This window comes from Phaethon aethereus, assembly GCF_964289735.1.
Source record: "Phaethon aethereus genome assembly, chromosome: 5".
NCBI classification, from domain to species: Eukaryota; Metazoa; Chordata; class Aves; order Phaethontiformes; family Phaethontidae; genus Phaethon; species Phaethon aethereus.
In genome coordinates, this window is record NC_138579.1 from 20,746,264 (window position 1) to 21,003,633 (window position 257,370).

Consider the following 257,370-nt stretch of genomic DNA (forward strand, 5'->3'; position numbering starts at 1 on the left):
AAGCCTTACAGAAGTCCAGTTAGACAACATCTGTAGCTCTTCCCTTGTCCACTGATGTGGTCACTCCACTAGGTTGGTCAGGCAGGACTTGCCCTTGGTGAAGCCATGCTGGCTGTCTCGAATCACCTCCCTGTTCTCCAGGTGCCTTAGCGTAGCTTCTAGGGCCTTGATCTTCCCAGGCACAGAGGTGAGGCTGACAGGTCGGTAGTTCCCAGGGTCCTCCTTGCTACCCTTTTTAAAAATGGGTTCCCTTTTTCCAGTGTCCAGGGACTTCACCTGACTGCCAGGACTTTTCAAATGTTATGGAGAGTGGCTTGGCAGCTACATCAGCCAATTCCCTCAGGACTCTGGGATGCATCTCATCGGGTCCCATAGACTTGTGTGTGTTCAGGTTCCTCAGGTGATCACAAACCTGATCTTCTCTTTCAATGGGAGGGACTTTACTCCTCAAGTCCCCACCTTGCAGTCCATCCGCTCAAGAGGTGTGGGAAGGAACACTGCAGTGAAGACTGAGGCAAAGAAGTCATTCCGTACCTCACCTGTCTCCTCATCCGTTGTTGCCAGTTTGCCAGGTTGCCAGTCAAGTGTCAAGTGGCGCATGTATTGCTCTTGGCCATATTGACAATACAGAGAGTGTAGACTAGAAGCTAGAGGAAACTGCTGTTTCTGGGTAACCCTGATGTACTTCTAAAGAGAGTGAGCTTTCTTTGGAGGAGATATTATCACATGCTCATATCATCAGTCTGTCTTTGAAGCCTCAGTGAGCCCTAAGGCTCCTCAACAGGAATGTGGCTGATAATAAAGCACTGGTTTCTAAGGAGATCTCTCTTTCTGTCTTGCTGTCTTAGCTGCACACATTAATTGTCCTGCTGTTACAGGAATAATTCACTTTGTATAATGCAAGTTCAGGTACTGTCTAGATATGGAAGGTGGGTGTATGTAAGGAAATCAAAATGTCTTCTCTGTTCTAAGACAATAGAAAGCAATAAAGAGCCATTATTTGTCTTTTCTGCTAAACAGAAATTAAAGAAACTCTCTGTGCCAAAGAACTTCTGATTTCAGGGGGACACAAAGAGTCAAAAGTCTTAGCTTTTTTTTTCATTTTTTTTAAATTTCTGACTTATTCTTTTTATCTTAGTTGCATGACATCCCCTTCATGCCTCAGGCTCCTTCAGGTCTCTGTAAAACAGCTATAAAAAGATTGCAGTATAACTTTTCTCGTCAACGAAAATCCTCCTCATCAGATAAATTGCTATCTTGAACAATCCTCTGAATGACAGCCAGCAACCTTGGAGCATGGGGAGGGGGTGAGAAAGGTGAGACTGCCAGGACACTTCAAGATAGGGAAGAGTCTTCATACCATCTACCATCCACCCTGCCTTGCTGGCATTGCCCTCTGCATACTGCATACTCCGTACTGCAGGAGCCAGCTCTACTGCAGTTTACATGACATGGGATATGGTATCTTGAGAGCCCCATGTTTTGAGGTCACAGTAAGTGACAGACACAAGCCAAGAGCTTGCGGTATGCCTCTGCTTTGCTCTTTAGGAATGGAAACTTTTGCTGCTAAACTTTTCTGTGATCTACTAATATTTCAACATCCTCAGGACAGTGCAAGGAAAAGTGAAAATGCTTTGTCTATGAACATAACCAAAACCCAGGTCTCAGAGGAATTCTCAAAAATTATACATTTCACTAAATAATATACTTGACTCTAAGAATGCCTTCAAGTAAGGAGATGATCATGTTCCTCTTGCAGCAATCCCCAGTTTGCCAGCCCTCGAGCACAGCGGCTCAGGCCCACACTTCGGCTTGTCAGCCCTCTTCCCTGCTGCTCCATGCCCCAAAACTGGAAAAAGAGCAAAGAGGGCCAATGGGCTCAGCCGCTCTGCTTGTCTGACCGTTTCTGTTTCAGTTTGGGACGTAATAGAAGGGCAGAGGAAGGGGAGCCCTTATAAATGGATTGTCGTTGGCACTGCTTGTGCTGCTGCACAGAGAAGATTCTGCCAGCTCTTGCTGGGCTCTGTACCTCAGCGGTGAAAAAATGTTAGAGGTTGAAATACATCATCGGAAAGCTAAGCTTGCAAGGGCAGAGTTTTAGTTGTGTGGGTGCAAAGTGGTATTTGTCCATCTGTACTTTGAGGGTAGTGTTCTAAATGTCCCTTAATTTTGAAAAGCTATAGGTGTGATTCCTTCTGATGTTGGACACCCCCACCCATATCTAAATAACTTTGGAGAAGTGAAGCAATACCTTGGGACTCATTCTCCAAGTTTAGGGCAATTTGACCCTTCCTAATCATTTGCAGTGTATACTCTGATGCCAATTCAGGTTCACCAGTTGTTTCCCATCCAGTGAACTGTAAGTTTCCTGATGTGGCAACATCTGTACTCTCCTCTAATAGGAATAATCTAATAGGCAAGGCACACTCTTGGGAAAGCACTTGAGAATGGCCATCCTGGCAGTTGCGGGGAGGGGATACTGAGAAAAGTAGTTAAGGCTTATTAGTCTCAAAATCTTCAATGATGAGGAATTTCTATTCCATGCATCCCTCTACAAACCTATCATAAATTAAAAATGAGGATGCAGTGACAGTTATTGACTATTTCAATGCATAAATTTATGTAATTGAAAAAAATGTACTTCAGAAACTTGGAATAATAGAAAATGCATGCCATTTATTAGCTATTCTAATGAATCATCTTGCTATGAGGGTTCTGGAAAGGCATAAAATGTCTTCTGATTTAAATTTAAGTATATTATCATATATGAGGGCTTGTCAGTATCCGTCAGCACAGGATTTGAAATTGTTTTACAAAAAGGAAATATTGAATCCTCATAACAGACCTGCAAGGTAGGATGATATCGTCAGTTACTCTGAAAGGAGGGGAACTGAGGAGCAAAGGGGCCATGCCACTTGCTCATTTGCTAAAGCCTGAAGAGAAAGCCAGCACTTCTGCTTGCCAGTCTTGTGCTTTGACCACGTGCAATTCCAGCAACTTTAAAGAATTACTGTTTGCGATATGCCTCACTAACATTAAAACCTTGACCTGTCTCACAGGTCCAGGAGGTATAAGTCAGGGTATGGAAATTCACCTCTTAGGTTTACTCATGGCTGAAAACTTGTGAAGCAGTTGTGGGTCAGGTCCTAGACCACTTGTGATCCTTGCTTTAGAGCAGGTGAAACCTTCTCTGCCTTGTGCTGAAAATTCAGTCATAGAGTCATAGAATGGTTTGGGTTGGAAGGAACTTTAAAGATTATCTAGTTCCAACCCCCCTGCCATGGGCAGGGACACATTCCACTAGACCAGGTTGCTTGAAGTCCCATGCAACCTGGCCTTGAACACTTCCAGATTCATCCACAAGCTCTCTGGGCAACCTGTTCCAGAGCCTCATCACCATCATAATGAAGAATTTCTTCCTTATATCTAATTTAAATCTACCCTCTTTTAGTTTAAAGCCATTACCCCTTGTCCTGTCACTACAGGCCCTTGTAAAAAGTCCCTCTCCAGCTGTCTTGTAGGCCCCCTTTACAAACTGGAAGGCTGCAATAAGGTCTCCCTGGAGCCTTCTCTTCTCCAGGCTGAACAACCCCAAGTCTTCCAGCTTGTCCTCAGAGGAGAGGTGCTCCACCCCTCTGATCATTTCAGTGGCCCTCTTCTGGACCCTTTCCTACAGGTCCATGTCTTTCCTGTGCTGAGGGCTCCAGAGCTGGATGCAGTACTGCAGGTGGGGTCTCAGCAGAGCTGAGTAGAGGGGCAGAATCACCTCTCTCGACCTGCTGGCCACACTGCTTTGGGTGCGGCCCAGGATACGGTTGCCCCCTTCTGGGCACATTGCCGAGTCACGTTGAGCTTTTCATCCACCTGTACCCCCAAGTCCTTCTCAGCAGGGCTGCTCTCAACCCATTCTTTGCCCAGCCTGTATTTGTACTTGGCATTGTCCTGACCCATGTGCCCTCTGAAGTGGCTTTTCCCCTTGTTGACGGCTAAGGAAGTGAAAGAAAGGAAGAGGCATATAAGTGCATAGCTCTGTATTATCAAAGGATCATCTTTATCCTGACCTGATTTTCTAAGGAATGGTTTTGCAGTAAGATGGAGCCAGGGCAGCAGCCCTATTCAACTGAAGACTCCAGACCAGTATGTATGGGAAGAAGGCAAGCCTGCTAAACAGGTCAGATCACAGGGTCCTATCTGTTACCCAATCTGTAAATCACTAAATGCTCACCAGAAATTTGCTAGAGTAAATAACAACTCAGGATGAAGTGGAAATTCTGCTGCTCTTTCTCAGTTGATGGACTTGTGAGTGTTTCCAAGCCGCCACGTCTGGGTGTGCACCCTGACTGTGTCTTAGCACCATCTCAGGGTGATCTTTCCTGGTTGTCTGCCAGCAGCCTTCCTCAGGATTTCTGGGCAGCATCGGCTGCAATCAAGCCTCACCACCCTGGGCTAGAGGCCAAGCACAGATTCCTCTGATTGCACCTACTGCTTTTTTTAATGCTTTCCTCTTAATTATCCAGATTTCCTACTAAAGTAAGTGGAAGGTGTGAAGGATTAAGCCATCTGCACTTCAGGCCCTAGAGCTGGAGCCTATGTTAAGAATCATGTGCTTGGCATTTGGGTTTCACTCCAAACAAATAAAAACTGCAGCTCAAATTATGCTGATAAGGTCATCACTGTTCCAGAAGGATTCCTGCAGAGATGGCTCCATTGAGGTGTGTTTCTCACCTGTGGAGACTTGATATGACTATACTGTAATTAAGAGGACACCTGCCGATCCAGTGCGTATGAAATATCGAAACCTTCTATGAAAAAATTCAACATTCAGGCAGGCGATTTTCCTACTCACTGTATGCCTGGCAATAGATATGTTGTTGCCGAGTGGTGTTGCACTGCAGAGTATGTCTGGGCCAAGATTTCTTTTTCTACAGATAACTGGAAATTCATGGCAGTTACATTCATAGGATTGAAGATAAAATTACAACTTGAGAATATTTCATTCAAATAGATCCAGATCAAGGGCCAAATTCTCAGCTAATTTATGCAAGGTTAACTTTGAGATTAGTCCTGTCAAAGGCTGTTCATCTGTATTATTACTTAAACCAAATTATATTACGTTATCCTGTTATCAAAAAAATAAAGTAACTTCATTGGATCTATGTATCATTGCTCATCTTTGAGCAGCATCACACCTGAGACAGGCTTGTCTCACACACAGACACACACCATATCCAATTGATGCCACCTTCAGCTTTATTCCATCCTCTCTGATGACTCTCCTGTGTTTAACAAAATATTTTTTCCATTTATTTTTTGTTTGTTTTTAGAAATGAAAAGCCAACTCCCAAAAGAAAACAAAAACACAAAACCCCACCACAAAATCCATCACTTGCATTTACGAAATATCTTGCTTGTTTAAAAACAGTTATAAAGGAAATCTCAGCATTTTATAATGAAGAGTGTTCCTGTGGTGATTTCAGTCTCATTATTCAATTATGTGTCCCTATCATTGCCATAATATGGATATGACATATGCATAAATGGAAATAAATTAGGTAGAACTGTCAGGGCATCCATTTCATCTATGAATTTCTAATCTATTCAAAGACTCTTTCTCATTGGGTTCTTGTATTTTCAAGCTTTAACTGCTGCCAGAGAGATGGTGCAGCTTAACTGTCACGGATAAATAGAGGAAGTTTTACAGCAAATACCTTGTTGGTATCTACATGTCTGTGGGTAGGATTCAGTTCTTTAAGACTGCAATTTCCAATACCATTTTACATTTCCTAGGACATGCTACCTGGCCTCCATTTGGCACTGCAAACAGTGCATGTTTCCCAGGGTCTGTAGGTGTTTAGGCAACTAAATCCAGTGCTTCAGATACGGTACATGATGTTCTACTATTCATGCGAGAGAACATGAGGGATGGGCCCTGATGAAGGTATGGTGAAAAAAAAAAAAAGAAAAGAAGCTTTGTAGGGGCATCTTATGAAATTATTCTGAAATACCAAGGACAAGGAGAGCAGTCCTACTGGAACCACACCTGAAACTGTAGGGGTGAGCCAAATTAAGAAATTAGGAGTGATACAGGTCAGGTAACCCTGGATGAAACTGTTCCAGTTAGCAAAATCATCCTGTGTGCTGTTCCTGCCCCTGATTCTGAAGGACTTACTTTCCTGCCATGTGACTGTCCAGCAACAGCAAGAGTGTTGACTTCTCAGTCAAATAGAACTGATAGCTTTTCCCTCATTTCCTACAGGAAGCACCTTTTTCTAAGGTACCAGGGAGGAGAAAGGAAATTTGATATCACACCATATAATTTTCATTCTTTGAAATTATAGGCAGTAAATAAGGTCTGAATTGACTTAATCCGTGCTCTGGATGTAGCTGTTATTTGATTTAGGATAAATACAAGCTACGATTGTAACAGACTGGCTGGGAAATCCAACCTGCTAATTTTATGTTTCATGAACAGGTATGGGCTCTCTGGTGCTTGGACGAAAGCTTTGTCTCTCAGAAAGTGTTTATTCAGTGCTTGTCATCACAACCAGAACTGCACACCTTGAAAATCATATTTCCTGGTGTGTTTGTCATGCTGAGGGGAAGGGCGCTACGGAACCATGAATAGTTACTGAATGACAGGTTAGGAAATTAATAATAGACATATACATTTTTTCTTTCCTTAAACATGGGACATGCTGAGAATGTCATGCAGGTCCTTGTAAGTGAGGGACACTCAGGCATACTATTTACTACTTATGTCATCTCTGGCTCTTCCCCATACCCAAATGATCCTGCTTGAGCATTACGTTTCAAATGCGTTAGTTCTTGTACTTTACTTACCTGTCTTGAAGCAGTGTCAACTGACGTTATGGGTGAATAATGCAACAAACTTAAAACCATGCCCTCTGGCAAAAAACCCAACTTTACAAGGCAAGTAGGATGAATCATATATAAAAATCTTTAAAATATTTAAAAGTATGCCTGAAACCACCCCTGAATAAGCTTCCTTTAGCAATTCGGAACCTATGGTAGGATTATGAAAGCTAGGCCATGTGTCTAGGTTCTTCACAGTCAGTTATTGCTGCTATTTGAGTAGATGACATCAAAATGACTTGTCAAAAAGGTAAGGAAAGAAACTAGGGAAAAACTGTCATTAACTTAGGTCTTCATGACTACACCCTTGTTCCAGGATAGAGAGCTAAACAGCATGGAAGCTTGGTGGCTAGTGCTTTTTGACAGTATTTTGATGGCCGTGGGCGTTGCCTAAGAATCCTAATGCCCCAGTAAACCTCTATTTCATACGCACATTTCTAAATGTGAGTCCTGGTGGTAAAGGGATGAATTCTGCCAGGTATCAGACTTCACCCTGAAAACTGCAAGCGCTTTTTCTTTGATCTTGTCTTGTCTGCCATCCTTGCAACACTGAATAAGCCGGTATGTTGTGGTTATCTGTGGGAGGAGAAAAAAGAGACTACAAGAGCAGATAGGTCTGTTTGAGCACTCTATTTCTGAAGACCAAGAAGAGCAGCAAGTATCTTCTCTCTGTACTGTGCACACTCCTGCCTTTGGGGAAAGGAAGAAAGAAGAGTCAACACAGCACCCACTTTAATAGCTAAGCTTAATTCACTGTCAAAAATATTAAAGACATGACAATGCTCTACAATCACATTAAGAAAAATATTGTTCCTGTTTCAGTGACTGTCTCATGAGGATCTGCAATTGTAAAATCCTACCTGTGCTGGGTAAATTGTAAAATCCTACCTGTCCCCTGTTACTTAAGGGAAACTATCCCTGAAAGAAGGAAGAAGCAGGGAGTTCGCAGCACTAGTAGCTGGCTGCACTCATCTTTTCAGCCCTGTTGCTCTCTAGGGGGTGGTGCAATTGGCAGTGGGGACGATGGCTTTGTTCTGCTCTGCAGGGACATTGAGCATGATGTGCCAATCCGGAGAAGCTATACCAGCTTGTATGTATACTTCAGAGAGGTCTTCTTTTTCACCAGGAAATTTTGACCAGGTTGCCTGATGTCTAGAAGTCATGGAGAAAATGTCTTGCTCATCCTGGGTATATGAAACATGCACAGTAATATGCATATGTTCTGTGGGTGATACACAAAAGCTTCCTCTTCCCTTTGCAACCTGGATGAAGTATGATGCTATTTAGCATGGGTAAAGAAATCAGAAAATGGTCATCTGAAAATTATTAGTCTCCTCCCTGCAGGTCAATGCTTAGCATGGCTGTACCTGCTTCCACCAGCATGTAGAGCTGTCTACAAAAGTTGATACCAAAAATACACCGAGTAATTGCATTTCTCTTCTGTTGTGTATTACAGACAACTGATGTTGAAAACAGATGTAGTTTGAATGCACTTTACTGGTGGTAAATATGAACTTGGGTATATGCCAGGCAGAAGTTGTATTATTGGAATTTTCTAGACATGATGTGTTTTTTGAGCATCTCAATTTTAAGTCAGTGACTGAAGATGTTGTCAGGTTCCTTAGTGTGGAACCTAAGGCATAGTTGAAAGGAAGTAACAGTATTTATTATTGACTCTGCCACCTAAAAGGTCAAGGTGGCATGTTTTCCACATGTTTTGACAGCCTCTTTGTATCTCTTTGGTGATGATGGAAAAAAGCACTGATGTAGATGGAAGTTCCAGCAATAAATATTGTATGTTCTTTATTCCTGGCCCAGAAGAAAAGGTGAGTTTTAATGTATTTCTTGTAGCATGCGGAAAGCACTTCTGTATATCACCAGTAGCCATCATCATAAAGCTGCAGCTTTAGGCACTACTTTATTCCTAACGATAATAATTCAAAGCTACAAAGAGTTTTTTTAGACTCTCTGAGAAAGTAGCAAAAGCTCAGCAGGAGCAGAAGCTCTAGATGCCCTAGAGCTTTCTTTTGAGCAGGAAATCAAAAAGTGTCATGTTCTGAGCTCTCTGCATTTGGCGATTTCCCTGACCTTGTGACACAGTCCAAGGGAAGAAATATCAGCAGTGTCCATCTGCAAGATAGCATTTAAGGAAATAGCAAGGATAATTTTTTTACCAATGACATATCTGGGATGCAAATTCTTCTGATACTTATCAGTAGTAATCCTGTGTCCCGGTGATTCCACAATCATTCTTCTATAGTAAATAGGCATAATTTCTGGAAGTATCTGCAGACACAGACTGATCTTCAGAATGTGGCATGGGCCTTGTACCTCCTCTGAAAAGATATGCGTTTTGCTTGATTTGATGGAATTTGCATCGGGGTGAGGCACAGTGCTTGTGCTGTTGGGTCAGTACTGAAGCAGCACTGTCCACTTTGATGGCCTCCCACTCTGGCCTCTGGGATTTCAGAACGAATTAATGCATCTAGTCAGCAGGGAGAGATGTTGGACCAGAGTCTTCTGGAAGGATTTCCCCCCAGCTGCTCTGGAGCTAATTTCTTGTGAAATTTGCTGAGTCTCTGAACTGTTTAAAGTGCTAAGAATGTTTTAGCAGTTGAGCCCCCTCTGCCCCCGCTGGAGTTACTGTGCTGGAAGCAATGACTTCATCACTGCAATGGACTTCATCTAAGCAGAAATTGTTCTTTTTCTTGTGTGTGTTTGGGAAGGGGAGCTGCTCAGTTTTTTCTGTCTGTGTTAAAAGTGGGTCAAAGCCAAAAGACTGGGAACTGCACTGCGTGTTGAGCATGTCAGGGTGCATGTGGTTGCATTTAGAACATGACCATATTGCATTTATGCTCTGAATACTCCCCAGTGTGCTCCTCCTTTGGCCTAGAACCAACTAGAAGTAAATTTTTTCCACAGGTATTGGATTTGTTTATGATACTGAAGTTATGTGGATGGTTACTGAAAATGGTTTATTGAATCCCATTGCAGTGGGGCAATTAAGTTGTTCTGTGTCGGTGAGATAATGTGTATACAGTGCAGCTGTGGTTCAGCAGCGGAACAACATCCCCAAAACCTGGAAGCCCAGGTACTCTGTGCTCTCCAGAATCTAACTGTACTCCAGATTACTATACTGAAGAAAGTGTTAGCATACAAGTAGGCGGTAATTCCACATTTTCATAATTTCCCTTTACAAGGATACTACAGGTGCCTGTTCTGCAGTCTACTGGTTCAAAAACATCATGGGACATCCAGCCAGTGAGAGCTTCCATCTCCTGGCTGTGCTGTAGCAGATGGTTCTTTCGGGATTTTCATCCACAAAATGCAATTGAATACACTGGGATTCCTCCCTCATGTCCCTGACAGATCCACAGGCTAGGGATGAGGAAAGAAAAGATCATTATGTGATTGCTCATTGCAGCTCTGACTGCCTTGTGCTTCACTTGTTCATGAGGTCTCTCCTGGTGGCACAGTTCTAATCTAGGGCTTCCAGACGAAACTATAAATACTGGCCTTTGGACAACTGACTCTATGAATGCAGGTGATAATCTCCTGTGTGATGGCAGTAATTGCCAGCTGCTTCTCTTTTTTGGAAAAAAAGCACACTTATAAAAGGCATGAATGCTTTATTTGGCCACAAAAGCATTCAGAAAAATGCCCTACATGACAGCAGTATTCAATGTGTTAAAATAGACTGCATGAAAAAAAGTGTTTTCCTTCTGTTCAGTAAGTTGGTACAGCTCCTATTAGCTACTGCATTAGGTCACCCGGGTGTGTGCTGCATGACATGATGTGACATAGCTTGAGAGCAATGGGCGCAGCACTGCTTCTCGCCACTGCAGAGCGGTACCTTGGATGCTTGGACAGCAGCTGCTGCAGTTATTAAATCCTCTCTGTTATCTGCAGTTAGGCAAGTGACCTAGCACTTGCATTTAATAGCAAATTGTTCTCTTTGTGCCAGCTTGGGGAAGCAGTTTTCTTGCAGGGCACCTCCACTGCCATTGCATTAGAAACTCCTGTTGTGCTGTCTGCTGAGAGCTGACACTCGGCGAGTGTTCAGAGACAGCGCGGCAGTGAGTGTGATCAGCCTGAGCATACTACCGCGTGTGCCAGGCCATTCCCACTGAATTAGGCAGTTGTATTCCTCCACAGGAGTATTTAAACAGCAAGTGTAAAAACAGAAGCCTCATGGCTATCCACGGGTATTGAGAGTTCTGCACAAACTTCTTAAACCATAATGTTGAACCATTGCAGGAAATAAATTTTGTGAAAACTGTGCTAAGAGGGCACCTTTCAAAAATTAAAAGTTTGGGAAACTCTTTAAGATAATGAGATAATAAGATTAACCCAATCACCTTTGAGGTCACCAGCAGTATTACAACCACATTTCCATTGGTTTAGATTATTGTACAGTTTTGTAGTTCAATAAACTTTAGGTTGTACATTTTTGGTTATGTCTTATTCTTGTTCGATGGTGTGTAAGACCTTGCCAGAAATCAAGGGTAAATGTTGTTCAAATAGGTAACAGAGAAGGTTGTACCTGCCCTGATCATTATGAAGCTATTTCCAGACTGTAAAATTTATTATTCTCTAATGACAACGTGCGTGTTGAAGTGGAAAAAATATCAGGGCCTGATCCATGTCCTTTTTGGCTTCGTTGATGTTAGTGGACTACAAGTGAAGATACTAGATTGCAAATGCTACCAATATACTATTTTATTTAAGAACAAAAATGTGCCTTACTTCAGATATTTTATGGATGCCTGTTTTAGGTACAAAGGAAGAAAGTATGTGAGGCGTAACAAATGTCAGGTATTGTTATGAGTGTTAACTGTGGTCAGACTAGTGGCCTCCCCAAACCAGTCTGTTGAATTAAAACCCTTAGTTACTTGGTTCAGACTTTTTTATTCCTTCATTTTTTTCAAAAGCCTTGATGTTGTCATCTCAATTCAAACAGTGTCTGCTCCGTGTAGTTGCCTGACATTTTCAATTACAAATCTTGCTTTGTATGGTTTGAGCTGCTTCAAGTATATTGGAGAGGAGAGTGTATGGCTGCTGCCCACTGGGACCAGCATGGTAACAGGACAGATATTTTATGAGGCCACTTTATGAATGACTGCATCAATAATATTCTGCTATAATGAAGGTTCAGGCAATTAAAGAACAAGAGGAAACATACTGCACATTATAGGAGTCAAACAAAATTCAAGGTGGAATGCACAAACACACACTGGGCCATTGGATTGCCTCTTTCCTCATTGTATTTGACCCTTTGTTAGACCGGTCCATTTCTGTGTCCTAACTTCCACCATATCCCCTGAGAAAGACAAACATCTTGCCAGGTGGGTGCAGTCTAGGGGATGGAGTTGTGGCTTGGGTAAAAATGGGCTAGATGATTGGAAAATATGAAAAAAGTTGTTCTTGCTGTTCTCAGGCCCTGTGCATATGCCTCTCTAGGCAATGTGCATGGCTTGCGGTGCAGCTCCCTGCTGCCAGCCCCGGTTTTGTGCTCTGGGGGTCATGAGAGGATGTTGGTATTTTCCTAATCACGAGCACCAGGTCTGGAGCAGAGTGAGACCAAGCCAGGAAGCTGTTAGAGAGCCAGCGTTAGGCTACTGTCATGGTTATGATGACTATTTTGCATTGAAGGGTGAATTGGAGCATCATAGGTGGAAGCTGGAAGGGAACTGTGGCCAGAGAGAGACAGAAGTGAACTAAGAGGTCTGGCCTGGAGGTTACGGGCTGACAGCTGGGTATGCACGTCCTTCTGTGGGTCACTGATACCCAACTCAACGGGTTTAAAAGCAAGATTAAGGTGAAGCCTCAGGTGCAATATTTCCTCTATTAAATTTGTAAACTGGCCTTTCTTATCTGTGTTGTTTAAGTAACTGAGAGCCCATGCTCTGTACTGGAGTCAGAGGGGATATGTGAGTCCAGACCCCTTTCTTTCTTGCCACGTTTAGAAGCAGCTACAATACGAGCACTTGGGATCAAACTGGTAGTGCCACAGCTAAGTAAGTATCTAGGTCTCTGCTCCCCTGACAGGGGCTTGCAAATATTTGAGCCATCAGACAGACAAGTTGCAACAGGAAGGAAAAAAAACCCAGGATACTGAATTGCTCTGAAAGCCTGGGGAGACCTAGTGACTGAACACGCATGTGAAGCAGGGTAGTGCTGCAGTCGCCATGGCAGCATCTCAAAATTGTACAATAATATTTTGAAATGTAATATAAATTCTAATTTTTCAGTCTTAACCCATCAGATCAGTTTTACTATAAATATCCACACTATCCAGTCTCTGAAAGAACTAAGGCTGACAGTTTTTTTAAGACTGTCCAACCAAAGACCTAAAAATGCAATTTATATTCCCTGCCAAAACACAGTCCTTCAATTAGAAGAACAGAAGGATTTTGATTTTAGGCAGGCAAAAACAAGGATATGTAGAGGTTACGCAGGGGACATGATCTGCACTTTCTCGTATGGCTGGATTGTGGCAGCCTTCATTTGCCCGGCGTCTGAAAACACTAGGGCTTTGTAGCCATGTACACAGGCATGGTTCTTCCCATGACTAGCTACACTGTAGATCAACTACAGCTGTGAAGGAAAGGAAAGAATATATACAATAACCTAGGTTAGAGGGAAGCATTAAATTTCTTTAATAAACTTTCATTCACCTTTTGCAGCCACTGACATATTTAAAGTAGCTTATTTATCAAAACCCATGCATTGTAATGAGCTTGCAGACCCTCCAGGAGTTTCATCCAGTCCTGCTGTCTGACAGATGGAGATGTGCAGATGGACCCCATCTAGCCTCCAAGGTGGTCGACTCTGGCCCCAAAGCTTTGTAGCTGCTTTGTAGCTTGACCTTCTGCCTGAGCTAGGTGTACTCACCCAGGCTGGATTAATCGAATTTCCTCCTCCAGCCAAGTGTCTGGCTCTAGACTTTAGTTTATATACAAGAGGGACAAATTAGCATTTTCTGGTCCTTGCTTTCCTTACCATGTTCTAGGAGCCATTTCTGCATGAGTTTGTGGGAATGGTCTCTGTGGGTGCCCATGCATACGAATGGAGAAACAGTTACCAGAAAACAGGAGGCTGAAAAGAGGCGAGTTCGCACAGAGAAGTAACGTGTGAAAGCCTCCCGAGAGCTGATAAGCACCAGAGACTTGTGGTGCTGTTGAATCCACAAGAACTAATAAACTCAGGACACAAAAAGGCTGCTTGAATCTGTCCGAAGCCCTCAGCATGCACCGGTGTCACCACGGTGTATAACTCGGACCACAACCGAGAAGTCGGTGGCTGCTACCTGCAGACAAAAACTACAGGCTTAAATACACACCTGGTGAAACAAGGGACCCCAAGGGCTCTGCTGAACCCACTGGTGTGTCAGGAGGAGCCCCCATGTCTGAGGAACCAGCTGGGGTCGTCCCCCCAGCTGTTGCTCCAAGCAGATGACTGGGAGCATGTGTGCACACTCAAGGGAGTAATTGAACGTGCTCTGTGGCGGTTGTCTGGTCTCCGTAATAACAGCTGGATTCCATTCAGAATAACAGCCTAACTGAGAAAAGGTGTTCTAATGAATATCAGCTGTGCTCTGTGTCTCCACCTGACTTTATCCTCTGTTGAGGAAGTTCACAATAATCTTACTGGAACTGCTGAAAAGTTCCCGGTGGAAAACATGCCCTTATTCATCAATGTGCAAATGTAACTACTATGCAAAAAGCTGTAGCTCATTTTGAAGTTATTTGCATTTGTGGTGTAACTCTATGTACAGACGCTATTAGGTCTGAAATATTCACTTAATCATTGCAGACCAGATTTTCTAACCCCACTCCCATTTTTGCCCCTGCATGCAGGCTACTTGGATGTCTGAACCCCGGGTTGCTCTTGCAGACTGGACGCTTTGAAGCCCAGATGAGAAAAGTTTTGGGCAGACATGAAGTGGTGTCCCTGATAAACACCAGGAGCCCAGTTTTATGCCTCTGACGGAAAGCAACGGGCTACAATCTGTCAGTCAGGCATGACAGCTCTGACCCATGCTAGAGTTACTAATTAAAAAAAAAATCAGCTACTCGTGCTCTTGGCAAGTTATATATTGCCATCTGTAGTAGCGGATAGGTCACAGACAGCATTTTTTTAGAAAATGAGAGTATTTCATTCTTTCCGATATCCGCAGAAACATTCAGGTGTTGCTAGCAGCTTTGCTGTTAATTACATTTACAACCAAAGCAAAATGAAATAAATACATAGAGCACGAGATAATTACAAGATGCTGAGAATGTCGGATAAGTAAGTGAATAATCAATAAACAAATATTTCTGGGAACTGGAGACTCTGATTATCAAACAGAGACACCAACTCGGTGACTCAGGTGCTGGGGCTGAGCCCTTGGTCTCCCAGAGGAGAGATGGTCTCCCAGAGGAGAGATGATCTCCCAGACCATCTGCTGGCCCTCTGCAAATGTTTCAACTGCCCTGAACACATATGCATAGCCAGCATACAGTGAGAGAAGCTAGATGCCATTTTTTGGTCAAGTATCTTCCCAGCCCTGCTGGTTTGCACGCGGCGTCTCCTTTGGCCTTGCGTGGCGGCCCCAGCTCTCAGGTGCCCACTGCAGGTGTGAGCGGCGGCTGACGTTGCGCCATCTTTACCCCTCGTAGCTCAGAGAGCCCCAGCAGAAGCCTGTGTGCTCCAGCTCCGTTCCAGGGGAAGGGACGGCTCCCCCTCCGCCGGCAGCTGTGCGGGCGGCAGCAGCACACCTCCGCACGCCGGGCTGCCGCTGCCTGCCTTTCGTCCACAGCCACATCACGCACGCTTTGCAGCCGCCACCGTCACCCGTGCGCCTGTGGCTGCTCCCTGAACACCAGGTCCCTTTCCCTTCGAGGCTGGGTTTGTCTCGGGACACCCTCCCCGAGGTTGGGGTTTTCCTCCTGTGTTTCTGGGCCCCTCCTTCAGCTGGAGCGAGCAGCGCTCCCGCCTTTACCCGGTGCCGGTCCCCTCCGTGACGCAGAGCCCCGGGCCCGGCCGTCTCCAGCCCACCGGCAGCACCTCCCCAGGCCCCGGGCGAGGGGCAGGAGGGCTGAACTGCTGGCCCGCGGCGAGAAGTGACGGACAGCCCGATAACCCACGGAGACCGGTGCGCAGCACCAACGATAACCGGCAGCACCGGTTATCCGGTGCTCCCACCTGAGGAAGAGGAGGAAGAAGGCTCATGCTGCTGCATTTGAACGCAAGCCAAAGGCTCGCCCACAGCCGGTTTCAGGCGGAAAATTTAGATGTGGTCTTTGGTCTTTTCTATTTGTATCACAGATGGTGAATACATTACCCAGCTTGTCCCATTTTTTAGCCGTGACTGTGTATGTTTTCTACACGTCCTCCTCCCCTTGCAGAGGCTCCCAGCGCAGGCAGCTTTCTCCCCAAACCTGAGCTGATCGGGAGCTACAGTCACACGCTCAGTGATGGAAAAAGTGAGGCATGTTAGAAAGTGGGAAGGTCACAGTTTCAAAAACAACTCCCTGTCCATCGTGCTTCTTATAAGCCCTCTTTTTTAAATCTTCTTTCTCTCCAGGGGCTGATTCTACCTTGTCGTTTGTAGAGCATCTGGTATTACCACACGCAAGTGTGGAACCCTTGGCATTACCATTGTAGAAACGCTTTTTTAAATGTTTTTGATTTAGGAGAAATGATATTATTTCTCTCTGTTTATATGCTAAGATCCTCTCTCTGACATTCTGGGTAATTAAAATACATATAGCAGAAACAATAATTAGGAAAAAATTACATTTTTATGCATTTCTGTATAAAACGTGAAATACATTTTCTGTATAAAACATGAAAAGATGTGCAAAGAGCAAAGATGTTTCACAGTTCCAGAAATACTTACAATTACGTATTCTTTCTTAATCTTCCAGTCAATCCGGAGCACTAATATGCTTAGTCAGAAAATTCAGTTGATCAAAGCAAACCTTAGCTTCCAGCTTAACATTAAAACCTAAAAAACGGTATGTTGATTTAAAATAAGCAGGCACACCCTAGAGGTAAGTATGAAATGCCACAGTCTTATACAGGACTGAATTTAATGTGATAATGACATGAAATACAACGCAGAAAAGCATTAATAATAAAAAAAATAAAAATCTTATTCTAAAAAGTGCTGCCTGTTCCATGTTTACACATATGTTAGAGAGGGATTTATTGTTCACAAAAGAAAAGCTATGAAAATATATTCAGGCTTTTTAGCTGCTAAAAGCACCATGGAGAATTCAGAGGAGACAAATATGTGCTTTTTTTGTCACCAGGGGAGGGGGCTGTTCTGATGTACGATTTGGGAGCCTCGGAGAACTGTTTATTTTGGGACAAGTCGAGGACCGAATCACGGAGAGTCACTTTTTATTCTGTTTTACTCCACTTCTCTCCGGGCAGGAGCCGCGACCCGCAGGACGCCCGTTTGCTGGCGGGTGCTGCTCACCGCTCGTTGCCCCTCGTTGCACAGCCCGGCCCCGGCCGCGCCACCCGCTGCAGCAGGCAGTGGAGAGCAGCCTGTTTCACCGGACCCCCCAGTAATTCACCGTGCTCGGATGCCGCGGATCCTCGTTTCCAGCTGTTTCAAGTGACCGGTGCTGGCCTGGGGAGGGGTCGCAGCGTCGCACCTGCAGCGCTTTGGGCAGCAGAAGAAATTCCTCTTGCTTCCAGATCCGTACAGGCTTTCCTGGTGAAATCAATCAACGCCCGTTGACCTCAAGTTTCCTACAGACTCAGGGCTTCTGGCTCAGGTGGGCTTTGCGATTTTGGCGTGCATGGTCCCGGACTGGCCTTTGGACGCTGGGAACAGCTTGGAGAGAATTGGCTGTATTTGGGTTTCCATGTCTTTTGTGGAGACGCAGCGTTTAAGTATTAATTTTTTCTGCATGAATTTGCACAGGAGGCAAACACAGAGGTCAGACTCTGCCACGTTGAATCATGAGGGCCTCTTAGTTCTGCCTGCCCGCCTGCTGATCAAGGTTAATAAGAGCTGGCAAGCTCCAGAGGCCCAGTTACACTGATTGCTTTAAAATCTTTCAAAGGCCACATTGGTATCATGAGTAGAATCAACTGTGCTGGTCTCATTGGAGTTACCTTTGCTTGCCCCAACTGTCAGTTCATCTATTAAATAGATGAACCTGCTGCTGAAATAAACCACCTTTCTTAGGTCATTATCGATTTAAGCTGAAACTGCATTGAAATGGGGATTGAAATCATTTGAATAAATGGACAGATAGAATGTCCACTTGTGTTGTAATTTTTATTTTGCACCTTCGACATCTGCAACGCAAAGTTTTAGAATTGAATGAAATCTCCGTCTTCTGTGGCTGACACCAGACACCGCTGTGACACGGGGAATGAAGGGACTCTTCCTTTCACACTAGGGATGTTGCAAAAAAATCGATCATTAAACAGAATTTTTGTTCCACCAAAAAAGTCTATGGAGCACCTTCAGCTTGGCTCAGAGAGGTGACCCCTTGCTTCACACCTGAGCTGAACTTCTCAAGTCTGCATTGCTCAGCTACAGCCCAAGGCCCATATTCTCACAAGAAGGAAGGCAGCATTCAAGTTCAAGAGCACAGCCCCACAACCTCTGCCTATGCCCTACACACTCAAAAGTCACAAGCCCCTGAGCTCTTGCTACTGAAGTTCTTGGTGTTCTGCTGCTGCTCGTGCCTGAAATCACTTCCGTATTGCACGGCCGGGTGTCTCCACGCTCATTTCGCATCTGCACTTTGACTAGAAATCAGAATCTCTTCAGCTTAATCCTGGACGCAGCATGCGAGCATAGTCCGGCGTAGCTAGCACAGATAGCTGCTGTCCTGAGTTCAGGATACAATTTAAATGTGATTTCATTTCAAACCAGTAACAGTGTGGCTGAGGGAAGAATGGGAAGAGACCATCCACTTTTTCTAGAGACTGCAAAGGTGAATGTAGTATTGTCTGTGCTTTAAAAGAGCAACTCTGCTGCCTGTTCTGAAAAAGATGGCTCAGATGTTTAAGTCCAAAGTGGGTACTGAGCTTTGAATACCAGGCTTACACAGGTGCCAGTCTCAGGTTACAGAGAAATGCCTGCATTCAGGGGTGAAAACAGGACTTCTGACACCTCTTCTCAATATTTCTGCCTTAGAGGACTCCCTCCTCAGCCTCCTGTCTGGCAGGAATCCTGTTTGGAGGTGGTTCACAGCCCCAGCGCACCTCAGCAGAGCCCACCTACGTAAAGCCATCCAGGTCCTGCATCCAGAGGATGGGGAAGATGGCAGAAGAAATACCACGTGGGAGTTCCCAACAGAGTGCCTAAGGGCCAGCCACCCTCATCCTGATGCCAAGGCAGGGCAGGAGGATAATCCTCTGCACTACATGAGGCTCCGAGGTGTATTTTCACCTGCTGGGTACCAGCACCAAGTGACTGCAGAGCGGCGATGCTCTGGAGGAGAGGGTTCATGCCACTGGGTTAGCTGCCCAGCGTTAACCTGGTCTCTTAGCCTGGACACTGGGCTGCCTTTTGGCTATCAAATACTGATCTAAAAGAAGACATATGTAACCCAAACTATTTGATGGCCAAGCAGTCGCAGATGCTGCCATCACAGCTAAAGCTTTCTGGCAATGCTATGTTAACGCGAGTCAGTGTGGGAGGGAGCAGAGTACCGCTTTGCCCTCGGTGCTAATACTTTTGGTTAAGCATAATCCAGCTGAAGGTCTTTTCAGTACAGCAGGGTTCAGTGGAGGACTAGCTGAGTGTGCTGGTTCAGAGGGCACTAATGCAATTGTGTGATTAATTTACGTCTGTGCTTCTGTTCGCTTTGAAGGCTGCGCTCGGTGGAGACGGGCAGTGTAGCACGGTCTGTCACTCCTACAGTGCTCCCTGTCCTCTGACAAAGCTGACTGCTGGCCTCCGAGAGCTGTCTCCTTCAGAGCAAGAATGAGTCACTGCCCCTGGGTAAGCACTGAATGCTATGATGACACTCACGATTGAAAGACAGTGAGGTGGGACAAACAAGGTAATTTCTTAATAGATATTTATTTCAAGGAAGCATGTTGGGCTTAATCCTTCTTCCACTGATGTTAATGAAAGTTTTCATTGACAAAAAGCTCTGCAGCATCTGTAATGTATTTTGACATCTGTGGATGAAAGGTTCTAAATAATAGCTGAGGAGTATGTATTCCTCAGTGGAACATGAGCTAGCCCGCTGGATAAATTAATAAACGCATAGTTATGTTAAGTATGGTAAAATGCTTCTGATGCTCCACGCTTAAACTTGACATGTGGACAAACGGAAGCTGAGGAGTTGGTTTATTTTATTTTACTTCATTTAATTTCATTACATTTCATTTCTTTTCATTTTATTAACATTTCATACTGGCAAGGCTTCCTTGAAAAATCTCCAAGTGCTTTCAGTTTTAAGACATTAAATCTCCAAACAGAGACAAGTATTTTAACTGAGTGGTGCAGTGGACACGCCTGAGGGACAGGATGCCATCCAGGGGGACCTGGACAAGCTCAAGGAATGGGCCCGTGTGAACCTCCTGAGGTTGAACAAGGCCAAGTGCAGGGTCCTGCACATGGGTCACGGCAATCCCTGGTATCAGTATAGGCTGGGGGATGAAGGGATTGAGAGCAGCCCTGCTGAGAAGGACTCGGGGGGGACCGGTGGATGAAAAGCTGGACATGAGCCGGCAATGTGCACTCACAGCCCAGAAGCCCAACCATATCCTGGGCTGCACCCAAAGCAGTGTGGCCAGCAGGTTGAGGGAGGTGATTCTGCCCCTCTACTCAGCTCTGGTGAGACCCCACTTGCAGTACTGCCTCCACCTCTGGAGCCCTCAGCACAGGAAAGACATGGACCTGCTGGAGAGGGTCCAGAGGAAGCCACAAAAATGGTCAGAGAGGTGGAACACCTCTCCTGTGAGGACAGGCTGAGAGAGTTGGGGTTGTTCAGCCTGGAGGAGAGAAGGCTCCGGGGAGACCTTATTGCAGCCTTCCAGTACTTAAAGGGGGCTTCTGAGAAAGATGGGGACAGACTTTTTAACAGGGCCTGTTGCAATAGGACAAGGGGTAATAATTTTAAAGTAAAAGAGGGCAGATTTCAACTAGATATAAGGAAGACATTTTTGGCAATGAGGGTTGGGAGACACTGGCACGGGTTGCCCAGAGATGTGGTAGATGCCCCATCCGTGGAAACATTCAAGGTCAGGTTGGATGGGGCTCTGAGCAACCTGCTCTAGTTGAAGATGTCCCTGCCCATTTTGGGGGAGCTGGGCTAGCTGGCCTTTAAAGGTCCCTTCCAACCCATGTTCTATGATTCTAGTGATAAAGTCTTTTTATGTATGCCAATCATAGATAAAACTCAAGAATTTATAACTTCCTCTATACAAAAACAGTTACCTCAGAAAAAAAATCCTTGGGAAATCAGGTCTGCCTAGTCCTGGTGCTCAGGGATCTGCTTGTTCCCTGCCTCTTTGAAATGTTTTATCCACTTAGATGACTCATGGGGACAAGGACTGTCTCTTAATAGATGTCCGTACCTAGCACAGTGAGTACCAGTCTCAGCTGAGTCAAGGGCTCTTCCACGGTGAAGGCAATTATGAACTGATGGAGCCTGCTTGCTATGAAATAATACTCAGATCAATCACTAATCTTCCTTTTCTTCTCTTAGATACAGATAATGGAGATTCTGCCTTCCACTACTTCTCTGGTAATTATTAAGAAGAATTATTTATTACCACAGGAAATGAAAAAGCCAAAGGCAAGACTGAAACTCATTCCAACATAGTGGAGACTTTGATTCTTCTTTAAGTCTCTCATACCAGACACTTAATGCACAAAGAAAGGGTGAAATCAGTGTCATGGGCAGTTCTAGCTTGCACCGCATTTGCTTAGAGATAAGGGAGTACAAAAACCATGGGTGGAAGAAAACTGTGCATTTCCCTTTCTCTCTTTACAGGAGAGGGGCATGCATTCCCAAATACATCTTTTCTTCATCCCACCATCGTGGCCATTCGTGTCAAAAGCTTTTTTTGTTGAGTTTTTATGTGCAGGGCTCCGGCCGCTGGAGCAGCATCGGCAGCCGCCGTCGCAGGCAGCGCAGCTTGGGGTGCCTGCTGGAGGTCACAGCCTCTGGGTGGCTGCAGACAGCCTCGGCCCAGCTGCTGGGGTTTTTTCTTAGCTTTTAACAGATATGCTGTTCAGTGTGGAGTGTTTCTCTCTGGACACGAATACAGCAGAGAGCAGCACTTCCCCCCGCATGGCACAGCAGCTAGCGTGCAGCGTGCTTCCCTGAATCACGCTCTCTTTCTTCCTTTCCAAAATAATCGCACACAGAAAGCAGTTACTTAAGCAATCTTGTCGGTAGGATGATCTCTGTGCTACTGACCTTTCCCCAGTCCTGGGAGACCAAACGGGCCTTTTGTCTCCCGCTCAGCCCTGCCAAATGCAACATCTGCCTGTGCGAGACCAGCCTCCCGTCAAGCAGCCCGTGGTGTCCCTCTGCCTGCATCACCTCCCGCCCCCCGCACCGCCCTCCTCCGTGCCTGCCCCGTCCCACCGGCTCCTTTCCCCAACCAAGCCCCGGGGGGTCTCTCAGCACCCCACGCTCCCACGCTCCCGTCCCGGCGCAGCTCCCACTCAGTCCCTTTTCCGCCGGGACCGGTGCTCAGCCCGCCGCCCGCGGTGACCTCCCAAGCGCGTGTGGTGCCGTGCGTGCCACCAAAGCGAGCTCCCTTCCACCCGTCGGCACAGCCACAGCCTCTCATAAACTTCTGACCCTTGCTTAGCCCTCTGCCAGCCCCCGGCAGACACAATGGCAGGGTTGTGCGCCTGTGTTGAGTTACCAGGGGCTGGATGGAGACTGCCAGGGAACAGAGTGTTGCAGCTCCGATTACGCTTACATGGGAGAAAAATACTCTTAAGGCAGCAGTTGTCATTTTTTTCTTGTTTGCATTTGTTTTCTAGGCTGCTTTTCCTCTTCTTTGATGTGTGGTTTTTTGGTTTTTTTTTATTATTTGTCTTTAGGTTGCTGCTCAGGAGCCATCTGTGAAAGGCTACATCCCTTGTAGGAATACGGTGCAGTGCTCCCTGAGCTGGGTGAGAAGTCCCTGTTATGGGTGCAGGCGAGGAAGAGCACAGGATCAGAGAGGGGTGGCTGCAGTCATTCTCGGACAGTGGGGAGGAGGCAGAAGCAGCAAGTCTATGTGTCTAAACCAGAGACTTAACGAAAGAAATGACATCTCCCCTGATTCCAAGCAGCAGAAGACAAATCCCTCCTCGATGGAAAGCTGCACAGGATACTGTCCATTGTTTTTTTCCTACTAGTAAATAAATAAAAGTGACTTTCCAATGAGCTCCAGTGCAACCCTCAGTGCTCTAATCAGTTCTTTGCTTTTCTTATTTTCAGCATATCATTCTCCCACTGCAGTTGTGCTCTAAACAATTTAAAAACTTCAAAGCCTTGCTTAGAAAACATTTTCAAAAGCATTATGCTTTCACGTAATTTCTTTGTAACACAATAGTTTTCTTTTCAGCTCCTGCCACCTTATCATATCAGCCTCAACTTTTCTTCTCAATTCCAGCCCTTAACTGTATGTTCCACCATTTCTTCCACCCTTTTACAAGGTCCATGTTATTTAAGTGAAAATTAGTTAAGGAATGGATGGTGTGTTCTAAAAGATGTTGCACTGGGCGCAGTCATACTGCGGAAGGGTTGGTTAAATGCCAATAAGGCAATAGCATCATTGTTCCAATGGAAATTAGCTAGTGAAGATATGTCTAGATGCATAAAATAATTGGTAATCTGCAGGACTTCTCTGAGAGCATTCAGAAGCTGGGTTTCACTGGATGGTTCTTTAGAAGAAAATAAATCCCTCAGTCTGAGATGTCCCTTCTGTATAGAAATGTCATGTCTCACATAGAATCATAGAATCGTTAAGGTTGGAAAAGACCTTCAAGATCATCAAGTTCAACCATCAACCAACACCACCATGTGCACTAAACCATGTCCCAAAATCTTTGGCCTGAGCTCTGCTCCTTTGGCCCCAGTCTCTGCACCTCGCACGTGCTGCAGTGAGGTTTCCATCACTGCGCGAGCTCACGTGCCTGATTTGCCTCCTCCCCAGCTGGACCAGCTGTGCCGGTGGGCAACATCTTGGAGTGGGAGACAAGCTGCGGCGCTGCCTGGCAGACAGTCTGGCTTGGAGGGCCCTGGTCTCAGTATGAGCTACTGTTAGGATCCGGAAAAGATGGGAATTCTCTGTCACTGATGGTGTCCAAGTGATTAATCTGAGCGGATGACAGATGAGCATTCAACAAATAAGGGGACAGTCTGCTCTCTAACAGAAAGTATTTTGTTCGTTACTTATACCACGGTGCTCAGTTACATGGTCTCTGTTAACAAGGATCACCCATCCACTGGCCACGTGTCCTAGGAGCCTTGGGAACCTGGGAAGGGCATATGGTCCAGGTGGCATATGTCTGTGTATATGCACATTAGATATGTATGTATAGTATGTGTGTGTATGTGTGTACTTTATATATTCTAGTCACCTATAATAATTTTTTTCAGTTCGTTGAGACTGGTAGCCTGTCCATATTCAGGTGGCTTGTCCTGGTTTCGTCTGGGATAGAGTTAATTTTCTTCCTAGTAGCTGGCACAGTGCTGTGTTTTGGATTTAGGATGAGAATGAAGTTGATAACACACTGATGCTGTAGTTGTTCCTAAGCAGTTGTGGTGCTTATACACAGTCAAGGGCTTTTCAGCTCCCCGTGCTCTGCCAGCGGGGAGGTGCACAAGGAGCTGGGGGTGACACAGCCAGGACAGCTGACCCAGGCTGGCCAAAGGGATGTTCCATACCGTATAACGTCATGCCCAGTATATAAACTGGGGGGAGTTGGCCATAGGCACTGTGGCTCAGGAACTGGCTGGGCATCAGTCAGCAGGTGGTGAGCAATTGTATTGTGTGTCACTTGTTCTGTGTATTCTTTTATCATCGTTATTATAACTATTACTATTGCTATTGCTATTGCTATTGCTATTGCTATTACTATTACCTTCCTTTTCCATCCTATTATATTGTCTTTATCTCAACCGATGAGTTTTACTGTTTTTTTCCCTGATTTCTCTCCCCCATCCCGCTGCAGGAGGAGGAGTGAGCAAGTGGCTGTGCGGTGCTTAGTTGCCGGCTGGGGCTAAACCATGACATGGCTTCTTTACCACCCCTCAACCATTACTTTCCTTATCTACACCTGTCTCATTTAGGAAAGAAAAACTGCACAGCTATTCCTCTAGTTGTTTTATTTTGGTTTGGGTTTAATCGTAAGTCATTTGTTTGAACCACTCCTCACACCATCTTGAGCAAACTCCTGAAGTTCTGCTGTGCCCCTTTATCTTCCTATCCCTCTTCCTTCTCCCTGTTTAACCAGTGCATTCCTGGGGAGTCTGAAGCCCAGAGAAGGTCCCTGATGTAGACCAAACTGATAGTGAGACGGAGCTTGGGGTTTCTTCCTCTTCAACATGTATCCTTCCTGCAAGCATCCGTTTCAATACACGTCTGCCAGTAACAGAAACCTTTTTTAGCTGCTTCTCTCTTGGACTCTGGCACTGCTTTCCTTAAAACCCGTTGCTTCTTAGCGGTTGTAGGTGCTGCCAGGCCAAAGCCACAGGGAGACAAACAGGCCCCTTGCACATCCCTCCTCCCTCGGCCCTCGCCGCCAGCCGGCACCCCGGGGCTGCGCCGGGCCGCGCAGCCGGGGCGAGCTCGCCACCCTCTTCAGGTGCTGCCCAGGGCCGATGCCTCGAAACCCCTTTTCTCCCTCTGTGCCTACAGCGCTGCTGCGGAAGAAGAGCTGCCTCAGCGCTGCGTGGAAGTAGAAGTGAAAACACCCGGCGGCGCTGGAGGGTGTCTGAGTTGCCTCTGCCTGAGCGGCCTGGAAGGAGAAGGGGTAACAGCCACAGGCGTGCTGCCAGGTTCGTGCCGGGAGCGCCCGTAATGAGTGCACCTCCGTGAGGAAAGGCTACGCCCACGGAAGCGCGCATGCGATTCTCCTCGCCCGGGTGTAAAGCCCGGGTGGCCGTCGGCCTCTCCCGTTCCCGTGCCAGGCACCGCAAGCCACAGTGCCCACGAGCCCCACGGTATCTTGGTTTTCCCCGGGGGCTGCCATTTGCCCTCCACGAGAGAACAAGCTCAGATTTCATTTGAAACCAAATCCACAGGATGTTTCTTGCTGTTACAGAAAAGACAGAAAGCTCCAGAATATCTAGAATAACGTAGATCCAGACTGCTTTATATTTATCGTTGCTTGGTTTTGGAGGTGAGGCTGACCCAGGACTTCCCGTGCTTGACTTGGCAAAGTCCACCAGCTTTTAGCAGCCGCGCTGTGCCTCATGCCTCAGCCTCCGAGTATTTGTCTGCTTCCCTCCAGGCGTGTATCCCTGCAATGCAGATTATAGGTACGACACATTGTTACGTGTTTCTTTTCTACTTGGAAAAAATATTTTCCTTTTGTATAGGTCAATGTCATCTAAATAAAGAGTTACTGTCTTTCTGTGTCATTTTGACACACAAGGTGATTCTGCAAACAGCACAGCACACCGCATTCCGTGGTTAAACGGTCTATTTAGCTCCATCCAGACACCATGGCCTTGAAATGCATGTGTTACACGACACCATAAACTCACTGCAGAGAGACAAGACTACTTCTAGTTACTGGATTTAACAGATTATGTTTACAAAGTAGCTGTTTCAGTCCTTTCATGTCTTGTCATATCCTATTCCATTTAAACTTGATATCCTATTTTTTTATCGGAACAGGTGCCACAACCTTAATGACTGAGACACAGTATCTCATTATCCTACAAAAAAACAAAACAAAACAAAACCTCAACAAAAAAAGTTTGCAGCTTATTGTAAACTTTCATGGGAGAACTTGCAGACAGAGCAGGAAAGTGCAGTCAGGTTCAGGAACCTGATGAGGAATACAGAGAGATGTTAAATAAATTATTACTTATGCATTATTAAAAATAACAGTCACACCTCTATAGCTCCTCTCAGACAATGAACTCGAAGGCATTTATAATTAATTTCACAACTCCATGTAGGTGAAGGAACTTGTTTTTATGAGCAAAGAGCTGAGACGTCGAGAAGTGATGTGTTCACGGTCATGTAGAACCCCCTTGAACAGCAGCAGGGAGTTTTTCCCAAAGGGCGCTCCACCAGGAAAGGAAGGTGGGCAGGCATCCTGGCTGGTTTTCCAGGTTTTAAGCTCCTGGAGCTGGGACCGTCTGCCTGTCCTGGATTCGGCTGGAGTCTGGCCCAACAGGGTCTTCAGGTTTGCCCCCTGAGGCGCTGCCCCAGCATCCCTAACTCCATGGGATACAGGCTGTTCAACTCCTCTGGAACACAGAGTTGCCAAGAAGACATCTCATATAGTGCAACGCTGTGACAAGGCGCTGAGGGCTCCTGTCGCTGCCGTTGAAGCCTGAAAAATTGTAATGCTGCACAGAAGAGGCAAAAAAAAGGCCACGATGCACAAATGCTGATTTAACTCACGGATGGGGGAGCTGCAACTGCCGAGACTGGAAGCTGTTGTGCCACGTGCTGTCGGGAGGCAGCGGGGCAGTACTTGTCTGACCGGCTGACGTGCAGCGAGGAAAGCATTCATTTGCTGCTGAACCCAATGAGAAAATTAAAATCCTACCCCAAATGATTTTCTAACATGGTATATGCCCCCCCCCCCCCCCCAAAAAAAGCAATGACTTTTACTGGCATAGGGACAATAACATGAACATTACACATAACACAACTGAGTACTTAAGTCAACTGAGCAGCCCATATTACTTCCACTTTTGTAGACTGCATTGCAGAGAGCACTGTGGGAAGCAGTATTTTGGGAAATTGCATGGTTAGAGAATCTGAGCTCCATGAACCCAGGAGAGCATGACTTGCCCTCCCTTCCCCTGCGCTGCTTGGGTTTGCAAAGGGCAGATGTTTCTTTTTCCCAGCTTTCAGCCTTATTTTATTACTCAATGGCAATTGAGTCAAATTGCACTGTACATGTGGAATCCTATGCCTGTGTTCCTTATCGGGCAATGGCAATCTTTCTGCGAAACAACATATCTAAATATTTCCTTACATTATAACCATTGCCCAGATGAAGATATGTTGCCGTTGGTAACTTCTTTCATCTGCTCACTGCATCACCCAGGGAGCAGCAGCGAGGTCCTGGAGGCAGAAAATGCTTTTTTTGATTCTGTACTTTAAATGTGTCTCTTTTTTCCCTCCTGCTAAAATTGCATTTATTATCTAGTCATGTTTCAAAGAGGCAATGAAATTCTGCATTTAAAACACTTCCCCAGAAAGTGGTGGACTTTCTTGATAAAGAGAGACAGGTAGGAGGAGCTTGTTCCATTTCAAATCTCTGAAAATAAAGATCCTGGCAAATTATCATTTCTTCCTTCTCATTTTGCTTTTATTTAAGCTGTTCCAGAGGCTTATGCCGTATCGGGCAAGAGGTGGGTGGAAGTTGCCTCCAGCGTTGGGCAGTGAAGGGCCCAGGGAGTGTCAGGGAACAGGATGATCATGATGAACGCCGACCTTCTCCTGGGGCCAGCAGGCTTCCTCCAGGAGGTGAGATCCAGGCGGTGAAAACAGGTGATTTACTATTCAGATAGTGGTGGAAAGGCGGTCAGGACTCCAGCTACTGATGGATGAACTCTGGTTTTCACAAGGGTTTGCATATTTTGTGACTGTGAGTTTTAGCTGCACTAAATATAAGGTTTCCTTCCTCAGAGCACCATCCCTTTCACAGGAAGTATTTTGTTAGCTCTTGTCCTTTTACTGACCTTTTACAGCCTTTTACTGACTTAGGGGTTAAGTACGCTGCAAAAACTGCCCACAAAATGGACTATGTGAAGATTTAATGAATATTGTGATATCCTTAATAATCTGGTGAACAGTTGGCTCGTATCTCTGTGTGTATGTGAAAGAGCATGAACAGAGGAAATTTGTGATGAATAATGTCCGTATGAATAATCTATTTGACACAAAACTATTTTGTATCTTGACAAAAATCTTGTATCCCTATGAAGGCAGAAGTTCCTGAGGCAGTGCAGTTTGCCTCTAGGGCAATACACTTTTATCTTCATTTCTCATTTTCTAGCAACAATCTTATTTAGTCTATTTCTCTTATCATTAATAATCACTTGTCAGGAGTTTTTTGACTCTACCAGCAATTATTTTGAGATTCTGCATTACACATTTCCAGACTGAACAATAGACTATATAGTCCATATTTTATAATAAAGATACGGCAGGAAAAGGTTTATGTTTTTGTGAATAAACAGAATGGATGTAAGATCTGAACAACAGAATGATGTATAGGTTTGGGATTTGATTGCATTTTTACCAAGTGAAAAATGACATTAGGATTAGATGGAAATATTTGCTGAAAATAAGAAAAGGTTACCTCAACTTTTTTGTAGTTACAAGATGGTATTCAAAAGAGGTATTTTTATAGCCATCAGGGAGCCATCTCGGGTTTATGCAGATTTGACATTTTCTTCTTTCTTTTCTATTTGTATCTGGAGCCCAGGGTGAACAGCCTCGTTTTTGTTTGCTTTCTCTAAATATCTTTGTCTGGGCAGCTGTTGATTCAGGCCCTGTGAATAAATAAAATGAAGAGGACCTCCTGCATGATTTAAAAAGAAAGGCTATTTTCTGAATCCCGACTTGCCGTTTGCAGTGTTAGCATTCTCTTACTTAGCCAAACAAATGGCCTCTTCTCCCTCCTCACGAACACATCAGCGCTTTGCTTGCAAAAGCTGCAGCCAGTGAACTTTCCTGACACTAATGGGAGGTGACGGCGGGTGCGGGAAGATGCTGGCTCTGCACGAGAGGAGGAGAAGCGCCGTGAGCCCCGTGCGCCCGCAGCGCTCCGGCTTCCCAGCGCTGGTGTGTGTTACTGAGGGAAATCAAAGACAAAATCCTTTAAGAGTCCAGTCCTGTCACCGCCCCGCACACTGCCTTTCATCATCGCTTAAGGAGGACTATTAATTTATAATGATAATAGCAGCAACCCTCCTGTTAGCCTTATTTTACATGTATGGAAATGGAGGCACGGGAAGGCACAATGTGCAGAAGCTGGGAGCACCAGCTGGGGCTGGGACGCAGGTGCTCCCCTTTCCAGGTCTCTCTTCTAACGCCTAGACCAAATTGCATCATCCCAACATGCGATTGTTACCTGATATTCTTTATTAAGCGTGACTATAACTTGTCAGGAGAGCTTCACACAGCTCTTGGAGGCTCAGGTATCCTCACTGGCCCTCAGTCATATTTTGCGCTGCCTCTTGAGGAGCACCAGGCAGTTTGGATGAACATTCTTCAACTGGTAGCTCAGCCACCCAAGCTCATGCAAGGCCTTTTTTACACCCCATTAACTTGTTTGACGGTTGCCATGCTAAGTGAACCCTGTACCTATGTTTTAGCTCCTGTTCCTTTCAAGCAGTCCCAGCCTGGGGGGAGGAAGGGGAAAAGGACAAAATCATAGAGACAATATGCCACCCTGCTGCGCGGTGATAGGAGATGTACTGAAAGATGCTAGTCATCTTAAGGTAAGGTGCTGAGAGCATCAGAAAAAGTGCTGAGCATCTTCAGCATCTGTTGTCCTCAGCGGGAGCAGAGACACTCAGCTCCTCTCAGCTGACACTGAGCATCACCAGGATCACCCTGATAATGAGCGCGGACAAACCCACGCTCCTTGGCTGGCACAACGTAAGGAGACGTGAGAGCTGTCGAGCGGAAAGTGGGACGGACACCATGGCTTCACCACCACAGAAGAAGCCTGGGAAACCCTATGTTCTTATTTAAATCATACATACAAATAAGCTCTGTGAAAAACACTATCCCGTGGCTATAAAAGTTGAACGACGTGCTGAAGCTCCAGTCTCCAGGGCTGGTGCGGGTTGTGGGGGTCCCTGGCCGGGCGGCTGGTCCGTCAGCCCACCCTCTCTGCCCCGCGCCGGGGCACGGCCAGCGCGGGAGCTGCTGCTGACGGGGAAAGGGCTCAGTGCAGCGGCCAGACCGAGCGCGTGCGCGGCGGGAGAGCAAATGGGTGACTCGGGAATCTTCATCATGACAACTGGTTTTTATTAATCTCTTCAAGGCTTCCTATTCCCCTTTGCTTTTTGCCAGCTAAGAGGGATGTGCAGGTGATGGGGAGGAGAGGGTGCTGATTTTTAGGTAGATCTGGAAGGACTCTTGTGTTTACTGTGTCCTCATTAATGTTCTTGAGTGGCACACTTTTGGCAGATCAAAGTACTCAAATAAGCACCACTTCACTGCTATTTGCCACATATTCTTCAATACTCGAAATCAGAAAGAAACTTTCAGGTCCTCTCTCTGATCCAGAAGGTATTTGATGGAGTAGTGTTGTTATCAGCTGACTTCTGTTCAGATCTGCCGCTATTTTACCTTCCTACAACACCGTCCAGGAGTTCAGTCACCACAGTTACTTCTCACTTGCCCTGTGCTGACCCTGTGCTGAGAACGTGGCCCATGTGTAACTGCTCAGTCATGCTGCATCCCTTTCATGCTCCATCCTGTTCCCTCCTGCCAGAGGAGACTCACTGCCACACGGCCTCCAGCGAGTCTCACTGCTCCAGCGGGAGCCCGAAGTGCCTGTCTGTGTGTCTGCATCTTCCCTTGGTCAAATGAATATTTGCTGGAATACGGAAATTACTCGTGGGGATGACACCTAACATGGTTATCACAACACTACCTGTGAAATTGGCAGTGCTATGTCCTGTTTTCAGTACAATCCTTTCCTTCCTTTATTGTCTCAGTCCTTTCTGCTCTGTTTATGATCTTTGTCCCCCAGCACGTCTGCAGCATGGTGCCACATTAAGATCCCTTCTCCCCAGCGTCGCTTCCTCCATGGTTCTTAGCCACTTGCTGGTGTGACACACTCCTTGGCTGCCAGCTGGCTTGTGCTCGACTCTCTGCTGTCACGCAGGGCCACATAAGCAAAGTTCTTGCTACTGGTGCAGACCTTTTGCCTTATCTGTGTCCCTTTATGCCGGGTCCGGCACGGCAGGGCCCACCATGGCGGTGTGAGCTCATGCAATAGGAGCACAGGATACCCTTGGGCAACAGAAGCTCTCCTGTAAGGTACAGGTACACAACCTTGTGCTCGTCCAGGGACCTCCTGTGCCATCTGGCTGATGGGCTGGCCACCAACAGCTCCAGCTTGCTGCTTGTGACCTGTAGGGTCACAAAGGGGAAAGCTATGGCATAGTGCTGTAAATGCACGGCGAACATGCACTGCAGAGGACATGGTGGGTCTGGAAGGTGTCCAAATGGTATGTCTCATGCTTAGCCGGGGTGATTTGATAGGGCTACTGTGAAGATCTCAGGGAATATTATTCCAAGCAATCTCTATTGTCACCATTCATTTTAGAAATTGCAGAGATTTAAAATGTTCTGGAGTTTCTAGTGTGTTAGAGCAGGAGGCAGTGCAGATAGATAGAAGTAAATGCTGCTCATGTCTACTCTTGCGATCTTCTCCTAAACCTCCAGAACATAAGAAAAAGACATCAGAATAAATACAGGTTATCAGCCTGGAAAAGGATGGAATTCCTCTTAGTCAGTACGATCAATTAAATGAAATTTAATTTGCTTTCCCAATGTGTGCACAGGACAAACCCAAAGCATGCAGTTGACAAGCCCAACCAAAATGGACTGTTCTGTGTTTCTCTTCTAGCAAATGGCAAAGCTGAACCTCTTCTGGAGTTATTGGTGGCTGTGTGGCAAAGCTGGCCTGACATGGTGACTGCTCAACCAGATGGAGCTGAAGCCTTCTCCGAGAAATGCATTTCTTTGGGAAAAACCAGGCTTAGGCAACCAGCCGCTGGAGGAGGGAAGGAATGCTTTCCGTGTCATATAGACCAAACTGCCTGGAAATAGAACATGAAGTCACGGAAAGTGCAAGTGCAGTGTGTCAGGATGGACACATCCTGAGAGAAAAGATGAAACTAGGTCATAAAAACTGAGAAAAGAGGAGAAACCACATTTATTACTCATTGGTGATTCCTAGGTTGCTCGGTAGCTCAGATCAAGTGTCTGATCCAGAGATGGATTTTACAGTGACCAGAATGATTCCTGTTTTCAGCTCACTTTTAAGAGAAAATCTTAAATTTTGCAATTCGTATTCCAGAAACTAAAGCTATTTCTTATATCAGCTGTCATGTACCAGTCCGATCCAGCAACACAGTCGGGCTGTGACTCCTAGGAAAGGGTTACAGTCCCCTCTCCTTACCTCACTGGTAGCCATGTGCCCGCCAAGGGATGTGGCAAGCAGCCTCCTGAGCCTTTGGGAGCTATGCAAAGTCCTGGGGCACCCATCTCTTCTCAACAACCTTCTTTTAAAGGTAAGACAAGCCTTAAAACAATGTGCTGGGCTGTTTGTTGAGGTGTTTATCAATCAAGTGTATCTTTAGCTGCTTAAAGCTTAATCAAAACCTAAGTGGAGATGCTGTATTCATACTGAAGCTCATCCATGTAGTTCTGACCGTGGTTGGGAGCACCAAAGAGTGGTTGGTTTCTTCTTGCCCGCTGAGATGTGCTCAGCCTGAGAGTAAGCAGTTTCATCACCTAAGCAGAGATGAAAACATTGGTACAAAACCCTGAAATCAGTATTGATGAAAGAAAGTTGTTCTACTACAGGTATGATCAACTGATGGGAAGCACATCACTGACTACCTGCTGTGGATATGTGTGGGGAAAAAAAGCGCAAAAAGAAGCACTTGTCTCTCTTGTATCTAGCTCCTTTGCTACTGTTGAAAGAAAATTGTTATACGCAGGATGTCTGGTGATATGAACACCTGAAGGGGCAGAAAAATGTTATGACCGTGGCTAGCACTGACTTTCAGACATGCATGGTCACGAAGACAAGGACCGTACTTCTCCCAGGAGTGTGGCAGCATGACGTTCTCCTGTGCCCCGTGGACACCTTGAAGACCAATAGATTTATGGTAAGCCACAAACTATTTGAGGCTTGTTAAACTACCTGCTGTGCTGTTTTAAACCTGAGCTAAAGTGGGACTTCCAGAGGGGGAAGGAGAATTCATTTACAGTATGCACATCTTAGAGTCCCATGTAGCAAGAGCGTTTATTTTTCCTCAGGATGTTTGAATAGACTTGTATGGGTAAAGTTTGTCTGTTTGCATGTGGTTATAAATGTTATTGCACTGCAACAGAACTTAATCTTGGAAAAGTCGGCTATGTTGCTAGGTGAAAATCTCCAAGAGACCCAGAGGTGCCTCTTAGTATAACATGAGAATATTGTTTCCAATCCAAAGAATACTTTGCAGGTTTTCTCTTACACTTCCTTGTTCAAGAGATTTGTGCTTGAATTGCCTTGTTTTCCCAGAAATAACAGGTATTTAGCCATAAAAGAATTTGCTTACATCGTGTCACTGGCTTATGTTGCAGCACAGTTGGGTCCACCAAGGTAACATGATATGAAGTTACAGGTGATGATGTAATACAAGTCATGGGCTACCCCAAGAAACAACTCTCTCTCTCCTTCAAAATCAAATATCTGTCATTACTCAGGCTTTGTTTCAAGGGTTTTTTTAAGTTTTGATCTAACAGGAAAGGCATCTGTTCTGGTGGTGGTGGTGGTTTTTTGTTTTTAAAGGCATTGGAGCATCTGAAGCTTCAGCTGAGTTAGAACCACTTTCCGAGATTGCTGAGTATGTCTAACTTTTTCTTTAAAGATGATGTTGTATTCAGATAGACAGTATGAGACTTGTCACATAATGACAGGGTTTGAAAATTTCTGAGCTTCGCTTGTAATTGCTTAAAAATGAATCTGTTTAATAAATGTATATATCTGCTAATAAAGATAATAAAGATTGTCATAGGTGTGGCTGCAAAGTATAAACAACCTCAGTCATCTATAAGTAGCCACATCATGTTTATTTCCCATGAATTCTCTATATCTTGCAAAAATACATATACCCCTGCAAAATAGGATCTCCCATTCCACCCATCTTTCCAGTGTTTCGTTAGGCTGGGGTCTAAGACACTCTTGGAGAGTTATTTCCGTCACTGTCTACAGCTACTGCCTGATTTGAAGATATAAGCTACTTGTGGATGCCTTGCACAGAGGTAATAATGATATCACTGTATTATGCTGCAGAGATTTTTGGTACATGACCTTGGCATGGCTTGTGGTCCTCTACTTATTAGCCTGCCTTCCCAGGATTTATGCTGAATTTCAAATCTTGCGTTCATCCAAGTTGCTACTACCATAATAAATAAATGCTTGGTAATGACAGAATTTTAAGCCTATGCCTTAGACATTGTAGGACTGCAGGCAGAAGTCAGGAGCTTTTGAAGTTTTTCTACTGGGCCTCCCACATCAGTATCTCTGGAAGAACGAACAATTACATCCTTAAAAGCTAGGACAGATCCATGCATCTGTTTTTGTTCTACCAATTAAAAAAACAGTTGGTGACTATGTGTTTTAGAAGATCATGGCTTTATCTGAACCCTGAACTGCTGGTTTATAGCAATTCACAGGAATAAAAATAGTCTAGGGTTATGGTCCAAAATTAGCTTTTGTGTGGTATTTCATATACAAATAGACCAGAGTCTCTTGATCAAAGGTTTTATGACCTTCGGTTTGCATTATTTAAATTTATTGTATGTAAAGATTAATTAGTTAACGTGTAATAGCTTTAAAGGTGCTTGGCATTATTATAGGATATAGACTTGGCAAAATATGAAGCTGACAGTCGTATAAAATAATACCAAAGCTAAAATGTAAGATCTTGGCAACTACTTGATGGCTATGTAAACTGAATAAGCTGAAAATGAGATGAAATGCTGGGGTGGTCTACTTGCTGGAACCAAGTTTCCTGGCTCTTAATGAGTTTGCCCTTTCCATAGTGCTGAGCAAGGCTTGCATCCTGCTGTTTCTTCTTGCATCTAATTTCTAATGGCTTCAAGACTTGTCTTTGAAGCAATATAACCAGTTTCACTGGCAATACCTGTCAAAAAGCAAACACAAAACGGGGAAAAAACCCACATTTGTACGTGCTGATATATCCACATACACAATTAAACAGGATGCATTATGTTTTGGGGAAGAGAGCTTTTTACTTTAAACTCATTGATTTGATCTCTTTCTTTTTTTTTTTGACATGGTCTATACAGATCTAGTATTTAACTAGGAAGTGTTTGCCAGCTAGACCTTTATGACCCTTTTGTAAACTAAACATAAGAAGGGAGAAGGCTGTGCACTAAGGAATTGCTGTAAGTAACCAACAGAAAGGGGAAGGTAAATATAGCACTCGTAGATCATTCAGTTATTCAGCGTAATTCAAGGTATGTTTACTTGATAGTTTTGCAATAAGATCCGCTTTCTCTGGTGACATATCTCCCAGATTTAACCTGCTTACAGATGCTTCTGAGCATTGCAGCTCCTGAGCACTCCTGAACTCTCAAAATGTGAATAAGGAAATTAGTAACACAACTATCTTACCAGCACAGGAATTCAAATGCTATTGGAGAGAGACTGGAGATAGAAGTCTGTCTATGACTTCAGTATCAGGGTTTCTTGGCTTTTGCTTCATTCATCTTCTAAGGCACAATGAGAAACTTAGTTTTGATTTTAGAGAGAAAGGTGCATCTTGCATTCTACATCTGCCATCTGCTCGCTTGTTCCCAGTGATGGCTGGGGTACCAGAGCATGGCGGTGCAAAATTACAATGTGTGTACACACAGGCATCTGCTGGGAACTGGAAGTTTGCAGCAGCCCTAGACCTTAAATAAATTCCAACAAGAAGAGAAAATTGCGCGAGCTGCCTCTTGTCCTGGCCCTCTGATGAAAGCTCACCCTTTCTTTGAGTCTAATTCCACAGTGGCTTCGTGCCCCACATTTTATATTGCTGTGTGCAACATAAAATATTTCTCATCTGGAAACATGCTGAAATGGCAATTCTGAGACTTCCTCTGGAGTAGGTGAGCAACAGGCTGGGACCTCACACAGCCTTTTACTCAGCTTATTTAGTTTCTTGGTAGGCAGGTGCTTTTCCCCTGCCCTTATCTTGAAGTTATTTTCGACCTGCATTTCAGACTGTTCAGTTCTGTCCTTGCTGAAGGGGCATAGCCGGTATCTGCCAGCAAGTTTTCACAGCAACTGCTTCTTGCTGTTTGGAGTAAAATGGCATGCCTTCGTTTAGCCAAGCGGGTTGGTACAAAGGATTCTTCTCAGCTCTCCATTTCATGCTCTCTATGGTAGGGAAACAGCATATTTGGTCAAAAATAACCATCACACATGCCAGTGACAGCTCTGGAGACAGAGGCAAAGTAGGTGTTGCCTAAAGGAGGCAAAATGGCCATGGTCCTTCTCAGCTGTGGCACATCTTAACGATAGTTCAGCTGCTGGTGCTGGGGTATAACGAGCACCCATCAGTTGCAGGGGCAGGTGAAGGCAGGGGGACATGAATGAGCTTGAAATCATCCATCAGAAAGAAGACAAACATACGGTAGTGAGAGTGGCTAAATACAAAATCTTTCACAGAAGAGGCTATAGCTTATTTGTACCAAAACTTGTTGCTGCTCTGGCAGGTAATCGCTAGTCAAGCACAAACTGCGTTCGTTAAAAGGAGCTCCTGGCCTAAAATGTTTGGCCTATGTCATATCAGAGATCAGACTGAAGGACCCCAAAATATCTCTCTCTAGCCTACAAAGATAGGAAGCAACAATAACAAAATGGGATCATTATCCAAAGTCTTACAGTGACTGAACCGGCACGTAATGGCAAACTGCTGATGGCAAAAGGATGCTTTCTGCAGCCAAAACGATCCACAACCCTTAACTGTGGATTCCAATTAATTTCAGCCACAGTTTTGTGGCTGGTGCTGTGCCGGTAACATTAGCAAAACAATCAAAATCTGTTAATAACCTAATCCTTCATTATCAACTTTTAACCGGGTTCACCCATCAGAAAGACCCCAGCAAGAGGCCTGGTCAAAAGACCGACTGGCATCGGTGCCAACAGCCATAAACTGTACAGACCCTTCCTGCAGGGACACAGACACTTCCAGACCTTCCAGCAATCTGCTTTGAGCTTCCTGCCAGGCAGCATTGCTGTGGACACCACCTCCCCTATAGATTAAAAAATTGTTTGTGTTGTTTTTTCATTGTATTTTATTTTCTAGTTCCAAGGGTCTTTACAAATGCTGGCTGGACATAGCTGGAGCTGTGCTACAGGTTAGAGGAAAAATAATTTCTGTTACAGAATTGCTGCTTGCAATATTAAGGTCACACCGTCCTAACATTAATCTCCTGCAGAGATTAATACAGATTTTGATGCATTGTGTTGTGCTATGTCGTCCTCAATTAACTGAAGGCGGTTTGCCCCAGGGCGTGCCGATTCATCTGTTCGCTGGAGCTCGCGCCGAATTAACACACAACGAAATCGATTCTTCCCCGACAAACAGCCTGCTCATTCATCTGTTGTTTCACTGTGGTGCTGTTCTCATTACCACATTTGACTTAATTTGTACGTCTGCTAGTAGTGAAAAAAATAGTCGTACCCTTGCTTTGGGGTATGAAAGGTCAGCAAAGCAAATAGCTGCCTTTTGGGGCAATCAAAATACTCCGTGTAAGATAGATTTGGAATGGCTTGCAGATGCTGCACATTAGAGCGCTAAAAAGTGTTTGTGGGGTGTTTTTTTTTAATAATGAATTTGCACAAGCATCTTGTGTAAAGGATTCCTTACCATACATGAGCCTTTTCCCTTTCACTCTCCACGCATCCCCCAATAATAAAAGAATAATTATGTCAGATCTGTGTTCTAAGAAGTATTGTTTGCTAAAAAGAAGAGTTATTCAGATGATTAATTTGAGCAGTGATCACAGGAAGCGGGATGTTATAAGCACCTATGAGAAACTACTGAGCTGCCACACTGGATTAAAAACTGAAGTTGTATTACTAGTTTCTGTTCCAGTTCATGTAGAAATAATCTTATTTACTATGCAATTTTAAAAATACTTTGAGTTAATAATATGACATTCAAAAATTAAACTGCTAAGATAAACATTTTGTTTTCTGGTAGCTTCCTAAGTTTAGCACTGTCAGCTGGAAAGACATAAGTACAGTAGATCAAAGGATGGAACTTCCCTATAAATTCTTCCTTTTTAGCAGAAAGTAAAATCTTACTTAGGTAATGAAAATTACCAATAACTAAGGTTCTTCTTAATTAGTTTGTGGTAACTTTCCAACAATATCAAGATCAATGTGGAAAAAATAAAATTTCCATTAAAGATGCTGCATCTATTCAGCCAATAAAGCTTTTGCATTTCACAACACAATGGGGCATCAGTTAATGATAGTGTTTCTCACGGTCACCTACAGACTGCTCTGTGGGGCAGCCTCTGGGTACACTTCTCTAAGCTCCCCAGCATCTGCCTTCACCAGCTACAACAGTCATACAAAGACGAGGGTGGGGAAGTAACAAACAGTAAAAAGGAAGACATAATATTCATGAGCATGTTTAGGGCTGCTCCCTAAGACAAGATAATCACTTAATATATCAGAGAAACATGAAAAGATTTTAAAGGCCTGTTTCAGGATGTGCCATTTGAGAATGCCTTAACATTCCACATTTCTTAAAGGTCTTTTAAAAAGGTCAAGTTGGGAAATCATGCAAATTTATCCCTTTTAGTTAGAACACAAAGATATACAACAGAAAGAAAGTCTGTCTTTGTTGCTATTAGCAGTATCCCCATAGTTAGAATGATCCAAGTATTTATTTAGCAACAGTGCTTATGTGGTAGAACAGGTAACAATGCAATCAATGCCTTGTTCTCAATTATGAGTACGTAACTCTGCAAGCTTCTAAATATCCTCTTCCCTCACTGAGATCAAGACTAAACTCCCTCCTGGGTAGAGAGGAACAATATTTATGCTATGTTGTACCAGTTCGGTGGAGTCTTTCAAAATATGTTAAGATCACTGACTCTAATTTTCATGGCAATAAGGATGTAATTTTAACGCACATAAACAAACCAGACAAACTGGAATTTATTGAATTCATACAATACAACAAGGAATATAAGAACTTCCACTTTACATATGTATTTCAAATTATTTTTTGGTATTTTAATTTTAAAACTTAACATTCCATACGAAAGTATACTATGAAAAGCCAAGTTTGAAGACCAGTTAGGAAGTATTCTTAATCTATGTTGTGACAAACTTGACAGATTGTCACACAGAAATATTAAAAAACACTTTCTTCTGCAGAAAAGACAGAAAAAAATCCTTTAAAATGCTCATTAATATTAAATAGAGACTTACCTGCTTATATACCAGACAACTATTTCAAAGTTGTCATACTGGCAGTATCCTGCCACTCCTGTAACCTCTCATGTATGTAGTTGCAACATATGCTCTAGCTGCATTTTAATAAGTGATATGTTTACAGATGACAAACTAATTACGACTCTTAAACCTTTCTTGCTACTCACACTAACACGGGCTTTTCCACAGGAATGCATTAAGTATAGTTTATCTACTTTGAGCTACTATTTTCAAAAAGATGTACAAAACATTCACTTTGGCTAACTGTTTTTACATAATAGAAATATGCTCATCAGAGCATAGCAAAGTGCTGTTTTAACCGTTTGATGAGCTGTTGTGTATCAACATGGCCTGGAAATGCTTCTTCTGACTTCTGAGCAGCTGTGTAACTCCTCTGAAGATCTCCAACCTGTAAGAAACACACAAATTAATTTTATAAATCCAGGCACTGCAGATTTGCATCGTCTATTCTGTGTAGTACATTTCTGATGTTCACAAATGCTTAAACATAGCTGGTCCTGAGAGTGAACAAATAAAACAGAGTCAGTATGGAGGCTTTTGACCTCAGGGTCATGTCCTACTTACATCAAGGGATGAGAAATGTGATTTTAATGGGAGGGATGCTTCAAGACAGTAACTTTATATCCCATTCCACCTGATTTCTTGAAGAATGGACACCAAGGTACACCAACGCAGTGCTTGAAGTGAGGAGGAATAAAAAATGGAAGATTTGTTTTTAAACTCCAGGCAAAATGCAAACAATCAGGCCTCTGTGAAAGTTGCAACTCCATGTGATTTCCTGCTTCCTCACAGAGAGGCCCAAGAGTGTTGGAGAGCTGATGTTGCTCCTCGGCTGCTTTTAGAAGTATGTTTCCACATTGCTTGCTACTTTTAGAACTTTATTTTTTCCTAAATAGCCATCATTTTTTGGAAGGAGGAAGTGTATGTAAGGAAAGCATCTCAGAAAATGGGTTCAGCAAAAAAGAACAGATGTTTGGGAATACATCTAGTAAAAATGATAGCTCCTGTGTGGAAAGGAAGAAGCTATGGGAAGTGTCAGTATCCTACTGTTTGCCTCTGTTGCCTGTGCGTCAGTCAACACAGAGCTTCAGTGCAGCAAGAATTCTTTGAAGGGGTGGAAACCAGGGTCCTGGCCAGAAAACTTATGTTTTGTAAATCATGGCCTTACACCGAATCTAAGGATTGCATCCCCACGCTGCACCAACAGCTAGCTGACCTGGCCGTCTGTCTTCTCCCGCAGTTCTTTGTGCAAAAGCTACGTTAACAAGACATTTGCAGACTAGGATTTACTCCTTAATCAGTAAGTACGAAATGCAATTATTCAAAACCATCTTATGTTTCACAATGGAGAGGATACGCTTACAAATTAATGGGTTGTTCTCTCCTTGACGCGTGTACTTTAGTATCTGTAGGAGTTGGGCTGCCCACACAACACAGACTCATAACAGAATCTTGAAGGTGTAGGCACAAAGCAAAGGAGCAATTTTTTCTTGTGAAAAATATAAGAACTTGTACAATTTTCTCCTTACAAACAGGAATGTTGGACACACTTAATTCAGTGTCTGAGATACTCTGTGTGAAAGAAATTAATAACACACAAAATTCAAAGGTCGTAAAGCTGAAGAACAGACTTTCCTCTTGAGATCAGTAAGATCATGGGATAAGTGATATTCTTTCTATAATTTCTGATAAATCATATTATACTATTTCACTTCACATTCTGAAAAAGCTAATGACTGTAAAGACTGTAGATGGAATTGTTAACGGATTGTTCATCTTCTGGGCATTTGGAAAATTACAAAGTTAACTTTACAGCTAGTTGGCCTCACTTTTTCTCAAAAGCAAACATTTGAATGACTACTTTTACACACAAAGCTTCTAGGTATTAAAATGCAAACGTAACTTTAGTTTTCCTTGAGTTTATGCACTCTGTATTCTTTTGTCTTACCGATTTGGAATTCTCAGTAATAACAATAAAACCCCAACTGCCCCACCAAGGCTCAGTTTTTAGATTACAAGAATAGAACAGTGCATTACCTTCTCTGAGAGTATTGCAAAATTGAAATGGGGCTCGTACATATGAGGTGCTAAAGATGAAGCAGTCTGCAGCAAACCTCTTGCCTATGTAGAGAATGAAAAAAAAATATAGTGAAATCTGTGAGGGAGAGAGAGTAACAAGAATCTAACGCAATTTTCATCATTCCTAAAAGAAATCATCCTGAGTTTTCTTTACTAGGCCTTTACTAAGTAAGCCATCTTCAACTATGTACGAGTTACAGCAATAGTACATTTAGGCATGGCACAGTTTAATACCATTGAAATGAATAAGACTCTTGGTTGAGTCAGAAAAAACATGTTGGGACTTATTCAATTAAGCAATTCAGTTCTAAACACCAAACAAATAGATTAATTACTTAAAAAATTATTTAAAGTCCCACCCTACTGTATTTATCCGTTGTCTCTGACAGTACTGTCTTAAGCAGCCCTGAAAACCTAAATTTTATCATAAAAATGACAGTTTTCACTCAAAAATTTTAATAAAATTAAATCTTTTTATTCTGACTAGCATAATAGCAGCATTAAAAACTAACGAAAAATTAAGTATCAGAGTGTGCATTTTAATGCTATAAATCCAATACAAACTTAAGGTCAACTTGCGAATGCTTTTACTAAGAAATGGAGAACCTTGGGGGAAAAAACCTGATCTTTTAAAAATAAAAGTATTTTAAAATTGCTTGGGAAGGCAGAGTTAAGAACTTATTAAAACTCCTTAAATCTGACAACCCTAAGTACATGCAACAGTACTTGTGAAAGAACACTGTGAAATAAAATTAAGTCCAAGATAAGCAAAATATCTTCACATTTTTTATTCTTCTGTGCATAATTTTATTGCCATGATGACCCTGATTTTAATTATACATGTGATATAAGAAGGAAATAGAAAATTTTAAGCTAAAAAATAAAATAGACAGGAAACAAGCAATTCTAATGGAAAGCCTGAGCAATGCTAACTATTAGCAATCACAACCTCCATAGCTGGATGTAAGTTCTACCTGGGAATTAAATGACTGTAAATTTACTATTTATGAAACTGAAACCCAAAGTTTATTTGTCAACATCCAGTGCTTGGTTCATTTCAGTGTTTCCATGAATTGCTAGATTATCTGAATAAAGTTAACTTTGAGAATTTGCTCTTAAAAAAGGTATTTACTGTAGCTCTCTGATGTATATATGAATCCATCAAAATAAGCTTGCTCCCATAAGGATTAAAACAAGCCCACAGCAGTTCAAACTGTCCAACAAATGCATATTAATTTTAACTGCATGTGTATAAAAAATGAATGCATTTAATCCACTGTGCATGTCAGTTGTACATCTATGTGCAATACAACTTAGTATACTCACGTTAGGTAAGATGAACCACCAAGCTTACTGATACAAAAGTATTTATCAAGAACCTGCTGCTTTGTGACTGAACTCTAAAGCAATCTACTTGTTGAAAAAAAATGTGATTATATAGTCAAAGTTGTAATTTAAGTGACTACACAATGATGGGTTTTGTTTTGGGTATCAATTTAGAAAAAAGATCTCAAAAGCTGCAAAGCCACTGTAAACCTTGTTTGTCTTTGATGAACCATTTGGATATGCCTAAGAATAGGCAGTTTAATGGGACATGGCATGACAACGTGGAGGTTACACTGAAACATGCATAAAAATTATCCATGTTTTCTGCCTGTAATAGTAAGATAGACGTTCATATGATGCCTCCAAATCAGGGAAATGACACACTTCTTAAGTACAAGAGGGCCACAGGAAGCATTCTGCTTAGGCTGAGATTCAACACCAACCTGTTCAATGTGACCTTTTCGCATTTCCAGCACAGCCAAGTTGTTGTAAGCTTCCGCATAGTTGTTATTGTTGACTAGCGTTAGCCTGAAACACTGGTAAGCCAGATTCAGGTCTCCTATCCCCTAAAAGTAAGATTGTATTTTAATTTGTGAAAAGATTGGAAACAACATGCATCTCTCTTGTTGCCTGGAGTATCTTTTCACCCATATCTACTACCATAGAATATGAATTACAATAAAAACATGCTGATCAGAACCATATGTGCTTTCTTCCCAGACCCTCTCATTTGCTACTTATTCTTCCTCCAGACAGAATCGTTTCTCTCCAGTGCAAACTTCCATGTTCCAAGTGGTATTTTCTTAATCTAATTTAACTTTTAGATGACTAAAGTGTCATCTAAAGACTACACTATCTGCTACCATCTATAGTAGGGAAAGAAAAACAGAGATGTCTTCAGAGGGGAAGTCATCCTGCCTCTCTGTCTCCGTACAGATAAAAAAAAATCACATATAAGCCTAGTTTTTAGAAGATAAAAATTAAGGGAGATAAATTTCTTTGTATGGAGCAGCTGACTACTCTTTAGTGCTCTAGTATTATGACCAACACTGACATAACATCAGGTTAAACATTAAAAGTGAGAAATGATGAAAAATATAGGCACGTCAGTTCAAATTAATGCGTTTCCTCGTTGTAATGCAATCAAGACAAACAGTTGAGTTTCTCTCTGACTTAAGTTAGATAGTAATCAGCATCTGAAGACAACTCGTATTAGAAAGCTGTCAAAAACTTTATTCAGTAACCTTATTCTGGGCATACAATTAAATAGAAATCTAACACAACTTCTGGAAGAACATCTGCAAAAATGGGCAATGAGTGCAAATTAGTATAGAAATTTAACAAATTTTATCACACAGTTACACAATATTTCTATAGCTGCCTATAAGACAGAGGAACATGCCTTCTCAACTATGACATACCTAGCATTTTAATATCTGCTACATGCTGCTGAATATATTTTTATGACAACAGAATTGGTCTAATGCTCCATGTAACACAAGTAACAGCTCAGAGAAAAATACCTTGGATTACATTTTTTTGTCAGATTAGCTTGTATGTGTCCTGGTTTCAGCTGGGTTAGGGTTAATTTTCTTCATAGAAGCTAGGGTGAGACTATGTTTTGAATTTGGGATGAAAAAATGTTGATAACGTGCTGATGTTTTGAGTTGTTGCTAAGTAGTCAAGGACAGTCCAGCTTCTCGTGCTGGCCTGCCAGCAAGAAGGCTGAGGGTGCACGGGGAGCTGGGAGGGGACACAGCCAGGACAGCTGACCCAGGCTGGCCAAAGGGATATTCTATACCATATGACATCATGCCCAGTATATAAAGCTGGGGTGAAGAAGAAGGAGAGGGTGTAGGGACGTTTGGAGTTATGGCATCTGTCTTCCCAAAAAAACATTACGCGTGATGCAGCCCTGCTTCCCTGGAGATGGCTGAACACCTGCCTGCCCATGGGGAGTGGTGAATGGATTCCTTGTTTTGCTTTGCTTGCATGCGTGGCTTTTGCTTTACCTATTAATCTGTCTTTATCTCAGACCATGAGTTTTTTCACTTTTACTCTTCTGATTCTCTCCCCAGTCCCATCATGACGAGTGACTGTGTGGTGCTTAGTTGCCAGCTGGGGTTAAACCACAACAGCAGCCAAGGCCTTTCAAGGGCTGGTAAGTTGCTGTTCCCGCCTCTTTCTCTCTGCTGAAGTGCAAACAAAACTTTAATCTCTACTGTACTTTATCCTGTACATTATCGGGTTTCATATTTCAAAGTATTCTTTTTCCAGTTTTTGTAAAATTACATTTATTCAGAAAGGTTGTTAATATTTTTCATACCACAGCCACATGTCCCAAGTTGTACCACACATCTGCTGTCTCCTCTTCATTTTCAGCCAAAAACAGTGCACGTTCAAATGAAGATAGTGTCATATCATATTGCTGGGCATAGAAGCAACAGAGGCCCAGATTGTTAAAAAGTTGGCAGTTATAAACACCCATCTGCAGGAGCCGTCTAGATTGAAAGAAAATATTTTTTTAGATTAATTTCAAATAAGGATTCTATTCTAATAGAATTCTCTCCTCCTTTATCCCTATACTGAGAGGGTGTAATAAGCAAGTGTTATAGTCTTCCACTTGGTAAAGGTTTCATGAACGGCAGTGCAGGGCACTTTTGATTAGGACAATCAAAGCTGTGCAAAACAGTCTTCCTATAAATTAGGTAACTTCTGTCTTTTTGACTGTGCCGCGTGATCTGACTTTACTGTAAGACAGAGCTGTATGCAGACTTTCTCCATTTCCTCTTTCCAGTCGCTCAGCCTCAATCAAGCTGTAATTTGTTGCAGTTACTTTTTATAACTCTCCAGATGTCAATCTTTTGCTTGATTCCTATCCTTCACTGCTCTCATCAGTACTAGTATATCTAATATGTGAATCTACATTAATCTTACACTTGAAGCATAACTCAGATTTTGATTCAAATTGGTGTTCTTTAACATGTCTTTTAGAATGGAGATATTTTATAAAAATTCTGTTTATTAATAGAGAGATATGCTAAGAGGGCCAGGGAAAAGGAGGGCTGCTGTCTGCAGCATGACTCTAAGTTTCTGAACCTAAAGCATAAAAGAGCTCAGGTCCATCCAAAATTAGATAGTAGTGCTTATATTGATTTAATCTGCTCTTAGACTTAAGAACATGAGTCAAGGTCCTTTGCACTCTGACTGTACTGAAATAAAAAACAAGCAGCACTGTTTAACACTATCTTTTTATTGCTTTCAGTAAAACATGGGGGTACTCCAGCCCACGTTCAAGGAAGGGATTTTATGGTCACAATCACTTGTGACATCAGGTAGAGTTTTTCAAAGACTATTCTTTTTCAAATGGCTAAATAGGAAACCCACGTGCCTTCTGAATGCAATTGAAATTGAGAGTAAGGTCCAATGTTGTCAAGCTGCCTCATGCTGTGGAAGATCATTTCTTGTTTATTAATCAAATAGTAACTGTTTTGATAACCTTTGATGATACTTTTACATAGCCTTCATGTAATGATGACAAGTTTTTAAGAGAGATGTAATTATCATTGGCCGAGAAGATATGTGAGTATGCTGACTTTACGGTGATATTTGTCCAAATTCTCAATCATCCTCCCATGCCAATCTCCTAATGTTCTTTTTTTGCCATCAGCACTACAAAAATCAACCCTTTATATTGCTCTCCCACACGTTCAGTTCCCTCTCCCTCCCCACAGTGTAGATACCTATAAAACCGCAGCGCTATCTCAGGCTGGTCTGAATAAAAATGGTTACTGCCAATGCATGCAATGGCTTCCACATGAGTATTGTCTTGTTTTAAGACATCTTTATAGTACTCTGCAGCCGAGGAGATATTGTTCATTTCCTACACAAGTGGAAAAAAAATCAGATTAATTCTACTTTTTATCACCGATTTTTATCATAAAACTCATTAAAATGTCAATCTACTGAGTGCTTTATCTATGCACTATACAGTACTTAACTGAGATTAATTATATATGCTCTTACAGTTCTCTGATCGTACAATGCAGCATCACCAATTGGCATCTTCACAAGCAACACACATATCCACAAGAAGAATGCATATTAATTTATCAGTGCTAGCTGTACCTGTCATTAACTCTATGCCATAGCTACAAAGAGAGATTTATTTGTTTTTTATTTTTTAGAAAAAGAGATTGGTTTAGCATGTGCAACAGGCATTTGCTACTTTTTGCACAATCCCTTGTGATACACAGTACTGTGCAGTCGGTTTCCGATTACAGTAACATCCAGTAAACTGATTTCCCCAGTCAATGTCTCAATTATTTTCAATGCTTTGTAAGTCAACTCATGAATTGCTCTGAACACAAATGAGAGTATAATTGCATATGAAGAATTATTATGTGCTTTTGAAAACAGGAATCACGGATTTATTACCAAATCTTGTACTAGCTAGGATATGCCAGTTAAGAGAACTACGTTGTATAAAAATACGTGCTTGGATGTATGCTATTTGGAAGATGAATTAGGGTGAACTCATTGCTGTAAGCAACGTCACACTGTTTCTGAGGAGTGCAAGTCACCAGAGGACTCAACCCCGTATCAGAAAAAAATAAATCAAAAGATCAAAACACTCCTGTGTTTAGAGAGGAATAATTTCTACCTGCGTGCTGCATATACACTGTACTCTCAACATGACTAAAGAATAAGCTTTTATTTAACCTCAGCAGTGTATTTAGCTATGAAAAAATGTATTTCCTGTGATTAAAGGAAACAGTATGAAAGCAGTCCCTTTAAAAATCATGTGTTTTTTTTAAACCAGAAAAGGTCTACGACTCGTCCTACTGTCAAAAGGTAGTGACAGAGAAGAAAAGCTCTTATTAAGATGCCTGATACATATATTCCACCTGTGAGTCTATGTAATGAGAACAGCCCTGTGCTGCAGTACAAATCTTTGCTAATGAAGCTATAATCCTGCACTCAGGTGTCAGTGCAAAACTAGATCCTGTCAACTATATGCTGCTCTTTAATAATTCCTTAAAGGGTTATGCAATGTTATGTATGGTTCTGCAAAATAATATCCATATTGAAACTGTTTAACAATTCAGAAAGAAAAGTCTCCAAAAATTATGCAGCTGTTTTCTTCCTTGCTGAAGGACAAAAAGGATTTAATATGAAAATGGATTAACGCTTAGGGCTTAAATGAGAATGATGAGAACAGGAAAGAATGCCAAGTATGAATGTAGACCAAAAAAAAATTAATTACTTTGTTTAAAACATTCATTCTGGAATAGCATCATTATATTGTTTTTCACTGAAAGCTGGTAAAGTCCACTGTTTGACATGAAAATACACCCTTTTAAAATACAAAATACATGGTGACCAAGCTAAAATAAAACTACTTCAAAACTAATCCTACTTAAAATAACATCTACTTCCTAAACTAAAAACATTCACATTCCAACTGTTCTCACTGGCTTAAGAAACTAAGAGTAACACATAGTGCTAATAAAGAGAACATTTATGAGCAGACTATTCTGCTGTTTAATCCTGCTAGCAAGCTGTTGGTGACTTGAACAGTTTTAGTACGATAAAACACATAAGAACTAGACCTAGATACATGGACAACATCTGGACCACTTAATGTGGACTTGCTTCTGTGTGTCAAGGGTAAACAGGATCTCACTAGTGTGACTAACCATTTCAACAAATAAGCCTGCAAGGCTCCCCTAACATTACTTTGGTATCTTTGTGTACTATTACCTGTTTCACATTAGTGATACTGAAAATCAGCGTAGGTAATTTTTGATGACCTTACAGTTATATTCAACTATTGTCTCTTTTTTCTTGCTCAGGCAGCTAGCCTTGGTCAAAATAAGGATTGCATAGTGGGTGCATACCTCGTAGATTCTGGCAATTCCACAAATAAGAGCCACTTCTCCAGGAAATTGATCTAACCCTTGCTTGAAAAGGTTCAAAGCTGTTACGGGCTGATCCAAGCGCAAATAAACCTAAACAAATAAAAAATGTATATACATGTCAAATGTCTGACTTTTACATTTGCACTGCTGTTTAACAAGGGAGATAAATAAAAGGGATGACACCTCCCTTTATGCAGTAAACCATTAGCTGAGATGGTGAGTAATACTGGGAAAATAATGGAGTGAATACTGAATAAATCTCTGTAACAAAGATAAAATGGGCTAACTAAGATAATTAAATTTGCATGCATATCATCTAGACATTATTAATTCATCTGGACATTACAAATAAAGCAAAAGAGTATCTTTTTATTTATTATCATATCAAAATAATATACTTTGACACTGAGGTGAAGGTATCACCTTGAATATTTTCCTGTTTAATGTATTTTAAAAAAAACTTATGTTTAGGCTTGAAAGAACTGGATGGTTGACTGTACTGGAATACCAAAGTATTTTACTTAGTCAAATAAGACTGCACTGCACAGCACAGTGACACCTTCAAATTTCCTTACTGCTCTGCCAACCTCCCCTGTCACAAACAATAAAATCCCATAACATGAAAGAGGGTGGTTTGAGCTCTGTGATTTTGGCTTCTGTGTTGATGATGACAATGTGTCATTTGGATAACATGAGAATTGAATAGTGGGCATCAACGTATCGATAAGAGACCACCTCTGCAGCTGTCTGAGAATACAGCTGTAAAGCCCTCCTCTTGTGGGGTATGGAAAATACAGCTACAGCAAAGGGAAAAACCCCGCACACCTGCTTTGGGAAACTAGATGGCTAGAGTGATTAACTCATCTCCCACTGAGTGGAAAAATGTTTTGAGTGGATAAATATTACATTAAATAGTGCTAACACTTGATATGACTAAAAAAAGGAAAGAATCTGTGACTGGTATCCCAACACAAGCATTTGGTGATGCAATGCAAGAAAAATGTCTATGTTAATGGAACATCTGAGAAACCTCCAAACACATTTTCTGCTTCTGCCCTTGAGCTTCATGGACTTTAGAGTGCCAGCAATCAAAATACTAGTTAAAGTCCTAAGTTCTTTTATTTGCATCCCTATAGATATATTCTACTGCAAAAATTTGCAAAGAATTCTTTCCTACGACCACTGAAGTGACATTCTTCACTGTTAAAGAGCTGTCGACTGTGAGTGTCACCCTAGTAAAGGGACTGTCATTTCAAGTTGATCACTGGCAAAAAGAAAAAAAATACAGGGAATTTTTTCCAGTCATTTTGCTAATGTCACTTGCATTTCCTCTATTAAGCTAGAAAACTAATTCCTTCTTGTGAAAAGCAATAAAAGAACAAGGGGTTTGGGTTTTTGGGGGAGCATGGTACTTGGTAAACTAGGACTGCACTAATGACACCATCAATGAATGTGCTTTAAAACAACAATTTATTCCTAATGCACTCTATCTGGGCATGTTGCTTTATCTAAACCAGACTTCAAGTAATTTGCTATAGTTTTTAATTTATATACCATGCAGCAGTTTCTGATGAATTTTAATGAGCCTGCATTCAATTTTGAACTTTAAGTAATTGTCTCCATTGTGACTGTCATGCTCCTTATTTTCTTCTAGCAACAGTTTTCTACAACTAAATTATTCTGCAAAGAGTTTTAGTGGAAAGTACACAGATGAAAGAGAATACATGATAGCTGGGTATGACTTCTTAATTAAGAAGAACCTTGGCTGGTTGTTTTGCTCCTAAGTATCACCTATGTGAGTGACTTGTACAGTTTACTCTAAATATGTGTAGTAAGCCAGTGCACACTGCCATACCTACAAATACTTTCATATTTTCTTTGTTTGAACTGAGACAAAATTTTAATTAGCTGGTTTTTTGTTTTGTTTGCTTGCTTGCTTTTTGTCTTGATCTAGCTATGAAGCACAGCTATCTTCATATTCTTACGGCAAAAAATGTAGGACAAGAAACTCCACTAGATCTGCTCCTTTTTATTATTTTTATGTTTGTTTACGAAGTATGTTTTCTGAGCATTATGACTCAAGTCTGCTCTATTGCTTCATCTGGAGGTTCACTCCAAAGATGCACTCACTACAGATCCTCTGTGCAAATATTACGCTAGGGCAACACAGCCACAGTACTCTACTACGTAATTCCCATATTGAGTGGCATTTCACTGTCCAACATCTCTGCAGACTGTAGAGCTGCTGTCCAGGTGAGTGGCAAAAGAAATTAAAAGATAGGTAGGACAACTTCCACCTACTCGCAGCTGCTTTGGAGGGACCTGCTCTTTAAGAGTACTACAGATACAGTCATTAAGTTTTAGATGCTAAATGCAAAATGGCTCCATTTTCTTTGTGGTATCTCTTTTAAATCCGGTAAAAATATCCCATTTCCAACTCTTCTGGACCATGAAATACTTTGTAACTTCTCAGCAGCCCTGACTTCTTTAAAGACACTTTATTTTTTTGTTTTCTTTTGGTCTTTCATCTTTTCATAAACTACATTTCAAGGGAGAGTTGGCTTCCAGGAAAACATTAAAAAAAAAGATAGCTTCTGTAATAATGAATATAAACAGAAAACTAATTGGTACTGTAGTATTGGTCTGTTTGCACACAACTTGATGCAATTCTATTATTTTTTTAATGGCTGCTTAACTCCAGTCTTATCTTTTCATTCCTGTCAGATTGAGCTATATCTCAGTGCCCTACTGTATTGCCTGTCCACCCACAGTCACTAAATCATGTTGTGTGATGCTTTATACTTGAGCGAGCTGGTCTATGGAGTGGGAGGTGGAAGTTCAAATGCATCTCCTACTCGACCTAGTAATGATGTGGAAGGATGCATATCTCCCATTACGAATCACTGTTTGTTAATCCAATTACTCTGACAATTTAATCACTCTGTGTAGCTCTTTTGCTTTGCAGAAACTCCTGTAGTGACAGAAATCTAAAATTACTAAGCTCAATTGAGTAAACTAACTCCAACTGCTGTATTGAAGACAAGTATCCAGATAACAACTGATGATCATTTAAATACAAAACATAAATTGCTCAAGAAATGGAAAGGTAAAGCAAATATCATAACATGAATATCTGAATTATTGACTATAGTGATGAGTTTTGGATAGGCCTGTGACAGCTGGCTCAAAGGGAGCTGATAAAGAGCAAATGACTTCATCTCTTTCTAGGACAGGAGGAACTAAAATGCAGTTTTAGTTTCTCACAGGCCACCTTTCCTTGGAAAATGTTTAGAATCTGATGTGTACCCTGGTAAACAAGTAATTCTGAGGCTTAGCTGTGCCACTTGTTCTTTTAAAGCTTTTAATACCTTTATTTTGACAGAACATTCACTGTTTTAAGGTCTCTGATTCCTTCCTTTAAGCTCACTTTGTTTTGATTTTGCTTGTGAAACTAGGATTTTGAGCTTCACTCTTGACTTACTGATTTAATGCATTAGTTTCCTAGGAGACAATATATAGCTACATTACTCTTCATACTGCAACTCAAATAATTCTTTAGCTATATGATCCTCATTGGAGTTTAAAGCAAAGAATACAGTAACATAGGAGGGGTTTTTTTGTTGTTATTGGGGATTTTTTTGTGAAAACTGGAAGTTCCAAAATCTTTTTGTAAATTACAGACTTCAGTTTCAACTCTTAGCATGTATTGCCTCAGGTCTATATGCAAATCACACCCTATAAACCTAATGATGTATCAAGCTCAATACTCAGCTATTCTGGTGTATAGACTTCTCAGGGATAGTCTGGAATTTCACTTCATTCTTAAACAAGCAAACCTATGACTTACTTTTGCCAAATACAAGATTGTATCAACCATGTCTTGTTGCTTGAGAGCTGACTTAAATTGTTTTTCAGCTTCACGATATAATCCTAACCTAAAGAGACAACAGACAGATATAGAAGGCATTTGTTGTTTTTGTTTTTTTTTTAAAAAAAAGCTTATTAAATAATGAAGCAGTGCACACTAAACCAAACATGAACTGCCCAAAAGCATACTTTAAGGTCATGCATTTGTGTTTATGTTAACAAAAAACATGCTGTTAAATATATTAAGGTTACAAAGACAACAATTCAAAACTATGAAAAAGGAAAATTAATGAAATTTGTTCCCCTTTTGTACATGCAGCCTTCTGGTGCTAATAGAATAATGATTTATTAATTTTCATAGGACTCCGTCCTGCTCTTTGTACAGAACGGACAGTAGAAAACGAGCAATTAAAGTCATACCTCAACCTCTACCTACATGGTTTTGGAGCAGAATTTCCTCACTTGTGGCAAAGATCGTGTAGATACTCTCCAGTGTAAAGTTTAGGGAATGCTTAATCATCTATAAAACACTTTCTCCTAGCCTCGTATGGGAAATGGTGAAACTTCTGTTGCCGATATTAAAAACCTTTATTATCAAAAACATGCTGTATTGTAAACGGCACCACAGCTTAAGACAGTCCAAGCAGATCACTTGGGAGGGGGCAGCGTATGGCACATGAACCTCACAGAAGTCTGTTCTGTCTCAAAAACATGTTTTGCAGCATTACTGCAGAATATTTTGCAATAATTTATAAATGCTATATAGACTACAAAATTAAGACAATTGCACCATTTCAACAACAGCAAAAAGGTATATTTTCTCATATGCAAATTGCCTTTTCTTTCCTTCACCAAAGAGCACATACGCTTGGTGAAGAAACACAAAACACAGCCAGAACAAGCCAGCCAAAACAAAGAAACACAGGCAATGGGACATAAGGTAATTCTGGATCCTGGCATTACATGTGCCTGCTTGGATGCTTTAGTCTAAAAATCCTGAAAATGATGAATGACCTCTAAGCTCAAAAAAAAAAAAAAAAAAATCAGTTGAACCTTCTAAAGAATGTCAAATAAAGTTTAAGGATAGTGAAGAATTTCATTAGTTTGGGCATCTAAAGAGAAGCAATAGTTTCAAGCCAAGATAAAAACATGGAATTTTAAAGGGCTAATTGCTTTGTATTATCAGCCTGTTCATACAAGAATTGCTTGTAGAATTGTAAAGCCTGCAGATGATGCTTTTAACAACCAATACAGAATCCATATGTTTTACATTCATGGGACAGACATATTGTAAAGAATGAAAGGGAGAGCTGCCACAGTACTTGTTTGAGTTATGGGAAGCAGGTTTGTATCAGGAGGAGTTTCACCTGATTTGGCACAACTGGCTGTTACAACCATTGCTAAATCCTCAGCAATCACTCTAAACTTCCTGCAACAAGCTCTGCTCCCTGCTGTTGCCACTCTTTCCTCAGAGAGGCATATCGCTGCACAGCGTTGGGGTACTCCTAAGTCATTTGGATCAGATGCTCGGGTAATGGGGTGCCATCCCTGAGGCCCTGGCATCTTTGAAACTGGTACTTCTTGGGCAATACATCTCTGGCAGAAAGTGTCTAATGTGAATATTTCATCTTTTATTATTTCATCAATCTGAAGCCCTCATTGACAGTTAATTTCTCAAGCTAATATTGTAAATTTATGTGGTCTGTTTTAACAACAGTTCTTTGCATTTATTTACTGACTTTTCAAACAATGACTTTGAAACACATTAACAAAGGTGAAGATGCAACTAATTCAGTTACTTAAAGGTACTCAATGTTGATGCCTTTACCTCAAGCAGTTAAACATAATCTCTTTGTATATTAAAGGAGATCTAACTGTAAGTACACGCTCTCCACCTAAATACTTACTGAACTATTTCTCAGCGTTCAGCATTGCGCAACAGACCCAACAGTTCAGGTCCTGCACTCACTCTCATCGATCACAGAAGAAATGAACAACGGCTTACCTATAGTAGCACTTCCCAATCTGGACTTTCCACCACCAGTCCTTGAATTGTGCATGCTCAGTGGCAAGGGCTGCCAAATCTAGAGCCTTCCAAAACAAACGCATCATCTTAACATTAATAACTTCAATGTTTACTCAAGGAAAAAGAACATGAAGTGAACAATGTAAAGATTTTTGTAAAGAGAAAATTTTGAACAAAAAGTCCTGGTAAACTTGAGGTGGAGGCACTGCTTTATGTTTACTATTTTTATAGCTTAGTGCATAAAGTAGCTGAAAGGATAATTTGTCCCTATGAGAACATGTAATCCAAACAGCTTCCAGTAATTCAAAGGGAAAATATAAAATTAATTTGATCGGACTCCTAAAGTGCTGCTACAGAATATATAGAATATTTGTGTAAGCCAAGACACATTGCCCAAGCTTCTCATCCTTGTTCACTAAAAGTTGTTAAACACAAGCAAAAATATACTGATACAAAGAAATCAGTTCAGCCAGTTTGAAATACTGTGCAAATTATTGTCTCATTGATACTATCAAGCTGCCTCCACTTCTGGGAACTCTCTGATGTGTACAGTATGAAATACTTCTTCCTTTTAAAAGTCTATGATGTAAATAATTATTTTATGACAGATAGGCAAAATAGATAAATATTCTAAGAAATAGATACCTACTGAAGAGGGTGGAGGTCTAAAATCTCTTTTATCTTGCATATTGGAAAAGTAGGTATGCTAATCAATGTGCTACCACCAGCCACCACAGACAGAATCTATGGCTTTTCATGTTTTAGCTATAATTGCAACATTTCTGTTAAAACAAATAGATGTGTGTTCTGTACCAAAACCTACCAAAGAAAGAATTGTTAGCGTTGCCTTTTTCAAATGCCATTTTGCCCCAGAACATATCAAAGTCATGCTATGTTTGTTACTTATATTTTAGGGATATCTTCAGAAATAGTCTGAAAAGCTTTACTGCAGTATTTTTATAACAAAGAATTTGCCTTTTTCTTGTTTTCATAAACGTTTTGCAGACCACAGAAATCAGAAACTAGCTATCTATGGGGAAAAAATATGGAAAGTTTCTGTGCACTGGCCACTCAGTAGCAGAGGACCCGATAATTTCCACAAAAAAAAATAATCCAAATACTTGAAATACTAGAAAGAGCCTAATTTAGTGGCATCTAAACCTCTGGGTTTGATTCCTTTCCTTCCTGCTAGCAAAATGAGGTTGGAAGTAATTAATGAGTGTAGATTTGACATAGCACAGCAAAGTCAGTGGAGCTATGACAAGTTAGACAAGTTGCTCTCTTTTGGCTCTGTGAGAAAGAATAATTTGTTTTCTGTAGCAATTCAGGCTACGGAGTTGTATCGATGCTGTCCTCAAAGAGAAAGAGACAGTTGTCGTTCCCTGCCTCTGTGGCAAGAGAGACAAAACTGAGGAAAGCTTACAAGTCTGAAGTCACTGCTTCTTCCAGTTACGTGGAAGACCTCAGATGGCAGGTCTTATTTTGGTTGCCCTTTGTTTCTTAATGGCTTTGCAAATTGCACAACAGAGGTTACTGCTGTAATGGGGAAGCAGCTTGCTTCAAGACAGAAATTAGAGGTTTCCCTTCCAGACAAATTCTTTCTACTAAAGGTATATGAACAATTTTGTTCCAGTACAGGGAAAATTTGGGAAAGTAAAGTAGTTGATGTTACACACTGGTTACTTCTGTTGCATTTACAAATGTATAAACAATGCTTGTGTCTGTCAAATACCACACCTGCTTCTAATACAGCACAAGCAGCCACTGAAAATGAGTTAAGGCTCATACTGCAAATAACATCCTTCAAAGAGCTTTCCTTAGAGTGCTCTGATGACAAGTATTCAAGGAGAAGGACTGAATTTCAAAAAAGGATCCCTTCTGTAGCTAAACATTCAGCTTGCTTTCTGGCACCCCAATTATTTCTGATAACTATTTTACGCAAGGCTAACGATCCTGGCTGCTGTCGGAAAGTGGGAACTAAGACTGCTTCAGGCTTAGCAGACACTAACATCAGCAGCTTATCTGTCGATGCAGATCCTGTACAGGGATCTTACTACTAACATCAAGAAACAAAGTATGACTTCATTTTGAAGTTAGTTTCTGAAATTAAGTCCTGTTTTTATACTTTCCTATTGAGGACGTAGGAAAGGAATAGGAAAATCCTGTTTCTGATACCTTACAAGTGGTCACAAAAACTTTAATCCAAAAATATTACAAATGTTACCAACATTTCTAAAAAGTGTTCACCTGAAAAGGCTTTGTGCATATCAATGTCAGCTTTTTGCATGCTAATAGTTAGACTTTCTGCTGGTATTACAACAAAATATTTTGACATTGTGGCCTTTGCAATGTTAGTAAATTGATTAAAACAGACTTTTAAAAGTCAAAGTCTTCACCTTGCCATGTCAATACCAACTGCTAGCATATTTCAATTTCAGTTTGCTGCAAACTTTTTGTTTTTTAAAGTTTAGGTACAAATCAATGTTTAATCTGCACAGCATGTTAATGTAAAACCAATCTATAACAGCAATATAAGTGTTACGCCTGTCCTGCACTGAATTGTCCATTGTTGAATGTTGGTGCAGTCATATTAATAACTAGAAGGGAAAACCAGCACAGATTGTGGATTGGGAGATACTGGTATGCCTTTTTAAGGATTTTTTGCTTCTAACGTACATGTCGGAAAAAAACCCATACCAATTGTCCCAAAAGTTTTAACAAACTTTAGGATATAACTCATCATCTGGAAATGCTGGTCAGCTGAAACTGTTACTCTGTAGAACACTTAGCCTAGTTACTCATGTATGCAGGAGTCCATTTCAACAACAGTCTTAGCCCTGGGAAGCCTTTCAAAACAAATCTATGTTACTCTCAGTTCTTACATTTGTGCAAATAAAAATCATAAAACCCCCTAATACTTAGTAGGGTTTCTGTTAAAAAAAATCTTAAAGAATGAATCATAGCTGGTTTTAAATGAAAAAGAATGTCAATTCTTTAATTGTAATGTATTTAGCATGATTCTGAGATTCATTTTTTTTACCATTACTTTCCTTAGCTAAACTGCGTTATAACTAAGACTTCCAAATTGTCTACCAGCTGTAACTCAGTATAAAACATCTTGTAAGGGTTGTGGTAATTTACTATTGTATTGCAAAATTAAATTGTTAAATGTGCATTTGTTTGAAACTTAGTAATTTCATACATAGTATTGTATGCACCAAGAAATTAGATAGATGGAAACGATAACAAGTTTCTGCTGATTCTTTTATGTGCTGCTGAATGGCAGTAATTCTCCCAGCAACAGTTACTGACTAAGTCTTACTGTAGACAAATCAGCACAGGATAGTCTAGAAGATAGCTGAGTAAATTACATTAGCCATAGTCAATTTAACACAATTTCTTTTGGTGAGTGTCTTCTGGATTTCTGTAGTTTGTAAACATAATTCCATTACAAAGAGATTTCTATCAGAAAGTATAAACTTCAGAGTATTAGGAAGAACAAAGGAAATATCAGAGGTCATGACTCCTGGCCCCAAGTATATATTGTACACTCATTGTTCTTCCTCAGGACAAAGTGTCTTGTCATCAGTACCCACCTGTGAATAACGGCAGAATACAATGTCACAGTAGTTTACTGCTGAAAAAAGTAGCAGCTGAACTATTTCTGGACAAGTCTTTTAAACTGCCCTGCTCTTACAGCATTTAGCCCATAAAATGGCTTTTAGGAATAGCTCAAGTGGTACAGAAAGTCAGTTATTAAGTATATGTGTTCAAAAGGAAACAAATCAAGAACAATAATGGATAGGGTAATAGTAATTTCTTCAGAGGAGGGTTTCATTTTTCATTAAATAAGATGAAATACTTTTGAATACATTTTCAACTGTTGAAAAAGCTCAGTGCTGTTCTCTTTTTGCATCCCTGTGTTTCTGATAATTGATAGATTACAGATGTATTTACTTTTAATTTGAACCGAGTTCCTAGCATTATTTGTCCAGTTGAATGCACACTGATTAATGATATTCTCAACTGAAATTGCTGAGGCTTTTTTTTTTTTTTTCTTTCTATGTACTGGCTGAATACTAAACAGAAGATAAATAATAAAACTGCCTTTGCTTCTTAAATAATAATGCAGTTGGGAACAGTACAGACTGTTCCAGATCAGCACAGTGATTAAGGAAGGATATTGTCACTACTACTTTTGTGTTTTATTTGCAAAACTGCAGGAACTGATCTTCCAATTGTACCCATGCAGAAAGTCAACAAGTAGAGGCTTTTCAGTCTATACAGTCACAAACTTAAGCCAATTTCCCATGCTCCCAATCCTTCCAAGCTTTCATCACGTGTCATGCAGAAAAGTGTTTTGTGGGTCTTTTTCTGAGTATGTGCAACATCACACACTAGCCAGCAATACAAAGATGCAAGAGATGTACGTGAATGTTCTACTGGGTGATCAAGCAAGATCCAGATCAACTTTTAAACGGGTAACACATGCTGTTTCTCTGTTGAATCCTAAGCGACCAAATTCTTTTCAGGGAGAGGCAAGAAAATAGGTTAGTGAAAAGCCATTGGTAGGAGAGGTGAAGAAGCAGCAATGCAGGCAAGTTTAAGCAGAAGTTAAAGTTTGTTTGTCTGGTTTTTTTTAAGGAAAACCAATGCAGATGAGGTTCAAAAGGAAGAGAGGAAAGTTTGGAGAATAGAATTATATTGAAAATCGTGTAGAAAGCGCAGAAGAGAGGCATGAAAGCAAATGAGAGAAAGCAAACTGAACAGTTTTAAAAAAAAATATCTTCAGAGATACATATTACATTATAATGGCACCTCAAACTGTGAAATGAGACGCTTTTTTCCTACAAGATGCTATCATTAACCAAACATGTTGATCTCCCTCTCATTACACAATAAATAGTGGTGACTAAGCTGACACTTCTTTGCTTATTCATATGGCTAGGGTGCATAAAAAACCATAGGCAAAACTTTTTCCGCAAGACAGTGATTTGGGATTCTCAGCAAGGATTTCAAAATACATGCAGTACAGTGTAAAAACATCTTACAGTTTTTTTCTGGAGTGCTTGGAAAATTCCCTGCATTATATTACATTATCTGTCTAGCCTAGAGATCCTGCATGTCCTTAAAGTGTAGGTCACAGGCACATGTGGGATCTCATCAAGTGACCTTTTCATTCTTAGTGAACTGAGTTCTCAGTAACAAACAACCTAAATTTTAATTATTAGTGGCATAAAACCCAGGCACTTTCTTCATATTCAGTATCAGAATATGTAAACGTTAACTGCTATTTCTCTCTGACATTTCTGACACTTGCACTTACTGTTTCAACCATATCTTGGATTAGTAGTGTATTGCAATTCAATCCTCTTAAAAGAACACTATGCAACAAATTGACAGTGTACAACTATAATCATTTGATACTAGATTAAAAAGCTTCACATAGCAGTACATTTGGAAAAGGTTCTAATCTATGTCAACAACAAATATTTTTTGTGTGTTATTGATTAACTGGAGGGTTTAACTTCAGATCTTAACACACCAGTATTGCAGAAAATTCAGCAACTGTTTAGCCAGCTATGCATTATTGACACAAACAGTTCTTTCAAACAAACTTCAAGGAGAAATTTTGATTCAATTTCAACTGGGTGCATATATCTAACATAATAATGAAATATTTTGACACTTTATCCATTGAATCAATTAATTATTTCCTTGGGTGTACTGCCAAAAAAAGTTCTGCAAGCTTCATGTATTTCTGAAAGTTTAAACAACATGTACCCAAACTTGATCTTACCCATTCAGTGCAGAAACATAAGAACGACCACAGAAGAAAAGTTTTGGATAGGGTAAGAGGGAAATCGTATAATTAGGAAAACTTTTGAAAAAATGTTATAGACAGTCACATTGACAATATAATCTTTCTCTTGAGGCCACAAAACACCTCAGCACTATGGAATTAAATTTCTAGAAAAAGTGTCCGAAGTCTTATTGATACTTTATTTTTCTGCAGTTTCACCAAATATCTTTCCTTCTGCTTCACCCAAATGCATAAACAATCATCTCAGTGGTTTAAAATGTCAAATGATGTTCAATTCAATCACTAAGTATTTGTCAGATATTTGCACCTTCTTCTGTTAATGGACAGTCTTCAGTAACTTACTGCTTACTCACAATAGTCAGGAACTCTGAACTTTCTAGGCAGTTCAGCTACTTGACATGTAGTGTTCAGCTACTGCTCAGGCTCCAGTAAATTCTATTAACATGAAATCATTAGATACAGGGATCTTATCACATTTTTAGACGAGGGACCTAGTTTTAAGCATTAGAATGTTTTGCTTCTCAAAAAAAAGAGCAATCCATATCTCGGTATTTGCAAATTACCACCCCTGATTACCACTCCTGTAAGAAAGGATTTCTCTCTCTTAAACAACTTTTAATGCTCCACTTCTGTATGCAGATGTGATGTACTACCTGGATCCTTAGTTTAGCAGAATACTGACAGAAATAACTGAACGATACTTAATAAAAACTGAAAACAAAACATATTAATTACTCACATTTTTTACGTCATTTTCATGGTGAAAAATATATTCGAACAATGCCTGTCAGGAAGAATATTTAAAACATTGTCATATTTGAAGATAAAAATTGATAATATTATTTTAGAGGAATACAGAATCTTGGTTATGTTAGGCAGAAATGAATTCTTCGTGAAAGCAATCACATTCACACATCACAATTGCTGACATTTAGATTTAATTAAGACTTAAACAGACAAAAACTATAGATGTGCTACATTGTCATTACAGAAAAGCATTTTAGTTCTTAATCTGTTGCAAGAGATTAGTGGAATTGTCTCTTATCTCTGATCCTTAAAGTAAATTAAAAAAGAAAAAAAAGGGCAGCTATAATTTGAAAGTGAGTATAGATTTGAAAACCTGGTACCATTTTAACAACTTTTTAACTGTAAAATGAACAAGTGATCTAATAAAGACTTTTTGCAATGTATAGTTAGATGCTTATATAGTGCAAAATCTACTTAAAATTAAGAATGTAAGCTGAGCAAATTTTGCCTTGAAGAAAAAAAAAAAATTCTAAACCCTACAGAATTTTGGGATCAGTAAAGCAAAAGATTATTTTTTATTTGTAAATTATAAATGCTAACAATATTGTCCTTCTGAAACTCAAACACACCATCATAATACCAAAGCTTAAAGAAGTTACATGCATGAGCTGTGCTGTGGTAACTGCTCATAAGCCCACAGCAATATAACTTGTTGACTCCTGTATAAAGCTAAGCAAGTCATACTACCTTGTAGCTGTTCTGCACTAGAATGTAGGACTGTATATAACAGACAATGGGGGTGGCATTTTAAGTAAATAAAATAATGTTGAAAGACATTAGATAACTAAATGGAGACTGGAAGCCTCTATTCTCAGAAATGTAGTATGCATGCTAACAACACAAGGTTCAACTGAGTTGAACGTTGATCTTTTTCTGCATCCAAATCCCAGGTCTTAATTGCTTCAAAAGAACAGAATGTTTTTCTAAATTCTTATTATTTAGAAGAATTCTTATTATTAGAAGACTTAATAAGTCTTCTAAGGGCTTCCGTGACTCTTCTGCCAGCTTTTCTTAGTCAAAATTCTTAAAAGATTTACCTTAAGGAAACTAGAGAATTACTAATGAATTGTCACATCTGGTGAGGAAAGTAAACTACAACCTACTTTTCATCTACTTTTGGTCAGAAAAGACTCTGAACAGATAATTAAAAGACATTAAAGAATTATAAATAAAGACAAATTTATAGGGAGATTAAAATAGGTGGATAACAAAAGAATAGAAAATATTATTTTCTAAAGTATCAGAACATTGCCTTCTCTAGTTAAGTAACAGGGAAGCATTCAGTAAAAGTGAGTAAATCTAAAGAGATAAAAAAGATGTTTTCTTGCATGGCTGGCACAAGGAATTTACTGCTGTTATCCATAGGCCCTGACCTTCAAAAGGATTTAAATGACTGAACATTCACTTGGATAAAAATATCTAGAGTTATCTTAATAGCTCTATTAAAAATCCACAAGGTAAAAAAGATAAAACTTCCTGTTTCATGCCATAAACCAGCTGCTGAGATTTACCAGAGGCACTCTCTGGCAACAGGTGATACCTCATATGTCTACTGTGGGGTCTCCTGCAATAGTCTTTAACATGACTGACGCTAGTCAGAGAGAAGCCACATTCCTGTATACCTCAAAACATCGGATGACCTAGTCATGCAATGAAAACATAGATAATCTAACTTAGAAAAAGATGCAATGAGTATACTTTGCAAACACATAAGGAAGAAGTATGCAGGAGGAGTATATACCAATATGAATACACAGGATAATTATGTGAATTTAATAGTTGCAAGATTTATCATCTTTTTGCACCTGGGAGAGGTGACAGCTCAGAGTTTTAAAACTATCAATGATTCTTAACACAGAGTGCAGCCTGCAGTCTCACCTCCTGCTTTGGCTTTAGACTTAATGCTGTCTTGTTTAAAAAAAGTTATAAATCCATGTAGCTCCAAATTTAAACTTATGTCTTACATTCTGTGTGAAATGTTAATGCCATAATGTATTAGCTTCATAATACTGACAAGTACACTTGCTGCCTGTGGATGTTTCTATGACTGTCGCTTTCCATTTTTTGGCTTAAGCCTCTTTTCATACGAAACTGAAGGAAGACAGTTGCTAAGAATAAGTATTTCATCTGAAAGCTAACCTACCTGCTTAAATAGTATATAGAGTTACCAATCACAACTAAAAGCTATCTGTCTTCAAGCAGAAGAACTAAGCCTAATTTCTTATGGATGTGTCTTGTGTTTCTTAATCCTTCCTAGGTTTCTTACATTCTCCCTATTTCACAGACTCTGATGGCTTTAGCATAATGTGTGTGCTGGCAAGGACATAACTGGACAAAAGGCCTGCAGCTTTTTCAGAACTGATAAAGAACGGACTCGTAACTGCCCTCAGATGATAGTTTGGAACTCTTCCGTTACTTCGCCAGACTAGAACTTACTATATTTGATATCTATTCTTCTGCTTAGTTTGGTTAAGAGGCTAAGTGACAGAGATGTAAGGAGTGGGTGAAGAACACAGTGCAACCACACAAAATTTATTTCCTTTGAAAACCTCATTGAAAAGCAATGGCCTACATCAGCCTAGATAATGTTTTAAAAAGCAAAGGAATTTGTTAATCATTCATGAAAAATTATTAACTAAAATTTTAGCCTAGAGGAGCTAATTTCCACCAGTAGAATATCAGGTACTGCTAGTCTTCTAACTGTTCACCACTACTATCTTTCTCAAAATAGACTGAATACATATGGGTTCTTTCAACTCTACATTGCTAGCCAAATATAACTCCTGAGAGTGTATCTGATATTCGTTTGATACCTTGTGCAAAATGAGCTGCTGGTCTCGGCCCAACAGTTGTTTTTGTGAACAAAGTATGCACAGAAAACATCTCCATCTACACAACTAACTGGTGGCATCGGGGAAAGATTCAACTGAAAGGCCACAGAGTGATAAATCATTACACAACTTTTAGGTCCCTTCCACTCAGAGCTGAAACCTGTAAGTTGGGCAGATAAACTGGATAAACCTGTTCTATTGGCAGTCTCAGTTTTGATGGCTGTCGATCATAAGATCTTAATTGAAAATGAAGAAGAATTCTGAATAAAAAGACAAAAACTTTTTATATAAGAAGTGTTAACTCATGCCATAAAAGGGGAAAATCCTAACCATTTGAACATTTTTAGGCCAGGATTTCCATCTATTTGTACAAAGAACTGCATTTCAGGACATGAAGGAGGGTTCTGCTGGGTTTTTTCCACCTTGTTTTTTTTTTTTTGTTGCCCTCCATCACTCCTATATGCACAGTTCAAAGTTATTTACCAATGGAATATTTTATTCCATATAAATGTTTTTCCAAGGTTATACTTCCAACATAACATCTTCAGACACGTTGTCCATTTCAAGTCTGGTAACCACGGTCAAAAGATAAGTAACACACTATTTTTCCGAACTTTACATCCACAACACAGTTCATCATTGTTTGTACCCCCAATCCCATGTACAGTTACATTAGAATGATGCCAGAAAATAAGAAAAAGTTATCACAACATTAACCAAAATAGTTACATACCTTTGCCAGTTTGGGCTTTTGAGCATATTTTGCTAAATTCAGTCGAGACAGATTTATGAATGGGCCATCTGGATTTGTTATCATTGAAGCCTGAAGGGGAGAAATAAGTTTTTAAGTGGGAAGTTCCCCTACACTTTTACTGAAAATTTTCAAAATAGTAGAAGTATAGAAAAAGAAACAACAAAGCATCTGTAGATGCATTGCTCTACTGTGCTGTACAGACTCTTCTTACTTGAATTGCATCTTTTCTGAAAGCCAGGAATTTGTCTTACTCCCATACAGTTCCTGAAAGAGGTTGCATGAATTAGCTTCCGGAACTACCTTTTTTTTCCCTCTCTCCACTGTTTCCATAATGTGCCTAAGCATGTAGCTTGGACTAACTGTTAGGTGGACTGAAGGTAGTTGGGATACATAACAAAAAAATCTTCAAGAAAGATTTAGGAAGATCAGTTCATACTTGCAAGAGTGAGAAGATATCACATTTTGCTATTAACATGATGTTAACCTGTATTACGTATTTGTGCCAGTTGCAGTTTATTGATTTTGCCAATAGAACAGGATAAAACCAGTACAGTTTATTTTCCTTATCTTCTGAAGTGACAGACACTGACAGATTAGTAACTGGTTTGTAGTAAATTGAAAAACTTGGAGAAGGTCTCAACATACTTGTGGTGAAATCATGTCATACTCTTTTCATGACCTTCAGTGAATAAAAATGAGTCTTACAGAACTTGTGAATTTGCAATTTATGTGAATTTTTGTGAACTTGTGAATTTATGTACTTTTTTATATAAACAAACTACCAAACTAACAAGAAGTAACAATTTCAAACTCTAGTTTGAAAACAATTTAAAGCAAAAAATTAAAAACACTCACCTTCAAACTTGAGTTTAAACGCAGCTTTTAGGTCAACTACAATGTCACTGTACTAGATATTATGACCAAGAAAGCCATCATTCTGAAAACAAAGTCAAACAACTTACCGTTCCTAGCCTGACATATCCCCCAGAAGCACTAGTAATTGGACGAGCTGTGAGAGCTGTTTGAGGTGTTTTTATAGCCTGTTCCATAGTACTTGGCCGTCCACATTGCGTGCTGGGTCTCACAAATCCTGTAATAGGTCTTCCTGATTGAGTTACTGGCCTGAAGATGTTAAGCATATTATCCTTATGTTGAGTGGTATTTATCGATAGAGAATTTAAACATTTATATCTGAAGCGTTTAATTTTCAGAAGTTAAATTTAGGATTTGCTCATTTGTCACATACCTAACAGCTGGGCTGGGGCCTCCACCTTGGCTAGTTCCAGGGAGTTTCAAAGATGTTCCTGGTCCTATAAAACAGGAGCATTTCTCACTTCACATTGAGATACTACACCTTTGTCCAGGGGACTTCAAAAAATGATTGTGTTTTACAATAAACTGGAAATGTCTTTGTTCAAACTGAGGGGACACAGCACTAGACAAAGAAGACAAAAACCAAGTATTATTACTGACAAATTGCAAGAAACCTGCCACAATGAACATGGTTTTCTCACTTTTGCCCTTCTCATTCTCTTCCCCATCCCACTTGGGGGGAGTGAGTGAGCAGTTCTGTGGGGCTTAACTTGCCTACCAGGGTTAACCCACAACAATTCTCAAGAACACCTTAGGAGCAATAGCTAGCTTTGAAGAAAGAAAAGTTACTGGAACAATGAGATCATGCTAATTTGAAATGGTATATTTTCCAACTGGGACTAAAAGAGCACCCAGACTTGAGTAAGTAAACCAAAACCTTCAGCTACAGGGCAGCTGGAGAATTATATCATTAGACCCATGTGGGACCCCCACCCACAATTTAGGGGCACAGTAAAGTGCTCAAACTCATCCATATCCAAAGGTCATCAATGAAAATACTGAACTGTCTTGAGCCCAGGTGAACAGATGAAGGGTCCCCCTTTTCACATATTTCTGTTTTGACATGGACGTGGATCATTAAGAATTACTAGTTCCTGCATGTAGACTTTCCATCACCTTCACCGACATTTGATTAGTCAGTTTTTCTAACCTCCTAAATGAATGTCTGAGAGGTGGTTTTAAAAACTTGTTTAGAAGTAAGATATGACAGCTATACCTTCTGGTCTTATCACTGCTTGCTACCATGTACAGAAAAAAATTAGATTTAAGTTGATACAGCCAGTTCTTGACAAATCACTGTTACTCATCTACTTACTTTCTAGATACTTACGAACTGCTTTTATTCCACATCTTTCCAAGAACTCAAGTTAAACTGATAGGTACATTATTTCCTTCCTTCTTTTTTTCCCCAAGATAAACTCCAAGTTTGCCCTTTTTCAGTCTTCTCTCTCTCCTGCACTCAAGCTGTAATTACCTCTCTACGAGGTAATTACCAGGCCATTGTTTAAGCAAGTTTAGTACACTTGTCCAAACTGGTAACTTCTAGCTCGATCTGAATAGCTTCTAGCTTTTTTAACCCATGCTGATACAAGCACCTCTGATGCCAATATTATAGTAGTCACCTGGCTACAGCTGTATTTAAAGTTAAATAATACAAAAAAGGTAATAACCATTATCTCTTTGGTAGAACCAAGTAAATACATAAGTGATGTTAAAATAAGGACCAAAACTCAGGATTCTCTCTCTTCTGGCAGGCTGCATTTAGGATCTTGTTTCTTACTTGTTCTTTATAGTGCTGTGAATCTTGAATTTTTTACTCCACAACAGAAAGAGTGGACAGTCCACCCAGTAAGACTTTCTAGTATGATAACTCAGTAAGTTTACAGATGACAGCAAGTTGGGTGGGAGTGTTGATCTGCTGGAGGGCTGGAAGGCTCTGCAGGGGGATCTGGACAGGCTGGATCGATGGGCAGAGGCCAACTGTATGAGGTTTAATAAGGTCAAGCGCTGGGTCCTGCACTTGGGTCACAACAACCCCTTGCAACGCTACAGGCTTGGGGAGGAGTGGCTGGACAGCTACCTGGCAGAAAAGGACCTGGAGGTGCTGGTTGACAGCCAGCTGAATATGAGCCGGCAGTGTGCTCAGGTGGCCAAGAAGGCCAACAGCGTCCTGGCCTGTATCAGAAATAGTGTGGCCAGCAGGAGTAGGGAAGTGATTGTACCCCTGTACTCAGCACTGGTGAGCCTGCACCTCAAATACCGTGTTCAGTTTTGGGCCCCTCACTACAAGAAGGATGTTGAGGTGCTGGAGGGCAATGAAGCTGGTGAAGAGGGGTCTGGAGCACAAGTCTTATGAGGAGCCACTGAGGGAGCTGGGGTTGTTTAGTCTGGAGAAAAGGAGGCTGAGGGGAGACCTCATCGCTCTTTCCAACTACCTGAAGGAGGGTTGTGGTGGGGTGCGTGTCGGTCTCTTCTCCCAAGTAACATGTGATAGAACAAGAGGAAATGGCACCAAGTTATGCCAGGGAAGGTTTAGACTAGATCTCAGGAAAAATTTCTTTAGAGAGTGGTCAAACATTGGAACAGGCTGCCCAGGGAGGTCGTAGAGTCACCAACACTGGAAATATTCAAAAAACGTGTAGAGGTGGTACTCCAGGATATGGTTTAGTGGGCACAGTGGTGTTGGGTTGGTGGTTGGACTTGATGGTCTTAAAGGTCTTTTCCAACCTTAATGATTCTGTGATTCTATGAACTAAGGCACTCTTCTGAGAAATTGAGAAAGTGGCTTTCAGCTTCCCAGGCTAACAGACAATGAACTAGTCTTCCACTTTCTGAGCCTTTCTTAAACTACTGTAATAATATAAAAAAGGTAGGGCATTAAAATCCATTTTCCAGACATGTTTTGTAATAACAATCATTGTTTTGTGCTTTTGGTATACTGGGAGAATGCTTACAGGATTTAGTTCACTTGATCTCACCCCAGGCAACTCAGTCCTTACTTTGAGAATCCCAACTGAACTAGCTATGAATAGGCATCAAGAGGCCATAGCAGTGCATGTGGCCACTAACAGCAATAGAATTTAAGAGCATATTTTCAGCAGTTAGTGATGACTGCAGATGACTCCTTTAACAACCTAGTTAATCAAACAGCTGTGATTATCCATAATGCCAATTAGTATGAGTTTCTGAAAAATATGTTGTCAAGGTAACACTTTTAAACAGGATTACAACCTTAGCCGATAAAAATGATGGTGTTAAGAGTCCTAAGGTAACATACTGGGACTTTTCTGTAAAACAATGCTATAGGACATTTTTATTAATAAACAAGACTGATGGAAAATTAACATAGCAAAATTATAAAAATTTAAAAACTGGTGCAAGACAGATTTTGTAATATATGTGTGAAGAGGAACCACAGAAAAGTAGTGTCTTCCAGTGGACCCTATACAATTTAGTAATTATTTAATAATGCAAGACTGAGAGCAAAATCATTATTAAGGTACTTTAATTTGGAAACTAAGATAAGGACAGATGCAAAATTGAAACGGACATGTAACTGATGAAAAAGGATGTGAACTGCTTAGTAAGCGAAGTACAGACAATACCAGTTATAACATGGGAGGTATGACTACACATTTTTAAGTTTGTAAGCTACAATTATAGTGGTGGATGGCATCCTGGAAGACTTGCCACAGTAGAAGACCCTTAGTCAAGACCAACTATGGCTAACACACTTTAACAGCAAAAGAAAATGCCCATAGTCAGCAAGCACCCATTTTTATTAAATCATGTGTAAAAGTGGAAGTGATCACAGAATCACAGAATCGTTGAGGTTGGAAGGGACCTCAAGGTCATCTGGTCCACCCAGGCTCAAGCAGGGTCACCTAAAGGCAGCTGCCCTGGACTTTGTCTAGATGGTTTCTGCATAACTCTAAGGAGGGAGAGTACATAACCTCCCTGGGCAACCTCTGCCAGTGCTCAGTCACCCTCGCAGTAAAATAAGCGTTTCACGATGTTCAGACAGAGCCTCCTGTGTTTCAGTTTATGCCCACTGCCTCTGGTCCTGTCACTGGGTACCACTGCAAATACTTGCTCCATCTTTGCACCCTCCCTAGTGATATCGGTGCTTACCTTTTATATGAAAATGTAACAGAAAAACAGTTCAGATGTACACAGAAAGGAAAATCAAGCTGTAGAAGAAAAATGTATTTTTTACATGTCAGTGGACTGTTGGCTGGTTTGGCGACCACAACTGAAAAAGCATGCAGATAATTGGAATGGGTTAAGAAGAGAGTTTTAAGACTCAACTCAGAAATTAAAAAATATACCTCAGAATGAGAACATTGTTCAGTTTATCAAAGAAAAGATCACTGTCTGACTTAATGACAGTTTTAACTATTTACTTTGGAAATACACATTTGAAAATAAAGACTTTCCATCAGGCATAAAATGTACACAAAGAAGCAACATCTGGAGCTATAGTTGATAATTGCCACTAAAGATACGGCATACACTGATAAAATCTAGCAAATTTAATAATTTACTGATGACTGCAGGGTGTTCTTTATCTCTGGAAAGATCTTATATTTTCTGAAAAATTATATACTAGCTCAGGCACATGTAGTGGATTTGAAGCACAAATAGCAAAGTCTTATCTCAGTGATTCAGGAGCGCAGGCTACACTATCATAATGATTTTCTTTGGCTTTGAAATCTGTGACACACTATCCAGGAAGTCACCTTTTTTTAGTTTAAATATAGTATGAATGTATTTCTCCAGAAAGACTTATTTCTCAATACTATTAATCAAATTATTTTTCTTGGCAGATGGTCTCTACCATAGGGGGCATAAAAGTCTAAATATTTCCCTAAGTATGTTTGCAGACCAAGTTGGGTGGGAGTGTTGATCTGCTCAAGGGTAGGAAGGCTCTGCAGAGGGATCTGGACAGGCTGGAACGATGGGCCAAGCGCCGGGTCCTGCACTTGGGTCACAACAACCCCATGCAACACTACAGGCTTGGGGAAGAGTGGCTGGACAGCTGCCTGGCAGAAAAGGACCTGGGGGTGCTGGTTGACTGCTGGCTGAAGATGAGCCAGCAGTGTGCCCAGGTGGCCAAGAAGGCCAATAGCATCCTGGCTTGTATCAGAAAAAGTGTGATCAGCAGGAGTAGGGAAGTGATCATGTCCCTGTACTCGGCACTGGTGAGCCTGCACCTCAAATACCGTGTTCAGTTTTGGGCCCCTCACTACAAGAAAGACGTTGAGGTGCTGGAGCGCATCCAAAGAAAGGCAACGAAGCTGGTGAAGACGGGTCTGGAGCACAAGTCTTATGAGGAGCCGCTGAGGGAGCTGGGGTTGTTTAGCCTGGAGAAGAGGAGGCTGAGGGGAGACCCCATTGCTCTCTCCAACTACCTGAAAGAGGGTTGTGGCGGGGTGCGTGTCGGTCTCTTCTCCCAAGTAACATGTGATAGAACAAGAGGAAATGGCCCCAAGTTGTACCAGGGGAGGTTTAGACTGGATATTATGAAAAATTTCTGTACTGAGAGAGTGGTCAAACATTGGAACAGGCTGCCCAGGGAGGTGGTAGAGTCACCATCACTGGATGTATTCAAAAAACATGCAGACGTGGCACTTCAGGACATGGTTTAGTGGGCATAGTGGTGTTCGGTTGATGGTTGGCCTTGATGATTTTAAAGGTTTTTTCCAACCTTAATGATTCTGTGATATTATTATGCTATTTAAGACAGATGCATGTAATTAGATTATTATGTATAAACACAATTTGAGTACTGCTTGACTGTTTATATGTGACCAAGCATGTAATGACAATTTTTAAAAATGTAGTTAGATAGATATGCAATTGCCCACTTCTATCCAGATGAGAAAAGCTTTTAATACTTCAAATATTAGTTCTGGCCTACATCCAGTTCCTCCCTTGAATTCCTTGATATCATAGGTGATTGAGAGCCACATTTAATAAGATGCATAAAAATTCCCATGTGGACTGTACTAAAGAATCAGAGAAAAATAGAAATAATGCCAAAAAGTAGTGGAAGACTACTAATTACTGCCCACTTAGAAGGGAACTGACAAAGCTGAAAAGAGCTGTATACAAAAAAAAAAATGATGGGGTTGATGAACTGCCCTGGGAAGGAAGAGAGGAAAGAGTAGAGAAAAGCAGAGGAGAGAAAATCAGTTCAGAAAATGTTTGCGGGAAATGATACAAAAAGGTGATGCCAGATTTGGCCAGGCTGTTGCCTACAAGTACAGGCATATGGATGAGACTCACAGTACATCAAGGGCATATATTTTTTTCTGGTTTTCCACAGTGCCTAAAAAAGCCAGAAAGGAGTAAAAGAAATCAATGCAGTGATGGAAAAGAGCTAGGGAGTACAGAGCTGTAGAGGAAAAGCTGAGAAAACACTACTTGTCTGAACCCCCGTCTGACAGGCTTAAGCACTACATCAGGATCATGTGGTGTATCTCAACATTGCCATGCGACCACAAAACAATCTAAAACTCTTCCAGTAGCAACAACTAAAAGCCATATCAGGTCACCTCATATGTACTATTTTATGCTGGATGACAATCCTGACCAAAAGAGCTCTTGTTGCTTCAATGTATTTAAGTGAAAGTCATTCTTACGTGCGACTTGAGCAATGGCATTTTCATCTAGCATCATCTCTGCGATTCCTTCTTGATCTATATCGATTTCATCCACGTACACCATTTCTGTCAAAGCTCGTGTTTTCAGGCTCCAGGCAGCCTGAATAAGGATAAAGTAAAAAGTAAAATATCTTCAAAACACCAAGTAAATCATTTAATCAGTAATTTTGCCTTTTTTAAAATTATATTCCCTTCACAGTTTTAATAGGCTTGAATAAGATATTCACTTAAATATCTTTTATTTATAATGCAACTAAGGTGCATAGACCCATCAGTTGCCTGGTAGAGGTAGAAAGGGGACCAAGACTTAGACAACTCTTTTGGAATGGAACAGCTATAGTCACTGAGTTTGGAGGACAGATTTCATGCCTCATGAAAAGTTATGACTAATTTAGGTCACAGGCAACTCTCTGAGATCTTGTGTTTTTGAAGAAATCCCCATTCAAAACCCACTTTTGACAGACACCGTATTTACATTGGGATGGGAGAGGAAGGCAAGTAAACCACTGCAATGCAAAGTAATGCCCTTTCCAGGCATCTGTAAAGAAAGAAGTAAAATCTTTTAACCAGCGGTTAAAGATACAGTACATTACTATCCACAAGTGACAGTTTTTAGAAAGATAATTTGTTGAACTCCGTTGTTCAAAGCATCAGCTGTAAAAAGTGTGTAAATGTATAGATTAAGTACCTCAGATTGTGAGATTATTGGAGTACTTGTTAGTGAACTGAACTGATAAATTACTACATTAAATGTCTTGGAGGATTACATGAGGAGCGTGGAAAGGCAAGCATAATTCTAGCCTATGTGACAAGCTTTGTGTAGACTTTAGAGACACCAAATCAAAGGGGAAAAGAAAAAACAGTGGCAGCCATAAAGAAGTACCAATAAAATAAGTGCAGATCCAACCATTTTGATAACTTAATATGCCTGTAATGTACTCGGAGAGCTGGCATGATAAAGGGAGCCACAAGACCAATCTCTGATCTTCCTTCAGATACTGAACAGATCATCATAAATTTTCCAGAGTAAAAATCACTGCCAAAACAATTAGATTCGTTTCTTTTCTGACACAGGGTACAGCGATCTGGAGGAAAAGCATGTTTAATATTTGCTAAGGAGACATTTCAAAATAGAAACAGACTGATGCTACTGAAGGTCAAACACATGGAAACATTTGTTCTTTATACAAGAGGTAGGAGAAGATCTGGACCTCAGGCTTATTTAATAATTTAAGTAATCATTTAACGGGACACTTCTCATTCATCATTTCTCAGAACATCCCTTCCTCTACACTGTCCTCATATTTTTATGCAACTTTGTAACTGTCTATCAAAAACAAAGTATATCTAAAAATGTTGAAATAGTTAACTCTCTTTTAAAAAGTTCTTTCTTCCAAGGAGAAGCAAAGGAGGGATTTAGCCAGCCAGTTCAACCACGGTTAGAAACCTTTGTTCAAGTATGAAGATAAAGGAAGAGGGCAGGATGATTTGAATCTAGGCCAGACAGACATAATCCAGATCTGCTTTATTATCTTTCAGTTTCTTCTTATGTAGTAGGGTGACAACCTTTAATTAGCATTCAGACTTGCAGTTAGATGTTCAACACCCTTAACCGTTTGTTATTATTCTATAGAAGTACGTACTTTGTTGAATTTTTAACACTTTGATGGTACCCTGCTTTTTTCAAAGACACGTATGTCTCAAGTCAACATAAACATGTCTATATTGGGAATATGCTGAAATTAGAGCTCTCAGTGTAGCCAAACACAGGCTAATTTCCTAGTACAGATAAGAAAAGCTGTCCATAGTAATGATCTTTTCCTGGGAATTGAAAGTAGCAACTTCTCTACACTAATTGCTAAAACTGGGGCCAGTTCTTAAATAGGCATATCATTGTGATTTTTCCAATAACAAACGTTAGGTAATGTGTTTTTAAAAGCAGTATGTCTCTTTGTCATTATTGGACATATCTGTCATAAAAAATAGATTCCTTAGGCTGCTCTTCCAGTCTTAAGCTCCTAGTCTGAGGCTCCACAGCCAACAAAAAATTCAAATATTGTATATTATTCCTTAATTAAACATCACTCTGTAGATTAGAGTATTGCCTGCAGCAATGTTTGTTACAGGACTTCCGATCAAAACAGCAAGAGAGAGAAAAACATCAAATTTGTTACTTAAGCTACAGAAAGATGACTTTTACCTTGGGAGACAAGAAGACAATTCAAAATTCCTAACTAAATTACAAGACCCATATGAAATAAAAGTACCATTTCTATGTGGGCACACAGTTATGCTGAATACCTGAAAAATCAAGACGTGGGAAAAGGAATTAGAAATGTATACTGACACACAAATATAAAGGAAGACATAGGAAAAAGGTTTTTTTTCAAAATAATTATTCATAAAATTATTCATTAAAAGTCACAAAGGACTTTATTAGCATTACGGCACATGGCTATTGTTTTACTTTTTAAAAGAAAACCTGAGAGACGTACATTTTTCTGTTAAAACTGACCCTCCCCAACAAATCTCAAAATTTTCTTTGTTCATAAAGGTGTCTTTTATCACATGAGACAAAAAACTCATGCAAGGTTCAAAGATTTTCTTAACAGCTTAGTAATTTCAACTTTTGCTGATTTTCTGTAAAGAATTTGTACCAGTAGTCCTGGTATTTCCTATAGCTACTCTATCCTTGTATGAAGCTTACTTTCTGTGTTGCAGTTTTTAGTTACCCATAAATATTTTAACAATTTAACATAAGGAAGTACACATTTTTTAGTAATTTACTATAGTATAATGCACAGATTTTTCACTCAGTGAAAACCTGTAAGAGTTTAATCTGAAACTAATGCCAAAGAACTTCAGCTGAAAATCTTCAGTTAAAATGAGTAAGAGTAGCACAAAACCACCACAGTGAGAGGAACGCTCACATATAATCACAAAAAGCCATAAAAATAAATGTACACATTTCTGAGTAACCACATGACAATATTATTTCCACCTCGACTTAGCACAAGTTTTTCCGCTCAAACTATTGCCTCAGATTCCATTTATATTATCTGCTCTCTCTTTGCAGGATCAGTAATTTTGGTTTGTGACAAGCAACATGTTTGGCGTTTACGAAGACGACTTGCATTTTTCTGAAATGGGCACTTAAGCAGTAGGAGTAAGAAAGGGACAGGTCATTTCAGACAAACCACATATTCACAATATAGTAACAGATTTAGCTTGCTTAACTCATAATCACAACAGAACGTTACAATAACTAACAGTAATTAAAGAGGGAAGCAATATCTTAAGTACCGTAAGTACAGAGATATGATATAATATTTCTTAAGAAGTCTAAACTCCAAAAAGAAAAGTGACAAAGCGTTTTTTACTTAGTTCCTGAGAACTGGTTTGTCACTGAATCAAGAATCTTCCTCTTGTTCCTGAAAAGTCCCAAAACCAAATTGAAAAAGAGAAACTTAAAATCTAAATGTATCTCCTGAACCTGGTAATGCGCATTTCTAAGAAGTTTCATTCTCCAATAATCCTTGCCATTATCATAAATTTTATTCCGTACACAATGAAAACCCCAGAACGCAACAACTACCTTGTCAAGCGTAATCTTTAAAGTCAAGAAGATATCTGGCAGCATTTCACTGAAACCATTTTGCATTTAATCTCTTCTGACTGTGGGCTGGAGCCAAAAGATGTCACCATCAAAACATTACGGTTCCTCCCATGGCAGTAATCTATTGCTAATGTGGACAGAGTGAAAACTAATCAATTACCCTGCCTTCTCTCACTTATGCTTATCATACAGCTTCGAGACTACCAGATTCTACACGACGTAGGCAGTGAGAATGAGCTGCAGGAGCAGGAAGGGCATGGGTTACAGTCTGCCATTACACCGCATTGAATGGAACATGAAAGTGAGCCCTAAGAGCATAGGCATTGTTCTGTCTGTGAAATACACGCTGGCTTTTTCCTAATCTCATCAGCAGATGAAGGTCATTCAGTTCAAGATAGATTCCATTTAACTTGTAGAAGGCACTAAGCTACTGAACCGCTGAATAAACCTACAGGAAATAAATGAGGTAAATAAACTTCTGTCAAATATAAAAGCTGCCTATTTAAAATACCCCTTATCAAATGTACTGCCTTGCCAATGACGAAAAACAATTTTATGCCATTAAGGATTTAACAACAAGTACTATTCAGTGTATCAGAAATTCTTCCTAACGACTGTATCAAATAATTGTATTTATTTATATTATGAAGAGACTTATATTATGAAGAGAATTTTACCTGAAACACAGTGTATTCAGAATCAGGCTCCTGAAAAGAAAGAAAATAGAAATTGAGGAATGGAAATTCCAAACAATAAAAAGAACAACACAAAATGGAATTATACGCTGTGACCACCTCATTTTGCACACACATTTTCTCTCTGACGCATATATCCAAATTTCCATTTTATTACATTATCTCAACTTACACACATTATGGAGCTAATTGATGTTTTACACAATGACAGCAGATTTGCAGCAAGTACATTTTTCAGATACCTTTTGCTTTCTTGCTTCTGCTGGATCATGTTGGCCAAATCTTAGCTTAACGTTACAGAATTATTAAACTGAAAAATGGTACATTAAAAAAAAAAAGACAAACTTGAAAGATACAAGTGAATCTCTCAAGTTAACCAGATTATGAAGCCACAGGCTTTAGAATGCCTACATAAAAAAATCCATCTTTGTGCATTTTTTTTAGCTGCTGATGGGGATCACACCAATATCACTGAAGTACATGAAAGAAAATTTCTGCACATACTGATTTTTTTTTATACTTTTATGATGGAAATGATGTATTTATTGTATTCTGTACAGTGGAATAAACATCAAAATAATGGCTTATTGCACCATCCAATAAACAAAAGGAAAACTAACAGATGAAGTTTGCTACAAGTCAAAAAGCAGGAAGTTGCATCTGCTTGAAAACTTTAAGTAAAAGTGAGTAAAGAGTAACAACAGGAAATATAGGTTTATCATAATTTGTTGTGTAATTATTATGTTTATATAATATTTAAACTACCCTTCAGGGCTCTTGCTGCTCAATTCCAGGGACTGGCGGAGGAATTTTTCCTCTCTAGCGTACTACTTAGCTTTAGGGAGAAAGACAATGAAGGTGGGAGATAGATGTTACTTTCTCTAAATCACTATTAGCCTTCTGTAGAGTCACATCATTTCAGCTCCTAGAGGCAGTGGAAAACTTCTTACATATCTGGCCTTGTGTAAATCTATCACAGTTAAGCCAGCTATATTAGACTGAATATAGAACCTTAGAGTAATTCAGACTAGGAAAGGACTTCAGGAGGTCTCTTGTCCAAAGCCCTGCTCAAAGCAAGGTCAGCTACGCTGTCAGTTGAGGTTACTCGGAGCTTCGTCCAGTTGGGTCTTGAAAACTTCCAAGGATGGAGACAGCACAATGCCCCTGTGCAACCAGTCCCACTGCCTGACTGTCCTTATGGAGAAATGTTTTTCCTTGTATCAAGCCAAACCCCCCTTCGTTTCAATTTGTTTGCTGTCTCTCACTCCATGCACCACTATGAGGGGCCTAGCTCCATCTTGTTGATAACCTCCTTGTATGTATTAGAAGGCTGCTACTAGATCCCACCGATGTCTTCTCCAAGCTGAAGCACTGCCCAGCGTGCTGTTAGCTTCCTTTGCAGCCAGGGCACACTGCTGGCTCATGTTTCACCAAGAGAACGGCAAGGTTAAGCTCGCTCTTTTCCTCTGTAGTAAGACACATGATCTGCTGCTTTCAATTTCAGCATTTTTACTCAGTAAATTCCATGACAGCAGGGACCTGGAAGACCACTGATGCTCTCACTTTTTCCTTCTGTACTGCACTGGAATTTCTGTGGCCTTTTAAGGGTCATATTTGGAATCACAAACTTGTTCACTGGTGTTAGAATGCATAACAGCTTATAAATTGAGTATTCTACGGAATGTTAATCGCTGCCTGTGATGTACCTGGGCTTGACTAAGGCACTGAAACTGCCTTTATATTTTAGATGTATGATTATATAAACTCCAAGTTCTTTTAATAAGTTGTTTTATATATAGTATTCATCTTCTAAAAAATAACCTGTTCTAGTTTTCTAAGTAATAAAGAAAAGGACATTGACATATTTCAGCTTGTATTTTATTCACCCCATTGTGTCCGAGTGTTACAGCACATACGGTGTACTGGAAAATGGTTTAAGAGCAGTAGGTGATCTTCCATACCGTATGTGCTACAGTAACTAATGAGGACAAGGTTAGGAATATTACGTCAACATCAACTCAAAAATGCCTTGATGTTACAGATGTGTATCTTTACGCACTGTTCATTAGTTTAAAAAAATAATTTAAAAATAAAACAAATTTGCTTATGTAGGATCATTCATATTACTAAAAAATTCAGAAGTGACATCCCTCGTCACTTTGGAAAAAAGTAGAGTTGACCAATAATACTTGCTAAAAGCACTGCTCTCTCATAATGGTAGGTGATAGTATGCATTGTTTATAGATCCTAATACATTCTTTTGGTTTTTGAAAAGAAGTAACTTAAGATTTTAAATAACCCTCAAGCAGGTGATAGAACCCTCATATTAAACATGTTTGGAACAATAAAAACTAACATTAAAATATGTTATATTTTAACATGGGTGGATACAGCAGTTGCTACTCATGCAAATAATCCACTGGAACTAGATTCCGAATAAAGATTTCTTTGAGAGGATTAACAAGCAGTGTTGCCCTGTAAGCTTGTATCTCAAAACAAAAGGTCAAATTTATTCTTCATTTACACATATAAAGCTCCTTTGAAATTAATAAGATTGTAAAACCAATGAAGGAAGGATTTAACCCAGATCTCTAAATCCACTCAGGGCATTTTAAAATTAAAGATAATGTGTAAAGTCAGGTTTTTTTGAAGACAAAAAATATTTAGAAAAATTAAATCTTCTGATGTTTATAGCCTAGAAGAGGTGATGAAACATGATTGCATACCTTATATTCTAACAAAGCTTCATTATACAATTAATTTTAGGTAAGTATGATTTAATACATGCAGAATTTTAAAATTAGGATATTCTGAAAATGCTTTTCAAATTATTAAGAACAGAAACACAGAAAAAACATTACAGTGAGGTCACTGTTCCTGGGTATGTATCACTAATTTTTATGCATAAACTTAATAACTAGAGTCTCTTGAACCAATAACTGATTTCAGTTGAAAATGCTTTTTCAAATCACATTTCCATGTACATAAACATATCCGTGACAACTTTATTATAACCTTACAAAAACCAGTACGCAAGTAATAATAGCTGAAAGTTCACTGTAGGAGAAGAAAGGACAAATGAACAAAAGCAAATCCTCACAGCAGACCATTAATCAAGTTAAAGGCAGGACATCACTGTATGTCTATTAATTACATTAGGCAATTTTTTTTTTTTTTGTAAACTACAGCAGGCCATATACATCAGTGCTGGTTATTGCCTTGAATCTGACATATGGAACACAAAGAAGAGTAATCAGATTAGGTAACTAATCAGCATGATCAACAGAGACAGCACTGGATTATATTTCCTCTAGGTCATGCCATTACTATAAACATAGAAGACAACGCCTGTTTGCTTACAATAGGAAATAATTAAACTGAACATCAGTGCTTTATGTGTTTGTATGCCCAAATGCTAGTCATAGAAAATATAGCTTTTATCTATCCTGACATAGGACTGTCAGCATAGAAGTAAATACCATCAATAAAATTTATATTCCTATTTCTTAAATGAAGACATGCACAGGACATTTTATAGAAAAAAATGTCAGTCTTCCATAAAATCTAACTCAGTAGCTGCTAATTATTCTTCTATCAAAATGTTCAGCACATTTTATTCATAAGGAACTCTTCAGGAAAGCATAATTGATTTCAAAATGTTTTTATTTCATTGATGTGCTCTTTAAGAATTCAAGTTTATAACGGCATAGCATTTGATACTGCTACATAAGCAAATTCCTGATTCATGCCCAGTTGGCTAAAAGGTCAACACCGTAACTTAAAAACCTAGGGCTTACCTCATCTGCTAACAGAGTTCAAAGAGAGTTCTACACCAATTAAGATAGTTTCTAAATATATGTACATGTAACTATTGATTGGATCATCAGTAAACTTATTCTTGAGACCTTCAAATCATCTTTTACCATATTCTTAAAAGAGAACTTCATCACAAGTATAATGATGATGAAGAAAACATATTCTGAATACTAAGCTATATGCACAGGGAGTGGTAAATTAGATATATCAAGATGTACCGGTCAAGAAAATTTCTTATTACATTTTTAACTGTGACTGACAAAAATTCCTACTTCTAAGGCTATTGCAGAAAGCTGATTTCAGCTGCCCATAGTTTGGTAACAGCGTTGTGGATCCAATGGAGCTGGAGTGGTGCTATCATTCAGCAGACCAGCTGACAGCTGGGGTAAATGGACAGGCTTTCAAACAACCAAGGTCATCTCTTTCAGGCATGAAAACACTCTCAGATTATGCACTGTTAGTCTCTTCCTCTACTTACTTATTCACAGAATCACTAGGTTGGAAAGGACCTTCAAGATCATCAAGTCCAACCATTAATCCAGCGCCACCGTGTCGCCTAAACCATGTCCTGAAGCGCCACATCCACACGTTTTTTGAACACTTCCAGAGATGGCGACTCCGCCACCTCCCTGGGCAGCCTGTTCCAATGCCTGACCACCCTCTCGGTGAAGAAATTTTTCCTAATATCCAATCTAAACCTCCCCTGGCGCAACTTGAGGCCATTTCCTCTTGTCCCATCGCCAGTTACTTGGGAGAAGAGGCCAACACCCTCGTCACCACAACCCCCTTTCAGGTAGTTGTAGAGTGCGATAAGGTCTCCCCTCAACCTCCTCTTCTCCAGACTGAACAACCCCAGTTCCCTCAGCCGCTCCTCACAAGACTTGTGCTCCAGACCCCTCACCAGCTTCGTTGCCCTTCTCTGGACATGCTCCAGCACCTCAACATCCTTCTTGTAGTGAGGGGCCCAAAACTGAACACAGTATTCAAGCTGCAGCCTCACCAGTGCCGAGTACAAGGGCAATTGTTACATTACACATCTTAGAAGGCAGAAGGCTAGTTGCCTGAGCACGAAAAAGTTCTGATCTGTAACAGTCACAGTTTAAGTCAACCATTCCTGAGCATCTCTTTAAGGATACCATCTCCTGTGGTTTGGTTTATATCACATCCTAATGCATACTGCTCAAAGCAGCAAATCCTTGAACAGTGACCAAAGCTACTGTTCCTGTAAGATCCTTCTTTCCCTGGTTGCAGAGGTTGGGAGGCACACACTTAGCAGAATACGGGACAAGACGATGAGAACAGATGGCATGGTGATTACAGCAGTTGAGTATTCCCTTGTGCTGCACAGCAGCTCCCTTAAAACAAACTTTCTGTAAATGTTGTCATTTGTTTGTTTGCTTTCCTGGTGCCCAACATGACATACCTTGGGCGTGATTTGCAGAAATTCTCCCATTCAAGGTTTGACCATTAAATGTTTTAGAAAGCTATGTAGCCATTACATTATATACCATGCAGTACAGTATACTCCACAACCCTTCTGAAGAAACATGCTGAACTGTGACTTTATAAGCACCTCTCCATTTATTTTATTTTTTTAAAAGTCTCTATACTGTTACTCCACTTACATAAAGTACTTATATAGAGTAAAACCCACTTGCTGGTGTCTGCAAGCTTGCAATGTGCTTTATTTGAACATTGCTCTATGAAAACTGTTTTCAGAGAAAGACTGAAACATCATTCCATGCACCTTTAAAATGTTAAAGACGAAGACTGATCTTTTCCAAGCTAAAGTAGATATATTTTTAAATATTTTTAGAAGTCATTAATTCCTGCTTTAAATTATCTCATAATAAGGATTCCTCAAGAAGATTATACGGGGTAAGAGCCAAACTAACCATATTTCAAATTTGCCTCTACAGAAAGCAAAGACATTTCTCTTCCATCTAAACTTTCAGGTAGGTTTGAAAATACACTGCTGCTGAAGAGTATGTTTTCCACATAAAACTGTAAACAGGAATATAGTTCTGAAACGAACGTGCCGAATGAAGTCCAGTCCTTTGCAGGCAACCATGACCTGGAAGTCTCTTCAAAACACTGATGAAACTTGACCTTAAAATTCAGAGAATTCATATAGGACCTCTTCTAAGAGCTTGTGTTTTGATGTAGTATAGACACCATTCATTACCCCATCCTCCACTGTTTCTCAAAGCACTATTACCTTAAATGTTTTCACTCTCTCATTCTTATATAAGATGAATCTTATAGGCTGGTCTGATCATTCCAAAGATTACATTACATGATCAATTGTTTAGCCCAACTTTATATAGTATTTGGAAAAACTCTCATACTGCTGGTATGTATGGTCCTGGTTTTCTAAGGAGCTGTGTAGCTTTATCTACAAAAACAATTTAATATATATGCTTAAATGTTTGCAGCATGTGTGATCAATATTTGGAAGCAAGAAGGAAAACCAAATGGGATCTACATCCTCTCACTGCTGTTTTGTTATTTTTTTCCTAAACATTTTTCCAAGCTTTGTACACCTTCTATTCCTTACCCCACTTCTGCCAGTTGCAGATGTCTACAACAAGCTCCCCAGTGCTACTAGAAACAGCCCAGCAAAGCTTTGGAGTTGACAGGCCTAACAAAACAATTTTACACTTGAGCTTCAGCACACTGTAGAAATGTCGTCTTTATATTTCCATGTTGAGAAGATAGACTGGAAAATGTTTTACTAATTAAAAGAATTATAAATGAATAGCAACAGAAGCATTAAGAACTTTATGACTCTTATTTACTGTTATTATCTGTACTGTCTCAAGAGTTTCTATCAAGAATCAAGTGCTGTACTTCCATATGCAAAGATGACATGTATCAAGGCCCAAGAATGTAAACACACATGAATGATACAGGACTTGCACAGAACTAATACTCAATCCCATTTAGTATTCAGGACCAATTTTCTTGGAATGTCTTTGGCTAAAAATTTTTCTGCTGATGGCTCCTTGTTGGTGCCTTACAGTATGTAACATAAACAAACGCATCTTTGAACTATCTATCCTAAACCAGTTTAAACAATTACTGTACTTTACATTTACACAATTGTGTGACTGTACAGCTTTCTTCAGACTTTTCTTTTGTGATGAAAACAACTGCCTTCAAGATTCTTAAAATATGTAGCTACAGGATGCTTTGAGAGGCTTATGTAAAGCATTTAGGATGAAGTCCATTCAATTACTGCTTTACAAATACAGCAGTAAAATTGTTTAAGTTCGTACAAATATTAATCCAGAAACAATATTCTCAAATCTTTCCTTCTTACAGAGGGGTAAGAAAATATGTAGGTATTGAACAACACACGTCCAACATTTCCAGAGACTTTGCGGGTGGTGAAAGGGCAAAGAGAGCGGAATGGAAACGCCTTCTTGACCATGGTAATGCTGGTACGTAAGCTGCGCTAAAATGGGTGTCTCTTAACCTTATGAGGTTTAGTCCATAGAGCAGCTATGACATCTGAACACCTGTGTAAAATCAACAGTAACATTCTTAAGCAGACCTGGTTTTTAGTCTTGGCTTTTCTTCCTTTAACTCTGCAAAATCTTGAGTGAGTTAAAATCCTTGCTGTGGGGAGCTCTGGGACCCCACAGCCGCCACGGCTTCGCCCCCGGCAGCACAGCGTACCTGCTGCAGCATTCCCCTCTCCTCACTCGGCGGGGCTGGGGCGGGACGGGTACGACCAGGGACCGTCTGAGGAAGAGTCGCCAGCCCCGCACTCACCGCCCCCAGTTTCAGGAGAGACCGAGAGAGCTCAGTGAGCTCCGCCTCGCGGAGCACGGCGCGGCCCGGCCCTTCCCGGCCCGCTAACAGAGGCCCGCATCGGCCCTCTCCGGCGGCAGCAACAGGTAGAGGGGGGGGGTCCTGTGGTGCTCGCCCTCTCGGGCGTCCGGGCCGCTGACGCAGCGGGGACGCAGCTCGCTACCGCCCGACACCACCGCCTCCCGCCCCGGCCAGCCGTGGCCCCCGGCCTGCCGGCTCGTCCCGGCCCCCGCTACCTGCTCGCCGGGCGGCCTTTCCAGCAGCTGCGAGCAGAGATCCGAGCACTGCTGGAACTTCCTCCGCCTGAAGTAGCTCCAGGCCTGGAACAGCGGCTCCAGCTCCAGCTCCAGCCCCATCCCGCCGGCGGAACCGCCGCAGCGGCGGCTCCGGCTGGGCCTCCGGCACCTCCCGGCCCGCTGCCTGCCGAGCGGGGCCCGGGGCGGAGCGCGGGCGAGCGGCTGCCGCGGAAACGGCAGGCCCCGCCTCGGCCTGGCGGGGCCTGCGCGCCGCGCCGGGCGGCCTCCGCGGTGTCCTGCGGCCCTGGCGAGCTACGGCACGCAGAGAGCTGTGGCCCCGCGCTTGGGCCGAACCCACCCTGCAAGAGCCTCTCGTAGGGTGGTGCATCGGTGCCTGAAAGCAGAGTTTGTTCTGTAATATTGAGAACAGCAGATTTCAAGTAACCTCGCTATGTTTAACTGTGTTCTATTATTTGCTGTCCTAAGAGTCATTTCGAATTGGAATGTATGCCAATATATTGGAATATAATGTACGATATTACCCCCTTTTATTTGCAAATTCTTGTAAATGGCAAATCCTTCGGTGTGTGTTTTATGGTCAGGCCTAGCATGATGAGCAGGATGTGCTGTTCAGAAAGATTGTGAATATTGGTCAAAACCTACAGATTTATTAAAAATACTAACTTGACGTTTCTCCACTTTTGTGTATGTTTATGAGGTGATCTGTTTTTAAATGCTTTAAATGCTTGCTGTTACCATGTTAGGTAATTCAGCACACCTGGGCTGCTACTTTATTTTAGAGAATGTAATGTGAATGGCACTTTCAGCTTGTAGAGACACATTTTGAAGTCAGTACATTAGTTGCAAAGTTGTTAGATTAAAATGCCAAACTGGTGATAGTTGCGTTACTGGAGAAGAATAATGCCAGAATGTTTTATCCTTGCTCTTTTTAAAAGGCAGTTTTCTTTTGTGAACAGCCCACCACATCAGTTAAACACACTGTTTATCTGCACAGGAAAACAGAGACCAATAGCTCCTAAATTCTGACCCTACTGTCTTAAAAGCCTCATAATTAAAGTGCTACATATATTTTTTTCTCTGTGAACACCTATTTTAAGCCTTAATACCTTAATGACCACTTCCAGACTACAAAGTAAATTAAATGTCTAAGGTTGCAGAGAAAGTTTTATTGTAACAGTCTTTCTAATGATTTCCTTTTTGAGATAGTGAATCAAAACGAACACAATGAAGCAGCGATTGCAGGCAGACACAACAGATTAAGGTTTCTAAGCACTCTGTCAACCTGGGAGCTGTGCATTCAGGTGAACAAGTAGTGGATTAGTCATAGATATCGACTACTCAGTGCTCTGGCTCAACTGAGGATGTTTGGCTTCACAAGGAAACAGTGTTTTCTGTTTCCTAAAGAGAAGAATGGATGTTCAAGGTGACTTGGCTTCCCAGCAGAAAGCAGCAGAGACCCAGAAAGAGGCATGAAGCTGTATGCTTTATATGGGAGATGAGCCTGGAGTTCCTCTGATGAAAGATGATGACTTTTCAGAAGAACAAAATGAGAAGAGGCTGTGTGACAAGAAACCAAAGGGAATAAATTGTGAGTCATGTGAGCTGCCAGTATTTGGTCCCTGGTCATGGGAGGATGCCCCTGAAAGCAAGAAAAGCAGTAAGCATTTCAAATAGCTCTGTTGGTAGGAGAGGTAGAAAATGAATGCTTCTCATATAAAAGAATTGCTGTGTATTTAATCAATAATACACATATTACTGGATTTCACCCATAGTTTTATAGCACCAAGATTCTACCTATTACAAGAAAGGTCACAGACTTCCAAAGTTAGCCTGTTAGATGCTGCCATATGGCTTCTCAGCAAAAGAAAGGGGAAGATGGTCCTCGAGCAATTTTTATTTGTTACAGTGTTGGGAAAGTTATTCATTGCTCTTAGCAGTCAAGCTGAAGTAATGTTGTCCTATGGTAGCAATTAGATCAAGGTGGATCTTCAGCATTTTTACAATGAGATCTTACAGTGTTGAGAATGACAGGAAAATTCTTTTTCCTTCTTTTCAAGCTGTGATGTGCAAGGGATTTTTGTTCTCTGTTTGGCTGCAGATATGAGAAGGAATTTTTTCAGTTTCTACATGGTGGTATGCATCTAATTCAAATGTATAAAGCCAGATAGAGTTGTCCTCACAAGCCTAATTCATCCATCTATTGCAATGTGAACACTCAGAACTCATAAAGCAAAAAACTACCTTAGATTGAAGTTCAAAGAAAGATGAATCTATATAATAATTTGTCAGCAATACTTACATGAGGAAGAGCCTTTGATTATTTCCTTTATATAGCTCCAAATGTAAAGCAACTATGATTCTGGAAATTTAGCTTTTATCAAACCATTTACTTTCATGGCCTACCTGCCAGCATGTAGAATAGAAACACACTGTCAGTCTCCTCCTGCTTCCAGATCACATTGCAGTTTTGTCTGCGTTCCAGAAGCACTGTGCATTGAACATTTCACTGATAAGTGCTCTAGACAGACAAATTTTTATAAAGGTGGGAAAAAGTGAAGATGGGCAGAGAAAAGTGTGTCCACCCAAATCAGCGGTTATGGTACATGTAAGTCCCTGCTCATGCGTTGCCTCTTAATGTGCACTATTCAGAGGATGAATATAGACCTGAGAATATATATTTGTCCTGCATAAAATCTTAGAAAATGTCAATTCTCTAAACTGTGGCACTGTTTTATTCTCAGAAACAGTTGTCTAAAAAGTATGTCCTGATCCTGGAGAAACATTGAGAAGAAGACTCAATCCAATATTGACAGAATTCTGTATAAGCAGAGCACTTAGACATAAAATTACACATGATTTAACCTGTCCTACCTTTCAAGTAAAGCCAATACCCTGGTGCAGACACTATTTGCATCCCTGGAGTCCAGTCCTACCTCAGTAGCAGGTATAAAAATGCATTCTGTCTGTCACAGCCTGCTGCTGCTGCTAAGTGAGGCCAAATCCCCGAGCGTGCTGCTGGTGTACTTTCTTGGCACGCTTATACCCTGGCTTGTCTCTGGTATTGGCACAGAGATCATCTTTGAAGTCTTTTCCACTGACAATGCTGCCTTTCACTTCCTGCACAGGGGAGTGTTACGAGCTTTTTAATATTGGGACTCTCATTTATCTTGATTACCGAAATCCCCAAATTTGAACCTTTTAACCAGTCTAGTACTTCCTCCTGCTCCTGCCACTGCCTCTGGGCAGTTGCCACTACTGATTCGTGAGAACGTGAAAAAGGTACTTGCTCCTCTCATTTCCCACAAAGACAAAGTACTGTCTTGTGCATAGTGGTGCAGTGTACCACATACATACCCCGTTTTTCTAAAGCCATTCTCTATCTTGGAGGTTGGACTGGGTGAGTCTGAGCCAAAGGTCAGTGGAAATTTGAGTCTGCAAAAGCTTTCTACGTGAAAGCTTTTTGCTCTCAGGGCTTCATATGGTAGCAACTCTGTACACTAATCCTTTGTACATATGCTTTTCCATGCATGAAGTGAGCCACTGGTCACTTGCGAGTTGATGACAGTCATTTAACCTATATATGCTAGATGTAAAAAGAATTCAACCACCTGGGCAGCAAATGAGTGTTCTGTAGCCATGCTAAACAACTGGCCTGTAAATAAAATTACTCTGCCATCGAATTGATTCGACATTAGGCTGACAGAAGCCTGGAGAGCCTGTTTGGCTTCTCAGGAGTTTTCTCACACAGGCTGCAGTGCATGAAATAACTGTCAGTCGCACTCAAACGGGTGACATTTGTTGTTGCTGGGTGTGCACAGTCACAGCTTGGGAGACAGAACACACTGGCCCTCCTCCACAAAAGCGAGAACATGTTATCTTTCAGACACTGGCATTAATATCTGCAAGGTATTAAGGAGTGGTTTTCAGCTCTGGAGCATTTCCTTCGTGATGTCATTTATTCAAATATATACCTGACACCCCATTTGAGAACTGGAAGTGCTATCTATCACGAGATAGCTATTCAGTGGCTTGTGGGAAATTAGTGTTGGTTTCAGCAAAAGCAGTAGTGATTATATCTCCACGTTATACTTCAGGAATTATCACTTCAGGCATACTTGTGTATAGTCTGTGGAAAAAGAATAATTTTGAATGCATGTGGAAACTGCTTAGTTTCTTTCCCACAGCTCAAGGCTAAGACACTGAGTAGTTGCTAGAGCTTTCTGTTCCTTTCACTCGCTCTCTCCCAAAATGATGAAAATTCATTCTGTGGAAAGTTGGACAAAATAAATTTGGGGAATTATACCTCAGATGTACTTGATTTGTAGGAGAAGAACAAATTATAAATTTCCTGTTTAAAACTGATTGAAAAAAATAATAATTTAGGAACAGCGTCATCCTGGGAGAGATTGTCTAGGTAGAAGATGGGTTTCACTGTGTGAAATGTAACAAATAGTGTTTATGTGTGATATTACAAAAGGTGGAAGTAACTTGACTTGAATGCAATATAGGCTTGTCTGCATTATTTTTTGAAAAGTTTTTTAGTCTGGTGCTTAGTCCATTCCATTACTTTAAGTTGAAGTGCTTAATTTGGTCATAATACTCCAATGTCCTCAACTATAATGAGTCCCTCCATTTTCATTGTGTCAATGCTGTCTTGGGACAATGATAGGTATGTAATATAACTATAGAAATCACCAGGGTTTATTATAGGAAAGTCATGTGCTTGTCTTGTATAACTATGCGCATTCATTGTATTAGGAGTGTCCTGACCTTAGCTGGTATTCTGTGGAAGGACAGGAAATTCAGTGGTGCTGCTTTATTTACAGCTGGAGTATTGTGCTGATATCACTGTCTCATGGGTAATTTGAACCTTGCCTTCATTTATTTAAACCAAGAACAGAAAATTCAGGAATCAGAAGTAAGGGACAGTTTAATTCCTCTTCTGTCTAAGGTTTATTCTTCATTTGAAAACTAGATGTCCCTGAGACAGCCTACAATAAGAACTCTTATTACAATTATTTCTAAATTAAAATATCAAGGAGCTCTACTGAATATCAGGAATGCATTATTATTTATCTTTGTTCATAAAACACATGGGTTTGTATAACTGCTTTTTATAAAAGGTAGGTTTTGTTGGCATCTATATCTGTGTACTGGATTTCAGTTGTGTTTCAATTAATTGCTCAATTACTTATCAAGATTAAATGTTGCTTAGAGATTAAAATCTGCTTCGCATTTTTTCTTTTTATTTTAATAGTTTTTTTTTTTTTTCCTGCTGACAAGGGCGCTTTAAACTTATACTGAATACTAGCTCTGACAGGATAGATATATTTAATATTTATCTGCTTTATATAGTCCTCCAGAATAAACTTTTGGTATGCCTAAAATGCTTTGCATTTTCCTAATGTTCTTATGACTCTTCTGCATCAGTCCCTTCATGTTTAAACTATGAGTCTGAGATAGATGAATTAGCTTCTTATAAAGTGCATATGGAAGAAGAGAGTAGGACAGGACCCACTGATATCTGAGACCCCTTTCATTTTAAAAACATAGACGCTATGGGCTGACTTTGCCTTTCTCCGTAAGTCTCCCATGGGGGTCTTCTGTGCACCAGGCAATCATACTTGTTTCTTGAACTAGGAATGCTAATTCTCAGGCCTTATCTCTCATTGTGCACTCACATTCTTATGATAAAACCAGGAACAGAACCTAAAAATAGTTCCCAAAATTATGTTGGTATCTTAATATTTCTTATGCAACTCTGTGGAGAAATGTCCTGTATCACAGAATCACAGAATCACTAGGTTGGAAAGGACCTTTAAGATCATCAAGTCCAACCATTAATCCAGCGCCACCGTGTCGCCTAAACCATGTCCTGAAGTGCCACATCCACACGTTTTTTGAACACTTCCAGAGATGGCGACTCCGCCACCTCCCTGGGCAGCCTGTTCCAATGCCTGACCACCCTCTCGGTGAAGAAATTTTTCCTAATATCCAATCTAAACCTCCCCTGGCGCAACTTGAGGCCATTTCCTCTTGTCCTATCACTAGTTACTTGGGAGAAGAGACCAACACCCTCGTCGCCACAACCCCCTTTCAGGTAGTTGTAGAGAGCGATAAGGTCTCCCCTCAGCCTCCTCTTCTCCAGACTAAACAACCCCAGTTCCCTCAGCCGCTCCTCATAAGACTTGTGCTCCAGACCCCTCACCAGCTTCGTTGCCCTTCTCTGGACACGCTCCAGCACCTCAACATCCTTCTTGTAGTGAGGGGCCCAAAACTGAACACAGTATTCAAGCTGCGACCTCACCAGTGCCGAGTGCAGGGGCATGATCACTTCCCTACTCCTGCTGGCCACACTGTTCCTGATACAGGCCAGGACGCTGTTGGCCTTCTTGGCCACCTGGGCACACTGCCGGCTCATATTCAGCCAGCTGTCAACCAGCACCCCCAGGTTCCTTTCCGCCGGGCTGTTCTCCAGCCACTCCTCCCCAAGCCTGTAGCGCTGCAAGGGGTTGTTGTGGCCAAAGTGCAGGACCCTGCACTTGGCCATATTAAACCTCATACAGTTGGCCTCTGCCCATTGATCCAGCCTGTCCAGATCCCTCTGCAGAGCCTTCCTACCCTCCAGCAGATCAACACTCCCACCCAAATTGCTGTCATCTGCAAACTTACTAAGGGAGCACTTGATTCCCTCATCCAGATCATCTATAAAGATATTGAACAAGACCAGCCCCAGAACCGAGCCCTGGGGAACACCGCTTGTGACCGGCCACCAGCCGGATTTAACATCGTTCACCACAACTCTCTGGGCTTGGCCATCCAGCCAGTTCCTCACCCAGCGAAGAGTAAACCTGTCTAAGCCACGAGCCGCCAGTTTCTCCAGGAGAATGCTGTGGGAGACGCTGTCAAAGGCTTTACTAAAGTCCAGGTAGACAACGTCCACAGTCTTTCCCTCATCCACTAGGCGGGTCACCTGGTCATAGAAGGAGATCAGGTTGGTCAAGCAGGACCTGCCTTTCATGAATCCATGCTGGCTGGGCCTGATCCCTTGGTTGTCCTGCAGGTGCCCTGTGAGCACTCTCAAGACCAACTGCTCCATAATCTTCCCTGTACAGAGGTCAGGCTGACAGGCCTGTAGTTCCCAGTAGCCCTCAGTAGTTAAGTTATTCGGATGCAGGCTACTGCTTCTGTCAGTTATCTCTCTCAAGAAGTAAGAATACAGAAAAAAGATGTAATTTGCCGCTCAATACAATTAACAAGTGCTTGAAAATGAACATGGATGTTACCACACATCTACCTGCAGATTGCCTCAGCTAGAGATGTCTGACTTACCTTTGAACAAGAGTTGGCATCATGAAAGATGATGTGCAAAAAGGGTTCATTCTAACGATTCAGATACATTTGATGTTGGGAGAATTGAGAGCAACAGAGCACAGAGCAAGTTTTGTTTTGTGCGCTTTGAATGAACCCGAACAGGACTGCAGATCAGGCCATGCCAAGTGCCTGCTTTTTGTGAAGGCAGATAGTTGTGGCAGAAGAGCACAAAGAAGTTCTCTCTTTACATGCTATTTACAGCAAGGACCCTGCCATCTGAAGTCGAGTTCACGTAATATTTGCTTGTAGAACCCATTTCTTACTGACATAGAAAATTAGAAGAGGTCATGCAAATGAAATTGCATTAAGACCAGAGTTTTTTGCTGAGGCTTAGATTCAGCATTGGAGAAAGTAATTTGTAGTAACAGCTGCAGGTTTCATTCTGTTACCAGCCAAGACAACAACATGCATCAATAGAACTATTGCTATCGTAAATGAGAATACTAATGCTTCTTGCAGATCATACATGATATCCTAACCATGGTTACCATGGTCTAGCTGAAAAGGGATCATCCAGCAGTTGGTAGCAGAACTTAGGTGGCAATACTGTTCAGGTCCCAAGACATTAACATTCATGTGGCTTTAGGTCTGCCCTGTTCTATCTCTGCATGGGCTGAATACAATCTTTGTGATTGGATCCACACCTCCTTCAGTATACAGGATGAACAGGATGTTTTTCAAGTGAGATAGTTACCTTCCTTTTTATCTTTAGTGTTTCATATGAGGCACTCTTTCTCGTTTGATGCAGATGCTCTGTGTGCTGTGCTGAATATAGATTGATGTTCATCAAACTAGCAGGAATCAATGCAGCTATAATAAAACAGTGGCCTGTGAAAAAGGCTGGTATGTTATTTCCACTTGAAGATAGGATGCAAAAAATTGCGAAGGATCCACTGATGACTGGATGCTCAGCTTAAAAAAAACTGGGCTTGACTCTTTTTCTTTATTTTCAAGTTTAGAGCAGATGATAGACTAGCACCCTTATTTGCAGTGGATCCCAAATATCAAAGTAGGAATCCTGGCAATAATACCAGGTTAACAGTCATATCTGAAAAGCTGGATATAAATGGGTTTGCTCATACACACACACACACACACACACGTGTATATGTATGTGAAAGCGATGGTAAGAGAATACAGATCTCCTGGTACTGTCTACTGTATTAATTACAAATCCATTCCAGCATCATCATTTGTTTTATACCTGTTCCCACAAAAAAGGATGTATGTGCCCTGCAAATCTGCTTTCTTCCTTTTAGGTGTGTTAGTCTGTTTTGTTATTAATTTAGCATTTTTTGGAGTAAAAATGTGGGAAAAATATCTATTTTCCTACTCTGAGGAGTTACACTAAAAAGTTATATCATGTAGCAGTCTCTTGCCCATATTTTCTTTTACAATGGGAATCACTTAAAATGAAGTATTTGCTATCCTTAAAGTAGGCTTTACTTTACTTCAGTCGGTGCAGTATGACTGTAGAGAACCAGCCTACAGAAATGAGTATCTAAATCAGAGGATGATTTAAGTTGGAAGGGATCTTTGGAGGCTGTCTATCAGAACAGGGTTAACTTCAAAGTTCGATGAGGTTGCTCAGGGTCTTGTCCAGCTGAGATTAAAAATCTCTGAGGATGGGGAATCCACAGCCTATTTGGACCACCTATTCCAGTCCTTAACCAATCTGTTCCAGTGCTTAGTCAAATCTGATAGTATGGAGTCATACAATGTAATGAATTAATTCAAAGTTTGCATTCTACTGCTGGATTAATAGTGCTATGCTATTTTTAAAGTTTTTCAGCTTTATGAGAGTTAATACTGTTACTTTTTAAATGTTTAATTATTTTATTTCCTTCAGTTCTCTGAATATTTATATTATCACTGGTAAATGATGTCATGTTTGATAAACCTGCATTATTGTATGTTGATTCTCTGTAGTGACTTAGGGCTAAGCTCTTTCATGATTCCTTTTGACAGCTAAGCTTTTTGCAAAGCTTTTGCAAAGTCAGTACTGTGCATGATATTTTGAAAACCTTGTCAACCACTGTGTAAAAAGATGTCATCTTGACCTGACGATTTTTAGTCTAACAATTAGCATCAGCCAGCTGAAATATTAATTCATCTCCCAAAAAATATTAACAACATGCTTTGGGGCTGATCATCTTACACTATCCTAGTTGTAAAGAAAAAATTGAAAATGGGTAGAAAAATTACCACTGCATGCAAACAAGGTGTTGTTTCACATTGTTTTTGATCATGTCACAAGATGGAGCCAGCGATAGCTTTAATAGCTTACTTTAAATAAGTAGAATTTAAAATAAATTGCATTCTATATTTAGTTTAGTCAACAGTTGAAATCAATCAATTTTGGGAGTTCAGAATCAGATTTTCATCAGTTTATTGATAGAAAATGCATTGGGATTTAATCAGCCTCTCTTTATGCGCCTCATTTAAGCCTGTTTAGGTTATCATATGTTCTATCAAGTGCTGGTGCTTGATACAAGTTCTTCAAATCACCTAGATGAATGACTTCAGTACACATATAATTGTGCATAAAATGCAAACTGAAAAAAGCTGTTTAGATCCATGTGTGTGTGGTGACTAAAGACCCATGTTGTATAAACACAATGTCATTGCTGAAAGAAACTGAGTGCTCCATTGAGTGGCTTCAAAATGCATTCTGGTGTCAGATTGTTGGCAGTTTGAAACAGAGTAGTTTTTTCATTGTTTATAGATTAAAAAGAATTTTTTTAGTGAACTGTTCCCATGTGCTAATTAGGGCCAATTTTTAAAGTTTGTGATAGACATTTTAAGAAAGCATACAAATGTTAGTGCCTAACTTCTGAGACTAATATTAAACATAATTTTACTAGAGCAACTTCAAATCTGGAGCTAAATGTAGAAGTTCTTTTGCATTTATTTGAAAAAAAAAATGTGCTGTGATGGAAATTCTCAAACTGAGGTTTTTGCCATTTAAATCATGGTAGAAACACTTCTCTCAATTTCAAAAGAGAGAGGATTTGAACTTTGGAATACAGGAGAGACCCTAAAACAAGATCTTTTGGTAAAAATGTCATGGCTAAGGAAGCCAGTATATGGTTTTCAGTAATTGTGTTCCCTCTGCAGTTTCAGCTGGTGTTGATGGCCTTGCATCACTTCCCGTCCTAAAAAGATTTATTTCTGCTTTAGAATGTCCAGAAGAAGTTGCTGCTTTCTATACTAATGATAGATGAATTTAATTTCAATAATGTTTGTATCTTGTCCATCTCTTTACCACCCTGTGTTAGGAACCCATTATGTGAGGACATTTCTAAATCAAATTTCTGTGAATAAACATATTGCAGCCCTAGTTGCTGTCTGCATTGTTCATTGTTCATTCTGCATCAATTCAAATTAAACTTTCATTGTCTTTTCAGTAGCGTGCCTATTTCTTCCAGTGCCTAGAATGAATGTTTACCAAATGAATACAATTCTTACGATTATCAGGGTGTAATTTATCTTGCAGAAGCAGGACAAATTAATGTCTGTAATATTTAATTTCATACACATATACTTGTTTTATTTTAATTTCAACCATTGTATCTAGTTTATCAGTCAGTACCAAAAGAAAATGTATGGATTCATAGTTACCAAGTTTACAATAGAACTTGCTTTTAAAATGGTTACAGTACTGAATGATACTTCAACATAGGACATGATTTTAAAGAGCAATTCCATTTTTCTTTTCAGAGCATGTCAGCTACAACATTTTGGAATTGTCAGAATTTTTGGGGGTACCGTATAATGTACTTGTGGCTTGTTGCTCTTTAGTTCATCATTTTCCAGCACCATGTTATAAAGATACCTGCTTCTGTGACCATACCCTGTATGTGCTCCCAGCTTGTATTTCCCAGACTCTTCTGTGTTAAGAAGAGATGTGAAGAAATCACTAACTAATTTTCCGTGTCATTTTCTTAAGGTTAAGTGGTTTCTTTGCTTCTTGATGATGCAGTAGTAGACCTACTGATTGTTTTCAAGGTTTCCTACTTTTAATGTTACTTTAAAAAAAAATATTTCTCTATCGTTAATTTAATAATATCTTAATCCTTTAAAATTTCTTAGTAACTTGCATCTTATGTGTTGGTTGATATGGTATAATATCTCTCATTAAATTTTCCATTTTATGAAGGAGAATGAACTCAAATAGTGTCAGAGTTTGTGATGCTGTCTTTTTTCCTTGACTTCTTATTTTTATCCAGTAGTAAACAGGCCTCTGTGATCCTTAGGGTTTGCCTCAGTGCTATTAAATGATAGCAGGTTATTCTCACTACTTTCTCGCTTAAATAGGTTTCTTAGTTTTGCAAAATATTATTTTCAGACCTTGTGTTCCCATAATAGACCTTTTTATCCCCAAGGATGTTGAAATTAATGATGTCATTGTTGCTTATCTGTTTCATATTTTATAATTACTACTTGAACCAGCTACTCTGTATTACTTAGGATTTAACAGAGAATAATCCCTCATCTTGTGTGCTCTGGAATTAGCTGTTCCAAGAGCATTTGTTTAAGAAATCACTTCTTTAAACCTTGTTCCATTTAGCAGAACATGAGATATATTGTAAATATATTTACAAGATGCTAGGAAGTACGTCTTCTTATAAGTATGTGTTGTGAGACATTAAAATGCCACTTACTTGATTTTATTTAGAGGAGTGATGTACTTGTGTCACCGTATACTAACAAAACATAATTTGCAGTGATGTGTCTGACATCATAGGAAAGATATAAAACCCGTTACAGGCAGCTGAGGCAAAACAGCTAAACACCATGTTTCACTTGTAAAATAGCTTACCGGAAGCAGATAAAGTGTCCTGTTTGGCTAAAAGCAAAGAAATAGTGTCCTGTCCAAAACAGGACACTATTTCCCCCTATAACCACAGGTCTGAGGAAACATACCTCTCCTTCTCCCTGCGAATACCGCCTGGCCGCAGGGGCCCTGCGCCCCGCGATCAGCACCGCGGACAGCGCCCGCCCCGCCAGCACATGCTGCGGCGGGAGGGCTGGGAGGGGGCTGACAGGCTTTGAGGAGGGCTTGGAAAGGACGGGCCACGCTGGGCTGTTCTATCCACCGAGAAAAAGAGTGGAGAGGGACTGGTGCCAGAGCCCTCGTGCAGATGTGCAACGTACACAAGGATATAGCGCTGATAGAGGGACATCATGGGTCCTGGCGGCTGCTGAGGTGACGGCTGCCCGGTACCGGTGATACTGGGCGGAGGCGTCCAGGCTAGCAGAGGCCAAAGGAATTATCAGTGTCGGAGCTGAGTGGGAATGCTAGACAGAGGAAAGGTGGAAGAAGAGGTTGTGATACTGCACTGCTTCCTATTCCTGGCAAAAATAGATGCCGAGCGTGTAAAATTTCACTTGCACCCCTTACGCATAAAGTTAGCAAACTACGACAATGAAGAGTTTTTCTCTTGGAATTTTCTCTTGGGCATTTCCTCATCTTAGAGATGGCAGTCAATTCCGGAACAATCAAAAGGAAACGTTGGCTGTTTGTGTGGTGTTTGACATGCAGCCATTGCCATCTTCCTTGCATTGCATATATGTGTGGGTTCTCTGGTTCATCACAGGAAACGTGATCTGCAACTTCCAGTCAGAGCGAATGTCATTACATATCAAAGTTTCTTCATGATTGCTGTTTTCTCTTTTCAGTTTTAGTAACAGCGGTTTTGGAATGTGTGGCTGAAACCAGCCTATTTGCTTTCACTAACCAAATACTCTCTTGTCCTAATTTCTGAGTTGCGAATAAGACCACAAGATTAAAATTTTAGCTCCATTTAAGTTCAGACCACATATTAGTATTGATCTCAAGAGGTCCAGAATTTCACTTTAATAACCCAACAAAAGTATGTGTCTATAAAGAGTAGAAGAAACTAGAGACACCATCATTATATATTTTTGTACATTTGTGTTAAATATGCAATAAATGTACAGTAAAGAGAAAATTAATGTCTTCTTAATTTATTCCACAAAAATACTCCCACTTTCAAATGAGCTTTTACAACAACAGAAATCAAATATGTATCAAATGCCTATGTCTGCTGGTAATCAATCCAATTAACATTTAAAAGCTTGAAACAAGTTATTTCAGTCATCATGTACGTTCAGTATTTTTCAAACCTACTTTCTCATAAGCTTCAGGTTCTGAAGGGAACAGTCCTGCACTTGTAATCTTATTTTTAGCCTCAATATATTTGTAACTTTATGGAACTGCACAAAATTTTACTAGTAGTTTGATTAAATGTGTATCAATATCCAAAACATTCTGTGGAATTCAAGGAGAAGCAATGCAGAAATGGAAATTTTTTTTTTTTTTCCAAAAGGAAGCCAGTGTCCATTTCTTTTGCATATTACTTCCAGAATGAGGCTAAGCATCATTGCTAGAGACTTTTTCTGTACCCACCTTTCCCATGAAAAGAGCTGGGACAGCAACACAGTAAAGCCATGCAGAGTTAACATCAGACTAGAAAGAATAATACATTTTGTAATTCTAAGACAAGCTAGTTGGGAATTTTCCAGTCTGTTTCCCTGGCTAGTCTTCTGTCATGGGGACTTCTGAGAAACTGCGGCTACCCGAGTTCCAAGGTGCTCTGGCTGCTTAGGAAACAAACAGAAGGGAAAAAGACTGCTTATGATTTTTGTGGAGGTGACACTTGCTTTATCTGTTGGTGAATGTATATGACTTTTTGTCCTAACTAGGGACAAAAGCCCTTTTCTTTCTTTCTTTTAAAAAATGTAAGGTTGTCATGGAGGAGGAAATTTCCTTGGCTATATATTTGAGTCAAGTTTCAGGCTGCATGAATCCCTCTGCAGACTTGTGTTATGTGCCTTGTGTTCTTTTCAATAAACTTGCGGGACTGCAAGCTGCATCTGATCCTGGTGTCATGAAAATCCTTGTTGCCAGAGCTTGAGAGAAATATCTTGGTGTGCTAGACTGTTTAAATATGTTAATATAAAGCTACTTGACTAGAATGCTTAAATGCATGTTTTTACAAAATAATTATTTTTTTAAACAATGAAAGGAATAATATAATACTAAGTTTACTCAAGAAAGATTTAAGAAGAAAAACTCCCACTTACTAACACATAAATAGAGTAGCACAGAAAAATGTGTTCAACATGAAATAACTAGTTAGAAGTAGATGTTTTGTGGAAGAAATGTCAATATAGCTAATGAAATAGTAGAAGAGAAATAGAAGTTAAATAAATGGAGATTTAAAAATAAATCCTGACAAAATACATACACTTGGAAAGCCAAATCTGTGCTGAAAGTAATAGGAAAATGACTAGTTTTCAGTTGTCAAACCAGGCTAGTTATCCAGGAGCTTTTAGAACAAGTATTCAAGATTATAGTGCAAAACTGTTTGCATGATCATGTAATATACATTTATTTAGCCAGCTATGTACTCTATAGTGTGACAAAGCCGGGAAGGTGCATGTTCTCCTGACCAAAATTTTGGACGTGGCAGGGGGTTCCCCTGCACCGCTGCCTCCTGCAGCACAGAGAATTGCCTTCCCCATCTGTGAGATTGGAAAATGGTGCCTTTCCCACGTAAAAGGCTTTTGACGACTAACGATGAAAAGTTGTGTCATAGCGAAATTAAGGCATGGATGGGGACGTGACCTTTGCGTGGTGTATGAGGCAGGCGGTGGGGTTAAATATTCGTCATTAAAAATTACAGTTGACATTTTCTTCTCGGATGCAACGGAGCTGGTGTGCCGCTGGGCCCTCTGTGAGCGCGGGGCTGGGGGGTTTCCACACACGGCTGAGGAGGGATTCATCCAGCGCCAGCGGCTGCCGAGAGCCGGGCGGCAGTGGGTCGATGGAAAGGCAGGGAGCCGCTATATTCCCCGGAGGGGCAATAAAAATATAAAGCTAAATTGGGGAAGGGGGAGAAGACATAGCCTCGCTTAAAAAGAAAGACAAAAAAGCGGGGAGAAGAAAATTGTAAATAACTCCCCCCTGCCCCCCAACCCCACGAAGGCGCGATGGTGAAGCCCCTTATCGCCTGCCCCTCCCCGCGCCGCCATCTCCTCACCGCGGCGCCCCGGCCCGCGCCTCCCGCAGCTCACCAGCGGCCGCCGCGCGCCCTTCCCGCCGCCGGCCGCGCAGGCCCCGCCTCGCCTCCTTGACGGCGCTGCCCTCGGCGCAGGCGCAGGCCGGGGGTTGCGGGGTGGGGGCCGGAGTGGCGCCGTGCCGCGCCCTCGCTCCGCGTCCCGGGCGGTGTCTCAGTGCAGCCATGTCTGGCGGCGCGAGGCGGCGGGGAGGGCTCGGTCGGCGGCGCCCTCTGTGAGGCGGCGGCGGACGAGCGGCGGCGGCGGGCATTCATGTCGGCGGCCAGGGATTAGCGTGGCGGACACCGAGCCGAGCGGACGGGGCTGCCGGCCCGTCGCCCCCTTCCCGCGGGGTCTCCGGCGGGAGAGAGTCGTACCCGGCTGGCGGGGGCGGCGGGACATGGCTGACCGGAGCGCGCCGAGCTGCCACCTGCGGCTGGAGTGGGTCTACGGTTACCGGGGTCATCAGTGCCGCAACAACCTCTACTACACGGCGGCCAAGGAGATCGTCTACTTCGTGGCGGGGGTCGGCGTGGTCTACAGCCCCCGGGAGCACCGGCAGAAATTCTACCTGGGACACCAGGACGACATCATCAGGTACCGCCGCCGCCGCGGGCTGCCGGGCCGCATCCCGCCGCGGGCCCCGGCCCCCTCCGGGCGCTCCCGCCCCCCTGCAGCGGGGCTCGGGTATCCCCCGCCGCCCCCAGCCCCAGGTGCCGTCCCGGGCTGCGCCGGCAATCCGCCTCCCGCGTCCAGTCAGCGCTGTGGGGAGCTGGGGAGCGGACCGAAATACATCAAGGACAGTCAGCGTTTTCTCACCCCCCCCGCCCCCGGGCTTCGCTGTGGGTAGAAACAGCCTGGAAATGGCTTTTGGCTGCCGGGTTTAACGGGCCGTGTCGTGTGGTGTGTCCTCCCCCCGTCACCGGTGCGCGGTGCCGAAACTTGTGCGGGCGCTTGTGCGCCGGGGCGCCCGGCACGGCCCGGCTCGGCGCGGCAGCCTGAGGGTCGCTGCTGGGTCCCCGGCCGCCCCTGAATGAATGTCAGAGGGCTGGCGGGAGAAGGAGTAATCTCGTGTGTGCCCTGAAGTGGTTGGGCCGCGGAGGAGGTTAATCTGCAGCAGGTGAACCTTTGGCTCACGTTTAAAAGGCGACGATTACGTGGGGAATTAGTGGCCTGCCTGTAACTCATGCAACTTTTAGGATGATCTTAAAAGATCAGCCTTTCTTGAAAAATCAAGGCTTTTCCTGTAGCTCAGTAGTTCGCTTGGCAGTGAGTGTTATCAGGTGCTGAAGTTCATTAAAAAAATCGTTACAGCAGAAGAAATGTGCTGGCATTGTTTCTTAAATGTGTTTTCACTCTAAGGATGCTTTTATAAGCCTAGTGGTGCTGTGCGATCAATGAGAGAATTTGAGGAGTATGAAGGGCAGATGCAAGCCTGAGTCATCAATCCTTTGCCTTCCAGTAGGTGTCATTGCGGATGGATTTTAAATTCTGATTTCCTTTGCTCTTCCTGTTGGGGTAAGAGCAATTTTGTAGGTGATTTACAGCACAAAATTTGTTTTTATGATGCTTAGTGCACCAAGGCATACCTTCTGTATGTTTTACTCATACAAGTAACAGGTATTGCCTGCGGAGAGCAGAATAGATCCTATGTCTTTCATTTACTCTTTTAGACATGCTAGAAAACTTGGTCATAATGCATGGTGGCCACTCTTTTTCTGTTTAAATCTTCTTCTTGAAGAAATTTGAATAGTTTTGAAGTCTGGCTGTGAATGTCGCTCAGAAGGGTGTCAAGTTTGTAGTATATTTCTCCTTGGTGCTGAAAATGTGAAGAAAAAAAGTAGTCGGGCAATGTACTGCTATGGACCGTTGTACTAGGGGTGTTGAATCGGAAGTTTGAATCACTCTTGAATCACACTGAATCAAAGCATCGTTTAATGCTTTAACATTCTCCTTTTAATCCAGGAAAAAGTGTTTCTTGAGAACTGCTAGCCGTCTCTGATGTCAGGTGTTGCGAGAAATCCAGATTTGCAAATTTCCCATTGTGCTAAGGCAGCGGTGGCTCATTACCTGTTCTAATCTGAGGTCCAAGGTTGCTGTAGTGTAATACTACACATTTAATAGCATGTATTCATGAGTGCTTCTGAACAACACCACTCATTTCAGGAGGACTTCTTGTACTGTAAGAACTACGTGGTTTGAGCTACAACTGGGGAAGTTGTTTACATTTTCTTGTGGTAACAGGTTTTGCTCACTCTGTCTCAGTTTTGGTACAGTGTGCTACATTTGGCCAAAATGTGACAGAACTTGTTATTCAGAATAGTACTAAAACAAAAAAAAAATCTGTCAAAAGTCATCAAACCAGAGAGAATGAATATAATGACTTTATCTGATTTGTATGGAGATGTACTTTGATTTGTATGGTACCATGAGCTGGCATACTGGAGTTTCTCCTGCTTTGAATTGTACTGATGTTGTGAGAATATAACTGTAAATATGCTAAAGCATTACAGTTTTATGCGGTTAGAATTTTGCATGCTTCTTAAATGCAAAAGGCGTACAGAAATGTTAGTATGCGTAAAGAAGAATGCTTGATTTAAAAGCAGCATGGCTATTTCTAATAAGATTGGACTTGCAGTGATCAGTGTTTCGCTTTCTGCTTTTTCTAAAAGCAACATGGCACCATTTAAATGTCAGCATCCCGTACTTTTCCTGACTAAACTTGGGTACCTAGACATGTTAGTTCTCAATATTTAAAACGGTCATAGTAGGAAGGTCAAGTATTAACAAAACCTGATTTTTAAAATACTAGAAAACAGGTGCAAAAATGGGATTACATAATATAGTAATCAGTGTTACTGAATTTTCTCTCTGAAGGTAGCAAACTCAACTGTTGTATTGCAAACGAATTCATATGTTTTCTGTTTTAATAGGCTCAGCAAGTACTGTCGGAATGCTGAGGCATTTGTGATGTTTTAGCGAAAGAAATGGCAGGATTGAATGTCTTTTTATAAGTATGGGATCTCATTTGTGAAAGCAGGTCTGGTATCTGAAAATCTTACATATTTAAAGAATGAAACTTCCATGAGCACAGTTCCATAGCTACAAAGACTAAGCAGTATATCTCACAAGCTGCATGGTGATATTATTAGTACTCTTCATTACGAGAACTTTTGTATCGTTAGCATTCTTTGGATAACAGTCTAATCTTAAGCATCAGTCAGCAAGAGAAGAATTGCAGTTCTTAAGTCAGAGACCAGTTCTTCAATAACAGAAAATAGTATTAGATTAGTGGACAGCTAGAGGATATTTTCCTTGGGAGAATTTCTTTCTAGCACTAGCAGTTAGTTTGTCTTCTGCTGTGAAGTTTTACTCCTATAAACCTGCTGTAAGATTTTTAATATGATTAGATGTTTTAACATAATTTATTTCCAGTGTAAATGTCTAATCTCAATTTTCATCCCAGTGTCCACACATACCCATGCCCCTCAGCCGCAGTTAACTGTGTACCGGAAATATGAGAACTCTCTTTCAGTGTTTTGCCCCTCAGTTCTATTGAACAGTCTTTTGGAATAGAAGAGGGTAATTAGGATCACTTGGGGCCTCTTTTATTAGTCTGGTTTTTGAACTGAAAAATCTCAGCCATTCAGCTCCAATCTGTCTCTGAAAGGACTTCCCTTGCTTTCTGGTGAGCTTTTGGGTTTTGTCTTTTGTTTTTTATCTTTTCTGAGAATTACTTTGCAGAAATCAGCCCACTGTTCTGGAAGATAGAGAGTGTCATGTTTTCGATCTTATTTATTTCCCATTTCTTTTGCATCTGTTTATTGTTGAGGTCGTGCGTGTGTGCGGACACTTGAGGAACAAGTCACTTAGATGCAGAAGTACTTTGGAAATTTGCATCTTTTGGGAATTTTTATAACTGAGGGGTTTTTTTCTTACATTTTTAGGAGTATATAAGGAGGAAAATCTTGTACATGAAATCTCAGGTGACTTGCTTCTATAGTGATACCCATTGCCAGCAGCGTAACTTGGACGTCTGTTGTGTTTGGAGAAGATAAGATCCCCTATCCAGCCTGGGTTGTGTAATGTAGGAGATACTAATTTTGCATGAACGTGTGAATTATTTCTGCTAAGTTACTGATTTAAACTGTGGGTTCTGTAGGATTTAATAAGTCACCAAACTAGCTTGTGATGTGTTGGTTTGCTTTACAGTAGAGGAGGAAGAAACTATGTCTTGGCGTGTTCAGGTTAGAGCTTTCTGTTGTTCTATCTTTATAATTTTAGTGGTTTAGAGGAGGATGGGTTATTTAATATAGGGTGTCCTTCCCTTGACTGAGAGACCACATGAGGATCATATTTAATGTTGATCTGCATAAAGATTTCAGAAGATGCTCCCTCAGAGTATTAACTTGTCATAGTGGACACTGATGCTCATGTTGAGGCTCCTTACTTGTCTGGGCTAACTAAAGTGTGCTTATGTACTTTACTTTCTGTGATGGAAGGTGAGAAGATTGAAAACCCTGAACTCATCCACCTTTTTAAGTGGATGTCTGCTGGCAAAAGTCTTTCATGTTACCAGGATTGTTCTCTATGCTGACATGCTCCAAGGGGACTTTTTGAATAATTTTTCCTTTTGATACATTTTTTCATTTTTTTCATTTGCCCCCTTTTTTTTTTCTTAATGCTAGCCTTGTGACTGTCATCTTTTATGAGCTTCAGAGTATTGAGATTTTACTGGGAATTAACTTTTCACCTGGCATTGATGATGCTATTGAAAAGCAAAAGCAAAACCTAAGATGAAACCATTGCATCTTTTTGGGATCTTTAGTAGACTTGGCAAAAATACATATTTTGCTTTCTATGACATCTGTTCTTCAGTTCAAACTTTAGCACTCATTTGTAAGTCTGTCCTTGTGCACCATTATCTCTATGCTGATGCAAAGCAACGGCACAACCATGCAGGTTAAAGAAAGAAGAGGAACTACATTTCTCTATCAAAGGGAGACAAATTAGGAAAAGTTGTTATCCCTCTCCTACTTCTCTAATATCAATCATGTGAGTTAGCTGGCCAACAATAATGCTGTTTTATATTCTTCCTAGAACTTTATCACCAGTAAACTGTGACTACTTGATTAAGATGTCTATAAAACATTTAGGTTTTGTTGCTAAAGGTAGTAGCCAGCGCATCTTATGCTAGAAAAAACGCTCAAATTTCTGCTTATAAGGCCATCTCTAGCTCTGCTGTAGAGCAACCATAGGCTGTGTCTGAGTTAGTTTCCCTACTTGTCTAGAAATCTGTGTGTTTTTCTTTGTCTTGGACTAAGATGGAAGAAAGAAATCATGCATCATCTGCCCCAGGACTCATGCAGAGTTCTGTTTTTAGGGCAGGCATAACAAAAAAATATTCAAAAAACCATTTCTCCTCTGCTACAAAGACAGAGGAGAAAGAAATTGGTATGACCTTCTGTTTGGTTAAAAACATCTGGTTCTTTCCCCCTTCTTATTGCCCCTCTGTATCCAAGACTGTAGAGAGGTAAATTGTGTGCTTACAGAAAGCAGTGGTATATGCAAGACAAGTAGAAAGAATGACAAAGCATTTCTCTGTATTCTGACAGAGATAGGGTTTGTCTGTTTTCAGCAAAATAGTTTAGTTGTCTAAATCACAGCTTTTGTTAAGATAATTTTTCTTATTTCTTGCTGTGAACTCTGTAGAAATCATCTTGGACTTTGCTTCCCAAGGAACCAAAAGAAGCAGCCAAAACTCTGGCCATTTTGGGCACTTTATTTAAGACTGTCATATTTTTATATTTCAGAATTTGGCTCAACATACAAGAAATTGTCCTGCCTGCTCCTGTATTCCAAGGCAAAATAAACCATTTCTCTCTAGTGTCAACATTTCTAAGGTTCTAGTGAAAATCAGAATCTCTAAAATCATGTCTGCTCCCTGGTGTTAGTGCTGTCCACCAACTCTGTTTGAGGGACATTTTTCTACCTATTGATGGAGTCTCAATATTAGTTTAACCATCAGCATCTAAGAAATTGTTGGACTCTGTCAGCTGCTTTCTAAGGCTGTTACTAGACAATGCTCTCCAGGAGGCAGCTCCAGACTTCCTCTGTGTGACTGTCAGCTGTGGGTGAAATTCTAGCAATGTGGTGAATAGTCACTCAAACCTAGGATGTGATGAGCCTGGTCTTTTCCTCATCCTCAATTTTTGTTAACTCTGCATTGTTAGGACTTCAGATGACTACCTGTTGGACTTCGTCGGTAAAGATACTGTATATTTCTACCACCTCATTGTATCATTCTGCCTCTCTGTTTCCTTTTCATTAGATCCGTGTCATGAGAAAACCTTCTGAAAGAAGAGGATATCTTTGCTCAGAAAAAGAGCCAAACAGCAGGTTTTATGAGAATGTACAGAGGGAAATTATTTTATTTCCATCTTTTCTATTCCTCTGGTCAACTGACACCCTGTGATCCATTCTAGTTCTCAAAAACCTCAACAAATAATTCAAGTAATTGAAAGTTAGGGTATCTGCTGTTAGGTTCATTATCTTGTTCTTCACTGGAATAAATGGTGTATGTCTCTGATCTAATTCCAGATGACAGTCAACCACAAATGTTAAGCAATAGATATGTACAGCTACAAAATTTTATCAGATGGAAGTCTATCAGTTGGTTTGGCAGCAGATTTATGAATTTTCACCAGGAATTTCACAATTAGTTGTGCATTTCGGATTGCATGGAATGTAATTGAATGAATACCACAGTTGCTACATGAAGAGAAATTTCTTGATTATCCATTACCTGTGCAACCTCTTCTATCTTTTGAATTACTAATGTGATAGAGGAAAAACAAGCTTCAGCATGTTCTGGTGAGGAACTCTTCGTATGCTCTTGAATGCTATTGAATTAAATTTGTTCTTTCTAGAAGAGAACTCTATTTACTTGCAGAAATGTAATCTCCCAAATTATTTCAATAATCATAGCCTTTGAAGAAGGCCAGTCACCCCCCTTTGGATCCTCCAGTAACTTTACTGGAAGAAAAACAGGAGTAAAATCCATCTTGCAGTTATGCCTGAAATGTGAAGTGAGTCATGCATAGAAACACCTCAAAATGTTGCTTTTATAATACTTAGGAGACCTACAAGGTGCATACATTATGGATTGTTAGGGGGGGAAACCTGTCTTTGTCCCAAAGAAAGTTTTTGGTAGGAATCCTTCTCCTCTACTCAGCACTGGTGAGGCCATACCTGGAGTACTGTGTTCAGTTCTGGGTTCCCCAGTACAAGAGAGATACGGTATTACCAGAGACAGTCCAATGAAGGGCCATGAAGTTTATTAAAGAACTGGACCATCTTGCCTCAGGAAAGGCTGAGACAGCTGGTACTGTGTAGCCTAGAGAAGAGAAGGCTCAGAGAGGATCTTACCAATGTATGTAAATACCTGAAGAGAAAGTGTAAAGAAGATGGAGCTAGGCTCTTTTCAGTGGTGCCCAGTGACAGGTCAAGTGACTTTCCAAACAAAAATTGCAACTGGAGCCCCAGGCTGAAGAGTAGAGGCTTCCAGAACTGGAAGTTCTGTTCCAAAGCTTCAGGATTTTGAGTACAAACATCCATTTATGATCTTCTTCCCACATGCAAATTCAAATAAAAAGTTTCATGTAAGTTTATAGTCAAGAAAATTATTTTTGAAATTATTTTTTCTTGAAGAAAATTAGATATTGAGAGTAGATTGAGGGTTTTTGTGATATGCAATGGAACGTTTACTGTGAAACCTAATAGTTTTAATAGTTTGCTTTCTGCAAAGAGCAGGCTTTGGAGTGTGTGCAGGTGCATCCCTGCTCAAACCTGACAACTGGGGTTCATTCTCCATTGTCACAGTTAATGAGGAAACTCTGTTCTTGCTTCAAAGGATCACTGAATCATTTAGGTTAGAAAAGACCCTTAAGATCATTGAGTCCAACCATTAACCTAACACTGCCAAGTCCACCACTAAACAATGTCCCTAAGCACCGCGTCTACATGTCTTTTAAATACCTCCAGGGATGGTGACTTAACCACTTCCCTGGGCAGCCTGTTCAATGCCTGACAACCCTTTTGGTGAAGGAATTTTTCCTAGTATCCAATCAAAACCTCCCCTGGTGCAACTTGAGGCCATTTGCTCTCATCCTATTGCTTGTTACTTGGGAGAAGAGACCAACACCCACCTCACTACAACCTCCTTTCAGGGAGTAGTCGAGAGCAATAAGGTCTCCCTTCAGCCTCCTCTTCTCCAGACTAAACAACCCCAGTTCCCTGATAAGACTTGTGCTGTAGACCCTTCACCAGCTTTGTTGCCCTTCTTTGGACATGCTCCAGCAACTCAATGTCTTTCTTGTAGTGAGGGACCCAAAACTGAGCACAATATTCGAGGTGCAGCCTCACCAGTGCCAAGTACAGGGGCATGATCACTTCCCTAGTCCTGCTGGCCACACTCTTTCTGATGTAAGCCAGGATGCTGTTTGCCGCCTTGGCCACCTGGACATATGCTGGCTCATATTCATCCAGGGGTCAACCAACACCCCTAGGTCCTTTTCTGCTGTACTAGATGACCTTAAAGGTCCTTTACAACACAACTTTCTAGCCACTCTTCCCCAAGCCTGTAGCGTTGCATGGGGTTGTTGTGACCGAAATGCAGGATGCTACACTTGGCCTTGTTGAACCTCACACAACTGGCCTCAGCCCATCAATCCAGCCTGTCCAGATCCCTCTGTAGAACCTTTCTACCCTCAAGCACATTAAGACTCCTGCCCAACTTGGTGTGGTCTGCAAGCTTACTGAAGATGGACTCAATCCTCTTGTCCAGATCATTGATAAATGTATTAAACAGAACTGGCTGAAATACTGAGCCCTGGGGTACACTGCTCATTACTGGCTGCTGACTGGATTTAACTCCATTTACCACAACTCTTTGTGCCTGGCTGGCCAGCTAGTTTTTTACCCAGTGAAGACTGTACCTGTCCAAGCCATGAACAGCCAGTCTCTCCAGGAGAGCACTGTGGGAAATGGTGTCAAAGCCTTTGCTGAAGTCTAGGTAAACAACATCCACAGCCTTTCCCTCATCCACTAAGCAGGTCACCTTGTCATAGAAGGAGATCAGGTTAGTCAAGCAGGACCTGCCTTTCATAAACCCACGCTGACAGGGCCTGATCACCTGCTTGTCCTGTACGTGCCACTTGATGGCACTCAGGATGATCTGCTCCATAACCTTCCCTGGCACCAAGGTCAGACTGATAGGCCTGTAGTTGCCCAGATCTTCCTTCTGGCCGTTCTTGTAGAGGGGCATCACATTGGCAAGCCTTCAGTCATGTGGGACCTCCCCGGTTAGCCAAGACTGCTGAGAAATGATTAAAAGTGCCTCAGTGAGCGCTTCTGCCAGGTCCCTCAGTACCTTTGGGTGGATCCCATCTGGCCCCATAGACTTGTGTGTGTCTAAGTGCTGTAGCAGATCACTAACCATTTCCCCTTGGATTATGTGGGCTTCATTTTGCTTCCCATCCCCATCTTCCAGCTTAGGCGTCTGGGTACCTGGAGAACAACTGGTCTGACTATTAGAGACTGAGGAAATGTGGCATTAAGTACCTCACCCTTTTCTTCACCCTTTGACGCTATGTTTCCCCCTGCATCCACTAAAGGATGGAGATTCTCTTTAGCCCTCCTTTTGTTGCTAATGTGTTTATAGAAACATTTTTTATTGTCTTTTACCGCAGTAGCCAGATTAAGTTCTAGGTGGGCTTTGGCCTTTCTAATTTTTTCCGTGCACAACCATGACATCTTTGTAGTCCTCTGTAGTTGCCTGCACCTTCTTCCAAAGATCATAGACTGTCCTTTTTTTCCTGAGTTCCAGCCAAAGATTTTAAGATTTCCCTATTGAAAAATATGCAGCTTTCCTGGGCTCCTTTGTCCTTCAGGACTGCCTCCCAAGGGAGTCTGTCAACCGGTTTCCTAAACAGGCCAAAGTCTGCCCTCCAGAAGTCCAAGGTAGCAGTTCTGCTAACCCCCCTCCTTACTTCTCCAGGAATGAAAAACTATGTCATTTCATCATTGCTGTGCTCAAGATGGCCTCCAACTGTCACATCACCCACAAGTCTTTCTCTGTTCACAAACAATGGGTCCAGTGGGATGCCTTCCCTAGCTGGCTCACTCACCACCTGTGTCAGGAAGTTATCTTCCACACACTCCAGCAACCTCCTAGACTGTCTCCTCACTGCTGTATTGTACTTCCAGCAAACATCAGCTAAGTTGAAGTCCCCTATGAGAACAAGGGTTAGCGATTATGAGACATCTCCCAGATGCTTATAGAATATTTTATCTGCCTCTTCATTCTGGTTGGGTGGTCTATATACAGACTCCCACCATGATATCTGCCTTGTTGGTCTTCTGTCTGCTTCTTACTCATAAAAACTCAACCCTATTGTCATCATCATTAAGCTCTAGACAACCGAAACACTCCCTAACACACACGGCTACTCCACTGCCTCTCCTTCCTTGCCTATCGCATCTGAAGAGTTTATAGCCATCCATTGCAACACTCCAGTTGTGTGGGTCATCCCACCATGTTTCCATGATGGCAACTATATCATAGTTTTCCTGCTGCACAACGGCTTCAGGTCCTGCTGTTTGTTGCCCATGCTGTGTGCAGTGGGGTAGGTGCACTTCAGTTGGGCTATTGGGATGAAGGCAATGTAATGCTGAAATCATGTAATGTGTAGCATTCCAAGAGATTTATTACAGCAACCCAAGTCACTTGAATAGATTAATTTACCAAGCTAATACACTTCTTTGTGAATAAGGCATTTTCTTTTCCTGAATACAATATTTTGAGGGACTGACTTTTTCCCCAGAAAGTTTAGATTTGCAACTTAAAAATCAGATCTTCTCCTTAGCTTATTCTTAGGTCTATATGGTGCCATGTTTGTTTTATTTATGCTAAAGGCAAATCCATCTATTCTCACTTTGTCATCTCCAGGTGTTCGTTAAAGGCATAATCAGTTTATTTCTGTCCATTAAAGAACTCATGACTTAATGGGACCTAAATTATGTTGTAATTAAACTAATCAGTCCTCCTGTGCGCCTCTAGCTCAAGTATCTTTGGACCGTCTATCAGTCAAAACGACATGTCTTACAGCAGAAGTAATCGCTAGGACAAGGAATGAGACAGTTACTCTGCTGACCGCTTCATTTTATGCCATTGTTCACAAGGACAAGGTACCAGTTAAGCTCCGTCCAGCTTTTCATGTTAAATGATCTCAAACTGTCAAATGTGTAGAAGTCTGGGGGGAAGATTTGTGTTTATATCTTAAACAGATTGGGGGAGAGAGAAGATCAGGCTGGATGGGGCTCTGAGCACCATGATCTAGTTGAAGATGTCCCTGCTCATTGCAGGGGAGTTGAACTAGATGACCTTAAAGGTCCTTTACAACACAAAGATTCTATGATTCTGTGATCTGCTTTTTCCTTGAGGAAAACCTAGTTTTCTGGGTAGTTCTAGAGCTCTTCCAGAACATGTGCTGTACCAGGCTGGAAGATGTTCTTTGAGGGATTTATTGTTGAATCTTCATCATGGTTTCTTTTTTTTTTTTAACGTGAGTGCTTTGTGTGTTGTCTTCTTAAAATATCTTTTGCTTGGATTAATTTGATAAAATGAAAGTATTTTGTGAATACAGAATAAATATTTCGTGGATTCAGTTTTGAAATGGGACTAGAGTGTGTCTGTTGTTTAATATGCCTGCATACCATTGAAAACTTTATTTTTGCTAACTAAAACTACATGAATAGAAATACCAAAAATATCCAACCAGAATGGAACATCTAAAACATACTAGAAGTTGATTAAAGTATATCGACACAGCAAGGAGGTACAGGCTTACGAGCTTGCCTTCATGCATCATGCCTTTTCATAGCCAACAGTCACATCACCTTCTGATCTGGTTCTGTCAGCACTCACAGGCAGGGTCAGGTCAGGTCAGTACTTTCATGAGAAATCTTGGTGCTGTAGAAAATGCTTTTCTTGATTTGGTAGTTGGCTCTTTTTTCAGAACTAATGTGACAACATGAGGCACTAGGACAACGTCAGAGAAGAACGGGAAATATAACCAAAGGCTTAATAATATTTGATCATTAAAAATGTTAAAGGATTTTATGCAGAAATTCTGAGGTCTGCAAAACTCTTTTAACTTTTCTAAATTACAGTCAAACCAGTTATGTTTCTGCTTACTTATGGTTTTGATGTTTTAATTTGTTAGTCATCCTCTTGATACAGATAGGAAAGTAGACTGTGTTCCTGGATGATGTTTTAGCAGCATTGTGAAGTTAACTTATTATTGTGTTTACAATGTTATTATCATAGTGATAAGCAGTAGCTTAGAATGCTTGAATAAAATAATTTTTTTGAAGGGTTTGTCTGAAGTCAAATGTTTGGGTTTTTTTAATGCAAAACTTAAAGTTGCAGTCAAGATGTAAAATAAACTTCAGGTTTAAAAGTTAATTATTTAAGAGTTGATTTCTCCTCCCACCCAAAGTGTTTTAGAGTGAAAAACAATAGTATGCTAGTTCTGTCTGACATACTGAAAAATTAATGTAGATTTTACTGTAATTATTAACAGAAGTGTTGAAGGTATGCATATAATATGCATAATAGAAACCTGCCCCAGGGAGGGGAAAGCCCCCTCCTCGCAAAAGCCCCTTCCTCACTGAGCATGCCTAGAAAAAAGGAAGGACACTGTGACTTTAAGTGGAGTTGAGGCTTGTGAGAACCAGTGGGAACAAGGGTAACGGAGACAACTTTTTAAAAATTCTGGTAACTGTTGCTCAACGTGTATAAATATTTTCTGTGTGTTAACTGAGGCGTGCTAGCTTTGTGGACCTACCACCTAGCACCCAACTCTTCGCAGATTTGGAATAAAAGCAAGTGTTTTGGCTCTGTGTGTTTTTGGGCTCTCTGCACACTGGGTGAAAGAACCCATATTTGGGACGACAGAAGCACTGTAGGGCTTTTTAAACAACATACATTGCTTGAAAAAAAATGTGAAATAATTGTAAAACCTCCCTCAAACAACAAAAATTATAAAAAGTTATTTCTAGTTTTATGTAATCTACAGTTTTGGTCTTTAAAGTTTAAGCTGACATTGACATAAAGCTAAAAAAGCTGGAGAATTTAGTTTTATATTTTATAATATCTCAAGGTTTTTTTGTTTGTTTGTTTGTTTTTTCCTTCAAAATGTAGTTTACCCAGTTTTTCAAAATATTATTATATCCCTTACAGAGCTATGTTTGTGATTTAGGACAGCACTTTTGTTTAGCATCAAGTGTGCTAAACATCCTTGATGCTAAACAAAAGCATCTTTAAAAGAAGAATAGTTTATTACTCATAAAAGTGGCAAAGCTGCCTAATCTAGGTCAGTCATATGCTCAATTTAAAATTTAGATTTCTTAAGATACACTTAGAATTATAATGCTGTTATAGTGTTATCAATTAAATTGGTTCATTCACAATATATTTATTTGACTTGGAATAATCTGTTGCTTTTGGTAGTTTCATATGGTAGACAAAGTTACTGAGCACTTGAAATAACCTGAAAAGAAAAATATAGTTATAATATTCCTTGAACTTACGTGGCAGAGTGTGAAAGTTCCCCTGGCCATCTTAATAATTCAGTTGAATATCTAATCTAGATGCTATTGAATGTTCTCTTCAAAATTCATGTAGTCAGGATTTTCTACACGGTGAGATTCTGGTGTGAGTGCCGTCTGGTGTAGCATGAATTTCCTCCGGTGCATCAGTGAAGCACCTTACGGAGTGTTATAGGTAAGACAACCTAATATTAACTGAGTAAGAATTACTTGCATTAGGGCACAGATTGCTCTGATTACTCCAGTGGCTCCAGAAGACTTTAATTTCTACAAGAAATAACCAATACCATTATTTGTATTGCTGTTGTAGCTATTATGATAGTAAGAGACTTTCAAAATGCAGTGCTTGATCTGCACAAGAAAGGTCAGTCTCAGCTAAGATTGCCTTAACTCTTGGTAGCAAAAGATATGATTGAATTTTTAAGCTGGGCTTTTGATACCTGTCAATTCCATATTTCAAAACATACAAACCACAAAGAATTCCAGTGTGTGCGCCATCTGATAACAAAGCCCTGGAACACCTTTACTTTCATTTCAAGTTACTGTCTCTGTGCTTCAATTTTGGTCATGAAAATGGCAAAAGTGATGTCAGCATTAGTAAGAAAGAGGACAAACTTTGATACTTATTTGTAGCTGATATTTGAGCTGAGTGAAATCGCTCCTGGAGACTTCTTCATCAGCCTGGGAATATGAAGAAAATCTGTCCTTTGAAGGCCCCATTCTGACATACCTATTATTTTGGTGATAGGTGAGATACTCCAGTTCTACACTGCATTTAAAGCAAGATATCTTTGTGTGACCATTTCTGTTAGAAAAGCAGTTTTTTTTGTTATTTTACCTGGCTGCTAGAGGATACTTGTATTATTAAATCTCTAGAGAAATATTAGATTCCTTTGCAGAATAACTTTCCTCGGCCTAGCTGAAAAAGACTTTAACTAGGAATCCTCATTGCTGTTGAGAGGCTTCCTGGTAGACTCCTTTTCTTTTGAATAGGATCTGTAAGATGGTGCCTGATGCTTATCCTTCTATGAGACCTGGGTATTCAGATATTACTTCAGAAGATGCAGTGGACAATCCTTCCAGCTGTGTTTCACAGTTTTCTAGTTTCATGTCACTGCTTGATCTTCCAAGCTTTTTCAGCTTTTTCAGGGTAGTTTTCTTTATGGTGCCTATTGCTTTGGCCTGCAGACAGGATGGATCAAGACTTGTATCTGTATTCCCAGATCAGTCTGATTCTTTTGCTTTAAAAATATGTTACTTTTTCTCATTTTGGGGGGGGGAAATCCCTTAACTCCCATCCTAACATTGATGTCTAGCTTCTTGTTGCTTAAATATTCATGGCATCATTTTTGACAAATATTTTTGTGCGCTCACTTTTTTGGAGGTATCTTGGTGGTGTTTGTCTGTGGATTAGCATTGTTTTGCAACAGAATGATGTTCCTATGCTGAAAAGCAGTGGATTTATACAATGGGAGTAAATAATTCCTCTCAAGCTTAGAACTGAAATGCCTCTTTTTCTGAGCTGAGGTAAGCCAGTTTGTTCACAGGAGTTTTTTATTTTAGACCATCCAAATATAAACAGGATTACTGGGTTTTAGCATAGGTATGTGGAACTAAAAGAATGTTACACATATGCTTTAGATTAGTTCCGAGACATTTCTCTGCATTTCACTCAGCTAACAAGCTGCTAGGATGCATATTTGGTCTCAGAAGCAGGACCCTGTCTTCAGAAAATCCTCACCTACGCATCCTTTTAGAACAACCTGTGCCTGATCAGTGGATAGTGGGTAGGAGTTGTGGCTGGCACAGGAGGACACCCGAGCAGAACCTGGCATTCTGTTCAGATTTGAACTCTTCGTAAGGATTGCTGTGACTTGGAGTGGATGTTTCTTGGGGGTTTGAATTCAAGAGTCACAAGCAATGTGTCCAAAGAGTTAGTGCTGTAACTTTGGAGAGAATAATGTCATTTTGAACAGTGATCACCTTTATAGGTACCACAAGTGGTACCCCCACTGATGGTTTAACCACATTTGTGACAGGGAAGTTTCTCATTTGCCTTTTACATTGTGTTGATTATAGGATGTATTACAATTTAAACTTCGTCTTCATACAAGGTATATTGATTAGATATTTGACATGAAATTATACGTAAATAAAATGCTTGATTCAGGTAAAGAATTCAACTGAACAGAAAAGAAACAAAACTGAGGTAAAGGACCAGACCTAATAATAAAGCAAATGCGTCCAAGCTGAAAATCGTGTTTATAAAGTGCTCATAGTCTAATTATTAGAATCATTGTGTTCTCACCTCTTAACTCGCACTTTTCACTCCTCATTACGTATTGTGGTTTTTTCTTTACCAGAGAATTAAATTTGTAGGTGTGACATCTTTTAGAGCATTGTTATAAAACTACTACATAGAAAAATAAAATTTTTACTTCTTTGCTTCTTTCTATTTATGTGGTACATCTCTTGTGACTAAATCTAGTTCTAATGTTAAAAATCAAAGTAACCCTTCAATTTTCTGAATTATAGGGCAATTTATTTTAAGAATAAAGCTCCTGAAAATGTCAGACTGTGATATAGGTACATGCAAACATTATACATACATACAATTGGGGAAAAAAAACCCAAAACATACTTAGGGTAGAAGTCACTTAAAAACATTTACATATTTTAGTCATTTAAGGTGAGTGATGGTGAGACGTCTCCATTTTATCAAGACAGTATGCACGCAGAATGAGTGGATTAATTCTATGTTTTGGTTAGCTGACAACTGTATAAACCTTCTCCTGACTTTTAGAACTGTGTTAATCCTCATTCCGTGCTTATAATCCCTCTACAAGAGCAAGCAAGGTGAATGATGCTTTATCTTAGATCAAGTCGAGGCATCTGACAGTATCTGGGAATTGCCTGAAGATTTATTGTGGTGAGTGTGACATTTAAGCTAAATAGTCTTCCAGAGTATTTAGAGAAGTAACAGTAAAATTTGAAGAACTGGTAAACGTTTGGTTTGGTGCTTTTTAGATCAAGGTTGCACTTCAGATGATATTCTCATTTTTAGTGACAGGTTCCTCTTTTACTTATTGCTTTACCAATTGCTGTTTCTTCTACCATAGAAATTAATACCATAAACATGAATAGCCTTTGGAACATTATTCGGTAATAAATTAATTTATAAATAATTGTGATTTTACCTTTTGCGAGTTACAGCATATACTTATGATAATGAGTATACATTACATGACCTTATTGAGAATAGTCAGCTGGATCAGTGTTCTTGAGATAAACATGATTTTAGAGCAGAAGAGTTGTATTTTCTTGAAAGTGTTGCTCATGAATGCTTTTTATCCATCTTCTCCTTTTTAGTGGTTTTTAGTAATTAAGTTTGTGAGCCCACATGTGCAACAGCTTTCATTGCCTACCAAATACACATTGACCTTGGATTCCCTTTAGTGTTCTTGCATTTTCCCATGCTTTTTTCCTGTTTTGTTTATGCTTCTGGAACTTGTGGGCGTTTTGTTTGTTTTAGCAGACAGTCTTTCCTGTAAATACTTCTGTTCTGTGGCCTCCATCATGTTCTTATAGATGTTTTTCCAACTTTAAGTGGTGTCCAGTCTCATTTCACCTTTCTGGGCATGAAGTTAGATGCTGGGATGGTAAATTTTAGACAGGTGTTACAGATGTCCTTGGCTTTCCTTTTCTGTAGGAAAACACCTCTGACTAACACCTGCAAGCCTGGTGTTCTAGAGCTCAGGAAGAAATCTAGTGTACTTGCAGTCTCCAGGATTGTCTTAGTGCTCTCTGCTCTAAACCTTCTTTAGTTGGTAATGAAATACAGTCCATTGGAGCACAGAATATTGTGTTGTACCACCTTATTTCACTAGCAGCTTTGCCACTGCCTTCTTCCCACCATTCCTTATTTTAAGCCAACTGCTAATTTTATCAGGGTGACCTTTCTGTATAAAAGAAAAACCTTTCAAAAGTTGTCGCTAATTATTCTGACTCCACTCTTGAATATTCAGATGGTAAGTTCTCACATATTCAGATAAGTTTTTCATAATATATCCCATAGAAGAGAAGACTGAATTGCTGTTTAATCTGCTTGTTCAGAAATACGGAAAAAATTGTATAATCTGTGATTTTTTTTTTTTTTCTGTGTAATACTGTAAGATCTAGTATACGTTTCAAAAGTAATGGAAGGAAGATTAATCTAGTAGTTAAAAACTGTTGTAAATCTCTTATGGAGAAGAAGCAAACAGTAATGACTGGATGAAGGGTTGTTTGAAGGGTTTTACCATGATAGTGAAAGATTTAGAAATAAGAAGATTTTGTACCTCAAGGAAGTTTATTTAGTTAACTTGTGAGGACACAAGCATCCAAAATTATCTTTTTCTGGAAAGAAGTTTTTGAAATTTTCCTGGCTAAAAGATTTGGAGTAAATGTTTCTTTGACTTTAAATAATGTATTCTGTATATTTTTAATTCAGCAAACAGTGCAATGAGTTTTCATGCACTGACAAATCAGAGTGGTTATAACTGTGGTAAGAATTTTTGTCAGTTTGCCTTTGTAGCCTGTATTTCATTGCAAACTTTATTTGAAATTAAATCTGTTCCAATTTTATAGCTATACTTGTCGCAGTGTCCACATAATTAAGTGGCTACAGCATGATAATCTTTACTTAAGATAATTAAGTAGTTTCTCAGCTTGTAAACTGGTTAGAATGGGAAATCACTATTTCCACTTTAATTTTAGGCTGCCTCAGTTTTTTAATCTGTAATCATTGTATAGGTTTGTATATTTTTCACCACTTGTATTCAAGAGTGAAGAACTGGTTTCTAACTTTGTGACTGATAGATCCTAACCAAATCATTTAATAGTGCTTGCTGATACGTTAAGGGATCTCTTTGGGGTCATGGAATGTAGTGAGCCACAGGAACTGAATAGCTGGACTGCCTCCCTCTTAAATTACTGACAGTTGATTGAAGTACCTCTTCGTTCTGCAGATCTTGCTCTTCTGTATTTTTTTTTCCTCCTTTTATCTTTTTGTTGCTAGTACTGGAGGGCTTATGTTTGACAGTTTATACTATAATGGTTTAAAGAATGAGTCTGAAGTCCTTGTGTTGTCTCATGAGGAAAGAGAAAGTTGGATATTTCTTTAGGTGGGATTCTATTCCTTGGTTGCCTTCAGGCTTTAGTATGTCACAGTATTGTGCCACCAGTTACTATAATCAGTATTGTTTCTTTCATATGAATAGCTAGCAAGAGATAATAGGACATTATCTTAGCAAATTTATCTCCAAATCATTTTGGAGTATATGGTATTTCTGACTTTTCTGTGAGAACGGGATTTTTGCTAGGAAAATGCAAGTAAATTTGCTGCCGCTTTTTTCAAGGGGCATGTTAGAAAAGAAACTTTCCTCAGATACTCAAAACCTGGTGATGAAAGTGTCAAGGTCATGTAGAATTGGGAAAAAAACCAGCACCCCCCACCCAGTCAAAACATGAGTTCTTCTGTTGACACTGGCAAAATCTTCCATATTTGAAAAGAAGGGCAATATCTTTATTTTTGATCTCTTTTCTAGAGATGGTGACTCTTTTACTAGAAAGCTTAAGCCAATCCCTTCCTCAGCAGTGGAGGACATGACTATGCAAGGCAAAAATGCACATCTGCATAAAGTGGCATTTAGCTCCCAGAACATTTTTCCTCAGTTTTAGTATTTGATGAGTTGGGAACTTTGCTTCAGTGTTACTGTACTCAGTCTCTAACTCTTCCCTTCTCTTTGAAGTTCAACTGCTTTTTGTTTTTTGGGTTTTTTTCCCTTTCTGCTGAATTTTGGAACATATAAAAGCCCAAAGCAATTTTTTTAGGATTCTCTAGGTTGCTTATAAATGTTTCTTGTTAATCTAAAACCATTCAGATCTGAGTTGAGGGAATGTCGAATGGTAATGAGATAAACTGCGTCTGGGAATAATCAATGTATGGTTTTAGTCCACCTTCCCTGTCTCTGATTCAGACTCATCTACTCCAAAGTTGCATGCTTGTACAATTTAAGGAATCTTCGGAAAACTGTATTTGACATTATTGGTGCTATAACAATAATTGTATGGAAGAGCCAGTAGTCTATGGGAAGTAAGCATGCTCTGACTTGATCTGTTTAAACTTTGATGAGAGATGTTTGCTGATTACAACTCTTTCTGCTTTAACAATTTAAACAGTATGACAGAAATGTTTGTAGTTTGTTCTGTCATTCTTTCTGGGGAAATATGGATGAATGACAGCAAATAAGAAATTATCTACAGCTATATGTAAAATGTCTGTAAACATACAATAATATTTTTCTGCACTTATAGAAACAATTTCATACTTGAAATTAACTCTTAATTAATAGATACCTGAGATGCTGTTATTTTACTGCAGTATTCTTTTGTGCATTTTTACTGGTGCCCTAGTTTTAGGAAGCTCAGGAGTAGTCACATGAATATATTCTTGGATTTTCATCCAATATTGTTGCTACGGAAACATCATCTTTAATACTGTATCCTTGTCTGCAGCTTGTCTGTATTAATCAATGCCTGTTAATGCTCAGCGCAAACCAAGTAAAGAGGGAAAAAATCTTAATTTCTTTTATAATAAAGTAGAATATAGAGAATATTATATAAATTATATAATATTATATAAAGAGCATATAGACTATTCTCCTTCATGATCCTCTGCCATTAGAAACCTCACACAAATTGGAGGGTCACGTCCATGTCTCTGGTCTTATCCCAAACAGACACAGTATGGGCAGATTTTATACTTTTTCATAGGCTGCCATTATTATTAATATCATTAATCTAATATAGGTATTGTACAGTGCATGGATCTGGTCAAAATGATGGGAATGCTTACATGCTGCTCTAAGGGGGAGAAAAAAACCCTTTTCTGTATGAAGTATAAAAGAGGAGCTTGAATGCTTGAGAAGCATACTCCTTTTCAGTATACTGTTAAAATTGTGATACTGTGTTTCAGCCTGCTTTGAATATCTATCTAGGAAAAAGACCTGTCAGTCAGAGGTGTCAGTGGAAATCTCAGTTTTCTACAGGTCCAGCTATTTGGTTTTGTTGCAGTAGCGACAAGCTGATTTTTTGAATTTTCTGCTTCTGAACTCTTCTGAGAAGTAGCAAATTTTATAGCCTATTTCAAAATTAATTTGACTTAGCGGTTTGTTAGCCTAATTCCTGCTTTGTTTCATGGTCACATTTGCCTTTTGGACATTTTCCTTCATATCTGCCTCTTCAGAGACACTACATCAGACCTAACATCTGTTCTTGAAAAGCCTGGGTCAGAAAGGCCAGAGGCAAGCAAAAAGGCCTGAAGAACTTGTCTTGTTAGGAATTTTTGTATCCTTTTTTGGACAAGCAACGATATCTCATTCAACAGCTTAGTCATCCTTCAAGGAAGAGGAAAGAAATCAGGCACAAGTTTACAGTCTAGCTGTGTGGGCTAGATGCAAGCACAGTTTCAGCAGTCTAACCTGGATAGGTCATCCCAGCTTTCATTACCAAGGCAGTAAAAGGAACATGAGTTCTCTTTGAGTGCAGAGCTTCTCATTCCACTAAGCAATCTCTTTCTTCTCCATAGGAGAAAAAATGTAAGAAAATCTGTGTGAGGGGTCAGTGTACTTAAATCCACAGAGCCCACACCAGCATATTGGGAAGCTGTCTTAAGAGCTGAGCCACAGTCATGCTTTTCTGCCTGTCCTCGGGGACTGACTGGATGGATAGTAATCAACTACTTCAAATACCATCCCAATAGTTGTACAGTATTAACACCTCTGTAGAGATGTCTTGGAGTTCTTGCCCTGGATATCGAGAGACAACTTGCACTCATTGTTTGATCCTATTAACTGCATCATGCCCATGAGTCACCTGGATAGCAAACATTTATGGTTATCCATTTCTGGGCACCCATTCTAGTTATATTTTTTTCTTTCTGCCCTAAGAAGCTATTTACAGTGCATTGCTCAGGACTGGTTTAATAATGAAAGTTCCTGAATATGTGAGTTGTATCAATGCTTTTACTCTAGAGTTAGACCAAGAAACTATATTTTTGTATTAATTGCTGTGTGTGTAAGGATTGTGTAATCACTCATAGTGCAATGAAATAACTGAAAAGGCTCTCCAGATTGCTTAAATAGGAGTAAAATCCTTGAGGTTTGATTAGAACTAAAAATTTCAGACCCAGAATTCTGCCTGGTGTCCCATGGGTATAATAATAGCCAAGACCTGAATATTAGGGAAAAGCACCTTCTTATCATTCATGGTTCATAGGAAAATCAGTAAATGAGTGTGGCAGTTCCTTTTCTTAGTGCTGGTAATAGAAATAGCAGTCCCTTGACTCTTCCCGTGCTTCCCTTTTCTATCTGTCCTGATAGCCAGTGAGACAAAAGACTTGCCAGTAGTACTTCAATCTATCCTTCGCTCCTTGATCTGGAAGAAACGGTGAGGGAAGGTGTTTTCAGGTAAGTGTTTCTTCAACTGCTGCCAACAGCTCTGCTGTTTAGTTTTGCTGAAATCCCTGCATATTGTCATTTTTAAGAAAAAGTTTTCTGTTTTAGAACATTTATTGTATATTTATTTTCTTCTACTTTCAATGGCCATCTAGAAAGGTTGTTAGCAATTTACTATAGAGACTGAAGTAATAGGGCAAGGACATCGGTAATTCTACAGTGTTGTTTGTTATGATTAAAATACAGGCATTAGATCTTAATTTCTGCCCCATTATCCCATATGGGGACAGAATTTGACCTCAGTTGTTTAAGCCAGTATTTTATATCATGATATAGGAAGAACTAATATTGTGATATTGCTGTTAGTTAATATTTGCCGTTTCTTAATTAGAGAGAGAGGAAACATTCTTTGTATTCACCTAATACACTTTGAGTGGAATTAGTTGGCACACTTGGACAGTGTTTTCCTGGCCCTTGGTAGTGCCTTTACTGTTGTCCCTTCTGTTTCTGATGCATAGTTAAAAACATGCTAAGCTAATTTTTGGTTGCTGGAAAGTGTTTTGTAAGGTGTGGCATGGGGGTGCTTTTGTCTGTGTGTGTTCAGGGTAATGCCTGAGTGTTTTTCAGAGTTGCAGTTGCGGGGTGGTTTTCACTTGCCTGAAACTGCACTATGCACTAATAGCAGAGCTAAGTATGGGATTGAAGAGTCCGTGAATCAGTCAGTTTGCTGTGTTTTTACTTTTTCTCTTAGTTTCAGTTTCTTCCCCCCCCGCTACTTATTCTTTTCACTTCCTTTCTCTTCTTGAATTTCTTTATTGTCCATGTGGTCTTACCTCTCCTTCTGTGTGGTGTCGTTGTAAAAATTAGATAATTTTGAATGCAGCATTTTCTTCCCCTCCAGATGCTTTTCCTTTTTCCCCATGTACACCATCTGCCTGTGTGTGCTCTGGGAGTTGTGCAGGTGTTGGTTGGGATTAGGTGGCAGAACTGAAGCGAAATCTGTTAAGTTTTGCCTGGCAGCTCCTTCCTGCACTGTTTTTTAATTACGAAGTTGCTCTGTCAAATAGAGAAGGAAGGGAAGAACCAGTGAAATAGCTCTGGAATTGAAGAGAAGCAAAGTGGGGAAATGTTGGTTGCTTCATCCCGGTCCTGAGGATAATGTGGAGTAGCAAAGAAGAGGTATTCCTGTAGAAAAGTTGAAAAATCCAGAGGCTTTTTACCTCTTGTAGAAACTTTGAAGTTGAATGTTCCTCTCAGAGTTGTGCATGTGGAATTTGTCAAGCAATATCAACCAACTCAAATGCCATATTAAAATAGAAAAAATATAAAAGTGTATTGCATAGGGTAGTATGACTTCATGAAATACTAAGCAACCTCTAACATGGTTTCCTCTTGCTCTTTTTGTATATAGAAAACGTATACAACTTTGGAGTTAGATCTTTTTTCCTGGTCATTTCCTGATTAGCTTTATCTTGGCTGTTTCTTCTATATTTGTAGACTCCTCTTGTCTCTGTCCTTTGAACTTCATTTAGCAAAATCTGTTCAGATGTAAGATCTTCTTACTGTTGCAAAGTGCTCAACCTTTCTCCTTTCCAAGTGATGTTGAGATGATTAATACATTTAGTATATGTTGTTAGTGGTTCTGTCCACCAGTCTCTCAAGATCTTTCCTCTATGATTAGTTAGGGGAGGAAATTTTTTAGCCAAATTAAATAGCCAACTTTTGAAATTTTGTCTTCCTGACTCACATATGGTATTTCTTACATGATTTTGGACTGCTGTACCTAGTCTGTGTATAATGTCATCAGGTAGCTTGTTTGGGTTTCTATTAGAATATATTCTTACTTATTTTTTTATTATGAAATATGAATCATCAGACCTCATGTCATCCCTTGCAGCTTGCTTGCATAAACAAAACAAAAACCTATCTTGTTGACTAGCATGGTTTCTAGCTTGGTCCCAGATTTGACAAAACAGTTGTGACAATCCTCTGTGGACTTCGAAATTCTGAAATACGAACTATAAGAAAATTGTCTGCAATGCTAGAACTGTGAAAAGTTAATAATGATTCAAAATCAACTACTCCAAATTGTTCTATATTTAAATTAAGACATTTAAGATAATCTTCATCTCACTTCAGTTTAGTCATCTGAAGTCTAGTCTAAGCTGGTAGTGCTTTGGCTTGCTGTACAATCAGCAGAGAGATAGCTTCAGAAGGCTATTCAATCCTCTCATAAAAAGGATGTCAAATAGAATGTGGAATGAAATACTTCTGGAGATGCATATCTCTGCCCATTTATGATAGATGTGTAGATAGCTAAACAGTGACTTCTGTTGATCATCCTTTGTGTTTTTAAATGTTAAGAAATAGAAGGAAAAGGAAAATGGGTACTTTTTTAGTACAGAAAATATGTCCTAATTTAATAAACTCCGTATTTTGGAACAAAGGATTAATGACTGCTCTGCAGTTCATTTATTGGAGAAGGCTTGAAGGTTCAGATTCAAGAATGGTGGTGGCATGTACTGTACTAAGAGAATTGTACAGCTATTATGGAATCTGTAGTACACAATGACTCGTTAATATCTACTATCAATGGGAAAGTGTTGTAAAATCATATTTACGTGAAAATAGTAATGCAACTGACTAGACAAATGTAAAAGTTTCATGCAAAAATATTTAATATCTTTTTCTTTGGCAGCCTTGCTTTGCATCCTGAACGTGTGTTGGTGGCAACAGGTCAAGTTGGAAAGGAACCATACATCTGCGTGTGGGACTCGTACACTGTGCAAACTGTATCTGTTCTGAAAGATGTTCACACACATGGTATAGCTTGCTTGGCTTTTGATTTAGATGGTCAGGTATGTAATTAATACTCTTTTTTCAAACAAATTGTTTATCTGTCAGAAGTCTTGTTATGTAGCTTTTTCTTTTTTTAAGGAAGTGTATTGACTCAAGTTGAGGAAAAAAAGTTGGCATTAGTAGCAACTGACAAGTACTCACATTTGGCAAGAAAAGTATAACTTCAGAAGAGTTTTGAATGACGATGAGGTGGTGGGGAGTTTCTTGTGTTCTGTGAGCTGTAGTTCAGGGTTACACCATATGGTTGGCGATAGTGGGCCTCCCCTGTGCAGGGGCATGTCTTGTGCACAGAGTGATGGCAATCCCATTGTGTTACTGATCTTGGACTCCAAACGTCTTCAGGCAGTATCCCCTTCTCCTGCCATTTGCACTTGCTGGTGGCTGTCCACATTTTGATTGTTTGTTCAAACTCATGTATCCTGGATCTAAGAGTCAAGAAAAAGATTGTATTGGATTATAGTTTTTTACTTTAAAACATTCTCTGAGTAGTAAATTGTCTCTCAGAGTTGCTGCTTATAAGGGAGATCATTTTTACCAACCACTTGCTCCTATGAGTAAGGAGGCTTTCTTGATTGATGTATTAGGAATGGAAAATGCACGTTAAGTAGCAGCTGAAGAGGTATTAGCCATGCAAGTCCTTTTCGTATTTGTGGTCTCATGGTCTTATGCAGCACTTCCTCCCCTGCCAGTTAGCCTTATGTGATATTCAGTTTTACCTATATTCTCAGTTCCTTTTTCTTTCTAAGAAGGTCAGTATCTGTTACTTACTACTGCTTTTTTAAGTGAGGTGGTATTGTTGCAGAGACCAGTTGCTGTCATTAAGACAATATCAAATGGAGCTCTATTGAACACAAATAGAGAAAAGCCTAGCTGTAGCTGGGAGAGGACTGGAGCACAAGTCTTACGAGGAGCGGCTGAGGGAGCTGGGGTTGTTTAGTCTGGAGAAAAGGAGGCTGAGGGGAGACCTCATCGCTCTCTACAACTACCTGAAAGGGGGTTGTGGCGAGGTGGGTGTTGGTCTCTTCTCCCAAGTAACTAGCGATAGAAAGGGAGGAAATGGCCTCGGGTTGCGCCAGGGAAGGTTTAGATTAGATCTCAGGAAAAATTTCTTTACTGAGAGAGTGGTCAAATATTGGAACAGGCTGCCCAGGGAGGTGGTAGAGTCACCATCACTGGAAGTGTTCAAAACGTGTAGATGTGGCACTTTGGGACATGGTTTAGTGGGCATGGTGGTGTTGGGTTGATGGTTGGACTTGATGATCTTAAAGATCTTTTCCAACCTTAATGATTCTTTGATTCTGTGATTCTGTAGTGTGTTTCTGTTAAAACATGCTGTAATTGTTGTGGGGAGGCTTTGAGTTTGTTGGAATGATCTACAGATTTGATCATTCAGGTTTCTCATTGTTTAGAGAGTAAACTTCTACTAGAACATCAATTCTACTTGACAGCGATATCTTTCCTCTGTGTTGTTCTTGTCTGTGTAAACTCATGTCGCTTACTCACTTGAACAGCCTTAGTAATTTAAGATCAAAATGTATCTAATTAGGATTGAAGTCCCCTAACTCTTTTTTTAGAATACAGTTATGCATCCGCTGTGCGTATTTGAGATCTGAATGTGGATCTGTGATTTTCTGTAGGAGTACCCAGTACTGATTCTTATGTTTAAAGCCATAAATGGTCAGAATTTAGGATGTCCACTTTTCTCAGCATTTCCATATGATCATCTTTTTCCTGGCATTTGTTAAAATTTTGAGGTCTTGGAGGAAAGCTGGATATAGGTTTTTCAAGATCTGTGTCTCCAGAATTGTCTCCATATGGAAATACAGTAAAACACAAATCCAGTTCAGAAAGATCTGCAAAGTATGCTTGTTTACATCTTTCCTATTGTTTTAAAACTAAATTTGTCAGAGTCCCTGACCACGTTCTTTTAGAGGGTTTAATGTTTGATATTAAACATACTTATTTGATATATTTGGCATTATATGGGATCTTGATTTAGTAGAGTGATACAGCAATGTACTGAAATCACAACACAAGCAATTGCAATATACAGATGAATCACAAAAAAACGTGGTTCCTGTTACTGGTCTCTAGAGGATCACTGTTATGATGCTGGGCACCTCCAGTCAATGGGAAGGAATATGTGGATTGAAGTGACGTCAAGGCCATTGCCCTCTTCAAATTTTCTTTTATTAGTTGTTCCGTTTTTACATTTCATGTTGGGCTGTGCCACATACGCACTCTCCTCCCCACCTCCAACCAGTCTGCCTAGCTCAGGAAGACATTATTTATTCTTTATTTATTATCCTTTATTAATTGTCTTGGGGAACCTGATGATTTGCTGGTGCAGCTGCGATATCTAAAACTGTTACCCTCCAGTCTCCCTGGTGTTGAGAAAAGTTCAGCTTGCTTTATGGTACATTCTTCCCCAAGCTTGCTGGGTTTTTTGCTCCCTCTGAGCTCTACTCCACTGTGGGGGTGTGCTGGTTGGTAACAAGATTTTTCAGTTCTTAGGAGAACCAAGAACAAAAACTAATCTCCCTTTTTGAGAAGTCAGGGTTATGTTAGCTTATGTCTGGAAAGGCATCACCCAAAGTTTTTGTGATGGGCATGCAGTAATTGTAAACCTAGTCTGCATTTACATCTCTCATTCTGCAGTAAGACTGGAGTTGAACTGGTTGGAAGTGTAACTGGAATTGAAACTGATGTTCCTTCCAAGAAAGTTTTTGAAGATTGAATAGAGTGGTTGGACGTTGTTGTTTCTGAAAAATTGAAGTTGGCTTTAATAAGTAGGGAGCATTGATGGCAATTGTATTTAACTGGTTTAATTTTCTTCTTATAATCTTGGAGCTTTTCAGGCAGTAAAGAAATGGTGGTATTGAGAATAGTTTTCTGTCTTTGGGAAGAAATTTACTTAAATTTGGGGTTTGCTTTTGCTTTTACAAACTCACTTTGATAATCTACATAGAAATTGAAACTAAATTTGTCATTAATATGTGTAGGTATTAACTGCTGAACAATGAAAAAAACTTTATCCTAAAGATTTGCAAAGCTTTCATTTATCAAAATTATGATGTCACAATTCATGCATAAACTGAACAAAAAGTCTTAATTTTCTGTAAAAACTCAAAATCACTCAGTTTCTTTTTCTGTAGTCTTTCTGTTGAGAATTTCTGTAGGAAAAATAACATTTTGACTGGTTAACAGATATAGTAAAAGTAGACTACTGGCTAGTATGGTCAATGATTTGTGTCAAGAAATCTGTGCAAAATATCTTCACAGTTGAACACAAGACAGGCTGCAGAGTGTAGAAGGATTTCAAACTTTTATTTTTCTGTATTTTCTTGGAACAATCTTTTTGTCCTTCCTGGTTTTACAGTTGAACTGGCTTCAGACTCTTTCTGAATATTAAGGACTTCATGAAATTTGTATGTTTGGGGTCTTGTTGGATTCTGGTTTGAGAAAGGATTCAGAAAGGAATAGTTACTCAAATGTTTTGAAGAAGCAAGCAAAAGACTCTTAAAGCTTTTAACTGTTTTTAATCTTTGTTTGTTTCCAAGAAGATTGAAGAAAATATTTTTCTTTGTATCTTCTGAACTTGTAAAATAAATACTTAAATTCTGCAAGTTATATGTAATTAAAGGTAAATACATGTGGTTTCATTAACTTAAGTGAGATAATTCCGTTTTGCAAATGTCTGCTGACTGCTGCTTGCCATGTGTGCTATATATAATTATATATTAAACATAAATCAGAAATATCTTGTTATCCAAGAAGATCTTATCCATCTTTATGATCATGGTACCGTAACTGAAGAAACGCATCTATGGAAGCTTCGGCATAAGATGTCTCTTTAATTTTTTTCTATATCAAAATGTAGCTATTGCTTCTAACTCAAATATGTTATGAATTTGTTATCATTCAAAATGATGACTATAGCTTTCATTAATATATTGAGTTATTTTTATTTATTTATTTAATTTGGATGTTTTTAGCGATTGGTCTCAGTTGGTTTGGATTCGAAAAACACGGTTTGTGTATGGGACTGGAGAAAAGGAAAATTGTTATCAGTGGCTCCTGGTCATACAGACAGGGTAAGTATAAATAAAGAACTTGAGTGTCAATATAATTTTAGTTTGTTAAATCATGTTTGTGCATACATACTAGAGCTATGTCTGAACAAAAAATAATTAAGATATGTGAAGATATGAACATTTATTTCAAAAACAAAATGCCTAACCATTTATTTGGTATGGTTTGTTGAGACTGTAAGCATGTAGGAGAATTGCAAAATTAATGCACTTCCTAGACCCTAATTCCCATATGGGAAATCAAAATGCAAATAACCTCTTAAATTTCTCTAGTACGTAAATAAACCTTTTATGTTGCTTTACCATGTGTTGTAATTGCTCTAGGAAAAAAACAAACAGAACTAACATGAGCTATACGTTGCAATTTCAGTATTGAATTCAGTATTCAGGGGTTAAAAGAATCATTCCAATAGTTCCATTTAAAGCATTTCAGACTATCTGTTAATTTGCTGCAAGTTTTTTTAATTTTGTTCCTGACATCCTTGTTTTTTTTAATGCAGATATTTGATATTTCTTGGGATTTGTACCAGCCAAATAAGCTTGTCAGCTGTGGCGTAAAACACATCAAGGTAATGAAATGAATGTTAATTCATAAAATATTTAAGCTGCAGTAGTTTATAAAATACATACATAGAATCTAAAAGGAGTATATAATTATAATATGAAAGGTCCTCTGTAAGAATAATATTTATTCCTAGGAACCGCAGTCATGAATCACACCTGACTTACACTAGACATTTGACAATATATATAGTGGAAAAGAGACCACCTTTGCTAAAAAGAGTTCATGCCCTGAGAGAAGGAATGCAGAAGGAATGGAACGGTTGTCAGTAGCATCATATGTAATGATTGTAATATAATTTAAAATTTAGGTTGTCTAAAACATGCTGTTTGAAATCCCAAGTAGCATAAGACAGAGTGCACATGTTTAAGGTGAGTCCAGGTACTCAAGTTTCAGATTCTTGGAACGATTAATGAATTGTTACACTGCAGAGGTGAAATCAGTTGAAAAAACATTTCTTACAGTTTGAGAGAGTATGGGGATACAGTGGAAAGAGAAAGGAAAATCTTTCTTTTAATTCTTTTCCCTGCTGTTATTCCTACCTTTGTCATTTTGAACACTCTGTACCTGTTACAGGATTTATAATTTGGACAGTTCATGTCGCTTTCAAGCAAGTTTCTATGAAACACTCTGCTTTGTTTGATCCATGTACCAACTGTCATGCAGAAACAGCTTCTTTTTCAGGTTTAACTCTGCCAGCAGGATTATCAGTGCTTGACTGCCATCAAATAAGGTTCCTAAAGTCACTGCCTTCTCCCATGCACTGTCTTCTGTGTTACCACGTAACAGCAGTAGATGGCAGCTTGAAAGTTCTGTATTACTCTTATGTGTAGGTTCCTATGGTGGGAAAAATGCATTGCTTTTTATACATTCAACTTTTAGATTAATAGGTATTAATGGTTTACTGGAAAAAGTGTTCAGTGTGTTCGCTAGATTCCATACATCTTTGATGTAGCAGAGTGTTTAGCATGTTGTTCACAGATTTCCTTGAGCTTGATTAATAATGATCTTTTTTTTCTACGTCAAGATCTAAACGGACAGTTATGCCAATAGTGAGCTAATATTTTCCAGCAGTGATTTAGTATATTAAAGGTGGCTTTATGATGTCAAAACATATCTGTTTAGATCAGTAAAAGTTTATCTGAGCAACTTTTAAATCTCTATGAAGCCCTTCTTAAATAACAATAACATTTAAAAATAATTGGTGTTTCCTTTGAGAAAACATTAACTAAAAATCTGAATCCTAGAGATTTATAGGCATTTGGATCAGGCAACCGATTTTTCTTGATGTGTATTTTTCTTAAACCATCCTCTCTTCTTGTTCTTTCAGATACCAATAATTACTTTTATGTTTGTAATTCATATTGTACTTTTTCCTCACATGATATTTAATGCAAATTGTAATACTAATTAATCAAATTATGTAGGTAATTCCAAGTGAACTGATATTGAGGAATTACTTTTCTTAGATACGTTACTTACATCCATATTGGAGTTAGGTGTTTGCTTTATGCAGAGACTGTGCAATTTACTTCTCAAGGAACAACATAATGTATAACCAGTGTACTTCGGTTAAAGAAATACTAGTTAAAACAGGGGATTTGTCTAATCAGTATATGGTTATTTCTTAATTACAGTATTGATGGTACCAAAATCATTCATTGTAACTGCTTACATTATCCTATATTAATTGAAGTCTCTGCTCAGAATTTTGAATAGATTATTGATAACAGAGAGACTTGCTGTGAAATACAGTTTAGTAAACATGTATACAGAAAACATGCTGAGGCAATATATGAGTAACCTGTCAGCAGTGATGAAATGAATGCTTTCACATTTTGCACTGGATTACTCCAGCAGCTCGTTGACTTTCCAGTGCATATTTACGTGTTTGGGCAGGAGGGTTTGAAGGGAATATGCAGGTGCTGCTTGTCTGTAGAGATCTCAGAAACTAGAGTGTAGCTGGAGATTGAGTGGGCAAGTATTGTGCTCTGACAAGAGACTTTGCGTGTATTTAGTTTAGGAGTCATCTGTACATGTTGGGTCACCTAAGAGGAAATTAACTCTCATGTGATTGCTGTAATCACATACTAATGGTTTATTTGAAAGTTCTCAAAAATGTCCACCTTAGATAGCTGCTTTGCATGATCAGTGGTTCTGATGAGAAGTGGTAAGTCTATAATAAAACCAGCTGCTTTCAAACAGAGGAAACGGCAACCTTATCAGACATTTAATTGCTTAGATTGCCTCTTTAAATGCCTAAAGTAACATAAAGTGCAAATGCAACATTTGCAAAGTGGAAGTCTTATGTCAAAGAAATAGCAGATAATTCTATTACAAAACACTTTTCAAAAATGACTGAAGATACAATTGGCTCACAAATTATAATTTGAAAGCATTTCAGTTTGGTTTAGTAATGATACCCTGAAACTCTTTCCCACCTAGTCTGATATGCTGATTTTATGGAAAGATAAAGTTGGTTAACAACATAAAAAGTTGGTAATCAGCTGGAGGACTAAAGCAGGGAAAAGGGTATGAATGATGATGTCTCTTGGAGGTAAGGTACTTCTCTTTCAGATGTACATATTAAATCATAGGATATTAGTGAAATACCCATCTTTCTAAATCGCTTTATGTTGCAGTTCTGGAGTTTGTGTGGCAATTCATTGACACCAAAACGTGGTGTTTTTGGCAAAACTGGTGATCTCCAAACTATATTGTGCCTTGCCTGTGCAAGGGATGAAGTGACATATTCTGGTGCACTGAATGGAGATATATATGTATGGAAAGGAATCAACCTTGTACGGACAATACAGGGAGCACATACTGTAAGTATATCTCTTTAAATTAATATAAAATGTTAAATGGATTTCTGGAGAGCTGGAAAGGGCAGTGCAAGATCACCTGGTCTGTGTTCCTAAACAATTTCAATGATAAAGACTCAGTATGTCCAATTTGCATTTTTTTTTCTTCCTTTCTGTTGCTTAAGATCACTGTTATGGTAGAAAGTGAAAGCTAGATTGAGAAATACATTTGGATATCTATTTATGTACTGTCTCCCGTTACCGTTGATGGGGGATTTAGTAATCAATAGAGCCTGGAATGCATTTAAGTTCACCCTTAAGTAGACATCTATTATTCTGTTCAGTTACCCACATGTGTGTGTATATATAGTGACATTTTGTATACTGGAGTTGTGAGTATAGCTGCCTCCCCCAAAGAATATGTGCAGCAATGTGCGCCGGTGGCCAAGAGGGCCAGTGGTATCCTGGGGTGCATTAAGAAGAGTGTGACCAGCAGGTCGAGAGAGGTTATCCTCCCCCTTTACTCTGCGCTGATGAGGCCTCATGTGGAGTATTGTGTCCAGTTCTGGGCTCCCGAGTTCGAGAGACGGGGAACTTTTGGAGTGAGTCTAACAGAGGGCTACAAGGATGATTGAGGGACTGGAACATCTCTCGTGTGAGGAGAGGCTGAGAGCCCTGGGGCTGTTTAGTCTGGAGAAGAGAAGGCTGAGTGGGGACCTTATCAATGTCTATAAATATCTGAAGGGTGGTTGTCAGGAGGATGGAGCCAGTCTCTTTTCAGTAGTGCCCAGTGATGGGACGAGGGGCAATGGGCATAAACTGCAGCGCAGGAAGTTCCACCTCAACATGAGGAAAGACTTCTTTACTGTGAGGGTGACGGAGCACTGGAACAGGCTGCCCAGAGAGGTTGTGGAGTCTCCTTCTCTGGAGACCTTCAAAACCCGACTGGACATGCTCCTGTGCCCTAGGTGATCCTGCCTTGGCAGGAGGTTTGGACCAGATGATCTTCAGAGGTCCCTTACAACCCCTGCCATTCTGTGATTCTGTAATATGGATTTGCTTTATCTGACTTTCTTTTGTGGATGTGTAATTAGTCCAAAAGCATCTCAGAAGACTTGGACTCTTATATTTAGTCAGTTGGTGTTGAAACAGAGAAACAGGTCTCCAGAGAGGCTGTGGAGTCTCCATCCACATCGCTGTGCATTTGGAGATACTCACAACATGACTGGACACAGCCTTGAGCAACCTGCTGTTATCTGACCCTGCTTTGGGCAGGGGTTTGGACTAGAAGCTCTCCAGAGTTTCCCCTCAACATAAGCTAGTCTGTCATTCTGTGAATTGAGTCCTACTGGCTGGTCATCTGATAGCTCTCTAGAGACATTGATTGTATGAACTGTAATGTAAGCAGAAACACCTAGCTTGTTTGTAGACACATATGTTTAGTCATTTTAGCTCAACTCAATCACTCTTCTTTGTCTTATGTTGCTGCCTTTTACTGTATTCATTCAGCTTTTTAGGACAGTATACAGCTTTGAAAAGTGAAGACATATCAGTGAAAGTTTAATAACATTTTTCAAATTGTTTAATGCAACTATCAAGTGATTATATTTTTGCTACATAAGTTTTCATTGTATTTTCCATATTGTTTCAAAGCATATAGTTTTCTGATTAAAGCAGGCAGCAAAAAAACACTTAGTGGTTTGCAACCTAATTTGTGCATGCCAAACTATGACAGTCCTCATTTTCTTTCATGATAGTAAGTCATATACAGCAATATAATGCAAGATTCAACTTCTAACTTGTCCAAATATCACTTTAAAAACAAAGCCAATCAGTTTCTGGTTGTTTTAACCTACAAGGCTTGAAACTGCTAAGGTAACTTTATGAAGCTATATTATTTACCGGTTTAGGGTTGATTTTTGTTTCAGAAAGCATTGTCCTTTCTAGATAATATTTGAAGTTCACACTATTTTTAATTGTTAATAAGGAAAAATACAAGCATATGTGTTCCTATATTGCAGCTTTGAAAATCTAGGTAGAAATCAGTAACAATTAATTATTCTTATAAAAATAACGTTTGTTTTAACTGGCATTATTGGACTGGATGGGATGATGCATGTAACTGAAATATTAAAATCACTCTTTATGATTTGACCAGGTAGAATGGAGGGGACAAAAAGTGATGAATGAGATATATGTGGGAAAGGTTGCAGTCAGTCTGTAGTAAGGAGACTCTTGGTTTACATGATTTAGAAATGTACATTCAGGACGATTGCAGCTTCTTGAATGAACTAATAATTTAAAAGCGATTGGACTGGTTATTTAGATAGCTGTATAATGACAGTGTATCTGATTATGAACAAAAATAAAGTTATGAAAAACATAAGTGTGGAAAACATGTCATAGAAACTATATTTTACATTTGAGATTTCTTTATATACATATAAGTGTATGTGTATAAAAAAATAAAAAATATATATACACACAACACCACATACCCTCCTGTATGCATCGATAGAAATATTAAATGTATTCAGGAAGGCCCAAATTATAAACCAAGAAGTATGAGGGGATATTTTATCCTTCAAATATTCCCTGACTCTTAATACCTTCAGATCTGGTTATAGTGCTCATGTTATTTTTCAGTAGTGTTCTACTCTATCCTGTATTTTCCTAAGGTGACATGGACATTTACTTTTTGATGTTGAAGTTAGTGAAATGAAGTTTTTGAAATGCTTATATTGCATATGCAGACCTGGATTCCCAGAGGCAAGGGTACACTTTGTCTACTACCCAAAGCTGATCAGGAAAATACCCTCCCATCCTGTTAGGTGCTGTAGAAGACACCTGTCCTGTTCATTTGCATATTTGTTACTTGGAGTATTTAGAATTGTAACAGTTTATTTCTCAGAATAAGGCAGAACTTTTCAGCTGTTTCAGTGTGAAATGACGTAACTGATAAATGTCGAACAATGAGAGCTTGTTGCTACATGACCTTATGTGCTATGTCAGTTCTTTGTTGACCACAAGATCAAATTTGAAGTTCTCTGCTCCTTATCTTTAGTAGTGTCAGTGAATGGAGCTCAGGTGACCTTGGAGTAGGTCTCATCTAGCTTTCTATTTTTGGCTCTGTCCTTTAGGCTCAATGGAATTGTACTTTGCAGTACTGGAAATTAAGTAGGGGCACTAGTCCATGGCTTTGGAATTCATTTTCACAAGAAATTAGAGTCACTACAAATCTCACCAATTTTAGGGCAAAAACGCCCCAACAAAATCTCTTCTGGAAGCTTATTTTCCAACAAAATGAAACCTTGTTTTTCAATAAAATATTACCTTAAAGGATAATATTGTCAGACTATTGTAAGCACAAAATACAGCAGCTTGGAATGATTGTGCCTCTTCAGCCATATTAAACAATTACCATCATATTTTGCAGCTATTTTGTACTTAATTTTATAAATCATGTCCTTCTTGTCCAGTCTTTTAGAAGAAAATGCAAGTGTAAATGATAACATTTGTGATGTGCATGTGTTAAAAGCGCAATGTAGGAAACTGATACAAATTTCCATTCAATGTGCAAGAGTTGGAATTGTCATCCCTGCATGCCTGTTTATCATCCTGCATCATTACTCCTCAACAGGCTGGAATGAAACTGAAAATTTATTCAAGGAAAACATTTTCATTATTTGCATGAAGAACCATGTATTCCTTTCTTGCAGTATAAACAGTAGATACCCCCTAATGTGCTTCCCACGTTAAAGCACATCTAAAGCATGTAGTGATGTGGGGATATAGTCCATCCAGCTGGCAGTGGTCTGCATTAATATAGAAAATGGGTTCTTTTCAAAGTTTGACTATCTTTGTTACAAATACATTAGCTGAAAAGACATTTTTTATTTTAAGAGTAATTCAGTGTGAAAAATAAATCATGCTGTCCCAATATAAGCAACTGAGGAAACGGATAGCAACTTTAACACTAGCAAGAAAAATAAAAATTCACAGCTAAGTCAAATTATCTGTCTTCTGTCGCAGCAATACGAAGAACTGTAGACAGAGGAAAGAAGAGTTTCTGGCAGTTTGAGTAGAAACAAAAAGTTGAAAGCAAATAGGTTGGGATGACTGGAGATTTCACTTAATGTACATGTAGGAATGAAAAGTAGGAAAAGATGGAAACAAGCAGTGGTTAAGAGTGAAGGCACAGAGTTCATGTGGAAGGAACACTGGATGGCAATGGGAAGCTCCAGTTCTAGTTTTGTTGATGTCTCCTAAATAATAATACCAATAATGAAACTTTTAAAAGGGAGAAAGAAAACAGCAACGTGAAAACGTATGTAAGTTCATTGGCACTGGTAGTACTGGAAGTTATTTGTGGGCAGTGCATCTGATTCTGGAAAGTTAATATATACTTGACTGAACTCCCCCCCCCCCCCCCCCCCAACATAAAAATCTTTTGTTAGATATCTTATTTTTGTACCAATGCACAGAACAAACCATAGATTCTTCTATTAATTTTATGATCTTACATGTTCTAAATTCAAGGTAGTCCATGACTATTTTTATATTTTTATACACACACACACAAGATGTTACTTGGGTATTAAAACAAAATAGTATACTTATTTAAAAACACTGTATAAGGTATAAAGATTCTTGTATGCTATGCCTTTGCCTTGCATAGTAGATGTTCATAAGATGCTTTCTCAGTGGCTGAATAATTTATTTTGAGATAGTCTTTCAGAGGTACACATTAAAGTTGTGTGGATTGATGTCAGAAACTGAGGTTAAATAACAGGCTTGAGGTTAAATAACAGGCACTCTGTTAAAACTATTGCACACCTATGTCAGTTGGCTGAACACTAATTAAATATAGATGGAAACAATATAATGAACTTAAATGAATCGTTTTAAGCTGGTATCATGTACCAACTCATTAAGTCATGCAGTATTTTTCTCCTACTGCTTAGATGATTCATGGATTTGAAGGTAACTGTCCACTTATTTCAGCCAACGAGAGGTGTATAGACAGCTAATTTTTTTTAAATACAAAAATGCCCATTTTTTTAACTGTTTTATGGGTGACTTATTAGATAGGAAGATTAAATTTCACGTAGTGGCTCTCCACTGTAAACTTACTGACACCAACCTTAAATGTTTGCAATCCATTTCCTTGCTATGCAGTATATATTAGGAGAGAGAATATCTTAGAATAAATGCCCAACATGTGTTGCTTTACATGTTAGCATCTATGTTCTGAATTGTATCTAGGAGTAAAAAGGAGGCACTGGAATTCTTACCGTACTGGTATAATGTCTCTGTTCTCCATATTGCTCGGTAGTAGTCACTTGCTTCTGAAATTTCCATATGATTTTTCAAGCTTGGTCCTAATTATAGCTAAATGCAGTCATGTGTTTTAGGAATTGTATAGTCAGAGTTAGTGTGGTGGTTTTTATATAAATGACTGCATTTAGGTAAATTAACGTGTGATTTTTGTCCGTTGGAGGCAAGATAGGTCCAGCAGCAATAGGAAACCTGAGACTACCTCACTATTGGAAGCTTCTTGGATACAAGCAGTGGCAAAGTATTCATGCAGTAGAGACCATCTTTGTCAAGTTCTTCTTATACTTCTCCAGCTTTCAACTATCATTTCTGGTAGATCTGGGCATTTATTTCTTTGTTTGCTCTCATTCAACTCTTTTTTTCAAATTTGAGGGAACACAGATGTGATACCAGCTGGTTATATTGGAAAAATAGGAAATACTCTGCTTTCTGAGAAAACTGCTGATCAGTTTGAGATTAAACCGAATTTTCCTGTTCATTGGGAACTGTAATGAAGAATCTGTAACAGAAGAACGCGGTCCGTATGCCAAACTTTTAACTTTTAAGATGGAAGACTTTGATCTACACCTTTTATTTTGATTCAGAAGCACTATCAATCTTTGTTGCTCACATTATTCAATTGGATCAAATGAAGTCAATGCAATTGTTTGCCTGTCATTACTCCTAGAAGGCTATTTACAATCAAGAATCAAATTATGTTAATGAGAATTTAAAGCTGAAGGATTAAGAGAAGCATGAAGACTCCAAAGTTACTTTGCATTTACAATCTTGACAGTTTCTAAAAGGAAAGATTTAGTGGAAGAATTATGACTGACCAAGCTACCAGAGTAAAGAATCTGTCTTTTCCCTGTTAAGTGTGGGCCTAAATTAAATGAAGAGTAGCTAAGCTAAGCTTCTTCCATTAAGTACTGACCATCCCCATTAATAAAGGACCTTTTTTCTAGTTTTCATCTAATTCTTCTATTTCAGTGGTACATAGACTGAAATGAGGATGTCCTATTGCATTTCAAGAGATTGAGCAAGCACAACATCTGCCAAATCTCCTTGACAACCAGTATGTCCTTTTCAAGATAAGAATATTCTGTGAAATGGAAAGCAGATTAATCCTGGATCTACTTGATCTTATCTTCAGAATATTCAGCCAGCTTCCCACATCTCCAAATATCTGGTTCTTTTTTTAATACTGACTGATTAAATCATGGATTTTGGAAGGAGTTAATTAGAGAAGAGAATAATTCTGTTATCAAGGTTGCATTCAAAAAAGAGCTTTAAAAGATTCAAATATGGCAGAACTTGGGCAGAATTCAGTATACAGTACAAAATGAGCCAAAATTCCTCTAGCCTTTTATTTGCTCAATGATGTTAAAAGGTTAATGCAGTAAAACAGTCACACACACAGAGAAACAAATAGAGTTTGGTTTGTATTTTCAGAAATCTGTGGGCTCCTAAAGAAAGAGAAAGAGGATTTTCAGGACGTTAAGAGATAATGGGAGTTAGCCTGCTAATCTGCTTATGACATAAATATTCCACTACATTTCTGTTTAGGCACGTACTACTCCTGAAAATATGGCTTGTCTTAAAAGTCTGTATCCTGATGGACATGACACATCAAAAAATTTGAGTTCTGTCATCCTAGTCTTTCAGTTCTGATTGTCATTTGACATTCTAGTAATAATATGCTTTTTTTTGTGAACGGTGAGAGATTTCTTTTTTCTCAACTTGAAAAATCATATCCTTGTTACCTGATGCTAGGAAAGCACAGTCCATATTTCATTATGATCAGTCCATTATGGTATTTTCTTTAGTTATAGTTTAAGAAGAAAAAACGAGTACTTGGGAGTTCTTACAAGCCACAACACTGGATGCTAATTTGTTCTGTAAGTGTAGAGCTTTATTTTCCCCCAAAAGCCAATCTCTCCATTGCAAATTGCTTTCATTTTTGGGGTTAATGTGCTTCATTACTGTAAAATCCAGGCATCCTCAACCAAAGAAACTGTTGGAACTTTACATTTACTTCTTTACAAAGCTGAAAATTTCAGAACAGTGTTATAGAAGATATATGTCTATTATTAGCTGTTCTACATTCTTTTGGACAGGAGTTACAGAGACAGATTTTCCCTCCCATCTTTTTTAATGCTCTCCCATTTTCTTTTGTCATAGCTGAATATTAAATATCATTAAATATAATTTGCAATAAATATAGAATAGTTTGTTTTAACTTCTCGTAGGCTTATTAGCCAAAATTGCCTTTTCAGTAGCTTTGCTTACTGAAATGTGTGAGCTACTTTTGAAATTAAGACTAGTGAGTTGTGTAGGTACTTTAAAAAAAAACAGTGTGTATGTTACTTAGGTAATATATCATGATTATGTCAAATATAGTGGCTATGTGAATACAGTATATTTATTTCAGTAATAAATACATCATATTTGCCTCTCTGCTATCCTGAAGAAAATATGTATCAAGTGAGTTAAAGAAAATGTGTTAGGTTTTGTTTCATGACGTACACCTTTAAAACAAGAGCTTGTATTATGTCTTTTTAAATGGTGTAAAATGATTACTGTTTTTTTTATATTTTGCTTAAATTTATTTAAATTTTACATCAATTTTCCTCGGCTTAAAATGTAAAAAAATCCCAGATGTTTTTTGCCTGGTTGTATAGAAGCTGAGTAATAGCAACAAAGGCCCTGAACCAAGCCTGACGGAGATGAGTGGGAACCTTCCTAACTGACATTTGTGAGAGTTGGACCATCCCCTAAGGCAAGAGGATATGAAACTAAACTCTGTCTAGGGATGAGAAGCAGCATCACTCCAATCATCTCATCATCATCATCATCATGAAAACAATATTGCAACAATTATCTTACTGTTTGTCACAGAATGTGAATCCTGCTCATTTTGAGTTTGTTTCCATTTCTGACTCTTTCATATTTAAAGCTTGTATTAGTTGTGTATGTTTATGCAATTTTCAGCAACATAACACGTAGGAAGACAGGAAGATAATCAATACCAGCATGGACAAGAATTCCACTTTCCATATTAGTATCTCTAATCCGTGTGTATTGTTAAAAATGACTTTCTTCTCTCTTTAGGCAGGAATTTTCAGCATGAATGCATGCGAAGAGGGGTTTGCCACTGGTGGCAGGGATGGCTGCGTTCGCTTGTGGGACTTAAATTTTAAACCAATTACTGTGGTTGATCTCAGGGAAACAGACCAGGGATATAAAGGTAAAAAGAAGTTTGTCACTCTTGATCTATCAATAAGATAGGAAATTTACCAGTGTTTTGAACAAGAAAAGGCTTTAAAAAACCCAAAAAGTTGTTTCCTGTATGTTACTGTGAACTATTTGCTAGATAAGAAATTTGATCATGCCCACTAGTATGAAGATCATGTATTCCTTCAAAGTTACTGTAAAACATCCTATGAAGTTGTAAGCACAGAGACTCAATTTTTTTTCTTTTAAACCAATAAAATGCACATCTTTTCTATAACACAGTAGTTTTTTAACAAGGAACAGTGATGCTTTAAGAGAACTGAGAAGAGACAGTGAGCTCTACGGTGTAAAACAGCGGAGTACGGTAATTACATTTGCTAGTTATCCAAATTTTTATTAAAGCTATTTGGAAGTAATCTACTGTTTGTAGTGCTTACATATACGTATGACTTCAATAACAGTTTATGTCATGCTAAAATTTTATGTCTAGCAGTCTATGGCATGTTTTGCCAGTCTTCTAGATACTGTTGCTGGAGTGATTTAGGAAAACAATACAAATGTGTACTGAAGCACTAATTTCACTTACAATATTGCTTTTGTTGGCATTTGGTTTTCTTTACCCTTAGTCCCTTTGTTATTTTCTAATATCTTGCCAAGAATTTGATAATGTGGTAGAATGTCTGATGGCAATCAGATATTCAGGTTCAATAAATAATCGATTACAAGTTAAGTCTTTGTATTCTGTAAATGACTTGGCATTCCCACCCAGATTGTGAAATATTGCAACAAGATAGAATACATTCCATTTCAAATGCCCTGGTGTACAGTGACTATTTTGAGACAATTTAAGAGAAATAATTACTTCAGTCTGAAATCAAGTGACAAACGTGTCCATATTTATACTTCTCTTGCTTCATAGCAAGATCAGTTTTTTCTTCTATGCAATACATTTTTAAATCCACTGCTTACCTGACTTTTTTGGATAATGATTTCAGTTTATGTCATGTCTGATAGACTTATTTCAGGTCATTTAAAAATAAGAGTTCTTTATTTCTAAATATAATAATTACTTATTATGATTCTATTTGAAGTCTAATTAATGTTTCACAGTAATGTGTTTATAGTTAGACTTGTCCCTTTGTGTTAGAAAAATTGATCTAGCTTATAGTACATTTAATACCTCAGTACATTTGTCAAGAAAATACATGTTTGCATTGAACCAAAATTTCTGTCTTTCAGTACTTTATTAACCAATTTAATATACTTCAAATCTACTTATCAAGCGGATCTGGAGTGTCTCCTAAGTGAATTTGTACATTATCAAATACATTTTGAAATGACACTTTTCTGCTGTTGTGTCTTCAAAATACTACTAATATCGGTGCATCTCTCATTTCTGCTATCAGTAATTTGTTTTCTTCCTTCAAAACAATCTATTTGTCGGTACCTTCTCTGTCTTTCTTACAATATTTTATTTAACTGTAGCCCCTTTAAGTCTCCAACAAAAGCAGATGTCTTTTCATTTTAGCAACGGGAATAAATACCTAGTGTTGCAGTGACTATTGTTATGAAATTGTGAAACACTTGTTACAATATTTTCAGTTGCCTCATGACTTTTTTTCTTCTGAGCATACAAGTAGCTCAGTAATAATTCTGGTGGTCAACACATGCACCTTCACACTGTTAAAATGTCCTGTAATTCGAAGAATAAAGATACCTGCCAAGGGAATTACTCCATAGTGAAAATGGTGATTTGCCTTTGCTCTAAAAATCAGTCCTGATTTGGGTAAGATATAATTAGGGTGGGTGGAAGAGAAAGGTAGACCTGTTTGCACGTATATTAGAAATTTTGGCTTTTAAATTTCCTCAGCTGCTGTTTCTCAGCTCTGTTGTGTGTAGTTGAAAGCTGTGTTTCATTCCCCATTTCATTCTTTCAAACCTGTTCTCCACTCCAGATTGTCTCCTTTAGTTTTGATAGAATGGACTCTCACCATGAAGTCATTTGGTTTTTCTTGATCAGTTATGTGAACTCCACCCTCATCTTTTTGACTCATCAAATGCCATGACAGATCCAATAGCTTTTAAAAATCCTACCTTTAATAAATTCAGTTTCTTGATTCATTTCCTTTCAGTCTTTTGCATCTGTGATTTTTCTTACTGTATCCTTTTTAGGATTGCCTTTATGACCTGACTTCTACATGTTTTCTTAATTGCATTTTCTGCTGCTCCTATACCTTACCTCTTTGTAATTTTACCCATGAACACAAACCCAAGTTTTGTATCCCTGTGAATGACTCAGAGTAATTAGTTGACTATAGATATGTCTCCAAGTAGTGAAATTGTTTTTCAAAATATCTCCTTGCACCGTGAGAAATTCCAAATTACTAAAACAGATGTCTTAATCATCCATCAAAGATTCTGTCTCTTTCTCTCTTTATTTTTTAATCACTGTAGACAATATAGCCGTATAATGTCTAGATTATAGGGCTGAACGGTAAGGTGGTTATGTTCACCAGTGCAGCACGACAGGAACAAATCTGTAAAGCAAAACAGTTGTGTGGAGGGCTAGCATAGAACAATATATATGCATTTTAATGGGTGTTTGAAGGGTGTTAACTCTAGTCTGGTTCAGTGGACTGAACGTTATATTGCAGTTGGAGTGCACTGAGTGCACTTCGGGAGCACATCTTTCAGTTCTGTTTCATATGGAGTCTTATTTGTGCATTTGAAGGCTATCTTGTAATGCAAAGCATGGTAAGTAGGCATGATCAGAAGCTTTGCTTTGAAAGCTTGCTTTGTCAGAATTAAAACGTCAGTGCAGATGGACCAGACTGGCCTGCTAACCCACCCATTCACTGTTTCTGAGTCTTGGAATCTTTTTCCAATGTTAATTTAACAATGTAAGGCTCTTCTTTTCCCTTTACATAGTTAATTTTCTTTTTTCAGAGGAACATCAACTCATATAATTGCAATATTCCTTTCTCCCATCTGATAGATAAAATTTTGTCTCATATCAATCCAGAGTAGTTTTTCAAAGATCATTCTTGAGCTACTCTCCACAACAGTCAGTGTTTAGGCAAAGTGAATGAAGTTAGGCATTGCTAGCATCTGCTTATATACACCTGAAATTGGCAAAACTGAGTTGCACTATCAGAATAACAATGCAACAAAATACAGCCTGTTTTAAAAGGTGCATATTCCTAGAATTGGACACCTAAGGCTGGGTCCTCAGTGTACAGCTGTCCTAACTTCTATTTTATTATTGCCAACCGTATCTACAAACAAGTGCTGCCTGTGAGTGCTCACCTCCACTGTAAGCCTGGAAACTAATTCAGTTATTAGAAATATGTATTAAATTCTATCATAAACCCTTTTCATCTCTTTATATGTTGTTTCAGTTTGATTTATTTTTATTTTCTATGTAGTCAGAAAAATAATTCCAGATACTATTAAGCTGTTACAAATATTTGCTTTATGGGGAGCATCTCAGAAACAAGCTAGGGAGAATTGGGCTTTCTGCCCAATTGACTGTTTTGCATATAATGTATGTTCCTGCTGCTTCTGTCACTTACGTAATTTAGGTTCATCTAGCTAGTACTAAGGTCCATGGTTTGATCAGAAATAGTAATTTATATTGTCTGCTACCTTTGCTGAAATTTAAAGACATTAAATGTGTAATTTCAGATGCAAATGTCAGTGTTATCTTTCTCTGTCAGAGATTTTGTAATACAAGAATTGGCTACATGTCCCTTATTTAAATTAAGGATCACATTTTATTTTAGAATTTTTGTAGTACTAAGCTTGAAAAGTTAATGTTCCAAGGGCAGTGTGTGTTATATGGAATAGATAAAGGGAGTAAATGAAGGAATAAGAGAAGGTATATGGATACTTCTTGATTTTTTTTTTGCTTTTATGTTTTGTCATGTGTTACATTACCTTTGTTTCACAAATTCTCAGGATGTATCTCTCAGTAACAATCTCTTCTACAGGTCTGTCTGTAAGAAGTGTTTGCTGGAGAGGAGACCATATCCTCGTCGGGACACAAGATAGTGAAATTTTTGAAATAGTGGTGCATGAGCGTAATAAGCCTTTCCTGATAATGCAGGGGCACTGTGAAGGAGAGCTGTGGGCTTTGGCTGTCCATCCTACAAAACCGCTAGCAATGACTGGAAGTGATGACCGATCAGTCAGGTTAAATCTTGTTTGTTTGTTTATTTGTTTAACTGCATATGGCTTTATACAAACAGCCATTTTGTAGATAACCTAATTGAAATGTATATATTTTAAGCGTATTAAATGTGGCATTGAAGTTCTTCTGAACCAGTTAAGTTACGCATGAAATTAAAGCTCTCCAATAATAAAATGCAGTGGAAATGTGTATTTCACAAAAATGAAATATAAATTTGTATTCAAATACAAAATTTGAATAAATTTCATTTAGCCTAACGTTAAGCACTCATACACAAGTATCCCATAAGTGTTTCCTTTTCAAGGGTTATGTTAGGTATTCACAGGTAACAATGAAAAAAATAGTAATACAGTTGTAAATTGTAATAAAAATTACAATTTTTACTCTTACCGTATCTACTTTTCACAGACTGTGAATTAAATTTAAGTTTGGGAGTTTCATTAAACTTAATGCATGCATAGTAAATTGAATCTATATTATGAGAAAACCCTGTAAATTACTCCCTTTTAAAGGTCACCTTTTTTTGTCAAAAATACCTTTTCTCTTTTTTCTTAGAAATTAAATGTATTGGCATTTTTCTTATATATCTCAAGTGTTACATGGTTAAGCAAAACAGTAGTTGAAATATGAATATTGAAATTCTGCTTTAGAATTCCAGATAGGTATTGTAAATGATACATGTTGTAATGTATCTCGTAGTAAAAACTTAGATGTTATAATATTATCCAGTTATATGTAAGGAGTTATGGATAATGACTTGTTAATAGGAGAGGATATGTGTACTGAGCAAAGTCTTTAATTGTTCTTTAATGTTGTTCATAGCTAAAATGATGAACAAAATAGTGGAATTTTCACAGGGTGGCCTAAAAGTATGTATTGTCATATGTTGTCATTCTTTTTATATTCAGAAAGTCAAACAAAATTAATCTGCTGCTGCATTTTCTCATTAGATATTTTATTTTAAATATAAGAATATTCTTTGCTGTTTGCAAAATTCACACTTCTATTTTAAGATTTTCCTTTGCTGAAAATTATTTTAAAATAAAACTGTGTCCAGCGTTCTGCAGAAAATGCAGGCTTCATGCTATCTATGACACAGCTACAAACCACTGCTTACCTTTGTTTGTTACTTTATTTTAGAATCTGGAGTTTAATAGACCATGCTCTCATTGCCCGGTGCAATATGGAGGAACCCATTCGCTGTGCTGCGGTTAGTACTGATGGAATCCATCTTGCTCTTGGAATGAAGGATGGCTCTTTCACTGTGCTTCGAGTCAGGTATGTTACAAAAATTTAAAATAGGTATGTTATTAACTCTTTCAAGCATGTTATCTAATTGCCTTTATAAATTCTAAGTATGTGTATGCAGTGACCATACATGAGGAGAGCACTTACGTTTCTGTTTTAAATTACTGATCTTGAGGGTGCTGAGATTTTTTAAATGTGTGTGCTACGATGGGAAGAGACTTCCCGAAACAACACATTTGAAAAAGTATATTGGTCTATTTGCAAAGAATTGCAGTGTTCTAGAAAGTGTTTTACTTCAGTTTTTAGCTTCATTAATTACTCTTGAATTATTAAGAAATAAATTTTCATTACTTACTAAATTGTTTCCATGTGTTGGAATGCTACTGTCAGCACATCACGCTTATAAAAACAATGCTGCCTTGTTGCTGTGATCCCACAGTTTTAAAGGGCAAATGAGATCTGTGTTTCATGTCAGTGGCGTTTTCTCCCAAGTGAATAAAGATCTGGTAATCTACCTGATTAATTTTTTTTTTGTGGACGCAGCTTGAACAGTTCCCCTTGTTCGCTTTCCCTCAGCCCAGTGCAGGACCTTCTTGTGTTGCTGTGCCCTTCTCTTTTTTTTGGCCATGAACACTAAAAATAGCAGTGTTGTGTTTGCACATGTGATGGTAAAGTTCACTTAATCATTTTACAGTTTTGTCTGTTTTTTAAAACTGGGAACTTGATGATAAGACTTTTCTATACTTATGACATGCTTTCTCTCATACTACAGAGATATGACTGAGGTTGTTCATATCAAAGACAGGAAGGAAGCTATTCATGAACTCAAATATTCACCAGATGGGAACTTCCTAGCTGTTGGTTCCAATGACAGCTCTGTGGATATATATGGTGTGGTTCAGCGATACAAAAAAGTTGGGGAATGTATTGGATCTTTAAGTTTCATCACCCATATGGATTGGTCTTCGGACAGTAAATACTTACAGACCAATGATGGCAATGGGAAGAGACTTTTTTACAGGATGCCAAGTAAGGTTCTGAGTTGCCTTTGTGGTATTTGTGACTTATTACAGAAAGAATATATACTAGTTTTGTCAAAACAGACAAATATAGATCTTGGTTCAAAGCACTGGGTTACAGAGAATTTTGTTTCTAAGTTTATATAAATATTTGCTATATTTGAATAAATACAGCATTTTCTGGCAAAGTTACTTACATATTTTTATCCTTACATGTTTACTCTTCTTTATAATGCATCTTTTCATGGTAGAGATGCTGGCTTGTAATTTATTTTATTTCAAAACTAAAGCTTTGCTCCCACCTTTTTAGAAAAAGAAAGATATTGGATTCAAATTCAATTTTGCAATAGCTTTATAGCTCTGTACTTATTGAGCTTGGATATTAAATGGGTTATTATAAATGGATTATTAAAATATGTGGAAAGAGACGTACATTGCATCTTGGAAGAGGCATCTGATTTTCTAGAACTATGTTTACAGCAGAACTGAGGAATTTAACTTAAAGAGCTTTTACGGTGAGAAATTTCTAATAGAAACAATCAGAATGCAAATTAATTTGGAAGTATAATGGTATTAGGTAACTGTAGAGAAAATCAGAGTACCTGATAAAAGGATGCCAGACTGTTAGGAATTATTCACTAGAAACAAAAGAAATGTTGAAGCTGTGATACATATATGATTCAATCGTGCAACCTTCAGAATGAATAAAAATATTAAAATGAAATTTAGCTGGACAGTATATTGATAATGCAAGTTATCAGTTATAGAAAAGATGGGCCTTTTTTATAGCAGGGGACTATTAAAGAAAATTAGTGTATTGTATAATATTAGAATGTAGTTTCCAGATTAAAAGTTTGTGACAACCTCAGTATTGTAAATATTTTCAAGACAACACTGTCTTGAAAAGTTGACTGAACTGTCACATACCGTTGAGGGATTTTTCAAGACAATTCCCTCTGCCGAGGACATAGTGCATATATCTTAAAGCTGCTTACAATATGTCAAAGACAGTGTTTGTCACAAGGTTTGACTTGTTTCTTCTGTGTGTATAGACTCTTTACGTAATATCATTCTGTATTTTTCAAACTCATCATATTTGTACTAAGTATTTATTATCATCACCACTCTACTATATTGTCCCTTCCTTCATCACACAATATTTACTCTTTGCACTGTACAGTATTCATAGTTCCATGGAGCTTTTTGTGACTTTCTTTGCTGAAGCATTTAATTCATCCTATGCACAAGTTTGATTTTGTACACTGAATGAGACAGGAAATACGTCAGAAAAGATTGTAAGTGAGAATTTAATTAGACTGTACAAATATAGGTAGCTTTCAGCCTGGGGTTTCTCAACATATTAGAATGTGGGATTGTGAAAGCTTGTTTATGAAAAAAGTTTAGCAAAGTCAATGAAGTTAGAGGAATCTCCTAAATATTTTCAGACAATGATCTGAATCACATAACAGTTGAAATTCCACTATAAATGAGTAAGGAACTTACAGTTGCCTAATACAAGATCTGTAGGACTTAGTCATGGATATAATCAGTATTAGTAGTCATCATTTACATGGATTAGTGACTGAAAGAGATTAGAAGGTAAACCTTCTCAAAGGGTACAGTTATTTCATTAGAGCTGAAGGATCTTCAAACCAGGCACTTGAGCTCCTTTCCAGTTTTTGGAAGGGTTTATAGTAGTTAAAACTTTTCCTTGAGTGTGGGGTTTTTTTGTGTGTTTTGTTTTTTTTTTTTAAGTGTTCCTTTCCAGTTTATTTTTCATTTTGCTTTATCTTTTCTCTGGCTGTTGTTTTGTTGTTTTCTCTATGGCTCTTCTGTTGCTTCTGCACTCTGTTTCTGGCCATTCCTGAATACACGGTATTTATTAAATGGGCCATTGGTCTGACTCAGTACTTAAGCTCCTACATGGAACTTTGTGGGATTGGAACAATCTAATTACAGATAGAGCTGATGTGAAATAATGTAATGAGGATCTAAGCATAAAATTGGTATTTTCAGTAATTTACAGTGGTCAGATCTAAATGAATTCTTCAGTTTTTGCTCTAAATCCAGGTTGCTAGAATAGTGCAGCAACAAGATTTTTCCAAACTTTTCTTAGAATGGCTACATGTATTTTTTTGTAAGCATTAATAACAACACAGCCTCAAGCAGATATCAGGAAATAATAAAAACTGTGAAGTACCAAACCCATCATCTTCTGTTAAGTAGTTTTGAGAAGCCTTACTACTGATATTGTTAGTCATAATAGAGAATATTAGATCAGGACAGTTTTAGAATGTCAGTTTTTAATTCTGTGTCACTTAGATTTGATTTCTGGAGAACTTTAAAACATTCTACATTCTTTAAAATTGCATAAGTGAATATTGAAAAATAGCTCTTTATTTTTTTTTTCTTAGGTGGAAAAGAAGTAACAAACAAGGAGGAATTAAAAGTCATTCAGTGGGCATCATGGACCTGTGTTTCTGGCCTTGAAGTTAATGGAATCTGGCCCAAATATTCAGATATAAATGATATTAACTCTGTGGATGCAAATTTTATTGGGCAAGTTATGGTTACAGCTGATGATTATGGAATAGTAAAGCTCTTTCGATACCCATGTCTAAGAAAAGGTAGTACCTTTAAGTTCAATTATAAATGTATATTTTTGAATTTTGGTTATTCAAGAAAAAGGTTTTAGAAAACTGTCTTTTTGAAAATTATATAAATGGCCAATATTTATTCTTAGAAGTTTAGTTTGAACTCAAAGGTAAGAAACAGCAATAGGCTGATGTACTGACTACTGTATTATTAACACTATTTTATTAACGTTTTGAATAGGATAGGCAAAAGTTTTACATATGTTTCATTTTGTAAAATAGTTTGAGGGTTTTTTTCATAGAATTTCATGAAGTGATGCAATATCTAGCCTTTTATGAGAGAGATACATATCTTTAAGTATTTCACCTTGGTCTTCAAGTAGTTTTCTTCCTTCCTCTGGATCCATGATGATTATTGGGGCTAGGAGCTAGAACAAAAGACTTTGCTAAATGAATAGAGTCAATAAGTGAGCAGCACCCTGGTCCTGTAATCAGAGTATGCCACTGTATGTTATTTGAAGTTTAAAAACTTTTCCAACACATTTTTCCTCAAAATTTTGCTAATAATAAGGACAAATCTCATGTGAAATTTTTAAAACTGAAGTCTAAAGCAAGGTATATAATTTTCAAGTTTGCTGTTGAGGACTGAGTGAACAGGGGGGAGGTATCTGTCTTTTTAGATGAGAAAGGCTTCATTTTTTCAGAGCTGTTTGAAGAACTCCATTCTAGACACCAAGTTACAAATTAGCAGTAGCAGAGATCTCTGTCTCATCATCTCTCATGATGATGATCAGAGAAGGCCTGTGAAATGTTACCCAGCTTTTAAGAAGAGTCCACTAAAACTAGAAAGTTTGCCTAGGGACTAGATCATATCTCTTAAGTTTTGAAAGGGAAAGAAAAAGTCATAGAATCATAGAATACCAGGTTGGAAGGGACCTCAAGGATCATCTCATCCAACCTTTCTTGGCAAAAGCACAGTCTAGACGAGGTGGCCCAGCACCCTGTCTAGCCAAATTTTGAAAGTGTCCAATGTTGGGGAATCTACCACTTCCCTGGGGAGATTATTCCAATGGTTGATTGTTCTCATTGTTAAAAATTTTCCTCTTGTGTCCAGTCGGAATCTCCCCAGGGGTAATTTGCACCCATTACCCCTTGTCTTTTCCATGTGACTCCTTGTAAAAAAGGAGTCTCCATCTTGGTTTTAGCCACCCTTTAAATATTGGAACATGGTGATAAAGTCTCCTGTAAGCCTTCTTTTCTCAAGGCTGGACAAACCCAGTTTTCTCAGCCTTCCCTCATATGGAAGGCTTCCCAGTCCTTTGATCATCTTTACGGCCCCTCTCTGGACCCTCTCCAGCATGTCCACATCTTTTTTGTATAGCAGGGACTGAAACTGAACACAGCATTCCAGGTGTGGCCTGACAAGCACTGAGTAGACTGGGGTAATGACGACTTTATATCTGCTGCTGATGCCCTTGTTGATGCAGCCCAGCATCCTGTTGGCTTGCTTTGTGGCAGCGGCACACTGTTCACTCATATTGAGCTTGTTGTTCACCAGGACCTCCAGGTCCCTTTCCACAGAGATGCTCCTCAGGTGGTTACGTCCCAGCCTGTGCTGCTCTCCTGGCTTCTATCTTCCCACATGCAAGACCTTACATTTATCCTTGTTGAACTTGTTAACTCACTCTTCCAGCCTATCCAGGTCTTCCTGCAGCGTGACTCTCCTGAAGTGTCCACTTCCCCACTCAGTTTGATATCACTGGCAATCTTCATCAGGGTACATTTGATCCTGTAATCCAGATCACTTATGAAGTTATCAAACAGCCAAATATCGATCCCTGGGAGACCCTACTTGTGACAGGTTGTCAGTTTGAAAAGGAGCTATTTACCACCACCCTCTGGGTGCAGCCTGGCAGCGCGTCACACCGTTGTATCATTGCAGTTTGTCACATTGCATATTTAACACCAGCTACAACCGCATGACCTTCATGATGGGTCTTAGGATATGTCTTCAGGCAAGATGTGCTTGAAGAAATATTTTTTTTTAAATGACTGTATTCCTCCATAGTTTTCGCAACTCTTTTTGTAAGACTTGATATTAAAAAGCATTTCATTTCATTCTTCCAGTTTGGTTTTTAAACTGATAAGGCTTTTATTGGTACCTGAAGTAATCCAAAAATACGTTCTTGAAAACAGTCTTCTGTCCATTTGAAGGAGACTGAATTTGTTCCTTTTTGTCTCCTATTTTGCACTAGAATTATAAAACCAATAAAAGGCACAAGAATCTGTATAATGGCGTGCTGTTAGGAACTTCTTTTTAGTAACTGATACGATGATTCTGTTGTCATTATGTAGGAGTCAGTGAAAACGTTAACTTGATGTAGTTATACTACTACCACTATTACTACTACTAAAGGTGTGAGAATATGAATTGCTAGAAGTGCTTAGCACTCTGATTGCACAAACAGTGGGAACCAGTGCTATGAGCACACATATGGGGGTGTTTTCACAGATCTAAATATCTGTGTTAAACATCATTTAATATTTAAATAATTGCATCTTCTCAATGTAGAAATAATGATTGTCAAAATCTTCATTTGTAAAAAATAAAATAAAATAAATGCAGTAAAATTTAAAAAAATTTTTCTTTAACATACCTCATGCAGCACTATTGTATGTCTTCTCTCTTTGTGCTTGACTTGTTATAAAATTTGTCTTAAAGACAGATTAAAATTTGTGAATGTTGCAAAAAGTTGCTGGTATTAATTAAAATACCACTAGTAATTAGATTAATTAAACTATTACTTTTTACAGTAGTTCCTTGATATGTTTTCCTAATATATTGTAATATATTGAACATATTTCCACATATTCCACATATATTGAAAGAGGCTTTTGTTCTTGTTCTAGGAGCAAAGTTTAAAAAATATCTTGGTCATTCTGCTCACGTGACAAATGTCAGGTGGTCACACGATCACCAGTGGGTCGTTTCCATTGGGGGAGCTGATCATTCTGTCTTTCAGTGGAGATTTGTCCCTGATAGGAAGTTGAAGGATTCCCTTCATATAGCACCCCAAGGTAAGTAACTTGTTGGAAAATAAAAAAAAAAAGGGGGAGGCTGAAAGAGAAGTCAAATTCTTTGGTGGCAGTATAGAAATAAATATTCAGAATTGTCAGTCTGCATGAAATTGTTGTTTTTTAAACTTTGCAGCTGCCTTAGGTACCTAATAGTGTTGCCTAATGCTTGCCTGTACACTGTATACTCAGTCTAGCAAGACTGAAAAATACTTGCCACTGTGTTCCCTGTGCAAAGAAAAAATTTTAAAATTTGGATCATAGATATGAACTTATGAATTCTATACATATCATCTTTTACTAAATTGACAACAACTGGATGCCCAGAAGTCACTGGAAAAAAAAAAAAAAGGATATACTCATTTGATTAAAATTTTGAAGTATTTAGGTGATAATTTAATTATCGTAACGGATTTTTTTTTTTAAAGTAGACTATAGGTGTTTAGTATTTGGAAAAAAATGTAGATCATGTTTCCACCAGTGACTAATACAGCAATTACTCTTATGACTGAGTTTCCCAAAATCAAACAATTAACTGAGTGACTCACTTGGAAATTCCTAAAGGAATTTAGAGAGTCCTTTGGGAAAATAAGTAGACAGCATTACAATGAAACATGTGGTTTCACCTTTCAATGGCTAAGATCACATGAAGATGTATCAGCGTGGACACAGCTAATAGGTAAATGAATGATGATTCAGTGCTGGCCTTGACAGTGCCAGATGCAGAAAGAAGCAATAGTCCTCTTCATCTCTTTGATGAAGCCTCCAGAAAGCCTTTAACTAGTTTGATCCTTCATGGTATGAATTAATTTTCAACTTATCATTTCCCATGACGCAAATTTCTCATTAGCTACTGCTTTCCAAGATAGAATTTCTATATGTTGTGTAGTTTAGATTCCTTATTGCTGTATATATAACCTTACTTCTGGCTATCTGACAGTATGTGCAACATACATCTTTTTTTTTCACAGAATCGATAATTGTCCTGTTAGTGGCTTTTCTAACTGTGTGATCTGCTACCTTTATTGGTAGTGATATTGTTTTTCTCTAGATCACTGATAAAAATGTTAAAGTGTAGCTCCAAGCATTGCTCTTTATTTCGTATTTCCAGAAACAATTCTGAGTGCTTATTCTGTCTTTGTAACTACATTTTGAGATCTTTTAAAAACCATTTGATTTCCAGACTGATTTTGTGTCTGGCTTCTTATTCAAAAAATGTGCAACATTCAGTCAAAGGTTGCAGAGAGACCCAAATATATTATCATTTATCAGCCAGGACATTCTCTTCAGTTTCTGTTGGAATGAAACTCTGTGCTACAACATTATCTGGCTTTTCCTGCATGTAAATAGAAACATTAAATGACTACTCTTTTTCTCCACAGTCACCGAAAATTTTACCACTTCTTTCCCATATATGATTTTTTTTTTTCATAATGTACCTGAAGAATTGCTACTTATATCAATGGCTCACCTAACCATAAGTTTCTCTTTGGATCCCTTTACTTGTCTTTTTAGTTTTCTGCAAGTCTTAGTTTCTGCTTTATACTCATTAATTCATTCTCTTCTTTCTTCCTTTCCTCCTGACAATGTTGATGAAATTATTTTAATGAATGAAAACTAACTCACTTCCAAAAACAAACAAAAAAAATTACAGAATCATAGAATGGGTTGGGTTGTAAGGGACCTTTAAAGGTCATCTAGTCCAACCACCCTGGAGTGAGCAGGGACATTTTCAATTAGGTAAGGTTGTTCAGAGTCCTGTCCAACCAATCTAGTCTAAATCTACTCTCTTCTAGTTTAAAACCATTAACCCTTGTCCTGTTGCAACAGGCCTTGCTAAAAATACTGTCCCCATCTTTCTTATAAGCCCCCTTTAAGTACTGGCAGGCTGCAATAAGGTCTCTCCGGAGCCTTCTCTTCTCCAGGCTGAACAACCCCAACTCTCAGCCTGTCCGCATAGGAGAGGTGTTCCAGCCCTCTAATCATTTTTGTGGCCTCCTCTGGACCCACTCCAACAGCTGTGCTGAGGGCTCCAGAGCTGGACGCGGTACTCAGGGTGGGGTTTCACCAGAGCAGAGTAGAGGGACAGAATCACCTCCCTTGACCTGCTGGCCACGCTTCTTTGGTTGCAGCCCAGGATACAGCACATTGCCAGCTCACGTCCAGTTTTTCAGCCACCAGCACCCCCAAGTCCTCCTTGGCAGAGCTGCTCTTGATCCCTTCATCCCCCAGCCTGTATTGATACTGGGGTTTGCTGTGACCCAGGTGCAGGACCCTGCACTTGACCTTGTTGAACCTCATGAGGTTCACACGAGCCCATTCCTCAAGCTTGTCCAGGTCCTTCTGGATGGCATCCTGTCCCTCAGGCATGCCAACCACACTACTCAGCTTGGTGTTGTCTGGAAATTTGCTGAGGGTGCTCTTGATCCCGCTGTCTATGTCACTGATGAAGATATTAAAGAGTACTGATCCCAGTATGGACCCCTGAGGGACACCGCTCATCACCAATCTCCATCTGGGCATTGAGCCATTGAGCGCTACCCTCTGGATGTGATGATCCAACCAGTTCCTCATGCACTGAACAGTCCACCCATCAAATCCATCTCTCTCCAATTTAGAGAGAAGGATCTTTTGGGGGACCATGTCAAAGGCCTTACAGAAGTCTAGATAGATGACATCTGTAGCTCTTCACTTGTCCACTGATTATCATACTTAGAAGTTGGCTTATTTCTACTGTATCAGCAGAATTAATCCTGTAGCCTGTCAGTTACTAGCAGTTTATGTTGTAGTTAATATAAATATTGATTATCAAATCAGAAACAGTAAGCAGTTACTTTAAACACTTTCTGGTTTGTAATTGAGATTGCTTCATTTTCTGTTTCTGTTTTCTTGGTGGCAGAGAGTCTGGTTGATTCTAATAGTGATGAATCAGATTCAGATCAGTCTGATGTTCCAGAGCTGGACTCTGAAATTGAACAAGAGACACAGATCACCTATCGTCGACAGGTAAAGATTTTAGTTTTAATGGCAGTTGGAATGCTTCCCACAATTTAAGTTGATCTTTTATGAAGACCTGTTGGAATCTGAAAACTGGGGAGACTGAGACCTGAGCAGGAACTGACCAAAACCTTTAGAATCATTATCATCTGATACATTCAAAATGTTAAGATACAATAGAGAAAAAACATTAGTACATGTATTTCTAGCAAGTTCTATTAGGGTTTTGGTTGTAATTTAAAATGAAGTTACACTATAGAATTACCAGCTACAGTTACTGGAGATTTTTTTCAGTGATATCAATATAACATTTTTGTGGGTGATAACTGTGGCTATGTTCTCAGAAACATGCTTTTCTTATGAATCTCTTAATTTATAAGCGTTCTCTTTCTCAAAGGTTTACAAAGAAGATCTACCTCAACTTAAAGAGCAATGCAAAGAAAAGAGAAAAAGTGCAGCTTCTAAGAGACGAGAGCGAGCTCCAGGGAACAGTATAAGATTACATTTTGTTCATGGGTATGAAAACTAGGATTCTTTAAAATATACAAGCAGGCTGTACTAACTAATTTTGTGGTTTGTAGACTGGTGTTCATAATTTAATAATCTGATGAAAAACATTTAGGTCGGTTGCTTTGTGATTTACTGTTTTTATTTATTTCTGTAAAAAGAAGTTTACACTAAATTAATAGAAAGCTTTTGTGCCAAGCTAGACTAATTCTGAACATGAATTCTGAAGTGAATTTGCACTGAAACTTTAGCTGGTACTTACTCTTTGAATAGGTGACTAAATATAATATTTGGCTATCACCCATATTTTTTAGTATCTGGAGAGTAATTGTTCTCTTTGGTGTATTATTTTGGAAGCTACAACAGAAACTTGGTGTCGTTGAAGATGATTGGGTTTGATACTAAGTAGTGTTTCTATCAGTGTTGTATTAAAAAAAAAAAAGTATAAACTGCTCGTCTGTACCTAATCTGAAACAATTTACACATTCCTCTTAGTTTAGGAATTAAATTTAATTCTTAACAGGTCTTGTAAGTGTGTTTAAAATTCAGTTTCATTCTCTTTTTGGTGCTAATTTGAGTAATAAATTGACTTTCAGGTGCATCCTTGAAATCTTAAGATTTCATCCTTAGGATTGGTAGTCTCCCACAACTCTTCATAAGTGAAGACTTTTTCATCAGGACAAAGATGTGGTGTTTTAAAGCAAACTGGCAGTAGGTGTTACTACATTAGAATAATGATCAGAAATATAAATTCCCTTGATATAAAGCAAAACCAAAGCCTTTATTAAGTTAAGGCATTAGAAATCAGGTAATACTGTGTTTTCCTTCCAAAAGATACCTTTTTGCAGGAATACAGCTTATATTTAGAGATATCTAAATGCACAAGACAAGTTACCGATACTGTCTATCTTTATAATGACACACAAACAGTTTTAGAAGGGCTCCACATGGCATGCTTAATTAATTGGATGAGAAGAGTTAATCTTCAACTCAGCAATTTTGTCTGTAAAAGAGATGGAGTCTGAGAAATAGCTTTGGAAATAATGACAAGCGTGAAGCGTGGTACAGAGTTGTTTTTTTATTTCTCTTTTTGACACTCCAGAATTCTCAGTTGAAGATTTTTATATCTGTGTAGAAAATGCATTAAGGTGTGTAGCTCTATGTAGTCTTTAGAATTTGGTCTAAGAATCAGACCAAATGATCCTGAAGATGATGTAGCACAAGCAAGGGCCCTGGATCTTTGGGATTATTGTTATTTCCTTCACAACAGAAGTGAAGCTTGACCAGAATATCCAGGAATGACCAGAAGTAGCATGTCCAGTTGAGTTCTGTCTGGTTACCCAATGGGCATCAAGGAAACTAATGAAGAATCCATGCTGAACAACAGATTTTTCTCAATGTCCAGGCTGTTAACTTTAAAGTGACCCACATCCAAGTGAGTAATAGGCATATTCTCTGATTCAGGAAGTCTGCTTTGCTTCATCTTTCTTTAGCAGCAATGGAAATGTCTTGGATGTTCCTTGAAAGTGTAAAGAAGTGGTGCTTTTTTGAACTAGGGGAATAGGAAGCTCTTTTTCTTTGTTTTTGAGCACGTTGGTTTTGTGTTTTGAATTTGTCAACTGCTTTGAAAGATGAACTTCTTAAAATCTCTTCATATCCTCTAAGAAATCTTTTAAACCTCTGGTTACTTCCTATTTTGGAAGGGGATGAAATCAATAATGCTAAGTATGTGAGCCAGCCACTGACTAATACAGTTGAGAGGAAGAGACTAATACAAATGATCAGAAACATGTTATTGAAGTGGTGTACTACTTTTGGCATCTTTTTGATTATTCCTGTATTTTCTTTCTGCCATGACTTTGACAGTGGTGTTGGTTCAGAGACACAAAAAGGATACACCTTTACAGATATTCAGAGGAACCCCTTTCTCAGACTCAATGCTTGTAATACTTTCTTTTTGCTGGCAGAGAATAAGGATGCAAATATAATACTTATGTCCTGTATTCTTTCAAAGATACGCTGCTGATCTTACAAGATTTTTATGTTTTTTTTAATATTCAGAGGATGTAAGCAAAATCTAGTTTGAGTTTTGAGATATCCATTGAACTCGCATTACAAGATGAAATTTGGTTATGGTTTCAAGATGACATGAGATTTCTCATGCTCTTAAATGAGTCTTATGACACCTTGCATGGATTCCTACCAAAGGGCTACAAAGAACATCTGAAGGGAGTAAGCTATGAGTGTGTCCTGTTAAGAAAACACTATTGCCATGCAAAAATATTCTTTAAAAAAAATAAATCCCTACCTTTGTGATAAAGACTCTGACCTCAGCCATGTTTATTTTGACATTTCGTTCTTCTGGACATTTTTGGGGGACGGTTGCACTACATTCAGAAATTTCCCATATATACTTCGAAGAGTAATATACAAATTTTGAAACACTTAGAGCATCAGACAAACTACGGACATTGACTTTTTTCGCAGCGAGTTCACTACTTTTGAAGTTGCCCCTTAGTTGGATGTAGATGTGTAACTTGCAACTGTGGGTAGGATACAGCTTCAGCTTAAAGAATTAACAGTTTTGTGCCTAAAAGTAGGTGGCTTTATATGTATATCTAAACTTCCATCAGAGTCAATAGAGATCCAGTTGGTAGTCAGTGGAGCATCAGTGATTTGGCTCAAGTAAAACTGAATGATGTCTGGCTCGTCAGGTGAGTAGCCCTGCAGGTTCCATTGACAACATTGACTAGAACGCTGTTGACTAAAATATACGTGTTAATATATCTAACAGACATGTGAACACCTATGTTTACATGTCTTAATCGCAAACTGGATCCAGTCCCTGCTCTTCATGACCTTGGTAATGGCAAATTTTTTTTCCTATGTAGCACTGAGGGAGCTATCTTCTCTTCTGAAAGTTGTTGTCATATTAACTTGAATCAGTCCTGGATCAATGGTTTGATTAGCTGTTGCTGAAGACCACTTGAAAACATCAGCTACTGCAGAATGCAGTGTTATGTTGATTGTGTCTTGTTATGTATTATCTAGTAGCTATGATGCAGAGCTTGCTTTTGTTAGTTTTTAGTCTCTAGTTGCTAATCAAGATGCCTTTTATATTACCTCTGTGGTTTGTTTTCTGCATGCAAAGAAATTGTTTCTCATTGTGCTTTTTCTGAGATTAGCTAATAAGTGAGTTCTAAATTGCTGTAATAATATGGAGATGTAAGTATTTTGGAACTGTGTAGTATGTTCTCAGGGAATGATATTTTACACTGAAACACACTTCTTTTTCATCTCTGCTTGGACTGTCTAACCCCATCGCTTTATCCTTCTGGTGAGAAGAACCTGTATAGTCAGGGAGTTAGTAAACTGGCATGTGGGAAAGACAAGATGTGTTTAAGTGGGATACAAAATGCCTTTCTTTGCACTGCTTGATATTTTGGCAAAATGTGTTTTATTTTAATTGCAAACAACTGTTTGTAAAACAATTTTTGTTTTATAACTGGAGGAAGTGAACTAAAATCCAAACTTCTGATGATAAAAAGTTATAGATACAAGTAATAAGAACTATTTTTCTGTATCCTAGATACATTTTGGATGTTTTGGGTAGTCCTGTGATATATGGCATTAACATACTCAGTTTCACTATGCTTAACATAGGGTAAATAGGCAATTGTTACAACAAGAGCTGAGAAAATTCTGAATTTCTGGATTGCTTGGTAGAAGTATCTGAGACCCTTTTGCTGTCTCAGTGCTTTTTACTTTTACAGGTGGCTGCTAAGCTTAGAAGGAATTGCTCAATGTCCAGTATTTCTAAAGCATTATTTCTTTCAGCATGAGTATTTTCATAGCTGCTTTTTAAAATATTCTCATTTAGGGTGCATATTCAGCATTTTTTTAATTATTCTGTGCTTGCAAAGGAAATCCAGTATTTTTAACAGAGTACAGTGCAGAGTGAGGCAAAGGAAAATGACATCTGAGCAGCAATAAGTCCGGATATCTTCTTTGGCACTGTGCCTTTTATAATCCCTGCCCCTCGCTGAATGTTGTCATGTCCTTAAACTGTTGATGTTGCATACTGTGATAGGTTATTTTTGTTTCCTTTCTTCATAGTTACTGTAGGTCATTGTATATTATGTTCCTTTAAAAACTAGTGGCTGGACATCAAAGAAGGGTGCAGCCACGCAGGGCAAAGCAGGCTGCACTTTGGGTCAGGCAGAAATTGGCTTCAAAACATTTGAACATGTTCAGACTAACATGTTGTTAGTGAAGGATCTGGGTGGAGGGAGAGCAAAGCATGACTGAAGAGTCTGCACCTGTGTTGTGAGCCTAAAATGTTGGTCACTTTGAGAAGAGCAGGGAGCAGACATACAGCTGAGCCTCAGACCTAATGGAAAGAGATTTTTCTAGAGACCTTGAAGGGACAGTAACTCAGGAGACACTGAAAAGTTGCTGGACTGGGACCAAACCTGAAGTTAAGACCCTGCCTGTGAGTACCAGTCTGAAGAGTGGGTAGGCAGGAGATGTAGATAAAAGCTTTTGTTTCTGTGGTATCACAGTTTTTGCTTGTTTAAGAAGTTCACTTTGCTTGTTTGTGATCTGGTGAGACCCAGCTTAGGACTTCTCGGTATCACAGACAATGCAGAAGTGGGAGGAGTGGCTGGTACAGCAGATGGCTGTGCTGCCATTGAGAGGGACCTGGGCAGGTTGGAGAACTGGGCAGGGAGAAATCTCATGAACTTCAAAAAGGGGAAATGCAGCGTTCTGCGTCTGGGGAGGAATGGACCTGGACCATCTGCTGGTCTGTTTAAAAACTTTGTGAGATTATTTTAGTAATTTTTCTCTAATCTCATATGATCTGACGTAACTACCATTGCATGTAGTGTAGGTGACCCAACAGAAACACAGTGTATTCAAACCTGCTCCAGATATGTGCTGTAGTGTTTTCCAGTAATGCACAGGTCTAGTATTTGTGAACATGGATCAATGGCTGGAGTTTTCAGAATAGCATTCATTAAGCTAAGTTGGTCAACTGCCTTAAATATTCGTTACTTGACCGGTGCATACGTTTGCACCACGTACGCAAGGAAAGCTACACATAATTTTATGACTTTTCTAACTGGACTGCATAATTTCTGTGTCATTTAAACCTTTTAAGTGTCTCATATGCAGTAATTGTCTTAATGCTATCCCATTCATTTTGGGTATGACACTTATTGGTATGTGCACAGATGCGTCTTTGTCTTAGTGATAATTTAAAGACCTGCTGATCATCTTCAAGGCTTTTTTTTCCCCAACTAGAAGTTGGATGTAAAAATACTTATATAGAGCCTTATGATCCCTAAATAAAGATAATTCATGGCCAATGCAAACGCATTCAAGTGTTCCCTTCAATTTAGATTCCCTTCCTGTAAATTTACCTGTATATTTAGAAATGTAACCAGAATTTGCCTGCATCTTTGTAAAATAATTAAAAAGTTGATTTAGTGCAGATCTGTAAGAACAGGAGGAATAGAAAGAAGTTAGCTGGGGAATTAATAGCATAGAAACAGGATGTGTCAGGAACATATGGAGTATTGTTTATATCAGAAGAAAGGAAGGAAGGAATTTAAGTTATACATTTTTAAATATCTCCATTGACTGCCAAGGATAGTGTTATTAAAACCACTCATTTAAAATTTATTTGTTTGTTTAATGTTTTTTAGATTTCTGAGACTTCTTAAATTATTTCTGAAAGTAGGACCCTAGCCTTTTTGAAAATGCCACCTTTGTTTTTTATGGGGTACTGTATCTTCATCACACCTAGGAAGAAATGTGTAGACTGTGACACCGCATACAGACCTCAGTTGGGAATTGGCCTATTCATGCCAGTTGATGTATCAATACAGAAAGGAAACAGGTTTTCCTTCAAAAAAGCAGCTGATCTGGAAGAAAATGTATGCATTTGTTTTCTGTTATCAGGTTTCCAGAAACTTTTGTTTTTATGATATCTGTGTTGTCCACATTGTTGTGGAAACTTTTGTGGCCTGATTTTTGAGCAATAAGAAATAGAAAATGTCCAAAGTATTTGTTTTGGCTATTTCATTTAATTACATGTTGCATGCCTGAATTCTCCATGTGGTCTGGAAAAACTACTAGCTATTACTTCCTCTTCTAAACTAGTTGTGGAGAGTAACTATTAAATAGCATCCACTTTAATGCTAGTAGTACTGATGTCTGAATAGTGAATTAAATTGATAAATTGGTGTTCCTTTGGAAAAATATTTGAATAATCTTGAAACACCAAAACAGTAATTGGTAAGTAATCTGAGTTTTCACATGTGCAAAATGCATCTTGCATAATTTTATCTCAAAGCTACAGTACATACAGTTATGACCTTGATGAACAAACTTTTTTTCTTTAATTAGTTACAGAGGTTACGACTGTCGAAGCAATTTATTTTACACTCAGACGGGTGAAATTGTATACCATGTTGCAGCAGTGGGAGTGGTGTACAATCGACAGCAGAACACACAGCGCTTTTATCTAGGTCATGATGATGACATTCTTTGCCTTGCTATTCATCCCTTAAAAGACTATGTGGCAACAGGCCAGGTAGGATGCGTGCTTATCTGCAATAAGAATCTGAAGTTGTTACTACTGAATTTAGAAAAGCCTATTTTGGAGTAAGGAAGTCCCGTCTACATTTATTCAGGTGAAGGACTGCCTTTCTATTGCAGATGAAATCATGTTAAAAACCTTCAGCATAAGGTTTTTTTCCCAGTTCTTTATATTAATTCTGATAAGAGTATTTAGTCGATAGCTTTTTTGAACCTCTTTTTTATTCAGGAATAGATTTATATTTTTCATTCAGCATTATGTTGATTCTTCATGATTACAAGTGGAGGAAATGTGCAATTAAAATATATTTTTTTAGTATCTTAGTTTTGAAGTTAGCTATCTTAGTACGACATTCATGTATTATTGCATAACATGAAGTTAGCAGTTATTACATTCTGGCATTTCAGTTTCATGCATTACGTTTTTGGTTATCACCTATAACCAAACTATTTACTGTTTGTACATGCAACACAGGTATGGATGTTGCTAAAGTATTTATAACAGCTCATTTTATCTTTCACCAAACAGTAATTTTAGGTCATTTTTTTTTTCACTCATGTTTCCTGACAAACGTCTCTTCCCATAAATGTTTATGCACCAGGGCTTGAAGATTTAATTTGATATTTCAGGAGTTTTTAATTATTATCATTATCGTTCTCGTTGTTACTATTATTATCATCATTATTATGTAAATTGGAGAACATGTAAACTGAAATTTTTAATAGAAATAAACTTTTGCTTATAATGCCCTTAATTTGTGTAAAAATGTTTGAGATTAACATAAATTTGCAGGTCAGTTTGGAGATTAAAGGCTTAAATGTGAGAATTGATTCTCTTTAATTTTGGAGTAGTAAAGACTGTGAATAAAAATGTGCCTGGATTTACTGTGTTTTAAAATACCTTATGCTGTCAACAGAAAGATACACTCCGTTATATACTGTTTTATATATACGCATTATGTACTGTTGTATACTACATTACCTGCAGAAATTAGGTAATGCAGTAATCAAATTCCCCATGCAACACTGGTTCAGATTTTCATGATAGTTTATGTTATGAAAGGCTTTGCAAACATCACATATTAATTTTGTGGCAAAACCAGAAATAGATGCTAGTTTTCTTGAGTCCTACCCCGGTCTTAAACACAGGAGAGTGTTCTTCTGGTTTTGCAGCCCTTTTTTGTGTACTGAGATGCAAAACCTTTGGAATAGCAAATAACCTTGTAAATATTGATTAATAATGCTTGTACACAGTTGAAAAGAATAAGCTATATTCCATTTCTTACCAAGTTCTACTTACCTGCATTAGTGCCATTCTAGTGGAGGTTACTCCACTGCATTAGAATCTGACTTGTAGGCACCTGTAACGATACTGGAAAGCAAGAGAAATCACCTTGATTTCTTAAACATGAAGTAGCTTACATATGAGCAACAAAAATAACCTTTTCTTTTTATACGAGGAATGATTGATAGACGATTGATGGAATAAATATGCCACAGTGCAATCAATGAAGGGCTTTCCCCTCCTACATCCATCCACACAAGAGGACTGTATTGTAAGGCTAGTTAATTGAGATTAATGTGCCTAAATTCTTTGGAGGGAAGAAAAAGTGAGCTGGGGAGTGGTATTTGTGAAGCAGGAGAAGGAATAGTTGCTAGACAGACAGAAGTAATATTAGGAAAATTTTATCACTGTAAATTTTTTCAAATTTTTTTTAAGTTATTTGTCAATATTATACTTTTAAACAACTGTGTGAAGTAACTGAGAAATTTTTAAAATGGTTATAAATATGTATACTTTCAGGTTGGTCGAGATTCCTCAGTACATATTTGGGATACAGAAACAATAAAACCACTCTCGGTATTAAAGGGCTATCACCAGTACGGTGTTTGTGCTGTTGATTTTTCAGGTAATAAGTATTTATTTATATACAGTATTCCTTTTCTGTATGAAAATACAAGCTAATAAGTTCTAATGAGCAATTAGAAATTCCTTTACACTGATGATTTTCTATTAAAAATAATCTCCAGTGATCAATGTGAAATCAGAGAGGCTGTCTTAAAGTGATCATTCATTAAAAAGAGCTCCTGTGGAGTCTTGCACATCAGGAAATGCAAAAACAGGTTCTTTGCTGTTTTAATAGCTGAGTTGATAGCTTTGGAATTTCTTTTGGTTGTATGAGGCAGGTGCACAGATCTTGAGTATTGTGTCTGCATTACAACTGTGTAAGCAAATTTTTGAGCAAATTGCACTTTTTTTTTTTTTTTAATCCTGCAAACCAATTGGGTAGCACACTGATAAATTTAGAAAGTCTCATATGGAGTTACGGGCAGAAACCCAGCCTCTCTCTCCACTTTATACTGACATAAGAGACCATCAGTTAAATCTTTTGAGATTTTTGCACCCCATTGAATCCCTGTACCAGTGTTAATTTTCCTCCTTTTCCACTGACTTCTAATCATTCTTTAATGGTTTGGGTTCTCTAACCTCATAGCGAAGATGCGTGATCACAAAGATGAGTACTTTGGGGTCTTTGATGCTTCTTATCTTTCTTTGGTTCTCCTTTTTCAAGACGTGAAACTAATTTCCTAAATCCTGGCATGGATGCATAGCAATTACAAAGAAGGATACATGTCAGACAGTTGTTGATCACAAGTGAGCACAAATAACTTCTTTTGTGGAGGTCAATGTGGGATATGTGTAAGAGCTTCTCAAAGACTTCACGCTGTTACTGAGTTTAAGGATGTTTCATAAACTTCCTGGTATTGCTTCAGTGCTTTCCTGTTTAGAAATGAACAGGGATTTTCAGAGTGAACAGAACATTCTCACAGTACAACCTGTGATGAAGGTTTTTGTGCAACTGTGTCAGCAACTAGCTGAACAAAGGATTTGATGCAATTTTTAGACAGGGTAAAGTCCTTAAAGTCCTAAACTCCATCTAACTGAGCACTCAAGTTTAAAAGCAAGGAGACAACAGATGTGCCTCTAAGCACACATCATATGATTATTTACCTGTTTGTACATTCTTATAATATCTGTGAAGTTATAACATTCTTTAATATTGTTTCTTATTATTGCAACATAATGTTATCTATCTACTCTCTTAATCATAAACTTATTTTTCTAGCGGATGGGAAACGGTTGGCTTCTGTTGGAATAGATGACAATCACACTGTTGTACTCTGGGATTGGAAGAAAGGAGAAAAGCTTTCAGGAGTAAGGTAGGAATTTAACTTTGTTTTATGATTTGTACCTAGGTTTACTCTCAAATGACAATAAGCAAATTATATTCATTAAAGAATTATTATTCCCTAATAAATAGCAGTTTCTATCACTTAAGTGACACAGGTGATAACATTTAGCACAGCCTTAAAACATTCTTTGGAAGAAAAAAATGAAGCCCTGAGAGTCAACAAGAATTATTACAGTGACAGCTCAACTGGTGAAGAAAGAAGACATACAAGACAAAGCTTGTTTACTATTATTTGATGTGTTCTGAAAGAATTTCTTTAAAACTCACTCCATGCAATTTTGTTGTCCCTTGCAGAGATGGTGATGTATGCTCTGCTTTTCAGGTCTTTTTCATCAGAGGTCATCTATTTCTTGGGATGGTAGTTTGCAGTTGTTTTGCTCAGTTCTCTTTTCTCCAAGGTTCTTTCCTTTTCCTTTCTGAGTCCTGAGCACCCTGATCAAACTTTGAGGGTAGCTCTGCTTTGAACAGGAAGTTGGACTAAATAACCTCCAAAGGTTAAATACTTCGGAAGTTTCTTTGACTCTGCACGTATTATTTCATATATGTTTATTAGAGTTTTAATCTACAAGATAGAATCTTATTTCTAATGTTGAATAATGTTTTTGACTTTGTTGTTTCTAAGGATCTATTGCTTTAAGGAGACCAGTAATGTGAGTGGGTTTTCCCCCACTGTCTGGATTCAGTATGTATACTCTAAATATTTTTCTAGGTAGGTTTGAAAGGGATTTATTATTCTCTGCATATACAATTTAAAAGTGTCAACTTCTTTTTTATCCAGCAAGTTCATTATTGCTCTTCAATGACATTTACTCTAACTTTCTTTTTAAATACGCTGAGTTCCTTATCCAATGAGGAATGAAAATCCTGAATAGATGATGGAAATAAAGAAGAGTACTCCATTCCCAGTACTCCATTATTTGTCAGAAGCCCAGTTAGCTTCGCTTCTCTGTAGGTAGTGGTTTGGGCCATTCATTTATCTGCCTTTCACATGATTTTTTTTCTTTTTTTTTTTTTTTAAATCCCCCTATTTTCTGAATGGACCAATCTCACTTAATTTTTTTTTTAATCAAACTTTAACCAGTTTACACTGGATTTAGTTTCTGGAGTGTTTTTCCTCCTACCTACTCAGAGGAATTGAATACAATTTTTGAGAGTAGCATCTATAGTTTGCAGATTACAGTGGGAGTATGGAAAGAAACTGGCTCATTTAGTGGTCTGAAAATGATAGGCAGTAAAAGATCGTTGCCACTCTTGAACAGGGAGCAAAAATTAGGGATCAGAGGCTTTACTGCATTATAAAGAAAAAAACCTGCTAGTCAGCATTTCCTTCCTTGCATAGATAGCAAACATAGTTGAAAGTGTTTTTTTCAGACTATAGGACTGAAGCAACGCATTGGTTTTAGAGAAGCATAGTAAGAAATCTGAAACGCACGACAGGTTTTAATGTTTATAGAAACAACTGAAATTTCCATTTACAATTAATATAGCAGCATATGTTTTATTCTAACAAGAAAAATCAGTTAAAAGGTAGATGAGAATAGCAGTTTATTTTCAAAATTACAGACTTTTAAATAAGATAGACAACTTTACGCCTTTAAGTTTCATTATGAGTTGTCAGAGGTGGTCTAATTGCCATATACCTAAACTTAATGCAAATACATATTCTTTTGCAAAGAACATGCCACCTAGTAGATTTCTGAAATAACATAATCACTCACCGGCTTTGGAAACTGAAGGGTAATGAAAACACAACAGGGCTCAGTATGTTAGTTCTTTGGCTTTCTTCCTCCTCATAATAAATGACTGTTAATGATTTAGAAGTAAGTGTTAGCAAGATAGAGACGGTATACATCAGGGGAAAACAAAACAAAAAAACCAAAACGTATTTAAAAATATGATACTTATATTTTCATTTAAAATATTTTGCTTTGCATTTCAGGGGAAGCAAAGATAAGATTTTTGTTGTTAAGATTAATCCTTATATGCCTGATAAATTGATTACAGTTGGAATTAAACACATGAAATTCTGGCGTAGAGCAGGTAAGGAAACTTTTCAGAATCACAGTATTTTCTGTTACTTACAGTATAAATATGGCGTCTCTTACAGTACGTTTCATGCATTAAAGCAAATGTTTTCTCTGTATATCTCTCTAACTTAGCTTTGCCCTAGTAGGAATAACGTTAATTGGCATTGTGGCAGTAGTGGGAATTCTATTTAAGATCAATTTACCATGGAGCTAGAGCTACACAAGTAGAAAGGACTCTGGCTTTCCTACTGTTGATTTGTATATCTAATAATAATATAGCACATCTGAAAATGTTACAGAGCTGCTCTAAAATCATAAAACAGTTTTTGGAAGAAGGACCTTCAGAACATGTATGTTATAAAGAGGCACAAGTATAAATAAGATTAAGGTTATAAAAGTCCACGTACAAAAATTCAAAGTACTTGAAGAGGATACATGTGCCAGCTGAGACCTGTTTGTTTAGGTACCTTCGTTGAACTTGACAATTGAAAACCAAGATAAAGCAGCTTGCTTTATCTGCTTGAAAAATTTTTGAAGAGTGAAAAATCCGTTCACTGATATTGATGTGAACTTCATTGTTTCAGACTTCAAAACGTATATAAAGATGTATGTGCTATAGAAGACTAGCTTATCTGCTAAGAATATTCTAATTATTCATGCAGAATTTATGCACATCAACTCAGATAAGTCCTTGATAAAGATGAATTGTGAAGAGAAAAGTCTGTGATGAAAAAAATGACACTAGTTTTCTCAGTTCTGGTTCCAACAGAAATTAATCAAGATTGTCTGAGAGCAAGCTGTTGAAGTCTATATAAATTATTAATTTTAACAATTGTGCTTGCTGTCTATCGGAAGAACAAAGTGTGTCAGAATATTTATTGAATTAATTACTGTAAGTTCTTTAGAAAGAAATCTTAATTATGATAAAAGCCTGGAGGTGATGATTTTGAATAAAGAAATGAAATTGTTTAAAATGCCTTTTTTCTTTCTGGTGTTGCTCAGTCAGCAGGAATCAAATTTCTCTAATGCTACAGCCCATCTGTGCGAAACTGCAATGGAACACTAGCAAGGTAGTCACTGTGAAACACACTTAGCAGTGTTAATGTCAGGAGTAGAGTATCAGTGCACCTTAACAAATGCCAAGTCTCTGAAATCTGTACTAGAGCAGGTGCACTCGATGTGAGAAGTGACACCAAAGTATAAGCTTTGGACTAAACTTTCATCAGTGCCAAGTGATGGCAAATTGGTTCAGAGACCTTCCCTCTGCCTCTGTAAGTACGAGAACAGCATGAAGTATCAGATCTCGAGGGGCTTCTCTGTTGTACCGCATGAAGTTTCCCTGAGGATTGTGAAAAGATGAATCTGACTTTCTAGCCAAAGTTACTATGTGTTATACCTGTCAAATGATTTTAGATGCAGTATTTTAAAGAATTTAAAAATTTATATAGCTGTAATTTCTATTATCCAGAGGTCAATATAGCAAACCTCTAAAAATTAGAAAGCCTGTCACTGAAAACATATCATGAAAAGGATGGGATGTCAAGTGAAACATATTTTTTTTTCTTTCAAATTAGTTTCGTTAGGAATTTCTAGGAACTGTGTGGTAGATGTTAAGTTGTTTTTTTTTTAGGTGTGAATTTACAAATGCACTTTGTTTTATGTCTGTGTGGGTATATGTACATATTCAAATCTGGATTCAAGTATTAAGTGATATTAAGTGATATGGTTTTTTTTCTTGAAAGATGCCAAATAGTACAAAAGTATTATTTTGTGAGAACCCTTCTCAGGCTCAATTTTTTGGGGAGCATGGGTAAACCCAAAGAAAAGGACTTTATGCTCTGGGTAAGGTAGTTTTTGGAAAATAATTCTAAGCAAAAATCTAATAAATTGTTTTTGGTTTGAACCAGGTGGAGGACTTATTGGGAGAAAGGGCTGCATAGGTGCATTGGGAAGAACTGATACAATGATGTGTGCAGTATATGGCTGGACTGAAGAGATGGCATTCTCTGGAACTTCCACGGGGGATGTGTGTATTTGGAGAGATGTGTTTCTCATAAAAACTGTCAAAGCACATGATGGTCCTGTGTTCAGCATGCACGCATTGGAAAAAGTAAATAAACTGCTCATTGTTTTTTGATGTCTGGACAAAAAACTCTATGAAGTAAGGCCTCTCCCAAACTCATGAATCCATGGCTTTATTTCCATTACAGAAAAATCGTATGAGGTCCAGATTCAAAATGGTGTTTTATGCATGTGTCTAATTCTTAGGTGGCATGTGGTTTCTCAAACCCTTGTGTTCCAGTGACATTTATTCAATAATTTTCATGACCTCTTACTAAAGATATAATAGTAACTTATGATAAGTAAAAGTTCTTTTTGATTTAAGCATGCGTAAGTTTAATGGAATATGTGAGCTTGTGAGAGAGGAGGAAGGTCGTACCCTTACTATTTGGTGCTGTAATTACCATGTACTAGTAGAAGCATTCAGACTGTAGATCCCTAAGTACTGTCTCTGGATTCCTAACTTCTTTTGACTGAGGAAAGCCTTTAAGCATGTGTTTAAATGTGAATGGGAATTCCAGTTAGATTACTTGTATGTTTGAAGTTATGTATATGTTTGTGTTTTGGTAGGTTAGACCAAGTTACTCCACCTTCTAATAGTTGAGTTGCAGTATAGTAGCTTTGGACAAAGCACGTTATTCATGTTGCAAGACCTAAGTTCTCCAAAGGAAAGTAGTAATGATTTCAGTATTAAGTATACCTGTTGCTTCATTAAATAGCTGTAAATAATTTTTGAAGACAAATGGCACAAATAGGCATATATTTGAACAATTTAAATACTAACCAAATTCTGTGAGTGGTACTAAGCTTGACTTGCAGTAATGAGGTGAAATGCCAAAGTGCTATTGAGGCTAAATATAAAGAAAAACACATCAGCATGTCAGTTAAATTTATTTTTCTAGTACGGTAGAAACTTATTTGTTAGAACTTTTAAATCCAGCTTGTGTACAGAAACTGTACTGAACTTTGCCTTTTTCAGGAGGAGAATTCAATCGTTTTGTTGCTCCTGATCTCTTAACATCGGTAGTTCTGTGCATTACAGTGTTGAATATAATTAATTTTCAGTACTGGCAGAAATCACTGAAAAAATAAGGAAAGATAATGATTGATTATAACTTGTGATTTCCCACACACACAGGGATTTGTCACTGGAGGAAAGGATGGGGTAGTAGCTCTCTGGGACGATACCTTTGAACGTTGTCTCAAAACCTATGCCATCAAAAGGGCTGCTTTGGCCCCTGGGTCTAAAGGTAACACAGACTTTATCCTTTTTTTAAATCTATTTAAAGTACTTTCTTTAGAAATCTTTTTCTGTGGAATTGCTTTTCCCAATAGGAGAAAATCCACATTTGACATAAAAAATACTAAAAATGTGGGGTTTTTTAAAGCTTTATGGATTCTAAATAAGTCATTTTTCTGTTGGGATGGGAATGGTATGTTGTAGTATCTGTTTGTACATCTGGTGCATGCAGGTCATAATAGTTATGTATTACCTGCCTGAATTAATTGAGTTAACTTTGAATATCTTACCACCCAGGTAACTTTTTTTTTTTTTTTTTTAATGGCAACCAAAAAGCCTATTATATCTCAAATCATGAAGTAACTTGTCTGATCTTTTCTGGTTTGGAGGAGGAATGAAATTCAGAATTGTGTTAGTTTTGTATGTTTTTTTTAATGACTTAATTTTCTTTAAATGTATATGCCTTTTGAAATTATTTAAGAACTTTCCAGTCCTATTATTCCTATTTCTCCCATTTATTCTTGATCTGAGTGCTGATTTACAGTTTTCCCTATCTGACAATCTGGTTAGCCGTTTCTCCCCCCTGCCCCCCCACCCCTTACATTTGCTGTGTTCTAATGTATATGATTTGACTTTCAAAAATCATGAATGGAAACACCCATTAACTAAAACGCTCTACTGCAGAGTATCTCATTCTCATATCTGTTCAATAAAAAGCTAGATTTGAAGGTACCATAAATGCTAGCAATATAGTTGATACTTCACGTGCACATTTTTTCACTAAGATTGCCAGTGAGTCAGTCTGACTGAACTTCAGAGATACTCAACTGAGAAGATTAGTGTCAGCTGGGTAACTGGTAAATACTCCCAAATGAATTCAAAGATACAAGTTCTTCCATGCAGGAATATGTTTTTACTTGTTTACTACAGTGAGAATGTAACATGCATATGTGAGGCATACTTGAGAATCTTCTGTCTTCTAACATTTTAACATTCTAGGTCTCCTCTTAGAAGATAATCCTTCTATACGTGCCATATCTTTAGGGCATGGTCATATTTTAGTGGGCACAAAGAATGGTGAAATATTGGAGGTGGATAAAAGTGGACCAATAACTCTGCTGGTTCAGGTACATGTTAAATATCAGTCAAATACTGCATACCACAAACACTACTTTGTTTTTCAAGTAAAGACTATTGTGAAGTAACAAGCATTTTAATTACTGGTAAAGTTAGCAAGTCACTATAATGTCATAGATACTTTTTTTTAATGCTAGATGAGACCATTATGACTCTTTAATGCGCCAAACAGATCACAGAATTTCATGTACTAATTTTTTCAACAAGTTCATCCTTTCAAAGACACCAAAATAGTATTTCTGTTAAAAAAAAAAAAAGAGAAAAAAGTGTCTGAAACAGTGGATCCTCCACTAAATTCCTTATTAACTTTTTCTGAGTACAAACTACTCCTACTGTTTTTAAAAGTTGTCTCCTTGAGGTTTATTTTTAGATTTTCTTTGTAATTATGTAAAAAGCATTTTGGTGTTCTTTATCATACCAAGCAGACTGCATTTCTTAAGCCTAACTATGAAACAGATTTTTTGCATTGTATCATCGTATGATTTTCTTTCATACTTAAATAAAAATCTGTGGATCTTTAATTCACACTTCTGAGTGGCCAGTGCAATGTGTAAAGAACCAGATTTTTTAAAGAATATATTAGAACCTAATGTAAATTAAAAAATCTAGATGTGTGTGAGGATTATATCTCAGAGAAAAGTTTTCTCTAGTACTAATTACTGCGATTTGCACTTCTACTGTAAGTAGCAGGGTGAGGTTTTTTTCAGGTGTTCCATGTTTCTATTCAACTATTTCTTTATTATCCTCTAAAGATACACATGTTCTCTCTCTGTGTTTTTTTAAGTTCCTTAAATGTATTATTTCATATTTCAGTGTAAAATACAAAGTCATCTAATTCATCGTGTTTTTACAGGGTCACATGGAGGGGGAAGTTTGGGGTCTAGCTACTCATCCTCATTTACCTATTTGTGCCACTGTAAGTGATGACAAAACCTTAAGAATATGGGATTTATCTCCTAGCCATTGTATGTTAGCTGTTCGCAAATTGAAGAAGGGTAAGATGCTTAGTATAAAACAGATTTAACTGAATTCAGTTGACATTTACTAGCATTATGAATCTTTCAAAAGCAAGACTGAATAAATTACTTTATTTGCTCAAATTATTTTATTGATGCTATGCTCACGAGTTATGTAGCCCTTAAGCTAATGAATCTGTACGGAAGATTTCTATGTAATACTAGTCTTAAGATTATTTGCAATTGTAACATATTTAAGTCACTGAATTTACAATAAAATTTGAGCCAGTTACATAAATCTGCTATGTTGCTTATACTATTGCAAGCTTTTTTGAACAGTGGACTCCAATCTAGAAATATTTGGAAGAAATCTTAGAAGTAATGTTGAATTTCTATTCTTTGTGAACATTAGAAGAATCTGGAATGTCAAGGAAAGAGAAGAACAGTCATAAAATTCTTACTCGTTGTATACTATATGGTATATATGCTTTGCTAGACAAACAAATACAATAGGCTTCATATGTTTGGTGTTCAGTGAAGCATTTTGATCCAAACCTTTTAGGAAGCTTAGTTGAAGATTATTTGGATTGATAAAGTAAATGTAAGGAAAGTCATGAGCTGGAATAAGCAAGGATTAAACAAGAAAGTTTCAAGTTGGCAAAGTCTGCTCAAGTCTCAAAGCTGATATTTCTTAATATTTTTAAGAGTAGTTTTGGCAGAAAAACAAGGACTGCAATGACTTAATTTGCTGATGAGACATTTCTTGAGATGCTTTGGTGATCTTAAAAAGCACTTGTGTACTGTACAGAAAGAGCTGGATACTTCTGCAGACTGCAGTAATGGCAATGAGATAATATTTGGTAATTTAAAAAAGACAAGACTCAATGACTGTAAGAAAAATGTCTGTGTAGCTGAGGAGTAACTGAGGAGCAGAAGGCTCAGGATGTTCTAGCTGAACAGAAGATGACAATTATATGTGACAGTGAGGTATTTTTCCCAGGACATATCAAAGTAGTCACATAATTTACAGGATACTAATCAATACTTTTGGTGTACGCTTCTCATCTGTGTTCAGCTGAATGAAATTAATCTGAAGGTTGAGTATCAAGAAAGGAGGTACAGGATAATGAATGAGAAGCTTTGTGGTGGAGTCAGCTAAATGAAAGATTATTGTCTACAAGTTAATCGGAACAAATAGTAGGGAAAAATATTTCTGCTAATGGAAAATTCTGGCATGGAAACAAATCTATATATGATGAGCATAAACAAATTTAGATTGGAAATTAAACTGTTTTTCAAATGAAACTTTATTAAAAGTATTATATGCCATAGTGACCATGATAGCAAATGACTGGATTCTGTGAGTCCGGGTCTTTCCAACTGTGTTCTGCTTACCAGAGCAAATGGTAACAAACAGCTGGCACCAGATACTAAGAAGAAGAGCAAATTAAAGATGTATAGACAATAGTGATTAATCTGTATTATTAATTTACAACAAATGTCAATTAATATGCAAATAAATGTAATCTAAGATTCTGGGATTGTGTACTTGTCAATTTGCTGATAGCTTCTGTGTGCTATCACAGACGTGGATCTTGGAAATGATCTTGTCAGCATCTAAAAAATTTCATTAGACTATATACTATAAGAACAGCTTGCTTTTACTACTGGAAAAATAAATCTAAAAGAGAGTTTGTGCGCTATATATGTACCTGAATTCCATTTCTGTATTTCTTATAGGAGGTAGATGTTGCTGCTTTTCTCCTGATGGAAAAGCTTTAGCTGTTGGTCTTAACGATGGAAGTTTTCTAATAGTTAATGCAGATACCCTGGAGGATCTAGTCTCTTTCCAGCACAGGAAAGATGTTATTTCAGAGATCCGATTTTCTCCTGGTAAGTGATTTAAAATGAAGATTTTCATATCAAGGTTGTTCAAGCAAGCTTTATAACCTTTAAAAGATAAAAGTAGTAGAAGTAGTACTCTTTTACATGTAACTAAGAAGTCAGCACGACTGATACTAACATTTTGAGAAATATTGGATGTGAAGTCTTATGTTGCTCATTTAAGGATGAGATTATTGGAATAGGTTTGCTCATAGTAACCTCCTGAATGCAACAGTCAATCTCAGCAGCCTCCTGAGATCACTAGGATTCCACTTTGAGCTGCATAAATTGGGCTCTTCACTGAGGTTACTGTAAGCTAATGAGAATGCTTGAAACTGATGTGTCATAAAGTTCTGGTGCCTTTTTTCTTCTTTTTCCCCCTACAGTACTTAGCACGCCCAATGAGGCTGTTTTTTGGGGGTTTTGTTTTCAAACAGTGCAGCTCTTATTTAGGATCACAAATGTATGGCCTAAACTAATACTACTTCAGTGAAAATACTCTTCTGTAGGAAAAAATTGATGCAAATTACTGTTGCCAATTCTCGTGCAACATCACTTTCTGGTTACCTAAGCCTTACTACTGTCTGAGTGCAATAAATTTTTAAAATTTCATCAAATAGTTTTTATTGTTTGAAGATGTAATGATGTAATGATTGTGTATTTCATACTGATTTTGATTATGTGATATGAACATTAGTCTGTCAGAGACTATGTATAAATTAGGAAGCTCATTTCAAATGAGCTGCATATAGCTAAATTGCAGAATGTACTTGTAATTAATATACAGAGCACTACAGTTTTTGAAAATGCCTTGTGTTTCTACTGATGCATTTTAGGGGCTGGAAAGTACCTAGCGGTGGCATCCTGTGACAACTTTGTAGATATTTACAATGTAATGAGCAGTAAACGAGTAGGAATCTGCAAGGGAGCCTCCAGCTATATCACACATATGGACTGGGACATAAGAGGTAAGTAGCATTCATTCTGAAACTTTGCTGGCCATTGGCCAGGCAGCGTATGTACTTATCAGTCCCAAGAGCACATGCATACTGCTCAGGCAGTTGCACAAACAAACTCTGAATTAGACCCAGTGCATTTTGTCTACCATCTTACGGGACAACCATAAACAGGACAGAAAAGTGATGCATTATTACACTTTTCAAAGAGAGGAGAAAGGACTGTAAATGTCAGGGCTCAGATGACTGAGATCTTCTGAAGACTATACTTCCAGATCCACTGTTTATGTATGCAACTTTTTGCAGTGGAAACAAATAATTTGTGTAATGCTGCTAGCAACAAAAATTACAAAATAACCTTTTTTGTTGTTGTTATAAAATGGAATCTTCTATTAATGTTAATATACAATGTGGAATATATTTTATAGGAAAGCTCTTGCAAGTCAACACTGGTGCTAAAGAACAGTTGTTTTTTGAAGCTCCTCGTGGGAAAAAACAGACAATTCCTAGTTTGGAGGTGAGGAAATAGACTGCCTTCTTAACTTGTTTGTAAATTAGAGTTATGATACAACTGTCTATATCGCATAAGAGGGAAAACTATAATTTTAACTGGTCTGTTGAGAAAGCTTATGTTTAGGTATTTGCTGTAATTTATCCTTTTTGCAGCCTGTTCAATTAGATTATGTAATCAGAATGATAAAATACATAGGGAATATCACATTTGTCTCTTCTGTTAAGAAATGGACACTTCGCTGATGTACGCACTCATGAAAATTTCACTGGACTTCTGCATGCCTCTTTTGGTACCTAAACACTGTTGAAAACCTATTGCAGATTACCTAGCCCTAACCTTGCTGTTGAAGACCTCATGTCTACCTTTACATAACAATGCAATGTAGTGTACATTATCTATAGGGAAGTATATTATCTTGTCCCTATAACATTGATTTATTTTCTCAGACATAGAACATTGTTATGGGGCAGAGAGTGAAAACAGGTAATTTTAAAATAATATTTTCTATGAGATAGAAAGGCAATGTTGAAAAATGTAATTTATTTTCTTTAGCCTGGAAAGGCAGGTGAAGCCAAAATTTTTTAAATACTTCCAGAGATTTTGGAACTGGAGATTAATAGAGGTAAAATTAAGGGTCTCAAATGAAATCCTGGCTAGTCAGAAAATAAGCGGTTGATATGTTAAAATATTATCTTTTAGATGTGACATATCTTTCACTGAAAGGACTTTTTCTTGAAATCGGATATGGAAGAAAACTGCCTGGGAAGAAGCATGCTCTGTCTCAAACAGGTTGTTTTTGTAGGTAGAAAAGATTGGCTGGGCATCATGGACAAGTGTTTTGGGCTCTTGCTGTGAAGGAATCTGGCCTATAATTGGTGAAGTCACAGATGTAACTGCTTCATGCCTCACTAGTGATAGTAAAGTACTAGCCACAGGAGATGATTTTGGATTTGTGAAACTGTTTCGATACCCTGCTAAAGTAAGTAAATTTCAGCTGTTCATGGAAAAGATTGATTAAAAAACGTGCCTTTTCAAAACCAAAAATTCATCATTCAGAACAAAATAGTGCTTTTATACTTTTGTCCTTATGATCAAAGGCAGCATTCAATATCAAATTGCAATTTGAAATGTGTAAAACTTTCGGTTAGTAAGGATGACCATTCCAGATCAGACTAAAGAGCCATCTCATGTAGTGTCCTATCACTGACAGTGGAAAATGCATAGGAAAAACGGTAAGAATGGGAATGGGACAGGCACTGTCTAATAATATCTCTGGCATTAATATCCTCAGTGTGGTTTTTATCAGTGTCGTTTTTAGCCCCTTAAGCTCTTGTTTTGAAAGACAATTAACATTTCTTCCTCACCTTCATTTCACTCATGATTTTGTAGACATTCATTCTGTCCAATCTCAGTAATTTTTCTCTAAGATGAAGAGCTTTAATATTATTTAATCATGCATTGTGGAAAAGCTATTCCAGAAGCACATACTATTTTTACTGCTCTTCTAGAACCTTTCTAGTTTTCCTGTATACTTCAATTTTAAATATTTTGCGTTGCTAGGGATGGTAACAATGCACAAGTATTGACTCAAAATATTCTACATGCGTTTTATTCTTTATCTGTTAGATTATTTTTTCTCTTTGGAAAAATGATCCGGTATTTATTGCTGGGATCTGTTTATAAACAAATTCTTGCATGCTTGGTATGGAAGTATGGTTAACATTTCATGAAGTTGCTGTAGGAGAGGAACTTGGCAAATCATGTGATACATACAAATTCAAAACAGCTAAAGCATAAACTGTAAAGAAGTTAAGAACATGTTGTGCACTGGCAACTCATTTCAGTTTCGTCTATCAGACTGGTTACATTTCATCTGCCTTTTCTCCTCTTTTCTTAGGGAAAGTTTGGAAAATTTAAGAGGTATGTTGCTCACAGTACCCATGTAACAAATGTCCGTTGGACCTATGATGACAGTCTGTTGGTCACTGTTGGAGGAGCAGACACCTCTTTAATGCTGTGGACTTATGAGATGGAAGGACATCGGGATAGCAGGCAGTGTGACAGTGAAGAGTCTGATCTAGATTCTGAAGAAGATGGAGGTCAGTAGTAATTTATAAAACTAGCTGGATTATGCCATTTCAAGAAGATTTTATTGATGGAAAACTGCTAATTTAGAAATAATCAAGTTTTATATAAGATTGTTTTAATGTTAAATAGTGAAGACACTTCAAAAACGCTAAGTAAAATTTCTTTTGGGGGAAAGGACTGACAAACTGTTTTGAAGAAAATTATAATGAAGTGTTTGACTTACTGTTTTGAGTCAGAGTATATATAAAGACTCTTGACATCTTTTGAACTAAAAAATATTAAGTGCAAATTCGGGTAACTTCGAAAAATCTGTAAAGAAAAATACACTCATCACAGTTTAGATTTGGGCACTAATTCTAATGGAATTATGTTGAAATCCGTATAATGCGAGATCATCATATTGATGTTATAGCATCTATTTCCATAACATGAAAGCATAGTGGACTGAGGTAGACTGATGTTCATGTATTGGAACAATCTATTGCAAGATCATAATATCAATAAAGTGTTAATTACATTTTGTAGAATTAACTTCTACTGATTTTGCTATACTTAATGTTTTACATTTCATGTTACAATTCCAAGGGTTCACAAGCTTCCAAACTTGTTCCCTCTGCTCCCAAGTGCAATTTTTCCTCTTTGACAATGCCTCAGTCTTCAAGCTATCACTGCTACTCTTTAGACAATTCTGTGTAATAAATTAACTTCAGTTTTCACTAAATGACCAAAGAGACACTTTAATATTAGAGGCACATTAAACATTCATTGGAGAAGAAGTTTTATTCAGTGTCTTACTGCTTAAAAATATTGAAAACTACATCTGCAAAGTAATTTAATTGCCTGCAGGACGACTCGGTCAACTTCAGCTTTCTTAATCAAAAATTGCAGTCTTCAGAGCTTTTGTTCAGCTTCTGCTTGTGACCTGTTAGCACATCTTTGCTCAGTAACCTTCTGTAGATTCTGGTGCTTTACACAGAACCCTCTTAAGCTATTCAAAATATACCCTAAAAGTTCAAAAATGCACTAAAAGAAAGAGGTCTGTTAATCTTTACAAGAAAAGACATTGACATCTTTTTCCACAAAAAATTCTCTTCATTAGGTTTCATTAATTTCAATTAGAGTTAGTAACTTCATAAAATTGTTATTAGTAGTCTCAATCTTTGAAAAAAATGGAGGGTAAGTAACAATCCTGTCACTATTTAGCCTTTTTGCCATGTTTACTATAATAAACATCATCTTGATGTGCCTGACTGTCCCTAAGCATTGCGTAGAAACCCTGTTCAGACCTATAGATTCCATCCTAATGGATGGATGGATCCTGAAATAGAGAACAACTTGGCACTAAATCTTCCAGAATTTAACAGCAGGTGTCAGGTAGCAAGGTCCTTTGTTAGTGACCCTGAGTTAAGGCCAACCAAGCAGCAATGGGGTAGCTTTGAATGTCCCTTGGATCTTTGTTAATCATTTTTTCCAAAAAAGATATTTTAGAGAATTTTTTTCTTAGAATGTCTTTTATTAACAATGTTCGTTATTCCCAGCTACCTTCTTTCTGTTGTGTGTTTATGTAACTGAAATAATGGTATAATTTTTCTTGTACTCCAATACATTGTTGAAAGCTGCACAAATTGTGATTTTTTTTTTTTTCTGGTATCTTTATTTTGTTTTGATACTGTTCACTCTGATTTTGTTAGGTTATGACAGTGATGTGACAAGGGAAAATGAAATTAATTACACCATCAAAGCCTTATCAACAAACATTAGACCAATGTTTGGAATTAAGCCTCATCTGCAACAAAAGGAGCCAACCTTAGATGAAAGGTAATAGCTAATTTACAATTCTAGCCATGAAAGCTATCTGAGGAGATGATTAATAGTAAAACATAATTGTATTGGAATATATACACATCTTAAAAGGGTATGTATAAAAAGAGTGGAAATATTTCTTTGGAGAAAAAAAAAAAAACAACAACTGAAGAAAAGATATAGCCTAAGGACTAGGCTGTATCTCTTTTGGAGAGCACAATAGACTACAAATGATGCATGTTTATTATTATATTTGGGGAGTTTCTTGAGATAATTGAGTTATTTGCTGGTCTTTGGTAATATGTTCTTTTCGCAACTTAAATACTGAGTGGTATCTAGTGATGGCATTTTAGGCATGAACCTGTACAATGGTTTTATTGAAAGATAGCTCTCAATCGTTTGTTTTTGCCAACAAACTAATCTGACTAATGCAGGTGTAATTTCTTCTCGCATTGTTTCTGTCTCCAAATAACTTCTACCTGTCTTGGAAAAATTCTTTCCACAGTGGTTCTGCAGTTTCTATTAATGAGTCTTGGAACATGAAGTTGATTGCTTCGCAGTGTTAGTTGTATTGCTTGGTTTGCTACCGTATGCTTTAGAAGAGAAGGGGGTGGGGAGCAGAGTAGAATAAGACCAGTAGGTAAAGTAAATATGAAATAAGAAAAAGAATTTATAAATTATAAGTTATAATTTATAAATTTTGACTAGAACATAATTTGTTGTAGAATCTGCAACTGAGCGCAGTTGGTGTTTGCTGTTAAGCAAAATCGATGTGGACAGTGTATGTGAGGGGAAAGGAAAGAGGGATTCCTAGCACGATACAGTGGCGATTGGTTGAGGAACAGTAGTATTAAAGAGAGGGAAATGAGGAAAACACAACACAGTATAGTTAGGAGTAAGGATACAGAGAAATAGCAGATTGGAAACTTTGTGCAGGAATGTGAGGAGTTCCGTTACGGTGCACGTGTCTTTCTCAGCAGTGAAGCTGACAGATCTGTGATGCCCTTGTTGAGAAATGCAGCCTGACATTTGTAGGAGTTTTGGTGTCGTCTTTTGTTTTCAAGTTGTGATGCTGAAGGAGAGAATAGATGCCTGCACATAAAGCTGTGACTCCCTGTCTTGCATTTAAAATAAAAAATGGTCTTTCTGTTTGTTAATTAGATGTAATTAATTAATTAGATGAATGAATGAATTAATTTGTGGAAATAAAAAATAATGTGCATGAGAAAGCTGTGATTAAAGATTTTATTTTTTAAAATATGAAATTTTAAACCTCTTGTATTTCAACAATTGTTTCTGGAAGCTGAGTCGTGTTTTTCAGTTTCAAATAAAATATTAAAGAAAATTAATTCTGTAGTTAGGTAACTAGGTTCTGATTCAAAATGCATGAAAGTTCATGAAAGGTTTCCATTGCCTGCATTGTTTAAAAGTTTGGGGCCCTGAAACTTCTAAGAAAATATTTCATGAAGAACAAAAATGGAATATGCTTAATGTATGTATTTTAACTTCTGCTCTGCTGAAGTTAATATTATGTAAGATTGGTAAATGTTTTAGTAAATACTTTCATAGTTACTAATTTTTATTTTATTTTTATTTCCCTTTCCTTTTGCTTCCTATGAAGGCAGGGGGTAGTGAGGTAAGTTCATTTACAGAAAGTCGAGGATCAAACGCATTTTAATAATTTAAGCTGCTTGGGACAGTAGTTATACTTTGAACTAGAAGTGAAGGCTTTAACTCTTTAATAGTAAATAGTAGCTTGTTAATTGGTAGAAAAGGGATAAGAGGCAAAGAATAAGCCCAGCTCTCAGTCTGAATAGACATGAGTGGGTGCTAAATAGAGTATTTGGGAGGAAGTGATCAAATCTCACCCTTTTTTCCTCAGTACTTTGGAGTGCCTATAGAACAGCTTGACTTAAGTAGCTATAGTCAGAGAGCTCGCCTAACTGCTTGTGGACTTCTGTAAGGCTATTACAGTGTTGGTGCAGAGGTCCAACATGGAATAAAAAGTGCAGGGCACATGTTGTGGAGATGCCCGAGGTGGCTATATGAGCAGTATCACCACATCTGCACCACTGTGTTGGAGCTAATAAAGCTTCAGGGACAAGAGGAACGTTATTGACTTGGCTGCAGCATTTTACCAATGCACCTATACTACTTAAGGATCTGAGCTGCTAGGTCCACATGGTGTTAGTATGATATGCAGAGTCACTAGCTTAGGTGCCTGTGTTAGGTAATGAGTTTTTGCACATACTCTACTTAGAATATATGCATACTCAAAAACATGCTCTTACATTTGTAGCACAGCAAATCCTTAGGCTCGTAGGCCACCCTTCAGACTTATAGGCAGAGCTGCTAGGCCACTTGGACCTACACTGGTTAAGAAGGGAGAACTCCTCTCATACCTACCTGGATCCTGTTTCTGCAATGAAATCACATCCCTATGGTGACAGATGATAGAATTGTGTTAGTCTTTGTGTGTCCTTGTGCAGACAACTTGACATAATGAAGAAAGCCACTGTCTTAATCTAAATTTTATATCATACCACTAACAACCTCTATCAAATTACTTCTGATTTTAGGCTTTTAAAAAAATGTGTATCTGTAAAGTCAGTATTGCTGTACAAGTTATACAGAGCATGTGTAACTTATACAGACTTTTCTTCGGTGTTTGTTTATTTACAGGGTATGTGGGTGTACTGCTCAGAGTGTGAGTAGTACATCTGTGGCATTCCATGGTATGTGTAGGCTTGTTATATTGACTGCCAAACATTAGAAGAGATACGTTTCTGTAGTAGCACTTTATTGGAATCCATATATTCTCAGGATCACAGGTACATACCAATGTAGAATGTGCTTCTGAGAATGTCTTTCAAGTAATTTTGACTTTGTGTATAAAGGAAACTCCTTAACAGAAGGTATCAACCTCTTTTACTATTGAGTGTAGGAAGAGCTTAATACTCTGTGGCAGAAGATGAAGATAAATACTACCAGATAATTGAACTCTAAGGCTATGTATAAAGACTTTAAAGACCATACCAAAAAAGTAGTTACTACTTACTTAAGATTGTTTTAACAACAATCAGCAACGTGGAATTCATAAACCCTAGCTGAGAAGCGAAGTTCCCTCAATATAGAAGGAATATTTTTAGTATCCAGAGTATTAAATGAGATAAACAATAGGAGGACACTAGAGGAAGAAGCATATCTGAAATCTCATCTGTTTCCTACTTCTGTCTCACAAAAGCACATCTGCGAGGTCAGGATTTGTAGTCCGAGACTGTGGTCTGGATATAGAGTCAGAAATTGCTCAACTGGGTACCAAAAATTAATTCGCTAGAATTATTTTGATTCTAATATTAGAAAGGTTAAGCTGATCTCACCTTTTACATTGTAAGTAGGAGGATGATTTAGGAAATTGGTTTTAGGCCATTTAGTCTATGAAAAATTCAAATACACGTCACCAGGTGGGTCAAAACAGTGTCTCTCCCTTTTTTGCTGAAGCTCTGCAGAAGGGAATAAAAGAATCCCTAGGATCAGAAAAGGAGAATAAGCAAAAGAGGCTGCAAAACATTGCAGTCTTTTGGGTAGGTAACTTCTCTGTGAAGTATGGAACATGGGATTCTGCTTTTGGTGTAGCATAATACTTTTCTTCCAGTGACGCTTAATTGAAAAAGTAAATGCAATTCCCAGAACATGAATCTGAACAAAGGATTATTTTTGCTGTCCAACAGAGATAGTGTCCTGTTTCTCAGTTTCCTGGTTTTCCTCATAAATTACTTTTCCTTCCAATAGCAGAAGGTAAAAAAAAAAATATTTTCCCCTTCACAACAGCACAGTTTTACTAGGAGCGGTGGACATTTCTATGTCTTAATCATTTTTATGGCTGACAAACTAACTTGAGATGTGAGTTGCATCAACTAGTACTTCTAGGCAGCACTGCCTTTAGTTTTTTCATTCAGGACAAACATGACTTTCCGCACTTTTTCTGGGACTTTTTTTTTTTAAAACAATCTTATCTAAAGTATTCAGTATTTGAAAGAATTTTTTTCTTTTTTTGAATTATTTTCTATTTTTAGTTCTATAGTAAATATTTTTTAAGCCTTAAATGTTTAGGTCTATTTTATCTACTGTTTGACACATTTGAAGAAGAAAACAATACATGTTGTAAAGAAAGATTTAGAGATGAATGGAAGAAATATTTTGCTGTACACCAAGCCCCAACTTTCCAGCATAACCATTTGCAGTTTTATTGCATAGTTCCATAATTAAAAAGCAACTGGATTAGTGGGCTCTAGTACTAGAGAGCACGCATGACCAGAAGATGCACGCTATGAAAGAATACAGCTGGCAGTAAGTCATTCTAATATGGCCCACTGATGCTGAGAATGAAGGGAAATGGTAGCATGGCAGTTGGTCGTGTTCGGTCTTTGTTTTGGGACAGTAAAGAAAAATGTAAATGGAAGATGTACAAGACTGCATAAGCTTCAAAGCTATTTCAGCTTGCTTTTGATTGTGTATTTGAAAACAGTTATTTTTATTTGCTCTTATTGTCATACAGGAATTTTCCCTTTATTGGAAGTTTTGAAAGTAAAAAAGATTGCTTTAGAGACTTTCTTTCCAAGTCTTAAATCAGCATTTCTTCATTACGTGGTATAATGATTTGAAAAAAGCAGCAGACAGTTGGCTAGAGTTAGTAAGTCTGAATGTTACTTTTATCTTTCTTTTAGAAGTTAAAGAGACAGTCTTTTTTTGAAAATAAGAGATGCTAGTGCTTAGTGTTGATATGCTGAATAAAAATATGTTGAAGCATTAAAATTCAGGCACATTTTTTGGAAAATTTATGGATGCTAGAACTCAAGATTTCATTTAGATTCAATGGGTTTACAATCTGCTTGCAGTGTAGTTTAAGGCCATCTCTACTAATGATATGCCATCCTCTAGTGGTAAAGTTACCATAATATATAATTGATGTTGTAATGGTTACTTTAACTTCTGTGAAAACACAAAATGGCGTTGGCTGAGAGGCGGCACTTATGTCTATGGTGTGAATTATTTATAATTTCTGAATAATAATATTAAAAGATAATATTTTTATGTGAGAAGATGTCTACTGTGTGTCTAGCGTGGTTGTGTAATAGCTTTATGGATATTCAGTAGCACAAAATAAATTGGAAAACTGTTTCTATCATTTACTAAAAGTTCTTTCCTAGTATGTTTTTGTGCTAGGTAAATTGCTCAGAGGAAAATCCATCATGGATGGATAATTTTGAAAACACTTCTGGCTCAGCTACTCCCTGAACTGCAAACCGCTGGAGGTTGGGAGAAGAATCTGGAGAATATCACTCCATTCTTGCTCTGTTCTTATACTCCTTGAAGTGTTCACTATTTGCCACTGTCAAAGGGAGGATGCTGTGATTAATGTACCTTAGATAGGAATGGCTATACCAAGAGGTCTCAAAACTAAAAAACCAGGAATTCTGGTTTAATTTTTCACCATAAATCTACCATAAACTGAATTAAATAATCATGAAAGAGTAGTATATGTCATCATATATAACCCTACACATGTTGACTACCTGAGATAATTGTATTTTAGTGGGGTTTTTTTTATGAGTGAACTTGAACATCTGTCTTTAATAGTGAGTTGACTGTTCTATCTGTCAGCTCATTTTGGGAAGTTAAACATGCAAAACCTTTCTTTGAGTAACTGAGGTGTTGCGTTTGCCAACTCTTTAAAGACTTGGTATAATTCAGAGGTTTTTGTGTCTGCTTCTGCTTTCTTTCTCTGTTTACAGTAAGAATCATGCCTAAGAATTATATTCTCATGCCAACACATGTTCATAATTCCCATTTTAGTGAATGGGATTTTTCTGTACAAATAATAGATTTACATAACCTATGAGGTTGTGAATAATCCCCTTGTAAAAAGAAGTAAACAAAGCAGAAAGTCAATAATTTTTTCTATGAATAAGTCAGTGACACCTAGCTTTCAGCAAAACTTGTATGAGTAATCCGTTTCTCTTTCCCACCTGCTGCTGAAAAGAGGTTCCAGGTAATACTTTTATTTTGCTATCTAGTCCATATTTTACTATTATCTCCTATTTTCCTTAAAAAGCCATCTGTCATGTTGGGTGCTATACCATGCACCTGTCACTCTTTAGAACATTGCTGTATTATACATTTTAAATTTATATGTATTCATTGTAGTTCTGTTCCATACAATAAGCTAGATTTTTATTGACCAACCAATATAAAATTAACTACCTGGACCATTACACTTGCCTAAGTTTTACAAAGAATATGGAAATGTTCAAAAAATGTGTGGATGTGGCACTTCAGGATATGGTTTAGTGGGCATGGTGGTGTTGGGTTGATGGTTGGACTTGATGATCTTAAAGGTCTTTTCCAACCTTAATGATTCTGTGATTCTGTAATAGGTATTAAAATATAGAGATTAGCACTCTCTCTAGCCCCTAGTGGACAGCTGTCCACCTCAAAGGTGGATTGTTTTACATTTGATGGGCTAGTCTCACCTGAGATGTCAAGGTGTACATGTTGCTAAATTATTTAAGTATTAGATTACCTATATCCACATTAGTGCATACAAAATGGCACTTAACTACTCGTAGGACACAGGAAAATAATTACAACTAATCATTGTCAGGAAGCAGTATCTAAAAACTATGAGCTTCCAGTATCTTCTAATGGAAATCAGACCTCTAAAGTTTCACAAGTGACTTTGGAAATCTTGCCAATGGAATGGGAAGAACTCCTCCTTACTTTTAAAATTAATTCTCTACCTCATGCTTGCCAACACCTTTTGGGAAGGGCAATGAAAGTTGCTTCCTGCTGAAGGCTAGTGCAAAATCACTGCAAAGTTCTCTGCAAGTCTCCCAAAGTACAATGTGCAGCTATGGTGACCCTCACAGGAAGGGACTTTTTCTTTTGTACCAAGAGCTATAATTTGCTTTATGAAATCATGCCCAAAATAACACCTGGATTTTTAAAACAGAAATAAATATTGTAATTGGCATTGTCATAAGTTACCATGGAAATCAAAGAATTGACGTCAGTTTAGATTAACCACACCATCCCTTGTTCTGGTAATAACTTTAGAAACTCAGTATCAATAATAAAAATAGGGAGTGAAATACAACATCATTATACAAGACAACATGGATAGCAGTATCAGTAATATTGACACTGTGTCTAAAAACCGTGAAGAAGGAATTTTTTTGTTTTGTAAACTACTTCAGAGTGCTAGCATTGTTTTTATGGTCTCAACAAGAAATATCAAAATACTGATACATTAAATATTAAAATTACTGATTATATATAAATATTTAAATTACTGATTCTATTTCCATGTTGCAAATAAAGTGCCAATATTAAGGTATTTATTTCCCCTATGATAGATGGCTGGAACTCTGCTCCATGTGTTCAGACTGACCCCATCCATACGTGCATTTACCCCAAAATGTTATTCATGCTCTCCTTCCCATCTTTTGCCCACAGTTTTCGAGCATGCCGCCAGTTATACATGTGGGTATGTGACCACTGTATGTTGTATATACCATTAGTCATTTTCCTGCACATCAAATAGCAAATGAAAAATATCTTCAGCTTTCGCACCTGTAAAAAAAGCACTTGGAAAATGTATTTTGGTGTCTTTCAACATTCCTGCTTTTAAATGCACAAGTTGTCATCTTGATACTTAATTGGGAAAAAAAATACATATGTGCGTGTAATTTGCATTCCAGTTCCACTGCTCTGAATGACTGCAGAGTTAGTCTTTCATAGATGGGTACTTGTATGAATTGTTTAGGTGACCTAGGAGATAATACAGTTGAGTATAGATTGTCAAGTTTTACTGACCAATGTACTTTGGTACTTTGCACTTCGGTGCAATGTACTTTTGGACCAACGCACTTACTTTATTCTTTTGTGTGGTGAGGTACAAATGTAAATAAAAGATGTAATGTAAATAAATGTAATAAAATGTAAATAAATCGAGCACTGGAACAGGCTGCCCAGAGAGCTTGTGGAGTCTCTTTCTCTGGAGACCTTCAAAACCTGACTGGACACGATCCTGTGCAACCTGCCCTAGGTGATCCTTGGCAGGGGGGTTGGACCAGATGATCTTCAGAGGTCCCTTCCAACCCCTACCATTCTGTGATTCTGTAATGGTTGGCTAAGGATGGATATCCACCTGTATTTGTATCTCGTTCTCTTTACAGCCTTTAAGTATAGATGGTCTTTTCAGACGGTTGTATAATGTGAGATTTTTCTACCTCTTCTCCCATTCTATCACAAGGCATTAGCAGACGGTAAATGTTATAAAAATGCCATGTTCTAGATCCAAGCAGCAGAGAAATCTTCAATTCCAGTCAGTTCCGTTCCCGTAACATAAACCTGTGCCAGAACCATGTCCTTTCAGTTTTTACTGCTTTCATGAAACCTCAGATATGGTCTCCTGCTCTATTTAGTTTTTCTGCCTTTTTTTCCCCCCCCTCTAACTCACTTTTTCCTTTCAGGCACAAATATCAAAAGCGGGGGGGGGGCAGGGGGTAGAGATGAAGCTTGAGTGCTCTGTGTCAAATGTGAGGGTGACAAGTGGAAGAAGGGCTCTTTATGCTGTGTTTTATCAATTTCTAGAGCAACAGCAACAACACTGTTGCTGGATTGGCCATAACAAACCAGAAATTTAAAATATAAAATATTTACTGTAAATTTACCTCAGATATTTGATGAAGTTGTCTGATTTTATTCCTGCCCCTGCTCAGCAAATTTTAATTGGACCTGGGCTCTGTTAGTTTCTGTCTATCTCTTCATTTACTTGAATGAATAAGGGCAGGTTTTTATTCTCTGTATCACTGAAGTGCTTTCAGAAAGCCCATTCCCCGTACCAGATCTGTGCGGTTTAATTTTTGTTCATGCATTTCAGTAGTTTTACGTGATCGGATTTGATTCGATTTGAGTAGCCCACAGTGATAAGAAGGCTTCTATGGCAGTGGGAGATACCTGTTACCGCTTGATCAGTGCATTTGTAACTGATATTGCTCATCTACTGTGAAGATGGGGAACAAATATGGTGAAAGATTTTTTCCTCTGCAAAACTTTAGGTGACCTCTCTCCATATATACTTAATACGATAAACATTATGACCTATTGGGAGTGTTTTTTGTTGATAATTTAGAAACTTGTAAATAAAAATGTAGTTTCTTCATTTTTTTCAATTAAAATTGAGAATTTTTATCGTACTTAGCAGTACTTTCATTGTAATATGGCAAGCTAGATGAGAGCATGCTAGGAGTCAGTGGTGATAGGACAGAAGAGAAGAAAGGACCAGGAAGATAGCTGGGGAGGCTAGGAATTGCTCATTAAGTATAAGACCTGGAAAGAGCTGGTTGAGAGACAGTAGTGATTCAAGAGTGGTCATGAAATCAGATGTGTTCCTTGCTTTCTGTACTGGCCAACATGCTTGTGTAGGTAATGAGGGCAGCCTAGACCATGCTTGGTTTGCTTTTCCTCCTCTTTTCTAAAAATTAGGAGAATACTTTTTTCACCTTTACAGACTAAGGGACAGGATGCTATGGCTGTGGGCTAGGTCCAGGCTATAATTGAAAAATAAATTCAAATGCCATCCTTTTCTCTCTGGAGGTGTATGTGAATTCCTTCCAACTGGAGACCTCAGAGAGGGAAGAAAGATCTGTAACTGAGGACCTTTGAGAAGGAAGTCTAGGAGTACATTCCCACCAGACATACTTCAAACAGGACTGAAAGTGTATTTAAACGTTGCTGTCTTTTAATATTTGTCTCTGGGCAAGGACACCTTTAGTGCATGTCCACATTGGTCTCCTTTTCTCACCTGCATTGGTATGTATGGTAGGTGTCCCCAGATTTTGCCTTTATTGCCAGTTTATAAGAAGTCTGTTTTCCAAGAGTAAGAATTTTGGAGTAGCAAAAAACAAGTGTTAGACTACCATTCTTTGTGAAGGTATAAAAGTCTTATCTCCATACTTCAATTAGTGTTCTCTGTTTTAATTTGCACTTATTTATGAATGAATAAGAAACATGAGCCTTAGTTATTTTCCTTCATGCCTTGAATTTTCTTTTTAACTCTAAATGACTATTTCATACTTTGCTCTGATAAGAATTTATTTAACACAGCCCACATTCCCCCCCTGTGAAAAGACTCGTGTTAACTGTCCAATGTAAAGTAGCAATGTTTCTTTTTAGATCTGTATTTTCTACTGTAAAGATTCTACATTTCATAAAATCTAGATTTATGATGCTGAATTAAATGTTTCAAGTACCTCCCTCTGGCCCTAGCTAACATGATAGCCAGTTGTAATAAACTTGATTGTGTTTGGGTGATCCAGGCATCTGACAGACTTCTTTACTAGACAGAAATTTTTCATCATCTGTTTTTCTTTTGTGATTTTTTTTCCATAGCTACTTATCAGGCTTCTAAGTGTAGAAGAAGTAACTGAAGTATCTCAGCACACAGTTTATAGTTGCAGTATAATTTTCATTATAATATGTACAAATCTTTTGATCGGTGATATGACCTCAATCTATAAGTTGTACTAAAATTAGGCAGGGAAAATGAAGGAATAAAGCTCAGAAAATGGTATTTTATTTGAATAACTGAAAAAATACTTTTTGAATGTAGCTTGAAATATAGAATGTAGAAGCAAATCATCATCTATTGTTCTTAGAAAACATAGTGATTATGTTGCATGAAAGTCATCATTCGAGAGCAGAGATGGAATTAAAAGTACTTCATACTAAAAAGGGAACATGAAAGAGAGCTGACCTGTTACTTTGTGTGATACTAGTTTGTCATGTTGCCTACTGGATTAAATCATCTGGATTTCGTTGAATCTATATGTAGTATTTATTTTTTAATTAATTTTTCCTCCGAGGGGTCAAACTTACAGGTTTCTTTTCATGGCCACATGTGCTGTATTTATAGAACCAAGAGCCAATACTGCAAATTACTAGAAATAATTGCATAATTTTGATAAATAAAAATTACCTGTTTGTATGTTTCTTTGTATATGAACAGTTGAACATAATCTGAAAGACAGGTTGCAGATATTTATCAGACAAACCTAGTTGAGATTTCTTAATTAAACCTGGGCTATTCAGAACAGTGGAACATAAGTTATGGCTGATATTACTGCATTTGCATTGATCAATAACTTGTTTCTGTTGAGATAAGACTGAATGGGCAGGTGTACCTGGAGTTCTTTCCAAACTATTACAAAAATAGGAAAAGTTAGGGCCTGCTGGAAGGCATGTGGGAACAAGAATGGTTATCTCAAGTATTTAGATTAATCAGGTAAGCCTTTAAAGCTATCCAATAAAAATTGCTACAGAGAAGATGGAAGTACCTTAAGAATATAGCACGAAAAAGCAAATAATATTTTATCAGTAGTCATTCATTGTAAAACAAGCTTTTGCATTAACCTCGGGAATTGCTGAAGAATTGTTGGAAAACCTAGCATGTTAAACAAAGGTGGTTGTTTTTTTTACCTTTGACAGAGGTATTTATTTTAAAGATGAATACAAATGTCAGTTAAGCAGGATAGGGCTATAAGTTTTCCATATGCAGGTTGGAAGGTACTGTGTTAGTATGGAATGGGTGACGGACAGCCTTCTCTTATTCACAGTTCTTTATTTCAGACCACCAGTTAGTAGGGCATTGCCACAGCCTGAGAAACTTCAAACAAATAATGTTGGGAAAAAAAAGAGACCTATAGAGGTAAGAAAAACACTGATCTCCACTTGCTCTTCCTCTCCTTTTAGGATGTTTTTTTTTTGTTGTTCCCCCCAGAAATTGACACATTTGTGGACACCCTAAATGATTGTTTCATTTTAAATGTATTAAAGATGGAAATATTGAATAGTGAGTAAATAGGCAGCAAAAAAAGTGGGAGAGAATTTTTTTTTTGTAGATCCAAAAAAAGCCTGATATTACATTTTCCTGCAAATGAAATGGAGCACAACTTAATTCTTAGTAACAAAAAAACTTTTAAATGCAGTGTGTAGAAAGCAGTATGTCCTGTTTAGATAATTGGATTGTTAATAGTTGTATGTATCACTAATAAAACTAAGCATATTTTACTGCATTTTTTTTTAAACTTTGTTTAAAATACATAATAGTTAACAGTTTTAAAAATAAAATAATTCTTAAAAATCTATTAATGATGCTAATGAAGCACTTGGTTTTGGTTTTTTCATTACATGGCCAAAGCAAGTAAATATACTCACTTTTGATTAAGCTGAAGTGGAAATTTCATCTAACCTTGAAAAATGTAGTTCTTCATATCAGCTGAAATATTGTCTATGATACGAAACAAAATGGTTGTAGCGTAATAAACAGCCTTTTGCCATCAGTGTGCTAGAAGTTTTAGGCTGTAATTCAGCTTTCTTAATTGCCAGCTGGTATTAAATTGTGTACCAATGTTTGTCATTCTTTGTTTCTTAGTATTTTCTGCATCAAAAGAGCTGTGTTCTTCTTGGCTTACTGTAATTTATTTATTTATATGGATGTGTATGAGTATTCCTTTCTGTGTATATATATGTGCGTGTGTGTATATATATGAATAAATGTTCTGCGGCATCCACCAAACAGAGATGATACAATGACATGACTGCGTACGGCAAGAATGAGCAGCAATGTAAGCTGACAGGGAAGGCAGGATCTCAGTTTCTGTTGGTTTGAGATACCACTAAACTCCTTTTCCTTTACTGCATAAGAACACATTAGAAAAATAAAATGCTGTAAAAGATTGTAAAGTTCATAATTGCTTTAATGTTTTCAGTATCTAATAGATGGAAATATCTTTTTTAGGACCTAATTTTGGAGCTGGTATTTGGGTACCGAGGCAAGGACTGCAGAAACAATGTGCACTATTTGAATGATGGTGCTGATGTAATATATCATACTGCGTCTATTGGGATCTTGTATAATGTGGCAACAGGTAGGAGAAAACCCACTCCTGAGGAAAAAGGTTTCTTCACACACATAGAGTTACAGTTTATGAAGTAACTGGTATGCTTTAAATCTTATAAAAGTGTGTGGGAAAATTATTATTTGTTGCTGAAAATTTGGTCTGTAGGGAAGATTCATAATAGTTGAATAAGAAAACTAAATATATTGAAATGTTTCTGGTGACTGAATTTTCACAGAAATAAATCTTTTATTATTTTGGTATTAGCTTTCTGAAATTTGCTTTTCAAAATGATCACAGAAACTTAGATAGCTGAACAGTGGGGTCATTGTAGTTGTTTAATGTTTTTTTTCTAAGACTAAGGTAGTTATTTTTTTATTTGGTTTAGTTTCAGTCCTCTGTGTCACATACATTAATTCCCAATAACCAATTTAAGTTTAGACAACTTAGACCTTTTAAAGAGTAACCCACTGCCATTTGTTTCTGTGATATTTAAGCAACTTGATGTAAAAAACTTGAGGGAGTAATTTGGAGTTATTTAATGCTGTGTGTTAAAATTGAGATAAAAAATTAGGAGTTACTGTTTTCTGATTTTAATCTCCAAAATGCAACACCAGCATAATGCTGTTTTCTAACAAATATTATAAAATTTTCAAACATTAAACATGTCTATGTGTGTATAAACATTTTAAATAAAGTTGGACTTTTTTTTTAGGCTCTCAGTCTTTTTACCAGGAACACAATGATGATATTTTGTGCCTCACTGTAAATCAGCACCCCAAGTTTACCAACATAGTGGCAACTGGCCAAGTAGGTATGTTTGTATTTTTGTAAAAAGAAATTAAAGTAAAAGCATGCAATTAGGGCCTTGTGAGTTCATGATAAATCACAAAAATAGTTGATTATGCTATCTCCGTTTGTATGAGTGTAACTCAGTTACCTGTCCTCTTTATATGTTTCTTTGGGTATAATGTAATAAAGTTGAACAAAAAACATTGACGCATGAAGGAAGATTAAGCTTATCTTTTGGAGCATTACAAAAAATTTTTTTTTAGAAATCTTAAGCCCCATGAAATTAGTCTGGTTTTATTTAACTATCAGCTTGTGTTAGGCTTTCCAAAGAATCATAGCCCTTCCAAAGAAGCTTAATTGAGCTATGTTTAATTTCTATATGGACTAAACCCAGAATTCTTAAAATAGATGTCACTTTATGTAGGTTTTATCTCATCAGGCAGATTTATAATACCTACTTGGTGTTTTGATAATACATAGTTACAATATTCTAGGCAGAACTAAAACCCTAATGGTGTTTACCTACAGATAAATTTAGATCTAGGGGGAAGATAAATATGTTTCATAGTAACACTAAAATTGATCTATGAACTAACCAGGTTTAAAAAAAAAAGAGAAAAAGAAAAAGAAGCCCTGTGCATCTGCATAGCTGAACTAATAGTGCTGTTTCTAAATTTTGCAGAGTAGTGTAATTTTTGTAGTCCTACAACCCAGCTGCAGTGTTCATACTTTCACTTGTTTCTCAGCAGATTCAAAATCACATTGTTTTCCTTAGTGCATAGAATAAAAAAGCAACCCTTAGTTTATTTTAGCCAGAATACCTGTGGGTTTTTTTCCCCTGTAGGTTTGTTTTAGATGTTTCATCTAACGTGGTCAGTTTGTCAATTTATTACCTGCTTCCCTCCGTCTTACGCATTTTTAGGTGGATGTCTCATTAAAATTGATTCCTTGATAGTAGTAACTGCCTAGCTAAGATAGCTTCATTTCTTGGTGAGTTTCTTGCCTCACATCAATTTTTAAATCATTAATGGAAATTATTTAAATGGAAAAAAATATCAGCAGATTTTTGCATGTGGTTTGATTGCAAAGAACATTTGCAGGAATTACAATTACTGTTATTGTCTTTAGGAATTTGCTTTTTCAGCGTATTTCTTAATCTGGCCCTGTTTGCTTTTCCATGTCATAGAATGTATGGGAAAAATGTAGGCATAATGTGAAAACTTGTTCTTTGCATGGATTTTCTTCAGTGTTCATCTTACCCAAGAAGAAACACAGGACCTTTAATGCTTTTTTATTTTATAATCATTTCTGTATCAACTAGCAGTAGAACAATTTCAACTGTTTTGCAATGTGGATTAAAGTATGCAAATCAGGAGCAGATGACTCTTAAAAATTAAACTATAAACCATACTATTTTTAAGGAGAGAATTAAATCTGAAAAATGAGCTGGAAGCAAAATAAAGAACACTTATTTTTAGATTCTGAACAGATGTTAAGGAGTACATACTCCATAAAGAACGTACTTTGCTGCTACTTTTCCTGCTGATCAGACTGGCGCAAACATAGCTTTACCATCTTGATTTAAGTCTTCAAAAGATTTACAGAAACATTGTTAAATGCATTTTTAAACTGTAATGCTGTTACGTGGAGTCTCGGTAATATTTCCCAGTACCTGAACCTTTATAATCCTGATTTCTTAATGCTCCTATAGAAGAACATTGGGTGTATTTGCCAGTTGTCAAGATCAGACTGAAACATTACTTCTGAGCAGAATAGCATTCAGCATTTTTTTTTTCCACTTAATTTGTTAGGTATCAGTAACATGTAAACTCTGTTTCTTTAGTTTGGCAAAGAGAGACCTAACATAGACCAAAACGAGATTTGTTGTAACTCAAAATGGAAATCAAAATATATTTATTCTATGAATTTTTACTTCTGATGTGACCACCTTTTATCAGTAATTGTTCATCTTTAACACTAAAAGCAGTGTTGGTGCTGCTGCAATGCAAAGAGATGACATCAAGGTGTGTGTTAAGAAATTACACTAAATGTGGCATATATTTCTTTAGCACTTATCATATTTCTGGTCTAATTATTTTTCTGCTGCTTTTCCATTACAGGAGACTCAGCAGATATGTCAGGTAAGGGAAACAAAATTTTAACATCTTCAGGTGTAGTTAGCCTACCTAGTAGCCATCTATAGCTTTATAGAGCAATAAGTGACATGAATTCATTTTTAGTTTATTAAACCCTCTATCAATCATATTACTGTCAGCACTGAATATAAACCAAAACAGCTCAGCAAATTTTAAATATAGAAACAACTAAAATGTTAGAACACTCTTAAAAACTACTTTTGCTGTGACATGTTCCCTTCTTGCCCAGTGATTAGTGAGTTCTAATACATACTGCTACTGTAGCATTCCTATGTATGCTTGCAGGTTTTACAGACATGTTGGGGCTGACAATTAACACTTGTTTTAGGCACTCAATTGAGTATAATTTTAAATATGCATTTCTAAAGTAAATTCCATTGAGGAGGCCTAGGTGACTGAGTGAAAAAACCAATCACCTTTCACATTTATGTATGATTGTCATGCAGTTATTACCACTGATCCAAAATGCTTGTTATGATGTCAGTTTAATTTTTTCTGTATCATTTTGGGTCTTTGACAGTTTGACAGTCTCGACTGAGCTATTTTTTATTAATATGTTGTTTTCTCAACTCTAATCTTAAAAATTCATCACCATCGTGTGTGAGTGAGCTCCTTGTTGAGCAGCCATAATTGTCTTGTGACACATCTTCAGAGATGCATAAATGTGTGTTCATGTGTACCTAGAAAGTATATTAATCTTCATGTGGATTTAAAGCTTGTTCTGTGTATAACAAATGTACAATGGCATTTTTAATGTGTGTTGCCTTCTTTTAAATATGCCAAATTGTGCTTGCTCTAAGGATGGGAGGAAGAATATAGGTACCTTTTCCCACACTTCTAAACTGTATAAAAGCAGCAGTGATGATATGGTTGTTTATATGAAAGAACATCTCTAGTCCTGCATATACTGCCTGGAGACTTTCCCTCTCTCACTTGCCTTCTTCCTACTGCAACTTTAGTTTGAGCTTGTGTATATTACTTAATTCTGTTGTCACCGCCTGAAACCAGCACACTGATTTTTTGTTTTGTTGTGGGACCATTAGTCTGGAATCCAAGCTGCTGACTACCTTCATTAGAAAGTGGCATAGTTTGTTAAATTTATCGATGGCTGTTTGGCACCTTTCTTACCAACAACTTTTGCTTTTCTAGTTCCAATTTTCTGTTGTCTACAGTGATGCAGGAGTTCTTGAAGAAGTAATATTTGTAATAGGCTAGAATGGCAAATTAAGTTTCATAATGACTTGGTATAGATTTGCTTCTTCTTACTGAAGATATTTTTTGTCCTGCCAGCCCATGGTAGCTTTATGTAACTTCTCCCAGAAGGAGATCACACCTTACAAAATATTTCTTGTGAGAGCAGATGTTGAGCCGCTGGAGTGTTCCACAAGCAGGACGCAATGTCAGGACAGAGACTTTCAGAAGAACACCATCAAGTAGGAGGACTCAAGAGTCCATGTTCTCTGTCCTGCAAATCTTGCTCTGAAAGATTTTGTCAGTTCTTATTCATGAAATCTAGCTGAAAGCTTCTGCCTGCCACACAAAAGGAAAATTTTGGTCAAGTTTATAGGGGAGGTGCACAGGTCAAGGACAATACAGAGTTTTACCAAGGGGAGTGCTGAAGAGGAAAGAACAGCTCAGAGCCATAATAAAGCTTTCCCTTCCCTCAACTTTCAATAAGGACACCAAGGAGTTTGCTGAAAATTTTGAGACATGACAGTTGTTGCCACCCCCTGCCCTTTCTGTTTTAATGGCATGTCTATTCCATGCTATGGTACCTCTCAAAAGGTGGTGGTAACAGCATGGTGGTGCCATGAGGGGAAATTCCAGTGGAAAACCAAATAAATTAGGAAGATTGTTCTAAAGACTGTTTTGGAACAGCTGTGGAATTGTGCTCAAAACCTTAGTTTCATGTAGATAAAATTTTACGTAGGTCCCTGTGCCCACTGTTTCCCATCACATGTGTGCCTTTGAGGGACTAAATTTTAGCTGATTAGAAACACAAAGCATGGAGCTGAAATAGAATTTAGTTTATGTAAATCTGGGTCTATGACATTAACCAGTAACCTCCAGACTCTGCAGTCAGATTTACTGGAGATCAATTTGAGAGAGCGTCTCTGGAAACGCCCTAGATGCTATTCAGAGATTGCAAACTATACATGAATTTTAGAATCTTTGGAGAAGGCATTGCATTTGGAAAAAACCCAGCTGTCATCATAATAGAAATAATCACATACATTAGTAGCATGGAAAGACAGTTCTTGCTGCAAAGAGCTTGCAGACTAAACAATGCAAACTAAATTAAATACCCTAGTTCTTCTACATCAGTAAGCAAGCTGATTATTCAGCTGATGTTCTCCTAAGAGAGCATGCATTTCAGACAGATGGCCATTTTGTAGAAAAGGAGGTTTTGGCCTTGCACTGTAAACTAATTTCCCTGTAGCTATCAGTTGTCCAAAAGCCCCATGTAAAAATGACATTCTTGACGATCTCCTCAATATTTAAGAAGGTGTTTGAGTTAGCATGCTGAGCTAAGTTTTACTAGGAGAAAAAAAGTCAGCTTGCTTTCAGAGCTTCTGCTGTGCTTCAGAAGTCCAGTAACAGGATAAGCAAAGTTTTCATCTCCAGTAGTGTGATGAGGCCACCTTCTTCGTCCTACTTAATGAGCCTGTTTGCTGTAAATTGGTTTCCAAAGAGAGGCCAAAATCTCCTTTCTTTTCTTTTTTTTTTTCCTAATTCTGTCTGACCAGAACAATTTTATGTCTTATTAAAAAATATTAACTGCGTCAATAAACAAATCATTGGACATTTTCAAAACATATACTAATTACGTGGTTTTATATTTGTGTAGCTACAGCTCCTTCTATTCACGTGTGGGATGCAATGAACAAGCAGACGCTGTCGGTGCTGCGGTGCTACCATTCAAAGGGCGTTTGCTCAGTCAGTTTCAGTGCCACTGGCAAACTGCTGCTCTCTGTAGGGCTGGATCCTGAACACACCATTACCATTTGGAAGTGGCAGGAAGGTAGGAAAGTGATTGTTTTTGTAGAATGTGTTTATATTGTTAGAGGTATGTTGGCTTCAGTCAAGAGCAATTGTAACATAAATATATCAGCAGATCAAAAATTATTACGATAAATGCTGTGCACTATGCACTGTACAAGAAGAGGTAAAATAACTGTACTTACCCATTCTAGGAGCAGGTAAATATATCTCCTTTGGAACTGTTGTGTAAAGATCAAGATAGTTGATCAAGATAGTTCACTGACTTCCAGTTAGAATAATTAAAGAAAATTGTAGTCTTCATTCTTTTTACTTTTTTTTTTTAATTTCAATCATTTCTTTGCTGCTTGATAAAAACTCTTTGTAAAATGTTTTTTGCTCCCAGAAGAAATTTTCTCTTCTTCTCTGTCCTTATTCTTCTCTAGAGTCTGATTACTGACTAGGTTGTTGTACTCCTAAAATTATCCCCCAAAAATTGCAAATTGAAAAAATGTGATGACAGTATAGCTCCTCTATGAGGCTATATATGGGTGTTTTAAGCTATACTACAGTTTTTCAGACTGGCTTTGATCTGAGTTCAAGATTTAGGCTAAAACGATTTGGTCAGCTCCCTTCCTCATCTCCCTTCCTCATCTCCTTTCTGTCTGGCAAAGCCATGCACAGAATATGAAACTGATTCTTTAGTTTTAGTGGTTTATATCTTATTTATTTCTTATTTTTTATTTATTTAGTGGGTTATTTTATTAATTTTATCTGCTTGAGGGTAGGAAGACTCTGCAGAGAGATCTGGATAGGCTGGATCAATGGGCTGAGGTCAATTGTATGAGGTTTAACAAGGCCAAGCGCCAGGTCCTGCACTTTGGAAACAACAACCCCATGCAACGCTACAGGCTTGGGGAGGAGTGGCTGGAAAAGCCTGGCAGAAAAGGACCTGGGGGTGCTGATTGACAGCTGGCTGAATATGAGCTGGCAGTGTGCCCAGGTGGCCAAGGAGGCCAACAGCGTCCTGGCCAGTGTCAGAAACAGTGTGGCCAGCAGGAGTAGGGAAGTGATAGTGCCCCTGTACTCGGCACTGGTGAGGCCGCACCTTGAATCCTGTGTTCAGTTTTGGGCCCCTCACTACAAGAAGGATGCTGAGGTGCTGGAGTGTGTCCAGAGAAGGGCAATGAAGCTGGTGAGGAGCGGCTGAGGGAGCTGGGGTTGTTCAGTCTGGAGAAGAGGAGGCTGAGGGGAGACCTCATCGCTCTCTACAACTACCTGAAAGGGGGTTGTGGTGAGGTGGGTGTTGGTCTCTTCTCCCAAGTAACTAGTGATAGAACGGGAGGAAATGTCCTCAGGTTGCACCAGGGAAGGTTTAGACTAGATCTCAGGAAAAATTTCTTTACTGAGAGAGTGGTCAAGCATTGCAACAGGATGCCCAGGGAGGTGGTGGAGTCATCAGTACTGGAAGTGTTTAAAAAAACATGTAGACGTGGTGCTTTGGGACATGGTTTAGTGGGCATGGTGGTGTTGGGTTGATGGTTGGACTCGATGATCTTAAAGGTCTTTTCCAACCTTAATGATTCTGTGGTTTCCTCTCCCTTTGAAGATTTCCATTGATCAACATCTCTCAGAATTTTAAATATCAGCTATCAGGTTAATAAAGAGTGATCTTTCACAGCTTGTCTGCTAGATCTTGTGGAGCTGGATGCAGTGTCAAATGTGTATTTATACAATCTTAGGTAGTATGAAGCAAGTGTGTTAAAAGCTCATGCAGCAATTCACTGCCATTTCAGTCAGAATGTGCCTGTGCTCATTCTTAAGAGTTGATACAGATTCAACATGGCAGCTAAGGATCCAGATCGAGGAATCTTCATATGGCTCAAAGTGTCTGACTTTAACACCTCTGAAGAGACTGGAAAAGCATTACTTTTGAATCTAAGACAGTACGTAACAAAGTCAGTTTCTGTGTTTTCTGCAGAAAGAAAGAAAACTTTGGACGAAGTTTGCAGAGAAGTCATACATTAGTCTCTTGTAATTTGCCCAGAGTTTGGGATTTTCAGAGGAGTCCTAGGAATTTAAGAAGAGATGGACATTTACTTGGATCTGAGCTCCTAACCCTTTTATACACCTGAGGAAATTGAAAATTATAAGTAGGTGGCACCTTCATTAGGTGCTACACTTCACTAGGTCTTATTAAATAGGTTTTGGGTGCAGGTGGGATTTTTTTTTTTTTGCATCTTACTTTAGTTTTAAGTTAGGAGCAGTTTGAGCTTTTTTTTACGACCTGTGTGGTTTTGGATAACTCATCATTCTCCATAATTTTTATATTTTTTTTAACTGTAAATGTATATTTTTCTCAGCAAATTCAAAATGTCCATTTTCTTTCTGCCAGGTGCCAAAATTGCCAGCAGAGCTGGTCATAACCAGCGTATATTTGTAGCAGAATTCAGACCAGATTCAGATACCCAGTTTGTTTCTGTGGGAGTAAAACATGTAAGGTTCTGGACACTGGCTGGAAGAGCTCTTCTGAGTAAAAAAGGGCTGCTGAGCTCCATAGAAGATGCCCGAATGCAAACGATGCTATCTGTAGCTTTTGGAGCGGTACGTACCTTAACAAACTATTCTAAAATGTATACAAAGAAAAATTTTTTTTACTCTTCTGCCTTTACTCAGTTCAATGAGACTTTTCTAACTTGCTAATAAATATGTCAGTTGTTTTATTAAACTCTGTTTAGTGTTTCTAATTCTTGCCTGCTAGTTAGAACTAATAGCAGCTTTCCTTAGAACAGAAAATAAAAAAATTCTGGATTTGTATATTTTCAAAAGAAACAAACATAGGTGCTTTGGATTGGTAATATGCTGCTTGGTATTTCATCCAGGTAAAACAAAGCTGACTCTAGATTGCAGAAACCAAACAGTAGAAATGAGGCTAATTTTGTGCCCACCTTGGGGTGATTGTATTGTAGTCCATATGCATTACTACTCATGGGTGATCTGAGAGCAGCATTGTCCTGGGGCATTCGTTAATGTCTTTGACTGTTAGATGACCACAGTAGGATTTTGTTTTGCTGTGGGGTTTTTTGACAAATGCGGGCCTTGTTGCTAAGTTCCACGCGTTTGCCATTTCAGGAGTTGCTCTGCATGAGCAGCACTCATCTCTTCAGCTGGGCAGATAGCCATAGATTCCTTCTGTGAAGTGGTGCTTCTCTTTCATTGTGTGCATTACTGTTCTGCTTGCTGACCTGCCTGTTGTGTCCAGATTGAATTTACACTATCGATTTTGATTTTTGAAACTGTAACTGGCCTGTGGTTTCATTTTTCATGAGACTATCTCTTTTCCAGAGTGGTGTCTCTCAGGTACCTCTGATTTAAGAGAGAGGCCTTCAAAGCAGTAAGATGTCTTCCAAAAGATAACTGTTAAGAGATGCACAGCCCAGGCATTAGTTTGGGGCTTGGAAAACTTCTCTGAACTTTCTTATGGAGGTGCAGGTTCTTAGCATGAAAATCAGGCTGTATGCAGAATGTCCTGGAGTATGGTATGAGGTTGTTTGAGGATGCAAAGCTTGCAGGGGTTTTATAAAAAACTGTGCAAACTGACTAAATCCAAACCTCGTGTGTTCTGCATACTTCCTGTAGGGAGTAGTTCTGGGAGTGCTTTTCTTCCTTGATTTTGTCTCAGAAGGAGCTAGTTTAGGTCCTCCTAAGGTGGGGTTGGAAAAAGCCCAACAGTTATGCTGTGAGGATGATCAGAGGATCTGCTCCCACATTCATTTCCAGTCCTCTTTTATTTACTCATTTATTAGAGCACTCCTCCCCACCACCCCCCCACTGCCCCCTTAAAAAAAGGGTGCAGAACATCAACCAACCTCAGTCAAGGAAAGCATTCTTGCCAAATCTATACATGCCTCCTGGTACTCTTAAAATACTACACATGATACTGAATTTGAGGATTGTTCACGTAAGTTACTAAAACAGTTTTGCTCAATAACCAGTTCCTGTTGGTTTTAAATGTATCCTAATAAATTGACTTTACATTTCAGAGGCCATTAAATTTATTTTTATTGCCTTTCAAAAAGAGGAAGCAGAAGTAAAGAACAGGCAGCTTTTAGTTCTGAGTTGTCAGACTGTTTTCTTCATAAACTAATGGTTACTGTAATCCAGTGAGTACCTTCACCTAACAACAAAAATGAGTGCAAGCATAACGTACATAGCAAGGGGGTGGGAACTGGCTGTTTGTGTGAAATGTCAAAACTGTTCTTCGTTTTCTACTTTTTTTACCACAGTTTGCACACCTGATAGGCTGAAAACACAGATAACCCTATGGCTGAAGCTTAAGTCATTGCATTTCTTCTTGCAGTGCAGCGCTTATTAGCTACAAGAAAGCATGTTTCAGAATTCAAGAAAGAATATAATAGCTCATTGTTTTGTCCCTCCAGGTTTTTATTACCCCTTCCACAATTTGCGCTTCTACAGCAGCAAATAAAAGCAATCTAGCCTAAAAGCAAATGGTGATGATCTTTATTTCTGAATGTTTTTCTTCCTGCCTTACTCGGAAACAGATGATGAGTATATTTTTCCCCTTTTCAGAATAACTTGACATTTACAGGTACTATTAGTGGAGATGTTTGTGTTTGGAAAGATCATGTGTTGATACGAATTGTGGCCAAAGCTCACAATGGACCTGTTTTCACAATGTATACCACATTAAGAGATGGTTTGATCGTTACAGGAGGCAAAGAAAGGCCGTGAGTCGTCTTTTTTTCTTTTTCTGCACAAACATGTATTATTTTGAAATGGTTTGGATTCATCCCATCTAACACTAGGCAACTAAGACATCAAAGCTAGGAGGGTAGTCACTTTTGAATCCCTGAATAGGTGATAGGAAAAAAAGTATCCACCACCTCCAAAGTGGTGGTTAAGCCTACATGAGCTACCTATTTTTTTTCAATTGATTATAAGAGAAAGATTAGAGTGGCAAGGATCCTGACCTGGGTGACTTGCTTAAGTACCTGAAGTCAAGGGGGATGAATCGGAATCCAAATGCTATACAAGTAGTTCTTCATAATTTCAACTTCTAAACAGTCATCTTTCCAAAGCACATGTGCAAGCTTCTTCAGGCATTTTATGATGACTTTACATTATTTTGGTTTAAAATAATAGGCAAGTGTAAAATAAATTATGTGAATGGATTATCAATTATATTGCATTATCAATTATACTGCATTACATCAGTCAGGTAATGCTTCTCCAAGTACAAATATGTGAATTATCAAAGAGATGATACAGTTCTCCCTCCTTAAGCTGAAAAGGGCTGAACTATTATAATCAAAAGTAGCCTTGAAATCACCTTATCATTTTACTAGATGGTTCAATGGTATTTATCACAACAAAACTATTTTTGAGAGAAGGCAAAAACATTGAGTTTGAAATATAGCTTTAAGCATTAAAATGTTAGCTAGTCCTTCATGGGTTACTTCTTTTTCTGAAGTTGAACTGAGGTTGTTAATCCAAGTAATTTGCACAACTGTGATTAAATAAATAATAAATATTATAGCAGCATAATGCACAGCTTCTTTTAAAGGAAGAATCTTTTTAGTTATGATGGCAAAGGCAAACTGTCTTCTCTCAAATCTAAGGTACAGCAAGATCCTTTGTTTCTGGGGTGGTAAGCAAAATATCTCTTCAAGCACTCTGGTATTTTCTAGTGCCTTGCTAATGAAAAAAGAAAAAGAAATGTTTCAGCTCTAATACAGTCCATCTAATGGCATGTGTCCCATTTTGAAGGACACAGGCCACTTACTACCTTTTCCTTAAATAGTCCTTGAGGATCCTGGCTGACATTCAGACACAGCTGAAAACTTATTTATTTCTGTGCTTGAAATACTTTTCTTCTAGTATTTATAAAACATCACCATGATTTTATTTGGAGAATGTTCTACCACTTAGCACCAAAGTCTCTTAATAATTACTATTTGACCTGAAAGAAACAGTAATGAGTAACAGTAAGAAACAATAATTCATCTCCTGTGGGAAAACAGAGTATTGAAAGTATACAAAATGAATTCTACATTTAGGAAAATTGCATGTTTGCTTCTGCCTTGGCATTCTTAATTGCAGTTCATCATCCTCTTTTGATAAAATCTTTTTGCTGAGTATGATGACCAATCATGTGTCAAAACAGTACTATTGGGAAGCAAAGAATATTGCATTCTAAGGACTAGCAATTTATAATTCATTACAGTTCTTTTACTAATAATAGTACAAAAAGAGTAATTGTGATTGAATTTTCTGGAGTTCTTTGCCAGGGTTCATTCAGTAGTCAAAGTTGTAACATTGGCAGCTCAATATTGTGGATCATTATATTTTCTTTTCTGTTGGGGGACATTCTTTTCTTTTTGAAGACAGATAAAACTTATGTCCGAGCTCAACTGGAAATGCCAGATTTATAACTGTTTCATTAAAACTTATCTCCTTTCTAGAAACTTTTCCTATTTTAATGTGTTCTTATGAAAGTTGAGGGGGAAACACTCTAGTGCTTTCATGATTAATACTCATTAGTTGGGTATCTTGTGCAATTAATGTTGTGTGATTTTTCTCCTGTATCTTTGTCATTATTTCACAGCGGTGAAAACAGTGACATTTTCCCAAAAATGAAGATCTTTTGTCATTTCTTTCACAGTAGTAAAATACCAGATCTTTCCTGTTTCGCTGAACTATATTTTGATAATCACTGCCTATCTTAATAATAAAATGGCAGTTTGTTCACACACTTAACTGTTCCTTTGACTAGACAAATTCCCTAAGAGCTACTAATTCAGACGAAGCTTAGCAGTGACCGTCTTTCAACTTGTTCCGTAAAGTAGTACAGCAAGGACTTTGAATTGGTATTCCTTGCTTAGCTAGGAGGCTCAGCATATTAACATCACCTGCTCAGTAAAAACAAATGGAATCTTTAATGATTTAAAACATACTAAAATGCCTCATTCACAATGCGTTACATTAAATAATATAGTTCTTTCATATATTGTCTTTTTTGTGCCAGCCATAATACTCATGGTTGTTCCCGATTTCTTCATAGCTCAAAGGAAGGAGGAGCAGTTAAGCTATGGGATCAAGAGCTGAAACGATGTCGTGCCTTCAGGCTAGAGACAGGACAAATGACGGACTGTGTTCGCTCTGTTTGTAGAGGCAAGGTAAAGAAAGCATCATGTCTTTAAAATAAAGCTTGTAATTTGTGGATTGATCTATAGCATTACATTTATAATAAATTGCTTCCTCCTTCTCTTGTAGTTACTATTTGAAATTAAAGGTTGAGCTACAAGGTGTCTACAACTGATGTTACAGCAGCAAAAAAAACCAGCTTTGGGAGATCTTAGTCTTAGCTAGGATAATATTCTGTACATATTTTTATTAAAGACCAACCAAGGATTTCTCTTCTATTTTCTTTTCACACTTCAAATATCTGACTTACAAACAATAACTCAACTAGCATCATGATTTATATACAGCTTTGTACTGTAATATATCATAGATGAGTTTGAAAAATAAATTATCTGATTATTTGATTACTTGATTTCAACAAGCCTTCTTGACAGACTGTAGCTTTGGATTATATCTTTATCACTGTTCATCTCGAGCAGTTAATGTATTATATCAGAGATAATTCTTTTGCTGTTGTTCAAGGGGAAAATTCTTGTTGGGACAAGAAATGCCGAAATAATCGAAGTTGGAGAGAAGAATGCTGCATGTAACATTCTAATTAATGGTCATATGGATGGACCAATTTGGGGCCTAGCAACACATCCTTCCAGAGATTTTTTCCTTTCTGCTGCAGAAGATGGCACAGTAAGACTCTGGGATATTGCTGAAAAGGTAGGTGTTGGAGAATAGTTGTTGTTTAGGGGGGAAGAAAAAAATCCTAGTCTTGTGGTGGTGTTGAGGACTTGAAACATGTTTTTTTAATGTCTTCTGAGAATAATCCATCTGACAGTGGCAAACTGTTAGCATAAGGTACTTTTGAAATATGAACAAATAGAAACTTTTTCTCTTCTGGGTTTTTATTTCTTCACAGAAGATGCTGAACAAAGTCAGCTTAGGACACGCAGCTCGTACTGTTTGTTACAGCCCAGAAGGTGATATGGTAGCTATTGGCATGAAAAATGGAGAATTTATTATTTTGCTTGTGACCTCTCTAAAAATTTGGGGGAAAAAAAGGGACAGAAGATCAGCAATTCAAGATATCAGGTCAGAAAATATATGCCTTTGTCTATTGTAGCATTCTAAAAATCTGTATTACTTTCATTTTTAAAAATACAATGTTATGTTCTGAGGAGCATTGCAATGATATTTCAGAGAGCTGGAATCAATGAGTGAATTGTGGAGTTCGTGTGATTACTCTGATACCAGGAATAAAAAGGAAGGAGGTGGTACCTGAAGATAAGAAATAGCAATCAGTCAAAAAACAGGCACTACCATAGGAGGAGTGTCAGATGATATTGCCAAGGATTAGTTAAAATGAAGGGTGAATGGGGAACTAAATAGACAATAGGAAGAGACCACCATCCTAATCAGGGGGCAGGTGAAAAGGAGCAGGGTGAGATGGTGTGTAGGAGGTAAAGTGAGATCAGAAGTTTACAGATGAAGACTGGATTGCGAAAGACAATGGAAATGCCTGCCTGCCAGTTTGCTCTTTGTTGTGTTTAGTTAGAAAGGAGTTAGCAGAAGTAAAATTTTTCTTCAGTTTCCTGAGTGGAGGACAAGATTGTTCCTTCCATAAAATAAATTGTTCGTGATCAGCTAAGGGAAGCTTCTGGAGAGCAAAGCGGGATAAGTGGAGAAATCTGAGCAAGCGGGGACCTTGCTGTGCAGGAAGGCAGGAGAGCTGTGCTAGGAATTAGGGGATTGCTGGAATCAGAAAGCTGTCCCAAGCTATGTCTCGGAGAGAATAGAAATAAACTACCCTAGTAACACAAAAGGGGCTTTAAGGAATTTGTTCAACTCTGGAAGATACTGAGTTTCAAGACTAGAAAGGAAAACTGAAGGAAAGAAACCACTGTGTAAAGATACATTGGGTAGATGAAAGGTTTGATTTCACACCTTTCTGTACAATACATTTAATCTAAGAAGGACTGGCTTTTCTTCATTTACAGAATTTCATTTTTTTAATTTGTAGCCTTGTATGTTTAGTGTTAGAGAGTCAAAGTCATAGGGGGCATATCACAAAGTTGGTAGACCATTGCGATGGTAATTAGATCAGATCATGAACAGAATTATTCTGGAGATGTTCCCAGTTCATTTGTATGTGACAGCTGTACCAAAATTATCGCCACCTTCTACTGCATATATGTTCCCTGAAAATTTTGTTTCAAAAGTTATTTTGCATAGCAGACAAAATACTCTGTCTCCCTCTTTAGGTCTGCATAGGAGATACTTGAAATGCAAATTTAACTCGTGCTTATTAGAGTCTGTTCTAAGTGCCAACCTGTGTTCATAAACCCTTTTATCTGTTCAGGTTTAGCCCAGATTCTCGTTACTTAGCAGTTGGTTCCAGTGAGAATGCAGTGGATTTTTATGATCTGACGTTGGGTCCCACGCTAAATCGAGTCAGCTATTGCAAAGATATCCCAAGTTTTGTGATCCAGATGGACTTCTCTGCAGATAGCTCTTATCTCCAGGTATCAGTCATTAATGGTTCAAGATACTGAATGGAAAACATACTCATGACAGATACTCTGCAAGTATTCTCCTTTGACAACTGCTAAATTTTGTAATGAAATGTTGGAGTAGTAGGTTACTGTCACTAACTAGACTGTTACTTTGTTGTAGTGATAACTGGCTGACAAACATAGTTATACTGTGTATTAAATACACAAAATAAGCGTAGAAGGGAGAAGCAAATTTCAAAATCACTGTAATGTGTCTCACTGCCTTTTTACCTCTGTGATGCTGATGGGCTATCTTAAAAGAGGAAGGAGTACAGTCTATCATTCTGTAAGCCCCAGAGACCTGTGAATTCTTCATGTCCCTGACCGGAATGGTAGCATTACACATCATTTCAGTGCTAGCATCTGTGGAGCAGCACCAAAATCATGGTGTTACAGCTCCCAGCCATGGGGCTCAAAGTCATTCTTAAAATCAAAATAAAGTGGGCATACTTTGATTTCTATCTTTTGTTCACATCTGAGGTGAGGAATAAGCTTCTCTCACTCTCAAATCAACATCTACAGGCTGAGCAGAATACCTCTGTGTCAGTTTTAAAGATATGAGTTTATTTTGCCTTATTTATAGATACATATACATACTAACACATGCAATATATAGAGACACTTAATATGTACAGAATGTGAGATGTTTAAATTATTTTTTATTAATTAAACATTTTTAAATTTAAGACTTGTTATGCTTTCTCACTGTTGCTTTATGCTGGTGTAGATTTTTGAGAGTTTTCAACTCACTGAGCAAGTTTTATTAATAGCTAATTAATAAATATTAGCTAATTAATAGCTAAGTTGCTTACAGAGTAAAATATAACTGTCAAGAAAATGCTTTAGAAGTCTCCATCTTTTCAAACAAGTTCATGTATTCTAAATTCTCTGTGGTTATCTCAAAGGTCTCTACTGGGTCTTACAAAAGGCAAGTTTATGAAGTGCCTTCAGGAAAACAGCTTGTGGACCAGGCTGTGATTGACAGAATAACATGGGCTACTTGGACAAGGTAAATGATTCACACATTTACACCTGCTAAAACACTTGTAACTTCAGGAGAAGCACCTACTGTTTAAAAGCATATTTCATCCCTTCATTCAGTCAGATATTTTCTTTAACGCATCCAACAACAGATCAGGTAAGTACAGCACAGAAAAAGACAGTACATAGCAGATTCCCTCAGTAGAACATGAGCTGTTCAACTGGTGAGGACATCCGATAAAAAATGCTCTCTCTAATGTGTGCCTTTCGATTCGCTGTGTGTCTCTAGCTTCCTTTGATACATCTGTAGCAGCCTCAGTAGTTTTTCATTGCACTGTGCAAATTACCTGCAATACTGCACTACTTACTTCAAAATAGAGTACAGGGAAAATCAAAACATATCAAAACATGAAAAGAGTACAAGAGCACATTAAAGTTGTCATATTTCGTTCAAAATAGACTTAGAAATTGCATGAAGAATGATGCCATATTTTATTTTTATTTCACATTTAAATAATTTATTTTATATTCTATGCAAATCTGATTTCCTGTTCCTTATTTCAGGCTCCTTTGCCTGCTTTCAATTATTGACCCCTGATTAGCACCCTCAGACAAAAATTGAGAATAAATACTTGAAAATTTTCCACATACGAATCACTTTAAACAATAATAATCCTGGCTATTTGCTGCCAGACATGACTAAAACTACAAGCTTCTCAGAGGGTTCTGAAAAACTCATTTTGCTAGCTTTCTGTTTTCTGTTTGGGTTATCCATTTTTGTCACCTCTTTGATATGAAAACAAGAAACTTGTGTTTTCTGACCCAATTCAGTATGTCTGAAGTAAGTAATTCCTTTTTGAATGTAGTGTACTGTGCGCTGATCTGGGGGGACAGAATCACAGAAAAATACCCAGGTCATTCCCCTATTAACAAAAGATAAAGCGCTTGTTTCTATGCATTCTTGGAAGGATACATGGATGTTGTAAGCAGAGATGAGCGGAAACCAAATTTCACAAGGCTTTGCAAAGAAAATTTTCTATAAATATCTGTTTTGGAATCTTAAGATAATGATATGTTTTCAGTTTAGGACAATTTCTCTCTCTCTGTCTATGATTATAATGAATCTTCATGGGACTCAAGGAAACTTTTCCTCTAATTGATATGAAAATGTTAAGAGAATCAACAAAACATATGCGTAGTGAGAATATACATATTTTGATTTTCCAAAAGCTGAAGCTTATTCATCTAATGCTTATGCTATGACATTCTACTTTTAATTGTCCTTTCTTTACTCATTTTTTTGGCAAATGCCTCATTGGACAATATTAGTACTATTGATTTCACCTCTGCTTTTTAGTGTTGTCATGGGCCATGTTACTTTGGGAATTATATCACTGAATCGGTTTCAGAAGCAATTATGGAATGATATAAAAATTAATTACAGAGTAAAACTGATACGAGATGTGTATGTGTAAGAATAAAATGTAAAAATTAAATTTTTATGAAGCCAGTTACAATATGAGAACTGCTTACTTTTTCCTTACTCTGTTGTTTTTTTTTTTTACTGTAGTTTTCAAAAGAATCTCTTGCTCTTCTGTTTCAGTGTTCTAGGGGATGAAGTAATTGGAATCTGGTCCAGGCATGCTGAAAAAGCTGATGTAAACTGTGCCTGTGTCTCTCACTCGGGAATCAATCTTGTAACAGGCGATGATTTTGGCATGGTCAAACTGTTTGACTTTCCATGTCCTGAAAAATTTGTAAGAACTTGTTTTTGCATCTTCACAAGAAATACTGTTGATATTATGGTCTCGTATTTTTTCTCTAGAAGATGTATGATGGAGATATTTCCTTCTCTAAATTTGTAGCTTTTTAATGCATCTATGTAACTTTAGCTCTATAATCTCATAAGCATGCTTCACCTCAAAGTTTTCCTACCATTTTGCACAATAGCTCTTGCTCTTGTAGATCGTTATATTGTCTGCCAGTCTGCATTAGCATAGTGCCTTCACACTGAAAATTTCAAAGGTCATAGTTTTATTTATCCACATCTCCAGTCTCCGTTTGGCAGATGAGGAAGACAGCTGGTCATTTTAGTCCCATCTCTGTATTTCCATGGATGAAGAGTTTACAGGTTTTTCGCTAACACTAGCACTGTTAATTTTCAGGATTTGAGACTGCATAGCGTAAACTGCTTACACACCTATAGTGAAAATGATTTTTTCAATATTAAGAATTTTGCACAAAATTCAGAGGTTAATCATGTGACCAGATAGATTTTTTTTTTTTGTGTGTGTGTGTGTGTTAACTTGAGCATTGTTCCAAATTTGCAAGTGCTGTCTCATTTGGTGGCAATTTAATCTGTGTTGCAGCTCACTAGCAGTTCTCCTTCAGGAGATCTTTCACATTTGAAAACCCATATAACATTCTGAGTGATAATAAGTGATGCAATAAAAAGGTAGATAAAAACATGTGCCTTGTTTGATTTGGGAGGACACTGAGTATTTAGACTCTCATTTTATTGGGTTTGTTTGTTTGTTTGTTTTTTCCAGGCAAAACACAAACGGTTTTTAGGTCACTCTGCCCACTTAACTAATATTCGATTTACAAGTGGAGATAGATACGTGGTCAGTGCTGGAGGGGATGACTGCAGGTATGTATCCTTTCCACTGTTGTTAAAAGTACACAGTAGTGTACATGGACAGTTAGTAGACAGTATAAAGCTCAAGTTCAGGTCTTGCTCTTTTTATCTGTGTGCTTGTTTTTCTGTTTGTATATAAAGAAACAGATATTTGTAATAAAATAAATAGCCCAGATGTTAATATGAACAGTTAAGATTTAAGAAATTAAAATATGTTTACATCTGTATTCAGAGCATCATACTTTTACCTGAAATTTTTCTTTTGACTATATTAGCCATTTCTTTTAGCAATATTGTAGTCTTTCATATCTCGTATTTAATATCTTTTTGAAAACACAGCTTGTTTGTTTGGAAATGTGTGCATATGCCTCATTAAGAGAGACATGGAGACTTGCAAAGAGGACACTGCATGAAGTACCAGGCATGAAATACCCAGGATTGCAATGTGACATTCTGCTGTGCCCTGCATGCGTAAGAAATGGTGCTGATCCAAGACACAGAGCAATCTGTCTCTGAAGGACAAGTATCTGGAGTCAGTCGGAAGGATGGACGGTAACAAATATGCTGAGGCCATTAGATTTGTTTCAGTGTCGGATAATCCGGGTTTGTATTTCACTCACTGCCAGATGTTGAAAACGAAATATGTGGGTAAAAGGAAAAAGTAAATTGTTAAATCAATGTACAGTTTCACAGCAAGATCCTGGGGTTTTAATCAAGAAATGCTATTTCTGACCTAGTGCTGTACATTGATGTATTTTCAGCATGAATGTTTCTCCTTTAAGTTTTGGGGTCTGAATATCATCGAAAAAAGAGTATTCCATATTTTATTACTGAAGGAAACCATATATTAACTCTTAAATATATAGTATTTTAATAAATGTTTAATTATTATAATGGAAATGATATTTCTATGACTGGTCAAAAGGAAACATCATCTGGTGAAGCAGAAAATAAGAGAGCTGATTCCTTAGGACTTAAATATTTCTGTATTTAGAGGCCTGGGTCACAGTCATGTCTGGTGAAAGCCTTTGGATATGCATGATCTTCATGGCTAATTTAGTGTTTTTGTTGCACTTAAACATTAAATTAGTTCTGTGAGCAAAAATAGATTTGCTCACTTTGCGAGTGCCTTGCCCACAACCTAAAAGTCTAACTCCAATTTTTGCCTTGTGAATAAAAGTATTCTCAGTGGAAGAGAGATTATTGCTGTGTTACTTGGCTGGGCTGTTAGCCTCTATGCTGGAAATGTGGACTAGAGTGAGGGTTTTATAGTCTTCATAATTGGTAAAGCTTGGGATGTCACCAGTTGCAAAAATAGAATTTCATAGCAATATGAATTGATTTTATTTTCCTAGCATCATAGGGGGAATTCAGAGAGAATATAAACTTTCCAAACATTATATTTTGTACATTTGAACTTTTTAACAGTCAGGACTAGCTGGGAGAGGTCTCTACTCGGATTTCTCTTCCGATTGTAAAAAAAAAAAAATGTCCAATCATATGCTTCTTTAAATGGACCTGCTGTCACCTCTAGCATAAGTGCATTTATTCTATCCTGCAACGTAACTGAGACTCTTAAGTTGAAGAAACATTTCAGTGGTAATGAAAATGTGAACAAACCTGTGTTTGGGGTAGAAGTGAGGAAGATTTCATTAGCTGTTTGTCTAAATCATCTCATAGAGATGCATTACAGACTGAACCTGTTTTTTAATCAGTGCAGTTAATTTTCATGCAACATAGAAGGGAACAAAAGTCACTAATTATCAGCACTACTCTCATAATGACATTCTGCTGTGAACATAAAGCTCCTCTCCTCTGTGTAAGCCAGCATTGCTGTAACAACGGCATTTGTTTAGGTCAGTCAGTAGGCTTTGATACTATATTCAGTAGAAAAGAAATAAATCTCATGTTTTCTTGTGTGCATGGTGGTTATAGAGGGAATGGGAGGGCTTGCATATAGAAGAGAAGGGGGAGAAAAGTCAATGAGCCAGACTGGTGTGCTCCCTAGGTCCAAAAATGCTTGTTACATGCTCTACAAAGCTAGTTACCCAATGGTCTTAGGTAGTATATTTTATATATCAAGCTATAACAAATATTTATTTTAAAGAAGTTGATGAACTAAACAATTACCAGGTTTCTTGGCATAATGGTTCTTATCAAAGTCTTGTCAGTCATGCAGCTGCTATTCTACAAGAGGAAAAACTCTGTGGGTTTGGTCATGAGTGTGATCTTGCCGATAACGTTTGACTTCAGGGGAATTGCATCTGAGAACTGAGAGTAGACCTGACCTGTCTCATAACTTTGTTGCCTGCCTGCCTGTTTTATATGAAAATTAGCATCTAGCATTTAAATCATATCTATGCCAGAGGAATCAGTTGCAGTATGCCATTCTATAGCTGTGATCTACCCCTTAGTAAATGCATCTGTGCAGGACTACTTCTAGGATTTGTCCTGCCTCTATTTTAGAGTTGCCTTTCATGGGTTCAAGTTGGATGGTTGTTAAGAGCTCCCTTGTAGTCTGTCCTACTCAGACTGCCAGATCAAAGTCCAAATTTTTCTGCATCTTTCAGTTTTCCCCTCAAAATCCTAGGCTCAGTGTTTCCCAGCCTCATGATCTTCTGTAGACTTTCACCCAATGAAAGAGGTATGTGGACTATGAAGAGGTTTGTTCCTCAGATTCCCATCACTGGCCCTGTCCACCTCTCCTCCTTCACCCCCTTCATTAATGCTGTGCCTCTCCACTGATAATTTGTCCATTGGTGCTTTTGCCCTGAGGAGTCTCAAATGCCAGGCCAGCAGTGAAGTACCAGGGAGAAGCGGACGGGCGAATTGCAGCAGGGCTGCCCTCGGTGGTGCAAGGCTGGTGGCTGCAGTGCGAAAGGCTGAGCCTCCAGACCTCCCAGCTTCTTCACTCTCTTCCAAACCTCACCGCTACTGTAAAGGGCCGGGATGGGAGCTGGAAGCTGAGAAGCGTTTTAAAAACAGAAGTACCAGCCTTGTTCCTCCTGTTGCAGACAGTGTTGGTAGCTAGTATTTTCTGCCAGGTAAAATGCGGTCTGACAACTGGGAACGGTCATGAACTTTGAGGAGAGGAGTGAGTAGAGCCTCAGTTGAAGCTTTCTTCCTGAGGACAGTATTTTGGACGACAAGCTGCGATTCTCTGCTGAAGAGAGCAGCTGGCTGTAAGCACGGTTAAAGATGGCAGCTCTGTGGTCTTTTTGTCTGTGATGGTGCTTGTTATTGTGCCTCATTTTCTGTTTACATGAAATGCTGCTGTAGTAACTTCTCATTGTTGCCAGCCGTGCTCGAACAAGCACGTGCACAGGGGAAGAGCCTGCCAGCATGGGTAGGCAGTGGGAGCTCGTGACTGGCTGCTCAGCAGAAAAGTCAGAGGATGACGTAAGAAGCTGGAAGGTGGCGGGACTAGTGACAGCCTCTCGTTTGGAAGCACCAAAAACAGAAATGTGGGCAGGAGGGCGCTGTCTGAAGCTGGAGAAAACCTTTTTCTGTGATTATACAGCACCAAGGAAGGGGAGGCAAAAGTTCTTTGTGTAATTTGTTCACTCATAGTGGATGGTTTCATTCTCTAGCTTAGCTGTCTTTCTAACTCTTTTTCTGGCTAGCAGCAAACATACGTTTTTTGGATCTTAAAAGTCAGCAACAAAAGAAATAAACCAGAGAACTGATTCAATAAAAGAAAAGTGACATTTCACTTTAAAAAAAAAAATGTACCCTTGAAAACTGTTTACGTGTGCTTAGAAAATAGAATGAGAGAAGGAAAATCCAGCTCCTGGGAGCAAAGAAAAATTAAAAATAAACAGATTCGGAACTGAAAATTGCCATAGTGCAGGAACTGAGGAACACGGTTGAGATTAGGACAAAGAGAATAAATTAGCCAAATGTACTGAATCATTTAGACTTGAAATCTTAATTTTTTTTTTATTCTTAAGGAGGCAGTCATCGTATATGACTTTCTGATTTTGATAAGGCAAGAGATGGTGTAAAACTAAAGATAAAGAAAGCATTTGAGAACATTAAGGCTGCTTTGTCACTTGTTGCTGGCAGTTGAAGGAAAGCACGCATTCAGAGCAACTTCTGACTTTGCTCAATAGCAGGGTTTCAGTATTACCAAGATTCATTTCAGAATAACTCTGAACTTCATAAAAGTTGGGTTAATGCTGACCTGGAATTGTACCATCAGAAAACAGACACATTGCAGCCAAATTATTTCCCGGATCTGGAAAGTAGATCAAAATTAAGGACTTCAATACCAAGAGCCAGGACTTTGATAGCATTCAGGAGTGGCTTCGTTTAAAACCATCATCCACTTCTCTCAGCTGCTGCCTAAACCCTCCTATTTGACTTGCAAGTTTGCCGAGGCAAACAGTGCCCTTCTTTCAACAAGCCCTGAGCATCTGCCTGCGCAGCAGCTCACCTCTTTCTGGATTGCACCCAGCAGTGCTCAGGTCTCCCCTTGCACATGGATTTCGCTCTAGACCCATGTACTGGAGTCCCTTATGGGACTTGCTGGGCATGGTGTAGTAGTGTGGCAAGTGAACGATCTTGGTTTTAAATACAATTCTTACATCGGCATGGTGATGTGTCTCCCTATTTCATTATCAGCGTCACAGATGTGACAAGCCTTAATCTTTAAAGTTTTATATATTTTTTAATTCTGTTAGCATAAGCTATAGACAAATGTTGTATTGTGAGCATTTCGGACAAAGTGAATAATCCTGTAGATTCTAGAGTGCAAGTCACGAAATAAATTGCCACATCCGTGATTTTAACATCACTAGCTGTATTACATTTGCATACTCTTTTGTTCTCATGGTTTTCTTATGCTTCCTTGCAGTCTGCTCTGTTTTTGTAAAGTTTATAGTGCCGTTTGATTTCTGTTCGTGTGGATAGAGATGTGAGCTTGCCAAAGCCTGCTATGCGTTCTTTGTACCAATCACTGTGGTGTGGTTGGATCAAGCCTGTTTCTTTGATTGTTTCCAGCTTCTGCTCTTCAATTAACTTTAACTTCAGACTTAAACTCTGCATATCTCATTTCAGAAAAAAAATAATAGTTTTAGGTGTATAATATGCATAAAAGCCACAGTAGGTTTCTTTGCCAAAATCATTCATAAGTAACTAAAAATTAGTGGGTGGTTTGGTGGAGGGTGTTCTCTAGTCTACTTGATGCTAGAACAGGTAACCACTCACCATCCCCTTCTCAGTTCACCAACAGCATTCCAGTCAGAGCCTTGACCTAATTTTTTGTTAACTGTTAAATCAGCAATCCAACCAATTCCCTTTTTCTTGGGGGGGGGGGGGGAGAAAAAAAAAAAGGCATGGTACATGGGTTCTCTTCCCCCCGCAGTGCAAAACAAGACAACAACAACAAGTGTAAGGTCTGAGAACGGTGACAAATTTCCACTTCTTTTTGAAATTGTGGAACATAGGATGGAGGAAATGGTAACAGGAAACCAGTAAATATAAACCTGGAAAGAAGGAGAAAGGAAGGAAAACGGAGGAAGGAACACTCATAAACGAGCAAAGGCAGGACCAAAGAACCAACATAGTCATATCACGTTCTGGTGAAAAGCTTGTTTCACAGGGGAAGCGTTCAGTGGCTGGTTGTGGAGTTGAAAGGCTGGAGAGCAGTCAAGTACTTGAGGAAAGGCTGCCGGCGACTTTGTTTGCGCTGGTTTTGGAAGATGCAGCTGCTCCCATTCACTGGTCTTTACACTCCCATACCTACGGGACAGGTATCTAGTGCTGAAGTACAGCAGCTAACACAGATTCACCCCTGTTGCCGTGTACCATGTTGGTAACAAAGAAAATACTATAACTATAAAAACGCTACTTATGCAGCAAAATTCTCTTGTATTGAGAGCTCTGGTGAAAGAGTTTAAGCATGGATGTTAAAATGCCACTCATCTTTCCCACATAAACCAAACATGGACTGTTATAATAGGCGTCTTCTGATTTATCTGTATTTTAGTTTCCTGCGCAACTGGGCTTAAACGCATTCTTTAAACAAAAAGAATTAAACCAAAGAAATACTATACTTCAGAAAACTCTTCACAACCAACCTGTATCAATTACTGCCTCTCTCATTTCTTCCCTGTTGGAACGTTATTCACCAGTTCTGGGCTCTGTTCCCAGGCACGCACAGCATTTAAGATGACAGACATTAAAGCTGCAGCCTGTGTTTGTTCCGTTTAGCTCGAGGTGTGATGGAGACAGGTGCCTGCGGAGGGCAACTCCAGTTGTACAGGAGCTGAATTTTCCTTCGGTGGTTCCTTGCCTTGGGCCTCCAAATAGAAGGAGTCAGGGAAGGTGAATGTAATGTAGACCTGTGAATACATACAAGTAGAACTAAATTAGTAAAGTTCATGATTTTATCCCATAGTAAGCAATTGCAAAATAAGGAAATCATTGACTTAAGGTAAACTTTATGTAAAAAAAAATCCAAACACATTACAGGTGCTGCTTAGACAACTGAACTGGACCTGTAGCAACTCTTGGTAAGAAACATAAAATCTGCACACAAATAGCTGGACTGATGCTTCTCCACCTGCTAGAGGACAGTTGAGTTTGGGACGTGAGAGGCGGCACGTTCCCATCGCTCAATGTGTTTGGATTGCTGTCCCAAAAGCCAAAACATGACTTTCCTGAGTGTCTGTTGCTTGTTGTGGGATAACTTCAAGACCCTACAAAGTGATTGTGCCCTTACTAGTACAGTTTGGGCACAGATGGCATGTGAGAGCTTATTTAAAAAAACAGAAATAACCACAGACCAAAGCCAAATTTTTTTGTTTCATAAAGATATCACCAAAATTTAGTGTCATGTTTGTTCTGGTGATGTAAAGACGTGTCTGATTCACACTGTTCTACATTCTTAAAAGAAAGCTTGTTGTACCCACCTAAAAACAGGTGTTTTAAACTAGAGGTTTAACATCATTCGTGCTGTACCAGTGGAGTATCACTGGGGCTGAGGCAGGAGATGAGTGCTTAAGGAAAAAAATAAAGTAGATTATTGAAAAAAGTCTTGACTTGGTGGGTTTTGAAAAAGGGAGGCAGTGGGGGTATTTTAGTTTCAGTCCTCTGGAGGATTACAATATTTTTTGGGGGGAGGAAAAAAAAAAGTTTTTCATGGGATACCCTCCATTTCATTAGCTTTTGCCATTACTCCTTTTTTTTTTTTTTTTTTTTTTTTCCCCTTCCCACAGGAGCCCTGAACCCACCTCCCCCCCTCCCAACCCCCAAATAAATATTTTTTTCAAATGTGGTGGCTGGGAGGGGCCAATCAGCCTCACCACAGCTTTACTGTTGCTATGGTGGCTCACAGTACAAAGGCAATACAGAGCATTGGAATTTTTGTATTAACTTAGTTGCAAATTCTTGAGACTAGGGGGGGAGAATCTTTCCATGCCCAACAGGTAAAAAATAGGGTATTTTTCCCTAGAAGCAAAGCAGTTAAATACTTTATTTCCAGCACATTCCTTAAAACCTGAAGATGTGATGTTCAGCTGTGGAGCTGTAAATGTCCCATAACTGCACGATTTTTCAAATGCCAGTTGCACCCAGGACATGCTAGATACTGGATTCTTCGGGCATTTAATAAATACACTTTCTAAAGAAACTCCAGGCATGAACACAGGCACAAAACTGCATGAAAAAAGATGTTTTTCTGTACTTCTGTGAAACGTTGGTGCTGTTGGGTAGTACTTTCCACATTTCTGGTCTGTTTTTCCATTACTTGGTACTTACTTATCTCATTGTACTGTGATTTTAGGTGCATAATAGCTCTTTTTATTTTATTTTTTTTCCAGAGCAGTATCTGGTAATGATAAGCTTTATGATTTTTAGTTCAGTTAAGGGTATACAGCATACTATATTAAGTGATGGAAAAGCTGCATTACTAATTTGTGAAGAAAGTTAATGCATTTTTAATGTAAAATTTCACATAAGGATACACTCAAGACCACAGTGATCACTTAAAATAATGTAACAATCTAAGTAAACGCATTAGAACCATTCCCTTGAAAAATACATGCACTTTCAGCTTTGTGGTTCAGTTTATTCACTTTTTTTTTTTTAGCAGAGAAAAATCAGCAGCTTGCCTTATGCTAAATACTGTACGGTAGGTTATAAAACATCACAGCTGTTGAAATTCAGCAATGGAAGTAGCAGTAGTTTGCTGCTGCTTGTACAAATTATTATCTATCATCTCATCTCACACTGAAAAGGAAAATAGCTTCATGGTGGCAGCTATTTCTGAAGGGGGCAGCTAATGAAGGCATTGGGAAATTCTGTAGAAAAGAAGTAATGTAATTTCCATTCTTTCACCTGGAAATCCCTTTCGGCATTGCTCCGTACAACGCAAGAGCCCAGCCTCTCCTCCTCCACTCCCCTGTCTGGTTACCTTAGGAAAATATTTTACTGTAGTTCTTTAAGCTGAAAATCCAGTTGTCTGTTCAGATTTGTTGTGTTTCATTATGGAGTGTGTCAGGTAATCCCTCTTGCTTTAACAAAAAAAGAAAAAAGGAAAAAAAAAAAAGGTATTTTAAACTAGTCCAAAGGTATGGTCATGTATTACTGTAATAAGGATCATGGTTTTAAGTGTACTCTCTTTTGGTTTCTTCCATGAACATCTAATCCCTGTAACAATGTTGTATGTTTATTTAAAGAATATATATATAAAAAAAATTAAATGTCAGATTTTTGCATTAAGATTTTTTAAAAATTTGAATATGAACTTTGAGTACTTCATTTCACAAAAAAAAAATTAAAAAATACTTTCCTGGAGTGTTAAGTTTCAGAATTCAAGACTATATTTGTCAAATTTAAGTTTAAAATATGTAGCTAGCATTGTTTTCTGATTCCAAATGTAAATATTTGTAAAAATAAATTTTGTATATTTTTGTGAAAATGTAGTTCCCCAAAAGAGATGGAAGATTTAATAAAAAAGTGCATTTATGTTACTGCTCAACACTTTTCATCATTATAACATCACTTAAACATTTTTTGTGGTGTAAGTCACAGGAACTTCCTCAAGTGAGATAATTTCAAAGTGTGCCCAGTACTCGGGTGTACTGGAAGAAGAAAGGATGCTTCGGGGGAAGAGCTTCAGCGAGGTACATTCTGTCTTCCTGGTGTAAATGGAGCCATCTGAAACCATCTATTTTTAAGTAAAGGCGTATTTAATTTCGTAGGCTTTTTAAGTGGAGCATACTATCATTAATTGTTCCTCCTTATGAAGCATTTTTTTCCCTTGTCTCTGTTTTTTCCCCATTTGAGAAAGTATCAGGGGTGCGATGACCATTACATGGACAAACCACTCACAAGACAAACCGGTTGCACTCCTTTTCCATGTGAGCAGGTGGAGGGTTCAGGCACTGTTTATTGGGACATCAGTTCAGCTGTCCACATTGTACCAAACATCTGCTGAACAAAAAGTAGTTCTAGTCTGGGCAGGAATAAGCTTTCTAAGACCTTCTGGTACTATACTTACTTTTTGAACACACCTAACTTAAGCAAGAAACATTACCCAGGCAGAACACCAAATGTGCTTTGAAAGTTTTTAATGGAATTTAAAGTAAAACTTTTCTTACACAGACATTTTCTTCTTACAGGATAAAAAAAATGTAAAATTGCTCAAACTTACAAACTTGGAAAATTAGAGACATTTCAAGTATGCAATCAACCTCATTTTAGGAAAACAATGTATATTAAAAGTTCAAAATGCATGAATTTTTCTAACAGCCTGTGCTGTTCAGGTTCATCTTCCTTTCTGCTACTGTCCAAAAGGAGACAAAGTTCAGTCCCAAGTGGCATCATAATCATTCACTAAGGGGAAAGAGAAAAACAGTTCATGTAAGTAACAATGCCCCCAGGCTGTAAAGGTGATTTGAGAACTGATTTGCATCCTACCCCTGTAATGACCACGACCTTTTCAGATGAGATTAGTTGGAGTGAAAGGCTCAGGTGATTTGACTATCTTTAAGACAGGCCAATGGCTGCAGCATTGGGAAGCTGGCTGCTAGTTTATAAAATTGTGGAGAGATGACAGGAAGCAGCTGTTCTGCCAGAAACACTGAACATTTTGTGGAAAAAGACAGCTTGGACACAAGGTAAAAGAACAGTAAAGAAGAACTGATGTTGGAATTTCAGCTTTATTCAAGTAAGGTTCTGTAAACACAACATGTCCCGGTCCGGATGCCAGTGACTCCACCATATCCTAGCTGCAGGGCACTTGCTTTCTAGTGTTGTGTCACATGAGTTAATGATTATACTACTGGGAACAAACAGTAGAGAATTCACTTTGGAAGATGCCTGCAACAGGTACCTTCATGCAATCTTTGTTGTTCATCACACACACGTTACTCCTGTGAGTAAAATCACATTTGTGATGTAAGTCGCAACATACACTCTAAACCTAACCAAGGGAAAAAAACCCCATGTATCTCACCTGGTTTGAGTTCGAGTCCATTTCAAGGCATGGCGTGGGGGTACAGTAACAGTAGGATGGTAAAACGTGCAGTCTGGTCTTGTACACTGGGTATTAAACCTGCAGTGCTAAAAATGAAAGCATTTCAGAAGAGGCTGCTGGGAGTTGGCTGGCTGAACTCCTGGACAAGCTAACCTAGCATGTGTCGCATGCAAACTTGCCTTACCGTATGACATATCTGACAGAGAACTGAATCAACAGCTACATAGATCAGTGCAATCAGTTCAACCCAATGACAGAAGGAAATCCTTTTTCACAAGTATTAACTGGATGCTCCAAAACTGCGACTGCACTAGCAGGTGGAAGTTCCTTTACTTTTAAGGGTTTAGAGAGTTTAGTTTCAATTAATCTGTATGTGCAAGCCAGAAGCATGAGGCAGTGCTACCTGAAAAGCAGAGGAAAAGCCAGAGTATCTGGCTAATCATATCTGGGAAGGGAGTCCTGGGGACCCAGAGCATTTCTGCATTGTCAGGGCTTGAAAAAGCACCACACTTACCAGTGTAAGAATATGCAGCGAGACAATTCTATAGAAGTACCCGAGTTATAAACTCTTGTACTATATAAATTACATTAATGTACTTTAGGGTAACTGGGCAATCTTTAAAGTTCTTGTATATTGCAGCACATCTGAAGGAAGAGCCAAAAGTCTGATACATATTCCTTCTACATAGGCTACGAGATGTCTTCCTCCTCCACCCCCAGCATCCTGGCTGGGCAGATTTTTGACAAGCGCTATGGCTGTCTGCCTGTTTGAAACTCTTCAGAAGCATCTGGTAGAAAGATGATTATTTAAAAATGTAATTTTCTGAATTCTTTAAGTCACTGCTTTTGCATATCCTGTTTCTGAGCTAAAGTTAAAATGTGAAAAGTAAAAGCAAAAAGCGTGAAATGCTAGTGACATTTCCTGACCCAAAGCAACATATTTCAAATATTTTTCTAGAAAGGAAGGGAAGAGGTAGGAGATAATTCTTACTTTTGGGTGGTAAAATGGACATTCCATTTTCTTACAAGCAGGAAAAAACTTGCAGAGTGGACTACTGGAGGATATAGACGGTGTGGGTAGTGGTGCTAATAAGAGAAAAGAACAGGAAGAGAGCCTGGATCAGAATAAAGTGCTTTTTAAATACAGTTCCACACAAACTTAATTATATCGATCCTTCTGCAAGAAATTACCATTTATAATACACCAAAGTTCTGCAAGAAATATGGGAAGTGTATCACAATGCGCTATGTGGATCTCATCCTGGGGTAGAACAAGACTACTGGGTAATCATTAGTCTTGGTTCTTCACCATTTTAGGACAGAAGGTACCACGGTCATGGCAATGCTTCCAACAAATTAAGTAGAGATTCTGTTAGGCAGAGACATTCAAATGTTAAATTTAGACAGCAGCAAGCCTGTTAGAGTTTAAGCTAACCAGACTGAAAAGCGCAGGCAGTGCACTTTCCAGGAATACAGAGGAGCTGCTGGAAATGATACAGGAGACAAGCACATTGCACTCTGCCTTCTGGCAAAGTAACAAAACTGCATCGTACTAGGACTAAGGGCTAAACCTCTTCCAAAAGATCATGCCTTCAGTGGAGTAGAGGCCCTCCACCTTGGCACTGTTCAAAGGCTCAGGAATACCAACCCGTAATCCGAACACAGCTATTGCCTTCCCTGAAAGTCATCTCATCATCATGTAAAGTTAACTCTTACAGTGTCATTACAGAAAAAGAACACTCATACAAATACAGAAACCTCTGTTTTCAATGTGTGTCACAAGCTCCTGGTACAACATGTCTCCAATTTCAGAAACAAATTTGAGTAAAACTGCAATGCCAGCTAATCCCGATGGAGGATGGGACTGCTCGTGCAAGTTGCAACTTTGGCCTTGCACAGATTTTGTATGGACTCTCACATAAGAGCGTTCAGGGACTTTTCTGATAAGAGTTTTTGCAGTAACACTGGATTATTGTTCTCCATCAAGCATTAAGAGTTGAAAGAAAATTAAACCAAATCAAGCATAAAATTATTCTTTAACTGCTGTCAGTTTCTGCTTCCAATATACCATTTTCCTTTCAGCACTTTCATTTAAAGCTCAGAAAAACAAGAGGTGCTCACCTGGTTTAGGAGGTGGATGGGGGGTTCGTCGACTGGCATGAGTGTAAGGACAGTCTGGCTTAGTACACTTTGCATCGTATTTACAGTTTGGATGGATGAACAAGCATTTATCAGCAAATTTGCAGTTAGGAAAAACTCTGAGGGGAAAAAAATTAAGTCATAAGCCCATACCGAGAGCAAAATCCCCACGGAGCTGTTGCACATGAGAGCCAGAGTATCACAGAAAGCCAGAACTACAACAGGGCTCACGCATGTGTGTTAGTTACTTGCGCAGCAGGGCACACGGGTGTAGTGTACTAGCTGTCCATGAACAGGTCTGTATCCACCTTCCCTGTGGAGACTTTACGTGCAGTAAATAACTGGACTACCTCACACCCAGTGGAGTTTGATAGCAAGCTACTTGCTGCAAGCTAAGACGCATTATTCTTAGCGTGCAGTGCAGAGCAGCAAAGGCACTGTGGATTCAGACCTTCGCCCAGAGGGGGGCAGAATTCCCTCAGTAACGTGGTTCATCCACTGAAGGTAAAATGTTATTTTGAATTTAGTTATGTCAGATTTTAAAAGAAAATTCTAATGTCTGAGTAAATTAAGCTACCCAGTCTGGTAACATTTATCTCAAAACAGAAATTGTTTTTCTGGACTGTTGCTGTTTGTGGAAGAGAAGTCAAAGGCACAGTGCACATTCAAGAGTTAGCATTTGCTTTCAAATAAAAAAAAAATTCACTGCATTACTATGTAATGGTACTCTGACAAGTTCAACAAGCATTATGACAGCTAGAAGACTGCCTGTTGTTTTAAGAAGACACCAATTCCCACACCTCTAAGCAACACAAAAACAACAGCTCTGTATGCTAAACTAAGCTTTCTTCTGCATGAGCACCACTGTGACTCTACTTATTAAAAACACTGCTGTATTCTGGCACATGGTAGATGGGAGGAAAACAGAAGAAATTACAATGTGATAATCTAGCTCCGATCCCTACCATAACAGACTTACACTGCCTTGGAATATTTACAAACACAGAGGGGAAATTTGTAGCATTGAAATGAAAATAAAAATAACGTGTCAAGTGGATGAGCTTTGCACTACTCACTTGCAAGGTAGTGTGGGGTGATGGTACACACATTCATCTCCATTCTTACAGGCAGGCCAGTACTTGCAGCGCTCAAGCACCTTCTCCTGTTTGTGCAGCACATTTAACTGTTCCATATCCACTAGGAAGAAAATAAAAAAAATACACACAAGCTGGAGCCTTTATGATTCTATATGCAATTTGGCATACACAACATAGCACAATTGAAATTCATAGTATCTCCTATTCTCGCTCTCCTTTTAACCCAATTCTTGATAAGCCTCTATTAATTAAAAAAGTCATGAAAGTAAAAAATTATGTACAATCATATTAACCAAAGAAAATTTCCAAAACTACTAAGTGAAAGAAATCATAGTATTGGACTGACAACTGCCTTTGGTGATAAAAGATCAAACTTGAACTGTTTACAAGCAAAATAAATTCATTTTCTTCACAAATCCAAAATGAGGTGTGAAAGTCAAAGAGATCAGATCTGGATCAGACACGACAAAGATTCTTCAACTGGACCTTAGTTATGACTGTTCTGCTGAGCCATGTGTTAATAATAGCAATGCTTCCTTTCTCCAAGGTATTTTTAACTTTAGAAAATTATTTCAAGAGATAAAGTAAAAAAACCCAACTTTTACGCTAATCAGATAGTTTATATCTATGATATATTAGTATGGGGGCACACACCACAAAAGAACTGCTTTCATGGAATTTGCTTGGACAGATACCACATTCACTTCAGTTACCTGAACACAGACTCCAATCCAAAAAGTATTTTAAGAAATTCTAAGCTGAAACATTCAATACCTTCTTTCGGGAACCTGGAATTTTGACTTTCTCCTATTTAACTTTACTTCTAAAACCAGATTCTGCAAATTCAAGCAATTAAGCACATACTTCACTGTTGTCTTATTTTCCTAAACCTTTGGCTTTTCAAAGCTTTCTGGGACTGCTAGACTTACCTCTCTGATATTACTAGGGACACGCTTGCTCCAGCTTCATTCCATTCTCAGCCTCATTTATACCTTCTCCTTGCAATGCACCGAAGACAAATAATGCTATCCTGTTGTAAACCCACACTGCTTGTACCAATGACTTCCACTGTGATCCGATTCTGTGTGACCTTCAGTCACACCCGGGCTACATCTGGCTAATGTAGCTAACCAAGTAAGAATCCCTAACAGATGTAACTGTATCAGCAACACTCTCCTGTACCAAATAGCATTAGTCAGGAATATGAAAGAGACTATAAGCACAGATTTGCAAGGGTAGTACTCTAATATCTATTTCATTGTACTAGTTAAAATGTGCCAGTGGATATATAACATTCCCTTCTTTAAGACTGCCTGGTATGTGTAGTACTTCTGCAGCCATTGGGACTGAAAGGACAATGGACTTAAAAGATCTTTTGCTTTCCCCCCATGGTTCTCTCATAATTGCATTACACATTTACAGCTGGATCCATTAAATTTAGTTCTCTGTATAGCATGAAATACTATTCTTTCCTTAATTCAGGAAATTTGAGTGCACTAAAAAAAAAATGAATGCAAGGATGACCTTAAAGCAAGTATCCAGTAGGTCTATGACAAAACAATATCCTTTACATTTTTCATCACCATGTCAGCATTCTAAACAATTCAAACATAGGCTTCAGCAAGCAGTTTCCCATGTTGTTCAAAAGGTATCCTGAATATACAAACCTTCAGGTAAAACCATGCACTATTTAAATTCTACTTTCAGACATTCCAGCAACTTGACTCTACCAATACCTTATACTTAACAGGCTCCTTTTGATAGACAGAAACATCAAGGTTAATACCACCTAATATATTTTTTTAATGTTCAAGGCACAGCAAAACATTCATTGTAAAATCTCCTGTCCATCAATATGGGCACAAATGATAATGGGTCAACCAGAAGTGCAGATTTCTGGCAATGAAGACAAACTACGTTTTCAAAAGAAAAAAAACCCAAATTTTACCAATACTGAGATGCGTGGAGAATTACGTATGTGCCGTATTGCTCAAGTTTATCAAAATAAAGGCTTCTAAAGATATGGCGCCATTGAACTACCACATTTCATTTGCCTAAAGAATGCTCTAATTTGAAGAATAAACACCATCACTTTGAGTTCTTAAGAATGATATATCCAAGAGCTCTATCCACAATCAAACCACCACGTTCATGTTAGATCCTGTTGGTAAGCATAATTACCATCACAGCTCTCTAGCTGCCTGGTTACAATTTGCATCTGCTGTGCTCGAAGGCCTTTTAATCCTTTGCCAGCACACAGATTTTGGGTCACTGGCTTTAATCCTTCACTTATACACATATCTTCCTCCTCTTGATCAGAAAGGTATCCTGGTGGACTGGGCACACCATCCAGTGTCACGATGAACTTGGGACTAGCAGGTTTCTCTGGCTGTGCAAGCTGGTCTCTATCAAACAAAGAAATGTAGTAAAAATAGATTTTCTGACTCTAGAGGTTTGAGTAAAAGTGAGCTGCACTAGTAACTAAAAGTAGTACAAGCTAATCTATGGACAGTCATGCAGTAACAAACCTTCTTTTAATACTACTACTAATATCCTCCAATTAACAGTTTGCCTTCTAGTCTCCCCGAAGCACTAATAAGAAATACAGCTGTCAATGGCATACTGCAGAGAATCTGGCAGGTGTATTTAAGGTTGTTGCATTCTGCTCAACAGATAGATCCAAAAACTCATTTACAAGCAAGTTTAATAAAGGAAAGCGATTAATCTTTTGAAGAATTTACAGTTTTCAGACATAAAAAGTGAGGGTAAATACCACTCTTGGAATCACACACATTTTAACACAAAAAGCAGGTGTCTCCTCAGAAATACTGAACATTAGGAAACAGTGGGTGTAAAAGTTTGTAGGGTGCAGAAGAGAGAACTGAAACACTGACAATAAGAACTTTGATGCTCAGCCTGATCGAAAGATCAGTTTAGCCTAGCATCCTGTATCTGACAGTAGTCAACGTGGATAAAAAAGGGGCTATAAATACAGGGGATGCATACATTTTCTCCACTCTTCCACCAACCCACCCATTTCACCCAAGGGATTTCCTGAATGGCATGTGATTCTAAATATTCGGAAACACACTATGGAGTTCTCATCTTTGACAAACAGTGGTGGTATAAACTTTGCTTCTCTATGAAATCAAGTTTAAAGCAACTACAGTGCATAATACCTTTAAAAAAAAAAAAAGATAAAAATGACACATTAAAGCATCACTAGCCAGAACTTTCAAGTTCAAACAGTCAGAAACTGATCTATTCACATGCAAAAATTTACTGCTCTCCTGTAGCACAGTCACAGTTTTCAACCGTGACATTGCAAGGTTATCCTTTTGGGTTTATTTGTTCATTGCTGGTTTTATTTTTAATTAACACAGGTTGTATGAAGCCACTCATGGAAAGAAACATTAACAGTTTCTCAAACACAGCAGCCCACAGTGATGAAGTACATCACATTGTTCTGAGTGGTTTTTAACTCTAACAAGTGAGATACATAAAACCATTTGGTAGCAGGAACTATCAAGTCCTTTAACACATTAAGAAAATGACTGTGCACCAGCCATTGTTCCTTTGGGGAGATGAAAACACATACACAATACATCATTTGAAGCTCACATGAACTTTAAACTTTTCTTGGCCAAACTCACCAGTAAGGAGCCTTCAATCACTTGTCCCACATGCCACTTAACTCTCTGCTTACGGGTACTGAGCTACCTGCAGCACGCAGAGTGTGCTGTTTTCCCTCCAGCACTGACAGCTCAGGATTCACCATACTCAATGTTGCATTAAAAGACATTTCTTGATAAGAAATGTAATCTCAGGGTCAAACAGGTATATAACTAAAGGCAATTTAAGCAAAATTATTACTTAACTAAGATTTCAGAAATCAGAACAGCTGTGGCAAAAAAAGAGCAGTGCTTTTCAGTTCCTTCTTCTTCTTTCTTGCAAATCAAAGACATGCTCAAGCTGAAGTTGACCCTGGGAATTATTTTCCATTTAGAAGGATTTCTGGGAGTTTTTTGCCCCTGCTTTTTTTCCTCTGCTATTCAATGTCAGTCCATTTTCCATGACTTCACAGATCCTGACTGAACTGACAAAGCACAATTATGACTGAAAGATTCCATCTAAACCACAAACAAGCATTCTGACTAATAACAGTTCTAAAAGAAATAACTTTTTACCTTGTCTGTATTAGACGTCCTGAGAGTACTCGTACTGCCTCTGTGGCTCTCTTTCCCAATTGCTGATTCTGCGGCACTAGTTCCTCAGATAACTTGGGCTTCTTCAGGATAAATGACCTAGTGTCTGTATGGACCATAGATTCTGCATCATAGTATTCTGAATTGGGAGAAAAATTACACAGAAAAGAGAAAAATAAGGTTTTAGTTGTACTCTTAACTTATAGCATATTTTTAATACCAATTTACATGGTCGATAAGCTGATTTTATTTTGGTTTAATTTCTAGTAGCTTCCAGAAAACGTTTTTACTTCCTTGCTAATTCCACAGAAGTGGATCAACAGGAACCATAGGCCATATTAAGCCAGACCGGGAAACTTTGATACTGGAATGGCTGTGCTGAAACAGCCCTGAAGGGAGTCCACATACCCCTAAAATCTCTCAGGCTTTGAACACCTACTGATGTAATGCTTTTATTCTTTAGAGATGTAGAAACCAGCAAATACTATAAAACCGTATAATTAATTGAAAAGGAAGTTATATTTTAACATTCACTGACCAGTAGTGTTCAATTTGAAAACTAGCAATTTTTATTTAAGAATAAAAGAGCACAAGACTTAACCTTGAGTCACTTGCAAGGCATCTTCAATCACAGGATCAATCTGGAGACGAGAAGAGAGCTCCTTTTGTTCAGCTCCTAAAAAAATGGCAATTAAAACCATATTTTACTGCAAATCAAAATGAAACTATAAAGAACCGAAGCATACTCTTCTAATCCCTTTTATAAGAAAAACCCAAGAGCCTCCACCATTCTAACAAAAAAAAGCCATCTTGTTGTTACGAACCCCTTTGTCATTGTTTCAGAAACAGTAACAAGTTTTCTCCAGCCAGATGGCATAGCAAAATCTAAATACTGAAAGACTCTAGTCTTTCTCATGATCATTGCTCAGTATAAACTAGGTCTGTGGGTATGGCAACTTATAAAGGCCAAGTTCTTCCTCCTCCTTTGCAGAGGTGCTGACTATTCAGAGAACACACATAGAGGAAAGCAGATAACTACAAGGGACTACTTTATGGTCTTCTTCGAAGAGGTGACACAAATCAGAGTAGCACTGTTCTACGTTTCACTTACAGTTTGAAAACAATTATTTTGCTTTCTGTAGGTTTCCTAAGGAAGCTGTCATTTCCATTTCAATAGCAAAAGAGCAAAAATATTTAGTATAAATATTTTATGTACATTAATTCAAAGACTGATAAAGCGTCTTCTTACGTACTTTGCAGACAAAATTTCAACTATTTTATGTTGGAAGAAAGATTCTATATAAGAAATATGAGACTGAAAAAAAGATTTTTTTTTTAATACAAATATTTATCATTCCTTAACAATGACCTTGAGCTGATGTAACAAAGATCTTACTCAACCCAAATTTTACTCAACAATCTAAATATCTAGACACTTAGCAAGAGTAAACTAACTTCTTACAGAAGTGTTTTCCCACCGCCTTACTTCTAGGATTCCTTGTAACTAACACAGACACACACATTTCTTTCTTTGTAGCAAAATCATGCTGAAAAGATACTTTGATTGCCTTTAAATGTCATGCCATTTTCCTTCAGGAGTTTCATAACAGAAGTAAAAACAAAGCTTACTGTTCACAAAGTTTTTCTGGATCAGCTATCCTGTAAGAGCAAATACAGTACTCCAACACTTACACAAAAAAATGAAACATTAGAACTACTTGTGTGGTAACAGTATGTTGGAAAGAATCTTTTAATACTTCATATGCTGCAAAATTATTCCAAATGTAGAGTATCTTAACTTTCTCACATAAGCTTGATGACAGAATTACTCCTACAAGACATTAAGGAAAAAAAATCCAAAGGATGGGGAAAAGATAAGTTATCCCAATATGAATGGATACATTTGCTTATCGAATTTACTTATGCAAAACTATACTTTGGTGATATGCCAGAATGCTAATACGACCTTTTGTTCACTGACTAATTTTTCTGAGGGGGAGTGTGGGGTGGGTGCATGTGTAGGGGTGTCGTGTATATATCTCTATCTTACAGCCATGCTTTAGAAAGGGTATTTCCACATGCAACTTTTGATGCCGACTTCAAAAATTAAAAGCATTTGTTTTCTCTGCTCAGCCTGTTGTAAAGACATTCCCTGGTAAAAAAATTTTAAAGAATATTATCAGATGACCTTGAATTCTTTCAACTGTCTGCTCCTTTGGCTCTTCTACTTGAAGCTGAGAACTCAGAGCAGGCAGTCTGTTTTGCACATGGATTACTTCTAACTGAGATTCTTCTGGGCTAATGCGAGTTCTTGGTGCAACTGGAACAGTCTGTTTCTGTGGAACTTTATTTAAAGAAACAATGGTAAATCATTTACATACAACCCAATCACTAAACAATACTATTTTTACATATGGTGCTAAAATAACTTTAAAAAATTCCTACACACATGCAAAAATCATGTTTAGCTACCTGTGATATTCTTAGCGTGAAAGCACATTCACGCATGTGCACAGAGCACTCTGAATGGCACCTCAGAACATCTACTTGTAAGACAAAACAGCATGCGAAGGATTAAAGTGACATCAGCAAAGTATTCACTCATCCATTTCTACACATAATTAATTTGGTACTTTCTTATGGTACGGAAATCACTTTTCATTCCCCCTTTCACATAAACCATCATGGATTATCAGTGTGTACTTCTCGTACAGTGACAACTACTCTATGCTAAGGTGCTTGCAAATAAGAGTATAAAACTTGACAACAGTAGAATGATAGAATAATTTATTCTACCATTGTTTCCAACCTTATTCTAAAGGTTGGAAAAGACCCTTAAGATCATCCAAGTCCAACCATTAACCTAGCATTGCCAAGTCCACCACTACACCATGTCGATAAGTGCCACATCTACAAGTCTTCTAAATCCCTCCAGGAATGGTGACTCAACCACTTCCCTGCGCAGCCTGTTCTGATGCCTGACAATCTTTTTGGTGGAGAAATTTTCCTAATATCCAATCAAAACCTTCCCTGGCACAACTTGAGGCTGTTTCCTCTCGTCCTACACTTGCTATCTGGGAAAAGAGACTGACATCCACCTTGCTACAACCTCCTTTCAGGTAGTTGTACCATGCAATTCGGGGGTAGCTAGATGGCAGGCTGACTTCTTTACTTGGCTTCTGGTAAGACCGTTGGAACTGGCTGTGAAAAGCTAAGCGTATTCTTCCCTTGGCTGAATATCACATCAGCACTCAACTTCTGACACATACAGCTAAAAGGTACCGCTCAGTACTGGATTTATCATTTACGATCTTACCATTTGGTTTTACCTATTTATTTCAAATTAGCTTATTTCCATATTCCATTCAAAATACTTAGGAAAATACATGAAATATTACCTCTGAAGTGGAACAACCTGCACAATACTTCAGATAAAATTCACAAATCACCCCTGTATTAAACCACAAAGTGGCACTTTTTGGTCTCTCCACTGAAATATTCTCATGTGGGTAAGTCAACCTATGAGATCACTATTATTAAAAATCAATAGTTTTAATTAATTTTAGAATTTGCTGGCTATGTTCTATTTCCTGCCACATTGCTTATGTACACAGGAAAGTGCTTACGGCATCACCGCCAGCCAAGTACTGTTCCTTGTGCTCCTGCTTTTTCCACCATAAACACTCCTTGCTGGATAAGTGGCATGAGAACTTAGGAGCATCAGTGCTCCCACCTCTTTTCTAAACAAACTGCTCATTCTGCTTACCGTCTAGGATGAAGACAAGCTCTTAATGCTTGGGAGGCACTTATGTTACTTGCTATAAATGAAGAAGCATAATCTTCTTTTAGAAGTTCATTTACTGTATTAAACGTATTTTGTAGGTAGTCAAGCAATTCAACAGTTTACTAGAACTATTCTTAGTTAATTTTTCTTCAATTCTAGGTTTGGCAATGATCTTATTAGTCATCCATACGATTTATTCTGTTTTAAAACCAGCTCACTCTATATCCTGCTTCTAACACGCAGGGACAGCTCCTCCAATTCAAGAGACTTTAAACAGAGAAAACGCCATACGCATCTCGTGCCTTTAGATCTACTTACCAGCAACTGTGCAACCTTGAAAATACAAGTAATGACAGGTAAACAAGGAAGACGTTCACAATAACCAATTTGTAAATACGCTAATCTAGAAGGAAGATACGTGTTTCTTGCAGTTAGTTTGCGGGTTTTGAGAACAGACCAGGCAAGAGGTTTTTGGGTAGCTTTCAGTCTTGCTCCAGATGGCATAAAAGTCAATGTTTAGGTAGTTTAATGAATGCTCCTTCCCTGGCAATGTGCAATGCTTCCTGCTGACAACACTAGGTTTATTACCACCCAGTGAAATGAAAGCACACAAGACAACAGCTGGATTTGCTTCCTCAGTAGAAGTCTCTCCTAGCTAGGAGAGCTGAACGCCTACACACCATCAACTGCAACTCAGTACATAAAATCACTGAACTAAAATTGCAGCCTCACAGTTTAAAGATAATATACGCTGATATAACAATCAGTTGCTTGTTATTTTGTTCTTCTATTACCTATACCCAGTGCACTTTGATTTTTTGCCATTTGGCTTTTTTCTCCTCCCCTCTCAGAAGGAAGGAGACCACAGAAAATGGAAAAAAGATCAACCAAATAGCTCTAACTACCTGCCTAATTCTGAACAGTTTCCCCTTGGCAGCTATCAATTTCAGAATACTTCTGGCACTTTCCATTTCTATACACTTTAGAGACTTAGGATCTTGCTTAATGTATTATAAATAACTCTTGCATCCTTTGTTTATGCTTTCATAATTCAACACTAGATGATAAATATAATGTTCACAGGATGTGGAAAATCCTTTATGTGTATCACTGACATGAGCTATTTAACATTCTGTTTTATCTCTAAGCGCTATCTTTAGCCTGGATTTCTAAAACAGGGCTTGGAAATATTATAGCTTAGCACAAACAAAAAAAATGCTGATTACCAGTAGAATAATTGGTTGTTTTTGTAACTGACTCCTGTGCTTCAGAGATTGCTTTCAGTATTAAATTCTTATTGGCCTGTTTTGAAGGTGGCAATGAAGGTCTAAGGGAGATAAAAAAACAATTAATTGTACATGAATTGCAACAGCAACTGTATCCACATTAAACACAGGTATTTCAACAGGTTAACACAGTTATGCATAATACTTATCGAAAAAAATCCTTATCTAAAATCAATTCATCTATATTTGTTTTCAGTTTGTTAATCTATTCTCTGAGTAGATGGGGATCCACAAAATGCTCTCAAAAATGGAAGTCCAGAGGCATGATTTCACCTCTCACCTTAAGCTGCTGTAAAACCATGCTGCATCTGAAAGGCACAAACTCTGCTATTCATTTCCACCCCCATGCCTATTGCTATGTTTGTGTTGGCACTAGTAATTATGCAGCTGCCCCAGGGAGTAAGATCCAGCTGAAAACTGACTCTATCAAAAATGTATTAGTTGTAAAAAAAAAAGCTTTCTGTTTATCTTTGAACATCAACAATAAGGAAGTTTAAATCAGATAAATGTGCTGTGGCACTGAAGAGAAATTCAATAAAGTTTATTAGCTTTAATTTAAGGCCTATAAGCTTTAATTAGCTTAAAACAATCTTACACAAGCTAGCACTGTAGATCAGTAGAACCATCTCTTCCATAGTTTGAATGTTGTTCCTCTTATTGCTGAAAATCAGATATAAACCATTGATGTACTTTGACTAACACCTGACATTCAGACAGAATTAGGGAGCAGAAAAAAAGGAAAAGCCTTCCATGTCTTTTGAAAAGTTAAAATCACCTTCAAGAACAAGTGACAATTGGTTTGAAAACTATTCCTGAAATAAAAACAAAGCAATTAAAACTCCTGGACAACTATTTTACCACATTAAACACCTAGTCTGAAACACGGCAAAAGTAACATTTTTTGCCAATAAACTTTTCCAAAATACTGTAAAGTTTCACACTTCATTGCAGCTGTTGCACAATAATAAAAACAGGTCACAAAATCAGAGGAAAAAAGCTGGTATAAACAGACATCTCACCCACAGAGTTGTGAGGTAGTACAAAAAAAAATAAAAATGGTTTACTGAATTTTGTCTGTCAGTCTTCAAAACTGCAAAGAGTTTTCCCCAACTTCCACTTTCAAAGTTGTTGTTCATTAAACTCATTCTGGAAACCACACAGAATCACTGAGATCTTAAGTACCTTCTTTCGGGCTTTGCAGGTACAGACACACTGCTGGAGATACTTCCTGTTCGTAACCCATAGTCTTCCTCCTCCTCCTCCTCTTCCCCATCATTACAGAACTTTTTCACTTTGACTACTGAGCTTACAACAGGCAACCGTCTCTTCCTGGAGCTTTCTTCCTACAACAAACAGATCAGCCAAAACCACTCATTTAGCACAAAACATGTTATTAATAAGCCAGCAAAGAAAACATTGCAATTCTACCTATAGCCAGAAGATGGAGAACTTCCATTCAAGTTGCATGAGTCTAGGACTACTCAACTGCAGAAACAACTGCCTGCAGAAACAAGTGACAGCACTAAATATGAAAATCAGACATATTTATACTGAAACATCTCATTAAGAATGTAACTGTAAGTAACATTTAGAAAAGGAAAAGAAAAACTTTAAAGTATAGACAATTTACCCAACTTCTACAGAAAAAGCAGGGTTTTCCAAAGAAATTCATACTATCCTTCAAGATGCACCTGTTGAAAGTCTGATAGAGAAAAGTGAAATCAGTATGAATGACACTCTCGTCTGTATCAACTCTAATTTCAGATTAGTGTAAGGATTAATTTCTATCGAGCTGACGTATTTCAAAGGATGCTAATAGCTATTCAGAGCCAGGATGGTCCCGTTTAGGCAATGCAAGGCCCCTGTTCTGACGCAGCCACTCACCACCACCACAGTGCATGTGGTAGTGACAAATTTAAACGCTAGGCTGCGTGAAAGCATAGGAGAAAGCACACACTAATAGTTCCTGTAGGAACCATCACTCAGCACTGAGCTACACAGGAGCACGATGAGGCATCTGGATGCCAGGTTTGTACACAGTACCCTTTAAATGATCATATAACCTCCAGGGAGAAAGAAATATCCTAAGGGACAGGTCTGGACTACAAAAGATTCATAAAGTAAAAAAAAAAAATACCTAAAGAAATTACATTTTTAAAGGTAAAACTTCCCAAAGTACAAGAACTTGTCTAACAGAAGGTAGAATACAGCAAAAGTCCACAGTTCTAAGTAACGCTCCTGAAATAACTCTCTTCTGGACTTTATTCATGAAATAGTAATAGAAGAAAACTATCACAAGACCTTTTTCTAACATTTCCAAGGAGAAATGTGACTGTCATTCATCAATGACTTGCGTACAGCCTTAAACAAATCACTCTATGCTCACTATATTCGCATTCTCGCTTCCCCATCTCAAAAAAAAGACATCAGCACATATCTTTGTAAAGCATTCTAGATTACATTCTAGATTTAGATTTATCCTTTATAAAGAACTAAGTAGTAGCAATGACAGAGAACTATATAAGCAGTAAGAAAACACAGATGGACTTGGAATACAAGGCATCTAAAATTCATGCTTCATTACAACATTAGCAGCCATAACAACCTTCATTCGTCTCACAAAGAGCTCTTAACTGATTCATATGTATCATCTTAAAACTATCAGCTAGGACTGTCACCCTGCCCAGCTTAGTCTGGCCTCCAAAATATGTAGGGCAGCAATCACTTAGTTTGTCCTTATAAAACACCCATCCAAAGAGTTCTTAAATGCCATGGTTCTAAATAGTATTATAATAATAATAATAATCCTAATAAGCAACATATCCAGGCTTTGGAGACTGATGTGTCCCTAGCATAGGTATGAATAAACAACATTCCAAAAGTACAGATTTACAGAACTGTGTAAAGGTGTGGATTTACATAGCACTTCCACAAGATCATGCCGTTTCAATGATCTAGATATCAAAATTATTACTTCTGATTCATCACATGCACCACAACAATGTGATAACCCATCAGTCCAACTCAGTATGGCAAGAAGATGTACAAGCTAGTTAACTCTGAGATGCAGCAGCCTGTCAAGTGATGATGTTAAACTATGCAATCTCTTTTTATCAGTGGACCCAAAGAATGAAATCCCAAACCTACTTGTATCAGTGACAGAAGCCCTTAAACTTCTCTGAGGTCAAGATTTTACTGGAAGCGTACATAGCAGTTTAGGTTCCTAGCAAGTGCAAAATATTGCAATAGTTTAGATAGTACTAACCTCACTGCCTACTTTATCAGCACTAAGTTTGGAGGTGGGTCTGTAACTCTCCGCTAAGCTGCCAAAAGCTTCTGGATTGCACAGCTGGCCTGTTTCCAAAGACCTGCAGCTTTGCGTGTCTAACTGCCGGCTCCCCTGTAAGTTGCCCTGTTGTGACAATCTGTGCGCGTGTATATTGCCATCTGCACTCCTGCTAGCTGGTGGTCGGTAGATTTCAGCGGAAGGACGAGAAGAACTGTAAGTTACAGTTACAATAGGTTTCTTCCGTGACAAAGGATTTTCCTGCACGAAGTTTAGGTCTTCATCAATTAGATCATCTGGTTCAGGTTTAATGTCAATTACGGCTTCAGAAGGTGACAATTCCCTCAAAGGCTTGACTGTAGATGTTAAGCGGGATGCAGAACCATCTTCACAAGACTGCCTGAGAAAATAAGAAATCGCCAGCTAATAACTCATCTGCAAATAAAGCTCTGGAAAATGAGAACTGCTTTTTAAACAAAGCCAAGCAGGGAAGAATCATTATGGTATTATTGTTTATACAACTCCAACACACTGATCGCAAGCTCTAGTTTGGTTAATTAATCCAAGCCCATCTATTGCTTAAAGAAAGGGAACTGAATTCCTGATATAACGTTTTTTATGCAACAAACTGTAGCAATGCTACAAAACTCTTCAAAACTACCTTGATCTTTCCAAGTATCTGTGGTCTTCAGAATGACTACTACAGTCACACAACTACTAATGTCTGAATGTGTGTTAGTAAGTAACCAGAAGCTTTACCGTGAAGCGGTGTTCCTTTGCTCTTGTGAGCTAGTTGAAACTCTTGAGTCATTTCTTTCAGTCCGAGTGCTCGAAACTGCAAGAGGTGGCAAGGTATCCTCACACCTCCTCTCATCACTCACACCTGAACTGCTTTTGCTGGAAGGAAGGTTGCTCTCAAAGATAGTAGATTCTGAAGACTTTACACTAGTTGGTTCTGTGGAGACAGGTACCTTTCATTTTTATAGCAAAGCACAGCAACACAGATTTTCCAGTAAACATAGCTAGGAACAAGACATTGCGCAGATCTGAAAACACAACAAGCTGAAAGCTGTTTTAGCTGAAAACATCAACAAGAAACACCCAGAAATAAATTCTGGACTCAGAAATAGATTCTTTATCTCTATATAAAGCAATTTTCTAAAAAGTCAGAACCCAAAAGATGATATAAATTGAAAATGAACAAAACAGCTCTTTTTTGAAACTCATTAGACATGCAACACTACACAGAAAAGATAAACCTACTTTCACTCTAAATTAATTTTCTTACCAGTAGTCACAGATCGCAGTTTATCCAAAACACCATGGAGCCTGAAATATATGAGGGACAGGGAAGGAAGCAAAAGAGAAAAAAGAGGAATAAAAGAAATTTAACTAACATTCAGAATAACAGTGTTTCAGAAACCAACTGCCTTTCCCCCCCTGTAACAAGCATCTCATTTATCTAAGACTTCACTTTCCAACAACTGGCATATGTTTAACCTCAAAAGGGAGGCTTTAAGCATCTTGCTTCCAGTGAGTCTTCATACAAGCAGGTGGGGTATTCATCACACCATCTACTTTTGGCATTTAGTTGGTTTACATAATTAAAGCCAGTACTTTCCGCTGTTTCACTAAAACCAATGGAGCAAGTTAAATGTCTTCAAAAGGAGCGATTCAAAAAAACCTAAGTTAGAAGCCTGAAGTGTAGCTGAAAATTTCACTTTGTATATGAAACTTCAATTGCACAAAGTTAAACATAATTCTAAACAATATACAATTCACAGCACTTAACATACTCAGGATTCTTCCAGCGTGCTTTGTGTATACCTACAATATTCTCTGAGACATGCTGGTGAGCAAAAACATTTCAGTGAAGTAACAAATTTGCCATTTACCTGTGAAAAACACACCAAGCCAAAGCAATACGGAAAAGCAAAAGGCTACAAAATAATGCTGTTTAAAAATAAACACACATTACAGTGAAAAGAAAGAAGGAAAAAAAAAGAAAAAAAACCCAACACTTAAATGCATATCCTACTTGGAATTAAAACCTGATCATGGGCATCTCCATAATTTAGACTATTAGTTGTGTATATACTGACTATTAGGAGGTGAGGAACAAAAACATATTGAAAATTGGGAAAAGTAAGACTGCATCTGAGTATAAAGGAAGGCTTCACAAACCTCCCTGTGAGTTTTCACCAGAACACTCTTAAAAGTTCTATCAACTGAGCTCTGCTAATGCATATCGGTTTTCACACTGACCGCCGGATAACTGTGACCTGACACTTGGTTCAGTGAGAAGTGCTGGCCAACCAGCAGGACTGCCAGGTCTGCCACAGAATTGCTGTGAAACTTTTGCTAGATGAGCCTGAATTACCAGCTACAGAGACAAACCAAGGAAGGCAGTCCTTGTTGAGCATTGTATTTAGCCAGAGACCCAATGCTTAAGAATCTAAACATTCTGGGCTGCCTTTAAAAGAAAGAAAAGCATATAAAACTCGCAAATGCAATGCTATTTAACTTCTTTACATCAGTCCTCTTAAAGTTTATTGCATAGGTTTCATCTTGTCTTCTTTTCCATCATTCTTTCAACAAGTATCTACTTTGTTACCCAATAAAGCACTCTGAAATTGAATTTGTATTTATAAGCAAATGTGAATACTGAATTGAGAATAAAAGACTCATTACACTTGGAGATTAAGCATGTGTCAAAACCAGCAGGAGGTGTAATATATACATATATTTGATATCCAGTTCTAAATATATATATTTTTTAAAAATCTTGATTTCTCTTCCGTGCTGCAATTTGCTTTCTCTACATCTTTATTATTTTTTTCAATAAAGTTTTAGTTTCATTTACAAAGCCATAAAAGTGTTTTCTGCTACATATTAGTGTGTTATTTCTTACTGTATATCAGGATTCAGTCAAAACCCTAGTACTGGAGTTACCCTCATCAACTTATAAACCTCACTAATTTGACTGATTCCCAAAACTACTACGAGAAAGACAACAACAAACCCAAAAATGTTGCCTAGGCAGGCCACAGGAGGGAACAAAGAATATAAATGCCTGTGTACTCTTAAAAAAAGGGGTGCATGCTAATTGCATTCCTTTCTTCTATTTCTGACAAATGTCATGAAAAAATTGAAAAATTTGAAAGCAAACTCAAATTATATCCATACAAGTAACCCTGCCACAGGGAAATCCATCAGTTTAAATATTTAATACAGTGAACTGTAATAGCTGGAACTAATTTTCACTTTTGTCAGTGTTTATGGTTTCGTAACATACCCAACTTCTAAAATGTTTCTCTCTGCTATTTAATAGCATAAAAGCTCCTACTCAAATAAAGAGGAACTTGACTAAGCATGTAGAAGAAATACTGGAGGTGAATGTAACCAGTCAATATGAAAATTTCAAAGGGAGCTAACTGAAAAAGCAGAAAAAATGTAATATTTCTCTAATCTATACAAACCAAAATAACGTTCTTTCGAACTACATTAGGTTAGAGACTCAGAAACAAGATTAACTTGAAAAAATACACAACTCTGAAAGCAAGTAAAAACTCTGGAGTGAAATATCTGTTTTGACACTCTGAAACATGCAGTTAATTAAAGGTTTATTCAGTATTAGAAAATACATGAGAAATATTATAATGGTTGTCATGCAGCATAGCATAAATTAATCCACACTGCCAGGAGTTTAGAAAAGAGTTAATCTGTTGTTAATTAGTCCAGCTCACAATAATTCTGGGGTCCTACTTTTGTTTTGTAGAGTGGGATGGTGGTAATAAACAAACAGACTGAGAGGTGGGAATACCTAAGCATCTGGTGCTAAACCCTGTCAAAGACAGTATACAGAATTAGATCCACTGCTCATCTGTCCTGATATAGTAATTCCCACACACAACAGGAATCTGAAGCACTATTAGCATAAAAGCAAAGAAGTTTGTCTTTGAAGAACTATTTTACATATAACTACAGTGAATAACACTCTCATGCTCACAGTGGGTTTTGCAGAAATCGTTTTTTAAGTCAACATACAGTCCTCGCTTACCTGAGCATCTCACACTTCACTGAAAAATCTGCCTGGATTTATGAGCAAACAAAGAATATAAGCCCTCCGGTCCTTTGCCACTTAATTATCACTGCAGTAGCCTAACTGTTGACAGGCTAAAAATAATTTACTTATTAGAGCTGCAATGTAAAAGTTTTGATTAATGTAAGTTACACAATGGGAAGATAAGTAACTTCTTAACTTCTGAGGTTTCACTTATAGAAAGCAGTCCTGATTACTGGTAAGAAGTGTGACAAGTAGCTTACGAACATACCAGACAGTAAACCTGACAGTATTGTTTCCAAGGAAAAGGGAAAGGTCTTCTGTCATCTGCTCCTGACTCTTCTTATTGGCCACCATAACCATAATATAATCAGGGAGCTCTTCATCTAATAGAAAGAGAAATATATTATGATTTATTATACTTTAAAACAAAAGATATAGCAAACACCCTTAAACATGTCACCGGGTAATTTTTCCCCCCCCCCAGTTTTACTATAAAGACTCTGCAGGCAGAGGATTAGGTAAGCAAATTAACAAGACTTCCATTTCCTCTGAGGTTCAATGCAAGTTTCAGCTTTGAGTGAGGAATAAAAGATCATCAACTTCACAAGAGCATAAGCTGAAGCTAAGATCAAAGTACTTAAAAAGTGAGTAAATAAAAGACAAAAAGGAAAAAAGAAAGCCACTCTGTTAGTGTTCAAGTAAAAGGATGTAGGCAGCAACTATCTACAATCTTCATCACTTCAATATTGACAAATGGAGCACCTTACCCTCATCAAATTTCCTTTAGCTACATTTTTGCTTTAGTTATCCCTTTCAGGTTTGTGCATTAAACAAATCAAAACTGCATTAACTTCCAGATTTTCCATCTACAAAAAATATCAGGCCTTTGAAAGAAACAACAAACCAGCAACCCCAAGAATCTGATTCTCTAGCTCCCTAACATACGCAATTTCATACACGGCAAAAAATCCATTCCCTGCTGCACAGTTCACACAGGGTACACATACTCATCAGAATGGACAGGAAGGTGTTCAGAATCTGAAATTAATACATTAAGGATTTAGGGAGTCTGGTATTTGGTTTTTACTTTGGCTTAGTTCTGATCTACTCTCAAGGCACATTTGTTGCTCAAGAGCATTGCGTATGCTTCCTGAGCACATATTTCAATTTAGTTTAATCAAGCACCTCATGCTCTCCAATACCACTTCATGACATGAATATAACAGTAAGCGAAGATAGCTGGGAAATCCACTTCAAATTGTGGATTTGCAAAAAGGCACTAATATAGCTGTACTCATTTCATTAAGTGTGTACATAACATGAAAAATACCTAAAAAATTAAAAAAGTTAAATAGAAATCAAAATACAAATCAAAGGAATTGCCTGTCTTCTATGTCTCTCTATGTATCCTGTAAATAATTCATCTGTACCCTAGACTACAGAAATAACATGCATACATTGCACCTGCACTCCACTATCGCTACTCAAGTGTTGCACCATAACACATTCCTAGCCTAAACCTAACTTTTTTTTTGTGAGTTTATCTTTAACGTAAACTACGAATTGCACAAGATGGATGGATACCCAGACCAAGGAACTTCGAATGAATTTTATTTTTTGGCCAAGTTACTTTTAAACCTGATCAGTTCCTCAGGTGGTTCAATGCTTGATAAAGTAAAGATGATGATACTTTAAGTATAGATAAGTTAAAACACAAACTTAACTTATAAACATGTTAGCACAATTACCTGTAACAATACGATAGAATGAAGAGAGGAGAGGAGAAGAGAAGGAGAGGAGAGGAGGAGGAGAAGAGGAGGAGCAGGGGAAACAACTGCTTTTCTCAGTGATTGCATTGGCTTATACCAACTTAAATTGTATGCAAAACTACAGCCTTTTGAAAATGTTGATAGTTGATGAATATTTAACTATATATTGCTTCACAGATACGAATTTTTCCTTTGTACGTTCTACACAACAAGTAAGTTTCAATACACCTTGTTGTAGAAGACTTCTCAAAAGAAAAGAACTAGCAGTTACAGAAAGAAACAAAGGCATGGTTCTCACTCACAGAGGCTAGAATGAGGGAGAACCAATTTTTACCAGTTACCTAAAAGAAGAAAAAGAGAGTTTTTGAAAAACGTTACTTGGAAGTTGCCAAAAATACTCTAGTCAAGAAAAGAAACCTGAAAAATGACAGAAATTTAGAAAAAGGGGTTTAAAAACAAAAAAGAGGCCAAGGGAACTCAGACCAATAAAGAATACAAAGCTATTTAAAGCAGTTCAGAAGCTGACTGAGAAGAAGGTGCAGGCATTTTATGATGATCTTGGGAACTTCCTTCTGAATACAGGAAACAGAAAGGAGAAAAAAAAAAAGCAGAAAGAATAATCAGACATAGTTGGAATCAAAGATTACTTGTATTCCACCGGCATCTTGGTATTAGAGATAAGAAAGATTTTTTTTTCAGAAATGCAAGGAAAAGAAGACAAAGAATCAAGGACTAAGAAACTGAAACCTGGAATGATAGTAAAAAAACAAAAAAATGAGTTACTAAGAAAGACAACTTTTGAGATGGTGAAAAAAGATGACCTTACAATAAAAAAAATTCATGGTTCCTTGGCCCCTGCTGAATTCAGAACATCCACTCGTAGGTAACTCCATTCTACGTCAATACATTTTGATTCCATAAATACAATGGCCCCCTTTACACAGGAAACAAGATTAATTAAAGATCAAACTACAAACTTTGAACTTGGTCCTGCAACTCATGGGATCTCTGAACTATGCTCTCAATTCCTTTCCTCCACCTACAATCCAAGTATCACAGACAACAAGAAGTCAGTTGCAGGACTGAGGTATTCTGCTTCCAACAGAACACTGTGTTATCAACTTTTAGTGCTGTAAAAACCAGCTGCTATTAAGTGCAATATCCATTTAATCCTGGATTCAGGGAAAAGAAAAAACCACACACAGACATTCACGCTGTTCATATCACTCTCCTCACAATCCACAAAAAAAATCTCACCCTGCCTCTAAGATTCGGTTACCTATGTTTCATTAACATTAGCTTAATGTAGCTATTAATTTTCCCCTTAACAGTCAAGCTCTTACTTTTTTTTGATTTGTCATGCATAAATATTTCTGACATGGCTTTTCCACCTCCTAAACAGTCTCTCTCTGTCTTACAGTAATATCCTTTCTCCTAGTTCTCAAAAATGTCTCACCCTGAATTCAAAAGGCTGTTGAAAAGATACCTAAGAAAGACTGAGTCCATCTAAGAGTAGTCACAGGTAACTGCTGTTATATCTGCAAGGATCTTGCTTTATATAACATTTCTCCCTGCGCTTCAAAGAAATTGCCTTAAATACTCACAGACACATCGTTTGTTTTTCTTTCAATTCCCTTGCCATGATTGCACCTTGAAAGGGGAGACTTACTTAGCCACCTTAGTTACTTTCTTTTACTTCTTCATACATGATGTCCATATACTGCTTCCTCTTACACTTAAGACTATAGATTGTTTGTGAAGTGTTTTTCTTTCATGCTAGTCAGGTACTTCAAGGTAATTCATCTCATGCTTCTGTATGCAGTAACACAAGTAATAGTAAGCAAATATGCTGTTCCATTAATTAGCTGGCCATTTCCTATCTACTAACAATGAACCTAAAGAAGATTGCTAAACACATGATAAAACTTACCAACATAAGCCCCCAGCTCCTGCAACTTTCCTTTTATAGCACCCTAAAAAACAATGAAATAGCATTTAAGGGATGGAGCAACAATTTTTCTATTTCTAACTGCAAGACAGTGGGAGGCTTAGCAAGGTTTTTCTCATTGTTTGAACATGTTGGTTTAACATGTTACTTTTCCTATTCTCCACTGCTTATGATATAAATGTTGTAACAAAGATGAACTGCCAGGCATCTCATATGCTCTACCATATTCTCTATATACCAATTCCAGGTGCTACCAACCTTCAACTCCCAGCTGTTCTTTTGTAAGGAGAGACCAGCTGGGCTCATAAGGTGCAAACCTGGATGGTTTGATAAAAGGTCACTGCTGGATCAGCAAGAAAAAAAAACCACCACCAACAACAACCACCAACCAAACCTACCATGATTTTCAAACACTGATTGCTGAGAGGGAGCAGCTGGCAAGCCCTGATGGTAAGGGGGGCTCACACTACAACACTCCTCTCCCGGGCAGCGGCCGGTTCCGGGCCTGTGTCCCAGGCGGGCTGCTGCAAGGCGAAAACTCCAGCTCCGGGGGAAGAGATGGCTGCTGCCCTCCGGGGTACGGCAGGACCCCGACTCTGCTTCCCAAAACAACAACTCTCCTGCTCATGCCCCTCCCCGGGATGCTCCGAGGCCGAAGGCCGCACACCGTCGGGAGCTCCTGGTAAACCCAGCCCGGTTGGGGGCTTTCCCCGCCGCTTCCTTCCGCCGGTGGAAGGAGGCTCGGTGGTGCAGCGCCCGCAGCGGCCCAGCCACCCCAGCGTCTGAGGGGAGGCCTGAGGGAGCCCGGCGCCTCGGCCGTCGGCCGAGCCCGCCCCCCACAAGCAGGGTCAGGCCCCTGTCGCGGGTGGAGAGGGAGCGACCCGGCTGCTTCTCTCTCACCCGGATCTTGCGGCTGATCTCGGTGCCGATCTCCATGGTCGCGCCGCCCCGGTGCCTTCCCGTCGCGCCGTGCCCCGTCCCCTCCCACCGCGGGCTCTCAGCTCCGCTCCCGCCACAGGCCGCGCCGGCTCTGGAGCGCCGCGCCGGAGAGTGCGCGGCCTCCGCCTGCGGCGCCCCCTGCTGGGCCGCGGCGGGGCCTCCGCGTCGCCGCCTCGCCCCGCCTGCCCTACGGCTGGGGTCCGGAGCGCGAGGCGGCGTGAGTGGGCCGGGGGTGCGGTGAGCTGCGCCCGGCAGGCGACTGGGGGCGAGCGGAGAGGTGTGGGGTGCCTGCGCTCACGCTGCCGCTCCTCCGCAGGCCCCATCTTCTCCCCGCGCCCCTCCTTGTCCTTCCCCCAGCAGTCGCCCCAGCGCACCACGCTCTGCCTCTTGAACCTAATGTTCCGTATGTCCCGCAACCACTCGGGCTCGCAAGGGCCCGAGAGCGGCCTGGGGAGTCGGTGTGCCCCTGAGGCGATGACCGCGGGGAGAACGGGTAAACGTAGCCCCAGCTCGGCCTCCTTGGGCTGTCTGTCGCCGCACACCACTTCAGCGGCCCGAGCTGCGGCCTGTCTTGCTCTGTGAGCATGGGGCAGCTACGACACGTGGTAGTCTGGCGCTAAAGAAAAACATACCTTCTAGCATATTTCTAAATAGTTGTGTGTCAGAGGGCCTACTGTGAATTGCGCAAGTGTCACATTCAGCTCTTCTTAAGTTGCCTCTTCATTCCTGGTTTTTGCAAAATTGGTTTATAAATGCCACATGGCTTAGGTTAAGTATGAATACCATAATGTTAACTACAAGGTTATTTTACTATTAATGCTCCTTCTTAGAAAGTACAAAAATTGAAAATTTACATATCTTCTTGTTAAAAAACAAATACTTTGTGTATTGCTAGACCATGACATATCAAAGTAACTTTTAATGCCTTACTACAGCTATACTATAAAAGTATTTTAGTATTGAATTTTAGTCTTGTGACCCCATGTTAGACTGGTTAAGAAGCCTGAAAACAACATGCATGTGTTTTTGGTTTGGTTTTTTTTTTTAATAAAGGGGTTGCAGCATCTACTAGTCTTATTGCTACAAGGGATCAGTTGCAGACAAAGAACTATGTGGAGACAACCTTACAGAGCAGATGATAATAAGCAGAAAAGAAGTCATGTTGGAGGCATACTATTTATCTATTGCACCAATGTCCCAGCTTCACTTCAGCTGATTTAGTGAGTAGTAACATTACAGAAAGGGTAAAATAAACTCCAGGCATTGTAGTTAACAGATGTATTAATCTCTTTCTGCATCACTGCTCCTAATATAAACCAAACATCATACAGAGATGGCCTAGACTAATTATTGCTAATGATCTGCGCTGTTTGCCTGACTATGCTTATAATACGCTGGTGTTACAGTGAGATGCAGCTACTAACTGATTAGTTTAATTACAACATTCCATTTTAACCTTCAGGAGACACATTTTGCTCTTTTACGATTTCAAATAAGTTGTATTACTTTATTATTGCAACAAGAAAAATAATTATTGTAGCACAGAAATAGGAATTGAATTTATTTAATAACTAATGAATTTACTTTAGAAAGAAATATTGTGTTTAAAAAAATGTATCCTTTGTGAGTAACAGCAGCTCTTTGCTTCAAGCTGAGCACTGCATTATGTGTAGGAAAACTGCCTGTTTTCTTCTAACAGGAAAACTTTATAACCTTAATTAGTTAGTAGAGTTAGTGGAGCATCATTCAATATTTTACTGTGCCTTATAAGTAAAAGTGAATTTTGCAAATGTGAAATTTCAGGCTTCAAGCACGTACGAGACCTATTGTATGCTCATTTTTCCAGCACCTTCCATTCTCTCCACTACCATCAAGAAATATGTAATGGTGCATGAAGACCCAGACATCTGTTGCTTTTTCACAACTAAGAAATGGCATGATGAAAACACAGGGAGGCTTCGGACACAGATCAAAAACACAGAAGTGATGAATAAAGTGCATTTGTTCAGAGGACAGCTTTGAGTCACATGTAGAATCAGAGGTATTATGACTTTTCAGTTCATGAAGTTGCGATTTTACATGGCTAGTGAGTAAATCAAGATATTTCTCCACATGACTTCTTCATTCTTTCAGCATCCTGGGAATGCCCCTTTAATGAGTAGTTTCTGGATTATCCTGCCTATGTTTTTTATCACAAATTGAAAACTCTCCACTAGGCTGAGTACATACATGCATACCACTTTTCTGCCTGGAGGGTGAGTGATTCTGCTTCCTATTTCGCTCACTTCCAGCCTTCTGTCTTGCCATTAGCCAATGCAAAGACCTGAAGCTGGACAGAGTGCCCAGAATTGGAACAAGGTGAATACTTGCATCAGCCTTCACCCTGCTGGCTGATACACTCAACTGCAATCACGTATTTGGACCATGATGGGGGGGGAAAAAAAAAATCAAAACTGTTCCAGAAGGGAAGATATCAATAAGAAAAAAGTAGGTTTATCCCTGTTCCCATATGGGCAGGCAGTAGTCAACCCAATGGACAGAAACTTTTCTTTGTACTTATAGAACAAGGGCTGCAACACAGAGCTGTAGGGTATTAGTCTTTTCCTCCCATAATCTTCAACAAGGGAGTAAAAAGCACAGCAAAGATGCAGGTGTTTCTACCCATGCATGTCAGGAGTGTTGACCAGGGTTTAATGGGGAGAAGCAGAAGCACCATGTAGTGCCCCGAGGCAATCACTCTATGTCTTACTGATGTCTCTTTATCAGAGTTCATCACATGTTCATGGACACCTTTGTCTCTTCGTCCTTTATATTGGAGTTGATAGTTGGAGCAAAGCAGGTAATGGAGAGCTGATGAGGCAAAAAATGAGATGGTGCAAAATGGAGAAAGTGCAGAAAAATACGAAGTTAGGATACAAACTGGGGCTGTAGAAAGCAGAAAAAAAAAGTTAATTCAGGAATAAAAGTTTGATGAGCTTCAACAGGAGAAAATGTAGGCTCCAGAGGATCATATTGACAGTGCCCTAGCTGTCTCTTTTTAAGATGAGGTGTTGTCTTTAATGTAAATGTGAAGAAAGAATATGCAGCAAGGACTAACTATAGAAAGTAAGAAAACTCAAATAAATGCAACTTCTAGGCAGGGAATCAGGCAGGAAATGGGTGTGATCAAGATTTAGAACAGGAAATGTGACAGATAAGAGAATTGAGACCTTTTTTTCCAGTACGAATTGTTTAGAAATAGGAGGGGTTGCCTCTGTTACCCTGAATTTTCGTGGCTGGGATTTGTCATGCTTTGTATCAGTCAGGTTTCTCTGGCAAGTAACCATAGTTCTGCCCTGTAGCAGACACCATTAGAAAAGGGTATCCATTTAGGTTAATTCGAAATTAGTTTATTTACTCAATATAAAATTAACCTGAATGAGTTTTTTTTTTTGGCTTATGGACTGTTCCTCATAACTATGGCTGATGTATGGAGGGGGAAAAAAGAGATATTCCCCTGATCTGAGGAAAGACCATTGCATCTAAGAGAAATAACTCAGAAAAATTTGTCATAGTACAAAATTACTTACATATTTCAGCTAAGATTAGTGTCCTCCTGAGTAACATGCTATTTGCACAGTAGATCTGCAGGTTAGACCTGCTCAGACAGTAGCATGTTTGTGCGCTTTACATTACCAAAACACTTTCTAAGTTTGCCAGTCGTGAGTCAGTGTTCACATACTCACTTTACCTTTTTCCTCATCCCTGACCTGTTTCAAGTTTGTATATACTTTTGCCTGGCTCACGCAATGTGGAGAGCCATAAAATTCCAAATTGCATACAACGATTGCTGATTTCACAAGCACACACACAGAGGTCTCCATATATTTGTGGGACTGAAGAGCACCCCCTTATATGATGTTTGCATTGGTTAAACACTGTAAATATTACTTAATTGATAGGTATTTAATGCTTGCTAAGACAGTTGTTATTAAGGACATAGTTTCTACTGACAGCTTTGGGAGTTTTAAGTCCAGACAAGGGCTGAAAGATCAGTCTTTAATCTGCATTTTCTTGCTGTGTATATAACCAACAAGTGAAACTTTGCAAGGACTTTTGTTTTTAGCTGCAGACATAAATGTATGCGCATAGGTCATTTGGTATGACACATACAGATTAAACCTTGAAAATATTTGCAGGCTGCATGAAAATAAGACCAACAGATTTTTTTGGTAAGAGATTTGCCTTAATTGGAAAGGCTTAAAATAAATGATTATATGATTAAAAAAAGCAAGGATTGCCTGCTATTTGTTGTAACCCCTATTTCTGTAATGCCCCTGTAGCCAGAGAAGCAGCTGTTCATTGCTGACATTCTCCCTGCCAGGCATTCCAACTCTCTGAGGTAATGGGCTACAAGCATACGGGCCTTTGCTTTAATTCTTTCAGCGTATCCTTCCGCATGGATAGAGCGAGGGGAACGCCTCCAGGAAAAGAAATTAAATGCACACACACAGAGGCACACAGAGACGGGCGATTTGAAAATATTTCTGAGAACGCAATTTGCGCTTATGCAGCGCAGCGTCACGTGGAAGAGGCTGCCTGAAGAGCTGGCTGGCACAGGTTTATTTTGTTGTAATATTTTCTTCCACCCCCAGCTCTTTACCCAGTGGAATGATATCCAGAGCAAGTTTTTTGAGACAGGAAGTGAGGAATGTTTTCACTATGAGTGATCTGAGAAGAAGGTGGGTTAGCCGAGATAGCAGCTGTTTCGGACAAGAGGAACACAGTAAGTCAGTTCCCGAGGAATACCGATGAGATGGCTCCAGGAGAAAAAGTCTTGGAGTGCTGTGGGTTTTTTTCAGCTGCACGTATGTGAAAGGAGACTCGGTGTCTCTGGATCACTGCACAAGGTAAGGGGAAAACAGCAGGCACAGTAAAAACATAGTGGGTGATCTTCACTGCTGTGTACTGTAAGACTGGGGAGTTTCAAGCATTTACTTTTTTAAAAGTATAAGGCTGTAGAACTGTGCTTCTAGGAGGAAGGAGAGGTTTGAGATGTGCACTTACTGCTGCTCTTTAAGTCCAGGAGTCATGGCAAAGATTAACTGGTAAAACATGGTGATGGTGGAGTATTCTGGGTTTTTTTTGCTCCTCAAATATTTCTGAAATATATGTATTTTAAGAATTTGAAATGATAGGAGCACTTTTTCAGCATCATATATTGCAGTTTTATTTTGCACGCTGTCATTCATGCAGGCTGTTTAAAAAAATCCTTGTAAAGTGAAATGCTAATTGTTGAAGGGGGAGTGGAAGGTGTAGGTAAAAGAGATACTACAGCACTCAGTAATCATGCGTCAGTCATGGCCAAGTTGCCAAAATTCTGATACAACATTTTTGAAGCTACATGTTTGTGTCGAAATGCAAATGTACGAAGTTTGGCCACTAAAGACTTTTTTAGCTGTTGTGTGAAAATTTCAGGCTTGATAAATAAAGCCTTGTTATTGCAGAGGTCGTCAATTGGATTTGTAACTCGTGGAGGTATGTAGTTCCCTTTTGCTGAAGTAGCTTTAAAACAATGCGGATGTATCTGAATTTAAAGTAATGCAGAAGGCAAATAGGACAGAACCTAGCACTGCAGAATGCACAGCTGCTGAATAAAAACAGCACAGCTGTGTTTGCAAAAAGTACAAATGGCTAGCAGTAGAAGTTACTCAGTGTTACTCATCAAACTTGCCTTTATTCTACAATATTTATGATACATCAGGAATTATTTTTTGTTTTAGTTAGTCTTTTGTGACATGGACTGGAAGTTAGTTACTCAAGTTTTCCTTGTTATTTCTTTATTTCCTTGTGTTTCAGAAGTAATGAAAATTGTCGGACACGTACTGAGTTAAAATGAAATCATTTAGGGTAAATGCACAGGTCATAACTTGAAGAGCGCTCCTGGCATGTTCTGAAAATTCTGTGCTAAACTTTCTTCCTGTGCTTGCATTGCTACCTGTCTGCACAGCGAAATAACTGAAAGTCAGCATTAGATGGTTTGGAAATATCACCTGTCTGGTGTCAGCCTCGGGTTGGTGATTTTAAAATTTTTTTTCCCATGTCCTTAGAACACTTTTCTAAGGGCCTGATGGGGGCATAAAAGTTTGAAAGTCTTTCATATTCAGTGGTACTACATAGAAACTGAGATTAAAATGGCACTGCACTTCTGACTGCAGCTTTCAAAAAGATGAATAAGTTGTTTTCTCTCATTGCTGTAGCACTGAAGAAAGTGCGTAACTGCACAGAATGTATTGGAAAACAGGCCCTGGGGACATGAGCTGAGGTCAGTCAGCCAAAACTTTCTCTGCCAGGAATAAACCCAGTGCGAGATTCTGCTGGCAGCGGGCAGAAACCTGAAAGCTTCTGTCTGTAGAGCATTCCCTGCATGCTGCTCTGGGGAGGCAGGATTTGGAGGATCAAAGTACAGACCGAGTAATAAAGTGAAGAGTCCCTGCATATCCTTAAATTTTTCAGGGGAACCTGTTGCTATCAGTTGTTACGTATTCTGCAGCTGCACCCAGAAACAAGTTAGTGTTTGTGTCAGGGGTTTTTTTGATTCACTTAAGATTTTAGGTGGTATCTGTTGAGGATGGGGATTGTGTGGGCAGTACAACTGCTTCCAGACTGTTAGAAACATGGTCAGGAAATAGGCTTACGGTTATTCTTTGGAGTAGGGTTGCAAAGATGTCACTGAGAAAAAATGCTGTGCTGCCTGCTCTTTCTCCCTGTTTTAGGCCCTCAGTGTCTCTCTGCCTCCCTTTTTTCTTTGCCATGCTGCTTAAAAGGGAGTAGGGAGTCTGATGTGAGATTTTCAACCTAAAGAGTTTGTGGTTGTGTTGAATAACATTAATATTTCTAGGTATGTGTGTAAATGTGCTAGTATGTGGCAATCTATTTGTTTACAGCTACACCTTTAAGTTTAAAAACAGGTGTGCAGGGGGAGGCTCTTTCTTCTTTTTCCCCCACCCCCAAAAAATGGATATCCTCATGTTATTCCTGTCTGATAATTCTAACAGTCTTCAGAAATCAAATTACGTCTTTTAAAATACGCTAGCGCTACATACCAGCCTGAAAGAAATGCAGGTGCTTGGTTTCTTTTTCCTTTCGGGCGGTGCGGCGGCTGCCGCCACTAGAGGTCCCCCGGCCGAGCTCCCCACGCCCACAGCCGCTAACACCGAGAGGAAGAAGCGCAGTTTTGCCCCCGGGCGGCCCGGCCCTCAGGCGCGGCCCGGCCCTCGGGCTGCGGGCAGGGCAACGGCTGCCTCCAACCGCTGCCTTGCCCCGCATCAGCTCAGCCCCGCGCTGGCAGCGCTGCGGGTCCCGTCCCAGGGGTGTCAGTGAGGCGCGGCGCCGTGAGGGAGGCGGTGCAGCCCCCCCACCCCGAGGCGATGGTGGCTTTATCTCGCCTGTGGGAAGCGCTTTCACTTCAGGGGTAGCCCGAGCGCCCGGCCGAGCGGTAGCGACTGCCCTGCACACACGTACTTCTGCTGACACTCCCTCCGGATTTAGAGAATGTTTTTATTTTGCATGTGCTCCTGAAAACCAGCACTAGTAAGAGTGACGGGTTTCTTAGGCCAGGGTGCGTGTGGTAAGAAAATACTTGAGAGAGGAGAAAGGCAAAGCTTGTGTGTTACGGAGCTGCCAGATGAGGAGGTGTGAAGGTGTTTGCAAAGGGTGGGGAAATGGGTTGCTACCTTTAGGCTGGGAGTAAGTGCTTTTCAAGGAAAAAAAGGAAAATAAATGGTTCTCAGAATTCGTAGACTCTTTTGCTGAGGCAAAGCGTAACCTGAAACATCATACAGCAGTTTAGCGTAAGAAATAATGGTGCAGGTAGCTGTAATTCAGGGGAAATTAGAGGAATTGGATTTTAATTGTCTGGTAAGAAATGGCCAAGGTGTGAGCTTTAATGCCTCTCTTCCTGCCTTTCTTTTTTTTTCCGTAACCGTTTATGGGGCTTGGTTTTGTGTTTAATCCAACAGATAGCGGCCCAGGCTGCACGCCGCTTTGAAAAACAAGCCAGATTGCTGGTTTTGC

The 257,370-nt window shown here is 38.6% G+C and overlaps 3 protein-coding genes across 9 annotated transcripts; 1 reads left to right on the forward strand and 2 right to left on the reverse strand.

Moving 5' to 3' along the window:
- Positions 1–40,553: 40,553 nt before the first annotated feature.
- Positions 40,554–85,992, reverse strand: TTC8 (tetratricopeptide repeat domain 8; the record flags this gene model as incomplete). 5 transcript variants are annotated; one of them, XM_082000997.1, is made up of 15 exons in its annotated part: positions 85,435–85,992; positions 77,549–77,578; positions 73,235–73,355; positions 66,964–67,027; positions 66,680–66,839; positions 65,697–65,786; positions 62,065–62,109; positions 55,481–55,566; positions 53,456–53,543; positions 49,588–49,698; positions 47,431–47,570; positions 46,014–46,188; positions 44,131–44,253; positions 42,320–42,403; positions 40,554–40,670 (listed from the first exon to the last, which is right to left on the reverse strand). In XM_082000997.1, the coding sequence occupies exons 1-15, from the start codon at positions 85,552–85,554 to the stop codon at positions 40,554–40,556; spliced, it is 1,554 nt and encodes a 517-aa protein (XP_081857123.1). In that variant the 5' UTR covers positions 85,555–85,992. The 5 variants fall into 5 exon arrangements, with proteins under 5 accessions (XP_081857123.1, XP_081857124.1, XP_081857126.1 ...); XM_082000998.1 differs by lacking the exon at positions 77,549–77,578; XM_082001000.1 differs by lacking the exons at positions 65,697–65,786; positions 77,549–77,578.
- A 15,322-nt stretch (positions 85,993–101,314) lies between these two features.
- Positions 101,315–214,689, forward strand: EML5 (EMAP like 5; the record flags this gene model as incomplete). Of its 2 annotated transcripts, none has more annotated exons than XM_082000541.1 (42): positions 101,315–101,511; positions 125,779–125,938; positions 129,935–130,033; positions 130,531–130,599; positions 133,235–133,420; positions 141,824–141,959; positions 145,936–146,137; positions 147,276–147,413; positions 148,156–148,412; positions 150,817–151,029; positions 153,907–154,074; positions 156,971–157,077; positions 157,466–157,584; positions 163,987–164,173; positions 165,983–166,088; positions 167,307–167,400; positions 169,372–169,472; positions 171,367–171,569; positions 172,659–172,770; positions 173,760–173,887; positions 174,751–174,892; positions 176,594–176,746; positions 177,574–177,705; positions 178,122–178,210; positions 179,010–179,186; positions 180,105–180,306; positions 181,987–182,113; positions 193,739–193,868; positions 194,961–195,090; positions 195,776–195,874; positions 197,973–197,993; positions 200,857–201,030; positions 203,383–203,591; positions 205,578–205,735; positions 208,069–208,183; positions 208,674–208,862; positions 209,062–209,234; positions 210,502–210,664; positions 211,600–211,703; positions 213,279–213,432; positions 214,225–214,325; positions 214,653–214,689. In XM_082000541.1, 42 exons carry the CDS (start codon positions 101,315–101,317, stop codon positions 214,687–214,689), a joined length of 5,961 nt encoding a protein of 1,986 aa, XP_081856667.1. The 2 variants fall into 2 exon arrangements, with proteins under 2 accessions (XP_081856667.1, XP_081856668.1); XM_082000542.1 differs by having other exon boundaries at positions 193,790–193,868.
- A 10,082-nt stretch (positions 214,690–224,771) lies between these two features.
- On the reverse strand, positions 224,772–249,312 carry ZC3H14 (zinc finger CCCH-type containing 14; the record flags this gene model as incomplete). 2 transcript variants are annotated; one of them, XM_082000871.1, is made up of 16 exons in its annotated part: positions 224,772–224,882; positions 225,788–225,882; positions 226,918–227,054; positions 228,012–228,132; positions 230,214–230,437; positions 232,220–232,376; positions 232,839–232,913; positions 234,426–234,581; positions 237,248–237,348; positions 238,490–238,650; positions 240,573–240,993; positions 241,353–241,548; positions 241,882–241,922; positions 244,928–245,042; positions 248,359–248,401; positions 249,277–249,312. In XM_082000871.1, 16 exons carry the CDS (start codon positions 249,310–249,312, stop codon positions 224,772–224,774), a joined length of 2,190 nt encoding a protein of 729 aa, XP_081856997.1. The 2 variants fall into 2 exon arrangements, with proteins under 2 accessions (XP_081856997.1, XP_081856996.1); XM_082000870.1 differs by having other exon boundaries at positions 230,193–230,437.
- Between the last annotated feature and the right edge of the window lie 8,058 nt (positions 249,313–257,370).